The 288,358-nt window shown below is 43.1% G+C and overlaps 2 protein-coding genes across 8 annotated transcripts; both read right to left on the bottom strand.

Moving 5' to 3' along the window:
* Positions 1 to 114,732: 114,732 nt before the first annotated feature.
* RNF144A (ring finger protein 144A) lies at positions 114,733 to 242,128 on the bottom strand. 7 transcript variants are annotated; one of them, XM_032172133.2, is made up of 9 exons: positions 241,920 to 242,128; positions 218,413 to 218,612; positions 164,328 to 164,473; positions 143,988 to 144,092; positions 143,775 to 143,835; positions 137,913 to 138,120; positions 134,007 to 134,154; positions 128,320 to 128,409; positions 114,733 to 119,190 (listed from the first exon to the last, which is right to left on the bottom strand). In XM_032172133.2, the coding sequence occupies exons 3-9, from the start codon at positions 164,460 to 164,462 to the stop codon at positions 119,059 to 119,061; spliced, it is 879 nt and encodes a 292-aa protein (XP_032028024.1). In that variant the 5' UTR covers positions 164,463 to 164,473; positions 218,413 to 218,612; positions 241,920 to 242,128; the 3' UTR covers positions 114,733 to 119,058. The 7 variants fall into 7 exon arrangements, with proteins under 7 accessions (XP_032028024.1, XP_032028028.1, XP_032028025.1 ...); XM_032172137.2 differs by lacking the exon at positions 241,920 to 242,128 and adding an exon at positions 236,856 to 239,472; XM_032172134.2 differs by lacking the exon at positions 241,920 to 242,128 and adding an exon at positions 225,976 to 226,122.
* A 19,336-nt stretch (positions 242,129 to 261,464) lies between these two features.
* Positions 261,465 to 283,441, bottom strand: RSAD2 (radical S-adenosyl methionine domain containing 2). Its single transcript, XM_032172132.2, has 6 exons — positions 283,062 to 283,441; positions 276,465 to 276,626; positions 272,853 to 273,082; positions 269,388 to 269,537; positions 266,025 to 266,057; positions 261,465 to 263,977 (listed from the first exon to the last, which is right to left on the bottom strand). The coding sequence occupies exons 1-6, from the start codon at positions 283,405 to 283,407 to the stop codon at positions 263,813 to 263,815; spliced, it is 1,086 nt and encodes a 361-aa protein (XP_032028023.1). The 5' UTR covers positions 283,408 to 283,441; the 3' UTR covers positions 261,465 to 263,812.
* Positions 283,442 to 288,358: the final 4,917 nt, after the last annotated feature.

Raw genomic sequence — 288,358 nt, 5'->3', positions numbered from 1 at the left:
CCAGAAGGAGAAGAAGGTAAAGAAACATAAGAAAGATTTGCAGCAATAGTGACTGAGAATTTCTCTCAAATTAATGTCAGACACTAAACCACAGGTTCACCAAGCTCAGAGAACACAGAGAAGAGTAGATTTTTTAAAAATCACCCAGGCATATCATATTTAAACCACAAAAAAATGAAAGATGAAGAGAAAATCTTGAAAGAAGCCAGAGGTAAAAATAAATAAATAAAACAAAAAAAACCCTTACCTATAGAGATAGTAACCAAGACAAGAACTGTACTGGACTTATTTTCAGAAACCATGCAACAAAGAAGAGAGTGAAGTGAAATATCTAGTCTTGAAAGAAGAGAACCATCCACCTAGAATTCTATATCCAATGCAGTTAGTCTCCAAAATTGAAAGATAAATAGACTTTCTAAAATAAACAAAATTTAGGGAATTTATCACCAGTAGAGCTGCCTTGCAAGAAGTGGTAAAAGAACATCTTCAGAGAGGGAAAATGATACAGGTCCGAAACTCAGATCTACATGAAAAAAAGGAAAGCATTTGGGGAGTAAATGAAGGTAAAATAGTATCTTTTTTATTTTTAATGGCTCTCACAGATAACAATTTGTTTAAAATAATAGCAAGAATGTGTTCTGTAACTATAGCTTATGGATAAGTGAAATGAATGACAGCTATTACAAGGAACAAGAGGGAGGAATTGAGAATTCTGTTATAAGAGATACTTGCATTTCCCATAAAGCAGTATAGTGTTATTTGAAAGTGGACTTTGATTGCAAATGTATATTGCAAACTCAAGGGAAACCACTAAAATGTTAAAAGAAGTGACTCTGAAAGTCCGTTATTTCCCCTTTTTGGCACTTGTGTGTGGTACTGGAGTGATGAATGCAAGAATCTATGCATCTGTCATAGACTGCACATGTCAAAGAGTAAATTTCAATGTTTGCAATCTAAGAAATCACAATTAAACCAGATGTCAAGGAATCCAAGAATGGACTATCAAATGCCAAATGAATCTAATTGTATCACAGATGTAGGAATAACTTCATTGCAGAGAAGAAGAGGAGGAGCTGACCTAAGTCAGCTTGGAAATATTTGGTTTTTATTTGTTTGTGTTTTAACGGAAAATTATAAGGCTAAAGACAAAGACTATTTGTAAGTTTGCTTTCCATGATGGCATGGATTAATAAATCTTTAACTGCTGTGCATGTATACTGGGGTTGAACAAATAAGAAATAGATGGAGGATGGTTGGAATCAAGTTTCTCACTGTTGGAAAGGGAAGTTACCAGTAAGCAAGAAGAAATAGCTGGAATGAATGCGTGATGAGTGTTGGATTAGAGTCAGAGACATCAAGTATTAACTTGTGTGTGTGTGAGTGTGTGTGTGTGTGTACATGCATACATGTACATATACATATACATACAGATGAAACATGGGGGCATATCAAAGGGATACATGAGCCAACATGAAAAAGCTCCCATTGCCAAAGCTAGACTGATTTGAGCAACACAAATAATATAGTATTGGATTACAATCCATAGGATAAAATAAATCCATAGGATAAAATAAATCCATAGGATAGAATAAATTCATTTATGATTTATAAATCATAAATGATTGCATATTCAAGTAAATAAATGACAGGAGACACATCATCCTTACATAAGAACCTCACGCTGCATATGTAGATACTCTCCACTAAAAGGAGTGCAGCTTAATCTACCTCCCACACCCTTGGGAGTGGTCTGACCTTGGTAACTTACTTCCAAGAATATAGTAAGGAGAGAGAAAATTATAACTTCACAATGGAGGAACCTGGCAAAAACTCCTTAACTGAGTGAAGAGGTTAAATCATATGACGTTATGTGGATAATCAAATATTCCCTGATACGACGGGATAAGACCAACTCTAATCATGAGACAATACAACTGCCTTTTACAAAATGGATGACCAGTACTCCTCAAAACCATCAAGGTCATCCGGGCGGATCACGAGGTCAGGAGATCGAGACCACGGTGAAACCCCGTCTCTACTAAAAATACAAAAAATTAGCCGGGCGTGGTGGCGGGCGCCTGTAGTCCCAGCTACTCGGAGAGGCTGAGGCAGGAGAATGGCGTGAACCTGGGAGGCGGAGCTTGCAGTGAGCCGAGATTGCACCACTGTACTCCAGCCTGGGTGACAGAGTGAGACTCCGTCTCAAAAAAAAAAAACCATCAAGGTCATCAAAAACAAAGATATTCTGAGAAATTGTCACAGACCAGAGGAGGCTTAAGGGAGCATGACAACTAAATGCAGCGTGGGATCCTGGGTTATACTCTGGTAAAGAAAATGGGCATTAATGAAAAACTGGTGATATCAAAGGATGGAGCTTATTTATTAGTATATTCCCTGCACTAACTTATTTTTTTTTTTTTAACAAACATACAGCGGTAAGGTAAGATGATAACGTTAGGGGAAACTAAAACTGAATGATGGATGTAGGGAAACTGTACTACCCCATACTCACTCAACAACTTTTCTGCAAATCTAAAATCATTCAAACAAACTTATTTTTTTTTAAAAATTATTTTGCAGTGTTAATTTTGTAAAAATTTTATTGTGTAGAATATGGACTCAATATATTGGTAAATAAAAGTTTTACATTTGGAAATAGCTTAGTATAATTTCTGGTACGATGTCAGTAATTTGTAATACATAGTTTAAGGTAACAATTAAAAAGTAATGATAAATTTGTCCTTGATTGAGGAATCACACTGAGTTCTTCATAGTAAACACCTTCAAGTCAAAACCCAATATTGATTTTAGTGAGCTTGTGTTTTCAGCATGTAGGCAGGTTCCTTCTCACAAGTATTCCCTTGGCTAATAAGAGCAGCTCTAACATGTCTAAGAAAGAATTATACAGCAAGGAAATTCAAGGACATTAAAAAAAAAACATGCATTTATATACTTTTCCTTAGATTTCTACTGTCATTGTATCTTTCTTTTCCTTTTGTGCTAAAATTAGTTTTTGGTGTTTAATGTGTATTTTCTAAGCTGTACTTGTTTTGGATGTTGGCATGGGCTGTTCAAGAAATCATCAAACTTTAATTTTCCTAGTATTCCATTACACACTGGGACACATGCAAGTTGACTTTAGAATTCTTCATTAATTAAAGTCATAGATATTCTTACATGTTAAGTGGAAGGAACACGAAACTCAATTTAAATTCCAATGTCACACCGTATCTGAAAAACAAGTTTATAAAAAGAATGTGAAGGACTGACAGACTTTTCAAATGCATGTTTTTTTTCTTTTTTCTTTTCAACTTTGTGCTTCAGATGAATTTTCTGTAAACATACTGTCGGAGTGAAGGATTTCATGTTTCTTAGCTGCAATACAATTTCACAGAACGTGGAAATAAGAGACAGAAAAGAACTATGAAATCATCGAGTCTGCTCCTCAACACTACAGGATCCCTCCCTCCATGTATTTTTCGTTGTTTTGTCGACTTTGAAATGACTGAAGCAAGGAGGTTTCCATCACTTCCCTTGGGAGAATTTTCAATGGTTTAATAGCCCTCATTGTTAAGATTGCTTTAGTTTTCGTTTGCTCAATTTTCCTTTGCATAATTTTATTCTGTCTTTCCCAGTTACACTCCCTTGGATGTCCACTCCTACTTGCCCCAATACTTAGAGGGACTTATCATTTGTTTGTCATCTAAGGCATGGGTTTAGTTTTTTAATTTTTTTTTCTAATCTCCACTGTAGTCTGAAATTCAACACCCAGAGTCTTCCTTAATTATTTTCACTGACTTCCTTTAGAGACAATTCGATTTTAGTCAGTTAACATCAAATCGATTTCAGCTAAATATAACTAAATTATTAGCACTCCATTTATTCTGTAACTCTATACCATGTGTTTGATATATTCTTGGATAAAAAGCAGCTTCTTCTGCAATATTTTTAACAATTATTTCGTCTAGCACTATGCTAAACATTGTGCAAAGGGGAAATACACATTGCTTTTTTTGTGAATTTAAATCTAAAATTCAATAGCCCCACCATGGCAGGAGAGACATAGGCTATTTCCAGACAACCAGTTGGCCTGATTAGAGTGTGTATTAGACCATTTTTGCATTACTAAAAAGAAATACCTTTGACTGGGTAATCAATAAGAAAAGAAGTTTAATTGACTCACAGTTCTGCAGGCTGTACAAGCATTGCACCAACATTGCTCATCTTCTGGGGAGGCCTCAGGAAGCTGTTACTCATGGTCAAAGGCAAAGTTTTGGCAGGCACATTACACAGCAAAAGCAGGAGCAAGAGAGAGGGACAGAATGAGGAGAGGGGTGCCGCACACTTTTAAACAACCAGATCTGGTAAGAAATCACTCACTATCCAAGGACAGCACCAAGGGGATGATGCTAAACCATTCATGAGAAATCTGTCCCCATGATCCAATATCCTCCCATCAGGCCCCAGCTCCAACAATAGGAATTACAATTCAAGACATTTGGGTGGGGACAGAGATCCAAACCATTATCAGAGGGTTACCAATTTTTCAACTATACATATGCTTCTATGTTTTTCTAGGAAATTCGTAAGACTATAATAGAATAGGTTATGATTTATTTTAAATGAAGGACATCTTGTCAACTGTTACAAATTTAAAGATATATCTAGTCATTTTAAAACTTTATTTTTTCATATTAGAAACTTAACTGTGTTGCTTATATTAATGACATGGGAATTAAGGTCCTCCCCTAGGAAGGAGTGTGAGATCAGAGGCATCAACTCAAACGTATTTAGCCTGAAGCAATTGAAATCTGAGGGTCCTTCAGTTTCTTGCCTCCTTCCACCCCATTAGTACTCAGAGTTGCCGGGAATATTCTCAGGTATGTATGTGTGTGGGGTGGAAGACAGGACAATTTGCAGTGAGAGAGTATTTCTATGTAAGCATACTTGGTCAATTGCCCAAAGATAGCTCTGAAAAAGATTGAGACTTAAATCTCTAATGTTCTAAAAATGTATTATTATTTATAAATGCTTTTACCAAGGAAGATTACTCAAATTGCCAAACTTCAGGTCACATTACTGTAAACTCATTGCTATAGTTTGGATATTTATCCCTTCCAAATCTCATGTTTAACTTTGATCCCCAATGTTGGATGTGGGGCCTAGTGGAATGTATTTGGATCATAGGAATAAATCCCTCATGAACATCTTGGTATTGTCCTTGTGGTAACCAGTGACTTCTCATTCTATTAGTTCAAGCAAGAACTGATTGTGAAAGAGCCTGACACCTCCCTCCTCTCTCATTACCCTCTCTTACCATGTGACATGCTGGCTTTCCTGCACCTTCCACCACGATTAGTACCTTCCTGAGGTGTTCACCAGAACCAGATGCTGGCTCCACACTCCTTGTAGAGTCTGCAAAACTGTACGCCAAATAAACCTCTTTTCTTTATAAACTAACCAGCCTCAGGTATTCCTTTATTACAACACAAAATGGACTAAGACACTGATTTTTGTTGAGCTGCTCACGATAAGGGACTCTCTAAACCACAGCATCAGCCAAGATGAAGCTTCCACTCATTGACCAGAAGTTAAAGGAAGTCATCTATTATATTTGTCCCTCTATCAAGAGGGAAGAATCCCAGAATGTATTATGAAATTCTCATGTCAAAATCAATTCATCCAGGCTTGGAGAGACAGTCATTTTATTCCCTAAATTATTACAAGTTCTGGTAGTTCTACAATTTTAATTAAAAAAAATCAAAACCTAAGTGACCTTCTTTATACAGTACTTCCTGAGCTACAAACTCACCCTTTTTTTCCTTAACACATTACCCATCATTCACTATAAAATTTAAGAGTTCTGTGGAACACATTCTGGGAAATATTTCACCAATGCATCTCCTACGAATCTAGCACAGTAAATTTTACACAGTAAAACTTAAAGCATGCATTTAATTTATTTGATTATTATATAAATAGGTAAAAATCCTATAAAAATCTGATGACACTTAATGAATAGGAGTCCCTATTTCTTAATTACTAAACTGAACGAACACATCATGACACAGACAAAAGGAGTTAGACCTAAAGGTTATTTTGCTCCTGAATGATTTCATGGGGTTTATAAGCTCTACTTGACCTTGAGTGTCCTGTTCTTGAATGTCTTTTTCCACCTGAAGTATACTGAGCCAATCATCCCACACCGCCACCTGGGTGATAAATCATGCAGAATTACTGTCTGCCTCAAGCCTCACCAGAGGTTTCCTGAAATGCCATCTGGGCTAATGTTACTTATCCAGCTGTATTTCTTAAATCTTTAATTAGCAACAGGTTTTTTGTATGAGGACAGAATGAAACCCTTGGGCTACTTCATGTGCCAGTGAACCTCACATGCTCCTGGGAAGGTTGGATACAAATATGTTCTCTTTGCATTCTCCCTCCATAAATGCTCTTTGTTGGAGTCAGGGGAAAAAAATTGTTCTGGTGCAAAACAAAGCCTCCACAGTTAAAGAAAACACTAATTAGTCTGTAAAGTCCTAATATCCACATGATTTTGTCCACGAAATCAGATAATTTGGAAGATGAATATATTCTTGCTGATTTCACATCTACTTCTCTCAGCTTTTAAAAGAGGAAGAATTGAAATCTCCAACAATGATTGCTAATTAGTCTATTTCTTCTTGCAATTCTTTCAGCTTTTGCATACATTTTTGAAGCTTTTTGTTAGGTAAGTGACCATTATAACTATTATACCTATTGATAAATTCACTCCCTTATTGTTCTGAAAAAATATTCTTTATTTCTGGTAATATGTATTTCCTCTCTGAAATATAATTTGATTGATAGTATAGTTACTCCAACTTTCTTTTATAACTATTTCTAATCTTGTCATTTTAATCTACTTGTATCTTTACATTCAAGCATATTGAGGTACTAAAAGTGCTGCAGTATATATCTAAATCTTGCTTTCCAATTCAATCTGACAATCTCTGTCTTTTAATTAGGTTGTTTAGACCATTTACACTTAATGGGATTTTTGCTACCATTTGGTTTAAGTTTATTATTTTGCTATTTCTTTTCTATTTGGTTCATCTGCTCTTTGTTCCTCTTCTTCTGCATTATTTTGATTAAATTTTAAATAATTTCCTTTAATCTACTTTATTTGCTATGACTTTTAGTTTAGTTATTTAGTGGTTGCTTTAGGATTTATAATATATATCTTTTACACATCACAATCTACTTTAGGTTATTTATACTACTTTTAGTGTAGTACACAAGCCATAGAATCATAACTTGTACAGTATCCCTTCCAAACCTCCATTTTTCTTGTTGTACATTTTACTCATGTATGTTATAACTTCTATAATATAATCATACTTTTATTTAAACAGTCAGGAACATTTTAAATATATTTAAATAATAAGAAAACAACCTTATATTTTTTACCCATGTAGTTACCATTCCAAGTGCCCCTTATTCCTTTGAGTAGGTGCATATTTCATCCAGTGTTATTTTCTGTATGCCTGAAGAAGGAAATAATACAGGTCTTTTGGTGATAGATTCTGTCAACTTTTGTATGTTTAAAAATTTTCTTACTTCACCTTCACTTTTGAAAGATATTTTTATTGTGTATATAATTCTAGACTGACAGGTGTTTTTCTTCAATGCTTTGAAAATGATGCCCCGCTCTTTTTTTTTTTTTTTTTTTTGTATTCTTTCTGATGAGAGGCGTGCTGGCATCCCTATCTTGTGTTTCTATGTATGTAGCATGTATTTTATTATTCTGGCTTCTTTTTAACATTTTCTCTTTATTACTAGTTTTTGGAAATTTAATTGCAATGGACCTTGATGTAGTTTTCTTCATCTATCTTGTACTTATGCTACATTAAGCTTCTTGCATACAGTGATCTATAGTTCAGCTTTGCAAAAATCATTGAAAATAAAACTCCTTTTATTGGTTCAAATACCCACCCTTCCATTTCCCTTTTCCTTTGGAAAATGTAATTACATGTATATTAGACCACCTGAAGTTGTCCCTCAGTTCATTGATGTTCTTTTCATTTTTATTTCCTCTCTGCAATCTATTTTTATTCATCTGTTTTTACGTCACCAAACTCACTAGTCTTTCCTTTTATAATGTCTAAACTACTGTTAATTTTATTTAGTGTATTTTTCATCTCAGATAATGTAGCTTTCATCTGGAGAAGTTGTATTTATATTTTTTCCTATATTTTATTCCACTATAAATGAAATTATGAAAAATAATTATAACTATTTTAATGCCCTCTTTTTCTAATTCTAGCATCTGAGTCAATTCTGGATCATTTCCGATTTGTTGATTTATCTTTCTGCTTTCCTGCTTCTTTGAGGGCCCGGTAATTTTTTATTTGATGCCAATCATTGTGATTTTATCTCATTAGTGGCCAGATATATTTTCTTTCCTATAAATATTCTAGAGGATTTTCCCCCTGAGATGCTGTTATTTGAAAACAGTTGGATATTTTTAATTCTTGATTTTAAGATTTATTAGAGTGTACCAGAGCAGTATTTAATCTCAAGTTAATTATTCCCCACTATTGAGATACCACCATTCTGAGCATTATACCCAGTATCTCATGAATTATGAGAATTTCCAGTCTGGCAGGTGGGAAAAGCCACTGTTCTCAGCACTGTGTTATAACAGGGCAATATTCTCTCTAATACCCTCAGGTGATTCTTTCCTTAGCCTCAGGTACTTCCTTCACATGCACTGAATTCTCTAAGTAATATTCAAGGAGGACCCTCTGCAGATTTCTGAAGTTTTCCTGTATGTAGCTCTTTCTTCTTTGGTATTCTGTCCTTCCAATTCTTGCTGCCTCACTCAGCTCCATATTCTCATCTCAGGGATTTTGCCAGATTCTGCACTATGCACCATGGCCTGGAAATTCCCTCAAGACATTAAGCTAGGGAAATCACGGGGCTTGCTTAACTTGTTTTCCATCTCTCAGGAATTCCTGCACTTACCACCTCATACTTAATGTCTTGGAAATAGTTCCTTCACATATGCTTCCTGGTTTTTATGATAGTTTTAAGTGGCAAGGTAATCTGGTCTCCGTTACTCCATTTTAGCCAGGCCTGGAGATCTCTCTGTTACCAAAATTTTAATGAAGTCTTAAAAATAGTGAGGTACAACATAAATATTTACGAAGACTATTAAGTAAGACTTAAACAATCACATTAAATCCTTAACAGGCTAAACATTTATCCATTTCACAACCTACTTCCATTTATGCAGTGCCAAGTCCCCAATAACCACCAGGGGCCTCAAAATTCAAAAGAGTCCGGTATTCAGGGAAAGAAATCTGTCTTTACTGGCCATGCCTTTATTTTTAGCCTTGAATTTACAGTGTTCTTGAATGCCAGATATTGGAAATACCTATTTTCTTCAAAGGAATCCTTACCCTCAGCCCTGGGGGTGCACAAATGTACCTCTTATTATCTTATGTATTGCATGTTAAGTAGCATTTAATGTGGTGGACTAATACTTCATCCTGTTTGTGCTGTTCTTCTGGGTCATCCAAGACTAGCTCAAAATCATTCTTCAATATTAGAACAAAATACCTATATATTCCCTATCAGGAATGCATAGCATCACTCCCTATCCAATACATAACTGTCAGAGAATAATGTGTTAGTTTGCTAGGGCTGCCATAACAAATTGCTGCGAACTTGGTGGCCTAAAACAACAGAAATGTATTCTCTCACATTTCTGGAAACCAGAAGCCCGAAATCAAGATGCCAGCAGTGCCTCTCTCCCTCTGAAGTTTCCACTGAAGAAGCTCTGCTTGCCTTTGCTGGCTCCTGGGGACTGCTGGTGTCCCTCGGCTCGTGGCAACATCACTTCTCAGTTTGTGCTCTTCAGAGTTTCCCAATGACTGGGTGAAGCACACCTAGATAATCATGGGTAATCTCTTTTCCCTAAAGTCAACTGATTGTAGGTGTTAAACACATCTTCATAATACCTTCACGGAAACTCTTAGATTAGTCTATGAATAAATAACTAGCCTAGCCAAGCTAACACTTGAAACTAACCACCACAAAACCTATTTGCTGAACTTCTCCACCTTAATATGGCATCTGGGAAACTCAGGGATCTGTGAAAATATTCTTAGCGGTCCTCAAATTCTAAATAACTAAAAGTGTGTTTTTATAAAATAACAATTCTTTCTCAAAATTATTTTACTGGTTTCAAAGAGGAAAGTTCCTTTTTTCAACATAATGACATGTTGAAACACATTTTAAAATATGAAGAATATCTCCTCTGATTTGAAATGTAGAAGTCTACTCCCTCGAGGCCAGCCACAGACTTAGTGGTGTCCACTTCAGATTCCTTACTCACTTTACAGTCAGGCTTTATGAGATGGGAACTGACAATTGCCTAACAGAAACGTTAGCGTCCTTTATCTCTACTTTGTCTCCAAGGTGATACTTACTTGAGCTATATCTGAAAGTCTGGCCCACTTTTTGCTGTTTGTCTTGAACTCAGCACAGCCTAGTCACCAATTCTGATTCTAAATCATGACACTTCAACCCCAGTCTCCCTGATTCTCAAGTCCCATCCCCATTTGATATAAACTAATACTATCTTTTGCTTACTTACCCCAATTTTAAGATTGGATAGGTGCACTGTATTTGCAAAAAAAAAAAATAGCCTAATAGTGAACCCCACAGGTGATTATAACTGCTGGTCAAGAATGGCAACAACAATTCTTCTGAACATGAAAGTGAAAAACACACAGGTGCACACAGGTGGTACCCAGTACTCCTTCACCTGCTGGCCTTGGTGTGTCTTAGGGGAACTGGATTCAGAGGATTTGATTCTAACTCAACTCATCATCCTGTACTTATTCTTAATTAGAAAAATATGAAAAAAAGATGCTGCCTCCATCTATCTCATGGACAAGGCAAAATGACATCAACCTTCTGAGAAACATCTTCTTTCACAGTCTACGTGGGTTTAATCTCTCCCTGGATGAGCTCTTAAAACACACTTGCACAGAAATCAGAAAAGTCACTCTGTGATCTTGGTCTCCAGATCTTTTTCAACTACAGACTTTGTCAAATAGCCAGAAAAGTACAAAACCAAATCCAGGGACTGAGGCCAAACTTATCTGGCATCAATAGATGGGTGGGGAAAAAAACTCCCTGCCACCAGCAGAATGGGTGTGAAATCCCTATTTCATAGAGATAGTCAGGACGGATGGCCAGTTTTTCCTCTTTATTGTAATAAAACTAAAACATTGATAAAAGGAGAGAAACAACCTTTTTATTCTACTTACTTGTTTTTAACATCTACATGTTCGAACCTGCACCCATGACCCTGTAGTTTTATGATAAGACTTACCAAAAAAAAAAAGAAAAATTAAATACAGTCCAGGTACGTAAGATCCTTGACTCTGTGTGTGGTTGCCCACACAGTACTGGAAAGCTTGTCTCCTCAAAGTCACCATCTTATTGGTTACCGCCATCACTCTACCATTCTTCACCAATATCCAGGTTTCATTCTTATTGAGGGATTGCTTATCCCAATACCAAGGTCAGGTGTGGTCATATGGCTTTTCTCCATTTTCTCTAACATGGCTGCCAACAAATGACATGCAGAGGTTGGCCTGGAGGCCTGAGAATACAGCAGCACTATCAGCTGACCTGAGAGGAACATCGAGTAGTAGAAAGGAATAAGCCAGTGGTGTTTTACGACCCTGGAATCTGTGGTTACTTTGTACCCGTGGTATCCCCTAGCCTATCTGGACTGCTATCCTTTACTGCTGACCTTCATACCCACTTTAGAAGACACCAACAGCATCTACCTATTTGCCCTACCCCTCCTATTCCTTTGTCAAAGCCATTGTCCACATTGCTGCTGGTGTCAGCCTTATGGAATCCAAATTTGTTTGTGCCTTATTAAAATTGCCCTAGGAAATACAGCCTACAGCCAAAATCCATTGCATAGAAAACGTCAACCATGATCTGCCACCTGATCTGCAACCATGATCTGTTGCCAGCAGATTGCTCTCCCTCATCTCCCCACAACACTGGCCCTCACGTTAATCTTCTCACCGTGCTTGGGTTGCTGCCTTCCTTTCTTATCTCAATTTGCTCATGAAGTGTCCTCTGCCTGGAGGACACACCTTTGCCAGTTCTCCTGTAAAGCCTTACCCATTCCTCAAACTCAGCCCAGATCCCTTCAGTTCTATGACATTCTCCCTTGTACAGCCATCACCAACACTATCATAGTACCTTAAGTATAGCTCTAATATTGAATTTGGTGTTTGAATTTGTAATTTTGTGTGTATGGATCAGTCTCTTTATGGGGAATGTGAGTTCTCTCAAGGTATTGTTTCCCCAGTTAGAACAATACAACTCAAAGATTGAGTACTTTGCTTACAATTAAGCAGTGGCGGGTGCCTGTAGTCCCAGCTACTCGGGAGACTGACACAGGAGAACAGCATGAACCCAGGAGGCAGAGCTTGCCGTGAACTGAGATAGCACCACTGCACTCCAGCCTGGACAACAGAGCTAGACTCTGTCTCAAAAAAAAAAAAAAAAAGACCAAGCAGTTTGGCCAGGTGTGGTGACTCACACCTGTAATCCCAGTACTTTGTGAGGCCGAGGCCGGTGGATTGCCTGAGGTCAGGAGCGTTCAAGACCAGCCTGGCCAACATGGTGAAACCTCGTCTCTACTCAATACAAAAATTAGCCAGGCATGGTGGCACATGCCTGTAATCCCAGCTACTTGGGAGGCTGAGACAGGAGAATTGCTTGAACCTAGGAGGCAGAGGTTGCCCTGAGCCAAGATCATGCCATTTCACTCCAGCCTGGGCAAGAAGAGCGAAAGTCTGTCTCAAAAAAAAAAAAAAAAATTAAGCAGTTAAGCAGTTAATAAATTCCAGTGCCACAACCTGAACCTGAGTCTACAGCAGATGTACTTTTTTTATATGTGATTCCTTTTTCCAGCTGAAGTCAGGTGCCCCATGGTCTTGTCCTTTTTCTGCAGGCTGTATGCTAAAGCAGTAACTCACAATGTTGCTGGAAGCATTTGAGACACTTTAGGGCTGAGTATTTTGCCACTTCCTCAACAGCTGTTTATTTATTACCAGCTGATTCTGTGAACATAATCTTGGTGATCTACAGAGTCAGGACGAGATCAGACAAGAGGCTTGGGATATTCAGCCACCTCTCTAGCTGCTTTTCTGTAAGGCTTTTGTGGATTTAGTGTCTAATTTTTTAATAAATTAAAGATTCATTGAGGCCAGGCACAGTGGCTCACACCTGTAATCCCAGGACTTTTGGAGGCAGAGGCAGGTGGATCACTGGACGCCAGGAGTTTGAGACCAGCCTAGCCAACATGGTAAAACCCCATCTCTACTAAAAACACAAAAATTACCTGGGCCTGGGGGCAGGTGCCTGCAATCCCAGCTACTTGGGAGGCTAAGGCGTGAGAATCGCTTGAACCCCAGAGGCAGAGGTTGCAGTGAGCCCAGATCATGCCACTGTACTCCAGCCTGGGCGACAGAGCGATACTCTGCCTCATAAATAAAAAAAAAAATTGAAAAAGGGATTGATTGGGATGTATCAGGGTTTTTAGACCCTTTTTGATGAGATAGAGTGAACAATGTACCTTTCCCTGAAGATCTGTACTCTAGTTCCTTACTAGGTCACTAACTAGTTTGGGCCCAACATCAGACCAGTATGTCTCTGGATAAAAAACAAACATCATTTAGGTGGTCCACAGGGTCTCTGGTAGCAATAACCCTGCATGAGTGTAATGGTGTGGATCATCCAACAAATGACAGTAAGCATTTATTTAGGACCTATTGTGCATGAGATATCAGGGTCGAAGACATGGGCCTGCTTATAAAAGTTTTGTTTTGTTTTGTTTTTTGTTTTGAGACGGAGTCTCACTCTGTCACCCAGGCTGGAGTGCAGTGGAGCCATCTCGGCTCATTGCAATCTCCACCTCCCAGGTTCAAGCAATTCTCCTGCCTCAGCCTCCTGAGTAGCTGGGATTACAGGCGCCCACCACCACGCCCAGCTAATTTTTGTATTTTTAGTAGAGACAGGGTTTCACCATGTTGGTCAGGCTGGTCTTGAACCCCTGACCTCGTGGTCCACCCGCCTCAGCCTCCCAAAGTGCTGAGATTACAGGCATGAGCCACCGCACCCAGCCTGCTTATAAAAGTTTTAATCTAGTGTTCCTATACAAAGGCTTAAAGGTATTATTGATAAACTTCACTTTTTCTACACTAAAACTTCCCTCTCTGTATTTCAGGTTAGTAATTTCAAAGCTTTGCAGCCAGCATCTTCTTGTTTATTGCCAATGGCACCCTTGGTGGGTCCCTGTGGAGTGACTGTGGGGAAATTAAATGTTTTCATGCTGGGTGCAATCCTTCAAAGAAAGTTCTTGCCTGAGACAAATTTTCTCCAAAGGTTGTAGTTAGTAATTTGCTTCCTGTTAATAATTCTACACACATTGATCTCACAGCAGCTGGTGATTATTTGGCACAAAACCCTCTGGGTTTATTTTAAATTTAGAAAAAATTTTGCTCTAGTACCTGCTTCCTGCTTAGGCATTTCCTTGGGAGACCAGAAAATTCTGAATAATTTGATGAAAATGACCAGTGTTCTCAACAACAACAAAGCCTCAAACTTTTCATCCAGCTGCCCACAGGAACAAGACAAAAAATGTTTCTATTCAACTGAATTCCTTTAGGCTGTTTCAAGAATAAAGCCATTTATAGCTTCATCCCAGTTCGCTGAGGCATAAACTGCTAAAATGAGGCATTTGCTTTTCAAGACCAGCCTCTCTTTTTTTGCCCTTCTTGCCATCTCCCCTCAAAAAAGAATGTCTCTTTGTCACTAAGTGCCTACTATCTGTATTGGGAGCACATTCAATGGTAGGATTGAAGCTGCATTCAGGCAATTTTGTGTTGCTTAGTGTGGCGTCTTCCGCAGCTAAAGGATAGAGTAGGTGCTGGGTATACAGTAGGTGCTCAAACATTATTGGTTGTGATTTATCAAGCAGACCAAACCACATTTTCTATTGAATCAGTAATATTATCTCTTGTCAAATATCAAAGATTTATGTGGATGTAATGCAATGGCTGCTTCTCTAAATAAAATGATTGCCAATGCACTCTATAGGAGACATTCAGGGTTTGTCAGAGACAATAGCACACCTGAAGCTATGCAAATTTCCTAACTGGTTACCTTACCTTCAGGAACTTTCAACAATTCATCCACTCAACATCACCTCTAAAGTGGGACATTTCTTATATCACATTCATCTTTGTATTGTCTTACTCTAAAGTCATTAATGCTCCTATTGTCTTCTAGGTGAGTTAAAATTTCAACAAGCACCTAAAGCTTTCTGAAGTCATTCCCAGCCAGAAATTTATACCACAAACGCACATGTTCACTCTTTCCTCCCTCTACAGGATGGTCTTCACTTTCACTTCATTGATCAAATATTTATTTTCTTCTTCCAGGGGCATCTCAAGTAGTACCTTCTCCAAGAAGCCTTCTCTAACCAATGGGCAAAAGCAAGCACTCCTTCTTTCAGAGACTCCTATGAAAGTCATTTGCACCATTCATTTTGGTCAAAGCCATGTGTTGAGGAAAGCGCATAGTATTTGGAGTAGAATAGTCAAAATTGAATTCTTAATTAAGACTATTGGCCAATAATTGTGGCACCTTGAAAAAGCCTCTTACTTTCTTTGTATGACAGTTTCCTCATTTGTGAAGCAGTAATAATAGTATTATGTGATTCTTACACCTGGTGCGAATCAAACCAGGTCATGTTGTAAAGTGCTATGCCATTGCTCATTTTCATTCTACGTCAGATGATCTCCATATGGGAACGTGTCAGCTTGTTGATTAAAATCTGCTTCTTGGATACAGGAACTGGGTTATTTTGTCTTCCGCAGTCATTAATGCTACCAGGATTACTTGACTTGAAGTAGAATGAAATTGAGAAATATTTAAAGAACCTGCTGTTTGTGGTTTAGCGCCTCTGTCTGCAATGGGTGGGGCTCTTACACAGTGGTGGGCAAGACAGGTGAGGAAACAGATGAGAGCCCTGCTGTGGGCCATGCTTGATGGTGAATGTGCAGGAGAGATAGGGATTAGGTGCTTCACAAAGACAATCACCTTCAAATTCCATTCTAAAGGGTGATTATGACCCTCGGGTAGAGAAAATAAAGAAGGGCATATTAGGAGTGGAGCTAGAAATAACACACACAAAGGCCCAGAAGCCCACAGAGCGTTCATGTCACGAAAGTGCTGAGATAGCGTGACCGAAGAGGATCTTGGTTACAAGAGTACCGAGAGATGGCAAGGAACAGTACGAGTTCCTCATAGCAAGGAGACCTCATGACAAGCTCAAAAGATATTATACGGTCCTTGTCCACCTTTTCATGGTCCTTAGCATGAGTGGGCCTTTGTTTTTACTGGTCCTCCTCCCTCCACCTAGGGTGTGGTAGAGTGTGAATTACTATGACTGGTTTACCCACCCTTGCACTTAACCTGTCCATCTAGTCCCTGTAGCCTCACTCCTTTTCCATTTAATCCCTGTAATCATTGTATATTTCAGATATAATTCTTGTTATTTAACCTTCGAAAATTTTACAAACTACAACCCTACCTAGAGACCTACAAGAACAATAATAATAAAAAGCACACTCATCCTGAGCCTCCTGTAACCCTTGAAACACATCTCCTATCAGAGGAAGGAAATCAATTAATCCTTGAAGACATTGAGGTCCAAAAGAAGTTTCAAAGAACATGCTGTTGGGTTTAGAAAATGCATTTAAGAATACCTGTGAAAAATCCTATTTGAACTAGAAAAATGTAAGCATACACACACAAAGGCTGATCTTCCCTGAGTGGGAGTGGATCATTTATGTTGTGGGAAAACAGATATTGTCTATATAATGCTTAGGTAGGACTTGAAGGCTCTGAATGCTGTCAACAAAAGAAAATGGAGAAGTAGTTTGATATGACCCAAAAACTCATATATCTAAGCTATGATTTAGCCTTTCAACCTTCCATGGTTTTCCAATTGATATCAAAACATCTCTTGTCAATTAATTTTCAGCAAGTAGAGCATGTTCAATTTGATCTTTACTAGAAAATGCAATGTACCACAGGGAATCAGGAGATGTGGTTTCACTGAAGTAACAGTTAAACACATTGGTTCATTAGTCATTTTGGCAACATCCCAAAAAAAGCCCAGGTTGGCCTATGAGACTCGGTTGTACCAGGTTGGAAAATATTAGCCCTTTGTCAGATGGATAGATTTCCAAAATGGAAAGTAAAAATCTGAAATTACAAACTCTGAAATAGGCTAAGAAACCATCAGACAGAGTACTCTGGGTTTCATGGGAATCTTACTTTAGAACAGGAAAATGAAATAAAATTTACAATGGGATTTATTCTGAACCTTTTTTAGATTTAGTCAGCAGTACTATATTCTGTCAACTGTTTAAGTCCCAAGAACTCATTGATTAATCCACTTATTCACTCAAGTGGCATTTCCTATGGAACTCCCCTGGTTTATATGAATATGAAACAAGGAACATCACAGGAAGTGCAAAGAAAGACATTACTACTCCCACACTCAGTATGAGTCTCCTTTACTAGTGTATTCTAGACACTCACATGCAATAAACATAACACATTTGTGGGAGACACACCATGTGGTGATGCTTAATGAGCCATGCCCTTGTGGAATACCCTTCCCTTGAGTGTGGATAGGACCCCTTACTTGCTTCCAACCTATGGAATATGGCAAAAGTGATGGGATATCACATTACTTATTAGGTTATGCTATATGACAAAGGTGAACGATATCACTCCGTATTTACTTTACATCATAGGAGACTACGACTCAGTGGACTGGAGAGAAATATTTTCCTATAGTCTTAAAGAAGCCAACAGCCATTTTGCAAAGCACCTATGGAGAGGACCAAGTGGCAGGGAACTACAGTGGCCTCTAAGATCAGAGAGTAGCCAGTAAGAAGCTGAGGGCCTCTGTCATACAATTGGAAACAAATTCTAGAACAACCGGAATGAACATGGAAATGGACCCTTCCTCAATGAGCCTCTGGAGGAGAACACAACCTAGATGAAACCTTGGTCTCAGCCTGGCCGCCTGATAAGACCTGGGCAGAAACCCAAGGTAAGCTATGCCTGGCCCACAGAAACTGAGCTCATGCATGTGTTATCCTAAGAACCTATGTTGGTAACAACTTGTTATGCACAAAAGAAAACGAATACATCCTGGATCCTAAGATTCCACTTTACAAGACGTAAAATCAATGTAACCATCTTAACGGAATATTATGAATACTGCACTGAATCTACACTGAGAAAGAGAACTGAACAATTGAAAAAACACATATTAATGTTAACTGGTGCTTTGCTAAATGTGGTATAGCATTAGGTATTTCTCCTAATGCTATCCCTCCCCTAGCCTGCCACCCCTCAACAGGCCCCAGTGTGTGATGCTCCCCTCCATGTGTCCATGTGTTCTCATTGTTCAACTTCCACTTATGAATGAGAACATGCGGTGTTTGGTTTTTTGTTCCTGTGTTAGTTTGCTGAGAATGATGGTTTCCAGCTTCATCCATGGCCCTGCAAAGGACATGAACTCATCATTTTTTTATGGCTGCATAGTATTCCGTGGTGTATATGTGCCACATTTTCTGTATCCAGTCTATCATTGATGGGCGTTTGGGTTGGTTCCAAGTCTTTGCTACTGTGAATAGTGCTGCAATAAACATCCATGTGCATGTGTCTTTATAGTAGAATGATTTATAATCCTTTGCATATATACCCAGTAATGGGATTGCTGGGTCAAATGATATTTCTTGCTCTAGATCCTTGAGGAATTGCCACACTGTCTTCCACAATGGTTGAACTAGTTTACACTCCCACCAATAGTGTGAAAGCGTTCCTACTTCTCCACATCCTCGCCAGCATCTGTTGTTTCCTAACTTTTTAATGATGGCCATTCTAACTGGCATGAGATGGTATCTCATTGTGGTTTTAATTTGCATTTCTCTAATGACCAGTGAGGATGAGTTTTTTTTTTCTATGTTTGCTGGCCACATAAATATCTTTTTTTGAGAAGTGTCTGTTCATATCCTTCACCCACTTTTTGATGAGGTTGTTTGCTTTTTTCTTGTAAATTTGTTTAAGTTCCTTGTTCATTCTGATATTAGCCCTTTGTCAGATGGATAGATTGCAAAAATTTTCTCCCATTCTGTAGGTTGCCTGTTCACTCTGATGATAGTTTCTTTTGTTGTACAGAAGCTCTTTAGTTTAATTAGATCCCATTTGTCAATTTTGGCTTTTGTTGCCATTGCTTTTGGTGTTTTAGTCATGAAGCTTTGCCCATGCCTATGTCCTGAATGGTATTGCCTAGGTTTTCTTCTAGGGTTTTTATGGTTTTAGGTCTTACGTTTAAGTCTTTAATCCATCTTGAGTTAATTCTTATACAAGGTGTAAGGAAGGGGTCCAGTTTCAGTTTTCTGCATATGGCTAGCCAGTTTTCCCAACTGGCTGCGACATCTGTCACCCACTGATCTCCAGGGTTGACTTGGCCAATCTGGCTCACTAGGCGGGTGTCCCCTTCCTCCCTCACTGCTCCACGTGCATCCCTCCCGAAGCTGCATGCTCAGTTGAAGAGGATGAACATCCCCGATAGAGGAGGACGGGTCTTTGGTCAAGTGTATATGAGTAGCTGTGCTCCCCTTCTAGAATCTCCAAACAAGCTCTCAAACTTCCTAATTTAAGAATGAAAGGGAGATATGACTAAGATACATAGAAGTTTAAAATCATAATAAAGGAATCCTATGAGCAACTCTATGCCCATGAATTCAACAACCTAGATGAAATAGAACAATTCCTTGAAAGTCACAAATTACCAAACTTCACCAAAGAAATAGGCAATATATTTCCTTTATCAAATATATAAATTAAATCCATAGTTTAAAACTTTCCAATAAAGAAAACTCTAGGCTCAGATGGTTCTAATAGAAAATCCTACCAAATATTTAAGAAATAATATCTACCAATTCTATGTAATTTCTTCCAAAGAATATTTCAAGAATTACTTCCTAACTTATTTCATGAGACCAACATTACCTCAACAATCAGATGAATTTCCAAAGAAATGATAAGAATATTATAAAGAAATATCACTCATGAGCATGGATGTCAAAATCCTTAACTAAATATTAACAAATTAAAGCCAGCAATACATAAAACAGATAAATAATATAATTTCTCTGGGTACAGTATTCTAAGACAATGGTTTTCTTCTCTCTCAAAACTTTAAATATCTCATTACACTCTCTTGCTTGCATGCTTTCTACATAGAAGTCGGATGTAATTCTTATCTTTGTTCTTCAATTGCTAAATTAGTCCATTCTCACATGGCTAGAAAAATAAATCCTAAGACTGAGCAATTTATCAGAAAATTGGTTTAATTTTCTCAGAGTTCTGCAGGCTGCAAGGGAAGCAGGGCTGCATCTGCTTCTGGGGAGGTCTCAGGGGAGCTTTTACTCATGGGGAAGGCAAAATAGGAGCAGGCAGTTCACGTGATAAAGGGAGGCACGAGAGAGCAAGGAGGGAAGTGCCACATACTTTTAAACAGCTAGATCTTGTGAGAATTCACTATTGTGAAGAGAGTAGCAAGAGGATGGTACTAAACCATTCATGAAAAATCCACCCCCATGATCCAGTCACCTCCCACCAAGCCCTACCTCCAACACTGGTGATTACAATTGAACAGGAGATTTGGGTGGGGACACAGATCCAAACCATATCAATTGGTAAGGTATTCCCCTTTGGCTTCTTTCAGGATTTTTTTCTTTATTTTTGTTTTTCTGTCATTTCAAAATGATATACCTAGGTGTGGTGCTCCTGGCATTTATCCTGCATGGTGTTTTTGGAGCTTCATGGATCTGTGGTTTGGTGGAGACAATTCTCAGCCATTATTGTTTTAAATATTTCTCTTGTTCCTTTCTCTCTTTCTTCTTCTTCTGGTATCTCTATCATGCAAATGTTACATCTTTGGAGTTGCCTCACACTTTTGGATATTCTGTTCTGGTTTGGTTTTGTTTCGGTCTTTTTTCTCTTTGCTTTCCAGTTTATAGGTTTTGATTGAGATATCTTCAAGCTCAAAGATTGTGTCCTCAGCCCTGTCCAGTCGACTAGTTAGCCCATCAAAGGCATTCTTCACTTCTGTTACAGTGCTTTTAATACTGTAGCATTCCTTTTGGCTCTTTCTTAGAATTTCTATCTCTCTGCCTACATTGCACATCAGTTCTTGTATGCTGTCTACTTTATTCATTAGAGAACTTAGCATATTAATCATAGTTGTTTTCAATTTCTGGTCTGATAATTCCAACATCCTTATCGTATCTGAATCTGGTTTCAATACGTATTGTGTCTCTTCAAACTAAGTTTTGACCTTTTAGTATGTCCTGTAATTTTTCTTATACCCAAACATGATATACTGGGTAAAAGGAACTGCTGTACACAAGTTTTTAGTAATATAGTAGTAAGGTATGAAGAGAAGGGAAGCATTTTATAGTCCTATTTAGGTCTCAGTCTTTGAACTTCACAAATGCTTCCCAGTCTTCCCCTCCACCCCCTCCATAAGTGGGACAGAATGGCCAGAGAGGGTGGGATTTGGGTATTCTCTTCCCCAGGTCCATTAGGCTCTGATAAAACCATAGTAAGGCCAGATGCAGTGGCTCACACTTGGCTTTGAGAGGCCAAGGTGGGAGGATTGCTTGAGGCCACGAGTTTGAGACCAGCCTGGATAACATAATGAGACCCCATCTCCCCAAAAAGTAAAATGGAAACTAGCTGGGCATGGTGACACACCCCTGTAGTCCTAGCTACTTGGGAGGCCAAAGCAGGAGGATCACTTGAGCTCAGGGGTCCAAAGTTAAGAGTGAGCTATGATCATGCCATTGGATGGGTGACAGAACAAGACTCTGTCTGTCTTAAAAAAAAAAAAATTAAAAACCCAGCAGGTTGGGCTATGGTTAATCAATTCCTCCTGAGGACAAGCCTTGTTAAGAAGAACGCAGTACTCTGGTGTATTCCAAAATGATTCATTTTCCCCTCTCCCTGCCAGATGCCTAAAGGAATTTTAAGGGAATTTTTCTCTGATATTCCCTATGGGGACCTTGAAGAGCTTTTTGAGGTAAAACTCTCGAAAGGGGGGCTTCCCTATGATTGAGTCTCCTTGGAGTTTTTAACTGTCAGATTTGTTCATGCGGAGCCTTTAGTAGTTCATCAATTACGGTTCAGATTTCCCTGTCCCGGCACTAGCTCTCACAGAGCTTTCTCCTCTGCTAGGTTCTTATTCTCTGCATTAAGTATTCTCCAATAGATCTTCAATTTAGGGGGCAGCAGTTTTCTCTGTGACCTCATTTCTCTTGCATAGCTAAGAACAGTGATTGACTTTTTAGTTTGCCCAGATTTTTACTTGTTGTTAGAATGCAAACAAGCCATAGACTGGGAGAAAATATTTACCTGTCAAGTGTCTGGCAAACATTTTCCCACAATATATAAATAACTTACAAATTTTCTTTTATTATTGTTATGCTTTAAGTTCTAGGGTACATGTGCACAATGTGCAGGTTTGTTACATATGTATACATGTGCCATGTTGGTTTGCTGCACCCATTAACTCATCATTTACATTAGATATTTCTCCTAATGCTATCCCTCCCCGCTACCCCCACCCCATGACAGGCCCTGGTGTGTGATGTTCCCCTCCCTGTGTCCAAGTGTTCTCATTGTTCAATTCTCACCTATGAGTGAGAACACGTGGTGTTTGGTTTTCTGTCCTTGTGATAGTTTGCTCAAGAACTTACAAAATTTAACAATAAAAAATGGTCATTTAACTATGTGAAAAGATGCTCAATATCATTAGTCATTACATAAATGTATATTAAAGCCACAAGGTGAAACCACTGTACACTTATTAGAATGGCTGAAAATTTAATAATAATAAATGGCAATCTTAAGTCCTGGTGAAAATGTGCTGCAACAGGGACTCCCATGCATTGCTAGGGGGAAGGCAAGACAGTAAGCTACTTTGGAAAACAGCTTTTCAGTCTCATATAAATTTTACCATAAACTTATTGTGTGACCAATCCTACTCAAAAGAAATTTAAAAATGGAACTTATATGAAAATCTATTTGCAAAAGTTTATAGAGGCTTTATTAATAATCACCAAAAAGAGAAATAATTTAAATGACCTTAATGGTGAATGAATTAAACATAGTACACTAATATTACTCAGTAATAACAATTGTGAATTATGATGCATGCCGTAACAAAGGTGAATTTCACATGCTTTCAGACGTGGAAAAAAACAGACTCAAAAAAACTATGTGCTATATTTTCTTCCATTTATGCGACATTCTGAAAAAGTAAAACATAGAGTTGAAGAATAGCTCAGTGGCTTTCAGGGTTGAAGAGCGAGGTGGAAGGGAAAGCATTAGTGTCATTATTTCAAGTGACGGAACCCTTCTATACTTGATTGTGCTGCTCATTAAACATAGTTCCATGCATTTGTCAAAACTCATAGAACTGTACATCAAAAAGTGACTTTTACTGTATGTAAATTAATGAAAGTTAAAAATAAAGAATTAAATCAGGGATAAATAAATATATAATTACATCTGTTGTGAGTACTACAAAAGAGAACATGTAATAAGAAAACCCCATTGTCTCAGCCCCAAAACTCCTTAAGCTGATAAGCAACTTCAGCAAAGTCTCAGGATACAAAATCAGTGTGCAAAATTCACAGGCATTCCTATATACTAATAATAGACAAACAGAGAGCCAAATTATGAGTGAACTCCCATTCGCAATTGCTACAAAGAGAATAAAATACCTAGGAATACAACTTACAAGGGTTGTGAAGAACCTGTTCAAAGAGAACTACAAACCACTTCTCAAGGAAATAAGAGAGGGCACAAACAAATGGAAAACATTCCATGCTCATGGAGAGGAAGAATCATCAACATGAAAACGTCAGTACTGCCCAAAGTAATTTACAGACTCAATGCTATTCCCATCAAGTCTTCGTCTTTTAACTGAGCATTTTAGTTCATTACAACTATATTATTATTATACACACGTATACATGCAAATATATTTGTGTATTTATTTTTACCACCTGATTTTGTGCTTTGTAAAACCTGGAGTCAAGAACTCAGATGTACCAAATTGGATTTCTAACCTATGGAGCTGTGAGATAATAAGTTTTTATTGCTTCAAGACTCAATATTGTGGTACTTCTTCACAGCAACAATAAAAAACTAATGTAACATATTAAACACAATATCAAAACTTTATTACTTAATGTATGGTCCACAGATCAGCAGCAGTGGTAACACTTTGGAGCTTACTAGAAAGATAGAATATGAAGCTCAACTCTCAGACCTACTGAGTTAAAATTTCATGATAAGAAAATAAAAATATCACCAGGTGGTTCATAAATTTTCAGAAACCATGTTATAAGACATTCAATGTCTTGTTAGGTCAGTATTTGACGTCTTTCTTTTAGGATTATATTGTTTTTTGTGTATTTCTTATAGTGTCTTGATTCCCTGCCATTTCATTTTTTACTGCTGTGACTTCCTGTTTATTGAAACTTTCCCTGTGGAATTTCTGTATGTGTACATGTTTAAGATCTTAGTGGAGGAGGTCTGCTGTGGGGCAGCACCTGAGGATCTCTATTTCTGAAGTAAATTCCTTCAGACAGGAACTGCATTTGCTTCACCAAGGGCTGGAGACATGGAATCCCAACTTGTCATTTTTAATACTACACAAGAAGTGTGCATTTGATGAGATTCTGCTTGTGGTTTTGAATTGTTAGTGAAGACTTTTTTTTTTTTTTTACCTCCAACTTAGACTCAAGGTTGGAGTCAGTTGATTTTCTAGTAGTTAACTGGAGAGTAAGTGCATTCTAATTTACTCTTAGGCTAAAGGTGTAATTAAAATCACAGGTTTTGGTGGGTGGGCAGATCTACTGGCCCTATGATTGGACATTGGCTTTGAACTTTGTCCAGCGTTCTGTGTTGCCTTGAAAACTGAATCACGCCTTCACCCTTTCAGCAAGTATCCTCTGGGTGATGGCTGATTTAATTGCTCTACTTGCCTCTCTTAGCTTCTCTTTAGAGTGTGGTTGGCCTCTGGTGGTCTTTATATTCTTAAAGGGTTACCGATGCAATTAAAAAGATGGTTTCTGTTTATTTCCAGGAAAATTCCTCTAAAAATTGAAAAGTGGTGGAATTTGATTTGCTTTCATCACTGAGGTCGGTCAGGAAGCATGGCTGCTGGAAAGGAGTCTCCAGTAGCAGATGATGGACAAGGCCAAGCAGGGGAGGGCATAGCTACGGGTCTTCCTCTGCCTTGCACCCCATTCGAGACTCACTTGCCATTGTGTTCCACGCTTTATCACTGAACTTGCCAAGTCCAGATGATGCTTACTGGGCTTGCATATTTTGTTTGGCAATTAGACTGTACCCAGTTATGATGTGGTTTCCAAGATTAAACAGTTGCTAACCCAAATGAGCAATTCCAGGGTGGATATTGATGTCACTCACTGAAGTAAGCCAGGCATGAAGAGAAGACTTCGATTTTGAAGTTTGAGATGGCTTCATTTGACATGTCCAAGTGAAGATGTAAACTGTGCTGCTGGTCTGGGCTCACAGGAGAAATATGGGCTAGAAACATAAATGTGCAACAATTTGGGGCAACAATAAGAAAAATAGATATTTCACATTGTCAGCTAGATAGAGCTGTCTGCCATTAGTGGAGAAGAGTGAGTGTTAGCTGAAATTCACAAAGAAGACTTCTTGGAGATGGGCTGCAGGGTCCCCTGAGGTTTATGAAAAATATTGCAGATGAAACATTTATATGTACTCAGTAGTTAGGTTGTTATAACAGGAGAATTCTGACAGCAGGCGCACCTGAGAGAGGTGGGCAGGAGACAGAGGTGTTTGTTTACTTCATTATCTCTTTGCAAGAAAAAGAAAAAAAATCTCAAGATTCATTTTATTTTCAAGTGGTACAATGTTGTGTGAGGTTATTTAATCATCCTTTAAACAAGTAAACAAACCAAAAGGAACAGAAGGTAAATACCATAAACAGAAGCTGGAGAAGCCTCCGGAAAGGTAATCTTAGGCTGTTAGGCATCAGCCCTGCCTTCCCCAGCTTAGCAAGGCTACAGGTGCCGCCTTGCAGCACCTGCAGAATGTCAACCCCCGAGAAAGGAACTAACGGGAGCAGATTCCACCCACGAGTGAGGAAGTCTGGACTTAGCAGTAGGTGTTTTCCCAGACTCACGATCTAGTCTGTTTGGGTTGAGTTCTGTTTGCCTTGATTCTGTGGCTCTAAGATCTCTGCACATAGGCCCACTCAGTGCCAGGATTTCTTCTCCATCCCTGGGGCCCTGCTGGTACTAGCACTGGGCCCTGGCTTCGCCACCTCTTTTCACATTCTCCACCCCAGTTACATACTTCCTTCTGCTCCAAATAGACCAGATTTTTTATTTGATGTCTTTATTGCAAATGTCACCTCCTACATCCCACCTTTCATACTAGGTCACCCTAGACCCCGACTGGCATAAGTCAAACAAAAGTCTGCCACCCCCACTGACCCCCCTTACCACCTTGGGCAAGTCCGAATGTTAGATTCCTGGTTAGGATGACCTGGAGCTGACCTGATCACCAGTTCGGATCTGATCCTGACTTCCCTTCCTTACACCTCAGCTCATGTCGGTGTCACACTCATGTCTCTGTTATGAATCCAGGTGGCTTATGGCTGTTTATAGAACTGTGTTCTATAAAACCTGGAAGTTTCTCAAAGATTCACTCATTTTACTCAACAAATACCAAATGCCTGACTAATATGAGTGCTATAGGTTCTGCAAGAACGTGTAAAAATAGCAAAATGAAGTCCCTGTCCTGTCCTCATGAATGACACTCTAGTAGGGGTGGAAGTGGGAGACAGTGGACAGTAAACGATCAAAATGGAGCCTGTTGAATGGTATTCAGTGTCAGGAAGAACAACAAAGAAAGGTAAGGCTGAAGACACTTCCACAAGTGGTGAGACGAATGTTCCTCATTTTAGAAGCTCCAAGCACAGGCCTCTGTAATACAACAGTGAGCTTCCAGGAGAGACCCGAGAGAGCTTGAGAATGTTTGACAGCAGAGTATTCCAAGAGGAGGATCACAGGGAGACGCACTGGAGTGGTCACAGCTCAGCACATTCAAGGAATAGAGAGGACATGACACATGCAGGAAAGAGAGGCATGGGCAGCCAGCAGGGGGCCCAAGCCAGCAGAGTGGCAGGGGATGAGGCTAGCAGAGCAGCAGGGGGCCAGGCCAGCAGAGTACCATGAAACCAGCCTAGCAGAGTACCAGGGGACCAGCCCAGCAGAGTATAAGGGAACCAGCCCAGCAGAGTACAAGGGAACCAGCCCAGCAGAGTACCAGGGAACCAGCCCAGCAGAGTACCAGGCAACCAGCCCAGCAGAGCAGTAGGGGGCCAGAACAGCAGAGCAGCAGGGGACCAGGCCAGCAGAGTACCAGGGAACCAGTGCAGGGGGCCAGGACACAGAGCAGCAGGGAGTCAGGTCAGGCCTGTGGGGTGTGGTGGAAATCATCAGAAGGTAGTTAGCAGGGGAACAGCGCAGTTGGATTTCCCTGTGACGGGCTCCCTCTGGGTTCTAGGTCAAAAATAGACTGCATTACACAAGCAGGAGGAGAAGCTCAAACTAATTTGGAGGCAAGAGAGAGATTAGGGCAGTTTGGATTGGAGTCTATCAAAGGAATTGGTGAGGATTTTAAATTCTGGATGTATTCTGAAAAGAGTCTGCTGAGATTTGCCACATAAGCAGAAAGAAATGCAGCATGATGCACTTCTGGTCTCTGGCTTGGGAAACTGCAAAGAGGGATTCTCATCCCCTGAGATGCAGGTAGCAGTTCTGTGTAGGAACAGAGGAACGAGGCACTGGTTTTGGACAGGTTATGTGGTGATGCCTATTGAATATCCAACAAAAGCTGTCAGGTAGACAGATTGAGAAGTCTGGAGTTCAGTGGAGGGACGCGGAAATATATACTCAAGATTACGGAAGTTATTTAAAGCAACAAGATGGGAAGAACAGCAAAGGAGTAGGGTATCTGTAGAGAAAGGAAAGGGCCAAGGGAGAGACCTGGGCAGCTCCAGCATTGGGGAATGTCTCCAGGACGACTGCCCCGGGGGGTCTTTGAAGAGCCCAGGACTTGTGGCTCCCAAACCTGTTTCAAAAAAATTGACTCCACTTTTTGTGGAAAGACACATGACATAGTTGTTCTACATGGGACCCAGACTGCTTGGGTTCGATTGCGTCTTCTGCCACTCACAAGCCTTGTAGCTTTCAACAGGACAGTTAATATCTTAGTGCATTGGTTTTTTTCATCTAGAAATTGGGAATAATAAGGCTACCTTCCTAAACTTGTAGATTTATTATGAGGATTATATGAGTTAAATATCTTAGCAAAGGGTCAGACACAAAACATGCACTAAAAAAAGTTAGATGTTATTATCTTTTTTATGGCTTGGGGTTATAAATAATTTCCCATTGGAACAAAGAACTTGACTGCTCTAAAGAACTTTGTAAAAATGACGAGTAGACCTTTATAACCACAGTTTATAAGTAAAAACGAAGTATTAAGTGTGCATATTTATGCATTAACATTGGGAGGTAAACGAGAACATCTTAATACTAATTATGGCAAAAAAAAAAAACACAAAAAGTGTTATAGAACATAAATGTCTCAATTGGAGAATTGTATTGTTTGCTAAAAGCAAGGAAAATGTAAATTGTAGACATATATAGCAGAAGACTATCCCACTGGAAAAACTGTCAGTCGAGTTTCCTTTAGTATAAACTCTAATAAACACGTAAATAAGCCCAGTTAGAATACGCTGTTTCTGACTACTAAAAGCTCTCATACAGTAGCATCTACAAGCTAGTTACTCCTTTGTTATTGCTTTATTGAATGAGCAATTTTCCAATACAAACTTAGACTTGCGCCGATGCATTTTCCTGAACTATAGGCTCAGGGAGCAGAGTGGCAAGCTCTGATAGGCCTGGCAGATCAGGAAATTTACTATAGAGAAACTGCACGCCTTGTTCAAGTTTGCAGGCAGAACTGAGACAGAGCCTAGGTCCCAGGTTCTCACATTTACACAGCACGGCATTGGCTCCTCAGCCCAGGTCTGCCTCCCACCTGAAATGTTGGTACTGTTGGTATGAAGCAGGTCTTCTATCAACAAAAGGAGCAACGTGGTGGTGTGAGATCCTGCAGAGCCTGCCAGGGTTTTTATTCTGGTTTAGAGCATGCACGTGGACTGTGCTTACTCTAACACCCTGAATAAGACTTCAAATCCAAGCCCCACTTGTTAAGAGCATACCCATCATGAGACTTGTGCACTAGGCCACTTGGAAAAGCCAACCTCCTACCCCAAAGTATTGGTAAGTTGAATTCCCACCAAGTTGCTGTTTTGAAAACTGAGTACCTCTCTGTCTCGAGTAGGCCTTTGCAGGTACTGCTGGGAAGCTCTAAGTCTCTAAATATTTGTGATGGTGAAAAGTTGTAATCAAGAAGATAATTGCTACCTGAGCCTGTTTTTCCCTTTCCAGTGATATTAAAAGACATCTGTAAGAAAAATTATGTCTTCTATGTTCTAGCAGTTTGTATTTTCACCTCTATCAACCTTATAAGGCAGGAAAAATTTTCCCTATTTTATGTATCTGGCCCAAGTTCATATACTGAGTCTAAAATAAGAAATGACACTGAGAATTATCTGAATTCAAAATGTTGGCTCTTTTCAACACATAATATCTACTTCTGAAAATGTGAACTTTCTCATTAGGTTTAATCTGTTAAACTTCTCTATTCTTATGTGACAATACCAAAGAATCTTTAAATTCTTCTGATAAAGTAACATAACGTGTTCATTTTGATGACAGAGCCAGGTGAAAATGTCTAGATGGTTCAACCAAAATTCAGAGAGAAATTTATGTTGGATTAAGTCTCTAGTATCAGGTCCACAATGTGCAGACTTTTGCCCCTTTAGATGGAAAACAATATTTACCAATTTTTTTAATTGAAGAAGTAAATGTTCACCTCTAGAAGAACACTGCCAATTATGTGAATAGCATTAAAAACTCCAAAGCAAAGCTAACAAAAGTAGCACATTTTTATAAAACTGCAGAAGTTTGATTTAATCAGTGAGAATTTCTTCTTCACACAGATTTTTGTCATCTCTCTTAGCTCCAGGGGCCCCTTAATGACAAATTAGCAAGGTGCTACTGTCTTGAAACTAGCAGACATTTTAGCACATTGACATTCAGCATTGTGACCTGCTTCTTGCTAGACTGCTAATTAATATTTGCACTGGCTGCAGAATTAGCTTGTTTTTTAGACTATTTCACATTCAAAGACTGCCTCCAAGGGAAGCAGGTTTTTATTGAAAAGCCAACTTTAACTTTGTTTTATTAATATTTATAAGAAGAACCACTACAAAGTCTCTACTTTTGCTAGACCATGCAGGCATCTTGCATGTTTTGTACTGTCTCAATTGCACTGCAATTGGGCAAGATAAATAATAGTGTCCCGATTTTGTGGTTTAGGAGACTAAGCCTCCAAAGGGTAAATAATTTGCCCAAGAACATGTCCTTGCTGAGGGCTGCAACTGAGATTCAAATCTGCTAACAGAATCCAAAGATGTTATTAAATGGACCAGACCATCATCATCCAGCTAAAGACAATCCACTAGACAGGGGAATAGAAATCAATTCAAACTTCAAGTTATGCACTGCTGCTATAAATGGAGTGTGTGTGCTGTTCCTCCACTCTCAAATTCAAATGCTGAAGCCGAAATTCCTAATGTGTTGGTATTTAGATGTAGGGCCTATGGGAAGTAATTAGGTCATGAGGGTAGAGTCCAGTGAATGGGATTGGTGCCCTTATAAGAAGAAATAAGGGAGCTTACTCCCCTCGATCCCCTATCCTGTAAAGGTACCGTGATAAAACAGCCATCTGCAAAGCACCTTCACCAAACACGAGATCTGCCAGTGCCTTGACCTTGGATTTCCAGCCTCCAAACCGTGAGAAATAAATTTCCGATGTTTAAGTCACCTAGTCAATAGTATTCAGTTGTAGCAGCATGAACTGAGACATTGCCTAAGCAGGAGTCCTACATTACTATAGTTTTCCTGCTCCAAAAAAGAAAAATAAGATGTTCTTCGAAACCCAGTGATTTTACTGGAAGTTGTGTTCCTACACAAGTGCTCCCCTGCTATCCCACCAGCATGCAAATATTATCACAAATAGCTTTAAAAACATAAAACAAAAACCACAGCCATTCTGACTAGTTGGGGCTCAGCGCTGCACCAGCTATTAAATATTTTGAATAGTGCTGAAAAAGAACAGGAAGTGCATCTTCCAGTGTTTCTTTGTGAAGACAAGACAGTTTTCTTGATTCAAGACAATATAGTTGAAGATATATGAACATATATTCCATCCACTCACCTATATCTTTGTTGAAAGAGTTACAAAAGTAAAATCAAATAGATACATATATTTTTATTGATCCTATACCTTTCTTTGCAAAGTCACCCCAAAGTTAGCAAATTTTCCTGACTGATATAAGTTAGTTCCTTCTAAAATACTCTGACTACGAAAATAATATAAAAATTCCTATTCTATTTTAAAACTTTGGGATACCAATGGAGTGAGTTTTTATATAAATCTTCTCCCAGCTCAGGCCTCATTTTCCTTTACATGTCTAATTTCTTCATGGGAAACCAGTAGGCAGAGGACAATTTTACCTAGCTGAAGTTGGGAGGTCAGAAGACCTGAGTGAAGGGTGCCTCTGACCCGTGGTTAATACAGAAATCCGGGAGGCAAAGATGGAGTGTTGCAAATTTCAAATTTCATAAAGTCAAAGACTATGTCAGTTTTATCCATTAAACTATACTAAGAACCTAGTACAGTGCCTGGCATACAGAGGAGCTCAGTAAACATGTGTTTAATGGATGCTAAGAAAATATCAAAGTGAAAACAAACATAAGGATTCCAAATCATGTGATCAATTACAGAGATCCATGACCAGGAGTAAACAGAACAACAAGCTGATCAATCAGAAAAGCAGTAAGTAAAGAGCTTCAGGAGAGAGCTAGCAATGCACAGTGATAACAGTGTCCATGCATACAACACTTTATCTCCTCCAAGTAGGACTAAAAAGTTTTGTATTCTCTTCCAAAAGGAGAGTGCTGCCTGGGGTGGGAAGGGGAGGTGGAGAGAGAGGGAAGGAAGGAAGGAAGGAAGGAAGGAAGGAAGGAAGGAAGGAAGGAAGGGAAGGAGGGAGGGAGGGGAGGGGAGGAGAAGGGGGAAGGGAGGAAGGGGAGGGGGAGAGGGGAAGGGGAGGGGGAGAGGGGAGGGGGAAAGGGGGAGAGGGGAGGGGGAAAGGGGAGGGGAGGGGAGGGAAAGAAATATATAAATGCCTAAGTCTGGGTCCTACATTACTATAGTTTTCCTGCTCCAAAATATATACAGAGATACATTTCTACAGACATAGATATAGATGTTTGTGATGGTTAATATTAGGTGTCATCTTGATTGGATTGAAGGATGCCTAGATAGCTGGTAAAGTATTGTTTCTGGGTGTGTCTGTGAGGTTGTTGCCAGAGGAGATGGACATTTGAGTCGGTGGACTGGGAGAGGAAGACCCACCCTTAATGTGGATGCCAATCAGCTGCCAGCTCAGCTAGAACAAAGCAGGTGGAGGCAGGTGGGATAAGCTGGCTTGCTGAGTCTTCTTTCATCTTCACCCAGGCTGGATGCTTCCTCCCTCTCCTCCTGCCCTTGGACATCAGACTCCAGGTTCTTTGGCCTTTGGACTCTTGAACTTTGGACTCTTTTGATGGGGCCTCCTGAGCCTTTGGCCACAGTCTGAAGGCTGCATTGTCAGCTTCCCTGCATTTGAGGCTTTTGGACTTTGGCTGAGCCACTACTGGCTTCTTTCTTCCCCACTTGCAGATGGCCTACCATGGGATTTCGCCCTGTGATCATGTGAGCCAATTATCCTAATAACTCCCTTTCATATGTACATATATCCTATTAGCTCTGTCCCTCTGGAGAACCCCGACCAATACAATGTTCTTTTCTGCCCTAGATGAAAGACATACAGTTCATATAGGCATATATCTCTGGAGACAAAGCAAAATCGTACCATATTTGTACGATTTTGGCAATATTTAGCCACAGCCACATAAATGTTCATCTTCTTTGAGTTGATATTGGGAATTTATCAACTCAAACCTTAGCAGCTTAACAAAACAAAACAAGAGTCGGTTCTGCAGCTGCACACAGCCCAGTGTGGATCGTCGTGGGCCGAGACTCCTCTGGGAGTTCTCCTCCAAGGATCCATCCATTGAGGGGATCCGGCATCCTTTGAGGAGCATCTGCTGGCTTCAGGCTCCCCCAGATGCTCTATAGCCATTCAGCATGGAGAGAAGAGATGGTGTGGAGAATGCCACCGAAAGTTCAAAGGGGCTGTTCCTTCTTCCCATGATCCACTGAGCAACACAAGTCACATGGTCCTGCCTTATCTAAGAAGGAGGGAAATAGGACCTTCTAGCCCCAGCTGCCACAGGGCATACACTTAACATTCAGCTTCAGTTCTACCAGGCCCAAACCAGAACTAGCCTAAGTGGTTAATAAGAAATTAATTATTGGATAAGTTTCCTATTGGATAAGCAAACTGGAGACTTTCTAAAGCTATTACATGGCAACAAAAGATTGATAGCATACATGCATGCTGTCTACAATAGAAGGGATACAGAAAATGTGGCACATATGTGCCATGGAATACTATGCAGCCATAAAAAGGATGAGTTCATATCCTTTGCAGGGACATGAATGAAGCTGGAAACCATCATTCTCAGCAAACTAACACAGGAACAGAAAACCAAACACTGCATATTCTCACTCATAGGTGGGAGTTGAACAATGAGAACACATGGACACAGGGAGGGGAACAATACATACCAGGGCCTGTCAGGAGGTGGAGGGCGTAGGGGAGGGATAGCATTAGGAGAAATACCTAATGTAGGTGATGGGTTGATGGGTGCAGTGAACTACCATGGCACATGTATACCTATATAACAAACCTGTACATTCTGCACATGTATCCCACAACTTAAAATATATATTTTTTAAAAAGCCTGAAATTAGGCACTTCCATGTAATAATACTTACTTCTTTAAGAAATGAATGGGAATAATAGATTATGAGGCAATTAGCTTGACCAAGATCACATTGCTACAACAGTAATATTATGTTGCTATAATAATAATAGGGATAGTGATGATTGATGTTTATGATGGTGATAAACTATTTGAAAGTTGTAGAAACAAGATATGCAGATTATATAATAAACGTATTTTTGGACAAAAAAATAGAGATCAATCAAATAACTGTTGATTTCTTGTATTAAGAAAAAGTTCAAATTGAGGTTGATGTTTTACCCATTTTCATTTTCATTACTTTTAGTATACAATTAATGCATGGCTTTGTTGGCAAAATAGAAAACAAAAACAAATGAAAAGGAAAGAAAGGAAAGGAAAGATTATGCTTAAGCCTTTTAGAAACAATGGGATATTGACATCAACTTGCTTTGACTTCCGTTAACCTAATTGGAATGAGGGGATTTTATTTTCTTAAAACAATTTTGGAGTTTGTCTTAAAATTTCCCATAGATTTTCAAAAAACCTGCTTATGTCATACAATAAAATTATATGGCATATATTTGCTGTAATATTTTATCAAGTTTTCATGTGAGTAGATAAAATGCCCATTATTATTTCAGTGGCTGTGTCATTCTACTGCATGAGCCTAGACTATTATTAGCTACACAGCCTTCAATTATTAAGATTACAGTTGATTAACTTTTGTTGTTACTTTAAAAAAACACTTTAATGAACATCATTGTATATACATATTTTAGCACTTGATCAATAATTTTCTTTCAATCAATCCTTAAAAGCAGATCAAAACACTGATCACTTTTAAAGCCTTCGATGCGTGCCACAGAGAGGTTACAGTGATTTGTTTTCACACAAGCTGTGTATGCGTATGTCAACCCCTCTTGCCCTCTTCGACACTGTATATTCTTATTCTGTTTAATCATTGTCAGTCTTCACAGTAAAAGAAAATGGAAACTCTTTGTTGACTAATTAAGACCACTCATTTCAAGTTATATTTGACACATACAAAATATGCCCAAAACTTTAAGGTATTTAGATTTTATGCTACAGTTTTTTCTATGCTATTTTAAAATTTTTTCCTTACCAAGTTTCTCCCCACTTTCTGCATTTCTTGTTTCTTTTCCCTCTGAATGCTTAACATCTACTTCAAAAAGAACCTAGAGGATATATCTCTAGAACTGCACGTTTCCTGGTTACCTCTCTGCCTCAGAAGCACAGGGACAACAGAGCCGAGGGAACAGATTGTGCTAGAGCCCCTACCTCTTAGGAATTCCGAGGAGAAGAGACCCAGGTGTCTTGGCACTTCGGATGCTCCAAACTGAGCAACACACAGACAAACACAATGGCTGTAACCGCCAGCTCCCCGATGGCCCTTTGATTTGGAATAATTGACTATTTGCATTTAAAGTTAGTGATCACCTATTGAAAATGTACTGTTAGTGGTTTTGCAAAAATTCATTCATTTTTCAAAAGACTAAGTACTGGGGACTGAAGGAGAGGCATCTCCCCTCACCTTAGCTGATAGAGTTTCTCCTTGGCAGGAGGTTCTTACACAAGAATATCTGCCCTCATGGGTGATCAGAAAGACCAGCAGATACCTTGGCAGCCAATGGATGCTTGAAGCTCCTGTCTGTGAGTCTCACAAGATAAGGGGGGAAATTGTGACTTCAGCCTGGGCCTCTCAAAGAGTGCCAACCTGGATGGATGTTGGAACCTTGTGGTGTAGGACTTGGGGTGTCCTGAGTGTGCTGTTCCCACCTAAATGGAACACCTGGGGCGGCCAGCCTGCTCACACCTGGGATCCCTATCAACAGATTTGAACTGGTGAAATATTAACACCCAGAGCTGCTTCCACCAAGGAAGATCATCAGTGCTCAAAGATGGGAGGAGATGGATCATTTGTCATTTCAGAACTGAATCCAGAAGTTTTTCTTCAAATGGTAATGCAAATAAATCAAACCCCACAGGTTTTAAAGATCTCTTGCAATATTTATAATAGAAGAAACACAGAATGTTTATAATGGGACAAAGAGAGGCAGTTGATGAAAGACACATGGACACCAACTGAGCTGGAGTTCACCCAAATAGAGAAAGAAATACTGATCTCACCCGACTCCCACCCCCATCTTCCTCTGCCCGCTCATCAGGTAATGAGCTGAGCTAAGCAAAGCAGAGGGAGGAGAGGAAGCCTTTATAGCAACATCCTTGGTGAGAATGAGGTCTTTATGGTGATATTTTAGCAACTGAAATTAAAAATCAAGGACTTTCTAAAAATTATTAAAAGAATATGATAAAGTAACATTTTAGCACATATTGCCATGAGCCCACAAGGCATGGCACCTGCAGAAGCTGACCAGCAGAGTTCAGCTAAGAGAATATGAGAAATCAGGGAAAGGCTGCCATAGAGATGGTTATCTTAGTCACACTTAGCTGCGGGAATTAATTTTAGAACCCCACGCTACAGATAGAGCTTGTAGTTCTGCATGACTAGGCTTAATAAAATGTGTAGAGTTTTTTCCTCCTCAGTCCTGAGTGTGGGTTTGGTCCTCTTCAATTCTCTTGCCATCTTCAGAAAGCGTTGAGTTAAAGAGGTCCTTGGATATTGTTAGAAATAGGCATTTGATCTGCTAGAAACTGAATTTTTGGCCCCTGAAGTCAAAATTCAGATAAGAAAAGAAGGCAAACAGATTACTTTTTTTGGAGGGGGTGGCAGGGGGGACAGAGTCTCACTCTGTTGCCAGGCTGGAGTGTGATCTCAGCTCATGGCAACCTCCACCTCCCAGGTTCATGCAATTCTCATGACTCAGCCTCCCAAATAGCTGGGACTACAGGTGCACGCCACCATGCCCAGCTAATTTTTGTATTTTTAGTAGAGATGGGTTTGTACCATGTTGGTTAGGCTGGTCTTGAACTCCTGACCTCAGTTGATCCACCCACGTCGGCCTCCCCAAATGCTGGGATTAAAGGTGTGAGCCACCGTACCCGGCCACAAACAGATTACTTTAAGCAGACTCTGAGGAGAAGACGGCCTGGACAAGGTGTGTGGAGGCTTGGTCTCATGGAAGTTACCTATTGGGTCAGGCACTCTGCGCTACCTCCAGTCTGCTCCTTCGTTTTGCCTGTGTCTTGAGAGGCTGTTATATCCCAGGATATTTCTCTTCCAGAGCAAGAACCATGAGGGTTACTCCAAAGTAAGTCCATCCTTCTGGCAGTTCCAAACTGAATAGGTGGGGCTAGTTAAGCAGGATCACTGCTTGTCTGAAATCAGAAGTGGAGATTTGAAGTACTTCTACCCATAGATTAACATGGATCCCGTTCTCTAAACCAGCTTCAGTCTGGATGCAGGGAACTAAGGGATGCGAAAACACGAAGGGGGAAAAAAGGAGATAAAAAGAACATGACTCGTTTAGAATGAAAGCTGACCCAAACCACAAAAGGTCACCTCCAGCTATTTCTACACTACTGTGACATATATTCCCAGTAACATTCCCTTTAAACTATTGTTCATTCCATGTCTTTGCAGAGTGCTGTAGGTACATGTTTTAGGGGACACCTCAGCAGGGGCAGGGCAAGGTCTTTAGAGATTCTGTTCAACCATAGTCCTCTTGCATCTTTCTGATGGGACACCTAGCAAAATTCACAGTGCCTTGGTCTGTCCTGGGAGTATAGATGAGGGCAGAGTAATTAAAGAAATTCCACTTTGGAGTTAAGGAATTTATTCCCTGAACCCAAAGATTTGAGCAAAATAACATAGGGGTATCACTAACCTTCCTGTATATGGCGCTATCTATTTCTGATGGAGGTGAATTGCCTCTCCTGCATGGAGGGGCAGTGGTTGCAGCAGAATTGAATGAGAAATAGCCTCAGGAAAACCCAGAGACTGAGATCTGGACTCCATTAGCCACAAAACTAGCTTGAAAAATGTGTTTCCCAAGTTTTCCTGACCACTCTAGGCTTGTCTGAAAATAAGGCTGTTGAACTAATTTGGGAATGAAATTGGGACTATGTAGCCCCATGATGTCACTTCTCTCTCCTATGCCCTTGACAGGCATTGATAATTAAGATCAAAACTCTTGTCTACTTAAGTGAGATCAGGCTTCAGGATCCTACACAGGACAGCACTCCGAACAACCCCTAACATTGATCACGGTGCCTCATGGGATAAGACATCCGATTACCTCTGACAGCCAAGGTCCCTCTAGCCGTGAAGCTGTGTCCATCTGGAAGCAGGACCAAGTATGAATTCACCTCATCTATTATGAGTAAATCCTTAGTTAACATGTATTAGACATTTGCTGTATATAAGGATGTATATTCATTTTCTCCCTTAATTCTCATAACAGCCCCATCAAGTAGATAGTGTTATAAATTCTATTTCTCAGATTCAGACGATGCAGCTTGGAAAGATGAGATGACTAATTAAGGTTACACAGCTGGCTCCAGATTCAGAATTTTAGCCCCGTTTTAGGGATGTGGAGTTTGAGCTAGTCAACCGAGACAACCTCCATCTTCTAGGAAAAATGTATCTGTTCCCTCTGAGGAATCCTCAGCACCTAGTACTTTTTAATTAACAAATATTCTGATTTCTCTTTTCCTTGATAAAAATGAGGTCTCTGTCCTGGTGTGTTGCAGATGCCACAGCCCTGCCTTAGCGGGCCTAGCTTGCACGTTAAGAATGAGCCACCTAATGCATGCGGGGCTTAAAACCAAGATGGCGGGTTGATGGGTGCACCAAACCACCAGGCACATGTATGTCTACGTAACAAACCGGCACGTTCTAAACCACCAGGCACATGTATACCTACGTAACAAACCGGCACGTTCCAAACCACCAGGCACATGTATACCTACGTAACAAACCGGCACGTTCCAAACCACCAGGGCACATGTATGCCTATGTAACAAACTGGCACGTTCTAAACCACCAGGCACATGTATGCCTACGTAACAAACCAGCACCTTCCAAACCACCAGGGCACATGTATACCTACGTAACAAACCGGCACGTTCTAAACCACCAGGGCACATGTATACCTATGTAACAAACTGACACGTTCTGCATATGTATCCAGGAACTTAAAGTAAAATAAAAAAAATTTAAAAAAAAGAATGAGCCACTCTACTAAACAGCAATCCCAAATCCCAATCCACCCCTCAGTACAGGCCTTGCTGGTGATGAGAGACGCTACTTGAGAAGATGATGGATCATGCTGTATGACCATCTGACCTCCAGCTCCAGGCTCTCCCAATTTTTCTTCGTTTCTTTTGTTTTCTCTATTTAGATGTGAACACAATGTACTTAAATTCTACGGCCATGTGCTAAGCTGTATGTCAGCACGTCAAGGCCCAATTTACTGACATAGCAGTTTTCCTGTGTACCTAAAGGTATACAAATTCTGACTTCTTTGTATTTCATGATGTTTGAACTTTAAGTGAATGACCATGTTTGCAAAGAAGAAAGCACGTTTTGAAATAAAGGTATAGTTTTGAATCTCGAAACCATTACCACCTTTCCCAGTGGGGTTGGCCCAGCCACACCAAATGCCCTGGCCACAACGGAATCTAAATGGGGTTCACTTAGCAACGCTGTATTCTGCATAGAGAACTGGGAGAAGTCGTGTTTATATGTACCACATTATCCCTGTGGTCCAAGCTACACCAGATATATAGAAGAAACAGTGGGGCCTAGCAAAAGATGGCTTTCCTTCTAGCTCCACCACTCATGACCTGAGTGTCCTTGGGCAAATCACGTAAATCCTGAGAGCTAATCCTGGAACGCAGACACCAGCACGTGCACAGCAAAATTCCCTGTGTTCCCCTGAGGTTTGTGGTCCAGGAGACAAGGAGGGGATTCGGTCACTGCTCCTTTACATCCTTGTGAGGCCAGGAGAGCAGCCCTGGGGCTGCAGGATGGATGAGATCACGAGCAATTGCAGATTGGGGCCAGCCCCATGGTCTCTCTTCCCAAGGGATGGGTGCTCAAAGTCCTGGGCTCAGCGTTTAAAGACACGCTGATAATTTACAGCCTTTTATGAGGTTTCACATTCATTTTGGAATTTCTTTTGCTAAGTTTGAATCTCATGTTGGGCCTTTTCTCTTTTGGGTAAAAATATCTCTGGGCTGGCCCGGGCCCTGGAAGCAGCAGGGTTTTCTGCTACAACAGTGACACCTGCTGTCGAGGACAAAGTGGGTGATTTCTCAAAGACAATTCTCTGTGGGGCCGATTACTTTCAGATTTCCAACATCTGGAAGGAGAAATCAATTCATTTTGCAGGGAATAAGTACTGCTATGCTGAACAAGCAAAAATCAAATGAGAGGCCAGGGATAGGAAGAAATAAATACAAGGAAAGAAAATGTCTGCTGGGTTGAGAAACAAAGAAATCAAAGAGCCCCCTGGCATGGCACAAAGCAGCCTGGTCATGGGTCTGCCCTGCCAGAAAAGACTAAACAACAGGTGGCCCTCTCCACCCAGGACTCTGAGAAGTCAGAGCTGTCTCTGGGCACCTCCGTCGAAACACAGGACACTGAGAGCAGGCATCCTTAGAGCGGAGTCTGTCCACAATGGAGCTGGCACCTGCAGATGGAACTGCTGAGGTCCCGTCATCATGGGGTGCAGGGAGTGAGAAATAAGAAATGGCCTCACTCTTCCGTCCGCCCTGCATTGTGAAAAAGAATCCCATTTGCTCCAGGCTCACCAGAATTCACCTGACATTGCAGACACATTCAACGACACAGCTCCCTGATTTCTTTAACGCCCTAGAAATTCAAACAGGAAACATTTGGCATCTACGCCTATTTCCCATTTGCCCTGCATCTTAGGAAACAATTCTATTATTACTATTTTAATTTGCTTTAACTTTTAAATAAGGCAGGATTTGAAGTTTCTGTGATTTTTCAACTTCTTATCTTATAGATTTTTTTAAGGTAATCTTTGAAACGACCTGTTTTCCAGGTAGTCATGGAAATACTTCCAAAATGATTATTTTGGGGTTCCAAAAATATTTTCTCACCTATATGTATATAAAGTTCAGCTTTCATTTTGGCCCTCATAAGGAATCCATCAGTTACATGCCATTAATACCTAAAAAGGAAGAGTCGTAGTTTGGTGGCAGGAGTGACAATCCTGCAGGGAGGGGCAGAGCACTGTCTGCAGCTGGGTATCCTGGGAGATGTCTTCACCTCTCCAAGTTGAGTCATCGTTCTGTGTGCATCAAGTCAAGAAATCAGAGTGCAGGCCGGGCGCGGTGGCTCACGCTTGTAATCCTAGCACTTTGGGAGGCCAAGGCGGGCGGATCACGAGGTCAGGAAATCGAGACCACGGTGAAACAAAAAATTAGCCGGGCGTGGTGGCGGGCGCCTGTAGTCCCAGCTACTCGGAGAGGCTGAGGCAGGAGAATGGCGTGAACCCGGGAGGCGGAGCTTGCAGTGAGCCGAGATTGCACCACTGCACTCCAGCCTGGGTGACAGAGCGAGACTCCGTCTCACAAAAAAAAAAAAAAAAGAAAAGAAATCAGAGTGTAACTCAAGAGTTTTTAAACTTTTAAAGAAACCCGTTGAATCTGTTTTGCATATACAAAACACAATCCTGCATAGAATTCTAATTATAAAATTATTTATAATAATTTTATATTTTATATATTTATTTATTATATATATTATATATTATTATAATATATTGTATTATATATTATATATTATTATAATATATATTTAGATATTGTTATATTATAATAATTTTATAATAATAAAATATAAGATGAGGGTCCCTACTTTTCCCCAAAGCAGCCTTGAAAAGACCCCCTGGCAGCATGGAGACCCTCAGGGGGCAGTTTGCCAAGCACAGGGCAAGCCGCCCTGATCTCCAGCCCGGGGAGCTTTCAAGCTCCAGGACCCCACATCTGCATCTCGTCTAGAGAATGAGAGTGCCTCGGCCCGCTGGGCTCCTTCACAGTCACGGTGAGGATCAAGGGTGACCGCTCATCTGAGAAAGCATTAATTAATACAAAAAGATAAGCTAATATTGCACTGTTTAAAAGGAACATAATAACTTTACTTCTGTAGGTCTCTCCTTTCACGACTATAAAATAAGAGCTTTTGATTAGGAGAAAATCATTAATAAAACATTGTTATCTTCAGACAATATGTTGAACACAGCCGTTTTCTTTGCTTCTTACATCGGCTTGCTGTGACATACATCTTCAGCTCCATTTTTTGGTTGAAGAAACAGGCCCAGGGAGATTTTGGAAGTCAGCTAGCAGCACATAGCAGGCTGGTTCTCATGGCAAGGCTGATTACCGTGTTCCTGCAATTCCTAGTAAGTGCTCCATGAGTCCCTGATCCCCCCATGCTAGCCCAGAGCTCTGGAATTCTGCCATGCTCTGAAACTTTGTGCTCAAATTCTTGTCATGGAGGGTCGTAGCTTTGCACATGGATGTAAAACCGATAATCTGCGATTCCAACATATTGTACGTTAGTTACCACAGCACTCCCCTCTCAGGCTAGCATCCATAAAATATGAGCATCCCTAATAAACAGCAGCTGTACCACAGAGCAGGCTGTGTCTTCAGGCAGTCTCTTCAAGGTGTTTCTGGCACATCTTCCTGGGCCGTCTTGACTCCTCTACCCCAGACGTGTGGTTCTAGTCAGCGTCTGCTGGAATCGCATAGGAACCTGCTCGCATTCCCTGGTACGCCTGGACTAGATGTTACAGGGAGACTTCATTTTTTGCCTCCATATCAGATTCTCCTCCCTCATCCATTTTAATTTCATCGATTCGCCCCTTATCACTTAATACATTTTCCTCCTTATTGGCATCTGGGCTGAAGGCTGCAACACAAACAGCAAAAGACCAAATCAAGATTTAAAAAAAAAAAAAAGAGCAAAATATTCCCATTTCAGATGGAGGAGCAGATGGGGCTCTTGGCACTTCAGAGGATTTAAATTGACCCTCTGCACCAAGCTAGGGGAAGACAGACTGTCACTGCTGACGAGTAGGCACTAAAGAGACATGCTTTCCCTCTGAATATGCAGTAGCATTTTGGAGTTCTTTTTCCCTCTGCAGTGTAGGATGAGAAGGAGCCATAGGATGTATTCGGACTCTATTGGAACCTGAAAATGCAGCTGGGGAACAAAGACAGCCCTGGGCGCAGACTCTGCTCTTCCCCATTCCAGCTTTGTGTTATGGACCTGTCTATCTCTGACTCTCTGTTTCGTCATTTGAAGATGGGATTACAGCCACCTGCCTCTCGGCATGATTGCATGATATAAGATAAATGCATGGGAAAGTGCCCAGCTCAGTGCCTTGCACGTAATAGGTGTTCAATAAATTTGGCTTCATTTTCTTTTTTTCTTCATATGTGTCAAGAGATGTGAATTTTTTGGAAACTCTCTCTTCACAACTTTCTCTTTTCACAGCTGGTAAAGACAAGGACCAGGTGGGGAGCTCTGACCTTCCCTTGGATGACATTTATAAAATACACTCTGTCTATTCATAGGACAAGTGTGATCAGCATTTGAGACAGGAGAGCCTTATTTTAAACAGGTTGCGAGCTTGCCTGCAAATCTTCAAAATATGGGAATCTTGGACAACCCTGAGTCACAAATCTTGAAGCTGTCCTCCTGTTCAGTTATCAGAATATGCTCCAAATCTCTCTGTCTATTCATTTGCAGCTATTCCAAGCACTGACTTCTTTTGATTGGTGTAAACTGTTCATTTCAATAATTAAAAAACGGCTTCAAACAATCAAACTCTTTGTGCCTGTTACTAAAAAAAAATTGCATAAAACAAGAGTGCCTAAATTGGTGAAAAGATGATTATACAATACTTTAAAATCAAAGAAAAGAAATCCATTGAGAGATTTATAAATGAAAGCGTTTATTCTGAGGAAGATTATAAAGGAAGAAATGAGAAGAAGAGTGGGGCCACAAAGAGGAAAAGCAATGACAATGAAAGAAGATGGAGAAATGTTGTGTGCAAGCTCTCTTTGAGCTTTTTGCCAGACACTTACACTTCTCTGTTTCAAACCTTTCACGGGAACCCCATTGCCCACAAAATGAATTCAACCTCTAAGGTACAACACATAGGGACTTTTCTGATTGGTTTTGTCCTGACTGTTCTCAATTAATTTTGATTATCTCTTGCATGCTCTTCTACTGATGCTTTACCTCACCAAACAATCCCATTCCCCAGATTATGCCCAGCGTAGCTGACACATGGACTGTGCTCAGTTTCTGTTGTTTACCCCAAAATAAATAAATAAAAATGGTTGTGTGTTAAATTCAGTTGTTTGTTAAGGCCATAGAAAATCTTAGAAATTGGAGCACCCACTTACTTCTGAAAGAAGTAGTCAGAAGAGAAAATTAAAAAAAAAAGAAAGCTAAGTAGACTCCCAGACAGAGCATGCGCTCCAGCCCAGGTGCTCCACCCTGAGCAGTGAAACAACACTCCTCTGTCCAGGCAGGATACCAGGTGTTTACATGAGGGAGAAGTCTGGTCTCTAGATTTAGAGGTAGCTGGTAAAGAGGAAAGAGAAGACAAAGGATGAGGCTGAAGACACAGGAAATAACTACGTCATCATAACAAAGAGGAAGTCTTCCCAACCTCGTTCTTTCCCTGGGTCTCAGCACACCCCAGGCAGGCGATGAGAGAATTGATCTGGAGAATGGAAGGGTCCAACATGTAAGACACAGTCCTAGGGCACCATCCTGTCTATCCCAAGCACCATGACTCTAAGTGAAGCTTGCCAATTGATAAGCCACACATACATATAGACCTTCCAATCAGCTTTTTAGTATTTGAGTTTTTAAGGAGAAAACCAAGCAGCACTAGCCATTTGAGGAAAGCCTCCAACATGAAAGAAAATCAAAACACAAGAGCAGAGAAAAAGAAAATGGAGGCAATACAATAAGTAGAAAAAAACTTTTAAAAATAGATTTAATATCGTCAAGGATATAAGATACTGTATTCATGAAACAAGAACAGAATGCTATGAAAATCAAACAATAAGAGAACCAGAGAGCTCTATATTAAAATAGAGTTTTTATAGAAATTAAAACTATAATAGATAAAATTTAAAACACAAGGAAAGGGCTGGAAGCTAAGTTTGAGAAACCCTCCTGGAAAGTCAAAAACCATAGAAGATGAGAAATAAAAGGTAACAAAATAAAAAAATCAGTAAGAAAAAAATCAAAGATCTCAAAATTAAGAATTCCAGAAAGTGCAAACAGAATAGACTGAAGAGAACTATTAAATAAATGATCTAAGAAAATCTCTCAGAAGCAAAGTATTTTTATTTTCTATTGAATAACTGTGATGGGCTGAATAATAGCCATTGAATGATATCTGGGTCCTAATTCCTAAAACATGAGAATGTTAATTTTTTTGGAAAAAAAAAGATTTTTGAAGATATAATTAAGAATCTTGAGATGAGGCAGTTTTCCTGGATTATCCACATGAGCCCTAAATGCAGTCACTTGTATGTTTCTAAAAGGGAGGTAGAGGAAGATTTGACATACAGAGAGAAAGTAGTCATGTGACCATGGAGGCAGAGATTGGTGTGATGTAGCCACAAGCCAAAGAATGCTGTCGGCAAACAGAAGCTGGAAGAAGCAAGGACAGATCCTCCCTTGGAGCTCTTGGACAGCCCTGACAACACCTTGATTTCCGTACAGCAATATGATTTCAGAATATTGACCTTCAGGACTGCGAGACAATAAATTTCTTTGTTTTAGGCCAGTCTGTGATAATTTTTGCAGCCACAAAATGAGAATGATTAAAGTGAATAATAAGAGAATCATAGAGCTATATATTAAAATAGAGTTTTTAATTATGGAAATTAAAACCACAATAGACAAAATTTAAAATACAAGAAAAAGACTGAAAGCTAAGTTTGAAAAAATATCTCCCGGAAATTTGAACACTATAAAACTATTAAAACTGTAGATGAGGGAAAATAGGAAAAGGTAAGATAATAAAACGTTACTTCAAAAAAATTAAAGACCTCAAAAATAAGAATTCCAGAAAGTGCTTTATTCAATAAATGAAAGAAAAGAAAGAAAAAAAATCCAGAGCAAGAAACATTACAGCAAAATTTCAGAATATTAGAAGTTAAGATAAGAGACTAAAAGCTTTCAGAGGAGAAGCAAGTGTCTCCAAAGGAACAAGACTCAGATAGGAACCAAATTTATCGAACCTAAAAATGATTACTACAATACAATGCAGCAATATCTGCAGAATCTAACATTCTGAGATTGAAGCCATTTCTGATCTAGAATTATACATCCAAGCAAACCAAAATATTAGCCCCAAATAAGTTTATGTTTTTCATGCAACGTGTCACTAGATTTACCACCTCTGCCAAAGTTCTCAATAAGAGACCAAAAGATTTGCTCCAACAGCTGAAGGAGGAGACTCCAAACAAATGAGGAAGTCATTACATTTAGAAAACAGGAATACCAAAATATTTGTGATGTAAAATAATTTTACAGGAAATTGGTAAAGTCCCAATTTGTCAATGCCACAGACCCAGTGAGGAGCTGACCCTGTTCCAGCAGGAGATGGAAAGTCTCAGAAGGGTGTCTCAAAAGACAGCAATGGGATCAATATATTTTCGATGGAGTTGACTACATTGAATGGGATTCTAAAATTCATTTCAAAAAGAATCATTGCTGGGTACATAAGAAAAAACCATTCTTTAAGTGAAAAATATATATGAAGAGCGTGTAGTTTGACCTTTAAATTCTCATCTTCCATAGTAGAAGTCAATAGAGAAGTCTTAATTTTAAAAAAAAAAAGGAACAATCATATTGTTTGGAAATCGGATGTTTTATACCAGATTGCTAAAAGGGTTTGAATTAGTTGTCTCTGGGACCTAAGAGAGCTATGACAAGAGCCGGTAGTATTTTTTTTCTAAGCCTTCTATTACTCTTTGAGTTTTTTCAAACCATGCACAGTTGTTACTATGATTTTAAAGAAAGAAATCATGGATCCCTCTCTGCAATAATAGGTCTCTCTCTTTCTATAAAGAAATCATGAGTCTTTACATGAGTCATGATCCAATCTTCTATTTTTATATGCAGATTAAATATCCCTTATTTGAAATGCTTGGGACCAGAAGTGTTTCAGATATTGAGGTTTTTTGGATTTTGAAATATTTGCAAATACATACCAGTTGAACATTCCCTAATGCAAAAATTCAAAATTTGAAGTACTCCAATGAGAATTTTCCTTAAGCATCATGGCAGTGCCAAATGTTCCAGATTTTGGAGCTTTGTGGATTTCAGATTTTCAGATTAGACATGCTTAACCTGTATTATGTATATACAGGGGTGTGTGTGTGTGTGTGTGCACGCGTGCGCACGTATGTGTGTGTGTGTGAATTATTTTCCACATTATTAAAATGTGGTTCAAAAATGCCCATTAAAAATGAAGAAACCAAAGTTTGGAGAAACTAAGCCATACATCCATGGTAGTAGAATAAGAAAGTCCATGATCTATGACTCTTCTAATCTGATATTTTATCCTGTAAATCCAGGCTTCCTCAGTGTTTGCTTCCTTTAGCCAGGACAGGCCTTGCTTTCTTCAACCCTATCAGCTGCTTTCTCTCTACTGGCTCTCACCATCCCCACTTGACAGGATGAGGATAAAGGACGTTTGCAGACACTGACTGCATCAGGCTGGGCAGCATCCTCAAGGGTGTTTTGCAGACAACAGATTCAGCCTCCACCTTGGACCTGTCAAGATCCTTTCAAGGTTGGGGGCCAAATGGAGCTCAAAGCCACACAGGTCTTAACATGAATTCAAGTGAAGTAGATTCCTGCCCAGTTGTTCATTCAGACAAAGAAGAAATGTGTGCCTCTATCTTCCCTGTCAAGGATATTGTATTAGTCTGTTCTCTTGCTGCTATAAAGATACTACTTGAGACTGAGTAATTTAGAAAGGAAAGAGGTTGAATTGACCCACAGTTCTGCAAGGCTGGAGAGGCCTCAGGAAACTTACAATCGTGGTAGAAGGTGAAGGGGAAGTAAGAGAAACCTTCTTCACAGGGTGGCACGAGAGAGAGCAGGGGGAAGTGCTACACTTTTCAACCATCAGATCTAGTGAGAACTCACTATCACGAGAACAGCATAGGGGAAATCCACTCCCATGATCCAATCACCTTCCACCAGGTCTGTCTTAATCTGTTCACATGTTGTTAATAAAGACATACCCGAAACTGGGTAATTAATAAAGAAAAAGAGGTTTAATGGACTCACAGTTCCATGTGGCTAGGGAGGCCTGACAATCGTGGTGGAAGGCAAAAGAGAAGCAAAGTCACATCCTACGTGGCAGTAGGCAAGGGAGAGAGCATGTGCAGGGGAACTCCCCTTTATAAAACCATCAGATCTCACAAGACTTATTCACTATCATGAAAACAACATGGAAAAGACCCGCCCCCATGATTCAAGTACCTCCCACTGGGTCCCTCCCAAAACACATGGGAATTGTGGGAGCTGCAATTGGAGATTTGGGTGGGAACACAGCCCAGCCATATCAAGGTCGTGCCCTTGTCATGTGGGGATCACAATTCCAGATGAGATTTGGTTGGGGACACCGAGCCAAACCATATCAGATATAAGGTAGGGATACACGATATGTCACATACTGTCCTTCCCCTCAAGATATCTAAAGGACAGAAATTAATTTTCCATTAAGAAAAAGTAAAAAAAATAAAAAATAAAAAAGCCAGGCATGGTGGCTCATGCCTGTAATCCCAGCACTTTGGGAGGCCGCGGCAGGCAGATCACGAGGTCAGGAGATTGACACCATCCTGGCCAACATGGTGAAACCCCATCCCTACTAAAAATACACAAAATTAGCTGGGTGGGGTGGCACATGCCTATAATCTCGGCTACTCGGGAGGGCGAGATAGGAGAATCTCTTGAATCCAGGAGGCAGAGGTTGCAGCGAGCCGAGATCACGCCATTGCACTCCAGCCTGGGCGATAGAGCGAGACTCCATCTCAAAACAAAACAAACAAACAAACAAAATTTTAGACCCTAAAATGTTAGAGCTCAGAAGAGGAAAAAATCACTTTGAGCTCCTCAGAAAAGGCCTCCTGGAGACAGTAGAATTTAATCTGTGTGATAATGAATTGGCAATTTTTATCATATTCCAACATTCCCATTGTGAAATGCCTCGTCCTTTCCCCATGCCCTTCCTTACTGCCTGGCCTGGCGACCTCCTTTGTATTCTACAAGGCCCCCTATCGATATTATTCTAAGATCCTAGCACTATTGCGTACAGTTCTGCTTCCTCTCTGAGCTCTGAACCCCTTCAGGGTTTGGGATTTCTCTAAACCAAAGACTAAAGAGAGTGCTTGGCACTTACTTGTATCTATGAAAATTATCCACCATGAAAGGAAATGGCAATGCCTGTTCGGGCTCTTTAGTTCAGCTCCTATCAAGGTCTCTGTGCTGTTGAACTGGACCATCGGAATTCCAGAGGGGAGTAAAGCCATTTTCACAAAGAGGTGTTTCCACATGGTTCAGTGGGGCCTGCTGTGTGCTGGGCCTGACTTAGGACTTAGTAGTGGCTGCACAGACTCACGGACCATTTCCAGGCCCCTGGGTGGCCAAGCTGGGCCAGTAAAATGCAGTGCAATCAATGGCTAATGCAATAGCTGTTTGTGATCAGTCATTTCGAAGAATGTTTCTGAAATTAAAATCCAAAGTAAATGAAAATGAAGGTGTTTTTCCTCTTAATTCAAGACCAATCTTTCTCAAGGGACTTCTAAATCCTCTGGAACCTGGGAGCCGGAATGCCAATCTTAAGATATATCCTGGGGGATTCAATCTGCTCTTGGATGAAAAAGGCAGGTCTTCAAGACTGCAAGTCCCAGCCACAGGGGCTCACATCATAGGCCCGAGAATCGTAACCCAGGATGGAAGAGTTGAGGTGTGTGCTTGTTTGTCTTTGGGAGCATTTTTCCTGATGTTGGGGAAGAGCAGAGTTTATTTTTCCACTCCCATTCACACCAGCTGCCACGGAGCAGCAAGAAAGCCCCTCCAGTGCAGCGCTGTGGCCATAGATCACTGAGTCGGCCCCAGCTGCAGATGGACGCAGCAGCTGGTTCAGAGAGGTGCTGCGGCTGACTTCCCACAACGCACACACACACATGCACACAAATGCATGCGTGCGCGTGTGCACACACACACACGCACACACACACACACACGCTTGGGGCTCAGGGCAGCAGCTCACTGCCTCCCTCGCCTCCCTCCCCTCCCTCCTCAGATTTATGAAGCAGGAAGCAGCCAGCCAGAAAAGCAAAACAGAAGGGACCCAACTGCTCCTGTGTTTATTTTTCTTAAAGCCAACATACACCTAACTATTCCTTAGCTACTAAACAATATAACTACCTGCCACCTACAGTCCTGTCGGGAAGCTGACTCTCCTGAACCTGTCACCTGGACACAGAGGATAGTGCCATGTGCAATGCCATCACGAACGTCCAGTCCCCAGAGGGCCTCGCCACTGTGGTCTGTGTGAAAGCAGGGCTAGGAGGTGGCAGTGGCATGTGTGGGCACCTGCTCTGAGCCAGCCTCCTCACGGGAACTTCCACATTTAATCCTCAAGTGCTGTCTGAGAGCCAGAGGGGAAGGAGGGTTGAGCATTCTGCTCCGAGGGACACAGCCTGGAGGTGCCCCTCAGCAGGGGTACTGGGCTGTTTTAAGAGATAGCTGTGACCCCCCAGACCTTCCTTACGGCCTTCTAGGTGAACCATTTAACCACTGGTGTTTCCACTCTCATTAGCTGATACTCGGATGTTCTTTGTGGTCTCACATGATATCCTGTATAGAGCTCAAAAACTCAAATTGGATCTCAAATGGAACACCAGTTTCTCATTTTACATGTGAGAAAATTAAGGCTTTGAGAGTCCAACCACACAGCTTGCCCAAGCTCACACAATTACTTTGACAGAGAGCAGAAAGTAGAACTCAGCCTTTTCATAAATACCCGTAGTCTTTATGCAAAATTTTCTCTTGAAGGCAACCCAGTAGCACCACCCCTACTTCAAAAGAAAATTAATGATGTGTCAAATACGTAGCATAAGTTCTCAAGTTCCGCAATGTGGTCCTATGAGCCAAAAGTGAAGATTTTTAAAACTTTTCTAGGTCACCTATTCATGGATGGAATAAAGATGCATTGATCACAGTAAATATACAGACTCTAATTTTTTTAAGTGTAAAGGAATTTTACGGAAACTGAGGCTTTCAAATTACTGTATAAATATCTGGATTTGGGGGAATAAACATGGAGTGTTAGGGGGAAACAAGGATTATTGGTATATTTCAGGGTGGGGGAGACTTGACAAGCGCCAATGTGTCAGTTACCTGGCTGGAGTCTAACCAGACGAGGGGAAGGCCCCACCCACATGCCAGCATGGAGCTTTAGGCAGCTCTTCTGCATCCCAGCTCTCTTTGTCTGGCTCATTGCACTAATGCTGTTTTAGGGGCCTGGACTTAGTTCCTTACGTGATTCTTTCTCTCTTTTCAAATAAGAAGGAGGCTGAAGTGGAGTGTGGTGGCCGGAGTTCCACTGTCACAGATGGAAGGGGAGGTCTCTCCACCTAAAGCAGAACTGTGCTGATATCCCAGAAGGGAAAAATAACTAATCAACCCACATTTTCTTATCCATAAAATAAATGTATAAATGTATGATAACACCTACTAAACAGAATCATGGACTTTTATAGGAATGCACAAATACAGAGCATTAGGCCAGATGTATGGATTTTCACACAGAATGGGTCTGAAACACATCTCAGGACCAAAGAACGCAGCCAGTCATCTACCATTCAGGTAGAAAGAGCTGAGCTATCAGGTGGGTGGTTGGACTCATTGCCTGCATCATGGCCTGCAGCAGGGATTCTGTGTCCATCTGATGGGGTTAAGATGGACAGCGATTTTTACTTACGTCAGGTTGCTATAAAATGGGTTTCCCTCAATGACACTGGATTGGAGCCATTCATTTACTTGGTCCTCTCACTCACTGGATTACAACTTTCTTAAGGAGAGGTTAGCTAGCTCACTCAGGCCCCACTGAACCATGTGGAAACACCTCTTTGTGAAAATGGCTTTACTCCCCTCTGGAATTCCGATGGTCCAGTTCAACAGCACAGAGACCTTGATAGGAGCTGAACTAAAGAGCCTAAACAGGCATTGCCATTTCCTTTCATGGTGGATAATTTTTATAGATACAAATAAGTGCCAAGCACTCTCTTTAGTCTTTGGTTTCGAGAAATCTCATGTCTCACTGCATCCAGCACAAGTTTCAGCATAGAGTATGCCCTTGCCAATGGCAGCTGAATAAATGGATGTTTGAAATTGTACATGTTATGTCCTCTCTATCTCTCACGTTTAAGGAATTTTTTATTGTTAGGTGTTAAAGATCTCAAAATAATCCTCTAAGGCCAAACCAAGCTTCTGAAAGAGAAGCACCTTGGCTGCTTCAGAATGGTGTAAACTTGGCTTCTCTGCTGTGGCACACTGTTGTTTGTTCTAAGAACTGGAATGCTGGCTCTTGAAAGTCCCTGCATGTTGATTGGATCAGGAGATGAAAGACAATCCTGTTGTCAAGGTCTGAGCCCAAAGTTTCTGACCTATTCTCTGGGGCATGGCCTTGTCCTTGATATGCTTAGAAACTCCTAGACTCTAATGCACAGTCTAGATTAAGGACCAATGGACAAGAGGGCGACATGGTCCTCATTTGAAGAATAGGCTACCTCACGCCATCCATTTGCTTCTGGACACACTGACAGCAACAAATTGAACTTCCTGCTTATGACACACACTGTTGTAGAAAGAATGTGGCTGTTACTAGTCATGGAGACATAAATTGAATTTTTGATTAGGTGCTCAAAAATATTTTTTAAACTCATCAAAGGAAGGATGGTTTCCAGCCATCACGTGTCCCTCAGGATACTCTGCACATAGTAGGAGCACATGAATCGTTTATAGAATTAAAATGAAACAAGATCAAAGAATCATGACTTCTGAAATTTTTCTCCTAGACTTCCTGTAAAATCTCTGACATTCACCTGTACGTGGAGTAAGCCACACTCACAGCCGACAGCTGCATCATCTCTAGGACAACTCCGCAGGTGTTGCATAGATAATTTTATTTTAAAGTCATATTCTATAGCCTGGTAGCTTGTGGTTGCTGGTGGTGGCTGCAATTTGGCTGCAAGCCTCCTTCAAATGCCTGGCTCGAGCAAAGTCAGGGTACACCATTCTGAGAGGATCAGGCAAGCAACTATGAAAGTTCACTGTTTTTCTCAGCATCCTAGGGCAGGCTGTCTATTCTATCGGCAAAAGGAAGATCAGAGCAACCATAAACGGTCACTAGACTAACTCCACTGTGAATGCTTTTACGTGTCCAAATGGGACATTCCACAATGATGGAAGTAAGTACATTCCCCACATCCCTACCCACATCGACAATGATAATAATCTTTTTTTTTTTTTTTTTTAGACAGAGTCTCGCTCTGTCGCCCAGGCTGGAGTGCAGTGGCGCGATCTCGGCTCACTGCAAGCTCCGCCTCCCGGGTTCACGCCATTCTCCTGCCTCAGTCTCTCCGAGTAGCTGGGACTACAGGCGCCCGCCACCACGCCCGGCTAATTTTTTTGTATTTTTAGTAGAGATGGGGTTTCACCGTGGTCTCGATCTCCTGACCTCGTGATCCACCTGCCTCGGCCTCCCAAAGTGCTGGGATTACAAGCGTGAGCCACCGCGCCCGGCCGACAATGATAATAATCTTGCATAGACAGGACTAGTATAAAGATAGGGCAAGCCAAGGGATCTCAGCTGGATGCTCTGCCGCCTCCAGGGTGCTTTAGGGCTTCTTTGGGGGATGCCCACTCTTTGTGTACAGAGTCATTTATTCTCCCACTAGCCTCAGACACCAGCTTTATATGCAGAGAGGAGCACCTGTTTTTAAAGGCAAATGACTTTGTGATCATTAACCAATATCTAATAAAGTAAAACCTTTAAACAGGCTGAAGAGAACAGATGTTTCCATCGCTTAATGAAAAAGAATTATGCACCATCATACAACAGAAGCTGACCCTGCTCAGTCACATGCATTACAAAACAGTCCCTCATCCTCGCTAGGTGTTTGGATAAGCTCCATGAGAACCACTCTGCTTGCCCTATGTCAAATCAAGTGCATGCACAAATAAATATCGCACATTCGCAGACACACACCTGCTTCTGTGTGTGCAAACACATTCACACAGCACCAGGCTTCCCCGGGGGCAATGTTTGAACAAACACAGCTACCATAGGTGACCTTTGGAACGGAAGTAACCCATTGCTCACCTCCAAAAGCCTAGATCAATATAGGACACTTAGGCCCAGCGACGGAGTAAAAGAACCCACGTTATGAAGGCAATCGCATCTATGTTCCACCTCTTAGGAGCTGCATGAACCTGGCCACATTTTTTATCTTGAGAGTCCATTTCCTCATCTGTAATATCTAAGTGAGGTGGTTTTAATGATTAAATATACCTAAGAAATGCAATTTGCAGATCGCTGTGATGGCAAATTACTATTTTTTTTTTTTTTGAGACACAGTTTTACTCTGTCATCCAGGCTGGAGTGCAGTGGCATGACCTTGGCTCATTGCAACCTCTGCCTCCCGGGTTCAAGCAATTCTCATACTTCAGCCTCCGGAGTAGCTGGGATTACAGGTGCGTGCCACCACACCCAGCTAATTTTTGTATTATTACTAGAAACAGGGTTTTGCCGTGTTGTCCAGGCTGGTCTCAAACTCCTGACCTCAAGTGGTCCACCTGCCTTGGCCTCCCAGAGCACTGGGATTACAAGTACAAATTACTGTTTTTTCAAGCAAGTAAGCCCTAATGAAATTTTTAAAAGACCAAGGATTTTGTCCCCTTTTGTGACCCCCTACTTCCTCTGATGCCATTGCCTCTGGTTTCCCTACACTGAGGACCTCTCATGAATCAGAACCCCAGTTCCTGATTAATCACCTGGAGATGTCCCTTCCTGGCCTTGAGAGCTCCTGTCCAGGGGTGGAGGTGCACACAGTCTGGAGCCATATCAAAGCCTCTTATTGTCTTTTCATATGGTGGTGTGGACAGCTCAGTTGCTCCAAACTGGACACAGCTTCCAGCAGGGTCCTCCTCCCGCCACACAGGCAACTCCTCTAGTGGGTCTTGGCTCCTTCCCCCACTCAGATTTGTGTGTCTGTATTAGCCCATTCTCACACTACTGTAAAGAACTTTCTGAGACTTGGTAATTATAAAGGAAAGAAGTTTAATTGACTCACAGTTCTGCATGGCTGGAGAGGCCTCAGGAAACTTACAATCATGGGGGAAGGCTAAGCAGAAGCAGGCACCTTCTTCACAAGGCAGCAGGAAAGAGAAGTGCTGAGCGAAGAGGGAAGAACCCCTTATAAAACCATCAGATCTTTTGAGAACTCACTCACTATCATGAAAACAGCAAAGGGGAAATCCACCCTCCTGATCCAATCAGCTTCTTCCCTCAACACATGGGGATTACAGTTCAAGATGAGATTTGGATGGGGACACAGTGCCACACCATATCGGTGGCCTTCTGGCCTCAGTCCACACTGCTCATGAGGCAGTTCCTTTTCCAGCCACCCCTGCCCCACCCCAGCACAGTGCTTGAGCTCTCAATGGAAACCAGGGTTAGATATATATACCTGAGCTCAGGCAGTTTCTCTAGGCTGCTTCCTCATCTGCCACTTCAGACAACTCCCTTGAGCTCACCTTGCTTCCCTGCCCACTGAGTCCCAGTCCTTCCAACTACCGACAGCTTAGAACAGTCCACCTGACTGTCTAAGCTGGCTTCTCTGAAATGTGCTGACTTGGTCCCTTCGCTTGACTGGACGCGTTGTAGCTGGGAGCAAGTGTCACCCTTACTGGACCCCTGCTCCAGATAAGGAGCTTCCAAGGACCAGCAATGCAGGGAAGCCAGCTACGCAACTTACTCTTAGATAATATTACCTATTATGGGGCTGTGTTCTGTTTGTGTGTGTTCATGTACCTGCACACATATGAGTGTTTGAATGAAATCAAGGCAGCCCAACTCTCTCCTAATTACTCCTCCAAAATTCTACTACTCCAGTTGTTGTTATTCTACTATTCCTATTGGTTGTTGTCAGCATCATAAACACCCTCTTTTGTTCTAATACTCAATGCTGTGTTTTGTTTCTCATGATGGAACATCTAAGGGAATGTGGTAATATTTCTAAAACACCCAAAATGTGCCAAGAGCTTGGTCAGGTGCTTTTCAAACCTGGTATTCTGCATTGGTAATAAACACTAACATTGCTTGAACGCTTACTATGCACATTCAGTTTCAAACATTTTTACATGCATGATATTACTTAACACCACACAAACAACAAAAATTGGAAGTTTGGACAGGGCCTGTTTTGGTCAAAGCACCCAAGTCAGCCACCAGGACTGAAGTCACACCAGGACTGAAGGGCCCTAGCTGGTCTATAACATCACTTCTGGCCCCTAGGTGGCTAGAGAAGGGCACACAGGTAAGACCAATTTTGTCCCACAATTTGGATGGCCCAGGAGACCTTTTAAGTGCATATTTTCCTGGGAAGTAGCTGGTTTGTCAGTGACTTCAGAAGCTCCAGAGCTAACGAAAACCACATGCAATCCCTCTTTGCAAAGTAAGTTGTGTGCTGTGTGCAGTCCCACTCTCCTGGAATCCTGGGGAGAAGCCATCTTCTTGGCCTCACTTGAGAGATAATAAATCTTGGAACCTAACCTAGATTATTGTATCTATGGACACATATTTTTAGCTAAGATATAACACTGGAAATTTGAAATGCAATATTCTATCAGGGAGGGGCGCTAACGTTTTGGCCTCTCCACACCTATCTTCCCCTCCAGGAACAGCGTCCAGGAACCAATTCAGCTCCAAAACTTCCAGCCCCGCATAGTCGTCTCTCTGCAGAAATGGCATCTGCTCTTAGACTAGAGGCAGAAATTGAGGCACCAACTTCTCTCTCTCTTCATCCCTGTGTCTCTCTCTGTAACACACACACACTCACTCATGCATACTCACTCACACACACTCATTCACAAGGCCAGGCCCATTATGAAATAAAGAGAGAAGAAACCGAGGCTTTATAATCCTTGAAGCCCTCTCTGGAACCCAAATGATCTGCTGAACTTGAAGAAAAATAAAAGCAGCTTCCAGGGCCCTCGGCATCTCTGCAGAGCATCTGCAAACATAACATCATTTGAATCTTATGGCAATTCTGTGAGGGAACTCCTAGAGCAGCGAGGCTCTCATCTGTCAGATGAGGAAGCGTGTGCAGAGAGGGTGCAAGAGTGGCTCCAGACTCGGAGCAAAACTAGGATGACAGCCTAACTTTCCACCCCAATGATCTTTTCTACTCAAGTACTCATAGATCAAAGTAAGACACTAACAGTGGTTGCAGTAGTAACGTAAATATAGACACAACGGCAGGAGAAGCCTTCTTAGAAGGCATGTCAACAATAGAAATAGAAGCAAAAGAGCAAAAGTAGAATTACTGAAGAACAATAACAGAAGCAGAAATAGAAATAGGAATAAAATAGCGTAAGAACTAGCAGCAGCATGAGGGGCAGAAGCAATTAAAATAATGTGAGCAACAGTTCGGAGCAGTGTGTGTAGAAGTATTTACATGCAGAAGTCCCAAAGAAATAGAGAAAGCATTAGGCAAGTGTGCTTCACATCACCCCTTCATGAGCACAGCCATTATGTTGGCTAACAGAGAATGAGTGTAAGAATAATGACAACAGTTAAAAACAGTGCATTTTATTAGCATCTACTATGGACCTGGTGTTTTACAAGCATTATTCTTAAACTTCATCTTGATTCCACAACATAAGAATCATTATCCCAGCTGGGCGCAGTGGCTCATGCCTGTAATCCCAGCACTTTGGAAGGTCAAGGCACGCAGGTCACTTGAGGTCAGGAGTTTGAGACCAGCCTGGCCAACATGATGAAACCCCGTCTCTACTAAAAATACAAAAATTAGCAGGGCATGGTGGCACACCCCTGTAATCCCAGCTACTTGGGAGGCTGAGACAGGAGAATCTCTTGAACCTGGGAGGTGGAGGTTGTAGCGAGCCGAGATTGCACCATTGCCCTCCAGCCTGGATGACAAGAGTGAAACTGACTCTAAAAAAAAAAGGATCATTATCTGATTTTCCAGATAAGTGCATGGAAGCTCAGCTAATGCAATAACTCCTGGAAGCCAACTCTGCACAGGTAGGAGAGCCGGGGTTTCTATTAAGCCAGACCACACCTAAGCTTTACGCTCCAAATACTTGAATGAACATTTACAGACAAAAATTAAAGATAGCATATGGATAAATAGAAAAACATCAGTGGTGGAATAATAATTTACCACTCTGGTTTCATAAAAAATAGAAATAGACAAAAAATATATCTCAATATAGAATACCTAAGTTACATAATTACTAAGGTAAATATAATTAGTTTATGTCTAATTCTTCATTGTGAAAACAGAAAATATGCATTTTCAGGTGCTCATGTCACAATTTAAAAAACTGACCTTTTATTAGGCCACAAGAAAAACCTCACTAAATACCCAAAGAGTAGCAATGCTATATACAGTATTTTGAAAAATTTTCAAAAACAAAATTAGAAAGTAAAATTAATTTGAAAAGCTTTTCATAAGGAAATTTAAGGCTCTTCCATTAACAACGCTTTGGTCAAAGAGTAAATCAAAGTCTCAATACTTAAATGCAAAACATTCATTAATTAGCAAGTATAAATGGCAATTTTTTTATTCAACTCAATAAATTAGAAAGACTTAAAAAAATTAAGGAAAGCAGAACAAAATAATTAACAAAGACAAAGACAGAAATTATTTGATAAGAAAGAAAAAATTGTAGGACTAAATAAATCCAAGGGTTGCTTTTAGAATATTAAATAACAACAATAGCAAAAATGATGAACTGTTAATATTATCTAAAAATAAAGAAGTAACTACAGAAGTAAGGGGAAAGGAAAAGAAAGATCAAATCATACTTTGCTTTCATTCCAGAATTTAAAGATCTGGAAGAGATAAAACTGTACATCATCCAAACTGACCCTATTAAAGAGAAAATATTCCAAATAGACCAGTTAATATGGAGCAGATGAAGTTCTCAGAGAACTAACATTCCTCCTGGACAAAGAGCACCAAGCCCTGTGTGTTTAACAGATTTCTGACAAATCTTTGAGAAACAGACTACTTGAATACTAAATGTTTCTGTGAACAGGAGACATAAAAGGAGCGGGGGAGACAGGAGGAAGAAGAAGAAGGGAGAAGGGGAGGAAAAGTTCCAAATCCTTTTATAAAGCTAGCAACACATAAAACTGAAACCCAACAAAGAGGCAAGAAGAAGAAATCTGTGGGTCACCTGCACTTTTAAATAATTATATTAAATTTCTTGATATATATTAGCAAATACAATCCAATCCCATCCAAAGACTACCACCATGGGCAGTGGGCAGGTGGAGTTCCTCCCAGAAATGCGAGGTGATTCGATGTTACAAAACCTACCAATACAATTCACCATTTGAGTGGACACAAAGGTAAATTTGTATAATCCTTGTGTAAGAGCAGGAAAACTCTTTGATAAAATCACAGATCTATTCTTGATTTAAAACTCTTACTGCAATAGAAATGGACAAGAGTGTACATTTTTTTTTTCTATTCACCAACTTTTAATTTTAGACCTTTCTTAGACTGGAAAAAAAGATCTCCCAGAGGAAAATCTCACCTACTTGCTGGGCAGTGCAGGCAGTAGTGACAGTCAGCCACCATGCTGCTCCTCATCCAAGGTATACATGTGACATGGTGCTTAGATTTGCAGCTTTTACAAATATATTAACCTTGTGTCTAATAAGGCATAAGCAGGTGAAAGATTTGAAATTGTTAATGGGAAAATGGTTATAATTATTAAGGAGATGAAAGAAGAGGTAACTTAAAATGAAATTGGGAGAAAATAGGTAAAATTTTGCATGCAGATAGGATAAATGTCTCAAAATCATCAGGCATGATTCTGAAGGACAAAGAATGAATAATCCTTATGTGAAAAATACACAAGCAATGGATAATAATCAGGCAGAGATGAAGAAAAGTTAGTAGTCCCCATTTTTAAATGTACTAGCCTGCTGTGATTCCAGAAGAAAGCTAGGAATGTTTCCAGAATTCAAAGGCCACAGATGATTTCATGGGCGTAGTACCCTTTTAAGTTCAGTATCACTGAGGTATAAAGTGGGCAAGAATTCACCCACTGTATGAGTCCAATTTCATGCTACTATAAAGAAATACCCCAAACTGGGTAATTTATAAACAAAGGAGGTTTAATTGACTCACAATTCTGCATGACTGGGGAGGCCTCAGGAAACTTACAATCATGGTGGAAGGCAAAGGGGAAGCAAGAACGTTTCCCACATGGTGGCAGGAGAGAGAAGAGTGAGTGAAGGCGGAACTTGCCAAACACTTATAAACAATCAGATCTCCTGAGAACTCCCTCACTATCATGAGAACAGCATAGGGGAAACGACCCCCATGATCCAATCACCTCCCACCAGGTTCCCCCTTCATCACCTGGGGATTACAATTCAAGATGAGATTGGGGTGGGGACAAAAAGCCTAACCATATCACCTACTATGGTAGCTACTAAAAAACTCACAGCAATGTTCATCGAGGAAATAGATTTTTAAGGTAAGTAAAATGGTCCTATATGGAAAATAAAGCCCAGGGGCACATATTTTATGTATATCCTTTTTAAAGCTTTAAAATGAAATCATCTTCCTATTTGGTGGAAATATATCTAGGGAATATAAACTTAATAAATAAATGGGCTTACACTTTCTCAATATGAGCAACTTTAGAGAAGAAAGTAAGTCTCCTTCAGCTCTGACTCTATCTCTCACCCTGCTTCTTGCCCAGTGCTTCACATAGCAGCAGGCTACAGAATTCTGTGAACCGTCTGAAGAATTAAGTCACCCACTTATTAACAGCTGCGTCTACAGAGTTCTCTATGGTTGCAGAATACTTTTTCCATCCACTATCTCCATCTGGCCTACAGGAGAGCCTTGTGAGAGAGCACAGAAAGGTGACAGTCCTGCTTTAATAATAAGAAATGTGGACAAAGGCATGAAGTGAATCACCCAAGACCACCCGGCTGGTTAATGGCACAGATCCAGAAGCAGAACCTGGGGTCTTCTCACTTTTTCCTTCCAATTTCCAGTTGACTACAAGACTGTACACTGCCCCTTGATCCCAGCTCAGTGGCTGGGCCAAGCCCCTCAGCATGAGAATGGTCTGGAATCACTCATCTTGATGGGCAAGAAATTTTTTACTTGTGATAAGACTTTGCTTTGCAGTGCAAAAGTCTCACCCTTAAAATAAATAACCACATATCTCTGACACGTTTTAATGAATAGAATCTGGCATTTGGTAAGTGCCAGATTAAGTGGCTTTGCTAAAGTGTATGCAATCTGTACATGTAACAAAATTGCACCTGTACTCCGTAGATGTATATAAATTTGTAAGAAATTAATGGAAAAAATAAAAAATGAGTTCTCTCAACACAAAGAAATCATAAATGCTGGAGATGATGAATATGCTAACTAACCTTGCCTGATCCCTATACATTACATGTATTGAAACATCATTATGTATCCTGCAAATATTTACAATTATTCATCCATTAAAAATAAAATTAGAATAAAAAGAAAAACAAAACAAAACCAAAAAATAGAGGTCTTCTTGTTATCCATGTGTGGACTGGCGATCAGGTTAGATATTAAGACAGTATACTAATCATAAGGAATATTAAGCCCAACTTTATACATATTTTTTCAATTAATGGAATCTTTAATGAATTTGTATTATTATCCGTATTTTATGGGTGTGGAGCACATAACTTGAGCAAGAAACTCTACTTGAACCTACAGGTCAGCGAGGTAGAAGAACTTGCCCAAGGTCTCATAGGCATTAAATGTCAAAGGCAATGAGAACAGAAATCCTAGCTCAAATAGCCCATCCAAGGATTAAATGGTATAACTTATTAAAAACACGTTTCTAGGAGAAATTGCGATACTTGCTTTATTTTTCTCTTATTCTCATCATCCTGGAGGATAGGGCACAGAAGATAAACACGTTCCTGGTGAGGCCCTTGAGAATCAGTGTGGCTGAGTGGCATGCCTGGGCTGCACGCAGGTGACTGGCAGAACAGGGGCCAGAACCACCTGCTAGGAGGATGTGCCTTTGGGGGCTCCTCTTTCTACTATGAAGAAAGGAGTCTATAAGGAGAAATTGTCTGAGTTAAAGCAAATCTCCTGTCCTTAAGAACAAACGCAGACTTTTGAGTCCTGCATTGAAGGACTCCCAAGGTGAAGGCTTAAGCTGACGCAAGGCGGGCCTTTTGAAACCGGTGAGGCCGTCTGGAATGTAGGAAGGAATGGACCAGAGTGCATGGGATGGGGAGCTAGGGGGTGCCTCTCCACACCCCAGGGCAGCCCGTGGCCCCTCCCACTGGCTGTGATGCCTGCTGGGCCCAGGGCAGGGCAAGTGGCTGCTGAGCTCTGGTGGAGGACGGAGGTGCACATAAGGCCAGCTAGGCTGGCTGCAGCCACGTGGTCTTTCTGAAACTGCACACCTGCTTTCTCTGTCTAAACTGCCCTAATTCTGGTTAATCTCAGGGTGGAGAGAGGGAGGGAGAAAATCAGAAGTTGAAGAAGGCTGAGTAGGCATAGGGTGGAAGAGCTCAGGGCAGACACAAAAATCCATCGCTCACACGCAAAACAAAAAGACCCAAACCAAAACAAACAAAACAAACAACAAACAAAATGGTAACAAAAGAGCAAAGCACGCGCCCCAGAAACTGGTTAACCGCGGTGCTCGCGCGCCACCTGCTGACCGACTTGTGGCGCTGCACACTGGCCGTCCCTTCCTGCCCCTTAGCCTCGGCGTCCTGCGCACTTCAGCATCCCTAGCAAATCTGGCGGCACTCAGGATCCTCCAAGTCCAATCTAGTTGCCAGAAAGTCTTCCTAAATCATAGAAATTTAAATTTCATTCCCAATTGAAAATCTGCCAGTGGTCTCCATTTCATATAGGAGCCAGTTCAAATTCCTTATGCATGGCTCACAAGGCCATCAAACTTAGTTCGGTAGCTGGTCAGGCATGAGCAGGGCAGGAGAGGGCCCCCACCCCACCAGGAGGGGCGGGCCACCATCAGGTGGTGCTCAGGCGGTTGGTAAGCTTTCTCTCTAAAATAATAATTGTTTGCAGCCGGCGCCAGGGAACGGCATCTCCCAATAGATAGAAACACCTGAAGCCGGTGATCAAGCAGCTTTCAGATAGATCTCCGGCGTGGGATGAGTGGGCTCAACACATACGCACTAAGAGGCAAAGTGGCAGAGTGTGAGTGGCATATGACCTCCTAGGGACGGCTGGTAAGGGAAGAACGCCTCAAGGGAGCATGTGTACGACTCCAGTAAACACACTGCGCATGCGCCCCTCCCAAGCGCCAGCAGCCCACCCCACCCCAAGGGGAGAATCAGGGGAGAAGGGACGCAAGACCCCGGAGGCATGCCAACATATAAAACCCCAAGTCAAAGGGTCAAGCCCTGCACTAGTCCTTCAAGTCTCCTGCCTGGCCCTCTTCCAAGTGTACTTTCCTTCTTTTCATTCCTGCTCTAAAGCTTTTTAAGAAACCTCCACTCCTGCTCAAAAACTTGCCTCAGTCTCTCCTCTTGCCTAATGCTCCTCAGATGAGTTCTTTCTCCCGAGGAGGCAAGGAATGAGGTTGCTGCAGACTCGTCCGGAGTTGCTGCTGCTAACGTACTTCAGTGCCCTGTGACTCAGAGACGTTCCACTGCTCACAAAACCTGGCCCTAGTCTGTGCTTCCTAAATGGCTTACCCCAGGGTCCTTTGGCTAAACCACCATGCCTCTCTCTAGTGTCGGTTCAAAGCCACCTCCTTCCTTCTCCTTGGAGGAAAGCTCGTCCTCTCCCGCCTTTCCCAGCCCTGTGCCCCTTTCTGGGGACTTCATGCCTAGTACCTGGCCCCTTTCCTGCCTCATCATCCTGCTAATCTCTGAGATCCTACAGGGAAGTATCTTATTTATTCCTCAGAACAGGGAACACAGTGCCTGAAACATCAGAGGCTTCCCATCCAGTGTCTCAATATTTGCTAAGTAAATGCTGAGGCTTTTACCAGCTAAAAATTCAAAGGTTTTCAATGGTCGGATGTCTTTCACGGGAATAAGTGATGGTGAAGAGCCAGGATCTGCCCCTCACTTAAAATTCACCATGTGGGCCGGGCATGGTGGCTCACGCCTGTAATCCCAGCACTTTGGGAGGCTGAGATGGGTGGATCACTTGAGGTCAGGCAATCAAGACCTGCCTGGCAAACATGGTGAAACCGTGTCTCTACTAAAAATACAAAAATTAGCTGGGCATGGTGGCACATGCCTGTGACCCCAGCTACTCAGGTGGCTGAGGCGGAAGAATCACTTGGACCCGGGAGGCAGAGGTTGCAGTGAGACAAGATCATGCCACTGCACTCCAGCCTGGGTGACAGAGCGACATTTTGTCTCAAAAAAAAAAAAAAAAATTACCACTTGGACTTAGGAGGACTTAGGAGACGCTTCCTGAGCCCTGTGTATGAGGTGACCAGCTGCCCCCAGATATTCTACTGCCCCCCTGGAGAATCTACTGACCAACACAGAAGAGGCACCGAACACCTGCTCATACCCAAGAAGGATAAGGCAGCATGAAGCGAAGTTCTATTTGACAGGGCCTGCCACCCCCAGGACAGCCTTAATAGTGTGTCCCTGAGCCATGCTTCCCCCCAGCCTCCTCTCCCTGCAGCAGGGCCCTGCTCTCCCTCCCCACAGGGTTTCTTTGCTCACTGAGCTTTTCTCCTCTTTGCCCCACCCAAATGCACTCATCTCCACCCGTGAAACTAAATGCTTTCACATGGAAAAAGTCAGATAGGTCTCAAAGTATAAACTAATCTTGCCAGAGCTATGTTGCCAACCCAGGTGTCTCCGCTGAAGCCTAGAATCTAAGAGTCAACTGGTCACCTTTCCACTTGGATATTCTGCAGCACCTTGAACTCCCTGGGGCAAACCTACAGTCGCCAGCTTCCTGCTCCCTTAAAATCCGCTCCATCTTCTGATTCCTGCACACCAAGCAGAGGCCCCACCATCGTCCAGGTGCCCAGGACAGAAATGTGGGATTCATCATCAGTTACTCACTGTGTCCCACTGATTCTGCCTTCTAAGTGTATCCTGAAAGATACGCACTTCCTTCTGTCACACAACCCCCTACTCGGGCCACTGGATTATAGCTCAGCATCTATGTTCGTGTCACCGGCAGTGAATCTGTATCATACGGGTCTGCAGCAACCTCAATTCTTGCCTCCTCAGAAGAAAGAATTCAACTGAGGGGCATAAGACAGAAGGAGAGAACAAGGCAAGTTTTAGAGCAGGAGTGAAAGTTGATTAAAAAGGTTTAGAGCAGGAACACAAGGAAGGAAAGTACACTTGGAAGAGGTCCAAGCAGGTAACTTGAAGGAAAAGTGCAGGGTTTGACCTTTTGACTTGGGTTTGTATATGTTGACATGCTTCCGGGGTCTTGTGTCCCTTCTCCCCTGATTCATCCCTTAGGGCGGGCTGTCTGCATGCACAGTGGCCCCCCAGCAGTTGGGAGTGGAGCACGTTCTGTGTGTTTCCTGGAGCTGTATGCATTTGAGTCATTCTTTCCTTACCAGACTAGCATTCCAACAGGAAGGTCATACAACAGTTAAACTCCACCACTTTGCCTCTTAATGCACATGCTTGAGCTCACTCGTCCACCTCCTGAGATCTTATCAGGAAGCTGCCAATCACCAGTTTTAGGTGTTTTCTTTTTATCTGGAGACTGCCTTTCCCTGGTGCCAGCTGCGACCAATTATTACTTTAGCGAGACACTTTACAACCGCCTGACCGTCACCTGACGGTCACCAGACACTCCTGGTGTGTGTGTGGGGAGCCCTCTCCTGCCCTGCTCATGCCTGACTAGCTACCTACTGTAACATTAGGACACGGTAGATGCAGTGATCAGAACCCTCAAGCCGCTGAGGTGAGCTTGTTGGACCCCCGTTCCAGAGACAGTGAGAGTTCCAAGCTCTCCCCCACATTTCCCTCCTGCAAATTTCTCTCAGCCGTGGTGGTCCTTCTTTTTCAGATTCACCTTGCGTTTCCCCCCATGCCACTCCAGGCCCTTCACCAGGCTGTGCTGCTGAGCATGTATGCACACACACACACACACACACACACGCGCACAAACACACGTACACAGACACACATGCATGCACACACATGAACAAATGCACCTGTGCACATACACACATGTGCACACACACACATGCACACACACACATGCTCACACACACACACTCCACATAACAGCTAGGAAATGGGCACATCGGGGAACACGTCCCCACCGTCTCCTCCTCTCTCCCCTGCTTTCCTGTTTCTGGCTCAGGCCAGCGATTCCTCTCTAGGCCTCCTGGGGTGGGGGTGAAGGAGCCAGTCTCAGTTCCCACTTTAAGTGCTCTCAACAAAGAAAAATTATTCCGAAAACCTAATAATGCTCCACAGAGGTTTTATCTAGTTCCAAGAAAACATGAGCATTAACATAAAGTACAACTTCCTTGAACAGACACTCTGAATTGCCCACCGTGGGTTCCTATCCATTGTCCACATGCCTGCAAGTGCATAGAAGTTTGTGGAACATTTTACAAGATACTGGCCTCACTCTGCTGCTGCGAGGAGCATCTGCAGGAGCCCATTAGCCTTGGGTGATGCTCTCAGAGCCCATGACACTGTGTCCTCCCAAGGCTGTCCTCCCAGGCCAAGAAGGATGCCTGCACTCCATCCTGCCCACTCCTGTCCATTCCTGACCTGACGTGAGACAGAGAACAGAAGGATGAATACAGACAAGGTTATAAGGACTTCCAGGATCCACACACTATTTGGAATCCATTTCAGAAGTGCAGAACCTGAGATATACATGAAATACTCCTTTCAGCTTAGCCCTACTCTCTAAAAATGTTTGGTAACGGGGTAGATCCGAAGTATTCGCACTGCGCAAAAAAGAAAGAAAACAAAAGAAAAGGAAGAGAGAGAAAGAGAGAGGGAGGGAGGGGAGGGAAGGAAGGAAGGAAGGAAGGGGTACCTGTGAGGCTATGGATATGTAAATTAGCTTTTGGTGATCATTTCACAATATATACAAATATCAAGTTGTACACTTTTAATACATGCAAATTTTATTGGTCAATTATACTTCAATGAAGCTGAAAAAATAAAATGAGTTCATATTTAATTGTTGTAAATTTGAAATTTATAGACAGTATGAGAGAAAATACTTCTTATCATCGATGCTATCAGGCAAATACTGTTCCCATTTTATTACATAGATATCCGATATTTTTATATGATGAATATCACATATTTATTACAAAATAAAAAATAAAGGACATATTTTCTTTAAATGTTTCCCCATATCATTACAGTTGTCCATTTTACTTACGAATAATTTTAAAATAAATAAAATTAAAATTGCCCATATTTTTACCATCTAGACAATGTAACTTTTAATATTTCAGTATGTTTTATTCTTTTTCTTTTTTTTTTTTTTTTTGAGACAGGGTCTCACCCTGTTGCCCACGTTGGAGTGCAGTGGCACAGTCTTGGCTCACTGCAGCCTCAACCTCCTGGGCTCAAGCAATCCTCCCACCTCAGCCTCCCAAGTAGCTGGGACCACAGGTGTATGCCACCACACCTGGCTAACTTTTGTACTCTTTGTAGATACTGAGTTTTACCATGCTGCCCAGGCTGGTCTCAAACTCCTGGGCTCAAGCAATCCTCCTGCCTCAGCCTCCCAAAGTGATTACAGGCATGAGCCACCATGCCCAGCCAATATATTTCATTCTTCATATAGTTTGGTTGAAAATAAAACTACACACTATATTTCAAAAATATGCAAGTCAGGATTAAAAAAATCAATGTTAGGCATGAACATCATAAGTAAATGGCGTGCCTATTCTTGGGGCTGAAACTATGCTTTGAGAGTAGCTTTGCAAACCATAGACACAAAATTTTGCCTTGAAAAATCTCTATCCACAGCTTTTTAAAATCTAAAAGCTGTGAGTGTAGCATCAGTAGGTTGTGAGGACAAAAAGATTTACAATATTTATTAATACACCTGCTGCTTCCTTTGAAAGTAAGCATCTCTAAGCTGACTATTAATTATGAGGGGAGAGTCTTTCTATTTGGAAGAAAGATCCCAGAAGAAGATCATCTTTCTCACTGGACTGGCCACCATTGGGGTACGGACGGGAAAGGGGCAGTAGAGTGGGAAGATGGTGAGGAAGCCTCCTGCACCCTCCTCCAGGGTCTCCACATGGGTAGGGCGGGGACTAGGATAGCACCTATGGCCTGAGACTGCCCTGAGCGTGGACCTGGCAAATAAGCATTTGATAAACACACATCATTGTCATCATTATATTGTGTTATCACAGAACCAGAAAGGACAAAAGTAACTGGGAAGGGCTAGTGAAGGATCTCGGGGAGCCCAGGCTGCAGGTGACCTATGGCCAGCCCCAGGCAGGTGGGGGCCCTCCGAAGCAGGTCAGCCCTGAGTAAAACCCCAGCATTTGTCCCCACAGGACATCAGCCAGCAGTGTGAAGTAATGCTGCCTTCTCTCTGGGGTGGCAGCTGCAAAAACTCCCCCCTCTTTGTTAAGGACTGTCCTGAATGCTCCTACTCTCTCCTCGGAAGTTTCCAGCGTCAAAAAGCCATTGACTGGGGCCTGGCAGTGTCTTCCAGCCCTGCTCCTGGAAGGTCCGCCCTCCTTCTCCTGCAGGCCCTTTGACACTGCCTGCCTCGCAGACTGGGCAAGGAGAGGCTGACATGGAGTCTGTCCTTGTGAAGCCTGCACCGCTCCTTGCCTGGAGCAAAGTCAGCAGACTCCTGTGTGGGACTCAGAGGACCAGGGTCTCATTTATGGTAGGACCACAGGCTATTTAACCCTTCTGAACCTGCATCTTCTCATTTATAAAATGAGAATAGTGGCCATTGCTATGTGACAGGGCAGTTGGGAGCACTAAATAAAATATGGGCTCCCGACACCCAGCATGGCCTCTGACCCGCGTGTGCACTTCCCTCCTTCCTCCTTCACCCTCAGCCCCCGAGAGACCAGCCCAGAGGTGCAGATGCCTGGTCCAAGGGAATGGGGGGCTTCCCTGCATCACCCCCAGGCAGAGCTCAGGGTCCAGGCCAGAGGGAGGCCAAGAGGAAGGAGGCCCCAAGCTCGTCTGTGTCCGCACCACCTGCCCTCGGGGAAGTGCCCTGCAGACCCTCTGAGACAGACAGGGCTCCTGCCTCTTCCCAGCATCATCCTGAAACACCCTGCAATATTTCTCTTACCAGGTCAGGGAAAGGACCACAAGTCTGCGGCTCCCTTTTCATCTCTTCGTGGTAGCAGTAAAACCAAGAGCACACTTCGACTCTCCAATACCTTGGGTTACCCAAGCCCAGGGAAGGACAGGATTGAAATCCCCCCTTATTTAGCGCACCCCCGCCCTCTCATTTCTCCCCCACTTTCGTCACCCAGGGGCCTCGGAATACTCCAGTGCTCCAGACGACATTTGCATTCAGATCTTTAGAAAGCTGTAACTGCCAAGTCTCCTGACTTTCTAGCCAGCACCACTTAGAAGTTGCCGCGCTGTTTCTCTCTCTAGATTAGAAAGTTTTTCGAGGACAACTTTTTAAAACTCTGACGTCTGAAAGAGGTTTAAAAAAAAATGAGGGATTTACAATTGGATTCAGAAACTGGAAAAAAGTCCTGGCTCAAAGGATCCCATTGACCCCGTAGAGGGCAGGAGCCAACATTCATCCTCCACCTTCCAGGCAGAACTGTGGGCGACACAGCCCGGTTCCAGGGGCCTTCGCCTCTGGCCCAGGATCCAGCCTCCAAAGTCCGGAGGGCGTGAGCCCTGCCCAGCTCCAGAGCCCTGCCCCAGGCCTTTCCTCAGAAGCCGCCCAGCCTGCGGGGACTGCGGGGCCCTCATCAAGACAGTACCCCAGCGGCCCCTCTGCATCCTGCGGCTGCAGGGGGCAGAAGCCAGCACCACGTTAGGAGGTTGCTGAGCCCAAAGGAGAGACGCCAGGTCCTCCTCCACGCCCGGAGGGCCCATGAGAAACTAGAAAACCTGGGTAGAGGGCGGCAGGGCTCGACTCCAAGAGGGAGCCAGAGACAGCTGAGGGCGGTGGGGTCCCTGCAGGGGCACAGGTGAGCCTGGGTTGCCGGCACAGGGCACAGGCCAGCGACTGCCCGTCAGGGAGCAGAGGGCTCCAATGCAGCCAGCGCACACTCAGCTGTCAGAAGTAAGCGATCGGTAACTTTAACCCATTGCACTTCTTAGTGGTAGCTAAAGACACTGAATATCATCTTTACAACGATTTCGTGTGCACACTGATCTCTTTTTCTATCTTTATGTTCATAGTGAAAAGCGCCTGCCACTGGGCTAACGCATGCACACACGCATGCACACACACGTGCACACACACATGCACACACCTCACTACCACAATCTAAAAACAGAAGCAACTGGCCAGAAACCTCCCAGTTCTTTCCACCTGAGTATGGGCTCCATTGCAGGCCCTTCTCACAGATGTGAGGCTGTTTCTCCAAGGAGGCAGCTCGTAACTTGGCCCCTGCCACAGCTCTTTGGAGGGTGCGTGCCAGCAATCACTGGCCCGCCCGGAGGCCCTCACCTCCTGCCTCTGTTCCTCCGCAGCAGGAAAGCAAGGAGGGCCGCAGATGGGCAGCTCTGACTGGCACCTTGGCTCCAGCAGAGCCGCTGTGGGGAGCAGAGGCTGGAGCTGGAGGCTCCCGGACTCCATTCCTCCTGCTGCCAATTTCTTCATCCCTGGAGAGGGCGCCTCGGGGCTTCGGCTACAGGAACAAGACAGGAGCAAGTAGAACTGGTCGTTTGGATATTTCTGAGCCTATCTCGAGGGCAAGAACCCTGGGTGTGCTAGATTAAAAACTAATGCTAATCTACATCAACAGAAGGTTAATATTTTGAAACATCACTTGGAAAGCTTTCTTTTTACCCCAAACTTTAAAATGGGGCGCCTACGTATGCCAGATCCTGGTAAAACAAACAATTTCCAAATGGGAAGTGCCACATGTTCTGCCTCTAAAGGATATTCCAAAGCCAATTGATCCATGAGAGGGTCTGATGAATCACACAGAAAGATAAACGCATAACTTCATTAACCCATCATTTTCCAAATATATCTGACTGTAAGTTTTCTCCTATGTCCCCATCTCTTTTTATCTGGTGGAAGCCAAGGGCAATCATTGTAGAACACCTAGTACCACATCATCAGATACTGCTGCCCCCGGAACCCAGTTTAAGACAGTTGGTTCCCAAGAAAAGGCCACACTGCCCCATGCTAGGACCAAGGTGGTCATCCTCCAGCTCCTTCCTCCATCACACTGCCCCTCATTCCTCTAAAAAGTGCATTAGGCTTCAGTCAAACTAACCAACTTGAAGTGTTCATGAATAGTTTTAAACTTCTAAGTCTGCTAATATCTTTCTAACTGGCTTGTCCTCTTCAAATGCCACATGCCTGAATCATATCCACGCTTCCTAGGCTTAGTTCCTTCCTCCTTTCAGTGTAGCCCACCGAAACCTCCAGCTGTGGTACTCACTGCTTCCTTCTCTGTTACAGGCTCTCCTTGGGGGCCCATAGCATCCTTGCTAGGCTCTGTCCTCCTTCCAAGAAACATGTGTGGTCTATTCGGAGAATCCCTGTAAGATACTATATAAGATGACTATCTGAAAGACACATAGTCATTAGATTACCTAGGGTCAAATCAAAAGAAAAACATCTTAAAGGCAGCTAAAGGGAAGGGGCAGGCCACTTACAAAGGGAACCTTATCAGGCTAACAGCAGAACTTTTGGCAGAAACCTTGCAAACCAGAAGAGACTGGGGGCCAATTTTTAGCATCTTTAAGGAAAATAAATTTCAACCAAGAATTTCATATCTTGCAAAACTAAGTTTTACAAGAAAAATAAAAATAAAATAATTTTTTTTTTTTTTTGAGACGGAATCTCGCTCTGTCACCCAGGCTGGAGTGCAGTGGTGCAATCTCGGCTCACTGCAAGCTCCACCTCCCGGGTTCACGCCATTCTCCTGCCTCAGCCTCTCCGAGTAGCTGGGACTACAGGCGCCCGTCACCACGCCCGGCTAATTTTTTGTATTTTTAGTAGAGACGGGGTTTCACCATGGTCTCGATCTCCTGACCTTGTGATCCTCCCACCTCGGCCTCCCAAAGTGCTGGGATTACAAGCGTGAGCCACTGCACCCGGCCAATAAAATAATTTTCAAACAAGCAAATACTAAGGAAATTCATTACCACTAAACCTGCCTTACAAGAGGTCCTAAAAGTAGTTCTAAACGTGGAAATGAAAAATGATACCTGCCACCACAAGAAACACACTTAAGTACATAGCCTATTGACACTATAAAGCAACTCTACAACTAATTCTACATAACAACCAGCTAACAACAAAATTACAAGATAAATTCCTCACTTATCAATATTGACCTTGAATGTAAATAAATGGGCTAAACATCCCACTTAAAAGGCACAGAGTGGCAAGTTGAACCAAGAAGCAAGACTCAATTGTCTGCTGTCTTCAAGAGACCCATTACACAAGTAACAACACCCATAGGCTCAAATTAGAGGGATGGAGGAATATCTATCAGGCAAATGCAAAACAATGATCAGGGGGTGCTCTCCTCATATCGACAAAACAGATTTTTAAACCAACACTGATCAAATAGGGCAAAGAAGGACATTACATAGTGTTGTTCAATTCAACATGAAGACCTACCTATCCTAAATATATACACACCAAACATTGGAGCACCCAGATTCACAAAACGAAGTATTAGGAATCTATAAAGAGATTAAGATAACCACATAATAGTAGTGGGAAACTTTAACACCCCACTAACGGTGTTAGACAGTTCATTGAGGCAGAAATCTATCAAAGACGTTCTCACCTTAAACTCAACATTTGACCAATCAGACCTAGTAGACATCTAGAGAATGCTCCACCAAAGTATAATAGAATATACATTCTTCTCATCTGCACATGGCATATACTTTAAGATTAACCACATATGGAGCCATAAAGCAAGTCATGACAAATTCAGAAAAATTGATATCATACCAACCACACTCTCAGACGGACCATAGTACAAGATAAATAGAAATCAATACAAAGGTGATCTCTCAAAGCCAAACAATTACATGGAAGTTAAACAACCTACTCTAGAATGGCTTTTGGATAAAGAATAAAATTAAGACAGAAACAAAAAATTATTTGAAACCAATGAAAACAAAGACACAACATATCAGATTCTTTGGGAACTAGATAAAGCAGTGTCAAGAGGAAAGTTTATTGCACTAAATGCCTTTATCTAAACGTTAGAAAGATCTCTGACAACCTAACATTACACCTAGAGGAAATATAAAAACAAGAGCAAACCAATCCCAAGTCTAGCAGCAAAAAATAAATACCCCAAATCAGAGCTAATCTGAAATAAATTGAGATGCAAACATTAACACAAAACATCCATGAAACCAAAGTTTGTCTTTTGAATGAATAAACACTGAGTAACAGACCACTAGCTAGATTAATGAAGAAAAAATAGATAAAATCAAAATAAATGCAATCAGAAATTACAAAAATGACATTAGAACCAACCTCACAGAAATACAAAAAACCTTCAGAGACTTTTATGAACACTTCTATGCACACAAACCAGAAAAACTAGAAGAAATGGATAAATTCCTGGAAACACACAGCTTACTAAGATTGAACCAGGAAGAAACTGAAATCCTGAACATACCAATAACAGGTTTCAAAATTGAATCAGTAATAAAAAGGCTACAACTAAAAGAAAGCCCAGGACTACATGGATTCACAGCCAAATTTTAACAGATATACAAAGAAAAGTTAGTACCAGTCCTACCGAAATTATTCCAAAAACACTGAGGAGAAGGGACTTCTCCCTAACTTATTCTACAAAGCCAGTATCATTCTGACACAAAAACCGAGCAGAGATACAACAATAACAAAAAAAACTTCAGGCCAATATCCCTGATGAATATAGACACAAAAATCCTCAACAAAATACTAGCAATCTGAAGCTAGCAGCACATCTAAAAGTTAATTCATAACAATGAAGTGGGCTTCATTACTGGGATTCAAGATTGGTTCAACATATGCAAATCAATAAATATGATTCGCCACATAAACAGAATTTTTTTAAAAAATCATAATCTTAAGAGAGGTAGAAAAGGCTTTCAATAAAATTCAACATCCTTTCATGATAAAAAAAACTCTCAAAAAATTAGACATTGAGGGAACATACCTTAAAATAATAAGAGCCATATATGACAAACCCACAGGCAACTTCTACTGAATCAGCAAAAGCTGGAAGCATTCCCCTTGACAACTGGAGCAAGACAAGGATTCCCACTCTCATCATTCCTATTCAACTAGTACTGGATGTCCTAGCCAGAACAATCAGGCAAGAGGAAGAAATAAAAGGCATCCAAATAGGAAGAGAGGAGGCAAAATTATCATTCTTCACAAATGATGGTTCTATACCTAGAAAACCCCACGGGCTCTGCCAAAAGGCTCCTAAAACTGATAAAACACTTGAGTAAAGTTTCAGGATACAAAATCAATGCAGAAAAATTAATAATATTTCTATACACTAATAATATCTGAGCTGAGAGCCAAATCAAGAATGCAATCCCATTTACAATAGCCAAAGAATAGCCAAGAATAAAATACCTAGGAATACAGCTAATCAAGATAGCTATAATGAGAATTAAAATACACTGCTGAAATAAATCAGAGATGACACAAATAAATGGAAAAATATTTCATGTTAATGGATATGAAGAATCAATATTGTTAATATGGTCATACTGCCCAAAGCAAGTTACAGATTCAATGTTACCAAATTACCAATGTCATTTTTCATAGAATTAGAAAAAAACTATCCTAAAATTCCTATGCAACAACAACAAAGAAGCCCAAGTTGCCAAAACAATCCTAAGCAAAAAGAGAAAAGCCAGAGGCGCCTCACTACCTGACTTAAGACTATACTACAAGGCTATGGTAACCAAGAGTATGATGCTGGTAAAAACAAAACAAAACAAAACAAAACAAACGAAAAACAAGCAGACACATAGACCAACAAAACAGGATAGAGAACCTAGAAATAAAACTGCACACCTGCAACCACTTGATCTTCGACAAAGTCGACAATAACAAGCAATGGGGAAAAGAGTCCCAATTCAGTAAATGGTGTTAGGATAACTGGCTAGTAGTTACTGCAGAAGATTGAAACTGGATCCCCATCTTTCACCATATACAAAAGTCAACTCAAGATTAAATAAATATTTAAATAGAAGACCTAAAATTATAAAAATGCTAGAAGAGAAACTAGGAAATACCATTACTGGCATTGACCTTGGAAAGTCTGATAACTGTGTGTCTTAGGGATGGTTGTCTTGTATCTTGCAGGGGTTCTCTGCATTCCTTAAGTTTGCATGTTGATCTCTCTACCAAGACTGGGGAATTTTTCATGGCCTATAGCCTCAAATATGTTTTTCAAGTTGCTTACTACCTTTTCTTCTCTCTCAGAAATGCCAGTGAGTCATAGGTTTGGTCTCTTTAAATAATCTCATATTTCTCAGAAGTTCTGTTTATTTTATTTTATTTTTTTTTATCTGGGTTGACTTGAAAGACCAGACTTTGAGCTCCGAAATTCTTTCTTCAGTTTGCTCTATTATGTTGTTAAGAGTTCCAATTTTATTTTGAAATTTCTGTAGTGAATTTTTCAATTCCAGAAGTTCAGTTTGGTTCTTTCTTAAAATGGCTATGTCATCTTTCAATTCTTGGATTACTTTACTTGGGTCTTCGGATTGGGTTTTAACTTTCTCTTGAATTTCATTGAGCTTCCTTGTCATCCAGATTCTGAATTCTACGTCTGTCATTTTGGACATCTAAGTCTGGTTAGGGTCCATTGCTGGGGAGCTAGTTGGATCCTTTGGAAGTAAGGAGACACTCTGACTTACTGAATTGCAAGGGTTCCTGCACTGGTTTCTCCTCAACTGAGAGGGTTGGTGTTTCTTTTTTTGAAGTTGCTGTCATTTGGAAGGGTCTTTTGTTTTTATAGACAGTGTTGTATGTTACGTATAGTCACTTGGCTTCATTTCTGGGTGCTTTCAGAGGACCAAGGCTCTGTACGGGTTCCTTAGTTGAGGCTAGCTTCCTGCATTGGGTTTCACCAGCAATGCGCGCTGGAGGAATTTATTTTTGTTTGGTGGTGTAATTCAGGCTGCGACACACTAGATGGCACTAGGCTCTTAGCACCTGTTTTGTATTTCAGTGCATTCTCAGCAGTGCTCTGAGGAGCAGGAAATGGAGGAGGAGGTGAGAGATGAACTCCCCTTACCAAGTTCATTCACAAGCCTTGGAGGAGGCCCCTCTAATCACTGGCACTGCACCCACATTTCCTTAGCCCCAAGGCAGGCCCTGGCGGGCTGCACTCTCCACTCCCTTAGGGGTTGCCCAAGCCAACAGGTGACCAGGAGACCCACAACTCCCAGGGACCTGCTGGTCCTCTGTGCTCAGTGGAGTCAGAGTGGGTTGTGGGGAATGTCTGTGGGTGCAGGCACCAACTTTTTCTTTTTCATAGTCCTCTTTGAAGAATGACACCTACCTTTTATGAATAAAGTTTTATTGGAACACAGACACTCCTATTTGTTTACATATTGCCCATGACTCTTCCCTCTACAGAAGAGCTGCATATTTGCAACAAACTATATGGTCTGTAAAGCCTAAAATATTTACTGTCTAGCCCTTTACAGAAAAAGACTGCCCAACTCTATTCTAGAGCATCATACCTTCCTTAACAACTCTCAGAAGATTTATATTTGTCAGCTCAGGATACCATAACAAAATACCACAAACTGGGTTTCTTAAACAACATAAATTTATTTTCTCACAGTTCTGGTGGCTGAAAGTCCAAAATCAGGGTGCCAGAAGCATGGACGTCTGGTAAGGCACCTTTTCACTGTGTCCTCTTACGGCCATGACTCTGTGGATGTGCATGGAGAGACACCTCCTTGGTGTCTCCTCCTCTTCTTACAGAGACATCAACCTACCAGATTAGTACCCCACCCTATGACCTCACTTCACCTTACTTACTTCCTTAGGTTATATCTCCAAATACAATCACATTGAAAATTACAACTTCATCATACAAACTGGGCAGGAGGGGTGGACACAATTCTGTCTGTAACAAGAGTTTACCACTTTGATATTTACTGTACCAATTTGCACAACAAATTTGAGAGTAGCCTTATTTCAGAAGATTGACAGATCTTTGAAGACTATAACTAAATATCTCATCCACTTCAAATAAATACACATATGTGAACAAAATATAATTTCAGCATATAAAATTTAAGTTTTTATTTGTCACTTTAAAGCCACAGCATAAACAAGTCTGAAGCCAAGATTGCCTCACACCCTCATTCTGTCAATCTCCATTACACTAAGTAATAACTGTTCTCATTTCTATCACCATAGACTAATTTTATCTGTTCTATAACTTTATGTGAATCAAGCTTGTCCAACCAGTGGCCCGTAGGCCTCATGTGGCCCAGGATGGCTTTAAATGTGCCCCAACACAAATTCATAAACTTTCTTAAAACATGATGAGATTTTTTAATTTTTTTTTTTTTTTAGCTCATCAGCTATTGTTAGTGTTAGAGTATTTTACGTGTGGCCCAAGACAATTCTTCTTCCAATCTGGCCCAAGGAAGCCAAAAGACTGGACACCCCAATCTAAATGAAATCATGTAATACATACACTCTATTGCCTAGCTTTTTACAAACAAAATTATTTTTGAAATTTATCCATCTTGTTGTATATAGCAATGAATCATCATCTTTTTTGGAAAATACATTTCAATTTTTATATTGAATTTTTGTAATCATTGTCATTTTGACAAATATTTGGATTGTCAAAAAACTCTGTGACAGCTCTTGGCTGTTGTGAATAAAGTTATTATGAATAGTCTTATTCAGTCTTTTTGTAAAAATATGTTTGTATGCATCTTGAGTAAATACCTAGGAGTGAAAATCTTAGGTCCTAAGATAGGTTTATGTGTAACTTTATGAGAAAATGGAACAACTTTCCAAGTATGCTGTGTCATTTTACATTCCTAACACCAAGGTATGTAAGTTCAAGTTATTCCATATCCTCAGAAACATTATTCCGTATCCTCAGAAACAGCCTGAGAAACATCCTCAGAAACAGCACTAAAGTGACATTTAGTGCTGTCAGGGTTTTTAAGGTTAATCTTTCTATCGAATGTTTAATAATATTTGATTGTGATTTTAATTTGCATTTTCTGGTTGATTACTAACACAAGCACATTTTCTTATGTTTATTGGTTAATCGTATATTTTCTTTTGTGATGTGGCTATAGAAAGAAGCCTCGTATCCACTTTTTAAATTGGGTTAGTTTCATTTCACTATTGACTCCCAGGAGTTCTTTATATATTTTAGATCGAAGTCTTTTGTCAGATACTATATTGTGAATGTTTTTTCCCACTCTATGGCTTGCTTTTTAATTTTCTTAATGGCATCCTGTCTTGGGTTTTAGGTTTCGTTACGACAAATCCAATTTATCAATCTTGTTCTCTTATGGTTGCTTTTTGTGTCTTCTCAAAAATGAGTCCCTATTTACCTCAAGGTTACAAATATATTCTTCTACGTTTTCTTCTAGTAGCTTTTAAGTTAAATCTATGCTCTATCACGAATTAACTCTATTAGGATGTGAAGTAGTATCTAGGTTCAGATTTTCCCATGTACTTACCCAGTTACAGATCTATTTGTTGAGAACACTTTTCTGGGCTCTTTTGTTGAAAGCTTATTTATCCTACATATATGGGCCTACTTCGGGCCTCTGTATTCTGCTCTTTTGATCTGTTTGTCCAAGGATTGAATTTTTTTTTTCTGTAAAGGGCCAATGTGAGTAATCATGTTAGGTCTTACTGGCCATAATGATCTGTGATACAAATATTTAACTATGTTCTTATAGTGGGAAAGCAGTCACAGAAAACAGATAAACAAATGAGCATGGCTGTGTTCCAGTAAAACTTTCTTCGTGGACACAAATTTAACCTTCACATAATCTTTGAGTGCCATAGAATACGATTATTCTTTTGGTTTTGTCACACTTTTAAAAATATAAAAAATATTCTTATCTCTGTAGAATATCAGGCAGTATGATAGCAAGTAACGGCTTTATTTTGCCCACAGCTGTATTTTGCCAATCCTTGTTTTCAACATCCTTATTCCAAAACCATAATGTCTTCATTACTTTAGTTGTATAGGTGATCTTGAAATCAGTAGTGCAAGTCCTTCAACTTTGCCTTTTTTTTCAAGATTGTTTTAGCTAGTCTATTACTTTTAATAGCAAAAACTGCAATTACTTTTGCATCAACCTAATAGATTATTTGCATTTTCATATAAACTTCAGAATCAACTTCTCAATGTCTACAAAAATGTCTGATGGGACTTTGGGAATTCAGTTAATCTACAGGACAAGTTGGAGAGAAGTGACGTCATAACACCATTGAGTCCTTCAATTCATGAACACTGCTTATGTCCTATTTATTTACTTCTCTTAGCAATGTATTGAGATTTTCAAAGTAAAAATCTTACCCATATTTAGTTAAATATATTCCTAAGTATTTTGCATTTTTGATGAAATTAAAATGGACTCTTTAAAACTAATTTTTCAAATATTTATTGCTAGTATATAGAAATCAATAAATTTTTATATATTGACTTGTATTCTACATATAGTTAAGTTCACTTAGTACTTAGCAGTTTTGTGGGATCTATTAGAATTTTCAAATTTTCTTTATAAGTAAACATGTCATCCACAAAAAATGCCAGGTTTACATTCACTTATCCAAGTCTTCATGTCTTTTGTTTCTCTTTTCTGCCTATTACCCTAATTTGGGTTTCCAGTACTATGGAGGATAGAAATAGAAAGAGTGGATAATCTTGTCTTATTCTCAGTGTTACAGAAAAAGCAGTCAGTAGCTCATTGTTATTTTTTATAGACATCCCTTAACAAACTGCAATGGTTTTCTTCTATTCATCGTTTAATGAAAGTTCTTACACAAAAGGAAGTTAACTTTTGTCAAAGATTTTCTTCAATGCCTACTGAGATGATTATATGGTTTTTATTTTTTATTCTGTTACTATGGTGAATTATATTTCTTGTATATTTCTGGATTTGAATTACTAAATTTAATAAAATTTTTTGCATCTGTATTTATACAATATTACTTTATTGTAATTTTCCAGGTTTGGGTATCAGGGTTATGGTAGTCTTATAAAATAAAGCGAGTAGTTGTCACTTCATTTAGTTTGAGTGACTTTGTTAGATTTTTTAAAAAACATTCTTTAAATATTTGATGAAGTTTACCAGTGAAACCATCTGGGTCTAGAGATTTTGTTTTGTTTTGTTTGTTATGGAAGATTTTAATTATAAATTCAGTTTCTTTAGGAAATATGGAGCTCTTAGAGTTTTTCTATTCTTTGTCATGTATGATTACTTGTGTTTTTCAAGGAATTTTGCTATTTAATCTAGGTTATCAAATGCACTCATAATTCTGCTCACTTTTTAATGTCTAGGATATTTGTAGGAACATTACACAATCTGTGTCATTCTTGATACTGGAAAGGCCAAGTCTTTTGAATATTTCAAATATGTAAAGATCCCTCTGCTTTGTAGGAGATAAACTGGAATGGCATTCAGGGCTTTCTGCTCATCCTGGTGCCCATCACATGCTACCTCCTTTAAAGTCACGTTCCCTGAACCACATCTATTCAGGAAGGGATGGATGGTGCTTCTTTGACTTTCCACAGCTTCTAAGAGCTCTGACAGTTCCTGCCATGTTATATTAGTAGTAGTAGTTCATACCTTTCTTTTATATTGAATGAAAAGTTTCTTGCTAACTGTAACTTCAGAAACTGCTATGGCTATAAAGCCTTAATTAGTAAGAAAGGGAGGCAGGAAGGCAGACAGGCAGGCAGGCAGGAAGTCAAAGGTGTTCGAGGGTAATTGTAATAGTTCCCATTGCCCTCTATATAACAGACAAACTTGCAGGGCTTTTTCAGCTTAAAAGCAATGCTGGGAAAAACACAGTCGTTCCAGAACAATGCTCAATTAAGGGTGGCTTTCATAGTGATAAGAATGGATTGTTAATAAAACATTTAAATATTTTTTGCTTAATATTTTATAACATCAGAATCACACATATGGATCAAGCCATTGGGATGTGCAAGCATTTTGGGGCAAGGAACTTTGTTTTCTTTGCCTACATTTAGGTGGATATGAGGAGAATGGATCTGCTTCCATGAATGGAATGCCTTTGTGACTTGCAAAGCCCTCCTTAGTCCCACGGGTTGACCACCATGTTTAAGCAGTGGGGTGGCAGCCCTTCCACCTGTGTTGGTAATAGTAGAATTATCTTACCTGTCATCATCTGAATTGATTCTTAGAGGTGAGACAGAAAAGAATTCACCCTGGTAGACAGTTCAACATCATACAGAGTCCCAGCGGCCAGAGTTAATCTCTCCTGGGATGCTTACCAAAAGCATAGAGCAGGGGAAAGTCTTAGAACCAGTGTCATCACTATTCTGGAGATAAGAGTTCAAGACAAAAAAGGAGAGATTTGTTTTAAAGTATAAGAAGAGCATGAACAGAGATCTAGACATGAAAGTAAAAATTAAGTAAAGAGCCCACTGATAACACTCTAGATCCCCCAAAGAAATCAGGGAATGTTACGGTGAGATTCTTTCAGCACCCAGGGGAGGAGAGTAGGGAAGAGGCAAATACAGAGATACACTCCATATTCTCCGCCTACTCTCAGCCCTGGCCTGAGTTGGCTTCTTCACTCCTGCAGGTATCAAGTCCTGAGACTTCAGACTTTGGGGTGAGCCAAATCCAGCCACCTCTTCCTAACAATGTCATCTTGTGCAATTTTTCTTACAGTTTCTGACTTGGTTTCTCATCTCTCCTTTTCAAGATGAAGCCCACTGCTCAGAGTTGAAGAAAGGATCTGAAATATCAAAGAGAAATTTCTTGGCACAATAGGTGCCACCTAGAATGTCTTCAGTAGAGTTGCTCCTAGTTTTTAATACAATCGGCCATTCTAGTATTTGCTGGGGAGTACAGAGAGCAGATGGGGTGCCCGCCGGCCTGTTACAGCAGAGCACTTTTATTCCTTTCACAGGAGAGTCATTGGGAAACACGACTGCAAGAGCGAGAAAATTCCAAGTATGTGTCATCGCTCCGTTGCCTCGTGCAGCTGCTTCTGTAGGGATACAATGGTGTTGTGTTGTTAAGGAAACTTGCTGTCAAGCAGCAACACAAATAAAGCATTTAGTTTTATTAAGTTATATTACAATAATTATGGAAAATAATGGGTCCCAAATGTCATTTATTCAGTGGAGAAGGACAATCCCCTAGCTGTCCAACGGCTCATGGAGCCAGAGAGATGGCACCCCAGCATGCTGTAGTCTAGCCTCGCCCACTGACCACTTAAGCCTGCTGAAGCTGGCTTACACAAGGCTTTGGGAAAGAGAAAGGGCTTTGGGTTACTCTCTAGAAATCAGGAAAAACTGTTCCAAGATGTGTGTTAGAGAAGGTCAGGATCTCATGTTTAATAAGAAGTTTTAGGCCTGAATTCTCTAAGGACAGTGCCTATGGGCCTGCTTTCCCCCCAGTACATAGTGTCAGAGTCCTGCCAGCAATAGCCAAAACATGGTAGAATCAGTCAAGAGATCTAACCAAAGTGCTCTTGGAGGCAGAACTTCAGAGAAAGAAGTCAATTTTATGCTGAGAAATCATGATTCCACACTCTGGAGTGAGAACTCTAGACAGTTTACTCTGTGGGGACTTACTCCTGTTTCTACACAGATGGAAGGTCCCAGCCCTGGAGTTCTGGTCTGCCTTTCTGCTCCTTTTTCTCTAAGGAACAGGTGGGGGTTCCTTAGGGAAAACAGGTGGGGGTTCTACCAGGGTGAATTCTTTTCTGTCTCACCTCTAAGTGCCAGGTCATTTCCCAATTAATTTACAAAGTATGTTTGTTGGCAAATTGTCTCTGCCTGAAATCATCTTCATTCTTTTGTCTGACCAGTAAATACTTTATCTTTCATGATTCAGTTTAAACATTGGCTCCTCTGGGAAAATTCTATCCCTCCACCACCATTATACTTACCATAAGAGGCTTATTCTATTATAACTTCTTATTCACAGGGTGATGAAACCATTCAGCATTAGTTTGTATGTCTCTTTATCATTACTATCCTATTGTGTTCTAAGCATTTGCTCACCAACCTTTCTCTGTCTTATAGACCAGCTTCCGCAGCAATGAACCCAGAAAATAGTCTATATCCGTATTTCTAGCACAGGGGCTGACACATACTGAGTGCTGAACTGAATTGAACAGATGCTGTAAGCAAGAAAGAGTCAAACTTTGCAAGATTTTACTGAGGAGGAATGTGCTACCTCAAAGCCAGGTATATTATATGAGTTACTCTGCTGTCATAAACCATGACTGGCACTAGCTACGGGCACCCCTGCAGGATGGGCTTCCCCACAGTATGTCCCACAGGACATCCATGGCCAATGAAGTGTTGCTAACTCCTTAGATGTATGTGTTAGGATGGGTGATGCCACAGACCCTCCTGCCTCCCTGCAAGCACTGTATACAGGGTTGTATGCACCCACTGGTGTGCCACCGAGTGGTTCAGAAACTGAGTTATGAACTAACTGGGAGTTATTCTTCTGATGATTGCTTACCTTGTGCTACTTTAAATTTTCTCTAATTATATTCAGGAGGACTTAGTACAACCACACTAATGAGGTTTCAAAACGTTTTGTTTCATCTCCACAGTCTAGCTGAAATAGCATCCTATTGATTGGCAATATGTACCAGGAATCTTTAAAGTGTTTTTGGTCCCCTTTGAACCATTTATTCTCTTTCCATGAAACTCCTAAGGTAGCAATCAGGCTAGCAAAAAATATAGTGTGGCAACAGAATCACTTATAATCCCAAAAGGGGAAAACAACCAAGCTATATTTACAAATAATTTCTAGTAAAGTAAGAAATTACAGTATCATTTTAGTACAAAATAGAAATCAATTATATTGACAATGAATTTCTTATACAGTAACACATATTTAATATTAGAAAAAAACTTTCAACCACACAGGCCATCTTCCCTCAGCAAGCTCTAGGGAAAGAGTTTGGAGTTTTAAGCATGGACATCCAGGAAACTGCTCCATGTGCATACAGAAACACAGGGAGGCTCAATGCAGCATTGATTTTGCAATTAAGAAAAATTAGAAACAAATGTTCATCAAAACAGCATGATGCAATAATTATAGTTATTCACAACATACACAAGAAGAAGCAGAGATTTTTCAAACTTTTTTGACCACAAAGTACAGTAAGAAACACATTTTACAGGGTGAACCAGTAATGGCAGATTACACTTTCCAAGGATGCCTCAACAATATGACCTGTTTCACATGTCCCCTCCCCTTAGACTTGAGCAACCTTTGCAACTGGCTTGGTCAGTAGCATATAGTGGAAGTGATGCCATGTGTCTTTCAAGGCTGAATGTCTTAATCCGTTTTCTGTGGCCATATAGAACACCTGAGACTGGGTAATTTATAAAAAATAGAGGTTATTTTACTCACAGTTCTGGAGGCTGAGAAGTCCAAGATCAGGTGGCTGCATCTGGTGAGAACCTTTCTGCTTTGTCATGACATGGCAGGAGGCATCAAATCACTAAAAAAGCAAATGTGCTATCTAAGGTCTTTCTTCCTTTTCTTATAAAGCCACCAGTTCCATCATGGGGGCCCTGATGACCTTATCTATTTCTAATTGCCTCTTTAAAACCCCACTTCCAAACACCATCAACATATAAATTTAGAGATTTGGAGATTAAGTTTCCAACACATGAAATTTTGGGAGAGATGTTCAGTCCATAGCACTGTGTCATAAAAATGCTAACACTTTAGCCTTATTCACTTGGAGCCCATCATGCTGGGAGGAAGCTCAAACTGGCCCATGAGAAGAGAACACTGCGTGTGGGGGGATATTCCAGCTGATAGCCCAGCTGAGGCCCCAGCTGCCATTAATCATGAGATACAAATAAAGATGCCTCCTGATGATTCTGGTTGGAGAGTGGGGTAGAAGAGGAAAGATGTCTTCCCAACATTTTATTATTCCCATCTGGGGCTGCAGATGTCACAGGGCAGAGGTGAGCCATCCACCATCCACACTGTGCCTTGCCCAACTTCTAATCTGTAGAATCCATGAGTATAAAAAAAGTCTTGGGAAGGTTAGTAGCAATTGTACCTGGAATGCAAGTATTTGTGACAGAAATAAAACTTTTACTGGCCGGGCGCGGTGGCTCACGCTTGTAATCCCAGCACTTTGGGAGGCCAAGGCGGGCGGATCACGAGGTCAGGAGATCAAGACCACGGTGAAACCCCGTCTCTACCAAAAATACAAAAAATTAGCCGGGCGTGGTGGCGGGCGCCTGTAGTCCCAGCTACTCGGAGAGGCTGAGGCAGGAGAATGGCGTGAACCCGGGAGGCGGAGGTTGCAGTGAGCCGAGATCGCGCCACTGCACTCCAGCCTGGGCGACAGAGCAAGACTCCGTCTCAAAAAAAAAAAAAAAAAAAAAAAACTTTTACTAATAATTCTTACCCTTAAAAAATTCCAAGCCATGCTATAGAAAAAAATTGAGAACCTCCTCTTCCATGTCATTCTTTGATCACTCAATCCCATCTCATTCAAATAAATTCTAAAGATACAGAGATTCCTTCCTTCCCTCCTCCTTCTTTCTTCCCTTCTCTTCTTCCTTTCTTCCATCCTTCCTTTTTTCCTTCCTTCCTTCTTTTTCTTCCTTTCTTTTCTTCCACCTAGAAATACTCATCGTTCACCTCCTATGTTTCAGGTACCCTGCTCAGCGTGGGGGCTCTAGGAGTGACATAGACACAGACGTTTCTGCCCCACAAACCTTATAACCCAGGTGAAAGGACAGACATATGAGTTTTCACTAATTTAATTCTTTATACAATAAAGAGGAGTACTAAGTGCATAGAGCTTTTAAGGGCCCAGGAAAATATTTAAGACAACTACAACAAATTATTGACAACACAAAATTTTTAAAAGCTGTAAGTACAATGGAATGTTTTTTCAAATATCTACAAAAATAACATGTCTACTAGAAATCCATAACTTAATTTGTATGATTGTATATTAAGATTACATTTTGTATGGGCTATGGTTGCACTTACGTACATTTGCTAGGGTGTAGGGTGGAGTTATATATAGCAGGTGTGTCAATAGGCTGGAAGGTGGGTAAATGGATGGGTAGATGGATAGATAGGCAGGCCCAGAATGAGCACAGTTTTTATCATGCCCTGGTGGTAAGTGTTATGAGAGGAAAGCTCTGGTGCCTGGAAATCCACTGACTTTTGTTTATGTGACACAAGCTCCCAAATTCCTGAAAACCAGAAACATGCAACAGAGTCATTGTGATTTAATGTATTTCATGTGTCCTCTGTGCAAGGTATTGATATGGGCTCTGGAGAGTATTAGGCAGAATCACCCCTGCCCTCTGGAGCTTGCAGTCTTTTCTTGAGGACAGGGCAAAGGCTCTGTTCTAAAGGGAAAGGACAGTCAAGTAAGAGGGATGATAAACGAACACACCCTGCTCTGTGAGAGTTAAAGGATGTGAGAACAAGAGAACTGGAGAATATGCTCAAAAAAGAGCTGACATTTGAAGTGGGCCTCCCCTATGCCCTTGCAGGCTGCACAGACCAGACTGAGGGCCTGGGTTGAAGAGCTCGCAGAATATTCTGAATTCACAGTGGTGTGAACCTACGAGGACAAATTTATAGCTTCACCTCATGTATGGATTAAATAAGATGTAAGGACTAAATAAGTTCACACATGGGATGTGCTTAGAACAGCGTCTGGCATAGCGTACGTGCTTAACAAACATCAGTTTGTTATAATCTTTACTCTTCACTGAAATAACAATGGTTATTTAACACGGTCAATGTGCCAGGCATCGGGTTCCCCTACTTGCATAGGCTAAGATTGCCAGACCTCATGAGGATACCTCATTATCTCCAGGGGTGACTTTGAGTTAATTTTAAAAATGATTCATTCCTCATTACCCATTCCTTAGGACTTTCTACTGCCCTCTTTCAGAAAATTATCATATATGTGTAAATCTACGATAAATATGAATATGAATCACACAGTGTTCTGACCTCATGTTGGCCTTCATACAAATATGAACATCACATCATTCCTGCCCTCCAGAGCCGATACTCAATTCCGGGGAGTGATAGACACATTTGTAATCCAGCATGAGAAAGTACAAAGCGGAGTGGTTTCCCAACAGCCAAACGTGGGCTGAGGAGGAGACTGAGAAAGGCTTCCCACAGGGGCTACTGCATGAGCTGGGCCTTGAAGGAGGAGTAGACCTTCCCAGGGATGGAGACAGGGTGGATCCCTAGGAAAGGAAACAGCCAGGTAAGGGCCTGAGTGGCGACAGGGTTCTCTGGGGAACTCAAAGTTGTCCGGTACGGCCAGGGTAGATGTGGTGGATCATAGACAGGTGAGGCTGGAGAAGTGGAGGAGAGTTCCAAGGAGTCTCATGGTACGTATGGGACAGAGGGAAGTTCAAGGTCAGGAAGAACAGGAAGCCACAAGGAGTGTAAGGCTGCAGATTCCAGGTCAGATGCTAGTTCATTCTGGCCCATGACCCTGGCTTCAGCTCAGCCCATTTGAGGTAAACACTTGGATACCAGTCAAGGAAATGCCTTTCTGGTCTTTCTGATTTTCCAGAATTTCTAGAATGTCTTCAAAATCCTGATCATTCAGCACTTGTCCCAAAGTTGGTTCATGCATTCATTCACTCATTCCACAAATATCTATTGTTTGCTTTGTACCTGACACCACTAAGCTCTAAGACTCAGTGATGGAGATGTTGCCATTGCCTTCAAACAGACACTAACTAGGGGGAGACAGGTAAATAAATCAGTAATATTCCGTGGCAGGATAAGTGAGAAAATAAAACAATATGCTCTGAAAAATGGAATGGGGTAGGAAGAGGAGAGACAGATGGCAGAAAAATTGAAGGAGGCCTTTTATAGAAGTGCATCCATTTCCTGAGGTTCCTGCAGGATTCTACAAGCCTGACAGGCAGTTCTTGATCAAGCTCTGGCTTCTCTTTGCTTAACAGTTCTTCCCTCCATTCATCTGTAAGCAGCAAAGAGAAACCAGGCCATACCTTCCACACTTTGCTTTGAAATTTCCTCTGTTAAACATCTGAGTTCATTGTTTACAAGTTCTACTTTCCACACACAGAAGGATGTGATCAAGCTCAGCCTTCTGCCATTCTATAGCAAAAATCATCTGTGCCCTCACTAGTAGCACCTGTAGCTTCCAAATTCTACCAACAGTCTGCTCAAGGCAATCTGGGCTTTGTCTAGCATGTGGCTAAACATTTACCCAGCCTCTGCTCATTGCCCAATGCCAAAGCTACTTCCCCATTTGTAGGCATTTGTTACAGCAGCATCAAGCTACTGTCATCCTACTTCCCACTGTCACCCAGCAGAATGACATGACAAAAAAAAGCCAGTAGGAACTGGCTTAGGCAACGTGGGGAGTTGCCTAGGCAAACCCAAAATCCTTAGGGCAGGCTGGAGTCTGTTGAGCAGGAGCAGACACTGGAGTTCCAGGAGGAATTTCTTCCTTAGAAGAACCTCACCTCTTTCTTCTTTTAAGGCCTCAAGTGAAGTGGACCAAGCCGACCCAGAATATCAAAGATGATCTTCTTCATTTAAAGCAAACTGGTTGTAAATGTTAAATCACATCTACAAAATAGCTTCAGAGCAACACCTAGATGACTGTTTTGTTGAGTGACTGGACTCTAGCCTCGCCACATTGACATACAACACTATCACCAAAAGGGAATCCATTCAGCATCCCAAACCTCAAGAAGCACAGTGTAGGGAGGAGATTTATCTTGTAATTAGTAAATGTCAGGCCTCCTTCTTATACTTTACCCACAATGATATTTACCTGTAATCATCACACGGATGTGATCACATAGGTGCTTCAATGAAACTGGAATTGAGAAATTGAGCCAAGTGTAAATAACTGAGGCCAAGTCACACGGCTGGGAAGTAGTGAGGCTGTGATGTGAAATTACACTGCCTGACTATAATGTTTTTGCCCTAAGACCTTGTCCAAAGAAGGAGCGTGCTGCTGGCCCACGCTTTGTCTCTGTCTCTGACCATCAAGCACATAAGGAACTCTGCAGTGCCTCCCATGCTAGGGAAATCCAAGCCACTGCCCATTGCGTTTCTGCCTAACCACACACCTGCAGCTGGCTCTGTGTCAGTTTCCCAGGAATTCTGTAAAAAAATCACAGCAAAGGCCAGGCGCAGTGGCTCACGCCCGTAATCCCTGCTCTTTGGGAGGCCGAGGAGGGCGGAGCACACGAGGTCAGGAGTTCAAGTCCAGCCTGGCCAACATGGTGAAACCCCGTCTCTACTAAAAATACAAAAAATTAGCCTGGTGTGGTGGCGTGCTCCTGTAATCCCAGCTATTTGGGAGGCTGAGGCAGGAGAATCGCCTGAACCTGGGAGACGGAGGTTGTAGCGATCTGAGATCATGCCACTGCACTCCAACTTGGGTGACAGAGTGAGACTCCATCTCAAAAAAAAAAAAAAAAAACTCAGCAAAGCAGTCTCAAAACAATAGAAATGTATTGGCGCACAGTTCTGGAGGCTGGAAGTCCAGGGTCAGGGTGTTCCTCAGGGCAGCACTCCTGAGACTGCTCAGCATCTTTCCTGGCTTCTCCCTATAGCTTCTGGTGGTTGTTGGCAATCACGGAACTTTTCTGGCTTGGGGCGCATGACTTCAATTGTTACCTCCTCCATCACATGGCGTGCTCTCAGTGCGTCTCTGTTTTTACATAGCACTTGCCTCTGGGTGTATGTGTCCAGATCTCCCCAATGTTATAAAGAGAGCGGTCATTGGATTAATTGCCTTTCTAATCCAGTATAACCTCATCCTAACTTGATTATATCTGCAAACACTCTCTATTTCCAAATAAGGTTACATTCACATGTACTGGGAGGGGGGACTTCAACATAACTTTTGGAGGGACACAATTTAATCCCCAACAGGCTCATACCAGTAGTAGAAAGCTAACCTCTGCAAAGCAGTCGCAATGTTTTCCCTTGACCTCATGCTGTTCTTTATACAAAAAGCTCCATTTCTCAGACTGGGCAACATGGCAAAACCCCTTATCTACAAAAAATACCAAAATTGGCTGGGTGTGGTGGCACAAGCCTGTAGTCGCAGCTGCTCAGGAGGCTGAGATCGGAGGATTACCTGGGTCCAGAGAGGTGAAACCTACAGTAAGCTGTGATAGAACCCCTGTACTATAGACTGGGTAACAGAGTTAAACCCTGTCTCAAAAAGATTAAAAAATAAAGAGAGAGAGAGAAGAAAAGCTCCATTTTACTAATTCTGCTGAACGTGGCCTTTGGAGTTTCATTTTTCTAGAAGTCTCCTAGAGTCTCAAAGTTCAGTCTTGTTAATACTGGGACATCCCTGATAGTTGGAAGACACTGTGAACCTTCTCATCCATGTGCCACATTTAGATTGAGAGATAATTGTGTCTTCACGTTAGCACTTCCATGCACGCAAAAAGACAGCTCAAAACCTTGAAAAGTTCAAGCAGGAGAGCTGTTGACAACATATTGAAAGCTAAGCTGTTAGTTATCATTATAAACAAACTTTTTAACTATTTCAGCAAGTTAATCTCTGGGGTGTTAAGATACTTCTAGTTAGAACTTGTGTCTTTACCATGTTACTGAGTGCTTTTTACATAAGCTTCTCTAGTATAAGCCTGAGCCTGAGTTCTCATCTCCCTGAACGCAAATTCCTTGTGCTCAACCCTCCAAAATTTGGGAGGGAATAAAACATAAGTGATTATCTTGTGTTTATTTACAAATGGATAGAGATTCATTAAAAAGTGTTGTATTTTAAGCTGCCCGAATAAGAACAGAAGAGGCAGAGAGAAGATGAAAAAGAAGGAGTGGGAAAGATGGGAATATGAATGAGAGGGAGCAAGTGATACAGAAATCAACAACAACAAAGAGACGGGATGAAAAGAGAGAATTTGAAGGAAATGAAGGTATTGAAGCCACTCAGAAGGGAAAACAGGCAATGCTAGAATGATGTTATGAGAAAAATAATGCCTGGCAGAAAAACTCCCAACCAGACAGCCCTCTGGTGCTCAAGCTTGCTCTCAAAATAGGATTGTTGCTAAAAATTCAGATAGAAATCTGTTGGCCACAGAGATGAAACAGCCAGTCCCAGGCAGCCCTGGAGGCTGTGGCACAGTCCTCCTGGTCATGCAGGAGACTGTAGGAAGCAATGGGAGGGTGGCCAGAGCCTCTACATTTGATGTGCTGAGTTAGCCTCCCACACAGCTGTCCCCAACTCAACACCTACCAGGTGCATCTGGACAAGCCCCATGTGAAATCACAGGCTTTGGAGGCTGACTGAGCTGATTGGCTTCCTTGCTGGGCTACTACTGACTTAGGGCAAGTTACTGTCTCAGTTTCCAGGTTCCTCAGCTGTGAAATACAGACAAAAGCTACCTTTCAGGATTGCTGTGAAGATAAGGCACTGTAATAACCTGTGAAAACGCACTCACCTCAGAGGCTGGAACCCAGGAGGTGCCAGGCAGCCTCCACTTAGGTGTGTGTGTGGTGACTTCAGCATATGGGACAATGATACTCAGGTCTATGGAAGCCCCCTTGGGTCCTAGACTCTTCATAGCCATCTCCACATTATCTCCACATTATGCTTTGATGGCCTCCTCCAAGATCATTCTCTCTTAGAACTTGAAATCTCAGTCCCCGTCTCTATCTGCCATCTCTCATTGTTCTACTTCTGTTTCCTCACTCACACCCAGCTGCTTCTGTTACGCTCAGTAAAACCCCTCGCCCTTGGGCTGGCATCTTCAGCCTGGCTTCTCTTGTCTGACTCGGAGTCTCCAGTGCAGTCTGCCATTTTGAAATGCTCTTCCTCTCCTCTGATGGCCTAAACCTGGATGAACATATCAATGCTCAAAATCACTGCTACCGCCCTCTCTTTCTGCTTCTTCTGCTTATTGTTTCTGTCAGCAGCACCATCCTCTTGGCCAGAGGGATCTGAAGCTCAACGCACTCTCGATTCTTCTTTCTTCTATAATGCCTGAAAGCCAGTCAGTCATTAGTTCCTACCACGATTTTCACGACAAAGTTTCACGGTGCCACTACCCAAATGAATTACTCTGTATTAATTTTCTTATCTTTAAAGTGTGTTATAAACAATCCACCTCTTACAGATGACACTCAGATTCAATATTATGGAGAATGCATTTCTCTAAGATGGCATCACCCTGTTAAAGAAAACCTTACTCAATGATACTTGTTAAAGCACAGAAAACCTTACTCAATGATACTTGTGTAAAGCACATCACAATAGAGGGACCACTGCAAAGGGGTTTTGCAACAGGAAAGAGAGATTGGGCCCAACTCGGAGCACAGCACTGGTAAGTGGGAATTTATAGCCAAGGAGCAGGGTGGGGATCACTGGATAGAAAATTACTAAGAGGGGATATCAGGGGTGAGGGTGCAGGGATTCTGGCTAAAGAAATCTAAGAAGATTCTTGCTGAAAACAGGCCATGGTGATCAGACATCACCTGGGGATGATGGACAATGAGAAACTTGGTCATATATTGAAAATACTGAATCAGATATCAAGGGTGGGGGAGTTCTTGATAAACTGACTTAGCAGGGTTCTTGGCCCAAACTGGATTTTACAAGGAAGTACACAGGTAGACATAGGAGAAGCTTCAGGTGACTGGCTACAGTTTGGCCAAGCAAGGAGTTTTTGTCAGTCCTTCCTCTTGTTCAAGGAAAAAGGAGACATTCTTCTTTCTTTTAAATGCTGAAACTTCATTTTCTCATGTGGTCACCTTTTGTTCACTAAGGACCCACTGAGTCACCTGTTGGGACTTGATAGTTCCAACAGACTGGATGGTGCTAGCAGTCAGGCATTTAAGGAGGGGATTTTTTTTAATGGAAGAAAAGATTAATGGTTGGAAATTCAGTTTCTGAGCCCAGAGGGCAGCCAATCAAAAAGATTTCTAAACACTGTGCTTGAAGCCTCTTCAGGTGGAGTGGGAGTAGGCAGTGGCAAGCTGATAGACCTTCCTGGTTTTCAGTTTTAACACCACGAAGGTTGTCTACACCTGAGCTATTGTGGTGATCTCTCTGATGTCTGTATCAAGTCCTCCAGCTTCAGCTTTTGGGGCTCCAGGAAAGCAGCAGTTTTAATTTTAATGATTCCAAGTCAGAAGGTTTGGAGAAAATTGGAAATATTAGTCTGGAGTGTGGTTGCCAGATTTTGGAAACTTGGAGAATTCAGGATCCAGTCCAGTGTGTAGACAAATCAGAACACCGCAAAAACAATGAGCAGGGCTAAAATTCAATAAGAGGTGTGCTATAGTTTTCTTCTGAAACATAATTTCTCTCTCTCCATTCACCCCCATTCCTATCAAAAATAAGCAAAGACTGATTTGCTTGCAAAGTAAGTTTAGTCTCATTAACTTGGCCTGATTCTTTATATAAATGCAGCAAAAATAATGACTGACCACCCAGGCTCTTTTTGAGTTTGCTTTCCTGGAACTTTTAGGGGAATCTCAGACTAAACAGTTAAAAGCCTTTTAAAACTAGAAAGCGAAGCCAAGGACTTGCTCTCAGGCTGTTTCTGAAACACTTAGGGATTTGAGTGAATATCCCTTTTATAGGTCTCCAAAATATCCTGGGGTTCCTAGGCCTGCCAGAAAGTAACATCTTTATTTACCTGGAAGAAAACTATGTAAGTGAACCAAGTATGCAACACACCATGGCGATGATTTTTTTCCAAGAGGCTCTATTGACTCCACAAAGTCAACCTTAGTTTCTTAAAGTCGTCCGGTCATATCTGAAGATACAATATTCCAGTTAAGGCCTTCATAATATATCCAATGTTTTCAATTGTGTGCTGTTACAAGGAGAACATATTCTTACTGCACATATGCAAATAACTACATTACCATAAAATAAAAATGTTTACTAATAGTTTTCTAATTCCAGAGGGATCAGGTGGGAGGAAAAAGTAATTACTTCCTCTTTATTCACAAAGGAATATATTACCAAATTGTTCTAAGCTATAGATAGCTTAAGATAAAAGAGAAAAACTTGGCCGGGCCTGGTGGCTCACGCCTATAATCCCAGCACTTTGGGAGGCCGAGGCCGGCGGATCACGAGGTCAGGAGATCGAGACCATCCTGGCTAACATGGTAAAACCCCATCTCTACTAAAAATACAAAAAATTAGCTGGGCGTGGTGGTGGGGGCCTGTAGTCCCAGCTACTCAGGAGGCTGAGGCAGGAGAATGGTGTGAACCTGGGAGGCGGAGCTTGTGGTGAGCTCCAGCCTGGGCAACAGAGTGAGACTCCGTCTCAAAAAAAAAAAAAAAAAGAAAAAAACTTTCCTTAAATTTGGAAAACAAAATATTAAAGAACCAGCAATGTTTCAAACAAAAAGTCACTAAAATATTGTCCTCATCAGTTCATTCAGTCCCATGTAATTCTTGTTATTCTTGAGCTTGGGATAGAATTTTCATGAAGCCATAGGTTTCTTCATTAGAGTTCTGCAAATTCTTACCCAGTCCACTGGTATGATCTTAAAGTTCTCAGCAGAAGCCTGTATTTTTAAAGTAACTTTCATAGTCTTTTCCATGAATATCTTTGAAGAAGAAGCAAGTTTGGACTGTAGCTGACTTCAAATGCTTTCAGAGAAGAACCAAAGTGAAATAATAACTGTCCATAAATAACAAAAGACTTAAAATGGCCATATGGCCATGCTTAAAAATATGAGAGTTCATTATGATAATTATGCAATTGCCAAAGATATTTGGTTATTTCTATGACATGCATTTTCACATAATTTTAACGGAAAAGACCAAATTCTAGTTCCGCACTAGTGTACAACTAATACTAAACCTAATTTTAATAAAACTTTATAAAAGAATCTATCCAATCTCAGCCAGTTTTGGTAGCAAAAGATAATATTTCTCTTCCAGGATGCTTTTTCCACAAAAGTTTGGCCAAGGAAAGAATCTTTGTCAACCCCATCCCACTTTTGAGGAACCTGCCTCTCTAAACTCTCCCTATCTGACATGGTCAATACAGAAACAGTCATTTTACAATAGCTCCAGGCCCTGGCTTCAGCTGATGGGGCCAGAGGAAGGCATTTGATCAGTTTGTTCCAGGAATCAGAGTTTTTCGCCAGGAATTTGGATTTGGAACCAAGAGATTCCAGTGTTGATCTAAACCCTTTTTGGACAAAAGAAATTTAAACTTAAGAACAGTTTTAATCAGAAAACGGATGTGAGGGAAACTTACAGATTCAGTCTTCAGTTAAGGAAAAAGGTCAATGCAAAAGAGTTGGAAAGAACTATCTGAATTCACTAGAAAGCCCACACCCTTTTCCCAGTAAATAGGAGAACCACGTGCATTCTTGTCTATATCGTGTCATAAATCCATCTCTTTTTTCTTGTGCACTTAAAAGAGTGGCATTTTGAACTTTTGGGCCAAAGTGTCTGAACTAATATATCATGAAAAGTGATCATCAAGTACTGGTTAAGAGGGCTGCTTTTGGGATCAGAGCATCTGAAATCCCATTCCATTCTGCTCCTTCTTAGCTGTGGGACCTCAGGCCAATTACATCACATTTCTACGCTGCTGGTGCTCAGCTATAAAATGAAAATCAGAGGGTCAAACTCATATTGTTGCTGAGGGTATTCAAAAAGAAAATGTGCCTAAAACACAAAGTGCCTCATGGGAGACATGTTAACCACTCAAGAAAAGTTAGCTTATACCATACATACTGTAACTGCCAGGCAAAGTTCCTGGCACATAATAAGTCCTTTTAAACATAATAGCTATGTTCATTGTTACTATAAGCTGGTATTCCTGACTCCATTCTCTCTCACAGCCCATCTTCACATTGCTGCTGGATTACACTTGCTAAAAGATACTCCCATCAAGTCACTTAACTGCCTAGGAAATAAGGCAGAAACTCAATTCACATTCTTTCTACAACATGGAACTCTACTTGATTTTTTTTTTTTTTTTTTTTTTTTGGAGACGGGGTCTCACTCTGTCACCCAGGCTGGAGTGCAATGGTGCAATCTCGGTTCACTGCAAACTCCGCCTCCTGGGTTCACGGCATTCTCCTGCCTCAGCCTCCCGAGTAGCTGGGACTACAGGTGCCTGCCACTACGCCCGGCTAATTTTTTGCATTTTTAGTAGAGACGGGGTTTCACCGTGTTAGCCAGGATGGTCTCGATCTCCTGACCTCATGATCTGCCCACCTCGGCCTCCCAAAGTGCTGGGAATACAGGATGAGACACCGCGCCTGGCCTTTGATTCTTTATTTGCAAACATTTTCACTTTTTTCAGCATATATTTCAAGAGACAGTCCAGTGCAGTGGATGACAGCATGACTTCCACACTAAAGATCAAGACCTGCTTAATGGCCATATGATGTGAGATGAGTTCATTAACCTCTTTCTGCATCAGTTTTCTCATATGGATGTTGGGAAGAATAATGGTACCTACCTCATCAGAATGTTGTAAGAATTACGTAAGTCAACACATGGAAAATGCTCAGAGTGGTACCTAGCACATAGCAGACAACCTATAAACATTAGCTAGAATTATCACTGCACTATTATTGTAGGCTCACTTTATCACAGAGCTGTCTCAGAATGTAGATTGTCACAGAATGTTTTATTTACCTATGATGGCCAGAAAAGACCTACTACTGCCCCAAGTTCTCAGGGCTTGGTGATTTAATCTGATGCAAGTGACTTGAAGGGGTTCTGCCTACCTGGCTACCTCCAGGTCTGTCTTCAGGGCTGCTTAGAACTTTCTGGGATCCATGTGAATATTCCTTTCATCCTCAATTACAATTTGTAGAAAGCTGAGATCTGTTTATTCATGTGTCAAGGCAAAGCTCAAATACCACCTTTTATCCTTCCCTACCTCTGGACAACTTCAGTCTCCCGTTTTCCCATCCTCCTGAAAGTCTATCAAAGTTATTACCAGAATCTTCCTTAATCTACAGCCTGTGTTGGTATGTGCTCACTAAAGTATATTTCATGAAGCATAATTTGTCAAGATCTCTAATGATCTCCTCATTGCCATTGGTAATGGGTACTTTCAGAAAGATCTTGAATTATCTGGAGCATTAGACATTAGAACTGGTCATTTCCCTCCATGACTGAAACCACAGAACTCTTCCCTTTACTTCAGTGAGGTTCTGAAAGCCTTGAGACAGAAACTTCTTAACTTTCCTTTGGCACTGCCTACTAGTTCATCTGTCCCTCCTTGGGTTAGCCTCCCCCTGGAGTCACAGTAGAAGAGTTCTCCTCTTCCTGAAGCCCCCTCACTCCAAGATATCCCCTGCTTATTCTTGGTTCCTTATTATCAGCATTTAAATGCTCTTAAATCTCTTTCACCTTATTTTTTTAAAAAGAAGTTTTCCTCTTTGGTACTGCTCTGTTTCTTTCTCCATCTCATCATTCAAACATCTTCAAAGCATGTTTGGCAAATCCTGCCTCCTAGTCTCTGGTTTTCTTCTTTCTCATATGCTATGATTTTAATGTGTCCTCCAAAAGTTCATGCACAGGAAACCTAATCCACAATACAATGCAACAGTGTTGAGATGTGTGGCCTAATTAGAAGTGTTTAGGTTATGAGGGCAAAACCCTTATAAACTAATTAATATTGTTATTGTGGAAGCAGGTTAGTTATCACAAGGCTGGTTTGTTATAAAGCTAGTCCAGCCCCTATTGTGTCTCTCTGTCTCATGTACTCACATTTCACTTCTGCCTTCCACTTTCCACCATGGGTACCCTCAACAGATGCTGGTGCCACACTCTTGGACTTCCCAGCCCCCAGAACCATAAGCTAAATAAACTTTTCTTAATAAATTACCCACTATGTGGTATTCTATTATAGCAACAGAAAATGGACTAAGGCATATTTCCTGAGGTGTAATTTGTCAAGATCACTGATGATCTCCTTATTGCCATTGGTAATGGGTACTTTCAGAAAGATCTTGAATTATCTGGAACATTAGACATTAGAACATTTCTTCCTTTTTGCAGCGTTTTGCTCTCTACTCCCATTTTTTCCCTCTACTGCTTGGGCCACTTCTGAGTGTGCCTTCTGTGGCTGCTTTTTGCCCATCCTTTAATGTTGGTCAGCTGCCTTGAGACTCTTCTCCTTTGGTATAACTCTCTCTCAAACACCTTTTTGACTCCCATATCCTTATTTCTGTTCATCTTTACCACAACGGCTCTAAAATTAAGGTCCCACCCTAATTACTTTCCTAAGCTTTGTTCTCTTATATTTACCTGAACTTTGGACATTTCCACTAAGTTCCAAGTGTGCAAATCAAGCTCTACCTGTCTGTAAACTAAACCCATAATCACTCCCATCTAACTCTTCCTCCTGTATCAACTATCCCCCGGAAGCTGTGCACATTCATCCAGTGTCTGGAGACAAAATCCAGAGAGCTGCTTATTTCTCCCCGTAACCTCCAAATCTCTACACAAAAGCAACTTCCAAGGTCTATTCTGTAAGCATCTCTTAAATATGTCCTTCCTCTTTTCTTCAAACAAACTGCCAATGCTGTGGTTAGGAGCCTTTTCTTCAAATAAACTGCCAATGCTGTGTTAGGAGCCTCATAATTTCCTACCTGGATTACCACCAAATCTAGGTTTTGCCCTCTAATCCAGTGTTAGCATTCAGACTAGGTGTCCTCCTCCCCAGCTGCAATGCTGATCATGCCTCCCACCTGCCTAAAGCTTAGCCTCTGGATAACTGTCAAACTTTTTTTTTCCTCAGTACTCAGGTCAAAAATATTTCTAATAAATTTTTATTGTTTTGTCTTCTCACTGTATGTTTTGTTTCACCAAAAGAAGAGTTTCTAGAGAAAGGAGAGGATTGATGGGTTCACTGTTGCTCACTGGAAACTATCCAATTTGTAATGTGAACATCCCAACATGCAGAGGAACCAGAAGTTCAATATTTGAGCTGATTAAGGATCAATCAGCCAGTTCCCTGGGCAGAGGAGAGACTGCTTCCACGTTATCAGGGACTCACAGAAGCTGGATAAACGTCTCTGCTTTCTTTCCTCTGGTCCATCCTGCTCCAGTATCAGTGGTGAGCAAACTTTATCTGGCTCTCTTTCTTCACTGTCTATTATCAATTTATTTTACCTTGGGACTATAATGTCCCTGCTACTATAATGCAATGTCTTTTGTGACCTTTCTCTATTGATATTGAAGGCCCGCTTTCTATTCCTTTTTTTTTTTTTTAGCACCCAGCACTATTTCTCAAAACACATCTTTACTTGATTACATGACCTCCGTTATTCATAACCTTTGCAATGGGTCTTTGCAGGAACTCCCAGAGAGAGGAAGAATGTACTTCATTTTTAACTCTGCACCAGTCTTGAGATATCCTTTGGCAAAAAGCAAAAACAAAAACATGACCACCACCAACACAAAACTCAGCAGAATTAAGATGTAAGTTTCAAGCCCAGACCTCAAGAGACCATGCATGTTTCTGCTCTTTCTCATACCTCTGCTCAGGCTGCACTGAAGAAAATTGCTGCCAAACCTGCTGGAAATTAGAAACTGCATGAAACAGAGCCAAGTTAGTCCAATTGTTCCAGCCAAAGCTCAAGACACAATGAGCGTCCAGCCTCAATCAGCAGAACCAGGTACCCAGCCCACACCGAGCTGGTCACAGGTGCCTGAGTTATCTCTGCTGAGATTAGAACTGCCCAGGTCACCACTCAACTCATGGACAATAACAAATGCTCAGTGTTTTAAGCAACTGGATTTTGGAATGATGAGTTACTTATCAATAACAAACTCACACATCATCTCTTTTCTCTTTCTGTGTATCACAGTAAAATGGGGAAAATGCTCTCATATGTTATTTACAATACATACAATATATTATAGGTAATGTCTATCAAATAATATATCTAAATAACATAATAAGCACTCAACAAAATATTCATCCCTCCTTATATCATCCTCTAAAAACTATAAATATTTCTCATTCTTGTGTTGAGTAATTTAAAAAGCAATGCCATCATTACCAAAGTAAATGTAAGACGTAGTTCTAGGCCTCAGCATTCAGCTTAAATCATAGGCCCTAAACAGTGGTGTGCCAATGGTCAGCAATTCTGACAGAAGACTTGCCTAAGCCCTATTTTTAAGCTGGCTGCTTGTGATGGAAACATGGCCCGTAGAAATGTGTGCAGACAGACACAGGAGATAAGCAAATCTTTGAGAAAGCCTTGGCTGAGATTATTTTGCTCATCTTGGAATAATAAGAAAAAAAAAAAACAACATCATAACCCTTGCCATGTGACTTGGTTCCTCCATTTTCCCTCAGAATATGGTTAATTGCTCTCTAAATAATAAAAGTCTTCCAGGAACAATAGAAAATATCTACTACAGAACATTCATAAATATTCAGCTGAAGCATGGTGGGAATGCTAGGCTCCTATGAGAGCTCTGTGCTGACATTGGAAGTCAGAAACCAACTCGGAGACATAAAACTGTGCAGTAAAAATATTTACACAAATGAGCTTGGGGTGAGTTGTCAGAGTGCCATTTTCCTCTTTTGCCTGGACGTCAGGAATTAATTTGGACCTGATGGTGAAGCTCAGGTCTGAAATCATAGCAGCTTTTTTATATCCATGGACAGCTCACATAAATGTCAGGGGTGAGCAGAGTAGAAACACTTGGGCCACTACCATAGCAGAGCCCAGGCCATCAAAATGTTGCTTTATTTCCCTTTGATTCCATAGGTTCCATCCAGCCTTCTAGAAATCATTTGGTGCCACCTACTACAAAGTAGGAAAAACAAACTATTAGACTCAGGTCCCATCTCCTCTCAAGGAAACTACATGCCAAAAAGGAATACATAGGTATTTGCAATTCAACACAAGTGCCGGCATGCTGATCTGACCACATGCTACTACAGCATAAGAAAAAGAAAAGACTGCAGGGGTTGCAGGGGCGATGGGGTCAGGTGGATAACTGCACAGGAAAGGCTCTATGTAAGATGGGGCATCTGAGTGGGTCTCGGAAGAGGTTATAAATTCTTGCAGGTGAGAAAAGAGTGAGGGAATGCTACGCATCTCTGGTGTGGTCTGGGAAACCACGGGTGACAACGATGTGGTTAGGGACCATGAGCTGGAAACATCAGCCCTAAATCTGGAATGGAAATTTGGGGATCCAGAAAGATGCAGTGATCTTTCTTTCTATTTCATTTTTGGTTTATTCTGGCTGAAGTTTTGCCAGGGGAAAAGGTTATAAAAGGCATTGGAATGTTAGTCTGTCTGAATCCTTCAGGATTTGAAGGTAACAAAAGCACGAGCCAGGCCTGCAGGTCATCATGTGCCTGAAGAAAATGACAGATGGCCACACAGAGGCACCAGACAGCTTGGAACAGCACATGTGCTCTTTTCTGCCCCTCTCAGCTCTGGAAATCTTTCTGGGAAAGCAGAACGCCAGCATAATCCATCTGGAAATCTTAGATTAGGAAAAAAAAAAAAAAAACCAGGATTATGTCTTATTTCAACTTTCAAATGTTTTGAGGAAAGTGCCAAGAGAAGGGGCAGAAAGGAGAGAAACATAAGGAAGAGAAGTGAGAGGAGGAGATGGAGAAAGAGGAGGCACAATTGGTGGAACTATGTTTAGCAGTAGATTCACTCTAGAAGATTCATTCTGATGGCTGAAACTTCCAGAACGTGGATAATGCCTTCACATAGTCTTCTGACTAGTTACTGGGCAGAGCAGCGGCTCCGTAAGGACCCTCACTAGACGTCAGTAGGTTATGGAGTGTACACGCTCACCCAGCATCTGGGTAGGAAGGTCCAGACAATGAGAGGAGGCAAGTGACAAGGAAAATCACTTGCTCTGAGGAAAGTCCTAGAGACCTGCACAGGACAGTGCTAGTTTTGCTCTGTGGATGCTTTTTGTGAACTCCATTCTCCACTGATAAGAAAAAACCTGGGATTTTCAGTTTAATTCCTGAGAATCAACTTAGAATCACAGGCATGAATGAAATTTGGAACTGTGAATGTTTGGTCTGGGAAAGTGCAGACTTGATAAATGGTACCTGCTGGGGTTTCAGACTCACCTGTGCAGTAGCCCACACAGGAGTGGGTAATGGCTTTGCTTAGACTCCCCTGGTCATGCAAATGGTAAGATATCAACATGCTGGGGAGGTATTTAGGGGTAAAATTGAAAGAACTTGGTGAAAGATTAGATGTGTGAGTGCTAAAAAGGTCAGTGTCAAGAATGGTTTTGAGAAGGAACCATGGAGAGAATGGTGGTGTCAGTACTAAGTTATGGAGCTGCAGGGAAGGAGTAGGCTAAAGGTGGTATAATGGTTTCAAACATTAATTTGGGAGCAGGTGTAATTTTAAGAACCTTTGAGACCAAATCAAGAGGAGATACTGAGCATGAACCATTCAGTCTGTGAGACTGCAGCTCAGAGAAGCAGTTTCAGCTGGGAAGGTTGGGGGCATTGCCTGGAAAAGAAAGCTCACTGAGAAGAGCTACAAGGCTCAGGATTGAATAATTCCATCGTTCGCAGAGCTTAGAAGAGAAGGGAAGGCACAAAGCAGGCTGAGAAAAAAATTGCCAGAAAGGTGGGAAGGAAACTGGGAAAGTGAGAGCTACAGGACAGTAAAGGAAGAGAGAGTGTTTCAAAGAGGAGGTTCCAGCCTGTCAATGCTGATGAGAAGCCATCAGGAAGAATAAAGCACCTGCAGGGCATGGTGGCGGAGAAGTCACTAGTGGCTTCAGCAGGAGAGATTTGGGTGGAACGGTGGTGTAGGAGCTAGGGACAGTGGTTAAAAATCAAATGAGGGGGAGCAAGAAACCCAGGTGTGTCACTTAGGAAAATTGGTACAGAAGCAAAGTGTCTTAGTCTGCTTGTATGGCTATAACAAAATACCTTAGACTGGGTAAGAACAGAAATTTATTTTCTCACAATTCTGGAGGCTGGGAAGTCCAAGATCAAGGCACTGGCAGGTGTGGTTCTGGTGAGGACAGCTCTCTGCCTCCAAGATGGTGCCCCTTGAAGCTGTGGTCCTCTCATGGCGGAAGCGACAGAAGGCAAAAAGGGCTAGCTACTTCCCTTGAGCCATTGATACCATCACGGTGAGTCTTACGTTGCAACATATAAATTTGGGGGAACACATACATTCAGACCATGGCACAAAGCTTTAGGTACTAGCACCTATGAGAGATTTGGCAACAGATTGGATTTGCCCATTATTTCTCAGACTTTAACTTGCCTGACAGAAAAATCCTAGGGTAGCTCTTGTGTCCCATACCCTATATAATTCCCTTACCTGAGTGTGAGCAAGACTTGCAACTTCTCACCAAGGCAAAGATGTCACTCCTATGATTATATATCTCTGTGTGTATGTATATATGTATGTATATGTATGTGTGTGCATGTATAGATATGAATGTTATGTCCAGGGTAGTGGGTGATGGCTGAAAGAACACTTGGGGGGCTGTAGGCAGGCAAAATGTTGTTTTACTCAGCAGCTGTCTCTCATTAACAGCTCTCTCACACTGTTCTCTCATCAGCGGCTTTCTCACACTGTCTGCCTTGTCTCAGCTGCTTGAGCTGGCCACTCCCACAAGCAACTGCGCAGCTGGCTCTCCCCTGCCTTCAGGGTCGGCAGCAGCCGGCTCTCCCCTGCCATCAGGGTCAGCAGCTTAGCTGTTTCTCTCTCTGGGCACAAACACAAGCCATGCTGTGCCATGCTGAGCTGTGCACTAGCTCCCCTCTGTCTACAAGATGGACAAGCTCTGGTTCTCTCTCTGGGCACCAGTGCCTGCACAACAGCCATGTCAAGCCATGCCCAAGAGCACCTGTATGGCATTGGCAGGGCAGTTATATCTTTCTCAAATGACAGTGGCTCCAAGCTAAGAATGAGCTTACACAAACAGGTTATATAACAAGTGAAGGTGTGCACTTGTGCACCAATCCTGTTGAGTCTTGCAGGTCTGGGTATCTGCCTCGGCCTAATTCTTAACCAAAGCATATCCATGTACCTTACAAATGTATACATATATACAAAAACAAATAGTCCTTTATCTTGCTATCACACACTAGAAATAAATTTTCTTTACTAATTTGATGAATAAGCATCCATGTTGAGGAAACCCACATGGCATGGAACTGTAGGCAGTCTCCAAGACTCAAGGGTGGCCTCCAGATGACAACAAAAAATTGAGATCACAGTCATACAGAATGAAATAAATTCTGCCAACAAATGGAAAGAACTTGAAAACCGATTCTTCCCCCATTGAGCCTCCAGATGAAAACACAGCCCAGCTGACATCTTTTCAGCCTTGTGAGACCCTGAGCAGAGAACCCAGTTAGACCCATGGAAACTGGGAGATAAACATATTTAAAGGCACTAAGTTTTTTTCTAATTAGTTACACAGTAATAAACAACTAATACAATGTGCATCCTGGTCACCTGGGGATCTTCTGAAAATCCAGGTTCTGACTCAGTAGGTCTGAGGTGGGGCTGAGATTCTACATTTATGACTAATTCTCAGGCAATGCTCATGCTTCTGGTCTAAAACCACATTTTCAGAAACGGTAGACACATGCCTATTGCGATTCCTTCCAACTCTCATATTATATACCAGCCAGAGAAGAAAATAACATGGGAATCAAATAAAATAATTTATCACCAGTTGCAAATATCTAAACTGACTTTCACAATTTCACTAAGAACTGAAAAATTATGTTGTAGAAGTTTAAATGCATATGGAAGTATTTCACAGAAGTCATTTTCAAGAGATAATGCAGTGCAGGAGAAACAAGACAAATGATGAAATAAATATTGTAAAGCGAAATAAAGGAAACTTCCCAGCTTTGCCTAAATATTACATATGCAAATGATGTGTGTGTGTGTGTGTGTGTGTGCGCGCGCGCGCACGCTGGAAAGGGGGGCTCCTGTGCAGGAATCCTTCTGTTTCATATACAAGCTGAGCATTTCCAGAGAACAGGAAGGTCCTCTGTAAACTAGTGGCCCCCCCACCCCATGTCACAACAGAAACCTAAAACATGCTCTCAGCATGGGGGTCACAGCTGGAGTTTTCCCTTCTGAAACACAGGACTGGGGACAGACTGCAAGAGTCCCTGGGGAGCCTGGGTGGATGCATGCATGGGTGAGGCTCAGAACACATTTTCTGAACCACATTGAGCTTCTCTCTTAAAATAATGACCCCTCGCTGCCTCTACAGAGCCTTGTTTCAGAAAAGGCACTGGGCAACACAATGATTCAGTGGAGAGAACCATCCTTGGAGGCCACGGGACAGCTCATATTCTGGCTTCATGGGTCACTAATTTTCATTGTGAGCAGGTGAACTTAACTGAGACTTAGGTTTTCTGATCTATAAAATGGGCACAAAATAATATTTATTGGTAGCACTTTCGTGAGGATTAGAAAATGAAAAGTGCCGGGGCTCCTCATGTTAGATGCTAGGCAGTGAGCTCCCAGGTGGAGTGAAGCACCACAGAAGAAAGGAAAAAGATTCCTCATCATCTCAGCCTTTTCTCATGTCTGCCACGGCAAGTGTTTTTTTTTTTTTTTTTTTCCGGTTCAGAATCGAGGTGAGGTGATGCCAAGGTATAAACCACCTGCTTTCTGAGTGACACCATGGACTGTTAACTTATGACTTCCTCTCTCCAGGGCACAGCTACAGAGGCAATAGGGCATTTTGGAGGCTTTGTGTTACTTCCAATTAGGCATTCTAATTAAGCTGGACTAAGGGAGGAGTAATATGAGTGAGAATTGGGCATACCTGGGTGAGGGTGTCCTTGGGTTATTCCAAATATTGGGGGATTCAATGATACTCTTGGAAGTCAGCACTAAGCTCAGGAAGATCCCATGAGGTTGAAGCAGCCAGACTGGACTGGAGTGGAGCAGCCAGGGCAGAACACCTTCATCTAGAAGCCACACTCTTGGATTCAAGCGATTCTCCTGCCTCAGCCTCCCGAGTAGCTGGGATTACAGGCACCTACCACCATGCCCAGCTAATTTTTGTATCTTTAGTAGAGACGAGGTTTCACCATGTTGGCCAGACTGGTCTCAAACTCCTGATCTCAGGTGATCCGCCCGCCTTGGCCTCCCAAAGTGCTGGGATTACAGGCATGAGCCACCGCGCCTGCCCTCAACCGTTGTTTTACTGATGCTTGTTACTTTCCACTCCACAGGCTGGGCATAGACCCTCATCTCCTCTTCGCTGCTCCTTTTGGCGGCTTCCTAACCTCATGTCCTGGCCCTCATCCTCTTAATCCAAGCTCCCCTACATGCAGCTACTATGGCGTAGGCAAATCCTGTATCTTATTGTGTCAGCACCAACCTTACCCTGAAATCCTCCAGCCTGGCTTAAACCTTAAAAAGTGCATCCCCTCTGTCCCTTACCACTCTACCCCATCCACCTGCTCCACCTCCAATCCCCTCACCCTACTGGAGCTCAGCTCTGCACTGAAGGTTTGCCAAGCTCTCATGGAGCGTCTGTGGCTTTACTCGCATGGATGTGTTTGTGTGGTGGCATTCCCTCCCAACCTGTGCTCTGAGCAACCCCCTGTTCTCTCCATCCCCGACCCCAATTCCGTCTCCTCCAGGAATTTGCTCTGACTTCTCCTGCAGGGGGTGGAGCTCCTCTCTGCTACCACCTGTGGAGTGTGATCATCACCTTCGGGCCTGCCCCACTAGACTGTGATGTCTCCGTGCATTTGCATTGGTCTGTGTGGTGTGGTACCAAGGCACTGATGAAGAAAAGGGAGGATCCAAACTTCAGTCCAAGCCCTGCCGGGAACTAGCTTCAAGACTGCACCCGAGGCATTCTGCCTCACTGAGCTTCTCCTTGTTTATAAATATAGACAGGGTCTGAGTGGTCCTGCCAGCAATGGGATTCCAGCACTTCCTCCCTTGGGAGCCCCAGTTCCCTTCGACATTCCCCTCCAATGCTGGTATACAGAGTCCTAAGACTTCCCCATGGAGGCCAGTGAGGGAGCTAAGAATCTGCTCATCTTTCAAAAGACTGTTGCTCTACATTCCCTTAAAGGTATATGAGAGAATTTATGCTACTGAAATACAGGCAACAGTAAAGAATTTGGATTTAACCACACAGGGAGCAGAAGGCTGTCAATGATTTTTAACAGAAGCATCACAAGATGGAAATAGAGAATGCCCCAGGAACAGAATGGTGAGGGGGGAGGAAGCTGGGAGCAGAAGATAATTTAGGAGGCCCCAGGTGTGTCCACGAGAGACTGAAGAGGACCTGTATTAGTCTGTTCTCACTCTGCTAATAAAGACATACCCAAGGCTGAGGCATTTAATAAGGAAAAAAAAGGTTTAATTGACTCACAGTTCTACACGGCTGGGAAGGACCCACAATCATGGCAGAAGGTGAAGGAGAAGCAGAGTCATGTCTTACTTGGCGGCAGGCAAGAGAGCTTGTGTAGGGGAACTCCCATTTATAAAACCATAAGATCTCCTGAGACTTATTCACTACCACGAGAACAATATGGGGAAACCGCCACCATGGTTCAATTGTCTCCACCTGGCGCCACCCTTGACACGTGGGGATTGTTATAATTCAAGGTGAGATTTGGGTGCGGACAGAGCCAAACCATATCAGGACCCAAACTGAGGATAGGGAACGAGGTCCTACTCGCTTGTGAATTCATCTCCCGGGAAAGGGAAACTGTTCTTCCTTCAAAGTCATGACCAGCTTCCAACATGCAACCAAATGAGAAGACCTGGTATTGAATGCATTTTCGACTGAAAAAGCCGGGGAGACTGTGCTTTTTCTTATGACTTTCATCACACATCCTGCCCCTGGCATTTCCAAAAGCCGTTGCATTTGGACTGCCTTCCCTCCTAAGCCTGTGTTAGCCTCGCCTTCTGAGCTTACCACAGTACACATTGTTTTACAGGTGCATTTGCTTGTATTTGCAAGACAGAAGCTCACTTTGTTGGAACTTTCTTTCCTCGGTCCCTCTTCATTGTCTGCATCTCCTAATTGGTGTTTGTAATAACTCCCAGCTTAGCATCATCTGCAAGTTTTATTAACATGCTGATTCCTCCCTTTGTCATTAATAAAAACATTAAATTATTATTTAACATTCATTGTGCACCAACAATGTATTAAGAGTTGTGCAGAATTGAGAAAAAGATCCGCTCTGACTGCAACCTCATTTTCGTGTCTTTGAAAACTCAAATCGCTGAGCACAGTTGAATTTTTGTCCTCTTCATCCTTTGTGGATTCCAAGAGACTCGTTTTTCAGGATTTTGTGTGCCAGGTGGAATCAGCAAACAAAATCTCCAGAGGTTTTCTCTCCTGAGTGTGAGCGATGTTACCTCATCAGCCATTTCTCATCCATTGCTCTTACCATTGATCAATGATTTATATACAGCCAATTTCACCTCATTCCCGGACTTAGTTATTTTGGAAGCATCATTTGCTCATTCAAGCAACATTTGTTGAGCACTGACTATGCTCAGCCACTATGCTCAGTGTTTCTGAAAATGCGGTACCTTCATATCTCTGTTTCTCATCCCTTACCCTCCTCTGCCTGGAAGGCCAGCCCATCCCCCCACAGCCCCCGCTGAAAACTATTCAGCCTTCAACCCTCAACTCAGAGGGATAGCTTTGCACAGGGAGCCTCCGCAGGCCCTGCCTTCCCTCCAGGTGCAGCCATTCATTCCTCGTCTGTGATCCTATAGGGCCCCACAAACCCTCTCATAGGAGAGTAATTGTCCACACTGTAAATCCCACCACAGCCTGAGCCCCGGGGGGAAGAGGGACTAGGAGGCTTTGCATCCCTATCATTCTCAGTTGCCACAGGTTTCTGCAAAGTAGGTATCCAATGAAGAGCCTATGGCACCCAAGACAGCTGTGTTTTAGCTGCTGCCTGTGCATTCATACTTGGCTTTAGGTGAAAGTGAATCTCTTCCAGAAGGTTGAGTAGACTTCACCAGCACTTACCTCTGCAGTTTTCAATGTCAATTTGGCTCTTGGATTAATTCTATTTCAGATTGTGGAAATGTTAATTTCCAAGGTGATCGTTTCCTATGAAGTACTTTGCTGCCATGGAAACAGCTTAGAAAGGTCCCCGTGCTGTGGTAACCCCCTAATTCCAAGCAAGGTGGTCCCTACTGCAGCCTCCCTAACACCCTTTTTGCACGGAGGCTCCTCTGGGCACTGTTGGCCCATCCTTGCCCTTCGTGTGGCTTTGGGTGTCTTACTGAACCCTGCCTGGGTGTGTTCCTACTGGCTGTGGGGTTGGGCCGGGCCCTATGGTCTGCTCATTGTTTGTTATAGGGCAAGCCTCTTAATGATTCTGAGCCTTAATTTCCTTGCCTATAAAGTGAAGAATTGTGACGATAATAGTTTACATCCCAGGGTGGTTTTGATAATTAGTTTCTCCTGTGAACAACATGTTGCTCCAGGAAGCGCAGTGTTTGTCCTGCGATGGGCACCATCTCCCACCTGACGTTGGTCCCCTGGAAGGTCCTTGTGTATGCGATTATCTGAAGGTGGAGATGAGCCGTGTTTTGTCTGTAGTCTCTGAAATCATCTGAGATCGTATGAGTGTGCCTGAGAGCAGCTATTTCCCCCTCAGGATTTCCTGAGCTCATTTTTCTCATTCATCTTGCTGGCTTGAAAATAGATAGGACTGGGTTTCTTCTCCTGGGATGCGATCTTCAGATGTAGGATTTAAACTATCCCAGGAACAGAAAGGAAACCACCCCACATGGCTGAGACAGTCTCTGCATGCCAGTCAGGGTAAACCGGGAAGGGAAGAGGCCCAGGGAAGCCATGTGTGGGGGAGGAACACTGGGTCCCCGTAAGGCAGACTTGGGTTCCCAAGTGGCTTCACCCGCCACTTATCCTTGGTGTCACTTGTGGCAAATGGGCCTCTCCAAGCCCCAGTGATATGAAGATAAGACTCGCAGCTTTGTGAGCATGAAACACAACCCATGGAAAGCAGTGAGCCAGTGCCTGGCTCCGAAGAGGTTCTCAGTTCACGTTAGGGATTTCTTCCAACTACTGTTGAGCCCTTTCCTTCTAGACTGTCTACACCTCCAGCTCAAGCATAAGGCTTTTTTGTAGCTGAACCATCCCAAGTGACTGGTTTGGCTGTGTCCCCACCAAAATCTCAACTTGAATTGTATATCTCAGAATTCCCACATGTTTTGAGAGGGACCCTGGGGAAGGTGCTTGAATCACTGGGGCAGGTCTTTCCCGCGCTATTCTCATGATAGTCGAGAAGTCTCACGAGATCTGATGGGTTTATCAGGGCTTTCTGCTTTTGCTTCTTCCTCATTTTTCTCTTGCCACTGCCATATAAGAAGCCACCATGACTCTGAGGCCTCCCCCACCATGTGGAACTGTAAGTCCAATTAAGCCTCTTTTTCTTCCCAGTCTCAGATGTCTTAATCAGCAGCATGAAAATGGACTAATATGCTCCCCAAACTACAAATACACGCATTCATACACAGTCACACACATAGACACATACGCACACTCACACATGTACTTCATACAGGCTCTTGCACACACACACCCCCGGCAGCAGGAGTTTAATTCCTTTATCTGATAAGCATTCAGTAAGTCACCACTATGTGTCCAATAACAGCAGGGGCTGAGGAGGCAAATATGAAAACCTATTCACAATGTTAATTTCCTAAACCCCTGGATAAAATGAACATGGAGTCCAACTGTCAGAAGCTTTTGAAACGTTACTCCCTTTTGCATTTTGGGCTTTTCATAAAAGTTGTGATAAGCTGATAAATTCTGAGAAGTGAGAAAAGACTACCCCTTGTTGGATCTTTCTTGTGCAGTAAAAAAACACATCACGTGTACTCACGTTCTGAATGAATTTTATAAGTCGGTGAGAAAAAAATAAGAATAAATAAAAATCTATTTTAAAAAGACCCAGATAGTTACCTAGGAGAACAAGTGAATGACTTTTGATACTGCAAATTCAGATTTTCCAATATGAAAATATTGACTCCATTTTTCTTTGCATTAACCACAGGCTGTAGCACAACCACTTCCTTGCACCCCTGGGTAGCATGAGCCATGATGTGAGCTGTTCATTTCTTAGGTCCTACAAGGAAAACAGGAGGGAAGAGGGTCCTTCTGGGCTTGAAGCAGGAGTGCTGAGTGGGTACCCTCATTGGGAGCCTCATCCACATTCACAGTGGAACTGCATGAGCAACTTAATATTTTATCACCAAAATGTACTCTGTGTTTTACTTGCCATTTCCTCATTTATCCTCAGAAAAATCCTGTGCAGGACTTTTTATCCCAATGTTCAAACAGGGAACAGGTACTCCCAGGCTGAGTCACATGCATGCGAAGTCACCCTCCTGCGATGTGGCTCCAGCCTTCCCTGGCTATAGCAGCCGCTGCAGCTCTCTTCACCCTGCTGCTCTGGGCCCCATTCGATGTCGGCTTCATCCGAAAATGCACATCTTGGGTGACTTTAGCTAGAGAAGAGCGAGTAGCAAACACCAGGTTGTGGGCAGCAATTGCTGTTTTTAAATGGCTGAGTTGCTCACTGGTACAGACAGAGATGAGCTGAGCTGAGTAGTGGACACTGTCTTGTGGTCGAGCCACGTCAGCAGTTATATTCTCTCATGTACCTCCTGCAAACAAGTCAAGCTTAGAATAACCTTCTAGATAAGCACATGCTATCAAAGTTAGTGCCATTCCCACCCTCTATGCCCTGTACTTTGGGTTCTTCTCAGAGTCTTCCTTTAATGTTGATAAGACTTTTTGCTGGCAAATTTCTTTTTCAATTTTTAGAAACAAATATATGTACCTATGTAGACAGAGAAATACGGATTTATTTTGCTTAAAAGTCATTGTTTTTTGGCAGCATCTTCTGGGGGGCAATTCCAATATTCCGGGTCCGCTTGAAGGATTGATGTGCAACCCAGCGTAGGGAAGAACTGCTTCTGGACCGCACCTGAGGCAGCACCACTAGCAACAGAGCCCCGCCACCTGCTGTACCCGTCCACCTTCTCTGGTTGACCTCCCTGGGGCCAGACGGCCCACTCAGAGTCCGTGCTCCCTCCTATGGAGGTGAGTTGTGTTTCCCACAAAAAGTGTTGAAGTCCTAACCCCCAGAACCTGTGAACGTGACCTTATTTGTAAATAGGGTCTTTGCAGATGATCCAGTGAAGATGAGGTCAGCAGGGTAGGCTCCAATCCAATATGACTTTGCCCTTAGATGAAGGAGCCGTGTCCACAGGCGTGCACACAGGGAGAACGCCATGGGAACCTGCAGGCAGAGACTGGGGGTGCATCTACCAGCCAAGGAACACCCAGGACTGCCAGCAGTACCAGGAGGTTGCAGAGCGACACAGGCATCCTCCTTACCGCTCTCAGAAGAATCCAGCCCTGCAGATACCTGAACCTTCAGTTTCCAACCTCCAGAACTGGAAGACAGTAAAGCCCTGTTGTTGTAACCCCTGGTGTGTGGTCCTTTGTGACAGCAGCCCTAGGACCCTAACCCACTCCTCCCACACAGCCTTTATAATGAAGGTCCAGTTCCTGAGTTTGGCACACTGTTGCCCCACCAGGTCAGACATTTGAGTAACTCTCCAACCTCGACACGCCAGTCGGACCAAACTCCATGCGTTTGTTGAACTGGGCCCTTCCTTTGAACACACTTCTCAGTTTTGCTTGGCTAGTTCCTACTTGTCTACAAGAGCGAGCTCATACATGGCATCCTCTGGACAGCTTTCCCCGACCTTCAGGATTGGCCAAAGGGCTGCGCTGTGTCCGAAAAGCCTGCTGAGCATGCGTCTACCATTGAACTTATTACACCTTCTTATGATAATTGACTGATTTATCTGTCAACCCCTTGAGACTAAGAGCTCCTTGAGGGCAGATATATTGAGTCTTCAGTGCCCACTATGAATCACCAGTTAACAAAATCCACTCCCTTAATGTGTACCTGTAGATATAAAGAATGGATTTAAAATTTAAACACAGGACAAGGAACCGATTGCCTATTCCAGACTTGAGCATCATATGAACGCATGAGGTATAGATTCTCCTACAAGCTGGAGTGAGGTGAATGAAAATCAAGGTGAACCACCACATCTTCAGCTCATTATTATTTCTCCTACGAAATGAGAAAGATCCATATTTATTCCACGTCCCCCCCTCCCCCAGCAGAAAAAGGATGCCTCCTGATTTTCATGCTGCATCCCATAGAATGTGACAGGTCTATAAGGCACTTGTCTGCGGATAGAGGCAGAGCGCCCTGAGTGGGGATGAGATGCTTCCTGATGCTGCAGTACCTATTTGGCCCCACAAGAGGGAGCCAGGAATGGCTGGACGGGTTGATTGACCCAACAAATCAAGTAATTTGGGCATCCAAGAGTTGAGAACATTCCTAAAACAGAAAATCTCAGGATACAAGAGCTGTTTTCCCAGTGATATAAGATCCCTCCCCTGCCTCACCCGTTCTCCCTCCACCCCCAGTTCCCACATTGAATATCTGCAATCTTCAATAGATTAAATATTGAAGACTGAAGATAGAATATTTTCCATCTTCAGCCCAGTAGTCAGATAAGCACTACAAAAGACGGAGCCACGCGGGATTTACAAAAGTCACTTGTATTCCAGCCAAAATAGCTTTAAAAAGGAATCCCTGCTAAAGGGGGGGGACAAACTACGTAAGACACAATACATTTAAAATATGTATTGAAATTACAAATCAAACTTTTTCCATAAGATTCCAGAGTACAAAACACAACATTAAAAGGCATTCAAACAGCTCTTTTATACATCACAGTGTTAGTGGCACAAAATGTACTGACATTTCAAAAACACAAATCAAATCTGTTTTGATTTTGTTTTACCACCACTTGTCAAATACATAACGTATACATGTGCATGACTCATTCATGCATATTTTTATACAAGATTAAAATACACCCATAGTAAAGTGAGCAAAGAAGGAAAGAAAGGGCAGGCATGGGGCATGTAGCTACCCCTCACTGAAGGCTCCGGAATTGTGGAAGACAGAATTGCACGAATCAAAGGAAGGGTGGAGACCCTGGGTTTTTTAAACATCAAGACGGCATGCTCTCCTAGTTGTGAAGCATTAGCAGATAGGTTTTAATGCAGGCCCCTTTGTTCCTTTTGGTGTTTTTGGTAATACCGGTCATAATCCCTTCATTTTGTTTATTTTCATAAGGGCTTAGGTTAATTATCAGAAATAAACAAGCTTTGGTATTTTTTAAAGAGAACTTCAGGAAGCTTTACACATGCAAAATGTTTTCCCTTGATGATCTCCTTGTGATTTATATATATACACAGGGGTGCTCACTAATAAATGAGAATCTGAGACACGCACACAAAGCCCATCCTGGATCCTTTCAATCCCCTTTTAAAGACTACCAAGAAAAAAAATGTTTTTTAATTTGTAAAATGACTTCTAACTTTAGCAATACAAATGAAAACAATAAACTCATCTTGAAGTAATTTTTGCATCTCTGATAGTCCCTCCCATGGGCCCTGTGTTCTAATCAGGAACTGGCCTCTGCCCTAAACTGGTTTTATGGAATAATATGTTGTCAAGATCATTTGTTCCCCTTTAAGAAAATAGGCCGGGTGCGGTGGCTCAGGCCTGTAATTCCAGCACTTTGGGAAGCCGAGGTGGGCAGATCACCTGAGGTCAGCGGTTTGAGACTAGCCTGGCCAACATGGTGAAACCCCGTCTCTACTGAAAATACAAAAATTAGCTGGGCGAGGTGGCAGGCACCTGTATTCCCAGCTACTTGGGAGGCTGAGGCAGGAGAATTGCTTGAACCCGGGAGGCGGAGCTTGCAGTGAGCCGAGATCATGTCATTGTACTCCAGCTTGGGGGAGAAGAGCAAAACTCCGTCTCAAAAAGAAAAAAAAAAGAAAATGCCAGAGGTGGCAGATGTTGGTTCCTCTGTCCACAGCTACTCCTGTGAGTTGAGGAGGAAGCACTAATTTGCACAGTTATTCCTGCAATCCAATGCTTTATCTCAGATCCTAAGTCAGTCTCTGCTACGTGGACATCTATGGTGACTGCATCTCTGCAAGGTGCCGGCCTCCTGTGAGGCCGCAAGCTCACCTGGCTGGGCTATGGACTACACAGCAGAGCCCGACCGAGAGGTCAGGCATGTCCAGCAAAACCTCCAAATGCGGTCAGTTACTCAAGGGCCTCAGAGAAGCCACAGGTCCACTGGGCTATGACCAGTCCTCACTGGCCACCCCACCTGGGCGGCAGTACAGCAGCCGTGGTTGTCTAAGGGCCTTCGCCCCTTACTCCCCAGGATTAAAGGCCTATTAGTGAACACATGCCATGTGCTTCTGGGGCTTGCAGTGAACACCAACCGTAAGAGTGAATGCCATTTTTCAATTGAGACAAATTATGCCACTTCACAGGAATAAGTCCGTCCACTCAATGCAGAACTCCCCAGGTTTTACTGGGGAGTGATGGCAAGACCAAAGTCCAAACCCAGGGCCATCTGCCTGTGTGCTATTTCCATTTTTCATCAAGCAGGGTTAATTCTGTATTCCTAACAAAGATAAGTCTGGCTGGCATTCCTTACTAAAACAGAAGGAAATGCAAGTTTATGTATCTCAGAGTGATCTTGCTGGTATTTATATAGGAAATGGACAATTTTAATTTTATATCTAGATCAAAATGAGGAAACTGAGGCATGCTTCATACAAAAAGTCAGAGTCAGTAGGTGCTAATTTGATTGCCCCTGGCTGGCCCCAGAATCTCTGTGATCCCTATCTGGGTTGAACTACGTGCTTGTGAAACGCATCAGAGGTGAAGGCACAAGGATGGCTGGGGCTATAGATGTGCATGACTGGGCCAGAGACTCTTCCAATAGAACAGCCTGTCCCTCTAGAAATAAGGTCATCTGAGCTCTAGCCCTGGGGAATGCAGCCTTTCCAAAGGCTCTGTCTCTCATCCTAAGGACGGGGGTGCCGCCGTGTGGGCTCATGCGATGGGCAGCAGCAATTTCAGGCAGGAAGGACGAGCATATGGTGGAGGCGCGCCCTGTGGGCCACTGGACACAGGGCCACAGGCCTCCCACGTGTGCTGGGCATTTTAAAGGGCAGAGGCTGGACAGCTGCATCCACATCTCACAGGCTGAGGGCTCAAGCCCAGCCAATGACTCCCACATGGAGTTGCCACCCACCTCCAGAAAAGCTATTCTAACAGTAGACACCATCGCAGCACCACAAACTACAGAGAGCCACAGCCCAGGTTTCATCCAGAAAGGGAGTCGCAGGCATGTTCTTACTGAGTTACTACATTTGCAATTACAAGGAGAGCCTTTTGAATGTAATTTTGACACAGAGGGATTTTCTAAATGGCTTCGGTTTCATAAGGAAAATCAACATGAGAGGTGAAGAGTGAGGTGACGCTGTTTCTTCTAACGAATTCAATGTTAGGAAATAAGAAATAAATTTCCAACCAAGGAAGGTAAACTAGGACCTGAGACTGATACTCAAATGCAGAAGTCAAACACACACAAAGCAACATTTTAAAAATGTGCTTGTGATGAGCAAATAACTGAGATAAAAGGATGTTGTTTTTGTTTTACTTCTTTATAGAATGTTTAACAAGATTTTAAAAATCCCACTGTAATATATCTACAATATTTGCCTGTTATTTTTAGAAGTTTTAAGTTCAATGCAGTTTGCTTTGTAAAAGTACCTGTGGCTTTTAGAAGTAAATTCTCTTTAAAGAATACACTTTTTCCACTTTTCAAAGTCAATCGGTGGAGTAATGTGTGTGTGTCCTTATTAATCCCTGCATCCTGCTACCATGGAAACGGTCACAGACAGCCCCTGTAAAAGATGAAGTGGTAAAATCCCTATGTTAAAACTAAGTGAAATGGGAGGTTCTTTTCCCCAACAAGAGCAAAATGGTTAGCAATAGGACTTGGAACTGTGTAAGATACATGATTTCTCAAAATGACTAGAGCATTTTAAAAATGTGAAAATCTGGCAGGCTCTTCCCTAGCCCCCAGAGTCCTCCAGCCTCTGCCAAGAGGCCCTACGTCTGCGGATCAATGAGGATGCTTTCTTCTTACTGTCTACCTGAAGACTGAGGCCAGAGGCCAGACGGCAGCAATTCGGAGGAGAGCCATTTCTGAGCAAAGCGGTTGGATTGAATACAATAAAAAGCGAGAGAGAAGGGATGAGGCCCATGAGCTGAGCTGAATCACCAAAGAGAGAAAACAACAAAAGGCAAATCTAATGGAGATGAGATGTTCCTTTAAACATGTCAATATTATCAAGGAAATGCAACAATATAGGAACCACATTTATAACAGTACATAGCTTACAGCGTTCAAAAAGTTATTTTACAGCAAGTTTCAAGAAAAACACAAAGAGTGCATAAGGCTTTCTAAATCTCCTGAAAAGTCGTTTAACTATAACTTCTTAAAATGCACATTTCGAGAAAGGCATAGGATGGTTTATATGCACCTTGTTGATTTTCACTACTCAGCTGGAAAAAAAATACCTTCTAAAAAGGATTTTACTAAATGCCATTAGTAATAAAAACAGTTGTCATAAACAGAGTGCTTTTCTCAAGCTGGAATAATCAGATTCTGTCTGAAGAGAGTGGCAGTCCTTAAAAGACTTCTCTGACAACATGGTGCCATCTAGAAGCCAAGGAGGAGAAAGTCTCTTAGGCCATCCCCAGACATGCCTAGTCTACCACAGAGAGAAAGCTGCCTGGTGCACTTCTCACAGCACCTCCCTGTCATCTGCAGAGATTGATCTGTGGGGATGTGCCCTACCCACACCTGCCTCCCCTCCCCACCACACCTGGGGCCTCAGCGAACGTTGTGACATAGGTCCCTGAAATCACGGCGTCCAGCCTGACACTGTGAAGCTCAATGGGGCACATAAGGCAAGAAAGATGTTTAGTGAGGGGGGGACGGTAGGGAGGGTTGGGGGAGAGCCACACTTCCCGGAGGCAGGGATGTGTTCCAGCATCGCGCTTCCTCTAGGTGGGTAATGGGTCGTCATCACCTTTACTGCACTTGCACTTGCAGCAAAGTACAAAGGGAGTGGCCAGGAGTAGGAAAGGTGAGGCCACCAAGAGCAGGAGCCCAAATCCTGCAAAAATGCCCACGACCTGGAAGAAAGAAACAAAGGGTAGAGGTAAGGAGGGCTGGTCTGTAGGTTCCAGAGCTAAAGTGTAAACCACACAACCACCTACCCATCCATCCATCCATCTACCCATCTAGCCATCATCTACCCATTCATCCATTAACCATCATCCATCTCTCTATCCATCCATCCACCCACCCATCCATCTATCTATCCATCTACCCATCTAGCCATCATCTACCCATTCATCCATTAACCAACATCCATCTCTCTATCCATCCATCCACCCACCCATCCATCTATCTATCCATCCATCTACCCATCTAGTCATCATCTACTCATTCATCCATTAACCAATATCCATCTCTCTATCCATCCATATACCCACCCATCCATCTATCTATCCATCCATCTACCCATCTAGTCATCATCTACCCATTCATCCATTAACCATCATCCATGTCTCTATCCATCCATCCACTCACCCATCCATCTATCCATCCATCTACCCATCTAGTCATCATCTACCCATTCATCCATTAACCAACATCCATCTCTCTATCCACCCATCCATCTACCCATCCATCCAACCATCCACTCACCCATCAATACCTAGCCATCATCCACCCATCTATCCATTGATCCATCCACTCTCATCCGTCTATCCATCCACCTGTCATCCATCCATCCACCCACCCATTCATCCATCCACCCACTCACCCACCCACCACCTATTTATTCATCCACCTATCCACCCATCCACCCATCTATCCATCTAACCATCATCCATCTGCCCACCAATTCACCAGTCTATGCCCTTCCATTCACATACCCACCATCTACCCACCCACCCACTCATCTGCCCACTATATATCCATCCACCCACTATATATTTTTCCTTCATTTTTCCCTCATTCTTCTTTTCCACCTCTTCCTTTCCCTTCCTTCTCTCTCTCCACCCTTTTCCATCTAAACACTCAAACATCCATACATCTATATATCCAATTAACTAACAAGTTTCCTCTCAGCAGCCACCCTGACCCAGACACTGCACTTGACGCTGCAAATACAGAGGTGCATACATCTTGGCCCTCGAGGAACACCCTGTCTGGCAGAAAAAGACCAAGATCTAATCAACTGATAACAAGACATTCTACAGAAACTGCCATCAGGTTCCAGGGGTACAGCCCCACACACCCCACCATGTGAGTGACAGACACCATTTGCTAGGGAAAAGGAGGGTTTCCAGTGGCAGGTGGCTGAGATAATGGAGACAAGCAGGTTGTTACTACAGAAGAAAGACTGGAATAGTGCATTTGCGACGAGAAAATAGAAAAGACACAGGCATGGTGCATCAGAGAATGACCTGGCCCCCGTCCTTCCTGGAGTTTAAAGCTCAATACTGACTGTTACGTATTTTGATTTTTGCTTGAAAACATGTTTATCCCTAGTTATGAGTAAAGGCCAAAAGAAATAAGCCTCAAATGCAGACATGCCATCATCTGAGTCAGGCGGCACGGCTGGTCAAAGAGGCACAGAGCCTGCTTTCCAGCCGGCCTCGCCATTCGCAGAGTCCCAACCCAGGTATGCAGCCTGCAGAACTGAGAGTGAAGACGGGGCTAGACCGCCACCTAGTGTTCAGTGTGGCCAGTAAATGCAAGCACCAGCACATGGTTCTCATTCCAACTCAGCCTTCACTTGTCCCTGGGTCTGTTTTCTCCTCTATAAAATAAACAAATGAAGTAAAAGATCTTTATGGGCCATTATCAGCCCTAAAATATGAGACTCTACTAAAGCATCCCAAATGTGTGGAAGAAAGTATACCTCGACTGAGATTTCTCCTGAAAGTCAACACCAACACATACACATGCACGTGCATACGTTTATAAATTAGATTGTATTTAATAAATTATGCCACATTGCATTTATACATTAGATTGTGCTAATGCTGGGAATCCATGCTTGCTGCCCAGTTGGCTACATTCATTTGTCTGAACAATATATCAACGGTGGAACTACCCAGTGTGAATTCAGGTTGTGCTTTACTGAAATCATGTGCACGCTGATATGCAGAATGCATAAAACATGCAGTAAGCTCTACCCTACTTGAAGGGAAATTTTGAGCAACCTCGACTACCTGGCACACAACTGTCAGTCTTGAAAGAGCCACACATTCTTTGCAGTCAAAATCATGCCAAAATTCTGGACCAAATGATCACATTCTTGGCCAGTCACACACCATCTTCGCTTTTCACTCCGTCTACCTCGTCTCTAAATTTGCCTGCTGTTTGAGAAGTTGGGTTACCCAACGTATTGCCAGTTGGTGACAGGCAGATGCAGGTATTGCCAGAGTTACGCAGCCAGCAGTAAAAAATGAGACAGAAAGCAAATATCACAAAGCAGAAAGAACCACTGTGTGTGTGTGCTGTGGATGTGTGTCAGATACTTGATCACAGAAGGCAGAGGGATGGGTAAACAGTTTCAGGCTCCAGAGAGAATCTGTACAGCACAGCTTCGTTTGTATTGGCAAACCCTAAGATTTAAAGGAACAGTTACCCCTTCCCATGAAGTTTCTTAGATGTATGCTACTTAAAGCCAGAACACGCTTTCTGCAAACCATTCTAAGTTCCCATGCACAGCCCGACACCTCTCAAAATAAATGTCTGACCCATGTTTATGGGACGAGCCAGCTGAAAAGAAACTGACAAGGTTCTGAATGGCTGCCCCCAGAGAATTCTTGTACAAATCACATTCAAGGGCTTGGAAAACTAAGCCAAAATCTGAGATCTGGTAAGGTGAATGGAACACTGTTAATTCACTGAAACTAGGTACCTGAAGGTGGCACAGACAGGTTCAGAATCACAGTATCATATTTGATCCCTGGATTATAATCCAGTCTAATTTTCTCATTTCACAGATGCAAAATCTATACCCAAAAAGCTAATCCAGAGGTCCAGTATTTGTTTAAAACAGACAGAGCTGAGCATCCTGGTGTAAGTACAAGAGATAGATGGTGCCTATTTCACTAATCTCAGTGAGAAATACCCTTAGAACAGTCACTGCATGTGGCTTCCAGGACATAAGCATTTCTGGAAGGAACACCTGGTCCTTCGGCTCAGTCTCTGAAACTATCCCTGTGCACCCCTCCACGGATGCGTGTGAATACAGAAGATCAGTAATCAGCTGGCTTTAGTAAATGCCATCCTTTGGCTAAAAATGAGCTCTTTATCAGAGGTGGACTGAGGTAATGAAAGTTTCCCTTCACTTCTCAGAAGAGAAGGAAGAGCTGGTTTTGGGTAAGATGCTCCCTTGTCAGATGCGGATGTCCTAAGGAAGTAAGGTTACTCCTGTGAAAATGAAATGCTTCTCCACATGATGGCTGATTTCTGCGGTAGCGCTAGAAAAAGGCCGGCAAGCACTTCATGCAATCGCGTGTACAGCGAATGCACAGGAGGGCAGAGGGACAGGGCACAGGTGTGGCTCACAGCACCCACGCTCACTCCAGCAACTGCACAGTCAGTCCCACGTGAGACATCTGCCCACCCTGTGACCCCGCCTTCGCGGCCACTCTGCTGGTTCTCATGCTCATTTGCTTCAACAGGAGACTCTGCTATACTGAATAACAAACGTATCACTTGGGATAAAACAAACTGTACAATAACTTTATGCAACAAAGACAATTCTTCCTTTACAGCACTGTTATCCGTTTGACAAGGGTGCCAGGTAAGATGCAAGTGGCATATAAAACCTCTGCTCCCGTAAAAAATAATGAAAGCAGCCTGCAATCTCAAGGAGACATGCTGGAATTCCCCCAAGTCTCTTAGAATAATCTTACTGAGCTTCACATCTAAAGGCAGGAAGAACTGGGGAGAAGGAACCTTTCAAAATGACCCTGAAAGTTGGGAATCACAGGACACTGAATTCAGGGCATGTTCTGAGTGCTCCCGAGGTTTGAGTGGAGCAAGCCCCTGCGTGACAGAGAAATGTGTCCCCAGGGAGCCAATGAAACCTGACTCGGGCAAGAAGTTCTAACCCACGGCAGGGTCAGTGATAGAGGGTGGCCCAGCTGCCCCATTTGTAGGATGGTAAAGCAATTTGGTGGGTCAAGATGAGGACTTTAGTAAACAGAGCAGAACAGAAAATGCAAGAGCACACAGTGGGTCAGTTATGTCGATGTGGGTGTGCACAGGGATGTTTTAGGGGTTACAAGGTTACTATGCTGGCACATGTCTCCCGGTGGGCTACAGTCAAATAAGATTCCAAAGACGCTGCTCAGCACGTGCTGCGGCCTGGGCTACTTAGAGACAGGTAATGGGAGAAGCAGGAGCTGGAGCAAAGCCTTAAAAATGGATGGGAGGGATATAGCTTGACAGGGAGAAGGAACAAAACAGGGCAAGAGAGAGACACAGGAGTGGAGAAGGCAGAACAGCAGGCCATCTTGAGCAGGGCTCCTCTGAGGCCACGAGGCCGGCAGATTCTGCTTTGTAGAGATGAAGATGACAAGCGAGGCTAAATGTGGAGGACAAAGAGGCTCAGCAGAAGTCTTCAGGTTATGCCCCGTCTGAGCATTTTATTCTGCTGCTCTAAAACCTTTTGTGGCTCCCTAGTGCCATACAGACTTAAGTCTACAGCATGACACCACACCCTCTCCAAGTCCAATCACTACTCTGCCTCTAACTTCCCATCAGCTGCACTCCCAAAGGCTCCCCAGCCAGCCCCGCAGTGTCCCATTCTGTGCCTCTGCTCACACTGTCCTCTCCTCCTTCAAAGCACTTTCTGCAACGTCCAGTATTTAGGACCCGTATGGTCTGATTTAGGTGCCACTCATTTCATACTATTTTTCTGGAATATTCCAGCTTGCTGAATTATCAACAAGAAATAATTCTTGGCTTCTAATGTCTCACCCTGCCTTGCGATCTTATAAGTTTCCCACAGCCTGGCAGGTGCACGTGCCACAAAGGCACCTGGTGCTACCGGGTGTCCTTCACAGCACTGCACTTGGGAGCACGCTCAGTGCCGTAGCAGCCCAGAGGAAGGACAGGGCAAGGGAGATGCCGGAAGGCTGAAAACTAGGCAGGACGTGGCAGAAGCGAGCTCTTTACACGGACTCATTTCCAAAAGGCAGAGAGAGATGAGTCCGAGCAAAGCTGGGGTTCCTAAGGAGGGTGGGCGTCCACTCAAATGGCTGCACGCTGTCGCTTGCTGCACCTTGACACTCCTGGCTGCTCTGCTTCCCCAAACACTATCGCTCCAGGTCCCACTGCACTTTTGTGAACTATAACTTTTTTTTTTTTTTTTCTTGAGACAGAGTCTTGCTCTGGCGCCCAGGCTGGAGCGCAGTGGCACGATCTTGGATCACTGCAACCTCTGCCTTCGAAGAAAGGAAGAACTATTAGGTGTCATTAGAGAGGTGGTGTTACTCCTGTCCCTCCCTAGGAGAAACAAAAACAGTTCTTCCTGTCTTTGAATGGGGACGAACAAGCTCCAAGTCATCCACTTCCACCTTCTCCTCACCAGGAGCAGAACCAGAAAATAAAGCAACTCTCATGGCTCCTAGGATGGGGACACAGCAACCCTTTGCTCCCTGCCCGGCCCCTGTGAAGTTCCCCAAGTGTAGAAAGCCGCTGAAGGCACGAGGACCATCAGCCCTGTGGAGAGGGCTGAGAGTCAACACCCACGGCCAAACGGGTCACTCATGATTTTGCCTGTGCACTACTTCCAAAAATCATTGTGTCCCAGGCACAGGACCAGTGCCAAAGAGGTTACAAAGATGAGCAAAACAGGTCCCTGCTCTCAAGAGCACTTTTCTGTATCCCAAGAGATAAGACGCAGATGAGCATTGGGCTATGACCACAGTGGCGTGGGGCCATGTGGGAGGGAGGGCTCTTCTTGGACGACAGTCACACAGAAGAGACTTCACGGTGGAGGTCACACCTGGATTGGGCCACAGAGAGGGTTAGAATGCGGATGTGCAGAGCTGGGCAGGAACAGAAGAAGTAGAGGAAGAGAGTGATGAAGACCAAGGTGGCAGCAACAGCCAGGGCAAAGGAGAGAGGCAGGCAGAGCACGGGCGCTGCAGGCCAAAGAAGTTCAGAGTGAGCCTGGAGGAGCAGGGAAGATGCGGCCGCCAAGACCCGTGCTCAGGCTGTCCCGGGTTCACAGAGCACTGGGCCTTTGGCAGCTCCAAGGCACGATGGCGTGAGGATATCCGACTGCCAGCCCCAGCTGAGGCCCAAGCCAGCAGCCAGATCAAGCACCAGAAGCATGGGGCGTGGGCCTGCAGGGGCTCCTGCCTGGCTTCAGAGCTGCCCCAGCCAAAGCCACGTGGGCCACACGTGGGCTGGCTTGGCTGAGCCCTGTTCACACCGCAGATTCCAGAGCAAAATACATGTGAGGATGGTAAGCCTGAGTATGTGGGAGGCTTAGCACCCAGCAACAGCCAGTCAGAGTGCCTGTGGAAAGCAACTGCTCTCACTCGGAACTCACCTTCTCTACAGGGAAACTGCCAGAGTTGGGCAATGGTTTCCAAGTTCTCACCAAGCTGTGACTCAGTTTCTGCCAAGGTGCACGCAACAGCATCCACTCACACGGTGGCTGTGCAAATGCCGGGCCCCCCGAGTCAGCACCCAGTCACCCCCTACCTATAGCCCAGGGAAAACCAAGTACAGAAGAGGAATGCAGCCTCCTGGCAGTTTCTATGCTGTGTGGGGAGGCGGGTGTAGCTGTTGTTATGGGTTGAATCGTGTCCTCCCAAAACAATATGTTGAAGTTCTAGCCCCCTAGTATCTCAGAATGTGACCTTTGGAAACAGGGTCTCTGCAGATGCAATCAAGTTACCATGAGGTGATTAGCGTGGGCCTCAATCCCATACCACTGACGTCCTGATAGAAAGGGGGGATTTGGACAGTGACGGAAGACGAGGTGAAGATGCACAGGAAAGAGGCAGCCGGAGGAAGACGGATGATTGCAGCGACGCATTGATCTGTCCAGGAATGCCGCAGATGGCTGGCAAACCACAGAAGCTGGACGAGGCCAGGAGGGACTCTCCTGCAGGTTTCAGAGCAGGCAGGGCCCTGCTGACACCTTGATTTCAGAATTCTGACCTCCAGGACTGAACCAATACGTTTCTGCTGTTCTGAGCCACCCAGTCTGTAGTGCTTTGTCACAGCAGCCAGAGCAGATCTGTGGATTCAAGCCATGCCAGGCCACGTGCAGAGAGAACAGTCAGAGGAGCTCAAACCGACTCTCTAGACCAGACGGCAGTACGCCACGGCCCTTGGGCCAAACCTGGCTTCATCATCTGTTCTGTTTATCCACACAGCTTTATTGGGACATAATTCCTGTACCACGCAATTCAGATAAAGTACACACACTCAATGGTTTCCAGTGTGTTCACAGAGTTACGCAACCATCACCAGTCACTTCCACCTGCCTGTGTAAACAGTTTCACTGGAACAAGGCCAAGGTAACTCACTGACGTACTATCGGCTGCTTCTGTGCTGCCAGGTAGAGTTGACAGTTGCAGCAGAGACCGACGGCCTGCGAGGTCAAGAATGCTCAGCATCTGCTCTTTGATGGGAGGCGTGTCTTATCCCCTGCTGTGGACGCCCATACGCTTTGCCACGTGGTCGGCATTTAAGATTGTCCAGGAAGTGGAGTTGCAGGTGGACCTTTCCCTCGTCCTGGCAACTGCCTTGAGACTGAGTTCCTCCATCTTTTAGATGAGGCTGACACATCTGCCTCAGAGGCTCTCCTGAGAAATGTCGTGAAGGAGTCACAGACTTGAGCCCTTCCTGCCTCTCGAGGAGCAGGCAGGGAGCAGCAGCCAACGTGCCTCCTGCCACTAATCCCTCAGCAGCTTCCCACTCACCCAGCACAAGATCCAGCATTGCTCTGTGGACTGCCAAGCCCTAAAAGGGTCTGTCTCTGCCATCACCTCTGACCATCTCCCCATCACATCACCTCTAGCTGATTTATCAGGTTCTGTGCGCTTGCTGGTTTATCATCTCTGTCCCTAAATAGAACGTAGCCTCCGTAGAAGGATATATCTGTCTCATGCACCACCGTATATCTCCAGCTCCTAGAGCAGTACCCAGCACACAGTAGGCAATAAATATGTGTTGAAAGCACAAGTTAATATTAACCAACACGAGGGTCCTTTATCAACTCCAAAGGCTGCACAGGCATTACCACCTAGGGCCAGGGTCCCCAACCCCTGGGCCATGGACTGGTAGCTGCCTGTGGCCTGTTAGGAACCAGGGTGCACAGCAGGAGTGAGTGGTGGGGGGCGGGGGAGCAAAGGAGCAAACCATCTGTATTTACAGCTGCTCCCCACTGCTCACGTTACCGCCTGAGCCCCACCTCCTGTCAGATCAGCAGTGACGTTAGATTCTCGTAGGAGCACGAACCCCGTTGTGAACTGAGCATGCGAGGGATCTGGGTTGCACGCTCCTTATATGAGAATCTAAATGCCTGATGATCTGTCATGGTCTCCTATCACCCTCAGATGAGACCATCGAGTTGCAGGAAAACAAGCTCAGGGCTCCCACTCATTCTACATGATAGTGAGTTGTATAACTATTTCACTATATATTACAACGTAATCATGACATAAATAAAGTGCACAATAAATGCAATACGCTGCATCATCCCAAATCCATCGCCCTGCCCAGTCTATGGAAAAACTGCCTTCCACGAAGTGAGTCCCTGGTGCGAAAAAGGTTGGCGACCACTGATCTAGGAACTTTTCTGCTCCTTCCTTGTTATCCATTCCTGTTACTACCTTGCTTACCTCAGGGCCTCAAGAGAAAGCTCTTTGTTAAGGGCTAGGCAAGGATCACCTAAACACGGTCAGCAGGTCATGACCAAGGCCAGGAGTCCCGGGCAAGTGATCTGAAGTCTGATGCTGAAGACCCATCAGACAATGAATGTGATGTGCGTTGACACTAACTTTGGGCCAGGGCTTCCATAAGGATAAGCCTATACCAGCAAAAACCCAGCAGGAAGCACATCTGCTAGCTCTTTCTATCCAGGAGAGCTTCCTCCTATAGGCAAGTCTGGAAACACTAAAGATACACACACACACACACACACACACACACACACACACACACACAGTCTCTGAGATCAACGTTCCAGGCGAATCACCTCCTACCTGTGTCCGATGCCAGATCACAGATGCCCGGGAGTGGCCCAGCTTGTTCCGGCAGGGTCCCTTATCGTAGTGTATCAGGAGGAAATCATCCTGTGAGGGGCAGAGACAAAGACGGCGTGAACGAGCGGCTCCTGCTCAGTTCGGTGAGTATCACGGCCATTGATGCATTTCTTCTCCTATGCTCATGGTAAGTGGAGACGTGAGGGAGGTGACACAGGGAAGGGCACACACCCAGGAACACCTGGCCACAGCCACTGAAGGCCCAGGCCGCTCCTCCCAAGGGCCTTCCTTCGTCACCCAGCAGCCCTGGACAGCACAGCCTTGGGCTCTAGAGGGAGCTTTGAACCAGACTTCAGGCCCAGCCCAAAGAAGGGCCTCCCCGCACAGTGGCTGGCTTCTGAGCTTGTGGGAGAGAAGGGATCTCATGGGGACACAGGGCTACTGAACACACAGGTCACGGCTGCTCCAAAGAGCTCCTGCTGGCCCCGGCTGTGTGTGATTCCACCAGAGTCCCTCTCTGCCCTGGCATCTTCCTGCTGCAGTGACAGGGCTATTCCCAGGATTGGATGATTTTCTTTGTTGCTGGCCCATCCCCCTCCGTCAGGTCAGGGTTCTCACCTAGAAAGTGCTTCCTCTCCACTCAGGCCACTTGATTTTCCTCAGATTCAAGATCCAGCCCGGGGAGCACTTTCTATCTGCATCTTCTCAGACCATCCTGAGTGGGCGGCGGCCCTCTGCACTCCGGGCACGCCTGTGGATGCCTCCCTCCAAGTGTTCTTCACCCCACCTCCACCTCCTGGAGCTGGGACCCTCACACATGTTGGTCTCCCTAAGTGTGTTCCCCAGCTCAGCGCTTGGCACCCAGATCTCAACGACTACCCACTGGTGAGAGGGGAATGGCATTTCTATACCAAGCCCTCTGCGCCTCCCGGACCAGGAGGCGCCGTTTTCAATCCTGATCAATGAAGGAAATGACGAGGCACAGGGTGCCACGGAGGGGCAAGCCTGTTGATTCATTTAAGGGAGGCTGTAAACAGACAGCTGCTTTTTCAGAAAAGAGCAAATAAACACAGGGCCCAATGTGCCTGAGGGAACAGGAAGTCACTCTTCCGAAAACCAGGAGGAGCAGGACGGGTCACGGCCTTCTGCTCCTTTCAATCAACTCTGGTAAGATAGTTTGGGGGCTGCAGCCGGCCTTCCTCTCCTTGTGGGGAGGACACCAGCCTTGAGTTTGCTGATTTTTGGGGTCAAGCCTCCTGGTGTCTGAATGCACAGTGAATGGAGGGCTATCAAATCCTGGCTGTTACAGGTGCAGTAGCAAGAGGCTTTAGCTGGGGGCTGGGGTCCCAGCTACCACTGTCCGCCTCGCTTCTGTGCCTAGACACCCCATCTGTGAGAGGAAGGGGAGGAGCAGGCAAACACAAAGCCACTTCTGGCCACACCTTTCTCTTCTACGAAGCTATTTCTGTCCACTTCCATCACTGTGAGTTCTCTCCTCCTTGAACTCTTAACCGAAATTTCCTTTGAACTGATATTAATTTACACAGCACTGAGATGAGCTCATTCTCCATTTTCCAGACTGCCTCTCACAATGTCTTGCACTGCAGGCTCTTTAAATGTTTTTGAATTTGTTTTCTGAAACGCAGACCAAATCCTGTGTACTACCCAGTTGAGAAGTGGTTACTGATCTCTGCGAGCAGACATGGACAAGCCTGGCTGCACATCTGAGTCACCTGGACAGCTTTTGGAAGCTGAAGATACTGACTCCGAGGTCTGAGGCAGGGCCCAGTCTTCACACTTCCTAAGTGATTCTGATCCATCCTACCCTTGGGAAGCATGGCCTCTGCTGGGGGCCAGGCCCCTGATCTTGGTACACAGGGGCCGTCGTCTGGGCCTCACCTTATCTTTCCAGCATCTCTGGCCAGGCCACGTATGAGTTCACAACCTCTTTCATCGTGCCCAGGTCTTTGGCAGTAACCTGGCTCAGCACATTCTGTCCTCTCTGGTGAACAAACTCACTCAACCTTCAAGTCCTCAGCTACCCCCTGGCCCCCAGACCCAGCAACCTGCTGACTCCTCCTTGGGGCCGCCAGGGACTTTACACCCTTAGCCATGCAACCTCCTTCATAGCAATGTGTCCGGATCATGCCTTATGGGGCTCGCCAGGGAGATGACGAGCTCCTCAAGGTCAAGAACTTCACCCCCACCCCGCCCCCCGCCCTCCTCTCACCAGACCCGCATGGGGTCCAAGGGAGTGGAGTTGCTGACATGCAGCCGGATTTCATGAACAACATGAATGTTTATTTAAAAAGCACTTTTCTTATCCCCTGATAAAAGCACTCAAATATGGTTTCACAGTGTAGAAATGATTGACTTGTGATTTTTAGTTTATAGATGAAGCCCTGGGGCATAACGATCCCAGGAGCTGCAGGAACATGGATCTATTTCTGTGATGGGGAATACTTTCCTCCTATTGTTCAGAGAAGTTCCATTAAACTCCAGGGTGGGATGAAACAATGGTGCATGCTCCGGGAAGCTGCAATCAGGGAGAGGGTTGGTGAAAGAGCAAATGCCCCAGGGCAATTCTAGCATCTTCAGCTTTAAAATGTCCACTCACACTCTGCCTTGACACATCCTGATCTAACACAAAGATGTGGTTTTTAGAGTTTGAAAGATCAGGGACTGATGGCTGGTTCCCTTCCTCACCAGTTTGAGAAAGATAAACCTCTCTGGCCTTCCTCATTCCAACTCACAGACATACTGTGTGTGTTAAGGGAAGCAGGTATCCACAGCAAATTGTATAATGCTGATCTGGAACAATTACCTCAATAAACATTAACTATCTACTGCCAAAAAATACATAAAAGAAAGAAACTGCACATGTCCCTTTTTACAGTAAATAGCAAATGCTGGGCCAGCACTGAGAGCTGAGAAGCAGTGAGGATTCAAGGGGAGATGGGCTCGGCCAGGTGCAGATGAGGAGAGGGAAGCAGGCGAGGAGAGGGAGTAAGGACCACGATGGGGAGAAGGTGGTCTGAAATATTCATAATTCCTGGACGCCTGCATGTGCCAGAAAGCACGCTTGGGGGAAACAGGAGAGAAAAGCTCCATGGAAGGCCCTCCTCTCTCCTCTGAGTGCTCTTGGCTGGATTCAGGCCGTGCATTTATGTGCTTGTCCTAAATCACTGTTAATGTCTTTGGTAAAGGGCTCCAACAGTAGACTCCCTTTCCTTCACGTCCGCTTCCTCTGGCCACAGGGTCATTTTTCTTCATGTACAAAGAAAACATAGGAAACTCTGCACGGCCGTGAGGATGATGTCTCTGACGGAGGAAAAGTGCGGCCTGGTTCCTCTCCATTAGCAAGAGGCGGAACCTGCTGTAGGGTGGAGCTGGACAGGGAGGGCCTTCCTCAGGGACTAGAGCAGAGAGGACACACTTCTGTGCTGGAAGGAGAAAAACAACAGCTTCCCTCCTAGTCCCTGTCACTCGGTCCAAGCGGCCTGGGGAAACCAAACTTCTGTCAGTCCATTTCTAATGCAGCCCCTAAATGATCCGCCTGGGGCTCTGTGACAAGGTGTAGGAAAATTGACATTTCACTTTCTTCCTTCTTTACGGAAAGTTACAAAGAGTAATAAATTGCAGGCCAGATACTAGATATGATAACATAACTCAATGATCAGTTTTCAAAAAAAAAAAAACTAGAATACAGTAAAATACAAAAATAAATACATAAATAAGACTTTGAAGGCCCTAAAAAACTTGGTAAGGCTTCAGATGTCACTCCACAAATCCCCTTGGGGACTTAAGCTAAAGAAAATTCATCTTGCCACGCTGATTCATTTAGCTTGCCTAGGAAGTAAAAATGAAGCCTCAGGATAGAAGATGATGATATTTTACCCAGATTTGGTCAGCTGCATCAGGTTCTACTATTCATTTAGTAATTTAAAGTTCATAAAGAGACAACAGGCCTTTCAAAGGAACAATTCCAAAAGAAGCAATCTAATTTTTTAAGGTAGCCTTTATATTACAGACCTGTTACCATATGTAATATTCCATCTCAAAGAGACACTCATTTTCTTCTAGACAAATCTTTCAGCCTGTGCTTCATTCCACTTTGCCCATTGGTCTGAACCACTTCTCCTTCACCTTGGAGGCCCGAGGTGACCCATCTCGGCCATTGTCTGCCAAGCTGAACTGCTCTGAGATAGCCCCACGGTATGAACGCTTGCCCGGAAACACTCATAAGAAAGAGCAGTCTCTGGACAGATGAAATGCTAACAGGGGAAGCATGGACTTGCTCTGACTGTCTGCCCCGCCCCGCCCCCCGCTTTATTTCAATGAGACCTGAATGGCTTAATACTATTATTGGATGGACTGGATACATTCATCCTTGCTGTGCAGAACAGACATAAATATATCCCTTCATGAAACACGACTTGATGTGCTTGGACTGTCCTAGCTACAATGGTTTCAACAGATAAGTAGGTCTGCTATTTAATTATAGTTTTATTTATTTATTTATTTTTATTTTTTGAGATGGAGTCTTGCTCCGTTGCCCAGGCTGGAGTGCAGTGGTGCCATCTCAGCTCACTGCAAACTGCGCCTCCCGGGTTCAAGCAATTCTTGTGCCTCAGTCTCCCATGTAGCTGGGACTACAGGTGCATGCCACCATGACTGGATAATTTGTGTTTTTAGTAGAGACAGGGTTTCACCATGTTGCCCAGGCTGGTCTTGAACTCCTGACCACAGGTAATCTGACCACCTCGGCCTCCCAAAGTGCTGGGAATATAGGCGTGAGCCACCGAGGCCGGCCTAATTATAGTTCTTAAAAAAGTATGAACCAATAAATTATTCTAAAACTAAAATTGTGGCTTCATCATTTTGGCAAGATGCCCACGCCCTAATGTGGGCAAGGAAGGAGAATGAGAAGCTAAATAGCAACAACCTGTGCATCAGGCCTCAAAGCTCCAGAAAAGTGTGGGCCTGGGAGGTTGTGCCCTCCTGTCAGGGACATGGCTCTTGCAGGCACACACAGTATGGTGTGTTTGAGAGACACTGAAGCGCAGCATACTTGGGAGAAGGCTGCCGTATGAGGCCAGAACTTCCATTCTGCCAGACAGCAAAGGTCTTGCACGTTTTCCTGCCCTGTCGATGACATGAGTGTCAATGAGGTCTTAAGACTGGCACCAAGCCCAACAGCTCCCCAGCCCCCGCTTCTGTCTGTCCTCGCTATCCTGAACATGAGGAGGAGCTCTGATCAGGAACCCAGGATCCAAATCTGGTGTACCCTGATTTTTGATGTCCAGCCCCCAGAACCATGAGGAATAAATGTCTGTCATTTAACCTGCCTCATCTATGATACTATGTCACAGCAGCCCAAACTGACAATGACAGTCCCCGCTTAGAAAAAACCTGCGATCCTAAAACCCCTTTAAATCCCAGGCTGGATCCTGAACCTGCATGAAGTGTTTAGGCCCCAGAACTATACGAGTCACAAAGGCTTCCGTCCCCATGGCGCTCATGAGTTAATGTTTTCACAAACCCAGGAGAAACACCAAACGGTGTTCCTTCACTGTTACACAGGAGTAGGCACCAAGCTCTTTAGGAAACAGCTGGTCTATTTTTCTCATTCCAAATCTAAACCTCAAAGCTAAATGCCGCAAGGTGAAGATGAAGGCCACACTCACGTCCAGAGACTCCAGGCAGTACCAGCAGAAGGCATGCTTGCAGTTCTTGCACATCATCTGAGCGCAGCCTTCGTCTCGCTCGATGTAGACTTTGCACTTGGGGCAGCGCTTGATGGGCGCGTCGTCCTCTTCCATTTTGAAAGCAGCACTGTGGGAGAAACGCCGTCAGGACTCTGCACAGACGGATCCCACGGGAGACCCAGGAGCACTGGCTATGCTGGAAGCATCGGCTCCACTTCACAGACTGAGTTTTCTTGGTATTAAATGAAAAAACAAAACAAAAACCAAAAAACAAAGAAACAGAAACTCCAGAAAAAAAAAAATTAACCAAAACACTGTGAATCAGCCACTTTGAGTTAGAAAAAATTAAAAAAAAATTACAGCAACATCAACACATATCTAAATTTAGAGATATATGTATACAAACAAAAGAAAATACAGCGAAAGGCTTATTATAACGGAGGTATCTGAATAATAGTGTTAAGGTCAAATATTGTGTCCTTATTCACAGAGCTGTCTACTTTCCAAAGAGTTGATATAAATTTTATGTACTTTGCAGTTATAAGAAAAATAAATAAATGTTGCAAATACACACACATAAACACACACTGTTTACTGGGGATACATCCACCTGGCTCTTCTTACGAAATTGTTTTCCTCAGAAGTTGGCTAGGTCTGCAGGGTTAGCAAGAAGGGCTTTAAGCTGAGGTCAGGGCTGGCTCTGCTACAAACTAGCTGTGGAGCAACCCTCCAAGCCCTAGTTTTCTCATCAGTGTGACCGTGAGAAAAGATTCCGCGTGACAAGAGCACAGTGCAGGGTGCAGCTTTTATGAAGTGCTTGATAAAGGGTAGCAGTAGTTCAATGTTGCTAAAGAAAGATAACACAGACACTAGGTATGACTCACCTCATGCTGTTAATTTTTAAAAGATGGGTAAGAATATTCATAAAAGCATCTGAAGGAATAAATGATAAACTGTTAAGAGGAGTTATCACTGATTATGGGGGTCCATTTGCTATACTGTTTGAACTCACTAAATCAAACCCATATCAGCAGGAGAAAATGCATCCCTCCTTCTTGGAGTAGCTTTTTCAGAATTTAACACATTTATGGGTATATATTCACTGCAGTTGAGCAAATTCTGGCATTTTGAGTGCATTCTGGCTGAAGGATCTCTCACAAGCTTCTAGTCGATATGAGCATTAAATGTAGTTTCACTTTGGTATGAGCTGTCTGATGATTGGCAGTGAACAATCCTCCACTTGGGGTGCACATTCCAACTGAACGTGACTGTTTGGTCCATTAGTAGAAGGCAACAGAGTAAGAAATAATGAGAGAAGCAGTATGTTCTCCTCATAAGGAGCACAGAGTCTTGAGACAGACAGATCCTAGCTGTGCGATTTATGTGTTATGTGTCTCATCTGCAAAACAGATGAATAAGGCTAATAGCGTCGATCTCTACAGACTGTTGTGAGGATTACAGAGGTTGCACATGTTAAGCACAGAAGCCAGCACATAAGTACCAGGCACTCGATAAACAGTAGTTATTATTAATAACTGTTACTGAAAGATAACACAACTGTCAGTAGCTCAAATGCTTCCAATTTAAAAGCAAACTACAGACCAACCTGGTCACGCATAATGTGATAAAGAATGAACTAAGGCTGTTCCAAGGAGCAAATGAGATAGCATATGTGCAAATGTCTCCAGAGGGATCCAGCACAGAGCCAGCTCCGAGCAAACCTTAGCCCTGGCCTCCTTCTGAGAATGACTTTGATTTTGCAAAGAGCTGGAAGTCATGAGACACCGAATCTGGTGATCAAGGTTGGTTTTCAGGTTAGATAACATTGTTTTGATTTGAAAGCCAGGTGTGACCTTAAAGCTAAGAAACCAATTTTCTCATGTCACTCACAAGCTGATTTTGAAAGAAGCGGCAGGAACAGCGTGTACAGTGTCTCATGGGGAGACATTTCAAAATGAAAACAGTTAAAATATGCCAGTTCTGGAGTACTGTGCTACGCATAAAATTTTGCATGGAACAGACAATGGTTTTCAAATATTTCCTAGTATCTGAATTGGATTTAAAATTATTACTAATAACATTTACTGTAAACTCAAATTATAAAAGCAGACAAGAGTTTGGACAGTTTAATCACAATCTACATGTGGCCCAGCATCTTGAAGGGGTGGGCAGGTGATGTTAATGAGAGAAGTGGTCAGGGGCTGGATAAAAACATGGTTGAGGAGAAGATTTAACGAAAAAAAAAAAAAAAACCCTCCAATACAAAAAATAGCTGAGTGTCTTCTCAGTTATAAATGGCAGCTGACAGGCAGCCTCAATTACGGGGGACAGAAGGAGTGGTGAGGACTGTGGGGCTTTGGCCCAGGAGGCGCCTCCAGCAAGGGCTGACAGGCAGCCTCAGTTCCAGGGGACAAGAAGGAGTGGTGAGGACTGTGGGGCTTTGCCCCAGTGGCACCTCCAGCAAGGGCTGGGGCTCTGCTGCACTGGCTGCCAGCACGGGGAGGCAGCCTCGGAGAGGTTCAGGGTTCGGATTTCCCAGATAAGCCAGAAATTCCGGTTTTTATGTGACACCTTCTGATTTAAAAATTTCCACAAAATGAGATTTCTGAATTTTGATTTAGATTGTCTTTGGAGAATAATTTAAATGAGACTAGAATGTCACAGATAAAGAAAACTAAGTCATCAGCCTCCAAACACTCACCAGCCTCCATCTAAAGTTTTGAAAGCTCTAAGATGCCAAGTACAAGTGAAGTGTAAGTACAAGTGGTTCGTGCTTGCAGCTGCCTGCCTGATGTAGGCTGTTCAGAAAAGCACAGGCCCTGTGTGTCAGGAGCTCGCCCTGATGGCAGAATCGGCCTTGTCAATGGAAGAACTCAAATCCAATACGTCCAGGGTTGTAATCAATGCAGACAATCTCAGGGGGAACACAGAGGGTGGAGGCCCCAACCCTGTCCTGGGAACTGGGAAGCTTGACAAAGGGATGTGATCCCCACCTGAAGTGCGGCAGGAGCCCCCAGGGAAAGCAGGAGGGTGGAGCAGGGCGCTCCAGACACAGGAAGGGAGGTTCGCCCGGAAGGAGACCGGGGTGTGTGGCAGGGACCCTGAGAGGGTCTGGGGCTAGAACAGGGCACAGGGGTCACATGGAAAGGAATGGGAGCTGGGGACAGTGGAATGGGAAGAGGGCGCACAGGAAGCAGCTGGTGAGCACACCCTGGGGAGGGTGGTGGGCAGAGTGGCAGCTCCTCTGTGAGGAGCCTGGAATCAATAGGAACAGGGTTAAGTGTCCAGCGGAACCACGTGACCTTGTGGATTTTGTAGGACAAAAAGACCTGGATATGATCAACTTCCTATGCATCAACCTACGAAATGTCAAAGTACAGAGCACGGGGCAGCAGCATTCTCCTGGGCAAACAGCCCGACTATGGCTGCAGGGTAGGCCGCCACCAGGGAGTGTCTTCCCATCCCCTCCGGACAGTATTTATGACCAGTGCACCCTACTCCTGTTCTTGTTCCTGTATCCCCATTTCAGATCACCTTCAACACAGTGAAGTCTTGCAGAAACTTAGGTACTGCAGGACTTGCAACCCTGAAAAGCAACAAACCACGCATGCATTTGTCATTCCAGCCAAGCCGTGTTAAGTGTGGTTCTCACACACCTTTCTATTTCCAGAGCCTCGCACAGTGCCTGGTACACAGCCAGTTCTCAAAAATAAATAGACATACAAATAATGACAGGCTTGAGTGAGGCTCAAGAGGTACAGTGTGTGTTAGGGTCGACTGAGCCACAACCACTTACACTGTAACAGCACTTTTAGGAAGAAAGCACGCCTGCTTCTCCTGGCCCACAGCCCACGCCTTTGGTGGCAGCTTGTGTACAAAGGGTACCTGGTCTCCCCGGGGAGGAAGGTGATTGGCATGGTCTCCGGGCAGCCCTGGCCAGGGTGCCAGCTGGCTTTGCAGGTGGAGCAGAATTCCATATGGCACGCTTTGCACTGCACTGGCTGGGGGGTCTGCAGCCCCACGTCCTGGAGCTGACACACAGCCTGGCAGGTGGACGCTGGGCACCAAGTCCGACAGGGATCAAACAGCACCTCTGGTACAGTGAGACAAAATGGGCAAATCAAACAAGCCAGAAAGTCATGTGGGCTTCAGAGGAAGGAGCCCCTCAGTGCACAGAGAGGGAGGAACACGTCCAGGTAATACAGCCAGCACCACCAGCCCCAACCAAAGCACTGCCGAAGTCGCCCTTCCACCTCCACCTCCGCTATAGCTCTTCCCAGCTTCTCCCTTCATGCAACAGAACTCCAGACACCCAGGCTTCCCTCAGGAATGGTGCTCCTGCCCCTGGAATGCCCTTGGAGCCCTGGGTCAGCCCTGCTTGCCTCTGAGACTCAGCTCACAGCTCAAAGGCCTCCACATTCTGGAAAGCTTGGCCCACCTGCCTGTTGGGTTTCTCTGAGCAATGCACATGGTGCTTGCTCATCTGCCTCCCCCAGGGGACAGCTTTCTGAAGTTGGGCCCCTGATGGCCCTGTGTTGGGCACACAGCCAGCACCAGGAAAATGCTGTTAGAAGACCGAAAGGAAGAGGGAAGGGAGATGGCTGGATTATTCTTCTAACCAAATGGTTCACCTGCCTAAGATGGCCTCCCCTTCTCAAATCCAAGCCATGAGTTAACTATGGAGTGAAACCAACCCTTCAAGGGCCAGATTTTCTCTCCGAATCACAGTGCACATTTCTAAGAAGCCCAATTTAATGGAATTAGCCATGAAGTTGATTTCTAAAAACAGGACACCTTGACACATCTATTTCTTCACATCCTTGTCCAAAAATTGCATTTATTTAAATTATTGGCTGCCCTTTGTAGGGAGACTGGTTGTTCATTTCATCTTCCCTCTTGTCCAGCATGATGCTGAATTCTCGATGAAGGGCCACCCCAGGGAGCAGCAAGGCTCTGCCAGAAATCTCTCCGAGGCCAGTGCAATGTGGGCTATTTCCAAAGGCGTTCTGGTAGGCCACTGGTTTCTAAGTTTTCAGAGGGGTTCTTCTTGGGAAGTAGTTGGGGCAACTGAGTTTCAGAGACGACTTGAAAGGCAATGACAAGTCCTTGCAAATGTCTGGGCCCTGTGACTGGCAGCCTGGCAGCTCCCGCTCACCTGCGTCACACATGGGATTCCTACTCACTGGAATCCACAACAGGCTGGCGCCATGCGTGGACCGGGACTTCACCTACACGCATTGCCATGGGACCAGCAGTAAGTTAATGACAAATCACCTGCTGGGTGTCCTGACGGTGCACACGCATAGGTATGTGCAAGGCTCTGTGTGTTTACCATGTTCCCCAAATACACGGGGAAGCCAGATTCAGCTCTCTACAAAACATCTTGTGTAGGGTCTAGCTTTGAAACGATCGAGTCATCTAATCCAGGGGCTGGCAAACTTCCTCTGTAGAGGGTCAGAGAGTCATCATCTAAGTCTGAGGACCATGTTGTTTCTGGGTTTCTGTCGCAACTACTGGGCTTTGCTGTTGCATAAAAGCAGACACAGTGACCTGGAAATGAATGTTCTAGCAAAACTTGACAGCAGCAGGCCACCGGCAGGACTGGATTTGGCCCACTGGCCATGGCTGGCTGACCCTTGATCTCATCTGGCTGCCCCCTGCCTTTGTTTTTAAGCATGAATTAATCAACAGCACAAAACTGTCAGAATGTTAGGGGTGGTAGAAGATTAAGAAGAACTTGATAATAACAAGGAATGCTGGAGGTCAGGAACAGGTGCTGTACTCTAATTATCTTCATTATAATAATCTCAAATCCCCAGGACGCTCCTCATACTGAATGAATGGACAAAATTAGCTCTTCTCTTATTTGTTGATAGTTTCCGCGTTTGCTTTTCTAAGAATGTTCCTAGCTGTCAGGTCTGACAAGATGGCTTTTTGAGAAAAAGCAGTTGTTGTCTGTGGTTCACATGTGTGGGGGCAGATGCCTGGGGCTCCCCTGAGCTGACAGTCACAGCAAAGCAAGGAGGGGGTGCACATGCCGGCCTGGGGCACTGAGCGCCACACTGAGCAGTGAGGAGGAAATGCCAAAGGCTAAAGGCAGCTGGCCTGGGTCACGCTCCCATCCCGTCCCTGCGATGCCTCCAACAACTCTCTGCCTGCCGTCTGTGAGTGCTGTGGGGTGAGCCCAGCTATGTCCCTGATGAGATAGGAGACCCGCGTCTGCCCAGCCCTGCGGGAGGGTGCAAGTGCTCTGTGCACTAAACAACACGCTGCATGGGAAGAGAAATCCTCACCCGCTCTTTGCTCTCCTCCCGGTGTAGCTCTGGGGCTAGATCCAGAAGGGCAGCGCTGCCTGCTAGGGACCCTTCCAAGCCACTGCTGTCCCCACCCCTCCCGTGCAGAGAGGAGCTTCTGACATCAGCAAGGAGCAGATGTCCCAAAGCTGGGTCTCAGTCTCTTCATGCACGTGACTGTCATGCACGCCTCCTGCCCACCCTCCTGGCTCAACAGTTGGGGGTGCTATTACGTGCCCCCATCACGAAAGGCCCCCCAGGATAGCACGCAGGGGAGATCTGGCTAAGGTTTCCATGGGAACGATTTAAATCTTATTAGTTTTGTCCTCACATAGCTGTGACACGGCACTGCCTGTCCTCACGTGGAGACATTCCCTATGGAAAAGGTCAGGGACAAATGGCTACTCAGACTGCCGACTGCAAACGTCCTTCCTGTGCTGCTGGGGCACGTCACACCCTGGGAACATGGCCCCGGGCTCAGGCATAGATGTCTATTAACATTCTGCATTATCCTCCCCAATCTACATACGTGTGTGTATGAGACACATTTTCAAACAAAGCAAATAATATACTTTTTGGCGCACTAGAGGAAACTAACGTTAACTCTTCTCTCCCAGAGGTGTATTCATGGCAGATTAATGAAGCAGGTCTCTAAGAACTCCCTGCTTAAAAATGCATAAAACTTTTTAAAAAGGTGGCTTTCCTTTTAAAACAGTTTCCTTTCAGAAGTACATGACAGAGATCAATGCATCCAGCATCCCCTCTCATCCCTGCACTTACCACCCTGCCCGGCGGGCGGGTGCCTGGTGCGGGGCTGGGGTGGTGGGCTTGATCCTGCTGTGAGATGGCAACATTTTCAGGAGTCAGCTCTAGTCAGGCCTGATTACAGGTGGATAACCCATCGTATTATTTAATCTCTCTGAGCTTTACTTTCTTAAAAAAAAAAAAAAAAAAACAATACACGGTTGAGATTTCACGTCAGCATTCACTAGGCCAGGCACTGGGCTGGCAGTGGGACGAAGGCATGAGGACCCACAGTCCTGTCTCTGGGATGGCTGAGCCTCCAGATAGAGGCACATGCGCAGGGACACCCTTAGCACAGCACCGCTGGGTCTCAGAGGGGCACGGGCGTCGAGTGTAGCATGGAGAGAGGGGTCCACGCAGCAAGAGGCATCCACACCCCCTCGCTCAAGAATCTGTCCCTACCCAGACTCTGGAGTGAGCCAGTTGTGAGGAGGTGTTCAGAATGAAAACTCAGCTTCCTGGCCCCCTTCCCCGGCTTCCTGCTTGCCCCAGAGCTCCAGAAGGGGAGACACTGACACTAAAACCAAGGCTGTTATATCAGAGGAGACATTGTAAGACTAAGTGCAGACAGTGTGCACAACATGACCTAACCATAGAACTTTCCGGTAACTCAGTGTTTTCAGAAAATCATTGAACTGTCTCAGTTTTCTTCCAGGGCGTCCTCTACTTGACTAGATTTTAGAGCCATAGAGAAAGTCAAAATTTGCTTTCTGATCTTGTCTCCAAACTCTTTCAAGGTGCTGGCTAGAATCCATAACTATATTTTAGCTCTGACATTCTAACGTTTTATCTAGACAGGTCTTTTATAGTATGAAGTCTGAATACTTAAAAAAAAAAACTTAACATAACGTTAGTAAAATGCTTTAAAGGGAGAGGTTTGAGAGATTTTTTTTTTTAACAGAAGCCAAGTTGGCTTCATGTTTATGCAAAAGGAAAAAAGATTTTGACTAAGCCAAAGTACTAAAGAAATAACAGTTAAAATTATTAGGTTGAAAAATGTACCCAGCTGCATTTTTAAATTAAATTCAATGTCATAGAAAGTTCATATTCTCGTAACGCAAACAACAGCCAGTTTCTGTCAGGATTCTCTCTGGAAAATATTCTCAGAAGAGCCTGAAAGTCTCAGAAATCCAAATTAATCAATTTTATTGCTCTACATGCTGACTTTTGTACCAAATGGCATTATATTAAAGCTATAAACTGCCCCAAAGCAAATGATATGCGACACTTTAATAAACACACTGTTGAAAACAAATGTCAATGCCATGAAAAATCCTGTTTGAGTTTTTTTTTTCAAGCGGGCTACATATTTTCTTTCTTTCTTTTTTTTTTTTTTAGAGACAGGGTCTCAATATGTTGCCCAGGCTGTACTTGAACTCCTGAGTAGTTCAGACTATAGGTACATGCCACTGGGCCCAGCTATCTCTAGCATTTCTTTTAAAAAGCAAAAATATACAAACAACAGGTCTCTGCATGCAGCTAAAGTGGGAGTCTCTGGATATTGTCCTCTGGTCTCCATCTGGCCATGTTTTCATGTAAGCCCATCCTCCAGGGCTGTGTCTCAGTGGTGAGACCCTGCTCAGGTCAAGAACCCGAGAATCAGTGCAGGGAGAGGGAGAGCAGACGCCAGCAATCCAAACTCAGAATCCGCCTGCAGGGTCCTCACAACGATGTTCTGCATATGGAGTGTCGCCTGCACACATCTGTCACTCTGCTCTTTAGCAGACGAGCCTGGGGCCCAGAATAGATATGAAAACAAAGCCAAAGAGAGTCCACAGACTCTTTACAGTTTCGTTGTATGACCCTGAGTATTTCAGAGAGCAGAGCTAAAGACCTCTCCTGGACATTCCACAAGGCTTAATGCTTTGAAGTATTATCCTGAGAATCATGTTCTGCTCTGTGTGCACCTGCCACACTGCTCTCCCAGAGGACCCCTGGGTCTGTATCAGGCCTGCTCCAGCCAGGAAGACTATTCAGGGCCCAGTGGAGGGCTCACGACAAAGGGTCATGGGATGTGGTCCCAAAGCACCCACTATATTTAGACATCAGAGCAAGTCAGTTAGCCTCTCTGGGGATCCGTTTATTAGATAATGACAAATTAGCTTTGCAGAGTTGTTGTGACACTTACTGGGATAAGGGACTTGATTATTCATCCAGCACCTACTATCTAGGCCTGTGTCCAGTGGTGGGTAAGTGCAGGCAAGACACCTACCCTCGGACTGTTGTTAGGACGGGGGTTACTGTAATTTCTGCTATGCCTACCCTCACAACTCCCCTCCATGACTTTGCATCTTTTAAATTCTGGGCCAGTCCAAGAGTATAGCCCTCAAACTCAGCCTTAAGCTGGCTGAAATATAATACCTCATGACAGCCATCATCTTTAAGCCTCCCCCAGGAGCCTCAATCCTTATAAACAAATTGTGTTCCATAAATTCTTCCTGCTACCAAATAGATCACTAGACAAGGTCTTCAAACTGTGAGCTGTTCAGAGAACCCAGAATGTCAGTTTAATTTCAGAAGTTTAGTTTACATCAACTTTTTCACTCCTATCAAATGCTGTATAACCGTATCTACCAAAAGAACTCCCCACAAAATTATCCACATTCATACATTACAGGAATCATAACCGGCAGATATACCAGGTACCTACCTCTTTCAAATTGTAGCTTTTTATATCTTTGCATAATTTCAGCTGCAACCATGCACTCAATCTAAGGAAAAAAAAATGCAAACAGGAATGATAACAAGCTGAGGGCTAGAATATAATGCAACGCACACCCAAACAAAACCCACGTTATTCTGACAAGTTCAGCAGTGCATGCCAGTGCACATGAAACAGCCCAGTCTGTTCAATTGCACATGCCTCGTTCTCCTGTAGGTGGCCCTGTTTAGGGCAGGCAGCATCTGGGCAGCTAATTGCGGTTTCTAATCCTTCTTTGATCAAGAGCTCAACATACTGTTTCAGGCACTGAAAGAAAAACAGAGAAGTGTCTATAAACATCTTTACCTCCTTAATGCTGAAGAAACCATGATGCATTAAAAAAAGGACCAGGCACATCGTTCCATTACAGTTTAATATTTTCGCTGTGTAGCCCACAGCAACCAACACATTTGAGGTTTCGAGGTTTTATTCATTCAACAACTATTTATGGGGTACCCATTCTGTGCCAGGGACTGTATGCTCAATCACAAAGCTAAGGCTATGGGTTAGATCCCGGCACAAAACCTCAGCAAACACAAGAGCCAAGAATTCTAAAAGCAAGATGAAAGGCAGCAAGGGAGGCTGGGAGGTAATATTTCTCAAATGCCTATGAGATGCAGGCACTGCATTAAATATTTTATCTCCCAGTCTTTCACTGAAACCTTAGAGCATCTTTACAAGAAAGGTATGACTGTTCCATTTTTCATATGTGAAAACTGAGTCAGCAAAGGAGGAAGTTGCCAACTTACACAGATAGTACCCAGAGCCTTGATGTGAACCCAAGCTTGCTCAGAGAAAATGCCCATGATCTCCCTGCTGAGAACTCAACTGTATTTGGCATTCCTCACTCAGGGTGCCTCACTTATCTGGCAATTACTCACTACCTACCTTACCTACTTGGGGGCACTGCTTAAAGCCTGAAGTAAGTAAAACAAGAGGAAGTGAAGGACATGAGGTAGAGTTAATATAAAATATTCTGTGGTCTTCACTCCTGCTTTACAAAGTCTACTAGTCTTAGAAATCCAGTGTTTCCCTGAAAAGCATATTATAAACAGCAATGAGAAGAAACAATATGGCTTTGCCAGCTAGGCTCACTACCAAGAGAAACTAGATGTAGAGCTTATATAAGAACTCAAAGAGCATAGAAAATGATGTAAAATCCCACAATGGCATCCCCAAATCAACTTCAATCACAGTCCCAGTATATTTAAAGTTCATATTAGTAATAATATATAATATTACAATACCATTATTAAAATATAATAGCAATTAATCAAGGAAAATTCATAAGCTATGTTTGCTAAGCTGATACCTCTCCGCTAAAATGTATAATCCGTTTTATTACAAGAATGCATGATTATTACTAATAAATGGGTCTAAACGGAAATTCAACTGCAATTCCTTCTACCTCCATGTTTAGAACGAGCCTGTTAATCTCTCTCTCTACCATCCTTATTTTCCTGATCTGCAATTTAGATTGGTTTAACCTACCTCACAGTGGAGTGTTAAGAATCTTAGGCAAGGGAAAAAGTTTAGAATACACAGAAAAGAGTATATGCTTGATATATAAGGAGTAATTTGATCTAAACTGGTAATTCTCCCCATCCTAGCAAAATAGAATATTTCATTCATTGAAGACTCCAGACTGCAATTTCTTTAAAAAATAAAAATCAAGGCGGTCCTCAGAAAGAGCCACTTCCCAAAGCTTTTCTCAAGAGCTATAACTTCAAGTGCAAATTACAATGTTGGTGGCTCCACACTGAACCCCGTGTTCCAGCCTGTGTTCTTTTGATCTGCCTGGGCTCTGATGATTGCAGTGGCCCTGAACTTAGGTTTTCACAGATAACCTACATTTTGCCAACCTAAGGTTTATGAAGACAGTTCCCAGAGTAGTCAGTATGGACGAGCCCAGGCTTGGAGTTCTACGTGAGACTCCAATTGGCAGAATTTTCAGAGATAAATTCATTAAAACCAATGCAAAGACTTCTTTCAGAACAAGGGAGAGGCAGACGATGAGCAAGAGAGGAGTCACACCCAGCCTTCAGGAGGGCTGCAGCCTGGTTCTAGGAAGCATCCGCTGACGTGTTAAGTGGCAGTGGCGCTGTGGACTACTAGAGTGGTGAACCATTGTAACAATGAGCTGAACAGTTGGCAGATGAGTGGAACTTTCTGTTTATGATTGGGTGCCACATGACAAGGGAGAAAGATTGTAGGCTTCAGAGCCAGACAGGCTCAACCAATCCTTGTCCCTCAAGTCAGAGTTTGAGCTACAGCTCCCTTGACAATAAAATCAGAATGCCCATCTCCCTGCACTTGGCAATAAAACCAGAATGCCCATCTTCCTGCACTTCTGTGACAGTAATCTATGAAAGCACCTGGCATAATTCCTGGTGGACAGCACCAGCTAAGTAAATAGTGGCTGTTGGCTCTTTTTTGTCTACTTATGTGATTTGTCTCTTACAGTTATAGGTATTTAAAAATCCCAAAGCCTTAGCAACAAGATCATGATTTTACTTTCTATTATGAAGTTTGTCTAAATTGGGTCTCTGGAGGATACTGGAATGCCTTAAACCAACACACAATGCTGAAGACTCTCAGAATATTGTACAGATCAGTATATAATGATAGAACATGACGCTTCCTAAGAAGCAAAATACAACAGTTAAAACTGGCATGAAGCGTACACCCACATGCAACAAGTAGTGAGTCATGTCTGGGTTTCAAAGCTACCCAAGAGTGAACATCATGTGTCATCAGGATGCAGTTATCTGTACAATCTGCAAAAGGATTATGTTCTGGGAATATCAATTTGTTCACTATATAAAGAGAGATGAGGTTCCAAGCGCCTGACCTTGCATCCATCAAAAACAAGCCCAGCTTTCTTCCAGATATAAAGTGGGTCATGACTCACAAGCTATGGTTTTCATTCTAATTGCAAAAAGATGTCTTGAAATGAGCACAAAAATAGGTAAACAGAGAAACTGCTGTAAAATACATAGCCTAAAAGCAGATACTGACACATTTTCCTACTATTGCACTCATTATAGGTATCAGTAGTCAAATGCTTTCTAAGTCCTAGATTCTATGTAATCGCATTACCTATGTTAGCTCACTAAACATGCACAAAAGTAATATGGCGTGTTACCACGCTCCCATGACAGATGAGAAAACCAAGGCTCAGAGAGATTGACAACAGCTCAATAGAAGCACTAGGGCTCAAACCCACATGTGGCTGATTCCAAGGCTGGTGAGGTTTTATGTTTGTCTGTTTTAAATTTTTTGCATACTTACTCCTTAATTGAAAACTTTTACATGAGCCAGTTTAAAGATCTAACATACAACATGAGGACTAACTTTAATATGACTGTATCATATCAGGGATTGTTAAGTGAGTAGACTTTAGGTGCTCATCACTGTAAAAAGCAACTATGTGAGATGATGAATATGCCGAGCTGCTTCACTATATGACCATTTTATTATCTATATGTATCCCATAATACTATGTTGTAAACCTCAAATATATACCATTTATTTTTTTTTTAAAAAGAACTCTTCCAAAAGCAATCATTCAATACGTATTTTCTGTTTACCTCATAAACTTTTTTTTGTAGAACAAGGAATTGTATGTACTTTAAAGGGGCATAGTGTCAGTCAACCCCGAGAACCTCTCCTTTGTATGTTCATGTTCACGCTGCTGCAAATGCAATGATCCATTTGCAATGCTGCAAATGCTATCAAGACCCACACAGCCCAGTGTAGGGGAAAGAGGCGTGCACAGATCATCATCACAATGCACTGTGCTCCGTGCTCTCGTGGGGCCACTTCAAGGAGGCAGGGAGGCTCTAACGGGCCACTACAGGGGTAGAGAGGAGGGGTCCCACCTGGGTGGGAACAGGGAAGGCTTCCCAGAGATGAAAAGGTGGCCAGAGGGTCAAAGGCATTGCAGGAAAAAAGGCATCAGCCACACAGAGAGAAGAAAGGGGGGTAAGCCACAGAATGTTCCAGGAATTTCATTTTCCACTTTGGTTTCCAACTCTTTGAAACCTGATGAGGAGACAGCACTGCTGATTTGCTAATATACCTCCAGTGCGTCAGAAGTTTCCTGCCAAGGAGAAGCGGCCACAGAGAAATATCTGCCCCGCCTAAAACTACAGCAAGTCTGATTTTTGTCTGCTTTTTCACACAAAGGCCTGCTGGCTACTGATGACCCTAAAAGCAGGAGAAAATGACCAGAAACTGTGCTCAAAGGTGCTTATCTGGGATCCATGATTTATTAACACAAGCATTACATGTAGGCAGGTCCAAATTGAAGCAGCAAGAGCCCCATGAACAGTGGTTGGGAGCAAAGACCCTGGAATCACACACAAGGCTGCCTTGAAATTGTAGCTCACCCACTTAGCAGACATGTGGCTCTAGCATGGACCTTTGTCTCCCAGTGCCTCCACTTCCTAATACTGTGGGATAAGCTTGGCAGATAGAAGGACAATCAGTCCACAGCTCCAGTGCCCCGGAGACAGTGGTGCTCCGGGATATTGCTCACACACTCCGCAAGGGTTTCTCTCAGCCTTTCTAGAGCCATCAATAATCCATGGTCTGTTTATGTTTCTCCTCCAGTAGATGGTGAATTCTTTGAAAGCAAGAACTATTAATTATTTATCTTGCTATTCCCCACACCTAACAGAGTGCTGGCAAATAGCAAGCGATGAATCAAAGCCATGCAGACAGAGGGTGAATGGAAGGACACAAAGATGAGTAGAACACACACAGAGTAGCCAGACACCTGGCAACAGGCATTCCTCTGAGCCCCAGCAGGAGGGCTGGAGCCCTGAAACAGAGGTGTGCTAGCTACACACCACCACCGCAGGGCCATACAAACCAGGTCCTCAGCACAGGCTAGAGGGCTGTGGTTAAGGAGGCTGAAGGCACGACCCCCTGCACAGCCTTCCCTTCTGAGGACAGCCTCACGGGAATCCCCCTGGCAACTCTCACTGGGTGACCCTGGGAACCTGGAGCAAACTGCCCAGCGAGCTGCACAGTACGTGTTCTGGCAAGGATCGCTTTCCTCAAGGATGTAGGACGGTGACTTCGCTCACAAGCTGAAGAGTTCAACTTATAAAGTTTGCTTTTATAAAGTTCTTGAAAAAAAAAAAGCCCCAGACTTTATGCGTAAAATAAATGCTCCCATCTATATGAGTTCTTGTTTCTGTGGAGCCTTTAGACCCGCCGTCTCCTGTGCTCTCACCACAGCCTTGGGTGGTGCGCAGGAGGCAGGCAGGCTCACAATCAGCTGCTTCAGGTCGCAATCGGCGTGCTGCTCCTGTGTTACCTTTTTCCTAAGGTATCTAAGTCCCTTCAGCTACAGAACAAGAAGATGATCCTGCTTTGCAGGTGGCATCCTTGCTGGAAGGGTGGATTTTGCCCTATATAAAGGAAGGCCCTGGCAAATACTAGTTCTTACCCCTTCAGTATCCTCCACCTACTTAACCTCATTCTACCCATTCGCTGTTTCCATCATCAAAGAGCCTTCCAGCCCACATGCTGTGTATGGGCCCCCTGTCGCCCATGTGGAGGGTGAGTGCACACCTCATCTGCAGTGTAGATAAGGCCAGGGGTAATGCCTCTGGGCCCTGTGTGGCCCTCACACGGTGGCTGGTGACTATAGATGCTCAGTGAAGATGTGGACGGAATGATTTTATGTGAAATGCTCTCTTTCAAGAACTCCAGGTGGGAAGTTAGCAGTAGCAAGGCTGTCACTTATCTGGGATTCTCAAGTCCATTCAGCAGCTAGCACTGAGCACCTGCTTTTGTGGGAAGGCATGCAGGGACCTGGGGTGGAGGCCAGGAGGATGCCCAGAGCCCTGGCTCCCTGGCCATTCAGAGGTCTCAGGAGCAAGGCACGGCCGCAGGGCTGGATGCAGAGGCTGTTTATTCCATCTCCTTATACAGGGAAGAAACCGCCCCTTCTAGTGTTGAGTTTGTCCAAGACAAACAGCAGTCAGGAGAAAGGGAAGCAGGCTCCACCAGAAGGGGTGTGCTCGGGAACGGCATCTGGTCCTAGGGGGCAGGGAAGCATGGGGTGCGGTGGGCCGGGAGGCAGCAGCAGTGCTGAGCGGAGCGGCAGGGCTCACTCCTGCGGGCAGTGGAGAGCGCACCGTGTCGGGAGGGGGCCTGTGTCATCCACAGCTGCTTTTTAAGAACCCACTCGGGGCAGGGAAGCCAGTGTGACAGGTCAGGCCTGCGGTTCTCAATCAGGGCACTGTGTCAGCAGGGCTTCGGGAAAGTGTTTGTGAGGGGACAGCTGGAGGGTAAGGGACTGGGCACAACCTGCAGCCGGGCCTGCAGCTACGCCGTGGTCTACAAAAGCCACCAGAAGCTGGATGTTCCCGAGGAGGCCTGCGCATGTGACCACGCACTCGCTGCCAAAAAGAAGGAAGGCCGCTCTTTGTTCTCACGGTTGCGTGTCCTGAGGTCTGGGCGGCAGCCAAAGAGGCAGTGATAGGATCTGAAGACTGAGCCCGGGGAGCCAGAGGCAGGGTGAGACGGGGGTGACAGCCAGGAAGATCTGGCTCTCTAGGGACACCACTGGGCTTCTCCTTCCCCTCGTCAACCACAAGGGGAAGACACTGACGTGGAGGCTGTGCTTTCCACTATCTCACAGGGACTAGTGAACTGTCCAGCTGCCTTCCCCTCACCTCTGGAGGCAGTGCTAGGCTGGCGGAGAGGGAAGACCTCCGAGAGAATGCATGTTCCCCCCTTAGCAAGGAGCTCGCTCCTGCAGCCTCAGCTTCCAAACAAGCTGCAAGAGAAGCGCGGCCCGTTTGTTCTATCTGTTCAATATGACAACCCGGATTCACAGAGGAGCAACAATGCATATTTCACCCAGCCACGGCTTCATCACGAAGACCAGTGGAACAGAACAGAGGCAGTGTGGTAGCAGGGTGTGCACACAAACAGCACCAACATCAGAGGCAGGAACAGGCAGGGACTCAGCCTGTCACTTCAACAAATATATATGTACTCCACACCAAGGCTGTCACATTGGGTGAAAGGCATTTTGTGGCTTGGCAAGTGTACTATGTTGAGGGTGGTTAAAAGTTAAGGACGGATGATCCCCGGGTCAGACTCTTACTGGAGGTGAAATGAGTGTGTCTGTGAAATCGTGTGCGAATTTAAGACCTGGACAGAAGGGGACACGTGCACAGACGCGCTTGAGAGGCCGAGTGTGACACAATGTGAGTAGGCGTGCAACTGCTCAGAATGTGTAACAGCAGAGGGTTAAGTTGTAATCCTGTGACACTTTCTTAATTCGGCCTCTGTTGGGAAGATCTGAATTTTCCAGACAACTGAGGATCATTCCATCCCATCATGAAACCGAAAGTTTTATTTGTTTGCTCTTTACCCACTGTATAAGAAAGGGCTGGGGAGATTGATAGGGGTCCTGCCGATATTGGGGCAGGGTTGAGGGTGCTACCTGCTGTCGGTCCTAGACAGGCCTCCTGGAAGAAAGCACTGAGGAGGGTTTTGGGGTGAAGAGTCAAATCCACAAAATGGGGAGAGAAAGCAGATCCCAAGGATCCTTGCCAGGTAGGAAGGGGCAGAGTTCTGAGGGGGTGGGAAGGCACTCTCTGACCTTAACTAGGGCAGGGTGTGCAAAGGCTTCCAGAGTGGCCCTTCATCCCTTGGCTCACTTTCTGAGCAAAGCCAGTATCAGGAATCGGCATTTTCTCATGGACCCTTAATAGACATCAAATTTCTAGTGCAGAGACAGCCTACTTCAAGGTATAGGCCCATGGTTGTCACCAGGACCTGTGTTTTGGGAAGGGACACCCACCTCCTCAATGTCAGAGGGTGGGAGAAGGTTAGGAGCCCCACTTAAATAGACTGAGTGTCTATTTCAGAGAATACTGTTGGAATGGCAGGCCATGGACAGGGAAGGGAGGATGGGAGGCTTTGGGGAGGTGGCCATGGAGAGAGGACAGTGGCTGCCAGCCTGGTCCCAGAGGTCCCAGTGGTCCCAGTGAGGGAGGGAGACAGTGAAGGGGCTAGGGGTTGGGGTACCAGGACCCACCTGTGAAGACCAGCAAGGGTAGGGGTAGCGGGGCCACAACTCTCCTCTGAGGCCAGTACAGGTATCGGAGGCAGGAGTCACAGGGCCTTTACCCTCTTCTGCCCTCTGACATTGAGGAGGCGGGTGTCCCTTCCCAAAACACAGGTCCTGGTGACACGCGTGTCAGTGTCCCAGGAGCATTTTGCAGCACAGGCTGCGATCTCCTGGCTTGCCACTTATCCTGGTCATCAGGTTACAAACTGTCATTTCTTGTTAATTGTGTAGAGAATTGTTCATCCTCAGCATTTTGGTTTTTCATACTCTTGCTTAGGAAAAATACACATCAAGTTAGAAAAAGTTATAACTACAGCATCCCTGGGCTCTGAGTGAAGTCCTCTGCCAAGATTAATGTGCAGGAACTACGACAACTTCAGACCCTCGTCAAGCTGTTCTGCTTCATGGAGGTTCTGGGCTACATTCTGGGTAACAGAGATTGTTGGGATCCGGGCTTCAGACTGGGACAGAACATAGCTGTCATGATTTCAGAGGCAACACGAGGAGAAAATGCTTTTCATTAAAGGAATGATGCCACCGAGAAAAGCACTTTGTATGTGTGTATGTGTGTAAATTAGGGTATGTGCAATTCTCTAACAGCACTTCAGTTCATCAATACCACAAGTTAAAAAAAAAAAAAAAGAGTGGCAGATATGCAAGGAGCAGGTACACCTGAGTCAGGCTTTCCGGCAAGCACCTCACTCCAGGGCAGGCCCCTTCATGTCTATGAGCTGCAGAGTCCTCTCATGAGATGGAGAATCCTGCCTATTTCACAGGTTTATTATTATTATTATTATTATTACTATTATACTTTAGGGTTTTAGGGTACATGTGCACAATGTGCAGGTTTGTTACATATGTATACATGTGCCATGTCGGTGTGCTGTGCCCATTAACTCGTCATTTAGCATTAGGCATATCTCCAAATGCTATCCCTCCCCCCTCCCCTCACCCCACAACAGTCCCTGGAGTGTGATGTTCCCCTTCCTGTGTCCATGTGTTCTCGTTGTTCAATTCCCACCTATGAGTGAGGACATGCGGTGTTTGGTTTTTTGTCCTTGTGATAGTTTGCTGAGAATGATGGTTTCCAGTTTCATCCATGTCCCTACAAAGGACATGAACTCATCATTTTTTATGGCTGCATAGTATTCCATGGTGTATATGTGCCACATTTTCTTAATACAGTCTATTGTTGTTGGACATTTGGGTTGGTTCCAACTCTTTGCTATTGTGAGTTGTGCCGCAATAAACATACATGTGCATGTGTCTTTATAGCAGCATGATTTATAATCCTTTGGCTATATACCCAGTAATGGGATGGCTGGGTCAAATGGTATTTCTAGTTCTAGATCCCTGAGGAATCGCCACACTGACTTCCACAATGGTTGAACTAGTTTACACTCCCACCAACAGTGTAAAAGTGTTCCTGTTTCTCCACATCCTCTCCAGCACCTGTTGTTTCCTGACTTTTAATGATGGCCATTCTAACTGGTGTGAGATGGTATCTCGTTGTGGTTTTGATTTGCATTTCTCTGATGGCCAGTGATGATGAGCATTTTTTCATGTGTTTTTTGGCTGTATAAATGTCTTCTTTTGAGAAGTGTCTGTTCATGTCCTTCGCCCACTTTTTGATGGGGTTGTTTTTTTCTTATAAATTTGTTGGAGTTCATTGTAGATTCTGGATATTAGCCCTTTGTCAGATGAGTAGGTTGTAAAAATTTTCTCCCGTTTTGTAGGTTGCCTGTTCACTCTGATGGTAGTTTCTTTTGCGGTGCAGAAGCTCTTTAGGTTAACTAGATCCCATTTGTTAATTTTGGCTTTTGTTGCCATTGCTTTTGGTGTTTTAGACATGAAGTCCTTGCCCATGCCTATGTCCTGAATGGTATTGCCTAGGTTTTCTTCTAAGGTTTTTATGGTTTTAGGTCTAACATGTAAGTCTTTAATCCATCTTGAATTAATTTTTGTATAAGGTGTAAGGAAGGGATCCAGTTTCAGCTTTCTACATATGGCTAGCCAGTTTTCCCAGCACCATTTATTAAATAGAGAATCCTTTCCCCATTGCTTGTTTTTGTCAGGTTTGTCAAAGATCAGATGGTTGTAGATATGTGGCATTATTTCTGAGGGCTCTGTTCTGTTCCATTGATCTATATCTCTGTTTTGGTACCAGTACCATGCTGTTTTGGTTACTGTAGCCTTGTAGTATAGTTTGAAGTCAGGTAGTGTAATGCCTCCGGCTTTGTTCTTTTGGCTTAGGACTGACTTGGCAATGCGGGCTCTTTTTTGGTTCCATATCAACTTTAAAGTAGTTTTTTCCAATTCTGTGAAGAAAGTCATTGGTAGCTTGATGGGGATGGCATTGAATCTATAAATTACTTTGGGCAGTATGGCCATTTTCACGATATTGATTCTTCCAACCCATGAGCATGGAATGTTCTTCCATTTGTTTGTATCCTCTTTTATTTCATTGAGCAGTGGTTTGTAGTTCTCCTTGAAGAGGTCCTTCACATCCCTTGTAAGTTGGATTCCTAGGTATTTTATTCTCTTTGAAGCAATTGTGAATGGGAGTTCACTCATGATTTGGCTCTCTGTTTGTCTGTGATTGGTGTACAAGAATGCTTGTGATTTTTGTACATTGATTTTGTATCCTGAGACTTTGCTGAAGTTGCCTATCAGCTTAAGGAGATTTTGGGCTGAGACGATGGGGTTTTCTAGATATACAATCATGTCATCTGCAAACAAGGACAATTTGACTTCCTCTTTTCCTAATTGAATACCCTTTATTTCCTTCTCCTGCCTAATTGCCCTGGCCAGAACTTCCAACACTATGTTGAATAGGAGTGGTGAGAGAGGGAATCCCTGTCTTGTGCCAGTTTTCAAAGGGAATGCTTCCAGTTTTTGCCCATTCAGTATGATATTGGCTGTGGGTTTGTCATAGATAGCTCTTATTATTTTGAGATACGTCCCATTAATACCTAACTTATTGAGAGTTTTTAGCATGAAGGGTTGTTGAATTTTGTCAAAGGCCTTTTCTGCATCTATTGAGATAATCATGTGGTTTTTGTCTTTGGTTCTGTTTATATGCTGGATTACATTTATTGATTTGCGTATGTTGAACCAGCCTTGCATCCCAGGGATGATAAGCTTTTTGGATAAGCTTATCATCCAAAGCATGGTGGATAAGCTTTTTGATGTGCTGCTGGATTCGGTTTGCCAGTATTTTATTGAGGATTTTTGCATCAATGTTCATCAAGGATATTGGTCTAAAATTCTCTTTTTTGGTTGTGTCTCTGCCAGGCTTTGGTATCAGGATGATCACAGGTTTTTATGAGAAGTGAGATGAAGCAATAAGCTAAAGTTTTAGAAGGACTCTAAGAGCCATGGATAAAAATGAAGACAAGTCTGGTTGTAGCCTGTGAGTTGTCAGCAGGGAATCTGAGGGGTACGGGTGCTAGTCTTAAGATAAAGGAGGTCGGGAAGCCGTTCTGTGTTCTGGGAACATGGAATAGACTTGCAGAGGCAGCTCTTTACTTTGCAGGCATCTTGGCAGCTGGAAACTGCCAGCTTGGCAGTTGGAAGCTTCAGCTCTTTCAACAGCCCTGGAACTCATCCTTTGCACCCTAAAGTCACCCCACCCTCCAAGTCAGCCTTCTCCCCATCTGAAAAACCAAGACTAAAAGGAGGCCCTCTGCTTAGGAGAGGCAACTCTGATGGCTGGATTCACGCATCTCTGAACTTCTCAGACCCCAGAAGAGATGCCTGGGAAGCCCATCCATGGTCCTTCGAACCCCTAGGAGCCAGCCTGCAGAGCAGACATGATCAGTCAGCCTCCTGGTGCCTAAACTCCATACTGAAAGAGCAAGCTTGGTTTCAACCATTCTACATATACTAGGCTTTCGTGTAGACTTTCATTTGAACAGAGGGACCTTGAGCTGAAGGACACTTTGAAAACTATTTCCCACCATTCACTCTTACCAGGGCAGGCCAATATCACAGTGTAAGATATTTAGTTTCTTCTTAATCTGACGACCCTATGATTTCTTAGATACATCTCACAGAAAATGCAGAGATAAAACCATAGCAACAGCAGTTGTAATCGTAAAAGTAAGACTAGAAAGAGAACCACCTCGGCCGGGCGCGGTGGCTCACGCTTGTAATCCCAGCACTTTGGGAGGCCGAAGCGGGCGGATCACGAGGTCAGGAGATCGAGACCACGGTGAAACCCCGTCCCTACTAAAAATACAAAAAATTAGCCGGGCATGGTGGCGGGCGCCTGTAGTCGTAGCTACTCGGAGAGACTGAGGCAGGAGAATGGCGTGAACCCAGGAGGCGGAGCTTGCAGTGAGCCGAGATTGAGCCACTGCATTCCAGCCTGGGTGAAAAAGCGAGACTCCATCTCAAAAAAAAAAAAAAAGAAAGAGAACCACCTCACTCTTACCTGCCTTAAGCCACTTGAAACTCAAGTATGTAATGTGTGAGCATCAACATTTTTTTGGAGGGCCACTATGTGCCAACATTTATGAAAAAGCAGAACACAAGAAAATCCCTTCTCTTAAAAAGCTCCTTTAGTGGAAGTTATAGATCAGTGAACACAACCACCACACAGTATGTGAAATGCTATTGTAAGTTGAAGCCCCAGATGTTTGAAGAGCTGAGAAACATCGAAGCCCTGTAGTTTAGGATGGCTTAGTGTGGGAAATTGAGAAAGGGGGAGGAGCATCCGCAATGGAGCTAGGAAGCTGGGGAAAAAGGCAGAAAAAGGCAAAAGAAGAGGCAGGGACCAGATGATGTCAGGCATTTTCACTCAGGGAGGCCCTTCCCATAGAGGACAACTTTCAAATCAAGAGTGGAGTCGCAGTTTTGCCCTCTTGGAAGGGACACCCTGAACTTCTTTCAGGAAATTCCTCTGCCCATCTTGGCCATGTGGTCTGGTGGACTGGACCCTAGAGTCGGGCCAGACTCCAAGCCAGTTACTAGATCCCATCTTAAGGACCCAGAAGTAGGATCAGATAGGGTGGTGCAGCCTATAGAGCTAGAAGGTTATTTGCTGGGAAAGGAAGTCTCTGTTTTATCTACGGGAGTTACTGAAAGGGACCTTCTCTTTCCCCACCTATGGACAGGGGAGTAAGTGACATCTGCAGCCACCACCATTTTGCTACCACAGTGAGGAGACCCTGGATGAGGATGAAAGCAAAAGAGGCCTCTGCTTGGTTTGAGCTGCATAGAGTTGTGGGGTCCACACAGGCCGCAGGAAGAATCTGAGTGCACACGCAAAGAAAGTGGCAGTGGGACAGCAAGTGACAAAGTCCATGTAACTCACAGTTTAGAGACCAAAGAGTCCCACCTTTCTTTCCGAGATGAGAAAGCAAGAGGAGAGAGGGAGGTTAAAGGATTTGCCCAAGGTTCCCCCATTCGTCAGCTTTGGAGCCAATCTGAGAACCAGCGACACTCACGGTTTTCCAGTTGATTGCCTGCTCTACTGTAACATACGGTGCCCACACAATAGCCAAACAATGGCTACTGATGGAAACAAAGCGTGCAGAAAAATGGGGATCATGAGAAAATGCATGCCCCCTTTAGATCCAACCTTGATGACCCGAGGAAGGCTCAGAGTGGCCACATGGCAGGTGACAAAGCATGCTGCCCTCTTGCAGGCTTTGCTCACATACAGCTAGTCTGGAGCCCTCTAGTCCTTGCCAGCTACAGTCATGAGTTGTCCAAGAAGAGAATACATTCTGAGCAATGTATCCTTAGACGATTCTGTCACTGTGCAAACATTATAGAGTGTAGTAACATATACCTAGGTGGCATAGCCTACTACACACCTAGGCTAGCTGGCACAGCCGTTTGCTCTGGGCTACAAACCTGTACAGGGTGCTGGGCTACTGTACTGAATACTGTAGGCAATTATAAGTATTTGCACATCTAAACTACTATGCTAAGTATTTGCACATCTAAATTTCTAAACACAGAAGAGGTTTAAAATATGCTATAAAAGATGTAAAAAAATCATATACTTTATATAGGGCACTTACCATGAATAGAGTTCGCAGGACTGGGAGCTACTCCGGGTGAGTGAGTGAGTGGTGGGTGAATGTGAAGGCCCAGCCATTACTGCTGCTACAGACTTTATAAACACTCTACACTTCGGCTACACTCAATTCACATAAAAACTCCATTCTTCGATAAGTTAACCTTAGCTTCCTGTAACTTTTTTTACTTTGTAAACTTTTTCATTTTTTCAACTTTTTAATTCTCATAATAACATTTAGCCTAAAATATGAACACAGCTGTACAAATATATATGTGTATATATACATACAAATATATATATGTACAAATATATATGTGTGTGTATATGTATTTAATATACTTATTCTGTAAGCTTCATTCTATTTGTAAATTTTTTTATTTTTTTAAACTTTTTTTGTTAAAAACTAAGACACAAACACATTAGCCTAGACCTACACAGTGTCAGGACCATCCATGTCACTGGCTTCCACCTCCACATCTTCTCCCACTAGAAGTTCTTCAGGGGCAGTAACACCACGGAGCTGTCATCTCATAAGAGATTAACAACAATGCCTTCTTCTGGATGCCTCCTAAAGGACCTGCCTCAGGCTGTTCTACACCTCACTTATTTTTTCATAAGTAGTAGTACACTCTAAAATAATGATAAAAAAAAGTACAGAATAGTAAATACTAGGCAGAATGCATTTTTCAGCTCCACTGTAATCTTATGGGACCACCATTATATATGTGGTCTATCATTAAGCAAAACATGGTGATGTGGCACATGACTGTATGTCTCTGCTGAGCTTTAGACTAGTAGAAACCTTAGCAAAGTCCTCTCAATCTGGACCCATCATGCCCCAATACCCTCTTTCCTTCGCTGGTCCCACCATGGTGGCTCTATCCGTTCATGCTTTCTCAAGGAGATAGTTCAAATGTCCCTGAAGCCATCCTGGGTACTTCTGGCAGAATTCACTGTTCTCTCTGTGCTGTAACCCACTATCCACACTGCAAATACAGCCCTTCAAGCCCCAAATGATTGCAGCTCACACCTGCATCTCCGCTAAGTAAGGGATCAGAGGGGGCAGGGATTATGTCTTACCTACGTATCCAGGGCACCTGGCACAAGCCAGGCGTTCAAAAATGTTTGAAAAACTAAATAAATATCCACTATGTGCACGAAAAAGCACCCACTATGTGCAGTACACATAATGCAAAGCTAACAGGGACATAAAGACGTTCAAAGGAAGACCATCCCCCAAATCAGCTTAATTTCTAGGTGAGGAAATGCCACTTATTTCCTAATATGTTACATAATCAGAAGCTTAGGGTTTACACGTAGCTTTCCTGCAGTATACCAGGTGAATGACCTTGCAAATATATAGAAAAAAAGGAAATAATATTGTCTTATTTATCACCAGGCATGCTACTGCTCAATACCTCATACCCATTGTCCCATTTAATTTGTTCATGAGGTTGATCATATTTTAGAGATGAATAAACCAAGGCACAGAGACGTTAGGATGCTTGTTGAAAATCACACAGTTAGCAGGTAGCAGAGGCAGAACAGAGATCTGAACCTATATCCCACAGCAATGTTCAACCACACAACTCAACCAACCATCTGGTCCCAACTTTTTATTTAAACCACTAAGAGTCACTTTTATTATTGTTATGCATTGCATGGGAAAGATTCTGTCTACTAAATGTTACTTTGTTTCGTTTTGTTTTGTTTTTGAGACAGGGTCTTGCTCTGCTGCCCAGGCTGGAGTGCAGTGATGTGATCATGGCTCACTGCAGCCTCGACCTCCTGGGTTCAAGCAATCTTCCTGCCTCAGCTCCCTGCGTAGCTGGGGCCACAGGTGTCTGCCACCACGCCCAGCTAATTTTTTTATTTTTTGTAGAGACGAGGTCTCACTATGTTGCTCAGGATGGTCTCAAACTCCTGAGCTCAAACAATCCTCCCACCTCGGCCTCCAAAATGCTGGGATTACAGGCAGGAGCCACTGTGCCTGGGCAAAAAGTTACAGTTTTATTTATTTATTTATTTTTATTTAATTTATTTATTTATTTATTTACAGTTTTATTTATTTATTTTTTATTTATTTATTTATTTATTTATTTGAGATGGAGTTTATTTATTTATTTATTTGAGATGGAGTTTCACTTTCGTTGCCCAGGCTGGAGTGCAGTGAGGTGATCTCGGCTCACTGCAACCTCCGCCTTCCAGGTTCAAGTGATTCTCCTGCCTCAGCCTCCTGAGTAGCTGGGATTACAGGCACAGGCCACCACACCCAGCTAATTTTTGTATTTTTAGTAGAGATGGGGTTTCAACATGTTGGCTAGGCTGGTCTCGAACTCCTGACCTCAGGTAATCCACCTGCCTCAGCCTCCCAAAGTGCTGGGATTACAGACATGAGCCACTGTGCCTGGCCAAAAGTTACATTTTTAAGTAACAACTTTCCATGGTTATATATCAAAATCCTGTCATCTGAGTTCTAATGGCAAAATTCCTAATTGCCAATAAATAGCTGGTATAAGAATAGATTTAATTCTAGCTCAAAGCAAAAAAAAATTATATATATATAATTATATATGTAAACATAATATATATATAAAATATATGTGTATATATATGTTTTATTTGGCTTATTCTATCTTGTCATGATTAAAAAATAACTTTCACTAGACTTTTTTTTTAAGAACTAATAGAAATGTAGCCATTTCTACCTTCCCAGATAACGAGGGACCTGTGTCTTGGGATGGGACCACAGCCCCTCCCTTTGAGCTTCACGTGTTCCCACCTTTGGGATGAGAGTATCATCTCTAGTTCTAGCAGCTGTCTGAATGCAAATAACTCTGCCAGCAATAACACCACATTAACATTCTCAGTGTAACTGTCAAACGCCACACGTATAAGACAGACCTAAACAGCTCTAATACGTCCCATTTTAAGTTAAAACATCTTCTACATTTTAGATTTCAGCCCATAAGGAATTTCCCAGGTCACTCTACACACAGGTTGCATCTCTGATTGACACAATGAACATGGGACTGGCCCTCATGGTGGGTAACGGCAGCCTGATTTCAAAATATGTGTCCACAATCCTTTCTCTCCGGCCAGTGCCCCAGCACAGAATTTGTTGGTTATACTTACATGTCACTATTTTGCACACAAATGTTCAGCTTTACATTTGGCCTTCTAAAGTTAGACTTCACACTAATCCCAATGGAACAATTTAAGATATCTGGTAGCTCTCATCACCCCCAAGCTCCCAAGGCCTAGCACAGCACCTGGAACGTGTGCACAGGCTCTTGTGACCTCCAGAGAATCACAAAGAAGCCATCAGGCACCCTGCAACCAAGGAAAGCCCCGGAGAACCTGCTTCAGGGGAGTGCCATATTAGCAATTGCTAGGCAAGTCCCTTTCACGCTGAAATACGTTAAAGGAACACAGGTAAGTAGACAGTATGTCTCTGGCTGTGGATGTCTCGGTACATTCCTCCTGCTCTTGGGCATCCGGGATGCCTTGGTGGTGGGGGATGTGGACAAGGATGCAGTGTCTGTCATTAGCAAACCCACTGAACCACACAAATCATTTCTGAGTGCATCTCTTGAGATAAATGTTCTTCAGAAGACATTTAGGGAGAGCTGCCCAAACTCTGTTTTTATTCCTGCAGTTCTAAACCCAAACTTAGAAGCAAAATGAGAAAGAACTAGGCCTGCTGACTGCCTACCACATGACTTCACACATGTTCTTCCACTTGAACTTTGAGGTAAACTATTTTTATCTCCATTATACAGATGGGGTAAATCGGGCCTGCTCAGGGAAGAAATAGAGCTGGCATTTCAGCTCCAGGACACCTGACTCCAAATGTCATGCTTTTCCCTCCAGCCCCGGACTCCTTGAGATAAAGTTACTTCAGCACTCAACTGTAATTCTGTAGTAACTGTTTTTTTAAGAGTGCCTCCTTTCAGTCTTACACAATTTTCTTCCTTCCCATGTCTGCACCCCCCAGAAAAGGACAGTTGCAACTCCTCTGGCCACAGACTCGGGGCTCCTCCCCACGGCCTGCCCCCAGCTTGGGGTGACCTGTAGCCTACACAGAGGGGAAGGCGCCACCAAAGCGACCAGGGCACCCCGACACCTCCTCCCTTCTCAATCTTCAACACACAGGTGCTTCCTTCTCTTCATGCTACAGCGAGCTAGGGACAGAGATGGAACTATTTCAACATTTTAAATTTTGGTAAATAGTTGTGAAAAAAAATCACTGCAGTGTCACTGTTTTTTTGGTGTTCCCAGCAGCCTCTTTCGGAGAACACAGTGCTAGCTTCTTCCTTCACATCCACTGACTTCGGTTAGGCTTTTGGTCTCAATTCAAGTGGCTTATTTGTTTTTACTACAATTCTCTAGAAATAGAAAACTAAGACAACAATAACAAAAATGAAGGCCTCAGCAAAAAAGCCAGGGAGAATGAACTATTTCAAGGGTAAGAACACAAGCTATGGCCTCTGACAGCAGGCAGGCGACTGCAGAGACCGCAAATGCCCCCTGCCCCCACCCCCCACAAGGCATTTTTGGCAGAGGGGGAGCTATTCGATCAGTTGGGAAGATGTCCTTTCAAGCAAGAGGAGGCGATTTTGCGTAAAGCTAGTTATTGAATCCATCTTGATGGGTTCTACCGTCCTAACTCATCTAGAGATGACAATGAGCCCCATTCATGGTGTTAACAGGATGGAGATCAATCTCCCTCCTATCCTTCTCCATCTCAGAAAAATGTCAAAAGCAACTTCCTTTCCTCCAGGTTGGAGCTATCTTCCCGGTGCTTTAATGAGGCACATTTCTTGGATGGCAACTACAGTACTGAGATCAATACACTTCATTTCAATCCGTGAGCTTTTATTGATTAGCTCTTCTGGGTCCTGCACTAAACTAGGTGCTAGGTGGATACAGAATGGGCCAGAAATCCTTCTGCCCTTAAGAAAGGCTGAATCTAGCATAAACAAGAAACAGAAGACATAGACATAAATGTTTGTAAAGCTCCCTCTCCTTATCTATAAAACAAAGATAAAAATATTTGCTGTGCCTACATACCAAGGACATCATGAGGTGCAGATTAAATAAAGTCTGAAAGCTATGCAAGAAAGATGAACGCATCAGTGTACAGGGTGGGAGAGACTGTCCGAGTGACAGATTATAATCCAGGCATTTGAAAAACACACAGGGAAGCCGTCTACACCATCCACATACAACAGCAGTTAAATTCAGAAGCAATTTTTTTTTTTTGAAGACAGTTTTTCATTTTTGCTTTTTGTACTTTTTAAAATGATAAACATTGTGTTTTATTTTTCAGCTTTTTTCAGTTATAATTGATAAAGACTGTCCATTTTATACTTCAAGTGAACAATGTGAAGTTTTGATATTCATTTTTTGTATACGTGTATACATCATAAATCCATCAAGCTAATTAAATATCCATCATCTCACAGAGTTACCAATTTGTGTGTGTGTAGTGAGAATACTTAAGATCTATCCTCACAGAAAATTTCAAGTATACAAAACAGTACGATTAACTATAATTATCATGCTGTACATTAGGTCTCTAGAACTTATTCAACCTGTATAACTGCAACTTCATACCCTTTGACCTACATCTCCCCATTCCCTGCAGACCCTGGGCAGCTACCGTCCTACTTCCAGCTTCTATGCACTCATTTTCTTTTTTCATCCTCTGAATGGACAGAAAAAACAAGTAAAATTCAATGAGATTAACTAAAAGTAAACCTCACACACTCATTTATCTTTTCCGATAGATAAAATTTGGGGTTTGAGTTTGACCCAAACCCCAAATGCTTGACTTAGAAGTCCCCATATTCAGTAAGCCCCGAAGGATCATCTGGCCCCAAAAGAATGTTGGCTATATCATAACAAATATTAAATGTGATTTTAAAATATCTATATTCTAGTTTAGCACTAAGCCAGTGAAAGATGACACTGAGGACTGAATATTCTAGCTACACACAATCACTAGGTTAGCACTGCCGTAACCTCAGACATGTGACTATTAAAATACATTTGATATAAGGTGTGGAAGCTTTTGCTGTGTAGCAAGGAGAACATACGCTATGGTAAGTTTTGTGAATTGTTATCACAAGCTTCTAAAATTCTGTTTAACCAATTGCTTTTGCACCACAAGCAACTGTAATGGAAATCTTCCACTCTGGGAGCCTGCCTGACTAACAGAATAATTCTTCCAAGAACTGTGTGAAGGCCTCAACAAGAAGACTCCACTGTCAGGCAAAATGTAGTCCAAAGGTTTGCCTAGTGTCTCTGAAAGCAAAAAGCTCATCCTGAAATCACTGTAACATATATTTTATCCAAAAAGACCAACCAGAGTACAGAAGATGCATTGGCACTGGGCTATGGTTGTCATCTGCTCCACTGGGTACTCCCCAAGACAGAGCTTGCAAGACACCAGCGGGTCGAGGGCCAGGTCCCAGGTGGGCCGGTACCTTGCTGTGGTCATCGCAGAACAGTCTGAAACGAGAGAAGCACGGAAGGTCAGACCTCCCCACCCCTGGCATCCACCTGCTCCGTGGCAAGGGTCTCCTGGCTGTAGCTGGGACCCAGGGCGGTGGCCAACTGACTGCTGATGGGGCCTAGGGCATTTGGATGTTCTGAGAATTTTTTTTTTTTTTTGAGATGGAGTCTCACTCTGTCATCCAGGTTGGAGTACAGTGGTGCGATCTCAGCTCACTGCAACCTCCGCCTCATGGGTTCAAGCGATTCTCCTGCCTCAGCCTCCTGAGTAGCTGGGACTACAGGCAAGTGCCACCACCCTAGGCTAATTTTTTGTATTTTTAGTAGAAATGGGGTTTCACCATGTTAGCCAGGATGGCCTCGATCTCCTGACCTCATGATCCGCCCACCTCGGCCTGCCAAGCTCTGAGAAATTTTAACCAGGGGTGCCTGCCTTGGGTCTGTGAGTGGCTCCCTTACCATTCTGATAGTAACTTTCACGTCTGCCCTCAAAATGGCAAACTCACCCTCACACCCATCCTTCCCTCCCTCCCACTGATGTGCATTTTAATAAGACACCTGCCAACCAGGCTCCTAACCCAGAGGGGCAAAACCTTAGCCATCTTAGAAGAGAAGCCTTTGCTGAAATACATATTGCTTGGATTTAACTGTTCTCCAGTGTTAAAGACGTGGCGAATCTGAGGACAAGCCTGGGTGGAAGGGTCAGAGCAGAAGGGCTTGGTGGGGGTTGTGAGGCTTGAGTTTTCAGGGCAGCTGGAACGAAGGTAGACATCCAACAGAAGGAAGAAATGTCATAGCATCTCTCACCAGAAGACAGTGCACAAGGGCCACATGGAGGCGCAGAACCACTGCTATGCTTTGTGATCACACAGAACTGCCCCAGACAGTTCCCTGGCCACTCTCAGCCTCGGCTGGCTCATCCACATGAGGGGGCTGATAACCCCCTCTCACAGAGGTGTTCTGAGGATGAAGCAAATCACATAAAGGGTTGGCCGCACACAGCAAGTGTTCAGGAAAATCCCTTCCTCCCTGTGACGGTTAATACTGAGTGCCAACTTGACTGGATTGAAGGATGCAAAGTATTGTTCCTGGTGTGACTGTGAGGGTACTGCCAAAGGAGATTAACATTTGAGTCAGTGGACTGGGAGAGGAAGACCCGCCCTCAGCCAGGGTAGGCACCATCTAATCAGCTGCCAGCACAGCCAGAATAAAAAGCAGGCAGAAAAACGTGGAAAGACTAGACCAGCTGAATCTTCTGGCCTCTGTCGCTCTCCTGTGCTGGGCTTTCTGCCCTCGAACATCGGACTCCAAGTTCTTCAGCTTTGGGACTCCTGGACCTTCGACCACAGACTGAGGGCTGCACTGTCAGTTCCCTACTTCTGAGATTTTGGGACTTGGACTGGCTTCCTTGCCTCTCAGCTTGCAGAGGGCCTGTTGTGGGACCTCACGTTGTGATCGTGTGAGTCAATACTACCTAATAAACTCCCCTTTAAATAAATATCTATCTCATTAGTTCTGTCCCTCTAGAGGACCCTAACAAATACATTCCCCTTCCCCTGTGATGGCTCCTTCAGCCACAGCTTAAAAGAGAATTTGACGATGCCGCTGTGCGCCCCAGGTAGGTGTGGGACTTACTGTCATTTGAGTAGCTTATTCCCAGGGTCAAGGAGCTGTCCTAACTTAAAAAAAAAAAAAAAAATACATCATCCCTTTCTCAAGTTTTATGACTCACTCCTCACTGGGTGTCACTGAGTTAATACTTAGGAAAACCCACCTGGTGAATTCTACACGGAGGGAGAAGGGAGAATTCACCCACCTGGTGAATTCTACACGGAGGGAGAATTCTACCAGGAGGGAGAAGACGCATCTGGCCCAGAAGGAAGCGCCTGCAGGATCCTGAAAGCTCACCCAGCAGATGGGGCCCAGTGACAGGTGACGAAGGACATGAGAGGTGGAAATAGCCAGATTCGGGGAGGAGACCCTGACTATTAGAGCTCAAGCAACTGAGGGGGTGACTGAAGGCCGCCCAGGATCTGCACCGGGAATCCGCGCAGGCCTTTAGCGTCTGGGGCATGAGTGGACCACAGTCGGAGGGGCCTCCTCCAAGGGCAGCTGATGCCTGCAAGTCACTCAGTCTAAAATACATGTGTCTTCCTTGTTACAAAAGGACTCTTTGACACAAATTCCGCTGGACTGGCTAGCACTTTCAAGATAGTTTAGACAAGCATCACGATTTGACCTCAAGCTGGTGGGTCCTGAGGAGTGAGATAATTGGAGGCGTCACACAGCTCTCTGGTGCTGCAGGGGGTACAGACATCAAGGCGGCCTCCCCAAGGTCACTTTCATTTGGATCATTTCTCTACACCTTGAATTTTATGCTTATGCTTATGATTGTCATCATTTTCAATCTCTACGTGGGTTTTTCTGGGTCCTAGGTTGATGGGCCGTGACTTTTTTCTTTTGATTTCTCTGTATCTTTTTTCTGCTTTAATACTTAATAATTTTTTTAAGTAGCATCTCTTAAAGTTCACTGGACAATGTGATAATTATATTTTAAAATGTTAGCTGGCCCTAAATCGGATCACAAACCTTCACCCCAGGCACTGAGGCTTGGGGCAGGCTGCAGAAATCAGTCAGGGCTGGAAAAGTTTCAAGGGGGCAGTGGCTAGCAACTGGCTCCTCTGGCCTGGAGATCTGGGGAGAGCTTGTTTTTGACAATGTTGAAAAAGCACAGGGTACAAGTTCTGTCCAGCTGTTGGGGAAGTTGTAGGGTAAAGAGTTCACGCTTTGCAGTCAAGCAGACCTGGCTTCAAATTCCTTTTTTTTGGCCACTTGGTTATGTGATGTTGAAGAAATTATATAACTTAAACTTAACTTCTGTGAACTTAATTTTTGTTTTTGTTTTGTTTTATCCCTCTGTAAAGCCTGTATAACCATCACCACCCATGTAGCCTTGGGAAGAGTGAGTGACAAGTAAGAAGTAATATATTAGAATAATATATCTAATATATAGATACTAGGAGCTTGGTAAGTGGAAGTCATTATGATATGTCAGGTTAACAAGCTTAGACTTTTACCTACATAGACGAAATGGATAAAACAAGCTGTTGGGAAGAGATATCATATGGTAAAATGAGTCATTTAGGAAGTTCAATCCAATGGAGAAAATTTGTAGAAGAATCAAACATGAAAACCTCCTAAAGCCTCCTCCCTTATCATCAGCCATGCACTATGCTCCCAGCCTGGACGTCACCCGAGAACGCATTACCCAAGGGCAGAGCTTAACCACTCCACAGAGGGCCCTGGAATCCCCGCCTCCACCCCACTTGAACAGTTCCCTGCCCCACAAGCCAGTTACAGCCTCTGTCCTGGACCTCTGCCCTGCCCCATCGTGCTTGTTCCCAAGACAATTCTCTCTCCTTCCAGCTTCAGATCTGGGCTCCTTTTCCTGTTTACTGCCTCTCTGTTGTGACCCCCTGGCACAGCGTACAGGGTTCCATCTGTCTGACTTCCTTTCTGCCTGGACCATGATTTCTATTTGGCCCCCAGTGGCTTCCCCTGCCCTGGGCACAGGTCAGCCCATGGCCCTCACCTCCCACTTCCCCCGCCAGCCCCGTGAGCTGGATTTGAAGCAGGTCACATCACCATTTCCAGGAATCACATCACTATTCTTTCCCCAACAGAATAAACAGTCTCTGAGTTGTGCTCAAAATCTTGATTCAAATGGTGACAACAACAGGATATATTTTACAGAAAAAAAAAAAGGGTCTATATTGTCTAAACCCATCATGGACCTTCCCTACACACAGGATGGCCTTAATATGATTTTGCGAACAGTGAACAGCTGCGAACCTGCAATCAGATTATACTAAGAGAATCACAATGCACAATAAAGGAAAGCACAGTCTTGGTTTTCCTAATGTGAACGTCAAGTCATGTGAAATGGCAAACTGTTTTAGGAACATCTGGTCAATTATAAGTATTATTCAATTTAAGCAATTCAAAATGTGCATAAGGCAATTTACTTATTAAGCATGACTGAGACTGTGCGAAGGATTGTGCCTTGTGATGAAAGAGGTGTGGACACAAGGAAGAGAGAGCTGGAAGAGAAAATAGTCCATTGTGGAGAGATTCGGAAGATTCGTGTAAGGTCCAAGGTGGTTATTTGGCCAAAACTATCCCATCTCTGAGCCCCAGGGCTATGGACCTCTGTAGGCCCCTATTCTTCCCACCTTTACTCCTTCAAAGCAAACCTGGGAAAGGTAGGCAGCTGCCAGCCAGTCGTCACCCACCTCTTACTTTCATGCCTTCCTCCAGCAAGTCCCTGCCCTCCTCCAGTTGCCTGGGACCCTCTCATGTTTCCTCCGCAGCCTAACTCTCTTTTCCTTCCTTATCCCTTCTCCACATCCTACAAACCCTTCACACCCAGCATCAGCCCTGGTGCTGTGTGACGTCTCCTCTGATTTCTCACGTTTCTCCCTGTCTCTGGGTCTCTGCTGTGTGTGGTCCACCAGGCTTCTCGAGCAGTGCTCTCTGAACAGCAGTGTCAGCATCACCTGAGAACTTGCTGGAATGTAACTGGTTGGGCTCCAACCTAGACTCATTAAAACAGAAACTCTGGGGAGGTGGGTGGGGCGGCACAGTAACCTGTTTCCGTGAGCCTGGCAGGGACTGTGATGCACAGTGAAGCCGAAGAACCACTGGTCCCTATCACTCCACTCAATGGCATTTCCACCCATGTCCATCTGACTCAAGTCTGTGTGGGTTGAAGCCCACCAAGTGCACTGTTCTCCAACAATACCAAAACTCAGCTGTCGTGTCTACAAGGCCCTGGGCTAGACTCTCATAGTAACTCCCATTTCTTCTGGGTAAGTGTGGCTTTGGAAGTCTACCAGGTCCCCAGTCTTTCTGGGTAAGTGTGGCTTTCAAAGTCTGACATATGTGTGAATTTATCTCCCCAACTTGATGATATATTATTCAAGGGGAGGAACTATGTTCTAGCCTTCTGGACAGTGGTCACAGCAGCTATTCCATAATTATAACAACAATTTTATATATATATGTGTGTGTGTGTGTGTGTGTGTGTGTGTGTGTGTATGTATGAGAGAGAGAGACTGTTAAATGTTCATCAGACACTGTGTTCACCATTTGCATATACTACTTCATTTCTCTGCACAATTGACTCTGAGACTTTGATAGTTTGCTATTATTCAAATTTTACCAATGAGTAAAACAAGGTTCGGAGAGGATTAGGGTAACCTGCACAAACATACAGGGCTATTTAGTCACAGTCTGTGTGGCCCTAAGACACAGCCATTTACTGTGCTACACCTCCTCTGTATATCCTCATCAGCTGAATGAGATGGAGCCTTTTGGATTTGTAGAGATACAAGACAAACCAACTGCAGTTTTGCTTCTGAGCTTCCTGGGCTTAACTTGAGCACATACAGCTTGGCAGTGGCTGGGAAAAGCTACATCTTCATAATATGCAGCTGTCAGCAGCAGCAGAAATTGGAGAATTGTGGCTGAGTAGAAAGTTGGCTGTAAAAGAGTTGGCTTGTTCAAGTGTACGGCTTCATGATGCTTTAGGAAAGTTGTCTTGGATGCTGTCTCCTCCCAAGCAGATGATGCCCACTCAATGATAAAAACTCAACTATTTCCAGCAATCACACTCCTAGTTTCCCAGCTAATGTGAAAACTTATGTTCACATGAAAACCTGCACATGCATGCTTATAGCAGCTCAGCCGTAACTGCCAAAACTTGGAAACAATCGAGCTGTCTTTCAGTAGGTGAATGGGTAAACTATGGTATATCCAGGCAGTGGAATATTATTCGGCACTGAAAAAATAAGCCATCAAGCCAAGAAAAGACATGGAAGAAATTTAAAGGCTTATTACTACATGCAAGAAGTCAATCTGAAAAGGCTACACACATATGATCCCAACTCTAGGACATTCTGGAAAAGACAAAACTATAAGGACAATAAAAAGATCAGTGGTTGCCAGGGATCATGGAGAGGAAGGGATGATCAGGTAGAGCACAGAGAGTATTTAGGGGAGAGCAACTATTCAGTGTGAAGCGTAATGGTGACTACATGCCATTATCCACCTGTCAAAGCCCACAGAATGTGCAACACTAAGGGTGAGTGAAACCTAGCGTAAACTATGGACCAAATTTTACCCCCCTGGCAAATTTGTATGTAGAAGCCCAAACCCCCATTGGGACTATATTTGGAGATTTAGCACATCTAGAAGTCTATATATCTACATCTATGTGTATGTATGTGTATGTGTGTGTATGTGTGTAGCAATCTCTCCCTCTCTCTCTCTATATATATAGCAATATATATATGTTATATATATTATATAATATATATGCTGTTATATCATATATATTATAATATATATGCTATGTTATATTATATATATTACATAATATATATTTTGTATTATATATGTTATAATATATATTATATAATATATATGTTATATTATATATATATTTTATATATATATATATATATATACGTGTGTGTGTGTGTGTGTGTGTGTATGTGTATAAATATATACAGTCTTTAGGAAGGAATTAAGGTTAAATGAGCTCATAAAAGTGGGACCGTAATCCAACAGGACTGGAGTTACAGGAAGAGGATGAGAGAGCTCCCATGCTTTTTCTTGGCCACGTGAGGACACGGCAAGAAGGTAGCCTCTGTAAGCCAGGGGGATGTCCTCACCAGAACTCAAGCACGCTGGCACCCTCCTCTCAGACTTCCAGCCTCCAGAACTGCAAAAAAGTAAATTTCTGTCGTTTCAGCCCTGTGGTCAATGGTATTCTGTTACAGCAACCCCAACTGACTACCATAGGAAATTATGAACCTTGGGAGAGAATGCTGATCAATGTATATTCATTCATGGTAACAAATGTGCCACTGTGGTATGGGATGTTAATAGCTAATTGTGTGTATGTCGGGATGGGTGTATGGAAACTCTGTATTATCTGTTCAGTTTGGTTTGAACCTAAAAGTGTTATAAAAAAAAAGGTCTTTTTTCTTCTTTTTTTTTTTTTAAGAAAAGGGGACCTACTGTATGATTCTAATTATATGACATTCCATAAAAGGCAAAACCCTAGTCAGCAAACACATCAGTGGTTACTGGTGTCTTGGGGAGGGCTGGGAGAGCAGAGGAGGCTTGAATGGGTGAGTACAGGGCATTTTCAGGGCAATAAAACTATTCTGTATGATACTGTAATAATAGATATGTGACATTCTGCACTTATCAAAACCCATAAAACAGAACTTTACAAAGGGTGATCCTTAATGCATGCAATTTAAAAAAAAATCGTTGAGGAGGTCAGGGGCATGGCAGGATGGAATGCAGACTGTAACAAAGGTTCTATCTGTATGAAAAGCGGGTGGGGGAAAGGTGCTGACCGGAATAATTTCGGGAATGAGCCGAACCTGTAATAACAATGGCCAAGTTCATAAGCACTGCTCTCCAGGTGACGGAGCTGCCTGCTGTAGGGCATGAGTTAACAATTCTGAAGCCACTGTCCCTTTACACTGGAAAGGAACAAGTAAGTAAAGGGATGGCAGAGAGTGGGATCCAGGTTTCTCACTGTTGGAGTGGAAGGTCTCAGATAAGCAAGGGTGCTCATGGAATAGAGTTGGCCTCATCAGTAGGAACTCATGTTTAGCTTAATACAGATTCAGGTGGCTACATAAAGAAATATGTACAGATTTGCGTGCACACACTAGTTAGTGTATATACATATGTTGCCTTGTTCTAGCAGCTGACAGGGCACAGAAGGAATGACATCCCAGTTTGCAACAAGCACATCTAGTGCCCAGATCTTGATTCTAACACAGTGTTCCAGTTACCGAAACTAGGGTTCACTGGACAAACAGCTGATTCTAGGACTGGGGCAGGACATTCAAGTTGAGCTGGAGGATGTCCAAACAGTATAGGAGACAACTGAAAAAGCTCCCAGTGGCTGTAGCTGAAAAAAACAGAGCAACAGAGTAGCATGAATTATCGCCCAGAACAGAAAATATATACCCATGAGCCCATACTCACATAAATAAATGAGGGAAAAGACACATCTCTCATGCAGAAAAATTCCACGTAATTTTCGTAGATGCTACACCCTCAAGGAGGTGGAGCCTAACTCCTCATTCTGAAGTGGGCTGTAGAATTCCTTCCAAAGAGTGTAGTTTAGAAAAGGGTGGAAAAGGAGCTCACACATGTGCAAAGGACAAACACTGCCTCAGTGAGGTGACCCCAACAGCATCAGGGGTGACTGTGCACACGGATGGTGTTGATGGTGACCACACCCCACCAGGATGTGATGAGGTTTCACTTCTAGGGTCTTCCTCTCAAAACCAATAACCCCTGTCTTCTTATGAGAAGAGCATCAAATAAATCCCAATTCAAGAATATTCTACAAAATTCCTAATCAAAAACTGTCAAAGTCTTCAATGGAAGCCTGAGAAACTGTCCCAGTGCAGAGGAATCTAAGGAGACAAGACCGCTAAATGCAATGAGAGAACTTGGAACGGAAGAAGGACACTGGGTAAAAACTCAAGAAACTGGAATGAACAGGGTACTTGAATTGACAAGCACATAACAGTACTGGTTTAATATTGTGACAAATGTACTAAACTAATGCAAGATGTTAACAGGAGAAGCTGGGCATGAGGTTTATGGGAACTCTCTGTACTACCTGCGTCATTTTCTAAATCTAAATCTATATCGGTCCATCTAAATCTGAATCTAAAACTAAATCTGTAAATCTAAATCTAAACTGCCCTAAAATAAAAGTTTATTTTTAAACAAAACACTTTGACACTAAAAATCTGAGAAACACTAAATTAAATATAGTTAAACAGATTAGTTCGCTTATTTTTCAGCATTTTAAACTTCTTGTGGCTTTTGGTATGCTAATGAATACCGTCACAGTCCAAGAAAGGTACACAGAAGGGCCCAAGGAGCCCATGAAACACTTTCTCAAGCACTACTGCATAGCATTAAAGCTTCATACGAAATACAAAAAAAGAAAGAAAGCTGCTCTTAGTCATTTCAATATAACAGATTTCCCTAAATTAAGATTTTGCAGGAGTACGGAGAAGAACATACACAATCAACAAGGAAGAACCCAGGGGCCAGAGGAAGGGCGCCCACCTTCTGCGCACAGGGCCAGATAGAGACAGGTTCACTAGAGAAACAGCCACAGACTGGCACCAAGTGGAGGTCTTGGCTGCTTTCTACTTTCTATCTTCACCTACACCTGCAGGTGAGGGTGAAGGGTCAGCCATTGGGAGCACCTCAACTGCAGAGGACAGCATCCATAATTGGACACTACAATATACAGGGTAAGTGAGCAGAAAGTCTACTTACATGGAACTGTTTTCTTTCATAGACCAGGCGACCTCCACGCAAAGCCCTGTGCTTCTCCCTCCACCCCATCAGAGCATTCTTAAGTCTGTACGTCCCACAGCAGGGCCACAGAGAGGACAGAATTGTGATCTGACAGGGACACACACACGCACACACACCCCAGAAATCCTGCTGAAAATGACCTTAGAGAAGCATCCAACACTGCCCCGGGTGTGGCCCCGAGACGCCTCCTTCCTGGCCCCCGCAGATCTGCAGACCAGCTTCTGGAGGCAGCCTCTCTTGCAGGCCACCTGGCTTGGAAAACAATTGCTATTCATGGCAGGAAACTCATTCTTTATTTCTAAGACCAAAACGGTTGATGCAGCCATTCCCCAGAGTGCTGATAACACACTCCACACACAAACTTGAACGTTTCTCGGTGGCTTCAACATCATGGCCGGTTTCCCACAGAGGGCCCAGACACAGCCACGCGTTCTGACCCCCATCCGGGAATGAGATGCAGAGGAAGACACAAAGGGCCTATTATTTCAACACTAATGTATTTGCCCAGATAAACATTACACTTTGGCTACCAGAGAGCAGTGCTGTCAAAATCAAACATCAACTCATTAAATTTAGAGTTGAAGGGGGATGTTTGGATCATCCCTCTTTCTTTTTAGAGATAATTCCCTCATTCTGAGCTGTTTAGGGATTTGCTGAGAAGTCACAGCAACCCGCCCCTCACCCCAACCCCACTTCCTTCTATCAGATAATGAACTACCCTTAATGTTTTATTGCAAAACTTTTGCTAGGGACATAGTCATTCTCTCTGTGTCTCTCTCTGTCAGACACAACACAAAGAAAAAGCAGCAGGAGATATATATATATGAACATCTAGGATAAACCTTGAATAGCAGTGGGCCACGGGGTTCCTGCCCTGAAGTGATCTTAATCACACTCTGTTAAACAAAGAGCCACTGTGGGGTGTGGGAGACTCGTCTATTTGGTCATCTGCAGTTTCTTCAGTTCCTTCAGGTCAGTACTTGCTGATCTTGAGGGTGGCTTAGGAACAGGCCTCTGGCCAGCTCAACAAGGGGGCTGGCCGGGCACAATGGCTGTCTCCTTCAAGGCCCCAAACAGAAACCTTGTTGCTAAGCAACAAGCCTGGGAAATTTCTGTGTTTGGAACTTGTCAATCCCTTGAGTTAATGGAAGAAGACATAATGGAGGTAACGCAGTAAGGAGGAGGAAATCGGGTGGAAATGGGCCTCCATAAGCTTTAAAAAAAAAAAAAAACAAAACTGGATTTTATTGCAAGCTTTGGGAATGACTGACCATGTGACCCTGAGACTGTCACTGTACCTTCATGGAACAGTGGCCTCATCTGCAACCCGAGGATGCTCGCTGGGACAGCTGGCTTCCCGGAGTCCTCTAAGCCGTCCTTTCTCTAAACCTGTGCAGCCTTCACTCCTTCTGCACACATGAAAACCTGTGACTCTGCTCTCAGTGAGAGGCCTCTTCCACACAGGTAGGAGAACTGATCTCAAAGTAAGAGAGTGATAAAGATAAAACATGCTTTCCGATTTGAAAACGCCATTGACAGATACCAATTTCAGGGCGCATGCTACACCTGTGGCTCGAGGTGTGTCCCGTCTATTAAATCATCTAAACCTTCCACATCCACCTTCCGAAGAACTCACCTGCAATTCCTACTCCAGAGGTTCCTCCATCCCTTATTCCAACATTTACAAGCCCCTAATCCTTCCACTGACTCATAATCAGTTATTGAGCAAACCAGAATTAGGTGCCTAGAAAGTTCTAAATACTGTTCTAGACAAGGGATTACAAAAGCCAACCAGAGCAGAATGGCCACCAAGGGAGCACTGTCTAATAATAATAATCAAAGCCCTTTTTCTCTAAAGCAGCTGCCTTTGACAATCTTCCCATTGTTAAAAAAAAAAAGTGGGGGGGGAGGGAGATGAATTAAAACATGCAAAATGACACTAAATCTGTTCAAAGAAACCTGGGGAAGTCCCGCGGAATCACCTTTCATTTATCAGTATTAAGCCACAGCTTTATTTGACCATCTGCCCAGAAAATTACGTATTTCAAATACATAGAGAAGATTTCCTGTTCCACCAAGTCCTGTATTTCTTACGTGAAGTTTATTCTGATTTTGTCTTTGCTTTCTAGTAACTGGTCAGTGAATAGAAGAGAGCACAGGAAACACTGAAAGAGAGGAATAAACTAATACAATGAACTCTATGGGGTGATAACAGCTGCTTTACACTTCCAGTGAGGGAGGCAAACATATCTGCAGACTCTGGAGACAAAACCCAGTGGGCTGCGCGAGTGGACCCCACGCATGGTCTGAAATAACAGAGGAAAATGATCCTGGCCTTGGGTGCTAGAGGCACCCCTGCATGTCAGGACCACATCAAGTCCTAAAGGTTGGGAATATTCAGGATCTGCACCATCAGGAAAACATAAATACACTTATGCACTCCTATTTTCCCAATGTATAGCAATGCCGTTAAGATGAATAAAACACGAGTTAAAAGTAAATAGTTATTCCCACATGCTACAACAAAAGACAGAGACATCCTTCCAATCATTCAAGAAACTTGGGGCTGGACACGGTGGCTCACGCCTGTAATCCCAGCACTTTGGGAGGCCGAGGCGGGCAGATCATGAGGTCAGGAGTTCGAGATCAGCCTGGCCAACATGGTGAAACCCCATCTCTACTAAAAATACAAAAATTAGCCAGATGTGGTGGTGGGGGCCTGTAATTCCAGCTACTCGAGAGGCTGAGGCAGAAGAATTGCTTGAACCCAGGAGGCGGAGGTTGCAGTGAGCTGAGATTGCACTACTACACTCCAGCCTGAATGGCAGAGCAAGACTCCGTCTTGGGAAAAAAAAAAAAAAAGAAAAGAAAAAAGAAACTTGCTTCCAGGCAGTGCTCTCCTTGCTGGAAATGTGAACAGTGAACAGAATAGGCAGATATTCCCACCCTCGAGAAACTTACACTCTAGCCGGGAGACAGAAAATAAATAGATGAATCAGTAAGATACACAGCTTGTGAACTATGCAGGCTCAGTGGAAAAATGAGGCAGGGAGAGGGAGCTGGGGCTGAGACTGTGCATTGAGCACCCCGATGCACTGGAAAAATGCAGAGCACAGTGGCCCATTGGGAGGTGACTGCAACCATCCACGGACAAGATGGGGATTGTCCAACATGGCCCAATGACAAACAGGGCTGATGGCAACTAGTCACATTCTGGATACACTTTGAAAAAGAAGCTGCTCAGAATGTGCGGTTTCAAGATTGGTGCGGGAGAAAGAGAGGGGTCAAGGGTGTCTCCAAGGCTTCTGCCCTACGTAGGCAGCAGGACGGAGCTGCCATCTGAGACGTCTAGGGAGGAGCACGTCTGTGGTGATGTCAGGAGGGTCACCATCATCTGCTTGCATGACTGTGGGAACACCGAGTCCCCCTGAGCCTCAGCCTCTCCTTTGCTATAAGGTAGACAGACACAGTGGGGGCCCACACAGGAGGATTCCAGTACAAGGCTCACAAACAGTCAGGAAACTCCTGCCAGAAATCCTCCAGGAGAGTGGGTGAGAGGTCAGGCCCAAAGCAATGGACTGTAGTCTCCTGTATCCTGAAAATGTCACTTAAGATCTGCATAAGAATAAGTAGCCCTCTAGCATCCTCTGCCATCAGAAAAGGAAGAAGAGACAGGACTAGCGATTTGGGCTCCATCCAGTGACAGGATGGCCAGAGGCGTGATGCTGACTGTAAACCTCACTACCAGATAAAAAGGCTGTAGGGCAAGTCAGCACTGTCTCCTCTTAGAAACTGAGCTCATAGAGATCCACAGTCCCCCAGGGATTGTTCTAGAAAGACAACAGCATGGAGCCAGGGAGAGGGCCCAGGGCACACACACAGCTTCCAGAAGACTTCTTATAGAAAAGAAAACTGAAGCCTTTAAATTCCCCTTCTACCACTTAAAGCATGCCAAACAGCTCACGCAAGGAAAGGAGACTTGCAAACACTGTGTCCTCCTGGTAATGGAGACGGTATCTTTAGCAAAGGAAGCAGTAACATCTGACAGCCAGCAGCACAAGCACGGGAGAGGCCAGCAAATATGATCGAAGAACATGTGGTATTCACGGACCTGGAAACTGTAGCACCTCTAGGACAAAAGCCTTTCCTAGGCTCTCTGCAGATTCTTATTTCTACATTTAGGTACAGCCAGAGCTCACCGGGAATGACAAGCAAATCATAAGCCACTAGGCAGAAGCTGTGGCATTCCATTTCACGGGGCCTCAGCTATTTTCCAATGTACTAAAGGTGTGAGAATGATTAAAAGATCCCTCTTTTTAGAAAACAAGCACAGAAACCCGAAGAATCCCAATGCTACTGCAGCAGGAAGATGACTGTGATAATAATGTCACCAAGCTTGATGTTCTCCAAAGCACACTGGCCCAGGATCCATGAAGTTGCCACTTTCTCAATCATCTGATTGCTGCAGACACGGCCAGGGCTCTCACCTCTCTCTCCCTTGTCCCTCTTCCTTTTACCTCACAGCCGTTCTCTGACATACTTGACATCGGCTTATGTATTTGTTGTTTTTTCCCCGAAGGAAAAATGTTAAGCTGCATCAGGGAGTCAGTCTTATCATCCAACTGTTTAAAAAGTCTATTCGAATACGAATAATTGCTATAGGTTGTTATTTTCTGTATTGCCTAGTTATCTAGGAAGAAAAAAACACTAGCGTGAATCAGGCAATGCCTCCTTCCTTGGTGTGAAGAGGGCAATTCCTCTTCAACAACCATGGAGCCAAGTAAATGTGATGGGCACTCTCCCTCCATTGATAAAATAAAGAAGTCCCCGTGTACCTAATGCACCCATCTTCTGATCAAATAATGACACACAGCACATTGCAACACACTTACGAGTAGCTGCAAGGTTTACTAATATCTCTATTCTGTATTCTACTTTATATTTTGCCACTCATGTGAAGTCAATGATAAGATTTGGCTCTGTGTCCCCACCCAAATCTTATCTCGAATTGTAATCCCCAGTTCATCTGTCCACGAACAGACCTGGTGGGAGGTGACTGGATCATGGGGGCAGTTTCCCCCATGCTGTTCCAGTGATAGTGAGGGAGATCTCACGAGATCTAATGGTTTTAAAAGTGGCAGTTTCCCCTGTGCGCTCTCTCTCCTGCCGCCTTGTGAAGAAGGTGTCTGCTTCCCTTTTGCCTTCCGCCATGATTGTAAGTTTCCTGAGACCTCCCCAGCCTCATGGGGAACTGTGTATCAATTAAACCTTTTTTCTTCATAAATTACTACCTGTGGGCCAGGTAGTATCTTTATAGCAGTGTGAAAACAGACTAATATAGAAAATTGGTACCAGGAGTGGCATACTGCTATGAAGATAACCTGGAAATGTGGAAACAACTTTAGAACTGGGTAACAGGCAGAGTTGGGACAGTTTGGAGGGCTCAGAATAGGACAGGAAGATGTGGGAAAGTTTGGAACTTCCTAGAGACTTGTTGAATGGTTTTGACCAACATGCTGACAGTGATATGGACAATGAAGTTCAGGCTGAGGTGGTCTCAGATGGAGATGAGGAACTTAATGGGAACTGGAGCAAAGGTCACTCTTGCTATGCTTTAGTAAAGAGACTGGTGGCATTTTCCCCCTGCCCTAGAGATCTGTGGAACTTTGAAATTGAAATTGAGAGAGATAATTTAAGGTATCTGGCAGAGGAAATTTCTAAGCAGCAAAGCATCAAGATGCGACCTGGCTTTTCCTGAAAGCACACAGTTATATGCATTCACAAAGAGATGATATGGAATTGAAACATGTTTTTTAAAAAAAAAAAAAAAAAAAAAGCAGAGATAAAAGTTTAGAAAATTTGCAGCCTGACCATGCAGTAAAAAAGAAAAAAAAACATTTTCTGGGGAGAAATTCAAGCCAGCTGCAGAAATTTGCATAAATAACAAGGAGCCGAATGTTAATCACTAAGACAATGGGGGGAAAATGTCTCCAGGACATTTCAGAGATCTTCAAGGCAACGCCTCCCATCACAGCCCTGGAGGTGTAGAAGGAAAAAATGGTTTTGTGGGCCAGGCCCAGGCCTCAACTGCTCTGTGTAGCCTTGGGACATGGCACCCAAGGTTCCAGCTGCTACAGCTGTGGCTAAAAGAGGCCAAGGTACAGCTCAGGCCATTGCTTCAGAGGGTGCAAGCCCTAAGCCTTGGCAGCTTCCATGTGATGTTGGGCCTGTGGGTGCGCATAAGGCAAGAGTACGCTTAGGAAGCCTCCACCTCGATTTCAGAGGATGTATGGAATTGCTTGGATGTCCAGGCAGAAGTCTGCTGCAGGCCAGAGCCTTCATGGAGAACCCCCATGGGCAGTGTGGAAGGGAAAGGTGGGATTGAAGCCCCCACACAGAGTCTCCACTGGGGCACTGCCTAGTGGAGCTGTGAAAAGAGGGCCACTGTCCTCCAGATCACAGAAAGGTAGATCCACCAACAGCTTGCACTGGGCACCTGGAAAAGCTGCAGGCACTCAATGCCAGCCTGTGAAAGCAGCTGCAGGGGCTATACCCTGTAGAGCCACAGGGGCAGAGCTGCCCAAGGCTGAGAGAGCCTACCCCTTGCATCACCATGCCCAGGATTTGAGACATGGAATCAAAAGTGATTTTGGAGCTTTAAGATGTAATGACTGCCTGGCCAGGTTTCAGACTGGCATGGGGCCTCTAGCCCCCTTGTTTTGGCCAAGTTCTCCCATTTGGAATGGGAACATTTACTCAATGCCTGTACCCCCAGTATATCTTAGAAGTAACTAACTGGCTTGTGATTTTACAGGCTCTTAGGTGGAAGGGACTTGCCTTGTCTCAGAAGAGACTTTGGACTTGGACTTTTGGGTTAATGCTGGAATGAGTTAAGACTCTGGGGGGCTGTTGGAGAGCATGATTGGTTTTGAAATGTGGAAAGGACTTGATATTTGGGAGAGGCTGGGGTGGAATTACATGGGTTAGCTCTGTGTCCCCACCCAAATCCTCATGTCAAATTGTAATCTTTGTGTGTTGAAGGACAACGGACCTGGTGGGAGGTGACTGGATCATGGAGGCAGTTTCCCCCAGGCTGTTCTCAGGATAGTGAGATATTCTCATGAGATCTAATGGTTTAAAAGTGGCAGTTTCCCTTGCAAGTGCTCTCTCTCCTGCTGCCTTGTGAAGAAGGTGCCTGCTTCCCCTTCACCTTCAGCCGTAATTGTGAGTTTCCTGAGGCCTCCCCAGCCATGCAGAACTGATTCAATTAAACCTCTTTTGTTGATAAATTACTCAGTTTCAGGTAGTATCATTATAGCAGTGTGAAAATGAACGAATACATTAACTCAATTATCTTCATGCAACAGATTAAGAACTGAGGTTTAAGAGGGATGCACAATTTGCCCAAAGTCCCTGGGTAATAAGTGGCAAATTCAGAACTTAAACCTAAGTCTCTCAACTTATGAACCCCACATTCTTTTCATGTACACATCACCCTGGAGGCTTCTGTGGAGCCCGGAAGGCTCATTCATAAACAATAACTTCTGGTCCCCCACCAAAGATGTAATTGCTAATCTGATTGTTTCACCTTTAGAAATACTAAAGAGGCCACCCTCAGGAAAAAAAAGCCAATGATTTCTTTTAGCTTTTCACGCCTGAGAAGAATGTCTGTTTCATCACAGAGTCTTCTAGGTATTAAACAAGGCTTTGGTTTAACAATGGCAATGAGAGACCATTTAGTTGGCTAGGATGCAGAGATAAATCCAGTGCTCAACTTCCCCAGTCATAATCACACAGAAAGCACCTCTGCCTCCCTCACAGCCAATGCTGGAGACTGCCTGTCCTAATAACCAGGAAAAAAATATCTCATCTCATCTGCATCTCCCACCCTCCCTGTGAGGAAGTCCACATGATCCCTACAGCCTTGGCCAAGACTGAAGACCATAGGCTCAGGGTCAACCCACAGCAGCGCCTCCCACTCATTCAGAAGAGACATCTCTGTCCAACATCCCTCAGATCCACAAGGCTCAGCCCCTGCCCCAGCCCCTCACCCACTATTCTAGAACTCAGACTCCAATAGACACTCAGGAAACACACAAGGATGCCCCTATCTCTCTACTTTCTGACCCTGGCTGCAGAGACCACCAAGTGCAGATGAGCTCATGAGACAGAGAGGCAGCCCAGAAGTTGGGCAGAGATACGTGGTCACTGCAGGACTGTGGACCCTTCATGCCACCCTTTCTCCTGGACGCCAATCCTCACGCATCCAGTGTTCCATCCCTTTGCTGGACAACAATGGGAAACTCTGTTAGCTATAAAAACAAACCACAGAACTTACTCAGAATTAGTTCTGACATGGTGGTGATGATCCCCACAGGTGCAGAAAGAGAGCTTTCTTCTAAAGAGAATATTCACAAAGAGAGAAGGAAAGCCTCCGAACAGACAGGGTCCAGGCTCAGACTGCAGAACCAGCCTACTTGTTTCCTGAGCATTCAGCTTGGTTCTGAGTCCAGCCTCAAGGGACTTGAATGTGATCACATAAACTGATGCAACCTTTCCTGGAGGGAAACAGAGATGTCAACTTCAAATTATTTCCAAGAAAACCCCAGCAACCTGGGAACAGTCTTCAAGGCAGGAAACATTCCTGCTGGGAATACCCACAATAACACAAATCTGTATGGAGTAATTATTTCCAGCCCCACGTTCGAACTTGGGTTTTTACCCCTGGAACCTTTACAAGGTGTCCCTGATCTTGGAGGCACCAGTCACAAAGAACAGACATGGGCTGTCTAGAAGTCTGTTCCCAGGAAGGATCTTGTTGAACTGATAATGGGCCTAATGGGATTATGTGCTCTTAAGAGAGTACAAGTCCTTGGTCACTTGGGCATCATTAATATAGAATTACAGCACCAAAAACAATAGAACCCACCATATCCAACCATGTTTTCCACATTCGCAGGCCATCGTAGGCCTCTGACACATAAAGTCCTGTTAGGAGCTTCCTGTCATTCCAGAAAGAAGTAAGTCCACGTCCTCCAGGGCTATGCAGGACCACAGGCACCTTTACCTCACAAGGATGCCTACACCTCCTCTCCTCTCCTGGTCTACTCGCCCCTGTTGAGGATGAGGAGTGGGGCTGTGATGCAGTTCTATGGGTTCCCCAAGCTGACCACATACCCACCAAGGACACTATTTCACAAGACGTCTCCCAGATGGAAACTTCCAATGACTCCAGGGTGATATATCTTAAATGCAAACTCCCCAAAAGCTCCCCCCAACACTCACTACCATCTATGCTTTCATTTTCTCTTTAAAACAATAGGCTTAGTACTGTCTGCTGTATAACTTATTTCTCTTGTTTATATTCTTTTTGTCTTTCCAGAATAGACACCCCATGAGGGCAGTAGTTTTTATTTGCTTGGTTCACTATTCTATCCCAAGAATTTATAACAGTGCAAGCATAGAGGAAGCGTTCCATAAAAAATTGGTCAGTAAAGTTTAATGGACACTCTAAAGCTCGCTGCCTGGGAGAAAGCTCCTGTAACAGCAATAAAAGGTTTACTGCTTCTCCTGCACCAGAAGTTTCCCAGTAACAGGGATCATTTTATGCCCATACGATATCAACTATTTGGTATAATGTACTACATGTAGAAAGTAAATATTTACTGAGTGGACTCAATAACTGCTAGTAATGAGGTGTGATCCTCTCTGCAGTGAAATTAAAATGTGCATTAAACACTGAATACTGATGCTCAGTGTTGATTTGGTCCCAATGAATTGATGTTACAATGTTCAAAAGAACCATGTCCAGTTGTCTGTGCTTTCCTGTCGTTAACTCAAAAGGCATATGCAGCTTTCCCTCCCTGGGAACAAGGAGGCCTGGCTTCCAGCCCTGGGCCTGCCTCCTGCCAGCCCTGGGATCCTGGCACATCTCCTAAGCTCTCTGCATCCTGCTTTACTCATGTGGAGAATGATAGGGCTTATTTTCTACCTATAAAATCAACTGAACATTTAAAAAATTGTAATAACTTGGTTATAGTCTTAGAGAAAGCAATAAACATGGCTAATGGTAACATACAATGAAATAACACTTTTGAGAGGGAATGCGTAATATTTATCAAGGAACTTAAATTTTTTTAACCCCTTGATCAAGAAGCCCAATTTCTGGGAATTTCATCCATTCAACAAATAATTGCAGGCAGGAAAATGTGGATTACAGCATTGTCTGTAATATTAAAAAGCTGTAAGTGCATGAATATAATATTTTCAAAGGCATATGAGACCAGTTTTTTTTAAAAAAGGAAGAATATGTATTATAGAATCACATTTTGCAGGATTAACCAATGGCCTTTTGGTATAATTTTGGTAGGTGAAAAGTAAGCATAAAACCCATCTGTTCATTATGATGGTACCATAGACAAAGAAAAGGGTAGTACATAGTCACACAAAATCATTTCTTATGAGAGTGAGGAGCAACTGTTTTTCTTTGTGCAATATTCATATTATATATAAAGTTTATATATGAAATGTATATATAATAAATTTATATATATGAAATGTATATGACATATAGTTATATATGAAATTTATATAGTTTTATATATATGAAACTTATATATATATAAATTTCAAAAGCTTCTGGAAACCAAGGAAAGTTAAAATAAATAACAAAATGAAAAACATTGCAAAATGTACCCAAAGAGTTATTCTCCTTAATACATACATAACTTAATAAATTGAGAAGTAAAAGAGCAACAGTTGAATAAAAAATGATCAAGGAACAAGATAAAATTCACAGGAAAAGAAAAATGGCCCTCAAACAAACACACTTACAAGAAGAGAAATTCACTCTTACTATATCAAGATGCCATTCCCCAACCATCAAGTTGGCAAAAATTCAAATATTTGGCAAACTCTGTTGGGGAGGCTGTAGGTCAACCATTACTCACACACCTTACTGGTTGGAGTTCAAAATGATATAACACATGAAATGGGGAATATGTCAATATATCTACCAAAGGTTTAGTACATGTACCTTAGTAATCCCACTTCCAGGCATGTGCCCGGTGGAGGAAGTTAGTCACTGGGGTCTTGTCATACCAGAAGAGTAAGAACAACCCAAGTAACAGGCTGTGGACTAAACCACGGAAGGCTTGCACAATGGAATACTGTGCCGCTGAAGAAAGGATGAAAATGCCTTCTATGCATTCAAAGGAAAGATCTGCAAAATGTGTTACGTGAAAACAGCAAAGCATAGAACAGCACATATCCTATGATAAACTTCGTGTACTTATTTGTATTCACATCAATAAACACTGCATGGATATCGGAGATTCTTTTATTTTTTGAGACAGGGTCTCACTCTGTCACTGAGGCTAGAGTGCTGTGGTGCAATCTTGGCTCACTGCAGCACTGTCCTCCTGGGCTCAGGGGATCCTCCCACCTCAGCCTCCCAAGTAGCTGGGACCACAGGCCTGTGCCACAACCACACCTGACTAATTTTTGTATTTTTTGCAGAGATGGGCTTTCAACTTGTTGCCCAGGCTGGTCTTAAACTCCTGATCTCAAGCAATGTGCCTGCCTCAGCCTCCCAAAGTCCTGGGATTACAGGCGTCAGCCACTGCATCTTGCCGAATATCCAAGATTTTCATTAAAGAAGTTACTTAACATGGCGAGGAGGGCTGGACAGTGGAGCAAATGAACAGGCACAGGTGCCAGTTGGATTCTCAATATATACCTTTAAAGAAGTTTGAGTGTGAATCACATGCTGAAAGGGTTTGGCTCTGTGTCCCTCACCCAAATCTCATCTTGTAGCTTCCGTAATTCCCACACGCTGTGGGAAGGACCCAGTGGGAAGCACAGGGGTGGGTCTCTCCCGTGCTCTTCTTGTGATAGTGAATGGGTCTCACGACACCTCATGGTTTTACAAATGGGAGTTTCCCTGCACAAGTTCTCTTCTCTTGTCTGCCCATGTGAGATGTGCCTTTCGTCTTCTGTCATGATTGTGAGGCCTCCCCAGCCACATGGAAATGTCAGTCCAATTAAACCTTTCTTTTGTAAGTTTCTCAGTCTTGGGTATGTCTTTATTAGCAGCATGAAAATGGACTAATACACGTGAATATTTAAAAATCACAAAGATTTTAAAAAAAATAAATGCCATTATAATCATTCAGAATAAACAGATGGTCTCTAACTTCTTTTCCGGTCATAACCAAGCAATCATGCCTACTCATTCTATACATCTATTTGGCTACTCAAAGAAAGTTAGGAAATGTATTTTAGTATTGTATAAATTACCAAAAAAATTCCAAATAATATTTTAATTAATTTTTTGTCTCTGAGCTAACTCGGAGTTCCAAAAATGTCAGCATATGTAGGCTCCCCTACATGTCTCTTCTTAATATAAAATCTGAAATGTATTTTACTGTCAAAAGGTGCAACATCCTTGATGCATCTGCCTGTCAAGAGCTAAGAGTTAGACAAGGTTGGTCAGCTCACGGCAATGTGAATGTTAAGACTTACTTTCACAATAAGTAAGTAAAGTCTGACTTACTTTCACAGTGCCAGCCTTTCAGGGAGGCTTGTCTTTTTCCCATCAGAAAAAAAAAAAAGCAGTGTTAATTCAAACAAGAATTATGCACTAATAATAGCTAACATGTATTAAGATCTTACTAGGTGCACCAACTCATAAGCTGCTTAATCTTACAATAGCTTAGTGAGGTAGTATTATTATCTCCCATTTGGTACAAGGAGAGCGGGGCACAGCAAGGTTAAGAAGCTTGTTGAATATGACATCACCATGGACACGGAAACAGCATATGGATTCGGCAGTCTGCAACCAGCCCCATGCTCTGAACCACAATGCTGTATTTAATTATTTTCTGAAAATTAGAATGCATGCGGCGCTGATGGTCATAAGGCAGCCATAATCTTGACAATGTGCAGGATTACGCTACAACTGCCATTCTCCCTTCTTGAGAAATCTATACTATTCAGCACCCCTGGAGAGCAGGTATGTCTGTAACTTCTACCCTCCCACTTTACAGGCTGCGAATTAGGTGGGGCTGGTAAATGACGAATCTAAGATGAATTAATGAGCATGAGCCATAGCCTAAAAATCTAGATCCTCCAGAATTCTCACCTACTCTTAATTTCCACATCTTTCCTTCTGTGGTGAACAATGTGCTATCCTGAAGTCCAGTAACAGTGTGGACCAGAGATTGGTAAAGTCTTCCGGCTAAGAGCAAGATGGAAAATATTTCAGGTTTTGTGGGTCATGGGGTCTCTGTAGAAAAGACCACTCTGACGCTGGGGCACGAAGCAGCCAGAGACGGCACGTAAGCTAACGGGCATGGCTGTGTGCCTGTGAAGCCTTATTTATGAAAACAGGCAGTAGGATTTGGCCCATGGACCATATGCCGACCCCTACGGCGGGTACTGACGATTTTCTAGGGGTGGTGAAAATCCGTCTCACCATTCCAATCTTCTCCTTTCTCTAGTAAATATTGGAACAAAGTTAATTTTCCTAAAATTCCATTTCCACTCCAAAGACTTAGTCCTGATGTGAAGCCGTTTCCTACCCTCATCCTCACTGGCCTATCTTCCTGCAGCCAGTGTGCACTGTGCTGCCAGGCTGGCCTTCTGCAGAGAGGCCCACCCTGCACTGTGAAGTGACCAGGAGGACGTTCTACCCGGGCCACCTTCCATCAGCATTTAATCTGCGTGTTTGATGGCAATACGAGGGCCTTACATGCCGAAATACACAGGAGAAATGGAGGCAGTGCAATGAAATTAACCCAACTATCTGTGGTTAAACAGTTAATGACAATTTTAGGATAAGCACCTAAGTCTCTTTATCCAAAGATCCTAAGATGCCACGTGAGCCTAATATTAGACACAACATCCTACACTGAAAAGTGTGCATCTTCTGGGATCAGAAGCCACTGAGTTTGAACCCCAGCTCAGACACCCAACCACGTGGCTGTGGCAAATCGCCTACACTTAACACCAGCTCCAGTTACTAAGGCACCATCTGAACCTGCATTAGTTGTATATTGCCTCATTTAATCCTTTCAGTAAACTGTGAAGTAGGCATGTTCATCCCCATTTCACAGATAAGAAAATAGAGGCTTTAAAGTTCCCCAACTTGTCCAATGTCACAAAATTAGTAAATGCCAAGAGCCTAGCTTCAATCAGGCAATCTGGCTCCAGAATCCTACTCTTCAAACCATAAACGTGACCGTCTCTTGGGCTTCACTGGTGCTGGTGTCTACCATTATTGTAACTATCATCCCCCACTGTTAGAGGGCGTGCACCTTTGTAGTAAAGAACTGAACTCTTTACTGCGGAGCTTCTGCTTTGCCACATGCAAGCCTCTGTAGCCACTGCTTTGCCACGTGCAAGCCTCTGTAGGTCCTTTTCTCTGCGAGTTTGGGACTGGATGTGGCTCAGGAACAGAACCGTAGTCCTTGGCCTCCTTGGGATGCACTGCACCCCCGGGGTGGAACATAACCCTGAGACACAGCTGCCTGCCTTGTTAGCTATGGTCCTGCGAAACATGTGCACCAAACAGTAAATCTCTAAGGTAAGATGGTTTATGTGCCAGAGAGGCCAGGAAGGGAGGGAACCAGAAAAGGAAAAGGATTGTCAAGGGGAATCTTCCAATCCCACAGCCCCACTCCAAGAAACAGCAGTTAGCCTGAGGAACAAACCCCCCGGGGCTATTTCTGTTCCACCCAATCCACCTGAAAAATTATTCTATAAAGGAAAAAATTAGTGATAAACACTTGAAGCCACGTGCAGTTAAAGAGGGTAAGTGGGGGTTAGCATAAGAAGTTATATAATCTCCCTTTTGTAGCTAGGAGAAAAGTTATCTCCCAAAGTTTGACAGTTGAACAAAGAAGTACAGCAGCATCTCAGACTGTCACTCAATCTTGCTGCAGACCTGCCTGGCAAATGACTGAGCGTGTGCCCACAATTCAGGCCTGGAATGAGGAGCAGGGAAAGAAGAGGAGGCAGACCAGTTAAGCTTAGAATCCACTCTGCTGTTTGTTGTTGCTCTGGCTTCCAGGGAAATGGGTGGGCTTAGGTGGCTTCAGCTTGATTTGAAGTTACTTGTATAAGGTTGTGGGCTGGATCGGAACCCTGGGGGGAGACAGTAATTCCTCCCCAGGGGACCATGTGAGAAGAAATGAGACTCCCTTTCCAAGGATCTCCATTCACGAACCAATCTGCAATCCCCGCTTTTTGCAAACCATTGAGAAAAGACTAGAAAGGAAACTGCATTAGGTTCAAAAGAACAAAATCAGGAATCTACAAATAAACATTGTATACTCTCTTATCCCACAGTAGAGAAATATACCAGGTCCCAGTGAAAAGTAGAGAAGCAGGCTTAGGGAACTGGAAACTGGGAGTTGAATCCATGCCAAAAACAAAATGGTCAGAACTAGTGAGAGCCCACGGAGTCCCTTTGTCCAAGACTTCATCTGATGTCACTCAGATACATGGCACGTCAGAGGACAGGATTCCAAGGCCCAAGTAAGCAGTGCTGCCGCTCCCCACACAGGTGCCAGAGCTATCTGTGTCTAGAATAACTGATTGCCCCATGTTAGCAAGTTCCATACAGCTGAAGACTGCAAAAGAGAAGGGTTAAGGAAAAATCTCTCATTGATCCTGAAACTGCAGCATGCTGTCTACCAGATCCCACCTCAGAATGCAATGTTATTCAGTCTCAACTCACCCATGACCTGATTAGCTCCATATTTTAGTTTTGCAACATTTACGATCCTTCTGGCAGACATGCTGAAGAAGACTGGAATCACCATGTATACTAGACAGCCTGATCACTGGGACCCCACACCCTGACCATCCCTACCACCCCTACTGGGGCTTCCAGTCAAAAGAAGGCAGGCCCACTCGAGGAACCAGACAACTGAAGGAATATCAAAGCCGGCAGCACACCCTGAGAGGCCTGGGCATGACTCCCCAGCCAGAGGCTACTGTCCAACCAGCTGGAGCTCCTGCAACAAGGACAAGGCCAAAGAACAATAGGAAACCCAGTGACCACACACCACAAAGTAAAATGACAAGATCACTGAGTATTCCTGTTTTTCTATACTTGCCATACAAAGTGTATGTTATACTTCGCAAAAAAATAAGTAAGAAAAATGTGTCAAATAAGGAAAACAAGGTAAAGACGATTGATTTTAGTGTGAAAAATTCATATTCTCAAAGTTTAGTTTTGCACAAGACTTTGTGCACTAAATTTGGTGCAGGCCATGCTTTGGGGGCAACAAATTTGGTTCAAAACTTCAAACAGCAATGAGGGCTGCAGGAGGAAGGACTAGGCCACTGGAGAAGCCATCAGATGGTGAGAATAACGCACTCCTGTGGCTTGTGCAGAGAGCAGGTGCAAGTCACTTCCTGGTGAAGCTGGTGGCTGAGGGTGTGGACACTGGGACAGACCCTGGGCTCACTGTCCGCCGCAGCCTCTGCTCTCTGAAGGGACCTGGGCAAGTTCCTCCCTCTCCAAGCCTCAGTTTTCTCCTGTATACAATGAGGAAAATGGTACCAGTTGAATATCCCTCATCCAAAATGCTTGGGACAGAAGTGTTTTGGATTTTGAAATATTTGCATATACCTGATGAGATATCTTGGGGATGGGATGTGTATTTGTCTGTTTTCACGCTGCTGATAAAGACATACCCGAGACTGGGCAATTTACAAAAGGAAGAGGTTTATTGGATTTACAGTTCCACATGGCTGGGGAGGCTTCACAATCATGGTGAAAGGCAAGGAGGAACATTGTACATGGATGGCAGCAGGCAAAGAGAGAGAGGGCTTGTGCAGGGAAACTTCTGTTTTTAAAACCATCAGATCCCATGAGACCCATTGACTATCAAGATAACAGCATGGGAAAGACTCGCCCCCATGATTCAATCATCTCCCACCAGGTCTTTCCCACAACACACGGGAATTATGGGAGCTACAAGATGAGATTTGGGTGAGGACACAAAGCCAAACCATATCAGGACCCAAGTTTAAACATGAAATTCACCTTTGCTCCATATACACCTTATACACATATAGCCTGAAGGTATAATTTTATAAAAGAATTGTAACAATTTTGTGCATGAAAGGAAGACTGACTGCATTTTGCCTGCAATCTGTCACTTGAGGTCAAATATGAACGTTTTCACCTGTGGCATTGTCAGCACTCAACGTTTCATACACTGCAGCATTTCAGTGGAATTTTTGAATTAGGAATGCTCAGCCTGTACTTTTATTAGTTTCCTGGGGCTGCAGTGACAAACACCACAGACTGAGTGGCTCCAATAACAGAAATGTATTTTCTCACACTTGTGGAAGATGCAGGAGCATGAGCAGGGTGTGGGCAGGGTCGGTTCCTTCTGAGGCTGGGAGGAAGCATCTGCTCCAGGCCCCTCTCCCTGGCTTGTTGGTGACCATCTTCTCTTTATATGTGTCTCTTTATATCGTCTTTCTTCTGTCTCCCAGTTTCCCCTTCTTACGTGGACACCAGTCATCCCAGGTTAGAGCCTACCTCAATGACCTAATTTAAACTTGATTACCACTGTAAAGGCCCTCCCGCCAAATAAGGTCACACTCTGATGTACTAGGGGTTAGGATTCCAACATACAAATTTTAAGGGGATACAGTTAAGCCCATAACACCATTCAGAATAATGAGGATTAAATAAGTTAACAGATGTGGCACCCTACTAACAAGGCCTGTAATGGCATTGAAGCACTACAGGAATGGCCATAATTATCGTCATCACTACTGATATTTAGCCCCAAGGATGGGGTATTACCTAACCTACTGGCTACAGCCCTGGACCAAGAGGCGGTATACCAGGGTGCACCCTGAGACCACATGCTGCGCTCTCGAGGTGCAGCTCTGTGCTACGATCACAGTGTCCCTGAGCCCGAGACCTCATCTGACCAGTAGGAACCCCCATATTTCACCAACCTCTCACTGCCACTGCAGGGACTCAATGGGACAGCCCGAACACACAACACCTGAGAACACCGTGGGCTCTGACCACCGGTCATGCTTGAGGAGGATGATGCCAAGAGACACTGGCAATGCCCTCGCCAAGTTCACAGTGCCTGCTTTGCCCTGAAGAAGAGTTGACGTGTTTTTCAAGACACTGTGGCTAAATTTGTAAAAAACACATTGACAGGTAATTCTGGGTGTTATTTTATAGGGTAGGAGAAAAGGATTTGTTTTCTCAAATGTGTTTGTTTCTTGTGATGAGAATAGACTGATCCCAGCAGGGGGAGCAAAGCTGTTTTCAAGACCAGGTGATGGGCCAGCAGGCATAGGCCCCCAGGACTGCCGCAGCCACAAGAACACATTTCAATTACTGGAGCCGTGTTCTGTGTTCCCAGAATAAATCAGTGGTTTGTCCCAGCTGAGGAGGTGAAGAGCCACTGGCAAAGCCAGCTGCGCCCACCAGGAGTCTGTTCTAACCTTGCCTGCTCTGGGCCCTAAGTGTTCACTGTTCCCCTCCTTCAACCAAAATAATAGAAGAAAGTACTGTGCCCACGTATTTTAACTTGCAACTCATCCTGCAGGATATTCTGTTTCTGTACCTTCAAATGCAAATAAGGAACACCAGAAGAGTTTAGAACATACCTCCCCTAGCCTTCTCAAGGGTGGCCCAGAGAAGAGAAGGTCCTTGAGGAAGGATCAGCAAGGACAGGGTGGCTGCCCACACCGGGCTGTTTTACATGATACCATTCTGGGAGTAATGAGCAGAAGAGACATACCATTCAAAAGCAACTGACGCCAAATCCCACAGAATTAAGAATCCTCTGAAGAGGACACCACTTCCCCTACTTCATAGATATCAACAACTCACTACACGCAGTGACCCGTTTCTGAAAAAAACACTGTTCCTTAAAATGCTAACAGAAGGTCCACTGAAACAGGAGTTCCAAAGTCAAGTAGCTTAGTGCTTTGGGTTTGCAAGGATGTTCATGAACTTTTAATTCATCTGATATTTCCAGCAAGCTTTTGAGTTTTCCCTCATTTTGTACATTAAAAAAAAAGGAGTCTATGGAAGTATCTTAATTTGGCTTCCCCAAGAGCAGAGCCTGAGACAATGATTCCTATGCAAGTGATTTATTTAATAGGTGAGTTTCATGAGCCAAGGAAACAGTTGTAGATGTGAAGAAGTGAATGAAGTACAAGTGAAGGATTCACCACCCCAGTCACTACTGTTAACGGATGCTTAATCCCATGGAGGACTCAGACAGTCACTGTCACACCCCTGCCTCATAGTTACCCAGAAGTAGGGGGCAGGGGCTGAGATCTACCAACTCTGTCTCCCAAGACCAGGGGCTGCTCCAGGGCAGGGTGCCACAGGACGAGGCTGAGGGGCTCCTCAAAGTCCCCATGCAAAAAGGGGCAAGGGTGGGGCACAATGGGATACTAACAAGACCTTGGGCCGGTTCCCTTCACCCTCATCCTCCTTCCCTCATAACACTGGTGTTCACATGCCCCAAGGGAAGTTTTCTGTAGCAGACGACAAATGAACTATGTCTTCTGTAGATGAAGAATTACATGTTTCACATAACATTTTCAAAGCTTGATTTATAGTAATGTGTCAGAATAAACTCTCATTGGAGGAAGAACGACCTACATGCATAGTGATGGGTAAAGTTCATTATCACACATGTACAAACTGATAAGAACCTTGACTCGGCGGGTGACCATGGGAATCTGGAGAAGCAAAGGCTTCCTGGAAGAGTCACAGAAAGGGAGGACATCATACAGGCATACGGGGGATGGTATGTGGGGAGGAGACAAAGTTGTCTCTAAAATGTTTTGCGTGGATGGCTGTAAAAACTCCTGACACCATGAACCAATGCACTAAAGCTAAAGCCAAGAGAGGAAGGTCAGTTGGGAAAAGAAGTCTGTACAGGGGAGAAGCATGAATCTTCAAGGATCAGGAGGGCTTCTGGGTGCAAGTGGCCGGGATATATATATAACCAGAGACCTGGCCACAGAAAATCCCCACCAGGAGTAACACCAGCTCAAGAATCGCCTTCAGTGCACAAGCTTGTGTTGCTGCCCTAACTACGGACTTCCTAATTACCCTGTTCACAGAACACTCTGCTCAGTTATTATTCTATTAAAGTTGAAATAGCTTCAGGCCTCCTGAAAATAGCCCCTAAATCACTCCCCTTCTCATGCCAACATTTACTGTACTTCAAAACGCACGACAGGAGGTTGTCATGGAAAAGGAACTTGGCTACTATTAACCTCTTAAAATATTCTTTTTATAGTGGGCTGCTTTAGACATTTTGGTGACTGGGGATTTCTCCAGGGACAATTTATCCTTCTCCCCAAACAAACCTCAGAGCACAGACTTTTCAGGTTCTGGGAAGACCAAAGTGGGTGATGCTGACCACGGCTGTTCAGTCTTCGTGCTAGTGTTGTTTCTGCATCCTAGCTAGAAGGTAAAGAAAAGATCCAACATTTGGAGAATAACTCAAACTTTAAAATATTCCAGTGTTTCTCTGGCCAATATTGTCATAATCATACTCACACAGTCCATTTAAACCACCGTTTCTTCTTACTATGAAATATATGGGCTAAGACTTTGAAGTACCTGCAAAGGTCAGAGAATAACAATTGTGGCTGAGTAAACAACTTCTCCAATGCTGAGTGTGCAATTTTGGTATTTGTGTGTGTGTTGTAGGGGTGAGGAGGGGTCTTTTTTCCTTGTCTTTCTTTTTTAATGATACTAAACATTTAACTCCTTCAAACCTAAAATGCACATCCTGTTTAAAAACTGAAAGCTTAATAAGTGAAAACCCTGATAAACGCAGGCAAATTTTCTGTCTCTTCACCAAATACAAGCAGCATAGCAATCTAGTAGGTAAAAGAGAGATTTCCTTTTAAGATTATATAATTACACTTAATTACCAAAAGCAATTTTTATAAATCTCGTGACTTTTTCCCTATTTACCTGGAAAGGATGGGGAAACAGCTTCACGGATGCCATCCTGAAGATGCAATCCTGTCCCATTTCCCCAAGCTCTGCGCCACCACACCGGCCTGCAGCTCCACATCTGCCACAGAATCAGAGTCACCGCCCCACCTTCCCGCTATTTGTGCTTAGGTTTTGCATTATGCCTCAGGCTTAGAAAAGCTTCTCCCTCTAGAAGGCACTGGTCCCTTAAACTCCACAAAGGCCCTGAATATATAGACGTTTCTATAATTGAGTAATTGACAGAAAGTTGCTCTCCGTACATGGGAGGGGTCTGGTGCTATAGGCCCACTCACCTAAGAGCTTCCACCTGCCTTCGCACGTGTGGTGGGGGCTGCTCCCCACCTTGCGGGGCGCCACTGCCTCCTATGACAGCCTCCAACACACCCTCCTCATGAGCTGAGATCGTGTCCTATTTTCCTATTTTCCCTCCAGGCCCAGAAAAGCTGTGCCTCGTCCCAGTGCATGTGTCTGCAGGGTCGTTTCACATTTCTTGTAAATATCCTCACAACAGGCCTGCCAGCTATGGTGGAGCAAACATTTGAAATTTGTTGGGTACAACTGTCTGTGGACAATTCCAAACAGGGCGCCCAGCACACACACGCAGGCCAAACTCCTCTGTGCGCAGAAATCCTACTTTATACCGAAACTCCTTGCTACTGTGTTGAGTGCAAAACCATGTTCCCTCTTTCAAAGAATGAAAATTCACATTGGAAGCCAATGTGTTCTCTTGCTGTGTTGTGGTTTTTTGGGTTTTTTTCCATCTCTGCTACCCTTGCCATAGTTTTTCTTTAACCTCGTGCCTCTTTCCTGAGCCACATCATTACTTCCTTTACAGCTCTGCCTACCAGCTGCTGGAGTGGGCCAGGAGGGGAGTGGGGAAAATGCAAGACCAGGCCGACCCATTCCCCGCACAGCTGCCAGAAGGATGTTTCTCAAATGCAAAGCCACTCCTGAGCATACAGGGTGTCCCACGCCTGCCTCTAGTTTGCCGCTGCCTGAGAGGAGGGACTATATTAAATTCATTTTTGACAACTCCAGTTCCTCACCCAGTGACTGCACACCAAGGACACATGACTCAGAAACCCTGAGTTTTAACTCTAGATATGTAATTAACTAGCTAAAGACTTTTGCTCATCAATTAAACAGAGGAAAGAAGAAAGAGGAAAAGAGAGAGTGAGAGAGGGAAGAAGGGAGGAGAAAAGGAAATTTGTTAAAACTACAGGGTTTGTTTGGGCCTCTTATAATTGTTCTGTCATTTTTGGAAACAGACTCAGGTAAATGGCAACTAAGCATACCTCACACATCCAATTACACAGATTCATTCTGAGAAGAAGAAGGAGGCAAGAAAAGGTCGTTTAACTTAGAAAACCAAGTCACGAAGAATTGAATTGTGTGACAAGGAATGTCTACGAGCTCAGAAAGTGACATGATACTGAGAGAGGTTCATCAGTCCATTAAGGAACAGGATGGAGCCAACACAGAAGGTATATCGGATCAGAGTGCGTTGCATATTAACTTTCATGCCCCCAAAATCATTGGAGATTCACTTATCTCTAAACGCACACACACATTTCAACCCAGAGACTCCTTGCTTGGCCCGTAAGGGCAAAAATCAAACATACATTTTTAGGTATTTAGTGTTCATGTTACCTGAGGACTCCTGATGTTACCTATGATCCTGTCTGTTCAGGTCTCAGTATCTCTCTGTGGAACAAGGCACGATTCAGAAAAGATGTCCTCCAATATCTCAAACATAGAAAGGTGAATTTCATGCATCAAATCACCACTTATAACTTAGCCTAATTCTAGTCCAAGTACAACTTCATGCTTGACCTCTGCTTCTCAGTGCTGAGCACAGTCTCCTTATTCATCCATCTTTTAAAATTATCAAAATGATCTTGTCATCTCCCTTTAATGATCAATCACAGTTCAAAGACCACCACAAATTCAACACTGGCATCATGATGGCATAAACCATGGAGACCAGCAAGGCTGGGCCCGTCATTAACTGAGGACCTTCTGTGCATGAATGCCTGTGCTCAGTAATGGAAAAGGCATTGCCCTGCCTCTGGAAGTTTATGCTGTGGTGAATAAAGTAAGACAAGTGCATAAATATCCAAGCAAAATAGAATGGGGAAGAACTAATGTTTTATTAATTTTCTCGTCTAAGTGTTAGAAGTTTTCCCTATTTCAGTGAATTTATCCATAATCTGATGAGATATGTGGCTTCACAGATGAGGAAACCAGTGTTCAGTCAGAAGGCTAAATAGCACAAAGTTTTGATACAGGAGGTAGAAAGAAATTATGAGGGCAAAAGAGTCCTCGGCAGAGCTTCCCTTCTAACAAAAAGCAGCCCCCCAAAATCATTTCTCTTGTAACAAAGAACAGCCTGAAAAATGGAGCCGCAAACATAAATAAGGAAGCCAGAAGCTTGTGTGGGGGGTGCCAGCAGCTGCACCGTAGAAAACGGTTACCTGGGGGCCGGGCATGTCCAACACGGAGGCTCCATCTTCCCTTTTCTGTTACCACGTGTACAGTAATAAATAAAAGGGCAACATGGTGTAGCTGCTCAGGCAGAGAACCCGCCTGCATGATAAATCATTAGGGTGGGGGCTACCAGAGATTTGTGCCCTATGCAAATGGCACACCTGGTCTAACCAGTCTTTAGCTCCCTATGTAGATCAGGTATCATTCCCCACCAGCTTATCTATAAACCCCCTGCATTTCACCGTGGATCCCACAACCCATTTTTCCAGGACTGCTCTCTGTAGCAGAGAGCTGTTCTCTTTTTTTTCGCCTATTAAACTTCCACTCTCAACCTCACTCTTCATATGTCCGTGTCCTTGTTCTCCCTGGCCATGAGACAACAAACCTCAGGTATTACCCCAGACAACGAGGCTGTTTCAATTTCACATGTATTTAGTAAATGAGAGAGAGATTTTCAAATGCCAATCAAACACTGCAGCTAATACTACTTCCACAATACCACACACTGCCTAGGAATTCCAAGAAAACACAGCATTTCCAGGTGGCCAAGTCAGGAATACTTCATGGAAGAAGGGCTATTCATGCTGGGCTTTAAGGTTGGAGTGATGTTGTTATGTGAGTGAAAGAAATTCTAGGCAGAAGGACAAAAGAGGGATGGGTATTCAAAGTCATGTGCCAGACACGAAGGCATGGCCTCAAGGATGTCATCCACAGCAAGATCCTTGCATCGGAGCTTTCCTCTCTTAGTGTCCTCTTGCTCTTGAAATAAAATATAAATTACGTCCTTAGGATGCATGCATGTCTCATCTCTCCAAATACATTACTATCTCCTAAGGCTGGATCTGTATCAAATACTCTGGATCGCAGGGACTCCACTCACAGTGCCCTGGACACAGTAGGCACTAAGTGCAGGTCTGTAAAAGAGTAGTTCACATTCTAAGAGGAAAAAAAAAAAAATGTACCTTTATAGGAATTCAATCTGGAAAATAAAACGCCTCCACCCCTCAGAAAATAATTTTTTTTTTCCTGGTCATATTGTTGCAGCACATAATCATTATCATCATAAAGATTTATTATCATAAAGATAATTGCAACATGTTAAATGCCTATGAAGCAATAGATCCTTCTGTGATGCAGTAAGAGGTAACTGGAAACCCATGGACTGATTTAACATCAGACTTAAAAAAAGAAAAGCACGCATTATTCCTTTTCTAATTGCTAAATTATTACATGTTTTAAAGAGAAATTACACTAAAAGCCATAAAGAAAAAAAAAAAACATGTAAGTCCAAGAAAGACATCCAGAGGACCACGTTGTATTTCAAATAGCAAAGCAGATTTTTCTGAAAGCTTTCTTCACTACCAAACACACACACACACACACACACACACACACACAACTGAAATTGGCATTATGCTGACCAATGACTTCATACAATCACTTCACTGCCAATTTCAAAATTAAGCGCATGCCAGCACTTTCTTCAGTTCTTCCTTCATGCTGAAGGAAGTAAACAAACCACTTATGAGTGTGAATGGAGCAGACAGCCTGAAACTGCCACAGACCTGCCTGTCCACGGTGAAGGAGAAAAGAACTCTCATACCTCCACACCGGGGAACCCACGTATTTGCCAGGAACATTTCAGGTGTGGAAGCACCTCAAGATTTACCCGGTGACTTCCTCCCTTCACAGTGAGATGAAATACATGCCTGATCTACACAGAGCAAGTCAGTGCTCTTCTACCGGAGTATCCCTCTCTCTACACACCAAGACTCCCGAGTCGTAATTAATTTCTCCTGCAATTCAAGATGGCGTTATATTTCCCCAGTTGTGTGTTGTGACCATCACTTTCCAGAACACAATCTTGGCCACTCTCATTGCCTTTATAAAAGAGTATCATCCAGGGGCCCAGGCGGACTCACCTCGACTCAAGTTCTCTAACACAAGCCAAAGTTCCTTCATGGTATGCCTTCCAGATGTCAGAAGCCACCTTCAACTGGGTTCATTTTTTAAAAAATAGGAGAGTAAGGCAGATTCTAAGAGCTGATCTGGGAACCTCAAAGGTTTTCACTCTGTTGCAAAGATTCCATGCCAAAGGCCAAAGGCACAAGGGTCTATGATGTACATTGTCCCTAGTCTACTCCAAGGGAAAATAAGGAAAAAGAACAGGATTTTAGGGCTTCACTGAACAACAGTTTACTTTTCCTCCACCCATGTTTCCCTTTAGATTTCCAGTGGTCTCCATGGCCATGAAATATCCTCCTGGATACTAGGGGCGAGACATTCATTTCTAACTCTTAGGATCACAGAATGGGAGGGCTAGAGGATCTCCGGCATACAGGCCACAGAGAGGAAGCAGCATGCAGCAGCACTGTATGATCTCCATATGAGGGCAGGGACAGGTAGCCCCTTGACTGAGATCAAAACACCTATTTGGTAGTAGACAAGTCCCGGGGAATCCAGGGGCCTTGGGAACTTCACTTGCTGCTCCAGTGCAATGGTTTCTATGTTTGTTCCCTCTGGAACTTATGCTGAAACTTAATTCTCAGTGAAACAGTATGGGGGGTGGTGGTGATCTTTAAGAAGTGACTGGGTCATAAGGTGTCTGTCCTCATGACTGGATTAATCCATTCCCAGGTTATGGATGAACAGATTAATGGGTTATCACGGGAGTAGAATAGCTATCCTGAGAGTGAGTCTGTTATAGAAGCCACTTTGGTTTTCTTCCGTGTGCCCCTCGTCCTGTGATGCCTTCTGCTGTGCTATGATGCAGCGTGTGGCCCCTCACCAACAGCCCACCCCATGAGGTCACCTGATCCCAGACTTCGCAGCTTCCAGGACTGTGAGAAATAAACTTCTTTTCTTTATATCGCCCAGTCTCAGATACTCTATTACAGCAACAAAAAATGAACTAAGACATCCAACAGCAGCTCTCCTATCTGGATGTGCACACGCAATTGCACATCATGATCCCTGTTTTCCTAGTAATCTATTAAATAATCACACAAATGAGCCATGCTCCACTTTCACTTCCATCCCGCCTTTCAATCCCTCTGCTTCCTTTTTATAGTCTCTGACTCCTGGCCATACCCCAATGTCCCGCTGAGAGAACAAGTTGTGAAAGTTACAAGGCTTCATGAGACCCTGAGATCGGAACACCCTGGAGTTGCAGACAAGCCGGGGCGCTTCTGATGTTATCAGATCACCAGCCTCACACCCAGTGCTGTGACTTGGCCACAGGGATGCAGAGGCCCTGTCCTCTCACTGAGGGAATGTATTTGGAATGAGTCAATGAGGTGTTTCGCCAGGAGCATCACGTGTTCTGTGCTCCAAAGGCAGTAACAGAGTGATCAGGGGAGTAAGCACTGGAGAGCAGTAACTGGACCCCCACGCTGTACCCGCAAGATGATCTAATGCACCATTTAGGGAGCCACTGGGTAAAATGGAAGCTTTTAGGGAGCGACTAGGTAAAAGAGAAGCTTTGGAATAGTGTCCAAGATCCTTTCAGCAGGGCCCACTCTCAACCTTGATCTCTGCACAGCCCACCCCACTGCCACCTTGCAGGTGAGACACCAAACCCATGTCCTCCTCTACCTCCTCCTGCAGGACCCACAGAAGCAACTGTCTGATTGGGAAGGCAGCCAGCCTGGGATCCTCTGGGAAATAGATTACGGTCATGTGGATAGTCCCCCAGAATCATGGACACTGAACCTTCTTCAGCTTTGTACCTCAACATCCCACACACTCCCCACCATGACATAGGAGAGAGGCTACTGTGTTAGCTCAAGGTGCTAGTCACAGCCCAACATTTGTAACTCCCAGAGGGAGCCAGCGCTCCATCAAGAATGATAGAAGTGGGCCACACAGGTTATTGCTCAAGGTCTATGCTGAGAGCACTATGAATCACTAAGACATCTGGCTCGAGAACTTTAATCAGCTGCTCTACCTAAAATACAACATTCTTTTTTTCTCCCAAACTGGGTGGTCACCTGGGTGTAGGGGAGGAAAGCAAGGAAGGCTTGCCCTTGTCCGTGTATCTGTTCCGTCTCTGGCACGGCAGGCTGCTGAGTTACTGGACTGTGTCCTTCAATCACTCTGCTTTGCTTTCTGTCCCTTCACCAGCCCAGAGCAGAGCCCTGCAGAAGGGATTGTTGAGGCCAGGCAGAGCGGTGATCAAGTTCCACCTTCCAAGAAGAGAGAGCGCGCCCGGTGCCCCGTGGTGGCTGCGCATGACAGCCTGGCTGCAGACTACTGTGTGCTTCCATCTGTCACCTTCCAATGCAATGTGACAGCAGCCCTCCGGCGATCCATCTGCTTCCCTGGAGCTCCATCCCGACTCCCCCACCCCATTCTGTCGTTGCCTAACTGGGCACATCCAAGATTAGGCAGTCTCAGCTGCAGCCCCCAGAAGGAAAGCTAAGAGCCTCACACCAAGCTGCTAAAAAACAGACATGTTGAGATTGAGTGGTGAGAGGCGGGGAGCTAGTGATGGCCCACAGTCCCTGCAAGGCAATATAGAGTGCTAAGATTGGAAAAGGGGTAGGAGGAAACAAGGACATTTTCTTTTACTTAAAATAAAAGCATTTGCTAAGAGGTAGCTCTCAGAATACGCCTTTCGGTGTCCTCTAGGATCTCAGCAGAGGCCTAGAACCAGAGGGCTCATAAAGTCCAAGTATTTAGAGAGATGACAGTGTCATTCAATCCCGAAAGCACTTGTTGAGGGCCAGCTCTATGCAAAAGTGTGCAGAGTTGCTTGGAGGAAACAGAGATAAACCATGCGGGGTACCCATTCCCTGCCAATCCCACCGCAGCCTCTATGCAGTGAGCTCTCTGAGCCTGATGTGGTCAATGCCAAGGTGGGCATCAGGTAGACCAGTTTCCCTCTTAGTAAGCACAACATCCAGCACTTACCTACACACAATCACATTCTTCCAGTCACATTTGCACACACTTTTGCACAAATATAATGCAAAAGGGAATTCTTTTAAAATACAGTTCCTTCATTCAGCAAATATTTACCAAGTGCCTTCTGACCTCTGAGCACTCTCAACACCGGAGCAGATGCCAGGCCTTCTACGCTGAGCTCAGAGCCCATATGCAGCTGGTAAAGCCCTACATGCAGGGCAGAGGGATACAGGATTCAACAGAGGCAAGCACGTGCGACAGGGAAGGGGTTTCTCAACCAGAAGGGCTCTCACGAAGAGCCTCCTGCAGACACTGGACCAAGGGGAGGGAAGAGCCAGTGAGAAAGCATGCCACCAAAGGGCTGTCCAGGGCCACCAATTATTCCTCACATTCCAGTTGGAGTGTGCTGGGGGCCTAAGAGTAAATGAGGCTGCAGCCAGGCCAGGAGCTTCCTCACACGTTCAGGAAGAGTCCAAACTTTGCTCCTGATGCCCTCAGAACTACTGATGGAGTTTTCAACAGAGAGCATTTTAATATGCTTGTCATTTTCGCATGATTGTCTACAGTCTGAGACAAGGAAAGCAGTCAGAACTTTGCTGCAGGTAAGTAATAATTTGCGAGTGCCCTGCATATTTTTTGTAGCATATGTATGTGCTGAAAGCTTATCCGATAATGTATGCGGGAGTGGACTATACACCACCAAGCCTCCCAGAAGCATGCATGGTTGTTCTCATATTGAAGCTGAGCAGGGTCCCAGGACGCCACTAGATTGTAGAACAGAGTATCCCAACGCCAGACCTGAGGTTAACCGTAAGCCAAGCAAACAAAAATCTCGGTCTAAGATCCAACAGACCCAGATTCAAGACCCAACTGCAAATTAAATTCACGAGACCTTGGACCATTCCATGGTACCATAAAGCCTCAGTATCATCATCTGTGATTTGGGTTAGTGAGAAATGCCCTGCTACTCACAGGGCTATCATGGGGATCTATGCAACAACCTACAGAAATGACATCCAAAAAGATGTGTGGTGTACGGATGAGATTAGGGAGCTGAAAGCTGCTTCTTCTGGAGGCACCTCTGACTCTCTTGTTTGGTTATTTCACAACCATTTCAGGTACACGCTGTGGATACAGAGGAAGGTGACTAGCCTCAGGGAGTTTACAGGAAAGTAAGTGGCTATAACTGTGCATCTTATCCCCCGCTCCCCAAAAAGAAAAACAGAAACAAGAAAAGAATTTGCTAGTCGGCAGCCAGGACTCCTGGGTGTCTGACACAATCCTCTATGAATCAGACAACTCCCTTAACATGTAATCTGGGCTATTTTAGAACCCCCAATAAGCTTTAAATGGGTTAGGAGGGATCACCTTATTTTTAAAGGTCCCAGAGGGCTTGAAGCCATGTTATAATATTTTTATAGCCTCTTACAGAGTCAGGAGCTGTACGGATTTTGTACTCACTCTGAATTTAACTAGTACTTAAGTGTGCTGATTATAGCTGCAAACACACTTCTTGTTCCAGTGTGTGGTTGGAGAGGTGGACAGGGAAGAAGCTTTGGAAATTTACAGCACAGAAATAGCATGTGGTCTGTCTGCTTGAAAAGAATCAATCTCTCTGTGACAACAGCTAGACCAGCAAAGGGCCTGTAGCAAACAAAAGACAGCCATTAAAATGGGGCTTCTTGTCACCAAATCCCTGTTTGGGACACTGGACAGGCTTTTCCAGTCCAGGAGACACCAACAAAGCCAGGAGCAGGCACGGTGCTAGGGTGCAACAGACAGGGCAAGTCTGGCTGGAAAATCAGGGGTCATCCAAGCAAAACATCTAGACACAGTGATGATTGTAAAGGAAATAATTAAGAAAGAAAATGCACCAGACACTTCCTAATTGGCTTTGCATGAAGGAGCAACTCTATTTGGTTGTGGAAATGAGCTGTGGATGGCAGGAGGGCCTGGAATGGGCTGAGAAGAATTGACTCGGTCTAGCCACTGGCCAGCCCTGGAACCCCCGCAGGTCTCCGATCCCTCCTCTGTAGCATAAAGGCCTTAAATGTAAAGGATGCTCTTGTGGGTTTCACGGGGGGGGAACCACAGAGGGGAACCACAGAGGGGAAGCCTTAGTTGATGGGGGTCACAGGTGGGCTAAACTTATTCCCATCTGAGCCTGAGCTGAATTTTATTTTAATTTATTTTTAAGACATTAGGCTTCCATAAGACTTCCTCTGGAAATGGATCACCACAAAACTACTCCCCAAATTTTGAAAATTCTGTACTGCATGATCCCTCTGATTTCCTTGAAGCGTTCATATTTGCACACAACAGTGTTACCTTACAGTAAAACAATCAAAAGAAAAAACGTTTCGTATCTTATCCTAACAAGCCATGTCATTGTTCTACAGACACCCTAATAAACATGTTTGATAATGAAATCCTGATTTGTCCCCAAATTTCAAGTCACACAGAAAAAAATAGGACAAAGAGGTGTCTATTTTTAAAATAACACTATCTTTTTAAAGACGGTAGTGTGTGGGTCATCTTATAAATGTTGATATATGTTTACTACAGAAAATAAGGTTTAAAAAAATTATAGAATGAAAATAATCTAGAATATCAACTTGACAACAGCTAAGTTTACCAGTGCTGTGTTCTTTCCACATTCGCAAAGTGTGTCACATGGCCCTGGACTTAAAAGCACGTAAGATCTCAGTCCTTCGTCTAGTTCACATGAATCATAAAATATTTTTTCTACACTGAAAATCTGTTGTGCCTACTTAATTGAAAATCTACGTAAGTGTCAAGAAAAACCTATCAGTGAAGAGTTCCCATCTTCTTTGATGCTCCATCCAAATGATGAAACAGGTTTTGAGCCAAGGGGCCACCCGTGTCTTCAGTAGCAACAAAAAATCAACAATTGCAGACATCCACTTCCCTCACTATGATGAATTAGATTCTATCAAGACCCTTCCCACCAGAAAATAACTAAAGCCCAGTTAAAACAGATTGAACTAAAAAATGAATAAGCATCCTAGCTTCTAAATCTGTAAGTGGACAACAGAATTCTAAGGCTCTTAGGGTTTTTAGACACTGAGAATTTAAGGCTTTCTTTTTTTTAACTTTCTATGCACACAGAAAAATACCAGTGCTGCCTACTAAGACAAGAGAAACAGAATGTATAACTTCCAAATTATAACAGAAAAAAGTAATAATATAAAGAAACAAATATGCACTTAAAAAACAGAGAACAGCATAAAAGCATTTGAAGAAAAAAATCCAAATATATTAAAGTCAGAAAAAATAAATGGATTAAGCTTGATAGCCAAGAAATGGTAAAATTAAATTTTAAAAACAGATAAATATACCTAAAACTATAAGAAATTGGAGAAATTAGAAGTCAAAGGATGGAGAAAAGTGATCAAGAAAAATGCCAACCAAAAGAAAGCTATCAGACAAAATAGGCTTTAAAGAATAAAGCCTAACTAGATAAAAACAAGGTAATATATTATAAAAGGCTTAATTCATTAAGAAGCCATAAAATTTTAAGTTTGTATACAACAAATAACTTCAAAATATACAAAGCAAAAATAATACTTACTGAGAAAAATGCCAAGTACACCAACGCACTGAGAAAACTCATTATATATGACTTTAAAATGGCAAACATGCAAAACTAGTAAAAATGTAGAAAATATGAAAAGTACTGCAAACAATCTTGATGTAATAGATTGTAAAACCCAGAACCAATAAACTGGGCATTCACAGTTTTCTCAAAAAGACACAGAACATTCACAAAAGCTGACATTATACTGGGACATAAAGAACAACTAAGCAGACCATGTGTTCTGACCTCAATGCAATTAAGATAAATATTGATAACAAAAAGATTCCCCACGTTGGAAAATTTTGAAAGACTTATCAGTAACTCATGGGTTATAGAAAAATATGTAACTTTAAAAATATGTAGAACTAAACATTAATGAGAATATTATTTAAGAAAACTTATGAGATGCCATTAAAGCAGTACTGAGAAGAAAATTTTTTTTCAGACACAGTTTTGCTCTTGTTTCCCAGGCTGGAGTGCAGTGGCACGACCTTGGCTCACTGCAACCTCCACCTCCTGGGTTCAAGCAATTCTCCTGCCTCAGCCTCCCGAGTAGTTGGGATTACAGGTGCCCGCCACCATGCCTCGCTAATTTTTGTATATTTTTAGTAGAGACGGGGTTTCACCATGTTGGCCAGGCTGGTCTCAAGCTCCTGACCTCAGGTGATCCACTGGCTTCAGCCTCCCAAAATGCTGGGATTACAGGTGTGAGCCACTGTGTCCAGCCCTGAAAAGAAAATTCATAATCTTAAATGCTTATATTTTTAAAAGAGGGCTAAAAATTATTGAGCTGTTTTTAGCTGAACAAGTCAGGAAAGCAACTATAGCCCAAACTCAAAGAGAGCAAAAGAAGACCTGTAACAGACAAAAACAAAAATAAATAAAACACAAAGTAAAGTTACAATACAGAGGGTCAACAAAGTCAAGAGTGTTTTTCTTTGAAAATCGTAATAAACGCACAATCTGGCAGGTTGGTTGAGGAAGAAAAAAGAACAATTGTATTGTAATAAATAATAGAAGAGATTTTAAAATCTGTGAATAATTTTATACGAATTAAATTGAAAAGCAGGGAATTATGAACACGTGCCTAAAAGAATACAACTTAACCTGGGTAGCATAGTAAGACTCCTGCTCTAAAACATATATATGTGTGTGTATATGTATATATAAAATATAAATACACATCTGGATTCTATTTGCTCATTTTTAAATATTTTTCTTAAGTTATATATATAAATATATGTTAACATACTTTTTATATATAACATATATATACACATAAAGCTTAAGAAAACTGACTCAAGAAGAAATGAATGCAAATAATTTTACAAACTTTGAAAAAAATTGATTAGAAATCTTCCTACAATGAAATCACTAGGTCTCGTTTTCAGTTGAGTACTACCAAAATTTCAAGAGCAGATAATATAAATCGTACACAAAATCTTCTGGTAAATTGGGAAAAACAGGAAAAAAAAAACCCTCCCTCTTCAATCAGACAAAAACAGTTAAGGAAAGAAAAAATACAGGCCAAACTCTCTCATGAGTAAAGAAGCAAAAATTTAAAACAAAATATGAGCAAATAGAATCCAGATGTGTGTCAGATGTGTATTTAAACAAGCTAGATTTATCTTAGAAGTATAAGAGAATTTAACATTGGAATATACTGTAAGTGTAACAGAACATAAAAAAACAGTGAGAACCATATGGTCCCCTTAATAGATGCAGAACAGGCCTTTGATAAAATTCAACATGTATTTATGATTAAAAACATAAAATACAAGTCTACAAATTGGAAACACAAGGTAATTTCCTTAACCTAACGACATTTAGAAAAAATATGGCGGCAAACATATTCTTAATTAAATTAGAACATTCCCTATAAAACTCAGGCTGGAGGAAAGGATGTCTGCTGTTACCTCAATGCAATATTGTACCTTGGGCTCTAATGCAAAAAAGAAAGCAATAACAAGAAAGAGAAACTATAAGAATTGAAAATGAATAAACAGTAATTTCATTATTTAAAAATACAGTATACATACAAGAATCTATAGACAAAATATTAAGAATACCAAAGGTTTGGTAAAGTGACTAGATGCATGATCAATATTAAAAAGGTAATTACATTTATACACTCCAGCAAAGATTCCATTTCCAAGGGTATAAAAGAAACTAAGGTACTAGGAGCACATTCAACAAAAGATAAGTAAGGTATATCTAGAGAAAAGTAGAAAACACAGAAATTTAAGACACAAAAACATGGATAGTGATACAACGTTCATGGATGAGCAAAGTCAATATCCCAGAATATGCCAATTCTTTCTAAACTGACCTACAGATTTAATGCAATCCAAGCAACTTCCCAACAAGGGTTTGCTGCTGTTGTTATTGGTGCTGTTAGTTCATAAACTAACCCTAAAATCTCTATGGAGGGCAGAGGACCAGGTATAGCCAAACACCACCGAGTAAGAGGGAAAAGGTTGGAAGCCAAGTGCCAAAACTTACTAGAGAGCTGCAGTCATTAAGAGCAGGCTGCAGTGACATAGAGGTGGGCAATCTAACCAAGTTAATAAAGGAGACACAGAAAAAAAAAAAAGAAAAAAACCATGAATACATGGAAACATGACACATAACAGAGTGTGCATTTCAGATAAATAGAGAAAAAGGGCCATTCAATAAATGTTACTAGGTATTATTTTTCCTTATGAATAAAAATCATATTGGATTCCTCCATCACACACAAAAGCTAATTCTAAATACTTTTAAAACTATTAAATATAAGAGAGTGACTTATGACCTCAGAATACAGAAGAATATAAGGCCCTAACTATAAATGGGCAAGGTTGATATAGTCAGCATGTTAAAATCAAGAACTTCTAGTCATTAAAAAGATAACTTACAGAAAGTGAAAATGGATGGCACAAACTGGGAGGTAATATTTTTAACACATGAAACAAAAAATAGTCTTCAGAATATAGGAAAATGAGTTCAAACCAATAAGAAAAATACAATCCAATAAAAAAAAAAAACTAGACCAAAAATACGAGCAGTCATTTTACAGTGGACAAAACAGATGGTGACTAAACATGGGAAAAGTAGCTCAACATTACTAGTACCTTAAATTCATCTTACCATTAATTTGGCAAAAATTAAGACACCTAATAATGCCGAGTGTTGGGATAAGAAAGGCATAAATCTTAAAGGAAACTCTTATTCACTGCTGATGGCAATGCGAATTGGTATGATCACACTTCAGAAATCATTACATTTTCTTGCAAACTTAATCATTAATTAGCTTTTATATTTCAGGCCCAGCTGTGCTCTTCCTTGGTATATAATCAAGAAAAAAAATGCACTTATGGACCAGGTGTGTAGGAACCAAGAATACTAACAGCAGACTGTTTTGTGACAGTAAAGATTAAAAATAACCCAAACATCCAATGGCAGGAGAATGCATGAAGAAATCGATGCTAACATTATCAAATATTACACAACATGAAATGAATAAATGCAGTTACACAAAACAACATGGTTAAATCTTAGACTGAGTAACCACTGAGTGAGCAAGTCTACCTATAGCACAATATCATTGTTAATGAGTAAAAGGATATAAGGTTTAGCAATAAAGAATGCTTAAAATAGCAAGGAAAGATTAGTAGGTAGCTCAGGGGAAAGGTGGGATGCCAGGGCAGCAATATATGGGAGGACCATTTACATCATCAGTGCTCTAGTTTGAAAGGCAGGTTCACGGATATTTGCTAATTATGCTCCAAAACTGACATAATGCAGTCTCTCATGTGTCAAATTTTACTGAATACACCTCTTTAAACGCACTGCTTAAAACAGTTATATGGCAGAATCCTGTTCTGACTAAAAAGCGGGTATCTTTTTATGCCTCCTAAATTTTCTAGAGGGGTAAATAAAAAATAATAATAATAATAATAATGGTGATGATGATAGTGGTTTTCTCTGGGAAAGAAGGTACAGAATTTACATTTTTACTTAATACACTCTCTGTAGTTTAATAATTTTACTGTGTACATATATTTATTTTTAAAATAAATTATCCATAATTACTTAAGTAATTCCTTAGAGAACTTTTAGAACTCAAATACAAAAGTTAAGATTAAGAGCAAAGACAGATCCTGAATGAATCCCGAAAATCCAATGTTGATTTGTCAATGAATTGAAAGAACACACAAACGGCCTGGCTGAGTGCAGGTCTCTGAAACGGAAGTTTTAGGTGACGTCCACACCCTCCTCACTCCATGGTCTCTTCGACCAGAGACTCAGCTCTGTGCTAAAGAGGCCTAGACTGCCTCCAGGGCCAGCTCTCAAAGTCTGTTGTGGATTACATGACCCTTTTAATACACAGGATGTCCTTTAATTCCTGTCCTATGTAAGAACCTTCCTCAGACGATGTACTTTCAATTTATTCTCTGTTCTACCAGAAGTTTCTTGATTTCCTTAAAAAAGAGGGAAAGGAAGGGGAGGGGAGGGAAGGGAACTGTGAAATGCCTTCCCCAGGCTAACCCCTTCTTCGAAAAAAATGTGATTTTTTTTCCCCATCCTGGAAACATTTATATACAAACCTCCTGTTTGTAGTTAATCCTCACATTCAGTTGACTTACTCACATAGTGGAGAAATGTTTAACAGCAGGCTCTTCATTCTGATTCTTCAAAACCTCAAATTGCATTTGACTCCTTCTTTCTGGGAAGCGTTGGTGATAATATTACACTCTCTGGGGCTGACTTTAGCCTGCACCGAAGTTTTCAACTTGAATTGGGCAAAGAGGACCCAGAAGAGAAATCAAAAGCACCACGTGGTCACCTCGCATGGCCTATGCTTTCAGGGATGGACAGACACCCCAGAGCCCACTGGTGCCTCTCCTCTGCCCCCAATGACCTCGTCCACCAATGGACTTCACAGTCATGTTCCTAGTCTCTGCAAAATAATTCATCTGATTTCAATATGTGCTTCCTCCCACAGCTGGACACCATCATTTCTGGTCCTCAAGATCTCTTCCGAAGCACATAAAACACCAGCTGATAGCCCTTAAAATGGCTCCTCCAAAACACCAATGTCCAGAAATGATCCACTCCACTCCCACCACGCCCACGCCCATCTGGATCCTGGAGGGTCTTGCAACCCTAAATCACTTCCATTTGGAATCAAGATATTTTCCAAGATGTTCTAATCTTCCCTGCTTTCCTGGTACTAAGAGTCACCTCCTAAGAGTCCCTCCAAAATTTTTATCAGGCAGAAAGGTAATGTGAGATTTGGAAATGGGGCATCCTGGGCTTGTTTCAGCTCCACCAGTGGCCCGTTGCCTCATCTTGAGCAAGCCTTCTTCAGTCTCAGTTTTCTCAGCTGGATGACGGGAAGCACCACAGCTCACAGGGGCATTGTTTAAGCCAGCAAAATAACCATGCAAATGGAAGTTCATTTATAAACATGAAAGTGATAAACAAACAATAGCTGTCAGCAGCAACCATGAGGTATTTCATGCGTCCCTAGACCTCTGGGCAGGATCCAAACTTGCATTGCTCCAGGAGCTTCTGAATAAAAATCAACCTCCTCTAAGGCTGTCTCTTCTCTCTGTGCTGTGACAGAAGACATCCCTCAGCCACATCTGGATCTCCCAAATTCCCACAGCCCTGCAGCACCATCAGAGTATTCTCCTCTGAGAGAATAAAACATGCAGACCATCTCCACACCCAGTCTTCCTTGCAGCTGGGAGCAACAGAGCTTGCTGGTATCTTGTTTGTATCTGCTGAGTTTCCACTTTGTAGCATGGCTCCACCAGTTACACACACTGACCTCCTTCCCTCTTCCCTCGGGACCTAGGTTGGGCTGCAGGTGGTCATTTCGTGTGCTTTTAGTTCTTAGCCCATAGCTAACATGTGAGTAGCTAATATCTGAATGTTGATCACACGTTATGAACAGTTTCCCCATCCTTCAATACATCTGATCCTTAGAGAGCATCTGCCATTCCCACTGTACAATGAACAAATCCAAGAGGGAAGTGGCTTCTCCAGATCACGTGGGCAGGATGGGGCAGAGCCAGGCCTCACCGACTCTCCAGCTCCACCTCTTACCACAGACCCTCTCATTGGCACTGTGTGGCCTGCAGCAGAGGCTATCTCTTTTTGGGGCTTAAATAACGGCTTAAAATAATTTTTAAAAACTACTCAGGCCCTTTGCACGCCCCCAGTTGCCATCAAAAAAATTCAATAGAACTACAAATCACTGAAAATGATGTAACTTCTGGCATATTTTCTTTTAAAAAATAAGTCAATGTCAGTTGAAAAAGATTTAATTTTTGGCCTATCACTAATTTTTATATATGTAGAAACTTTCTTCTTGGACACAAATTTTATAGCATTCCTTTATCTCTCTGAACCTATATTACCATTGTTATTCTCCTGACATAATTTTTACTTCATGTAATGTAATATAGGATTCTTTGTCTATATTTTATCAGTGGAAGTATTTTACCGATTTTAAAAATTAAGAAAAGTATTAATTTCTGAAATAGCTTGTTACCATAAGGTTTCAACTATTAAAAATTACTGCAATTGTAATGATTATATAATTAATAAAAACAAGATAAATATAAAATTAATGTATATTCCTTAAATCTAAAAAACAAACTTGAAAATAGAAGAATTTGGATTTTTTCTCTTGAAGTTTGTGTATCTATGGATAAATATTACTTAAATGTATAATAAGACTCAATTGAAGATCAATTTTGTTCCAACTTTTCACTTTTATAGCCATAATAACTTCAATACTTTGTTCACATACATACACAGATGGACTAGAAGATATATTATAAAAATGAAACTCAAGTCTTGAACTTCTATATATATGCCAAAAATCACATAGTAATAAAAGAAAAAACTAACTTCTGAGTGATCAGCTGACAACTTAATCAGCAGATCTTCCCACAAAAGTAAACCTTTGGGAACCACCAGATATGTAAATAATGTACAACCAAGACATTAGTCATTCAAGTCCAGTTTCTGGGAAATACAGGAAGAGACTATACTAAGACTTTATAAATAATTGTACTCATTACGTTTTCACTTAGAGGCACCTTGTTTAAGTCAATATACTCAGAACGAGCTTGAAAAAAACTTAATACGTGATTTTATTATTAAAAATGCTTCAGTTACATGTCTGTCAATATTATTTGTATATTTAGCTGATTCTAACAACCTAAGAGACAAAGGAGGTTCTCACTGTCAAATCGATCAGCCCTATGTTCCACCAGAAGAGGTTTCACCTCATTTTTAAATTCAAAGAAATGTTTTTACATTGACTATATATTTATGTACATACAATTATAGGTATTATATTTATTTATATCACATACATTTAGAGAGAAAGAAAAAAGGAAAAATAATTTTTAAAGCACTGAGAGATAAATTATGAAACACAGCTCACAAAACACATCATTAAAATCAGTAAGGTCAGGTTTAAATCAAGATTGAGGTGATTGAATTATGTTACCCATTTTATAACAAATTATAAAGGCAAGATACTAATGGTGTTCTCATTAATATTTAATAAAGCAGTGTTGAATTGAGCTAAAATTAGAAGTTATTGATGAAGCTGTAAGTCTGAGAGCAGGCACGATATTTCTTTAATGAATGTATATGCATGTGTCTATGAAGCTCTGTTGTTAGGCTTTTGGGAATAATCAAAAGAAACTGTATGTTTAAAATAAGGACAAAAATACATTTGTTTTTGTTAAGCCTCATGACCCAACATTTCCTACTGGGTCTTCTTCCCTTTATCCCAGAAGCACGATATCACCCAATCGACCATCCAGAACCCTTTTGTTTTGAATCACATCACTACCCTTGACACATCTGAATGGTTCTCCCTGCCCAGGAGACAGATTCTACCTCCTCCCAACGGGAAATCTTCAGACTCCAGGCTCCAAGGGGCCCCCCAGCCCTGCTGTTCCAGGGCCCAGGTTCTCCTCGTCTCTTTCCTCACAGCAGGCTCAAAACTGCCTTGGTTGTGAGGATTCTTCTAACAGTCAGCATCCATTTCTCATTGTCTTAGTTTCACTCTGGCCTGTGCCCAAGTTTTGGGAACTGGAGTCCACTTCCTCAGCTTGTCAACATTACCCCCCAAAAAAATCAACAAAAAACCCACATTCTTATAAACAGAAGTCGGCCTGTGTCTCCTCATTTATCCTGGGGGCCTCAAGCATGGGACCTTGCACATCATGGATGCTCATTAAATGCTAACTTGATCTTTCTAGAGAAATCTATACTGCCCTAGAAAACAGGCACTTGCTGTTCTCTTGCCAGTAGTTGTCTGTCCCCCTCCAACTTGGCATGTATAAACACCAGGAAGGCTCAGAGCAGACTGACCCAGCAACAGACTGACTTAACATCACAGCCTAGAGCACAGAACATGGAGGCAAATAGCCCAAAGTCTGAAAAACAAAAGTAAACAAACCCCAGAAAACTGTAACTGAGCTGAATGTGGAAAATGTGGTTATGACTGATTTTAACAATACCATCAGCCGCTGCATCTCAGAAGAGCATCTCTGTTTCCATTTCTAAAAATACTGCTCATTTCTACACATCGGGAACTCTGAAACCAGGAGGAACTAGAGCAAGGTATCGATCTTTTCACTTCTAGTTCATGCTTTAAAAATGACTTTTGCCCTAAAAGCCAGCTAGCCAAAAGCAGACCAGCAATGAGCCAGCCACACAAAGCTGCAGTTTCCCAAACGTGGCCGGTCCAAAGGCTGAGTGACGGCCAAGGTCAAGTTTTTAACCAACGATTTCTTTTTAAACTACTGATATTTCCCACTTAGGAAAAACAAAACAAAACAGAACAAAAACCTGTATTTCAAAATTAGCTACTTCAATCACAGAAGGCTGGATTGAGGCTGGTTTCTAGTCCATGAAAACCACCTCTCTTTATAAATTCTAAACATTTAAAAAATCTTTGCTCGTGCTGGAATGTCATTTTCTAGTATTTTGGCCACTTCACCATGACTCTTTTGTGAATATGAAGCCATTTCACAGTTCTTGGAATTTGTTTGAGACAGATTCCCAAACAGAACTTCCTGGGAGGTAGGCGTGGCCAACAGAGAGAACACAAAATTCCACTTGGCCTCTTGATGAGTTTTCTCCAGGGTTCTTTAATGTCTCCCTCACACCTGAGGAGTCCCTATCTCAGGGCCAGCTAAAGCACTGCAGGGAAAGATGCAATAATCCTAATATGTTAAAGTTAAGATTAAAAAATAAACATAAAATTAGAATGCACTTATCTTCCAAGGAATGGAAGAGAAAGTGGGAGGGGAAACTTCAAATGGCAACTTTCACAGTGGCCACATCTGCGCCACAGTGCCCCAGCCAGGAAATGCAACAGGGACACCTTAGCAATGCCTTCCCAGTATCACCAAAGGGGTAAGCAGGCAATCGGGTAAGTGGAGGGGAAGATCTCTCCAGGAGCCCTTTTAAAGTACGGACAATGAAAACGTGAGGCAGGATGACTGAGAAGCCGAGCCTTTGGGAGAAACACTGGAACTTGCAGCACCCACAGACACCCCACATTCCGGGTTCCTCACACCACCTCAGATCACTGCCCGTGCCACTGCAGGTCCCTTCTCCATCGCCCCGGCCCCACAGTGCCCGGCCTCCTCCTGCATCTCCAATGGCTCCTCCTCTGCTCCTTCCTCCCTCAGCCCCGCTGTCCTCTCTCTCACTTCCCTGTCTCAGTGCCCTCTGAGACTAGGATCCTCTCTCCCTTGGCACACACTGCCAGCTCCAGCCACTCTTCACTGTGTCCCTCTCAGCTTGGCCAAAAGATCACTCAATCCTTGACCTCCTGCACGCTTCGACTCCCCAGCAGGGCTATCTAGAAAAGCATGCAGTCACCCAGAGTGGCTCCTTCAGTCTGTGGCCAGAGCTTCGAGTGGGCTGTGAATGCTTCAGGTGACCGCTCTGTACCTCCATCTCTTTAGAGGACTTTCTGCTGCCTCCTGGTCTCTGCAAACTTCTAATCCCTCCTCCATGTAGCATGCTCAGATGCTGGCTTTGACTCCCATTTCACAAAGAAAGGTCGATAATCAGAAGAGAACTGCAGAGCCTCCTCCTCCGAGCGCCACCCACGCATGTATCTGTCATTTGGTCCATCCCCACTGCTAACTATCCACGTTCCTCCTAAAACCAGTAACTCCACTTGTCCACAAACCCATCTCTCTCTCCTACTCAAGAAGTGTTTTCAGCAGCCCTCCATCCCACACAATCAATATCTCACTCTCTACTGAATCATTCCCATCAGCATCTAAACATGCTGATAATGCTTCCAACTGAAAAATAATTCTCCTAAGCTTATTTATCCCACCAGATACCACCTCAAACTATGCTCCCTTTTGCAGCAAAGCTCAACTGAGTTGTCTACAATCCCTGTCTCCACTTCCTCCCCTGCATTCTTCTCTCCAATCCAGCTTGTGTGGCCACAGCCACTGGACCACTGGTCCTGGCACTGACCCGAGCCTCCACTCTCTATGCTCCCGCTTTCCCCGCTTCCTCCCTGGTGGTTCCCTCTTGTTCTCCTTTGCTGGCTTGTCCTCTTCTGCTCCTCATGAAGCTGGAATGCCCCAGGGGCCAGTCCTTAAAACTCCTCCCTTCTTTCACTGGGGATCTCATCTGATCTTATTCCTTGAAATACCAACCAGAGGCCAAAGACTCCTATCACATCTCCGGCACAGACTGCCCTCTTAAATGATCAGATCTGGATAGGACCACCCACTCGGCGTCTCCATGTGGGTGGCTTATAATCTTCTCACACTCAGCAAGTTCAAAACTGAACTTTGAATCTCTTTTTTAAATTGAGATGGAGTCTCGCTTTTGTCACCCAGGCTGGAGTGCAATGCTGCGATCTCAGCTCACTGCAACCTCCGCCTCCCAGGTTCAAGCAATTCTCCTGACTCAGCCTCCCGAGTAGCTGGAATTACAGGCACCTGCCACAACTCTCAGCTGATTTTTATATTTTTAGTAGAGATGGGGTTTTGCCATGTTGGCCAGGCTGGTCTCGAACTCCTGACCTCAGGTGATCCTCCCATCTCGGCCTCCCAAAGTGCTGGGATTACAGACATAAGCCACTGCACCCAGCCTCTGAATCCCTTTTTGCACCCAAACTTTCTCTGGCTGCAACCTACTCCATCTCCATTGGTGACAATTCCATCTAGTTACTCAAACTAAAGTACCTGGAGTCATTACAGACTTTCCCCTTTTCCTCATATTCACAACCACTCTGGAAGGACATGGTAAGGGCTCTCTCTTCAAACTGTATCCAGAATGTGGCCACTTTTCCCTGCTGCTGCTGCTGCTATCTGCAGAGTGTGCCCCACTGTCTCTTGTCTGGATTACTAAAGTAGAATTCTCCAATGTCCTCTGAGATGGTCTCCTGGACTCTACCCTTGTCCTCCGCCCTCTCCAATGTCCTCTGAGATGGTCTCCTGGACTCTAGCCTTGTCCTCTGCCATCTGCAATATCCTCCAAGATGGTCTCCCGGATTCTACCCTTTCCTCCACCTTCTACAGTTTATTCTCAATGTGGAGGCCAGAGTAAGCCAATTAAAATGAAATAGACCCTGCTTCTCTGCTTAAAACCCTACACTGATTTCCCATCATGAACCTAGAATTCCCCAACAGCCTGCAATGGCAGGCATAGCCAGGTCCCGCTATGTCCTGCCCAGTCCCAGCTCACAGCTCTGTGCTGAGTCCTTCCAGCAAGGCTGGCCTGGGTGCTCCTCCAGCTGTCCGTATGCTGCAGCCACCAGCCCTTCTCTCTACAGCGCTCTTGCCCAGATGCTAAGTGGCTAGTTACTGCACCTCCTTAAAGTCCATGTTCAATTTCACCCTTAGAGACCTCCCTGACCACTCCACTTAAAACTGCAACCTGCCCCGTCCTACTAGACACGGTCTACTTTTTCTTTTCTCTACAATATCTAGGCCTTGTTGCGTAGCATATAATTTGCTTCAGCTACTGTCAAATGAAAATTCTGTGTCTCTTCCTGCCTGTCCCTACCCCCATCCTCCACCTGTATTCCTCACACAGAATCTCCGTGAGAGCAGGCACTGGTGCTGCCTCACTGTGTTCTGAGTTAGAACTGTGCCTGGCACATGCAGGAGCTCAATCCATGTGTTCTCTAGTGAATCAGGGAGATCTAAAACAGGAGACTCAAAGGATTGTTATAAGCAGCAAATGAATAAACCTGGAAATCTTTCCAAAGTATAAATAACTACAATGGCATAAAATAATGTGTTGAACACTATCTTAAAATTCATTCCTGGGAAACCTACTAGAAAATTGCCTTTATGGTGTGGCTTTAAGAGGTATAGAAAAATCCACCCAGGCAGGCCTACTATCTTTTCCAACAATGGCCTGAGATTCCACTAAGAAGAGATCAATGAAGGTTGGCAAGCCTTCATTTTCCGAATTCAAAGTTACCTCTGAGAAGTCCAGAGGGGAGGAGAGGAAATGTCTTCAGGCCAGGTCCTGGTGTCCTGCTGTGCTTATGCACACTCAGATGGCTCTGCCCTCAGGTCAGGCGCCCACAGGGAGAAGTGGGAGAAGGTCTCTGGCACCAGGGCTCCCTGCAGAGCTGGGGGAGGCTGGGGGCATGTCAGACTCAGCAGGGTACTGGATGCCTAAGAAACAAGAGAAGAACACAGGCAGTTAGAGGAGCCGGGAGGAGAGGAGCAGGGTACGAAGCCTTTCTTCAAGCCCAGAGGAAAGGCTACTGACATTAGAAATCTTATCCAGTGAGACAGGTGTGAAGCATAATAGTATACTGCAGAAAAAACTGAGGTTTACTATGTTAAACAAAATCCACCAAGAAGTTAATGAATAAATCCATCAACACAGACAATTCTGAGATAACAAACTGTCCCTCGATCTTCATTCTGTCCCCTCCTTTTCAATCACAGCCATTCGGCTTTGCCCAGTGCGTCTCCTATACAGAGAGGTGCAAGTCAACAGAAACACTTGCTTCTCAGGGCAACCATGAGAAAAATAACTCAAAAGTATATAATACAATAAAAATAGAATTAAAAGAGGATAAAAAATAAACTAATGAAAAAGAAGGCAAAATGGAAGAACAGAAGGACACAAATAACATTAAGATCCATGGAAAACGAATAGTACAATGGCAGACATAAATTCAGCATTATCAGTAATTACGCTAAATGGTTTAAACACTCCATTCAAGGGCGGGAATTGGTTGAATGAGTAACAACTATATGTTATTACAAGAAACATAATTTAGAATAGCACCAGAAAGAATACTTAGAAACAAATTAACAAAAGATGTGTAAGATCTGTATATTAATAACTACCAAAACATCATTAAAAGAAATTAAAGAAGCCCTAAAAAAATAGACATCCCATGTTTGTGGATGGAAAACATGTTGCTAAGATAGCAACACCTTCCAAACTAATATATTAACAGATTGATTAATTGGTGAATAGATTACATGTAATCACTATTAAAATCAGTTGCCTTTTTTTTTTTTAATAAAAATTGACAAGCTGATCCTAAAATTCACAAAGAAATCCAAGAGACTCTTAGTAGCTAAAAGAACCTAGAAAAGAAAAAAAACTTTGGGGAGTTACACTTCTTAATGTCAAAATTTACTATAAAGCTATATTAATCAAGATAGTATAATAGTGACATAAGGACAGACATGTGGATTAATGGATTAGAAGTGACAGTCCAAGAGTAAGTATCTACATTTCTGGTTCATTGTTTCTTAACAAGAGTATCATGACATTTCAATGGGTAAATGATAGTTTTTTTGTTTGTTTGTTTGTTTTTTTAACAAATAGTGCTGAAAAACTGAATCTAAACATAGACCTTAAACCTTTCACAAAAATTAACAGCAAACGAATCATAGACCTAAATATAACAGCGAAATTTATAAAACTCTAAAGAATAAAACATAAAAGTAAATTTTTACAATCACAGATGAAGAAATGGTTTCTTAAATATGGCGCTAAAAGCTCAAACAAGAAAAAATAGATATATTGTAATTCATCACAGTTAAAAATGTTTGCATGTCAAAAATGCCATCAAGAGAGTAAAAAGACAACCCACAGAATGCAAAAGAGCATCTGCAAATCATATATCTGGTAAAGGCCTCGGATTCAGAATATATGAAGAATACTTAACAATCCAAAGACAACCCAAATGTAAATATGGGCAAAGGATTTAAATAGACATTTCTCCAAAGAAGATATTCAAATAGCCAATAAGCACAAGAAAAACTGCTCTACATGACTAACCAATTAGGGAAACGCAAATCGAAACTCCAATGAGATGCCACTTCACACCCACTAGGATGGCTAGAATCAAAGGACAGATAATAACAAGTGTAGACAAGAATGTGGAGAAATGTGAACTCTTACACATTGCTGGGGAGAATGTAAAGTGGTGCAGCCGCTTTAGGAAATAGTTTGGCAGCTCCTCAAAGTGTTGAACATAGAGTTGTCATATGGCCCAGCATTTCCACACCTACGTAAACACACAAAATAAATGACAATATACCTCCACACAAAAACCTATACAGGAATGTTCACAGCTGCATTATTCATAATAGCCAAAAAGTAGAAATGACCCATATGTCCATCAACTAGTGAATGTATTAAAAAAAAAGACTGAGGCAAATCCATGCAATGGATTTGGCCACATAAAGGAATGCAGTACTGATTCATGCTACAACATGGGTAAATCTTGAAAACATTGTGCCAGATGAGAGAGAGAAGCCAGACACAAAAGGACATACATTATATGAAACTACTCATATGCAAGGTCGAGAACAGAAATCCGTAGAGACAGAAAGTGGATCACAGGTTTCCAGAAGCTTGGAAAGTGAGAGAATAAGGAGTGAGTGCTAAGGGATGCAGAGATTTTTGGAGGGTACTGAAAAGACCCCGGAATTAGATAGTGATGTTGGTAACAAAACTCTGTGACTATACTAAAAACCACAGAACGGTGTACTTTAAAACAATGACTTTTATGCTGTGTGAATTCTATTTTAATAAAACTACTATTTAAAAAGAAAGAAAGAGGCCGGGCGTGGAGAGAGAAACTCCACCAAAAAAAGAAAGAAAGAAAGAAAGGAAGGAAAGAAAAGGGAGGGGAGGGGAGGGGAGGGGAGGTGAAGAGAAACATGCCAAGTGGAAAAAATTTTAAAAGACGAAGTCTAGATTACTTCAGGTTTTCCCAAATGTTCTCTTTCTCAGTATAGCTTTTGTTCATCAGGACTGCAACACTATATGTAAACTCTGCTTAACTTTAGGCATTTCTGTTCGAAAAGCAAAGAACAAATTCAACTGCCTCTTTCTCTTTCCCCCTCTGCCTCTGCAGGGCCATACTAGTATTCTCAAAGCAAAGAATCAGAGGAGCAGTGTTTCCATCTGACCAGACAGAAGACACGGCCTGGTGGACAGGCCCATATATCTTTTTGGTAGATATTCCCTCATTACTGCTCCTTTACTAAAATAGCAAGCATTGCCCACATGCAACCAGAGGATGCTAATTATTTGCAACACTCAGGACCAGGCTGCTCAAGCTAAAGCCTTTCATGCCAACATCTCTGCCAGCCGAGAGCCCTGACCCAGCCTCCAAACACCACCTGGCGGTGCAGAGCAAGCCTCTCACCTCCACAAAGCTGTTCTTCCTCAGTCCTGAGCAGCATCCAGATACCCATTCCAGAAAATGGTATCCACTTTGTTGCAAATCTATTCTCTGCCTTTGCTTGGCAATAAATTCTGAGTCTTCAAACAAAAGACAATATAGTGTCTTTTACTACAGCTTCTGCCGTTTTTCCCAGGTAAGAAGAGCCTGTAAACAGAATTATAACCTCCAGCAGGAAGAAAAGCTCTCTGCTCAGCTGGTGCACTGGCAAATGAAGCCTTTCCCAGCTGCATTATAAAAAGATTTATAAAGAGAGCCTGGCCACAGAGCTTTCTGCCCAGAGGGGTGTGTTGGGAGCCCAGTGTGGCTCCTGGGCTGTTGGCAGGTTGCAAAGCCTCCTGTCCCCATCTGGACAGTGGCCCGTGGTCACACAGCTGACTGGCATCCGTATTTTCTCAGCACCAGCAAATGGGCACTAATGAAGTGCCACAGCATTTCACTTGGTTGTTTGCCATCCATATTTTCAACAGCCTCCAGCCAAGCTGCATGTATACCCAGGTATCAAGAATTGTTCTTCATACTACTCTGCTAACAAAGCCACACCAGTATTGAGTGGTCAGTCCCTCAATACTCAAGAAGCCCTCATATTTTTAGTACCTGTTTTTATAGAACACCAGGGATGCATGTACTGGGTTTTAGCAGAAACATCTGTAGTAAACGTTCATGCACTCCTCCACCTTTTCTTGCACCCCGACCATGTGCTGAGACAGCACATAGGAGTGATAACAAGGTGAAGAAGATGTGGTCTCTGCTCTCAAGGAGCTCAGACTATCTAGGGACCTGTAAGACAGCACCTGGCCCTCAGTGACAGCATACTGAGGCCCTCAGTGACACACACACACACACACACACACAAATTACTGTGTGTGACTTGAAAAAAATCTGATCTACTGAAGGATAGGATGAGGCTTCTCGTTTCCTAACAGTGTGCTTGTCTGGTAATTCCAATACAATTAATTAATTTACACCTTTCTCGAAACACAGATGCTACTTCAGATTATGAACAAAAGACTCAATGGTTCAGAATAACCTGAGAAAGTCAACCTGATGCAAAAACATATATTAAAGACATTATTTTATTCATTTCTTTCTTTCACCAAGTGTGTGTATATCAACATAGAAAAGGATGCTGTTGGTGATTTTTAAAGATTATATAGGATGACTCCTTGTTAAATAAAGGCTCTAAAATAGCAGCAGCTGAAATCACTACAATAAAAAGGCTTATGAGAAAAAAAAGTCAGTGACAACCACTCAAAACCTTTAGAACTTTGCAGCCTGAGTATTTATCTATACGCACACACACATGCATCTATAGATGCATGTATGTGTATACATATGTATATATGCATCTATGTATGCACACGTGTGTACATATGTATCTATATGTGTGTGGGTGTGTGTATATATATGCCATCAGTTAGCGATAAGAGCTACAATAAAATACAACCAGGTAAAGAAAAGATGTACTATTTTCTTAGTCTTTAAGGCCTCTCTGAAGACGTGGTATTTTAAGTGAGTCCCGGATGAAATGAGCAAGCAGGACATGAGAATGTACGGAGAAAGTACATGCTCCACAAACATGCTCACTGCTCCGCACAGGCAATAACAGTGAAGCCCACCCCCCGCCTTTACTGTTCCCGTAGGCCAAGCCGCCCAAGTTCCCTAAAGGAACAGTGAAAGCAGTGAGAAACAGAAACCTGACAGATACTGAAGGTACCTCCCAAAGCATCTGATGGGAGAAAGGAAGGGAGACAGGGAAGGAGGGAGGGAAAGAAAGAAGTCAAAGATGCTTCCAGACTTTTGTCCTGAACAGTTGTGTGAGCGGCACTGTCCATGACACGGGTGTCCCTCAGAAGCCCTAGGGTAGGTGTGCAGATTGCCGTGCCGACAACAAGCATGGGCTCGTGGGGGTGGTCTGGTGACACAAAGTGAGAGGCCATCCCATCTACATGCTGTTAACATTACCACTGGAGGCTAAATGAGCTCACCTGGGCAGGGATGTAGACGAGAAAGACAGCAAAAGAGGCCTGAGGATGGAGCCGTGGGGCCCTCGGATGTCCAAACACAGAGACGCAGCTCAGGGATGAAGAGCGACCAATGAGGGAGGAGGAACGGGGAGCTGCACAGAGAGGGTGGTGACCTCAGAATGGGATGCTGGATGTCCCGATTTTAGAAGAACTGGGTGTTACTGCAGGAAAGGGTAGTTAATGTAAGACCAAAGAGGATGACCAAAAGGAGGAGGCCAAAGAAGAAAGTGAGGGATCTAGTTTTGAAATGGCCTGCTATGCAGATGTTGAAACGGCTAAAGTAGTAACAGGAAGGAAGATGAAGACGGTGAATTAGTTGATGAACTCGTCTGTGAATGCAGAGGAGGACAAAAGGAGGGGTTATCTGTAGAAGGCTCAGAGAAGAAGGAAGAGGGATGGTAAAGCTTGATGGCACATGTCTCAAGGGAGCGGGGGATTTTTAGGGAGGAAGAAGGTGCAATGGCCTGGAAGTAGCAATGAGAAGCACAGACAGCATCCACTCCACCTTGACCATGTGGTTTTTTTTCTTTTTTTTTTTTGAGTGATGACCATGTGACAGTCACTGAACTTGGCGGTGATATGCACAATATTGGCAAAAGCACAGCTACTGAAAAAGAGCTGCATCTTACAAAAGAAGAAACAGGTTAAAATCCTTGCCCAGGTCACATAACTGGTCAGTGGCAATCCACGTCCAGCTGCAGAGCTCCTGCTCTTATCCAGGACTCCACAGAGTCTTCTATGCAGATATCTTTAAATACTTCTAAGTAGTGTCTCAGAACAATAGAAGAAAGATGGATTATTCACTAAACAGTTTTCAGATAAACAGCTATAGATGGGGAAAAAAATAGGCTGGAAAAAAAGATTAGGCTGGTTCCCTAACAATGCTAAAAGTAAAACTACAATTTTACCAGAGGAAAAAAATAACTAAAATATGTATAACCCAGCGGGGAGAAAGGCTTTTAAAGCAAACCTCAGAAATAAGGAAGTGGTAAAGTTCTAACTACATAAAAATAATACTTCTATTTGGAAAAAATAACATAAGACAAGTAAAAAGTAAGTAACAAAACTGGGAATAATTATTCTCATTACATGTAATGAAGAATTAATACTTCTAATTTATAAAGAAAAATATCAATAGAAAACACTGCAATAGAAAAGCAGGTAAAGAATGTGAACAGGTTCACAGAAAGAGAAATACTGGTGGCTGATAAACATTTGAAAAGACGCTGAAACTTACTCCTAATTAAAGATGTGAAGTAAAAAGATACCATATTTCACTTGTCAGATCAGCAATGATGAAAAACCTCGATACTGTTGAATAAAAACCCAATACTGTTGAATGTGGAGAAGGAGGAGATTTCATCCATTTTTTAGCAGAACAACAATAGATGCCATTTTGGAAAATGACTTGGAAACAGATCAAAACATAAAACACACGTAACTCTGACCCACATGTGCTGCCCTAAGTATTTACTCTAGAGATACATTGGCAAAAAAAAAATTTCATGTGTATGTTAAAACAAAACAAAACAAAAACAAAAACAAAAAGCCCTGGAAGCAATCTTCACAACAGCAAAAACTGAAAATCTACTTACATACCCATCAATAGAAGAAAAGCTGAATAAATAATACAGCTATATGACTGAAGAATAAGCTGAACCTTGGTTAATCTTTCATGTCTTGGCATGAAAAGATGTCTAAGATATATTAGCCAAGAAAAAGTCACACTACAAAAATACTTATACACTATGATCCCATTTGTGAACACACATTTAAGTTATATACTCACAATTTTTCTAGAAGAATTAAAATTTAAAAAAAACTATGGGTAATTGCTTTAGAATAAAGGGAATTTTATTCTCCATGTTTTTTCCTTTCAAAGTTGTTTTTTACTCTCTGCATTTATAACTTTAAATTTTTAGAGGCTAAAGACTTTTGATACAGTACCCATGAGATACTACACACTGAGAGAAAACAATTATTTTTATTTTGCCTCACCAAGGATTGTATCTCATAAGTATAACACATTGCAAGCTCTAAATTAAAATCCCACAAAAAGACAGCATTTTTTTTGCATTGCAGCCTCCCTGAAGCAAATCCTTCAAGTAGGCTCTGCTCTGAAATCCACATAGAAATCCCAGTTAGTGGAGGCTCTTCCTTCTCCATATCCTTTCTCCATCTTCTCCATAATGAAGGAACATTTTAGACTCTGTGCCCACTAGTGATTTAGACCCTGTGCCCACTAGTGATCACAGCAAAATACTGCTCGAGAGAGACCCTCCCACTTACCTACAATTCCTTACACATACGTACATAAAGGGGTTCCAAAGGAATCCCTCCAATTCTCTTCCAGTCTTTCAATTTCCAAGTCTAGGATTGTTTTCTTAGCTGTTGCTGAACTTGCAAGTTAGTATTTCAAAAAGCAGTATAGCTCTGTGCAGTTAAGCTTATGCAGCCGCTATAAGTGGAGGTTTTCACATGTGTGGTTTGTTTGACTTTACTATGAATAGAGGTCTTGTCCCGCTTCGATAAAGCACCTCTCTGTTTGCATGCATCGTATACTAATAGTCTGTACACTGGGAAACACAGGGATCCCTTTAGAGTTGCCCTGCAGTGAGTTATTCTGCACTTGTCTTCTCTGGGGGAAAACAAAATACACTCTTCAGCAGTGAAGACATTTGTCAAATTATAGCTGTGGAACAAACTTGTTGGTTCACTGGTTATCAATTAATTGAGTATTGTTTAAAATTCTCTTATTGTGATAAAAGGCTTTGGCTAATTCTGCCATCATTCCTGATTCTAAGATATCACTCATAAAAACGAAGCTGAGTCTTAGGCTTAAACTGCTCACAAAGAACCAATTGATTTACCCAACCGGATACCAAATTAGGCACAAAATGAAAAGCTTGTTATAATAGAGGCATTACCACAGGAAAAAAAAAAAATAGTTTATTTAGAATGGTGAGATAAAGCACACACCAATTTTAAAGAACTTAGAAAGCAATTTCTTTGGCTATGTAATTTTGTAAAGGAATAAGGTAACATAATATACTAAGGAAAAAAAAATTTCCAAATAGCAATACACAGTATTTTCTATTTTTAAAGTGTGTGTAATTGTGAATGGTCTAAATAAACCAGTTAAAAGGTACAGATATTCAGGGAAGGTAAAATAGCAAGCATCAACTACATGTTGTATTGTCCACAGGAAACCCACTTCAAATAGGAAGATTAATGTTAAAAATAAAGGGATGGAAAAAGATATACCATGCTAACACTAATCAAAAGAAAGCTGGACTAGCTATGTTAATTTCAGATAAAGCAGAGTTCAAAGCATGAAAAAAATCATCACAACAAAGAGGGCCATAAGAAAATAATAAAGGGATCAATTTTCCAAGACATAACAATGCTAAACATGTAATACCCTACAACAGAGCATCAAAATACATATGGCAAAACCGACAGAACTGCAGGGAGAAACAGACAAATCCACTACTAATAGCTGTAGACTTTAACACCCCTTTATCAGAAACGGACAAATTCTGCAGGCAGAAAATCAATAAGAACATAGTTGAACTGAATAGCACTAATAATCAACTTGATCTACTTGATAAAGAATATTCCATCCAACAATAGCAGAATACACATTCCTTTAGTTCAAAGGGAAGAGTCCAGGCCACAAAACACACCTTAAATGTAAAAACAAACAAAGAAGAAAACAAAAATCATACAAAGTATGCCCTCATATCACAATGGAATTAAACTAGAAATCAGTAAGAGAAAGATAAATGGAAAATCTCCAAATATCTGGAGATTAAACAGCACACTTCTAGATAACACAAGAGCCACTGGCATTTTCACCATAAATGTAAAACAAAACCACCACCAAAACAGAAAATTAGAGAAAAAAATGGAAATATGGCATTATTTCATCTTGGCTATCTTTACCTGAAAACTAGGAAAAAAAATGACATGGGTCAAATACTTCCATTTTTGTGGACCAGAGGGCAGTCTTTTATGAGCCAATGAAGTTCTCCACAGTGGACTCTGAATGCTGTCAGCAGGCCTGACCCTCCCCGTTCCCAAAACCCAGCTTCCGACCTGTGTAATTCCAACAGTAATTTGTGAATCTGCATTTTGGACAGGCCTTCAAGGTTTTCCTTTGAAGTTCCATAGGCATGATTTCTTTAATCCTCAGAGGATTCCCACAAAAGAATAACCCTGGTACGATTCTCACTTTAGAGATGAATAAAACAGGAACATTTACAGAGAGGTCACAGGTCTTTTCACAAATCCAGTGGGGCCTGAAGTCTTGAGCAGGATCCTGTCTCTGTCCCCACAGTCTTGCCTTCTCTGCTCAAGCACTGACCACACCGCTGCACTAGGAGATGCTTCTGGACTCTGCTGGGCACACTGTCCCAGTTCTGACAGGAACAGTACTCAGTCAGACCTGCAGGTGCATGGTATCAGGTCAGCCTGGGAGGGCAGCCCTTCAGGAGCAATGTGGGTGCTTGCATGGCTTTGTCCAGTTTATTAATAATAGGAGGGTTTCTTCCTTGTTTCACTTCAATCCCACGCAGCAAAATGTCCACTTACGATATAAGGTGGATTTATTGGTTGAAATATATATAGTTAGCCAGGCGCAGTGGCTCACGCCTGTAATCTGAGCACTTTGGGAGGCTGAGGTGGGAGGATTGCTTGAGCTCAAAAATTTGAAACCAGCCTGGGCAACATGGCAAATCCCCACCTCTACAAAAAAATATAAAAATGTGCTGGGTGTGGTGACACACACCTGTGGTCCCAGCTATTCAGGAGGCTGAGGTGGGAGGATTGCTTGAGCCCCAGAGATCAAAGCTGTAGTGAGCTGAGATTGCACCACTGCAGTCCAGCCTGAGTGACAGAGCAAGATCCTGTCTCAAAAAAATTAAATTATATGTATATATACACGTATGTATGTATATATAGAGAGATAGATGCACGTATTTGCATCTATATATATACCCATAGACGTGTGAGTGTGGTGGGCATGTGTGTGTATATATATGGAGTAATAAAATTTGTGTGGACTGAGGAGGTGACTGAATTTACAATTAATTTTTTACAAAACTGAAATAATTTACTTCACTAAAAATGAAATATAACCATAATTGAAAAATAAAAAATAGAAAAACTGTCACAACTCTTATGAGTTCTGATTCCTCTCCTCAGCACATTTTTCAAGTTTGTACATCAAACTGCACAATTGTGCCTCACCATTGTTTTCACTTAATAATAGAAACATTTCCCATGCCCACTATCTCCAAAAATCTTATCTAATTAGAGCATGAGATTTACTTAGCTATATTTAGGTGTTTTCCATTTGGGGCTATTATTCTTTAAAAAACATAAAGAAATACATTTGTGCATCAAGCATTGATTTTTCTCCACCTTTAGTATCATTTCTTGGAGCTGGATTCTCCAAAGTGCAACTGTGCAAAGTAATCATGCCACTGCAAATAAAAATAACACATCTTTCCTTAAGCCATCCTTTCACCCAGGTTAGGTCTAGAAATTCATTCTCTCTGCCAAGCCAGCATGATTTATATTTATTTCCTTCCTGCAGCAGGACCCACTTCATCATATTAGAAAATGCACTTTTTTAGCTACTTTCTCTTAGAATTGTTTTTCTAAATAACAGTTCCACGCTTAACAAGAAAAACTTTATCCTATCTCCAAAGCTCTTTATTATCACATAATGGTAGTTATATCGTAACTAAATTGATTTCTACATAAACAGTAGGTGTGGATAACATATAAGTCAATACCAGGTAATATTCAAATATAATTTAAAGTCTTCCAAACTACGATTGTATAAGCTTCACAATAATTATTTTTATTAGCACCTCAGCTAAGGGTTTTTGCCATTTGAGGTCAGTTTATAGACGTGTGGTTTTGAAAACCACCACACCGTGATGTTTCAGTAAAAAGAAAACACAGACCTTCAGGCAGGATCCCAATGTCCCTTATTTAAAATAAATATATTTATATATATATATATATATATATATATTGAGTTCAGTGAAAAGCTCCAGAGTGAAGTTCAGCATACCACGTCCTGTGCTGGAAATTCAAACTGGGTAACACCCATGGCTTAGCTCCAGGAGCCCAGCTCACTGTACATTCACCCTATGGAAGTGCAACAAATAAATGTCAAACTCTGAGTCTCAACTCCACTGTCAAGGAGAGTTGGGAAGAGATAAAATATGGTGGCGAGGACAGTATTTAACTCAGGGACATGGGAATTCCACAGGACTCATCTCTCTTTATGCCAAAAATTGAAAAGTACCCTCACATCAGGTTAAATACAATTTCTATGTAACTATGCATGGAGTTTCAATCAAGTCAATAACAGTTAATTTTTGTTGACATAACATGTCATATGTGTTAACATCAATTCTGTTTTTTTTTTTTTTAATACTCTAGAGCTAATACTTGTTTCCAATTTTTTAAAATATTTCATTTGGCAAAGCTCACAGGCCCTCAGCACCAAGTCTGCTGTGTCTAGGGAGCAAATGGATACTGACTTCACTCCATGTCATCCCCAAAATGCCAGAGCTGCTCAGGGAACTGACGGGGCCTGAAGGGGCCACACAGAACCCCCAGAAGTGGCAGGAAGAGGATGGGCCAGTTTCTGACCATCACCAAAGGCAGGGTGCCACAGCAGGAGACACTGGGGATGCTGGAAAAAGCAGGTGAGGAGGAAGTTCACGGGGAAGCGCTTGACCACAGAGGGTGTCAGGTGATAGGAGGCCTTGGGGCCAGCCGTGGAGAAACGGCCAGCGAAAGCCACAGGTTTCAAAGACGCGGAAAAAAATCTGGGGCAACTCTGAAGGCAAGGGCTCAAATGAGGAATGCGCAGTCGCCAGAAAGGAAGGGAGGAGCACGGAGGCCAGGGCATGCAGGAGGCCAGTGGAGGACGGCGGTGCCTGGGCTAGAAGCTGGTGACCTGGGGCACGTCTAGTATTCTAGACATGCGGGCTTAGTCTGGGGTGCAGATGTAGGATATACAGAGAAGAGACAGGTATGGGAGAGGCTTCTCTCAACCAGTCTTCACTGGGAATCAAATATATGTGCCAGATCCACTGGGTGCCGTCTGCCCTGACCACTGAAGGCCGGGAGAATGCTAATGGTAAACACACAGGCAGGCGGTGGACCCAGAGGAGAAATGAAGGGGGCCTGCGGCAATGAACTTGATGCAAAGATGATGGACGTCAGGGTAGATTTTGACAATAGAGTGTTTTAAGGAAAAATGTTAAATTCATCTAGCCCAAACCGTCCATTTAACACATTTTTTTAAAAAGGCCCAAAAATGTTGGAATCTGAATTGAGACTGAACAGAGTTAAATTGGTTGAACAGTTGAGTCTGAATAATGCAGGCTACAGGAAGGACGTGCCCAAACAGGACAAGTGGGACAAGAGTCTGAACCATCCATAACTAACCTCAAGGCATGTAGGACGTGCCTAGTGACAGTGAAATGGCACAAACCAGGCCCCCAGATGCAGACGAGAGGCCCTGTCCATGCTGGGATCCCAGAATCCAGGGCAGGTAAGCACTCTAGAAGAGCTGGTCAAAAGGCTGGTAATCTGGAAAGAAACACACTTCTCCAAGGCCCTCCAGATCAGCACTTCAGTCTGATGCAAGCCATATACCTAATTTTAAATTTTCTGGTAGCCACATTTTATTAAAAAGCATGGGAAATTAGTTTCAGTAATATATTTTATTTAACCCAACATGGCCAAAATATAATCATCTCAACATATAATCCATATAACAATTATGACTGGGTAATTTACATTCTGTTTTTCACACCCAAAACCCACTGACAGCACAGCTCAATTGGGACTGGCCAGAGTTTAAGGGCTCCGGGACCCTGCAGGGCCAGTGGCCACCATAGAGGACAGCCTGGCTCCAGGTCCTCGCTTCCCCTCCACCTGTCTGCATTCTGTTTTTCCTGCTACACAAGGAAGAAGTCCTGCCTGCCTCCAGAAAGCAGCCCTTATCTGCCAGGCCAGCAGGACACAGCTCAAGGCCTGATCAGTCGCCTAGGCAGGCACAGTCAAGCTGGTTCCCCCGAGGAAAGGCTGGATCCACTGCACGTGGCCAGGGACAGAAAAAAGACAAGGTCACTGTCAAGGAAGCAGAGATGCAGGCCAAAGGGAGAGAGTCCCAGGAGTGACTGAAGTATTAACAGATAAGAAATGCTTCCCTCGGCCAATCAGCAGGCAGAAATTGGGGATTCCTTTCAGGAGGAGCTGCGAACACGCCCTTCTGAGTCTTACTCAGGTTTTCACAGTTGACAGCACAGTACCTGGCCTAGAGCGAAGGCTACACAAATATTTATTCAGCATATGAAAAACCCTGCACCTAAAATCCTGTGCTATTTCACAAACAAGAGAAGTGAAGAGCAGGCAATCTCACTGGACCAACACGGCTTCCTATGTGTTCTGGTTGTTTTTACTACAGTGAAACTGGACTCAACAAAGTACCGCAGGTTTAAGAGATGAATCCCTGCCACGTGGACTCCAGAACGGTAAACTCTCCCTTGTTTCAGAAAGGGCACCCCCCACTCCGCCCCATCCCTTCCTCTCTGCAAGTCCTCACCTTCACTATATAGTCCTCAATGTGTCTTTGAATCCCTGGTACCAAGTAGTTTTTGCCAAATGATGGATAAAAGAACAAAAGTAAATAAATAACAACAACAATAGAAATAAAGAGTAAGATATTCAGGAATATTATAGTGAAAGGATATGGTTGTTTCTGGACTCAAATGTCTTTGAAGGGAAAAGATACAGATTCAGTTCAACAAATATTTACTGAGCGCCTCCTATGAGAAGCCTGTGTGCCAGGTGCTAGAAGGGTACAAAGACGACCAGGACAGGACTGGGATTCCCGGCCCACACTGCACCCACACCAAACCGACTGATGGAACGCACAGGTGTGCGCAGCCCCACACCTGCAACCTTGAAGCCGCATGCACATGGCTCTGGGCCTAATCCACATGGGCTCCTGCTTTGCCAGGAAGAGCAGGTAAGAGAGGGAAAGGCAGTTTATCAAGGCCTAGCACGGCCAACCCCTGCACGGGGCAGTTCTCTCGCATGTGTTATCCCGTCCAGTCCTCCAGGACCTCCTCCCAGGCAGACCCTCATTTTCTCTCCTTCTCCTTCTCCAGGAGCCGGCCATGCAGCCCGGCTCTGGCACTGGGCCCTGAACAGAGTCAGCCACCAAACTTTTGGAAAAGCTTGTCGCTTCCTGACAAAAACGGACAGATGCAGCTGACACCAACGCCCCCACCTCTCTCACTGCCTTAAACACAGATGTGCTGCAGCTGTGGCCAGCCCTTTTGCATCATGGGGCAAAGGAAAACATGCTGAGGATGGCAGAGCAGAAAGAAGAGAGAACCTGGGCTCTCAGTAACATCCCGAGCCGCTGCACCAACGCCTGGAAGCAAGCACCTACCTTCAGTGCCTTGCTATTAAGGAAACAGAGAGCTGTAAGTCCTTGTTAGTAAGTGCTATGTTTAAGTCCTTGTTAGTAAGTGCTATGTTTAAGTCCTTGTTAGTAAGTGCTATGTTTAAGTCCTTGTTAGTAAGTGCTATGTTGCTGGCCAAACATATGCTAACATATCCAAACACAAACACTATACCTGATACTGGTACATATATATGTGTTGTGTGTATCGATGCATGTGTATGTGTGTGTTTGTGTGTGTGTGCACACATGTGTGTGTGTTGAAACATGTCTCCCCCAAAGGATATATTGAACTCCTAACCCCTGATGCTTATGAATGTGACCTTATTAGGGTGTGTGCAGATGCAATCAAGCGAAGATGGGATCAACAGGGTTGGCCCTAATCCAACATGACTGATGTCCTTGTGAGAAGAGACGCACCCCCAGCGCAGAGACAGAGAGAGAAGACAGCCACATAAAAATGCAGGCAGATATTAGAATCATCTACCTGTATTCTGCGCCTTGAACCTGCCCTTTACCTGCGGCTTGCCCACATCAGATCCTGAGGTTCCTGCCTGCTTCTGTCCTTGGATATATGGGAACTCTTACTCTCATATCTGGCCACTTTCACCCCTACACATGATAACAAGAAGGAAGTAAAGAGAGCTTCTGGGGTTGAAGGAGGAGGACAGAAGCTGAAACACAGATGGTTTCTTAGGGTCTCACGACGGATTAAATAAAGAGATTTCTTTTTATTTTTCCTAATACACCTGGCTCTATCCACCACTCTGCCAGCCACCGAAGACCAGACTGGCTCAGTTTTCAGGGCCTTGGGTAGTGCTTCACTGAGACAAGAAGAAGAGAGAAGGACGTGCGATCTGTGAGTGAGATCTGTGAGCACAGAGCCAGCCCCATCCCATCCACACTAGGGATTACCATCACTCACTTCTGCCAAGTGATTAGAAGGAAATGCAAGTGTTTTAGTGAAGAGAGTTCAGATCTCAGGTGCCAACTCAGAAAGTCTCCTGGAAGCTCTTTGGACGCCACTGCCCTAGACTACAACACTCTAGTGCATACGCTACCAAAATTCACCGCGTGGCAATCGGGGTCGCCAGAAAACTCACAGAAGGACCCAGGTGCTTCCTGACATTCTCCATCCATCAAAGAGCCAGCCCCAAGGTCTTTGCAAGCCTGCACCCTTCCCAAAGCAAAGGCTCCCTTGGAGCACACAGCCTGTGTTATGCTTGTGAGCGCACAACTGGCACCACAGACCACAGGCACGTAAGTTACTCAGAAAACGGATTCCTCAGAGACAGAGAACACAGTGAACACGAAGGATGGCTCCTCACACACTTCACGGCACACTTAGCAGCTGCACTTCTTCAACTCCTATACAGGAAGAACCACCAGCATCTCTGGCCCTGCGGCCCTACCTGGCAAGTTCCTCCAAGGCACTGGCAAAAGCATCCCAGTGTTTCATGAGTCCCGCACTTGGAAGGGAGATGGAGGCCCCTCCTCTGCTGCTCCTGAGGGTTCATCCAACAGCCCTGTGTCCTCAGCATCCTCCAGAACAAACCCTGCCCGGCCTGGGTCTTTGCCCCGCTCTGGGAGAGCTCAGAGCGCCCCCTTCTCTACACTCCCCCGCTCTCCAAAGCCCACCTATGCTGACTCCCGTTTCCACAACCGCTTCCTCACCAGACTCCCAGGACACGCGCTCGGATGGGCACATTCAGGCGCTTGGTCCTAACCATTCCACATTATGCATCTCCCTTTGCTGGATGAGGACCATCACAGGCAAAGGCCACCTCATATGCTTCCTGTGCATCACAGAGTGCCTCAGGCCCCAGGGCCCCCCAGCAACATGGCCATGGAAGTCTCGCCAGCTGTTACGCTGGATCTCACTTACGTGGTGTCTACACAACCACGGTACCCAGGATTCTCTCTCTGCATTTCGGGCCACCAGGCTACATTCTACCATCCTCACCCCTAAACCCAAGCAAATATTCCCACCCGACTTCTGAGATCTTACGGTGTATTGTTCTGTGACCTGACCTAAAGAGAGAACCTGGTTTGCTCGGATCATGGTGGAATACAGAATTTGCACTCGAATTCCATTTCTTCATTCATAATCTGTTCCAGGCTTCCCTCTTGAACCAGGTTTCTCTATCTTGTATTCAATCACTTAACAAAAATCCATTCAGAAAGAGCATGATAGGCACTGAGAGAATGTAAAAATGAGTAAGTTCCTACCTGTGCAGAGATTATAATTTAGCAGAGGAAATAAAATGGTTACATAAATCACTAAAATTAGATTAGAGAGTTTTAAATGCAACTACAGGTTCTGAAAAAAAAAAAAAAGTTGCTATGGAAGCACCTGGTGGGCAAAACATTTGTGCCTGGGAAGAGGAGAGAGAACGCAGGCACCTGGGCCTGCAGGACCTGGCCTGGACCCTGGGGCTTTAACTCCGTCGCAGTTCTGCTCCGTGTGGCTCCATCTTCTCACCTGTGCAATGCCAGTGTCAGAGGAGAGCATCTCCACAGTCACCCACATGGGCAATTTTACAGCTGGAAGGAAAGGCAGCATTTGTGATAAACCTTCAGGAATCATTAGGAAGCTGGCACATGGATGGCGGGAGAGCATCCCAGGGCACACGTCAGCAGCTGCTGAGATCAGCCCTGGAAAGACAGGCTGGAGCCAAGGCAGGAAGAGGCTTGAACACTCAACCGTGGGTTCACAGGTAACTTGGGCAACGAGTGTTGCTGGAGGTCTCTGAATAGAGAAGTGTTAACAGACACCGACAGGCTTAACACACAAGCTGCCCAAGAAAGTTATAAAAAAAAAAAAAAAAAAAAAGGCGTGCATTGATTCCAGCTTCAGTGCATTTCCATTTCAGTGAATGTTTGAACTTGAGGAGAAAGTCCCCTCACGCAGACATCTGAGTATTTCTGTGGAGGGAACACTTCCTACCACCCAAATGGGGACATGAGGAAGCGCTGCTGCCTCCCTGGCAGGCCCCCTTTTGTTCAGAGGATGTGGGCAGACCTCACTGAAGAGGCTGTAGCAGGGGTCGAGCAGGTGGTGCAGACACCGGAGAGTTCACTCTAGAATGCTGGAAACTTGCAGAGGAGGCTGCAGACCAGTCAGTGATGGAGGGTGCACAGAGGGGACTCCTGCAACCCACCAGATCACCAGCCAGGCGGCACACCCTGGAGTCTGAGACACACTATGAAAACGCAGGTCGGCCAGGTGCGGCGGCTCACGCCTGTAATCCCAGCACTTTGGGAGGCGGAGGCAGGCAGATCATGAGATCAGGAGATCAACACCATCCTGGCTAACACAGTGAAACCCCGTCTCTACTAAAAATACAAAAAATTATCAGGGCGTGGCGGCGGGCACCTGTAGTCCCAGCTACTCGGGAGGCTGAGGCAGGAGAATGGCGTGAACCCGGGAGGCGGAGCTTGCAGTGAGCTGAGATTGCACCACTGCACTCCAGCCTGGGCGACAGAGGGAGACTCCGTCTCAAAAAAAAAAAAAAAGAAAGAAAAACAAGAAAAACCGGACGGGTCCCCTCTGCATGGCTCGCAGGAGGCAGTCGAGCTAGATGCATTTTGCACTCCCCTGCCCTCCAGAGGACCTTAACACACCACGCATCAACAATAAACATGCTCTGCCCCAAAGAATTACCTGAAAGAAGTTCTTGGGAAGCCTAAAAAGTATTCCCAGGAACACAATGTTGTAAGAGATGTGCACAGTCCTAGGACAGACACAAAAGCCCGTTTAATCAATAAAGAGACTCTGACAACATCCACTTTCAGGACTAGGAACCCTTCCCTTTTGCTCCCACAGGCTGCCATAGGCAGAAGCCCCCAGAGCCTGCACCGCCATATCCAGCACATGCGTGGGGCTAATGTCTAGTTTGGAGGTTCCCAGTCGCTGGCCCCAGGCAACTATGGGTCACTGGGAAGACATGGGAGCAAGGTGACTGACTGTAAAAACAATGGTCGCCACATTTTCTTAATCCAGTCTATCGCTGTTGGACATTTGGGTTGGTTCCAAGTCTTTGCTATTGTGAATAGTGCCGCAATAAACATACGTGTGCATGTATGGGCCTTCATAGCAGCATGGAATACTATGCAGCCATTAAAAAGGATGAGTTCATGTCCTTTGTAGGGACACGGATGAAACTGGAAATCATCATTCTCAGCAAACTATCGCAAGGACAAAAAACCAAACACCGCATGTCCTCACTCATAGGTGGGAATTGAACAATGAGAACACATGGACACAGGAAGGGGAACATCACACACCAGGGACTGTTGTGGGGTGGGGGGAGGGGGGAGGGATGGCATTAGGAGATATACCTAATGTAAATGACGAGTTAATGGATGCAGCACACCAACATAGCACATGTATACATATGTAACAAACCTGCACGTTGTGCACATGTACCCTAGAACTTAAAGTATAATAATAATAAAATAAAAATAAAAATAAAAAACCAACGGTCGCTACAGGTGGTTCCCCTGATCTTCCCCTGAACTCACTCTCCCACCAGGTAGAACTGGAGGAGGAGGAAAGGAAATGGAAGGAACACAGATAGGGAAAGAGGCTTCAAAACAAAACAGTGAAAAGGAAAATGCACTGATGGGACCTTCCAGGAGATGCCAGTAATGAAATTGGCTGTGTTACACACGGAAATCTGGGTCCAAACAGCTCAGAGACCACCAGCCACCCTACAAAGGCCAATGATAAGGCAGCTGGGCAGCTCGGCCCTGTGTGCTGGTCCTAAGTTCCCTGTCCACCCCAGGCTGTTTCTCGCTGTTCCCAGGCCCAAAATGTGACCTTGACCCTCTTAATTCGCCTAGCTAACTCCGACCCGTCCCTCCCATCCCAGACCAACAGCATCGCCCCAGCAGGCAGCCTCCCTGCCACCCGGGGCTGATCCAGGCACCCTCCTGTGGGTCCCACTGCACTCTGCCCTGACCTCCCATGCTGCCCTGACCCCGCTGTTCAAACAATCTGTTAATGTTTGAGCTTCCCGCTCCCTAGACTACAGCCTCCTCAAGGTCATGGGATCTATCCTTATCTGCAGGCCTCTGGGTTCAAAGCCAGGCTTCAAAATTGACGACGTGTGTGCGACTGCGACGTTGGATAACATCCCTGCTCTCTGCTTCACTCTGCTCCTCTGTCAGCTAGGGACAGCCACACATGCCTGTGCTGCGGGGCTGTGTGAGAACTGCATCCACGATCCAAGCAAAGCCCTGAAGATCAGGCAAATGCATAATGAATATTAACCATCGCCTCCTCCACCTCTAGTGCCAAACACACCTGAGATGATAAAATACTGGTTGACACACTTCATGCCATCAAGGAGCTTGCTTTTGTCTGGAACACTGCCTCCAGCTTATAAGCCTGCTCCTTAGAGAAAGCCTGCCTTCCAGTTCTATGGAACACCCAGGAAGTAAGCACCTTTAAATTCAGGTCTTGGGTTATTTGTGGAGTGGAGCAAGGTGAAGGCTCCTATCAGCAACGAGACACCCTCCTCAAAGCTTCATTTCTCACCATTTCACTTTGGAAAAAAGCCACTCTTCTGAAAATTAAAATATTTTCTCTTGGGAAACAAACAAACAAACCCTTAAGAATGGCTGTACTTGGTGAGTCGTCCTGTAATATTTATTCTCCTGGAAAAAATAATATGATCCAACAGTGTATTTTTATTTCTGGATCCTGGAAAATATTTACGTCAACACTTCAGTTTTATCCTCAAAAAACTAGAGCCATCAGGCAGGTTAAGACGCTGGCCCAGGGCCAGATAGCTGGGTCAGGAAATTGTAATAAGCTCTATCCTTCGGCCCCACGACCCAGCAGGTATGTGAGCAGTGGCTTCAATTTAATTTCTTCATCTAATTAAGAAAGGGTATTCATGTGTTCCAGTAATGCAGAAACAATGGAGAAAGGAGGCTGGTCTTGGAAATGATTACTTCTTAAAGAAAAGAAAGGCACCTCCAACTTCATTCTTGGATCTCAAAGTTAGAAAATTCCCCAGAGAAAATACGGAGAGTCCCTCTTCCTTAGAAGCATTCCATTCCATTCCCCGCCTCTGGGCTGCCTCTGAGATCCCACATCCTGTGAAGCCAGGGGTTCCTTGCTTGGCCGAGTGCTCTGGGAGAGTCTGAGGGCTCAATATCATCCTGTATGGTCCCAGACCACCCAACACGCAGGGCAGCGAGCACAGTTTCATCCTCTTCTATTGCAAGTGAGGTATGGGAAAAAAGGGACAGCAGACAGAACCAGAAAAGCTGATTCCAGGGCTGGACCAGCCACAGCTTTTCGTGTGGCCTGGGCTACCTGACCCCTCCTTTCCAAGCTATAAGGTTCCCATGGTTACGACAAGGGTTCGTAGGACAGACGGGTGCTGGCCACCTGGTTCTGTGACTGTCAGTCTCCAAGGGCAGGCCTCCTTCCCATCTCTACTCCCAGAGGGAAAGGCTTCCAGGAGGGAGAAATGTGAACAAAAGTAGGCAGTGGGGCCACATGGTGGACCACAGGGGAAAGAATGTTCTCAGAGGCAGGCAACGTGGCTTGTATCTCCCGACCCTGCCGCTGCCTGCCAGGGCGGCACTTCTGCCCCTGAACCTCAGCAGCTTCAGCCAAACAGTGTGAGGTCCCTTCAAAGTCCCAAACCACACTGAATCCCCAGGAGACGTGACTTACTCTAGTAACAGTCTGGATACAGGGATTACCAACTAGCAAGCTGAGGGCACTGGAATCTATTTATAAAATATATGCATTTTACAATGCTCTTTGAGTTTCCCAAATCCTCACAGCACAGATGACCTGGGGGTGCCTGCATCGTGCATTTGAGTTTGCCCTTCATTAGTTCCTCTTCCAGAGTTGCTGACATTAGAATTGGGGCCTCTTTAAAAACACAAACTGCAAAAATCAAATTGCACTGGGTCTGGAAAATTTCCATCCCATTAAAATTGGGTTATTTGCACCCATTTTCTCACGAAGTCCTCAATCCATCCACAACCTTTGATGCCTGATGCAGGTGGAAGCCCACAGCCAGTGGGGGTCTGACTCTGAAGCCACAGTAGGCACAGTGCACCATGCCTTCCCTTCCACTCAACACCGCACAAATCACTCTAAAGCAGGGCTCAGATCACTCTCCTCCTCCAAAACCATCAACAGCTCCCACGGACACAGAGTCAAACCCAAAGTCTTGGCCTAGAATTCAAAGATTTCACGATTTATCCTCTTCTGACCCTCTAGTCACATTTCCTTTGCACGCTTTAAAAATAAAAACAAAAAAGTAAAAGGCACTAGAAGCGTGCAAAAAAAAAAACGAGGTTCCCTAATCTCAGTACTGGAGAAGAGAATACAATAAAAAAGGCTGTTGTCTCCTTTGGAGCCACTGGGTGAATCCCCTGGGAAAGTTCACCGTGTCACACACCTTGTCACTCCCCCTTCCTGTGCTGGAGCAGCTCTCTCTGGACAGAGGCCCTTCCTGCCACCTCCGACCTGCCCCACCTGCAAGCTTTGACACAGACACCCCCTCCCTTGCAAAACCACCCTGACTCCCTCCCTTCCCTCCTGGGGACTCCCACAGCTCCACAGGCGTCTACACCAACTTACTTTCCGCCCGGCGTTTCATTTACAAATGCATCTTATCCGCCGGGCTCAACTCTCAACCCCAGCCCCACTCACTGGGGCATGTCCTCCCCTTCCATCTCCCAGTCCCCACTGCGGGAAGTGCTTCCTTCCCAGTCTCTTAGTGCAGGAGCCAGACCCCTTCTCACCGCAGGGCAGCAGGGATCCACCGGGGATAGTTCCCTGGGGCCTTGCCTCACTCCTCTGTTACCCCAGCCTTGACCCTGCAGGAGGCAGCACTGGATATTTGTTCAATGGATTTTAAAAATCATTATTCGCTAGAAAAAAGACCACGAACTTTGGAGTGGACATTCTGAGACCTGCCTACGAAGACCATTAGGGTAAAGAAGTCACCCCTTCACCCCAGGACCAGGAAGCCTCCAGGATGGCAGAAGCGACCAAACAGCTGGGAGCCAAACACAGTGCAGGGGGCTTGGGGGCGGCGGCGGGTGGCCGGGGTGGGTAAGACCCGCAGGGAACTCCGGGGCTCGGGCGGCGGCTCATTCCCCGAGAAAGGGCTCGCGGTGGGGGCCGGGGGCAGTAGCAGCCGCGGACCCCGCGCGCAGGGGATGTGCGGGGCATCGTCTTGGCCAGTTCCGACGTTTCCCGCCGGAGGCGAAGCCCCGGGCGCGTAGTCCTTTCCCAGACCTCCTCTCGGGGCCGAGGCTCCAGCCCCAGGGTCTGCGGGCGGGGCCGCGAACCTTGAAAGACCCCGCCGCCAGCTTGCCCGCGGGACCCTGCCCCGGGGCGCCCTGATCCCGCGCCGCAGCGCTGACCCGCGACCGCGCAGGGCAGGCAGGGGGACGCCAGGTCCCTAAGAGCCCACTGCGACAGGTAGGGCAGGGCAGGAGCAGAGCAGGGACGAGGTCAGGGACACGGGCAGGGCAAGGCGGGCGTCCTCTGCAAGGAGCCCGCGAGACCCCGCCCGGGACGCTGCCCCCCGCCCGCTGCCACCCGGCGCCCGGGCAGGACCCAGCGGGGCAGGGGCGGCCGCAAGCCCCGAGCCCCAAGGCCGGCCGCGCAGCGCCGCGTCCCGCCCTCCCCGCTCCGCGGCCGGCCCGGGCGATGCCAACACAAAGGGGACGCGCGTCACCCTACCTGGGCCTGCTCGTCCGCGGTGCGCGGCTCCGACGGCTCCGCCCGGTACTGGCTGCGGGGTGCCGGGTGCCCGCCGTTTTGCCGCCCGCGCCTCCCTCCAGCGCAGCCCTCAGGGCCCGCACTGCAACGCCGGCCCTGCCGCCTCCCGCCTGCCGAGAGCCCTCGCGGGGAGAGGCGGCGACGCGGGCGGGGCGCGAGCGCGCACAGAGGCCGGGCACGCGGGAGGCTCGGCCCCGCCCCCGCCCCGAGCCGCACAGCGCCCCCTGCCGCCCGCCTGCGCCGACCCGAGGCCCGGAGCCGCCCCGCAGGCCCCAGGACAGGCTCCCGCACGAGGAGGGGCTGCGGAGACCGCCCGTGCACGCTAACATGAAAATGCTACTCCTGCTTTAGTGGCCTCCAGAAGACACTCCCCTGATTCCTACACCGAGGGAACACATTATCAGCAAGCTAGGAAAGAAGGGGTGACCCAGCCCAACGCTCTAAACCAGGGCGCGAACCGGCGTTGAGCTGTGCAGCTGCGCCCTGGGCTCCAGTCTTGCTCTGCCGCAGACCCCACAGGAGCCAGCACCTGCCTCCCAGACCCTCGCTGGGGCGGCTGTGAGATGAGCCCAGAGCCTTCCTGAGCCAACCCTCGCAAGGAAAGTCTGTCTGTTCACCCCACTATCCTTGTCTTGAAGGATGGAGAAGAGAGAGCCCCCCAGGTGGTCCCAAAAGGTGGAATGGACATCTGGGATCCAAGCATAGCAATTTCTTTCTTTTTCTTGAGGTATCTAGCTTGTTGGAATCTAAGATCTGTGAAGGTATTAATAGAATTCCTGTATCTTCTGCCACTCCCCATGGAAGCTTCAAGATACACAAATGTTAAATTATCTGTCAGATGTGCACATATGAACAAAACCTACGAGTGTGCATGAAATAACACCTTCTTAAATATATAGATTCTTTTTTCTGCAATATTAAATGGAAACCCCACTAGAACATCGTTTTTCCTTAATAGCATACCCTCCACACTGCGTGGTCTAAATTCAAGCTCTACCACCTACTAGCCATTAAGCAAGTTATTAATGTCTTCGTGCTTCCATTTTGTTATGTGGAAAATGAGGTGGCAATAGTATGTATGAGTTCTTGGGAGGGATTAAACAAGTCAAATAGCCTGAGTGCCTTGGCTTACAACTGTAAGCTCAGCACTTTGGGAGGCCAAGGCAGGAGGATTGCTTTAGCCCAGGAGGTCAAGGCTGAAGTGAGCTGTGTTTGCATTACTGCACTCCAGCCTAAGCAACAGAGTGAGACTTTGTCTCTCAATAAATAAATAAATAGTCAAATTAAATATAACTGACAAACTAAAACAACTCCATAGTCCTTAGCTACAATTTGTCTCATTTCTCCAAAGAATTAAATCAGATGATTCTTAACTCAAAGCTCTGCATAATTTGTCTTCTGCTACACATACATCTTTATAGTAAAATAAAATAAAATAAATCTGCCCCCTCTGTATTGAGAAGTTATTCTGGTAAATATTTGACCTCTTCAAAGATATGAACGAGCACTTGCCTTCTAATGTCTCAGTTTCAGATTCTTTTTAGAAATGTCATTATTCAAGAAAAATGCACAATGGGAAGAATCTTAACAACAGCACTTTGTTACTCCAGCCTCTCACTAGAAGATGAAAATAGTTCTGCATAAAGGCCTGAGCTTTATGAAAAATATATTCACACCTCCCATGTCCAAGTTGGGATACCAGAGAAGTTCCTGGTTGAGTACTACTTATGAATGAAGGATTCAGGGAAGGCACAGGTGGGTGACTGCAAATGCACAGACATTGTACTGTGTTCGCCACAATAAAGTGGTCTGTATTAAGATGCAGGCGTTTTCATGACACACAGAGGTATAACAGTCAAGCTGGGGGACTGCATAGTTGCATCTGGGGCTGCAGGAAGAGAGTTAAGGTGCAAAACTGCCCTGACCCAACTGAGACTTGTAATTGCTCATGTGGTAACACATGTGACTTCATTCCTCTGCTCTGTCTTTGTGAATGCAATCATTGTTGGGAAGATAGTGAGAGGGGACACTGGCACTGAAAGTTTTGTTTGCAGCAGGCCTCAGAAGGCACTCAGATGCAGATTTCTCTGTGAAGACTTCCCGGCCTATCATGGTGTTCCCCATCCCCAGATCTCTGATCTCTGAGCTGGTGTAATACTTAGTCTTTGTCTATGTTGATCATGGCATCTGCCACACTTAATGTTTGTGGCATTCACTCTCTGATGCTTAGATCTTAAGATTCTAGAGAATAGCATTTTTCTACATATTCCCACTTAAGGCCTTGAACATAATAAGTGCTCAATAAATACTGAGTGAACTCCTCTCCTCTGAGATATGCCTCTGAGCAGCTGCCCTAGTTCTCTCCAACAACAAGTTTGTTGGGTCTCAAGTTCACTTCCACCTGTCACTGTCAGTTTTCAATCCAGCCCCCTACTCAGGTCTGGCTGGCCCATCTCCCCCAGAGGGCTGTCCCATAGAGCCCATTGTAAAGGACACTCATTGTTGCCAAGTGTTTGTGCCAATGCTGTATGACTCACCCTTCACTCATTGAACAAGCTCTTCCAGATTACCTAGATGGGCAAAATTTCTCTGCTCATGGGAAGCAGGCTGGCGACTCAGTGCTGCAGCAAATGGCCCAGAAGCTGGGAAAGCAGACAGCTGTTCTGACACTTCTCTTCTAGATAGAAAATCAAGGGAAGCTCAAGATCCACACTTGAATTTTTTTAAAAAAATTAGACAAGGGGCTGGGCGTGGTGGCTCATGCCTGTAATCCCAGTACTTTGGGAGGCCAAGGCAGGCAGATCACCTGAGGTTGGGAGTTCCAGACCAGCCTGACCAACATGGAGAAACCCCTGTCTCTATTAAAAATACAAAATTAGCCAGGCATGGTGGCATATGACTGTAATCCCAGCTACTTGGGAGGCTAAGGCAGGAGAATCGCTTGAACTCGGGAGGCAGAGGTTGTGGTGAACCAAGATCGCGCCATTGCACTCCAGCCTGGCAACAAGAGCGAAACTCAGTCTCAAAAAAAAAAAAAAAAAAAAAAAGATTAGACAAGGAAGTTTATGTGAATTTGTAATCACACATTCCATAAATATAGAAAATTCATTTTTTATTTTAAAAATTAACAAATTCCATTTCTTGTTTCTCTAGAGTAGCAGGAAATTAAATGTCAGTTCTCATTCTGACTCTCTCTCCTTAAGGACACACAGGAATCTGGGAGATATTATGGTTCTGGGAATGTGGAATGTAACCTCTCATCTTCAGCCCATCTGTGCTACTGATTGTCTCATTCCGGAAGCCATGCCTTCTCTCAGGAGCAAACTGCACAAGGCTTTCCTGCCAGGGGCACAGTCCCCAGGTGAGCCACACGGCCTTCCCAGGGTAATGCCAAGGAAAAGAGGAGAGTTCCTGCTACTCTCCGGGTCTTCTTGGCAAAGCTTCTGATACAGTTTGGCTGTCTCTCCACCTGAATCTTATCTTGAATTGTAGTTCCCATAATTCTCGTATGTCATGGGAGGGATCAGGTGAGAGGTAACTGAATCATGGGGGTGGATCTTTCCTGTGCCGTTCTCGTGACAGTGAATAAGTTTTATGAGATCTGATGGTTTTATAAAGGGGAGTTCCCCTGCAAATGTTATTGCCTGCTGTAACTTTGCTCCTCCTTGCCTTCCGCCATGATTGTGAGGTCTCCCCAGTCATGTGGAACTGTGAGTCCATTAAACCTCTTTTTCTTTATAAATTACCTAGTCTCAGGCATGTCTTTATTGGCAGTGTGAGAACAGACTAATACAGCTTCCCTTGTCTGTACTCTTACCCTCCTCCCTTCAAAAGCATCCTCTCCTTCTTTTCCAACCTTGACATCTCAAGTAATCTCTGCAGTGGGTGTAGCATCCACATAAGACAGGATGCAGAAATGTCTTCAAGCAGCTTTAAAAAAAACTTCAAGAAAGAAAGTGCAAGTGAAGAAGGAAATTCATCCTTCCAGTCACTTAACACAGCACTGTCATGGACACCTTGTGTCTCCTTAAAATTCGTATACTGAAGTTCTAAGCCCCAGTACCCCAGACTGTGACCTTCTTTGGAAATAGGGTCATTGCAGATATGATTAGTTAAGAGGAGATCATATTGGAGTGGGCTCTAAACCAATATGACTGGTGTCCTTCTGTAAAGGGGAAATTTGGACACAGACACACACAAGGAGAACACCATGTGAACTGAAGTCAAAGATTTGGGTGATGCTTCTACAAGCCAAGAAACGCCAAAGATGACCAGCAAAGCACCAGCAGCTGGTGGAGGAGCCTGGACCAGATTCTTCCTCCCAGCCCTCAAAAGGAACCAATCTTGCCAAAGCTTTGACTTAGACTTCTAGCCCCCTGTGATGGTTGATGTTAAGTGTCAACTTGACTGGGTTAAGGGATGCCCAGATAGCCGGTAAGACAGTATGTCTGTGTGCATCTCTCAGAGTGTTTCTGGACAAGATCAGCATTTGAATCCTTAGAGTAAAGAAGATCTGCCCTCACCCACGTGCGTCACCCAATCTCCGGAGAGCGCGAACACAGAGGAGGAAGGGCACATATGCTCCCTCTCTTCCAGCTGGCACATCCATCTTCTCCTGCCCCCTGACTTCACAGCTCCTGGTTCTCAGGCCTCAGGCTTCCAGCACTTACATGAGAGCGTGCTTCCCCCTCCCCACTCCACCCCTAGGTTCTCAGCCCTTTGGCCTCTGACTGAATTCCACCACCAGCTTTTCAGGGTCTCCAGCTTGCAGACAGCAGATTGTGGGACTTCTTGGCCTCCATAATTATGTGAGCCAATTCCCATAATAAATCTCCTATCTATCTGTCTATCTATCTATCTATCTATCTATCTATCTATCTATCTATCTATCTCTATCTATCTATCTATCTATCTATCTATCTATCTATCTATCTATCTCTATCCTATTGATTCTGTGTCTCTGAAGAACCCTAATACACCTCCAGAACTGTGAGACAATACATTTCTGTGGTTTAAGCCACCCAGAAGGTGGTACTTTGTTTCACCAGGCCTAGCAAACTAATACAAGCACGTGGAAGGTGTCTACTCATGACTACAACTTAGAGAACAAGCGTTATAATAAAAATAAAAGTGTTATACAAAGGTGGCAAGATAAATGACAATAAATGAAAATATTAACATGTGAATTAAAAAGTAAAGATATTTTTCCTAGCATTCTCCCAGAAAGTAGAGAAGTGTCTCTCTTGTTTGCCATCATATCCAGCAATGGCAACATAAGTTCTAGGCACTTAATAAAAATTTGTTGAATGAAAGAAATTAATCTTCCATGGTTCTTTATTAACCAGATCTTCTATGCATGGCTCAAATGCAAGCTCCATAGATTCTACTTAGAACTGAAAAGGACCTGAGAGAAAGTTTTGTCTGATCTTTCCGCTTCACTTATGGAAACACTGAGGTTTACTGAGGCCGTGCCAGATCCAGGATCCCTGCTTGCTCGTGGCACACATGGTAATATTACAGAAGGCTGATTCAGAGGTCTTTTAACTTTGTATTACACTGCTTTTCTACAGTAATCAATTGAATATGGCCCTTGGGGTTTGACAAAATTTTTAAAGGCTTTCTCAAGTCTCGAAGAATGATTATATTTAACGGCAGACAGACTTCATTGTGGGCAAACATTTAATGCTCACTAAATAGCCATGCATTTTCCCAGATTTTCTGGCCCCCTCACAGTCAGGCCAGGGCATGTGACTCATTTTGTTCCATAGACTGTAGACATAAGCCTCACTTTTGAGCCAAGGCAATGAGAAAGACCTTCATGACACTGAACTTACCCATCACCATCCCAGTGATAACAGAGCCACATATTAAGGTGGTAGGACCACCAAATGGAGCCAGCTGGATCTGTGGGTTGCCCGCTGGTAGGATGGCCCTCAGGAGAATATGAACCTGCATGCGTTAAGCTATTGAAATTTTAGGGTTTATTTGTTACTCCAGCATGGTCTTGCCTAAACTAACAACTAAAGCTAACACATTCACTGTGAACTGGTTTTGAGTAGCAGTAATTCACAGGCACTTGAGTCTTGAAGGAGAACCCAGGTACAGTACTAGGTAGTTAGAGTAAGTCATTCCGTCTTAGACATGAGAGCACAGTTGAGGCAGATAGCCAAGAGCTAGGAAAAGATGGGAACCTGGAAGAAATTCAGGTAGCAGATAGGTGGAAGGGGAACACAGTACAGAATCCAGTCTGTGTCCTGGACAACAACTCAGGTGCCCACAGCTCATTCCTAGTGGATGCTGCCACGTGGTAACGTGAGGTTTAAAATAAAGAGCCACGGGGAGAAACAGGACTTGCTATTCCACCTACTGAACAGGGCTCAGGTGATATATCACAAGGTGGATGCTTGAATGCCTACAGAACCAAGGCAGTCATTATGCCGTGAGCTGCGACTGTTGGATGTGGGAGGCTTGCATCCCAGGAATCAACCTTGGCCAAAGGTAGCTGCCTCCTGCAAAACTGCTTCCAAAACAGCTTGGCTGGGACATACCACATGTCTCATTTCATATCTTTGTGTGAAAGTTTGGTCTATTGAGTTGTATTTCTGAGAATCGCTTGGCATACCTTGGGACAACACTGAAGGGCTCCCTAGCCCCAGAGTTCCCCAGCAAATGCATCCCAGCTCCCCTGTGTCCTCATTCTTCTACGGGAACCCTTCCCAAGCATCTCTTAACAGCCAACCTCCATCTCAGAGTCTGTTTCCCAGGGAACCTGACCTGAGACAGTAAGATGGGGAAAGTGAGCTCCAGCAAGATTGCAGAAGAAGAGAATCATAAAACATTTTCCTGACAATAGATTGTCTGGCTTGGTAGGACCAGCAGGTTTATCTGTTATGGATAAAGGTGGCAGGTGGCCTTGAGCAGGAATGGACAGAGCCTTGGATGCCATCTAAGAATGGAAAGTTCTGGGGGATGGTGGGAATAAAAATAAGAATAGGGGATATAGAGACCCTTTCTAGATGGAAACATACTTAGAAGGCCCTTTAGAGGTCATTTTGTTTCATTGCTGTATGTTTCTAAGTACTTAACTTTTATTCTGCTATTATTTTAAATGCTCCTCGCCTTAGATTATTCAATCTCCTTAAAATACATACAGTACTTAAAAACTCTCTCTCTCTTTCTACACACACACACACACACACACACACACACACACACACACACACATATCACCACCACCATCAACAACAACAAACACAACCACTCTCATCAAATCCCCACACCTTGACAGCCTGGAAAATTTCTCCTACTATTTTAAACTTCAGTGCACCACTGACACCTCTAGTAACATTTCTGTCACTCCCCTGGGTTAGCCAATCTTTCTGCTGAGCTGTGCTCACACCACTTTTGTTACTCTCTTATTATATTATTATATTTGTATGTTTGGCATTAGACATGAAAGAATGTAATATTCCAATGAAAGAATGCAAATTCCTCTTTCTCCTTTCCCCATCTTGCACGTGTATGAAGATCTCTATCAGTCTGTCTTCTCCTTCCTTCTTCTCTCATTTCATATCTTTGTGTGAAAGCTTGGTCTATTGGGTTGTATTTCTGAGAACCTATTCTTATCAGAGGATCACAGGGCAAGGCCACAAGCCACTTCCTCTAAAGAAGACATGCACTCACAGTTTCTAATCATCAAGAGGGGAGCAGCCTTCACAGATTGAAACAAGCAAATAACAACAACAAATAAAACCCAGAAACCCAGAAGCTGAGTCCCAGGCAGTTTGGAAGAAAGAAGGACAAAGCCCTGTCCCTGAGCTTGGCTCGGGCTTGGCTGCCAAAGTCAGTCTAGGTTTCATCAAGATCTAGCTATGCATGTGATCATGTCAGTTAGACTCCCTCAGCTCCAGTTTCCTTAGCTATAAAATGAAGGATGATTACACTTCTCTTCTATGGTTTCTCTGAGCATTTTTTTTTTTTTTTTTTTTTTTGAGACGGAGTCTCGCTCTGTCACCCAGGCTGGAGTGCAGTGGCACGATCTCGGCTCACTGCAAGCTCCGCCTGCCGGGTTCACGCCATTCTCCTGCCTCAGCCTCTCCGAGTAGCTGGGCCTACAGGCGCCCGCCACCACGCCCGGCTAATTTTTTTTTGTATTTTTAGTAGAGACGGGGTTTCACCGTGGTCTCGATCTCCTGACCTCGTGATCCGCCCGCCTCGGCCTCCCAAAGTGCTGGGATTACAAGCGTGAGCCACCGCGCCCGGCCTCTCTGAGCATTTAAAATAAAAATTATGCAAAGTGCTTAACACCATGCTTGCCATGCCCACTTCAGGGCTCAAAAATTGTTAGCTGCTAAAGTATGCTCTCTACCCTTAAGGACCATATAGTTTAAGTTAAGAGAAGAATTGTGTGTCTACGGTAGGAGGCAATGGCGCATTCCCCCGAAGCCGAGAGTATTGTGATTCCATCAGTTATAGAGCCACCCCCAAGGAGAAAGTAGATCTTGGTCAATATTGTGAAATGGGACTATGAAGTCCAAATGCCTTAACCCCTATTGAAATTGTATCTCCATCATTAGCCTTAGACAATCTGAATGTTATTTATTATGGGATCATTTTGGTTAGGATGGGCTAATCTGTGTTATAGTAACAAGTAATCCCAAAAGGTGAACTGTCCCATATATGCAGTTTGCTGTGACCATATTTGTCTCTCCAATACTATCCTCCCAATAAGCATACAAGATCAAGGTTGCCTGTTTTTAGACTCAGCCATCTCAACATGAGGTCTCCTCTGTAATCATTGTGGACCCAAAAGCAAATGTTGTACAGCCTTGTACTAGCAGTTAAATGCACTCATCATTGGCCGGAATTAGTAGCTTTGCTTAACTGAAAGAGGGTGAGAAAGTATAATTTTCTCATGTTCACAGAAGGGGGTATGAATGACTACTCAAAGCCTTTACAACAGGGAGTAAAAATATTTCCTTCAAGGAACAATAATTAATGTTATCAGTTTTCAGTGAACAGCTAATGCCTGATATACCATTGAATTAATTAGGGATCGTCATAGTGGCACTGAGTCTTGAATTTGAAAACAGGTGTCTGATAAGACAAGTCAGATCTTCAGAGGTATTTCACTTGGGGAGTGTCATGTTTTATAAAACTTGAACGCCTCTAAGAGGAGTATGTTTTCTAGCTTGCCCTGGCTCCCACCACCCTGTGCTGTCTTATATCCAGTTGCTTCACACATTTCCGTATCTCTGATTTTTGACGCCACTTGAAGGCCGAAATTGGACCCTTCACAAAACAGAGCAGAGCGGTTTTTTTGTTTTGTTTTTTGTTTCCATAGGTTATTGGGGAACAGGTGGAGTTTGGCTACATGAGTAAATTCTGTAGTGGTGATTTGTGAAACTTTGGTGCATCCATCACCCAAGCAGTATACACTGCACCCAATTTGTAGTCTATTATCCCTCACCCACATCCCACCCTTTCTCACTGGGTCCCCAAAGCCCACTGTGTCATTCTTATGCCTTTTGCATCCTCATAGCTTAGCTCCCACTTAAGTATGATAACATACAACATTTGGTTTTCCATTCCTGAGTTACTTCACTTAGAATAATAGTCTCCAATCTCATTCGAGTTGCTGCAAATGCCATTAATTCATTCTTTTTTATGGATGGATGAGTAGTTTTAGAAGTTTATGTTCTACCGAATTTTTCAGACCTGAGCTCTGGCGAAGCACTCATCTCAATATTCCCATTAAGATGTAGAATGAGAGACCAGAGTCTGCCATGTTTGTGTGTGTGTGTGTGTGTGTGTGTGTGAAAACTTTGTTGCTACTTCTACCATCCTTCAACACTTATTTTACCTATTCGTTTACAAGACTGCCTTCTCCACTAAACTTTGAGCACCTTAGCAACAAAACAATCTCATGCTCATTTTTGTGTTTTTAGCACTTGCTATAAAAGCTGATACATCATAGGTACATACTAAATGAGTAAGTTAACTAATGCTCAGCCGTCTTAAGCCTCCTGTTCTCTAAGGTGTTCTTCCCCAAAACCCAAATGTCCTCTCTTTTTGCTCATGACAATTGTCATGAGTTTTTATGTCACAACTCTGACATGAGTTTTTATCTATTTTGTCCTGCATTACATCAGATTATGAAGGATGGCTTTCACATGATGTGAACTCATTGGTAACTGTTAGTAGTTACCAGAGGCCACCAGAAGCTGTTTGTATAATTAACTCAAGTCCTTACTCTAATCTGCATTGATCCCTCATTTTGCTGATGAGGAAACTGGGCCTTTGTGAACTTAAGTATCGCACCCTTAATCAAACACAGTACTGCAGCTCAAGCCAGGCTGTCTCCACAGCCGGTGCCTTTTCTATCACTGTGTTGCCTCTCCTACTCAGTTGTTTAACTCTCTCGTGTGTCTAACTCTTGTCCTAACATTTGTAAATTTCTCACAGGTGAAAAGCCGAACTCTTCTTCTTGGATATTCCCCATAGCGTCTGGCACAGGTCTCACCACATAGTAGATATGCACCAAGCTGTTCCTGAATTAAATCTTTCAACTACAAGACATCACCAGGTTATGGTAGGCAAATAGGTAGTAAATAGCTTAAGTTTGCTCTCTGTTCCCTTCTTTTCCCTCTCCTGGCCAATACCTGAGAGAAAGGTGGGGCTGACACATCCCAATGACAACTCGAAGAACAAGATTAACGTTTGCTACTTCCCCAAACTCCCTCAGTTTTACAGAAAATCAGTAGAGAAACTGCAAGTTTAATCACAACAAAGATATTTCAGGCTCTGTCACAGCTGATGGAGGCAATATTTAAAGGACTGGAAACGTCCAGGTGTCACCAAGTCATACTACTCACAGCACTGCCTATTTCAATAGAAGTGGCCTTATTAATTGCCATCAGACAAAGTCAGGTCAAATCTATTAAATGGCATCAGACAAAGTCAGGTCAAATCTATTAGGTATATTGCATCTTACCACTTAAATGATGGATCATGCTATGGACTGAATTGTCTCCTTCCAAAATTCACATGTCAAAGCTCTGATCCCCAGTGTGACTATATCTGGACACAGGGTCTTTAGCAGGTAGTTAAGTTCAAATGAAGTCCTTATGCAAAAGGATGGTGGCCTTTTAAGAGGAGAGAGATCTCTGTCTCCTCCATGTGAGAACACAGAGACAAGGCAGCCATCTGCAAGCCAGGGAGAGAAGCTTGACCAGGAACTGAACCAGTTGGCACCTTCATCTTGGACTTCCAGCCTCCAGAGAAATACATGTGTATTGTTTCTGCCACATGGTGTATGGTATGTTTTTATGGCAGCCTGAGCTGACTAATTCAGGCCAGTTTGACTCAACCAGCATTCAAATGCCTGCTGTCTACTAGGCTTCCAGGAAAAAGTGATATCTGAGTTATGATTTAATGAAAAATGAGGTATTCTTCACAAAAGCAGATAGCACCAGCTACACATATACACAGGTTTTCTGGTTATCCACACAAATAGATGTCAGAAAACATAAAAGATAAAGCTGAGTATAACCCAGGAGGAGAACTGACAAAGGTCAGTCTATTCAGACGTGTTGCTGAGAGGGGTTTAGGAACAAGTTGCGGCCCTGAATGAAAAAATAAACAACATTTGGGCAGTTTTCCAGATTCCCCAAGAATGAACTTTCACAGAGAAGCTTTGTTTGTGTGTGTGTGTGTGTGTGTGTGTGTGTAGACAGAATATTACCAAAATTAATAGGATACCACTCACATCCGTAAACAAATATGTAAACAACTCAAAAACAAAATCCAGTGTTTTTTTTCTCAAGTTAACTCTGACTTTTTCATGTCATTGAATGTTTTCTCATCTATTACTGTGAATTGCTAAGAACTGGCCGTTGTCATTAAAGTATAAAATGCTAATTGACTTTAAAAAGCTTCAGAAGGTATAATGTGAAAAATAAAATTATTGAGTATGAATGCAATTCTGTTAACCAATATATATGACTGGACAGATGTGAGCTAAATTACCAGTTACCTCTATGTGATACAGTTATGGGTAATTTTAATTTTCTTTATTTTGTTTTACTCTGTTTTCAAATATCCTACAAATGTGTATTTTTAATAATAATAAAAATAAATATTGTTACAATCTTTCTGATCTTTTAAGTCCATTTTAGTAGCATCTGAGGTGGACTTGCTGTAGTTCTCCTAAGCATATATGGGGGTGTTTTGTGTGATTAAACTTGACCTGGAGGGCTGGCAAGATGGCCAAATAGGAACAGCTCTGGTTTGCAGCTCCCAACGAGACCAACAAGGAAGGCGGGTGATTTCTGCATTTCCAACTGAGGTACCTGGTTCATCTCATTGGGACTAGTTGGACAGCGGGTGCAGCCCATGGAGGGTGAGCCAAAGCAGGGTGGGGCATCGCCTCACCCAGGAAGCACAAGGGGTCAGGGAACTCCCTCCCCTAGCCAAAGGAAGCCATGAGGGATGGTGCTGCGAGGAACGGTGCTATCCAGCCCAGATACTATGCTTTTCCCATGGTCTTCACAACCCACAGACCAGGAGATTCCCTCAGGTGCCTACACCACCAGGGACCTAGGTTTCAAGCACAAAATTGGGTGGCCATTTAGGCAGACACCGAGCTAGCTGCAGGAGTGGAATACCAGTGAGACAGAACCGTTCATTCCCCTGGAAAGGGGGTTGAAGCCAGGGAGCCAAGTGCTCTTGCTCAGCAGATCCCACCCCCTCAGAGCCCAGCAAGCTAAGATCCACTGGTTTGAAATTCTTGCTGCCAGCACAGCAGTCTCAAGTCAACCTGGGACACTTGAGCTTGGTGCGGGGAGGGACGTCTGCCATTACTGAGGCTTGAGTAGGTGGTTTTCTCCTCACAGTTCAAACAAAGCTGCTGGGAAGTTCGAACTGGGTGGAGCCCACCACAGCACAGCAAAGTGGCTGTAGCCAGACTGATTCTCTAGATTCCTCCCCTCTGGGCAGGGCATTTCTGAAAGAAAGGCAGCAGCCTGGCTGGGTGTGGTGGCTCACACCTGTAATTCCAGCACTTTGGGAGGCCAAGGTGGGTGGATCATGAGGTCAGATGTTCAAGGCCAACCTGACCAACATGGTGAAACCCCATCTCTATTAAAAATACAAAAATTAGACAAGCATGGTGGTGCACACCTGTAATCCCAGCTACTCAGGAGGCTAAGGGAGGAGAATCACTTGAACCCAGGAGGCAGAGGTTGCAGTGAGCTAAGATTGGGCCACTGCACTCCAGCCTGGGCAACACAGCGAGGCTCTATCTCAAAAAAAAAGAAAGCCAGCAGCCCCAGCCCCAGTCAGGAGCTTACAGATAAAACTCCCATCTCCCTGGGACACAGCACCTGGCAGAAGGAGCGGCTGTGGGTGTAGCTTCAGCAGACTTAAATGTTCCTGCCTGCTGGCTCTGAAGAGAGCAGCAGATCTCCCAGCACAGCACTCAAGCTCTGCTAAGGGACAGATTGCCTCCTCAATTGGGTCCCTGACCCCCGGGCCTCCTGACTGGGAGACACCTCCCAGCAGGAGTCAACAGACACCTCATACAGGAGAGTTCCAGCTGGCATCTAGCAGGAGCCCCTCTTGGACAAAGCTTCCAGAGGAAGGAGCAGGCAGCAATCTGCAGCCTCTGCTGGTGATAATCAGGGAAACGATGTCTGGAGTGGACCTCCAGCAAACTCCAGCAGACCTGCAGAAGAGGGGTCTGACTGTTAGAAGGAAAACTAACAAATAGAAATCAGTGACATCAACATCAACAGAAAGGATGCCCATGCAAAAACCCCATCCAAAGGCCACCAATATCAAAGATGAAAGGTAGATAAATCCACACAGATGACGAAAAACCAGCACAAAAATGCTGAAAATTCCAAAAACCACAATGCCTCTTCTCCTCCAAAGGATCACAACTCCCCACCAGCAAGGAAACAAAACTGGATGCAGAATGAGTTTGACAAATTGACAGAAGTAGACTTCAGAAGGCAGATAACAACAAACTCCTCCAAGCTAAAGGAGCATGTCCTAACCCAATGAAAGGAAGCTAAGAACCTTGATAAAAGGTTACAGGAACTGCTAACTAGAATAACTAGTTTAGAGAAGAACATAAATGACCTGATAGAGCTGAAAAACACAGCACAAGAACTTCATGAAGCATACACAAGTATCAGTAGCTGAATCGATCAAGTGGAAGAAATGATATCAAAGATTGAAGATCAACTTAATGAAATAAAGCGTGAAGACAAGATTAGAGAAAAACGAATGCAAAGGAACAAACAAAGCCTCCAAGAAATATGGGATTATGTGAAAAGACCAAATCTACGTTTAATTGGTGTACCTGAAAGAGATGAGGATAATGGAACCAAGTTGCAAAACACTTCAGGGTATCATCCGGGAGAACTTCCCCAACCTAGCAAGACAGGGCAACATTCAAATTAGGAAATACAGAGAACACCACAAACATACTCCCGGAGAAGAACAACCCCAAGACACATAATTGTCAAATTTACCAAGGTTGAAATGAAGGAAAAAATGTTAAGGGCAGTCAGAGAGAAAGGCTAGGTTACCCACAAAGGGAAGCCCATCAGACTAACAGCAGATCTCTCTACAGAAACTGTGCAAGCCAGAAGAGAGTGGGGGCCAAAAAAAAAAAGAATTTTCAACACAGAATTTCATATCCAGCCAAAGGAAGCTTCATTAACGAAGGATAAATAAAATCCTTTACAGACAAATAAATGTTGAGGGATTCTGTCACTACCAGGCCTCGCTTACAAGAGTTCCTGAAGGAAGCACTAAATATTGAAAGGAAAAACCGGTACCAGCCACTGCAAAAATATACCAAATTGTAAAGACCAACAACACTATGAAGAAACTGCATCAACTGACGGGCAAAATAATCAGCTAGCATCCTAATGACAGGGTCAAATTTACACATAACAATATTAACCTTAAATGTAAATGGGCTAAATGCCCCAATTAAAAGGCACAGACTGGCAAATTGCATGAAGAGTCAAGACCCATCGGTGTGCTGTATTCAGGAGACCCATCTCATGTGTAAAGACACACATGGGCTCAAAATAAAGGGATGGAGGAATATCTACCAATCAAATGGGAGAAAAAAAAAGCAGGGGTTGCAATCCTAGTCTCTGATAAAACAGAATTTAAACCAACAAAGATCAAAAAAGACAAAGAAGAGCATTACATAATGGTAAAGGGACTGATGCAACAAGAAGAGCTAACTATCCTAAATATATAAGCACCCAATATAGGAGCACCCAGATTCATAAAGCACGTTTTTAGAGACCTACAAAGAGACTTAGACTCTCACACAATAATAGTGGGAGACTTTAAGACCCTGCTGTCCATATTAGACAGATCAATGAGACAGAAAATTAACAAGGGTATTCAGGACTTGAACTCAGCTCTGGACTGAGCAGACCTAATAGACATCTACAAAACTCTCCACCCCAAATCAACAGAATATACATTCTTCTCAGCACCACATCACACAGTTCTAAAATTGACCACATAATTGGAAGCAAACCACTCCTTACTACATGCAAAAGAACAGAAATCATAACAAACAGTCTCTCAGACCACAGTGCAATCAAATTAGAACTCAGGATTAAGAAACTCACTCAAAATCGCACAACTAAATGAAAACTGAACAACCTGCTCCTGAATTACTACTGGGTAAATAACAAAATGAAGGTAGAAATAAATAAGTTCTTTGAAACCAGTGAAAACAGAGACACAACATACCAGAATCTCTGGGACACAGCTAAAGCAGTATTTAGAGGGAAATTTATAGCACTAAATGCCCACAGGAGAAAGTGAGAAGGATCTAAAATCAACACCCTAACATCACAATTAAAATAACTGGAGAAGCAAGAGTGAATAAATTCAAAAGCTAGCAGAAGACAAGAAATAACCAAGATCAGAGCAGAACTGAAGGAGATAGACACATGAAAAACCCTTCAAAAAAAATCAATGAATCCAGGAGCTGGTTTTTTGAAAAGATCAACAAAATAGATAGACTGCTAGCCAGACTAACAAAGAAGAAAAGAGAGAAGAATCAAATAGGCACAATAAAAAATGATAAAGGGGATATCACCACTGATCCCACAGAAATACAAACTACCATTAGAGAATACTATAAACACCTCTATGCAAATAAACTAGAAAATCTAGAAGAAATGGATAAATTCCTGGACACATACACCCTCCCAAGACTAAACCAGGAAGAAGTCAAATCCCAGAATAGACCAATAACAAGTTCTGAAATTGAGGCAGTAATTAATAGCCTACCAACCAAAAAAAAAAGCCCAGGACCAGATGGATTCACAGCCGAATTCTACTAGAGGTACAAAGAGGAGCTGGTACCATTCCTTCTGAAATGATTCCAAACAATAGAAAAAGATGGACTCCTTCCTAACTCATTTTATGAGGCCAGCATCATCCTGATACCAAAACCTGGCAGAGACACAACAAAAAAAGAAAATTTCAGGCCAATATCCCTGACGAACATTGATGTGAAAATCCTCAATAAAATACTGGCAAATCGAATCCAGCAGCATATCAAAAAGCTTATCTACCGTGATCAAGTTGGCTTCATCCCTGAAATGCAAGACTGGTTCAACATACACAAATCAATAAATGTAATCCATCACATGAATAGAACCAATGACAAAAACCACATAACTATCTCAATAGATGCAGAAAAGGCCTTCGATAAAATTCAACACCCCATCATGCTAAAAACTCTCAGTAAACTAGGTATTGATGGAACGTATCTCAAAATAATCAGAGCTATTTATGACAAATCTACAGCCAATATCATACTGAATGGGCAAAAGCCGGAAGCATTCCCTTTGAAAACTGGCACAAGACAAGGATGCCCCTTCTCACCACTCCTATTCAACATAGTACTGGAAGTTCTGGCCAGGGCAATCAGGCAAGAGAAAGAAATAAAGCGTATTGAAATAGGAAGAGAGGAAGTCAAATTGTCTCTGTTGGCAGATAACAGGATCGTATATTTAGAAAACCCCATCATCTCAGCCCAACATCTTTTTAAGCTGATAAGCAACTTCAGCAAAGTCTCAGGATACAAAATCAATGTGCAAAAATCACAAGTATTCCTCTACACCAGTAGACAAATGGCCAAATTATGAGTGCACTCCCATTCACAATTGCTACAAAGAGAATAAAATACCTAGGAATACAACTTACAAGGGATGTGAAAGACCTCTTCAAGGAGAACTACAAACCACTGCTCAAGGAAACAAGAGAGGACACGAACAAATGGAAAAACATTCCACGCTCATGGATAGGAAGAATCGATATCATGAAAATGGCCATACTGCCCAAAGTAATTCATGGATTCAATGCTATCCCCATCAAGCTACCATCGACTTTCTTCACAGAATTGGGAAAAACTACTTTAAATTTTATTTGGAACCAAAAAAGAGCCTGTAGAGCCAAGACAATCCTAAGCAAAAAGAACAAAGCTGGAGGCAACATGCGATCTGACTTCAAACTAGAGTACAAGGCTACAGTAACCAAAACAGCATGGTACTGGTACCAAAACAGATATATAGACCAGTGGAACAGAACAAGGCCTCAGAAATAATGCTGCACATCTACAACCATCTGATCTTTGACAAACTTGACAAAAATAAGCAATGGGGAAAGGATTTCCTATTTAATAAATTGTGTTGGGAAAACTGGCTAGCCATATACAGAAAACTGAAATTGGACCCTTTCCTTACACCTTATACAAAAATTTATTCAAGATGGATTAAAGACTTAAAGGCAAGACATAAAATCATAAAAACCCTAGAACAAAACCTAGGCAATACCACTCAGGACATAGGCATAGGCAAAGACTTCATGACTAAAATACCAAAAGCAATGGCAACAAAAGCCAAAATTGACAAATGGGATCTAACTAAACTAAAGAGCTTCTGCACAGCAAAAGAAACTTTCATCAGAGTGAACAGGCAACCTACAGAATGGGAGAAAATTTTTGCAATTTAGCCACCTGACAAAGGGCTAATACCCAGAATCTACAAGGAACGTAAACAAATTTACAAGAAAAAAACAAACAAACCCATCCAAAAGTGGGCAAAGGATATGAACAGACACTTCTCAGAAGAAGACATTTATGTGGCCAACAAACATATGAAAAAAAGCTCAACACCACTGGTCATTAGAGAAATCAAATCAAATCAAAACCACAATGAGAAATACCATCTCACACCTGTTAGAATGGCAATCATTAAAAAGTCAGGAAATGACAGATGTTGGAGAGGATGTGGAGAAACAGGAATGCTTTTATGTTGTTGGTAGAATTGTAAATTAGTTCGACCATTGTGGAAGACATTGTGGTGATTCCTCAAGGATCTAGAACCAGAAATACCATTTGACCCAGCAATCCCATTACTGGGTATGTACCCAAAGGATTATAAATCATTCTACTATAAACACACATGCACACGTATGTTTATTGCAGTGCTGTTCACAAATAGCAAAGACTTGGAACCAACCCAAATGCCCATGAATGATAGACTGGATAAAAACAATGTGGCACATATACACCATGGAATACTATCCAGCCATAAAAAAGGATGAGCTCATGTCCTTTGCAGGGATATGGATGAAGCTGGAAACCATCATTCTCAGCAAACTAACACAAGAATAGAAAACCAAACAATGCATGCTCTCACTCATAAGTGGGAGTTGAACAATGAGAACACATGGACACAGGGAGGGGAACATCACACACCGGGGCCTGTCGGGCGGTGGCGGGGGGTTAGGGGAGGGATAGCATTAGGAGAAATACCTAATGTAGATGACGGGTTGATGGGTGCAGCAAACCACCATGGCATGTGTATACCTCTGTAACAAACCTGCACGTTCTGCACATGTATCCCAGAACTTAAAGTATAATACACATACACACACACAAACACATATATATATGCTATAGAAAATATTTTGACATATACAATGGTTTGCTACTTTCATTATTCTCCACTATCATTGTGTAGAGTGTATGTATTCATAATTGATAAATTCAAATGTGCGTAAATTTAAAATTTTTATGTAACTAGACTTATTTTCTATCTCCAGGCTCCGGTTCTAGTTAATATAAGAAACAATATTGTCACTTCTAGACAAACATGGCCAAATAAAATTTTGGATTAAAAAAAGAAATAATTAAATGCAACATAAAATATCTTCCCTTAACATGTAAGATACCTCCATGAAATTGTTCCTTGCTTTCCCAATTAAATGTGTTTTACAAAACTGACACTCACATTTAAAACTGAAAACATAAAGCAAAACACTATATAGACTGAATTTGAATTTACTGTAATGTTAGAAGTCCTTATTTCTCCCCTTTAAGAGAAATTAACATTTGAATATTTTAAACATTAAGGCCTTGAAAATCCTGACAGTGCATTAGGTGGTGGGGGGGTGGGGGGGGGTGAGCGTGGCATGTGAATAATAGTGGATAAAACAGCTGAAAATGTATTTAACATAGCTTATAGTTTTATTTCATTTTACATTACATTCCTTTTTGGGAAAGAAAAATACAATTTCCCTCAGCTAGAAAAAAATTCATTCCAACTCAGAAGATTCAAACTTCAAATTCAGATTTGGTTTCAAATAACACTGATTGAATACCTGTTGTATATCAGTGTCCTTGGGCTTTCACATATGTGACCTTTCTTAGTTGAACTCTCTTGCTTTTTTTTTTTTTTTTTTTCTGAGATGGAGTCTTGCTCTGTCATCCAGGCTGGAGTGCAGTGGCGCTATCTTGGCTCTGTAACCTCTGCCTTCAGGGTTCAAGCAATCCTGCTGTCTCAGCCTCTTGAGTAGCTGGAATTACAAGTGTACGCCACCATACCTGGCTAATTTTTGTATTTTTAGTGGAGACGGGGTTTCACCATGTTGGCCAGGCTGGTCTCGAACTCCTGACCTTGCGATCCACCTACATTGGCCTCCCAAAGTGCTGGGATTACAGGCGTGAGCCACCGTGCCGTGAGGATCAGCAAAGTGCACTCATGTTAAGTAAAAAATTTGTTCTATGTTTATGCTGATTATATGAAGGTCATCATAGCTTAGACACAATCAAAACCCATAGGGAACAACTTTATAATTCATTTTTCTCTTTTCTTACAAAAAAAGTAAATAGGTAAAATGGAAAATAGAAGACAACCGATCCTATCCTGGATGAGACATGCACATATTTACATTGAATTATAGACTTAAAATTTAAGTAGGAATATTTTTTTTTCTGAGAAACAAAGTCACAAAAACCAAAACTTTCAAAATCACCAAGTCTTGAAAATAGACTATGAAGCAGAATTTCTGGATGGTGCTTAATGACATCAGGCAACATTTAAATGCCACCTAGCGAGGAACACTGAAATTGCAGCTGAGTTAAAATGACCTCTTATTTGCCTGGACAACAAAAATTTTCCATGATTTTGCTTTTTTGAAACAATGATAAGAAATTATTTTTTAGGCAATAAGATACTAAGTGATATCAACAAACTGCATGAGATATTTCCAGAAGGAGAGGATTTTGTTCTCTGATCTAGTTTACGTGACATTTTCCCTCATGCTTGCTTTCTCTGAGCTGACTCTTCTTAAACTGACCTAGATGGTACCTTATTTCAATTGACTCAGAGTTCATTCAAAAATATGATATGGTGACATGGCTTCACTGACATGAAATCCAGGCACTCTCTCTACTCTTGTTCACATTCTTCCTTGCCCAAGGTTCCAGCGTGATTTTAGGATATCTTATGCCAACCCAGTGTGCCGTCACTTCTCAGAGATGTAGGGCCAACCAGCTATTCAACTACACTCCTGTTCTTTTGCTTGACAGCCTCATGTGGCCAAATGACAGGTGAACAAAGCAATGCAAGCACTGCCCCCACGTCAACTCCATCATCAAATGGAAAGTGCATCTTGGTTTTGCTCAGGATCTTTGAAGAGAAAGGGACACAACAGGTACCACACACATAGGTAGCCAGCATTCATGGAACAGCCACCGTGGGTTGGGCTGCACCACACCGTCTTTCCATGTGTTATCTCTTTCTAGGGACTTGTTGAAAATTGGTAGGATTATCATATCATATGTTCTTGGAAACATTTGTTGACTATTTCTATACTTCACAGTAAAAAGTACAACACTGCAATGGCATAAAGGCAAAAAAAAAAAAAAAAAGCATTATAACCAGCAGAAATAATTGAGGCAGATACTTTGTAATGTCTGAGATGTGAAAACTGGTATCTGGATATTTAGCAAAAAATATTGACTCTGTCAAATGAACAAACCTGGAACAAGAAATAGCTTCAAAATGGAAATATAGAAATCACGGTAAACATTGCTTAAAAAATAAAATCCAAATTAAATATTGCCCCCACAGATATCACTAGAGCTTATTTCTTACAAATGCATCATTGAGCTAAATGTCAGGTCCTGTGTATAGGCGCCTTATCTAAGCTTTTTTGAGGTCATTATTCCTGTGTGTTCCTTCTTTTTAGCTAAATCAAACTCAAAAACAGAAGTGCTGTTTCAGTAACAACAAGGTTATAAGCCAATGAAGTAAAGTTAATGGTTTTCCATTGTCTCAGGATTTGCTATCCAAGTTATTCATGTGTTCAGTGACCACAGGTAATCAGATGTCACGTGCAGCAGAAAATCAGGTTTTCAGCCATTGGGAAATACCAACGGGATAAGATTGCAGACAATGGCAGTCACTCTAGGAGTTTTCCCACTGGTGTGTTGAAGTTTCGTTCCACTTTCCACTCTACCAATCCAGCTTCAGATCAGCCTTACTCCATATGTATTTTCCTCCTCGCTTCAGAAACATCTTTTCATCAAATCCACTGAATTGTATAGCTTCTTCTACACCAACATCCAGGATGGACTTGGAAGGGTCCTTCCGTCCCTTTCTACAGTTCAGAAAGCGCATCTAGAAAATTCATAACAGAAACTGGTATATTTCCATCTGATGAATCCTGTAAAACTCAATCTAGACTATTAATCCCAAATAGCTTTTGATATTCGATATGAAAGTCATGTCGACAGATATGTTTTGAAATCTGTGGCTGATATTGAACCCCTTGGACCCCATCTCTCTACTCAACCAGCTCATGATTTGGTGGAAAAGGCTGGGCTAAGCACAGTAGACACCTAAGCACACAATAAACAGAATGATATATGCCCCACATGGGCAGATGTAGTTCCACTGGGGGAAGGGGTAATCAGGAGAGGCTTCCCCCAAATGCTGACATCTGAATTATGTGTTGAGATTTTAAATTGGAGGGAATGGTATCATAAAAGCACAGAAGTGTGATATAGCATGATGTACTGGGGAAATGGAGGTAGATGGTGTTTCTGGAATAGTAACAATGTGCATGCTTCAGTGCATGCACGCATATACATAAATATTAATAAAGGCTTGTTTTGAGAAATGGAGAGAGGATGAAAAGAAAGGTGCTGCTGAGGCAGGCAGGTGCCAGATCAAGAAGAGTCTTCCATGACCTGCGAAGGCTCTTTGTTTTGATCTTATTCCATCCATTTTCATTTGTTTTATTCTGTCCTATTCTACTCTGTAGGCCGAAATGATTTCTTCACATTCCTTATGACCTACACTGAGTGTTTCACAGGAGCTCAAGTAATACTTGTTGAAGCAAAATGTTATTCAATTGGTAAAAGCAAATTTTGGTTCAACGATGTGTTTTCCAAATATGCGGAGACCAGCGAGTTTGTTGAGGGATGCTGGTCAAAATCCCTAGTCAATCATAATAATTTCCACTCCAAAAATAAATTGTTTGAATTTTCCTCTCTACCTTGGACCCGGAAACTGAATATTTTCCTTATCACCTTTTCCCTGATGCTCTATTAAGGAAGCTTATATTGTTAAGAAATGAAATGAGTATAAACAATGATTGGTTAACTTGAAAATAACAAAATACCAGCTGGGCATGGGGGCCCACACCTGGTATCCCAGCATTTGGGGAGGCCCAAGAGTTGGAGACCAGCATGGGCAACATGGCAAAATCCAATCTCTACAAAAAATACATAAAAATCTAGCTGGGTGTGGTAGTGCACACCTGTAGTACCAGCTACTTGGGAGGCTGAGGCAGAAGGATCACCTGAGCCCAGGAGGCTGAGGCTGCAGTGAGCCAAGATTGTGCCATTGCCCTCTAACATGGGTGACAGGAAACCCTATCTCAGAAAAAAAAGAAAAGAAAGAAAGAAAAGCAAACATCAAAAGTGACAGTAAGCATTTCTCCAAAAAACAAATCCAATTTAAATATCAAATTCAAGGTTGTTGGAGCTCATTTCTTTAAAATATGTCTTCAAATGGAATTATTTGTCCTTTGCTAGGAAGAGTGGCAAAGGCTATAGATCTAGAAAAAAAAAAAAAGACAGGAAAGGGGAAAGTGATTTGTTTTTTAATTTTGAGAAGGGTAGGTTTCCCTCTTCCTTTGGAAGGCAGTGGGAGTAGGAATAATATCAGTGGTGTTTGGAGCAGAAACATAAGCCTCTCCTTACGAAAGCTAAGGTTTATCAATCAGAAGACAAGCTGGCTGTGCCTGGTTTGTCCAAGATAATGAGAAGAGTGATATGGCCTTCCGCCAAAGTAGGCTGGATGCCCTATCTCAGGAGAGCCTCCAGCCCAGGACTACATAACAGACGACTCTGTTGTGTGTGATAACGGGTTCAATGTGACATCCACGGATGCATAGCTATATGGCAGACAATATCACATGGTGCTCAGTGCAAACCAATGCTGGGACCTGGGTTCAAGCTTATTTTGTTCCAGTGTTTAGCTCCACATTTGACCCTGTGAAGTGAGGGCTCTGGCGTAATTGTAATCACTGACCATCAAACTGTGAAGTGCTAATTAAGAAGGACAGATAGGTACTAGATAGTTATGCTCATGGAACTCAACTCTGGCATTGTTGCTAATTAATTAATTGTTAACTTTCTAACTCATTGGAAATACTCACATATTCATCCAGAATAAGGTAGGAGTCTTTCATCTGCAAAGGAGAAGTTAATACAAATTTAGTTTCAGGTGCATTTCTCAGTATGTGAGCTCAACTGTCCACCTGTAGTGTTTGCATTGTATTATTTTGGATCGAGCATTTCTCATTTCCCTTGAGTTGCCTTTGGCATGGCCCTCGCAAGACAAGGCTCTGTTTGTGTGCATTCGGTTTCCAACAGATCACAGCAGGCCTGGATTCTCTGCTCTTTGCTGAAAAGGTCAAACATCAGAACCTTCATCCTGAAGGCTTCCCTGACAGTGAACTCCAAGGCAATTTCCCCATCCCTTCACACTTTGGGAGAGCCCTTTTCCTCTTCACGTGATATTTCCAATGACTGTGTCCACCATGTATCTAATTTCCTCCTTTTCAATTTATAAAGCAGAACTCTCTTGAATGCCATTTTTTGGAGCTAAAGGGTGGATTTACCTGAGGATTTTATTATTACCCTAACATCACTTATAAATAGTTATGACTTCTATAAGTATAGAGAAGCTGTACCTGCACTGTTGATGGCAAGGTATTCCTTCTATACCTATCCTTGTAGATAGGCGTCTGTAAAATGTTTTCTGTAAAGGGCCAGGTAGCAAATATTTTCTGCTTGGCAGGCCACATAGTCTGTCACAACTAATCAACTGTGCTTTGCAGCCCAAAATCCACCACAGACGATACATAAGAAAAATAGCTTGGCTGGGCTCCACTGAAACTTAATTTATGGACCCAGAAAACCAGCTTTTACATAATGTTCACAGGTCACAAATACGATTCTTGTTTTGATGTTTTCCCTCATTAAGTCTTAACTTGCATTCTGTACTACAACAGGTGGCAGGCCAGACCCATCCCTGGGGCCAGCATTTGCCAACTCCTATGCATGGATAGGCGCAGGCCTGCTATTGAATGTCTAGTGGGGTACCAGTAGCATCAGCATCATCTAGGAACTAGTTCAAGGTGCAGAGTGGTGGGCCCACCTCAGACCCACTGAGTAGAGGTCTGCCGCTTCACAAGATCCCAGGTGATTTGATGAAGCTCGAAACAAACTGGCTAAAAGGTTTGTGGGCTTTGGGGTCATCAAAATTCAGATTTTGCCCCAATACAAGTCAGGTAAATGAGTACCTACCACTCGGCCTCTTGATGTATACAATGGGGATGATAAAACGTGGCTCATGAAGCATTAGTGAAAATGGCAATGAGTCAAAGGGTTAACAGTCCCTCTTAAAAAGGAGGCACTCAACCAGACTTTCTTTGATGTCATATTAACTATTAAGATGGAATTTTAAAAAATCAAATAAAATAGTGCATAGAGGAAAACCTCCTCTATCCCCCTTCTCTTCTTTTTGATGGTCATCCTGTCCTCCATTCTGGGATTTTCTTATTCATGTTCACTTCAACATTACCTTTTAAAGTTGAACCATTTACCTAGAGCCTCGGAAGTCTAAAGCATAAGGAATGAATGTCTGCTCTTTGAGCTCCTAGCATTACTTAAGCATATGGCGTAGAGATTTTCCTGTATGTGTATTTTTGGATGGCAGATGGAGAAGCTGTTTTTAAAATAATAAAACTAATACTTAAGTTACAAAATTTTAAAGTTCAAAAAGTTATAAAGGTGACTAAAACTACTTATAATTCCACTACTCCAAGATAACCAAAGGAATTATGTAGAGATACTTTTTTTTACACATTAGGATTAAACTTCAAATTAATTTTGCATCCTGTTTTTTATCTGTACCTACTATTATATTAGCAGAATTTCTCCTTGTCACTTAAAAATTTTTGGAATATGCTTGTTAGTCAGTGTAACATTTCATTCTGTGAACCTACAGATTTACTCATTCTCTGTATGCTGAATGACAGGCTATCTTTATTTTTTTTTGGTATTATTCTTTTTTTTTTTTTTGAGACGGAGGCTCGCTGTGTCGCCCAGGCTGGAGTGCAGTGGCGCGATCTCCGCTCACTGCAAGCTCTGCCACCTGGGTTCATGCCATTCTCCTGCCTCAGCCTCTCGAGTAGCTGGGACTACAGGCGCCTGCAACCACGCCCAGCTATTTTTTTGTATTTTTAGTAGAGATGGGGTTTCACCGTGTTAGCAAGGATGGTCTCGATTTCCTGACCTCGTGATCCGCCCGTCTCAGCCTCCCAAAGTGCTGGTATTACAGGTGTGAGCCACCACGCCCGGCCGGTATTATTCTTAATACTGCAGTAACATATCCTTACATAAGTATTTCTCTACTTCTGTGAATATTTCTCATGTTTTAAGGTAGAATTTCTAAATTCAAATATGTGGCTATTATAAAGGTTATAAAGTTAGCAATTCGTTTTCTAGGAAAGTTGCAATAATTTATACTCTTGCTAACTATGAACTTGCTTCTCTTACTGCAACTTTATGCTTCATATTTTATTTTGTATTTCTTTGAATATAGACAATATCAAATGCTCTTAAAATGTTTATTCACCATTTTTTTTTTCTGTAAATTATCTACTTATGCCCACTGGATGTTTTGCTTTTTTGGTGTTAATAGATTCTTATGGATTTAAATAACTTTTTATATATAATACTTTATTTTATACAATTCAGTATATCATGTTAACATTTCACTTTTAATTTTATGATATGTGTGACATATTTTTAATTTTATGGATTCAATTATACTATCATAATTTTTTTAAAGTTTGTATCTTTCATTAATAAGGAAGTTCCTTATTAATGGATTTTTTTTTCTGTAGCTTCTGAGAACACAGTTTTAGATACCCGGCTTCTAGTAATACCTGAAGCTCCACAGTGTAGACATGCTTTGGCCAACCTTGTTTTATCTGTGTATGAAATTTGTGCTAACAGGATGGATCCAATTGTCATTACATTAGAAAACTAAATGGGAAACACTTCTTCTACATTCTGTGCAACATAACAAAATTATACATAGAGATTATTCAACTAAATAAAGTGATAATCTTGATATCAATAGAGTGGCATTCATTAGTTCTATGTTTAGGGGCTATGTCATGCATGTATGACACATAGGGACATTATACTTATATGAATCATATAGCAAGAATATCTACATGAATCTATATACAACTGTATCATCTGCAAAGTACCACTCTATCCATCGTGGATAGAGAAACTGAAGCTCTCTAAAGACCCCACAGCTGGGAGGTGGCAGAGCCAATGGCAGCCCTCAGCCCTATCTGCCCTGACATGGCACTCCTCCCATTTCTCACCACCGAACCCTCTAAAATAATAATGTGTGAGGTCCTTGGCTGAGAGACTTCCCTTTTGGAAATCAATCTGAATGTATGACGATAAAGAAAACAACTTTTGCTTTATACAACCTTCTGGTTAGATTCAGGCACCAAGCAGGACACTTCTTTGTGGCGCTCCAAGAATCTTTCAAATTCTTCATCACCAATAACAAATCTTTCTGCTTCTCTTAGAGCATCTTCTCCACAATTCTCACCCTCAATTAAGAGGCACTGGAACACCTGAAAGGCAATGGTAGTGTTTGATTTGCAGAGAGCTTTCCATCCTGTTTCCCCCAAACCTCACTCCCCCTTTTCAAGCTTCATCTCTTCTGAGCAAAGAGACTCTACAAGCTGAGGAACATTCTAGAAAGATATTACTTTGGGGAAATGAAAGCTAGCCCTGAAATTTAGGAATATGGTGTCAGAAGCACAAACATTCTTAAAATATAAACTTTCAAAAACTTATCTAGATTATGTTTGATTGAGTCATAATATTTTCAGACAACAAAATAATGGGTACTTATTGAAAACATATAAACTATAAAATAGCATAAAAATAAATCATGTGTAATCCCATAACCCAGAAAAGCACATTTTAAAAACATTGTTTTCTCTGCTGATTTTTAATATATTCTTATGAGGGCCTCTAGCACATGTCTGTTTTTCTTTTTTTTTTTTTATTTTTATTTTTATTTTTTGAGATGGAGTCTCACTCTGTTGCCCAGGCTGGAGTGCAATGGCACAATCTCGGCTCACTGCAAGATCCGCGTCCTGGGTTCACGCCATTCTCCTGCCTCAGCCTCTCTGAGTAGCTGGGACTACAGGCGCCCGCCACCACGCCTGGCTAATTTTCTTTGTATTTTTAGTAGAGATGGGGTTTCACCGTGGTCTCGATCTCCTGACCTCGTGATCCACCCGCCTCGGCCTCCCAAAGCGCTGGGATTACAAGCGTGAGCCACCGCGCCTGGCCTCATATGTCTGTTTTTCATGTAATACCTAAGAAGAGTTTTTCAAAATCATTAATATTCTCTTTCAACAGTCTTTTAAGTAAACAAATGTGTGTGTATGAGTGTGGACAGTGTATTATTCTATACATACTACCATCATTTGAAAATAAACGTCAGTCCTAGAAAAGGCAAGAAGTGAAGAGACTTGCCCAAGGTGACAAACGGTGACAGCCAACCCAACACAGAGCCAGGACAAACCCACATCTAAAGGGTTTCCATGGAAAGGATTATTCTACATAGAATTTCACTAATATCATCATCTGAACCAGTCAGATGCCACTGTAGTCAGATGAGAAGAAATTGTCAACACTTCGATGTTGCCTTTTTTGCTCACTCTTTATTTTTCCTCTTCTTTTTTGCTCCTCAGTCTTTTGATATCTGCCTCCACTGGCCCCTGGTCATAGGATAATTTTGCTATTTGCTTTCATGGTATCTTCCTTAATAGACTGTGAGCATCTTGGGAGGGGTTGTCACCCATCCCCATGCCCTATCCAGGCTCAGGGTAAGGAGAGGCCTGGCAGGGAAGGAATGCCCTTCCATGTAGGTTTGAATCATGAGCAGACTTGACTATCAAAGAAGACATACATCATGGGCATACATCCACGGACTTTGACTCCAGAATCAGCCAGCTAGACTGGAAGGGCTTCTGCAGGAGAAAAGCAAGCCGTAGGAGCTGGAAGGGGAACAATATTGAGGGTGTGGGACTGGGCATGGGGGAGTAGAAGTAGCCCTCTCCTCCCATGCTGCTGGAGCAAGCCTACAGGTCACAACAAAGCCTCCCAGTGAGCAATCGCATGCCCAGTGCTGTTGTCCCGGGGACACGGCTGGTGACACCTTCCAGCCCACAGCCTCACAGTGGAGGAGGCAGCCTCAGGAAACTAGGTTCTGAGTGCAATGTACGATTGGACTAAGAACAGGCACCTGATCCACAAGCATCAATTTACATCAATTGGAAGCCTGCATACATCAATAATCTGGTTTTCCAAACAGGCAGAAACTAGCCTTCCACCAAAAGAGGATCTTGATGGCAAATCTACAGTGAATCAGATGAATGGGAGCCAGTGTAGGAGTCAAAATATCTGAGAGAAAGGCCATGAGATAGGAGAAAACCAAGCTGTGGGGAAAAAATACTTACACATCTGAAAAAAGGACACCAAAAGAGAACAATGAGGAAGACCGTAACAGGAAACACGGGGAAGAGGAGAGAGGTGGGGACAGGAGAGGGGCAGGCAGGAAAGTCAACATGTCTAAGGCAGCTTAGCCCTCCAGCTGGAGCCTCTGCCTTCCTGGTGGATTGCGTCCCTGTTTTTCCTATCAGACCTCTCTCTTTAGCTTTTCTCCAGTTCCTTCTAGACCTGGGAATGTGGCTGATAATCATGTCCTGATACATGTAACCAAAAGTTCAAGTTCAACATACCTATTAAACATTTTTGAAAGTAGCATCTCCAGCTTCCCCTAACCCATTTCCACATATTACAGGACAGCTTCAGGAAAATGATAGAATATCCCTTTCCCTCCTCCTTAATTCTATTTGGAATGCTGACATGGGAGTTAGAAAAACAGCCAAGGCAGCTTTGAAGGAAAAGCTGTTCTTTGTGCGGGCAAGCCTTCTAGTCTGGATGTGCCTTTCTTCTTCAGGTCTTTGCCACCTACGAAAATTCTTTCCATTTTTCAGAGCATAGACAAATGCTTCCTCCTACATGAAGCCTTCCACTTAAGCTCAGCCTGTTTTGCCATTTCACAGTATGGTAGCACACATAGCTTTCTATCATGACTTTTCCCACATCTCTTTTTGTGTGTTTGTGCTAGCACTGAGCTCTGCATCTTATCTTTCATTTCACTGGGACTGCTTGTTAGAAATATATGTTTGTGCAAGCCCTCCCTGCTATGCTTGCCTTCACCACAGGCCCCGTTTCAGGGCAGCAGATATGAGGCCCAAGAAGCTGCTTCTTAAACAGCCTCCTGATTTGATTCTGATGAGCAGTCAAAGGTAGAAAACTGGGATTTCAGTCATGCGTGTCTGCACGGAGTGGGAGCTGCATATATGGAGCTGGCTCGCATGTGTATGGACTTTAGGCTTTTAGTAGCTGGTAGTGGGGCCAGCCCTAAAGCATGAATCTGGGAATAAAGGTCCCATTTTGCTACAACTTGGGGATGACTTTACCCCTAATGTCTTCCAGAAATTCACTGCAGCAGAATTTATGAGGAACCGGTATCTGTCCATCCATAAGCCAAGAGTTTTAAAAATAAATTTAGACTTTCTATGAACATATTCTTCCAAACATTTCCTAGCACTGAGCATATTTTTTGATGTTTATCCTCACAATATTTCCAAAGGAAATCATTTCAAGTTTTCAGAAAAGGGAAGTAAGGCAAAGAAAAGTATAGTTTTAATCTAACAGAGCTGAAAGACCAAGAACCTGACTTCTGGACTGCCTTACGAAGTCCAGAGTTCTCTTGTATCAGTATTGTTTTCAGTTTAATTGAAAAAAGTCATTCCTGAATGTTTTCTTGAAGAAAATCAGCAAAAGCGACCTTGTGTACTTACTTTCCAGCGGACGGGGTTTAGTGCTTTGATCTGCTCCGTCATGTCCTCTTCCACGTTGAAACGATTAATGACAGAATTTATCTTGAAAGCGACTCTATAATCCCTACACCACGTCCTCAGCTTTTGAAGGTTTTCTACGTGGTTCTTCTTTCCTTGGCCACGGCCAATAAGGACATTGACTTCCTCGTCAAAGCTGTCACAGGAGATAGCGAGAATGTCCAAATACTCACCTGAGGGAAAATGATCATCTTTAAACTTTTCTATCCAAGGACCGAGCCCCTCGGGCTATTTAGATCTCTTGTGATAAAATATATCTTGTTTACATTTTTAAAAAGACACTTTTCCTTATATCCACAAAACTCACTCAGATATAAATTATACTTTCTTCTTGTGTCAAACTTGAAAAACTAAATATATATGTAAAATAATGATGCAAATACTTAGTTGATTATTTGAAAACTCTGTGCATGTATATGAGCACTTACTGATATATTTAAATGAGGTTTTTCATTTATTCCTGCATACAAATTATGTAATTTTTGAGGCAGGTAGATATATTTGGATGCCTCTAGACTTATTTATGAACAATTATAAATTTACTTCTTTTTCTTTCCATCACACAGATAAAATTGCTCTGTTGAAGATCCCTAGTATTTTGGCTAAGTTCATCAGCTTCTTCTGGACATCTTCTTGATAGTTGGCTCATCAACTAAATATTTAGAGACATTCTATGTGATGTCAGAGACAACTGTGTTAGATGCCAAGAAAACCAAGAGAAAGGGAAGCCTGGTGTGGGAATAAAGTGTAAACAGACCCCTCCTTGCAACATGGTATGTGAAGAGCTGTGATAGTGTGTCGTTTGGGGAGCACAGAAAGTGTTCACAATTACCTTCGCTTTGGTTTCTGTCACACTAGTTTCTACTCCACCTCTCTTATCATCCCTCCAATTTCCTCTGCTTCTTCATGGTATCCACTTACCTCTTAAGTACAGGTATTCTCAATGGCTGAGTCACTCCTTGCAGTTGATTAAGTCTGAGTTTTCCTAGTTTTGTGACTTTTTAAGAGTTGACTCTTTTTCTTAAAATTACTTTCAAATTACAGAAGCTGGAGATTCCAAAAACTCTTTAAGCAACTATCCTCTAATATTATAAAAAGTCATTTTAACTCCTATTTGGGGCTAATTTTATTTTATCCGTATGTAACATATGCCCTCAAAACATCTAGCATAAACTGGAGCCAGAAGAAGGCAACTGTCCATGATTTAAAACTCAAAACGTTCTAAAAATTGATCTCAAATAAATTCCTAATGGCATATCACATTGTGAAAAGGCAAGTAACTGAGCACCTGACCTCCAAACAGACCAGAAATTACGTTCAAAACCAAAAACATAGAGACTTATCAGTTATACTAAAGACAGACCTAGTTGATTTCCAAGTCATCTGAGGATCTATCTGTAAGTCAATTGCTATATTCTGCCCCCTTTCCAACTTTTGCTATATGTCCATGATAACTATCCTTCTGTCCTCAGCTTTTCCTTGCCAAAGCTCTTGGGAAGAAAGATTTAATGGAGCAGGTCTGTTTGCTCAGTCGCTACATCTTTCCAGGAAAACCTGGAACCGTGGTGGAATCTTGGCCAATCCCTGCATATATGGTGACTACAATATTCTATATATCATTGGTGAGGTGTATAAACCTGGAGCAATGGGGCATCTTGAATCAACTTGTCAAGACTTCTCAGGATTGTTTAACAAAATCCACGATTTCCTTGGTTGCATTGTTGGGGTCCTGAGTTTCAGTTCCAATAGCTGGTTACATAGCAGCATGTGCATAAATGACTAGCCCTGTATAAAGCCTCAGACCCTAAGAATCAAATGGACCTTCCTGTGCAAAGACATTCCAAATATGTCCCTATAGTTCACTGCTAGAGAGAAAGTACAACCTGTGAGGCCTGGGATGGAGAAGGACTCAGAGCCTGTGTCTGGACTCTCTGGACTCTGGTGATATGTATGTCTTTACCCTGCTGTTTCTGTTCTGCATCCTTTACTCTAATAAACCCTAGCCATTAGTATAGCTGGCTATTGAGTGTTGGAAGTCCTTCTAGCAAATTACCAAACTTGTAGAGGTTGTGGGGCTCTAAAACAGCTCTGTTCATCCACTCAAGCTCATAGACCCATCCCTGACCCATTAAGCCAGAGGTGGAAAATTAGCAGCTTATGGGTCAGATAGGCATCTATATACATTTGTTCCTCACAATGCCTAAAAATATTTCTAATTATTTGCAAATATTTATAATTGCAGATTTTTGATCTATGTTTAATAATTTGAGGATCATCCAAATTCTCTTGCTGCACAAAAATCAAGGAAACCTAGCTGGCTCTCCACTCATGCACTATAGGAATAGGGCGCAATGCTTCCCGTTCTCCCCAGACTTCATGCTTTCCTATTGTCTCCATGCTGCTGACAGTGTCTTTTCTTATATGCTTCTAAATTCACTAATTTATACCACTTTCTTCCACAAGCCTGAGAGATTTGACCTGGGCACGCAGTACTGTCCCTACTCTGCACACCATGAGGACGTCCCGGATGGCTGATCTTGGAGGAAGGGCACTGGCTGGGTACCTACCCAGAAAACCCCTCCAGTTAGTCTCCATCACACTGCTTCCTCAGTTTCTTTTTTCTCTGAGTATGGTTCCCAAAGTTCACTTTTGAACCTCAGACCCCCTGTGTGACAAAGTGCCTCCCTTCACTGCCGTTTTGGTTTTACATACTTGTAGGCCCTTCCTAATTCGCCTGCACCTGACACCTTGACTCTTCCTACCTGCTTAACCCTTATCAGATGGACCCTCCAACGCACATCCACAGTGCCCCTCCCCGACAGTCCATGTCCGCACCATCACAGATGGGGTATCAGAGATGTCTCAGCAACATCCTCAACAGATTATAAATGCAGCTTCTCTTTGAAAGACTTCAAGGCTCCAACAGCTCATAGAAACAAGAACAGAGAATTCTACTGTAACAGGTTATACCTGTTTCCCAACATGACAGTCCGTATAAGAAGAACTAATGTTTTCCAAGCTCTTGCTAAGTTTTAAGAACTGCTATATGGACATGACATCTGCAGAAAACTGAACTGCGAGGAATCTCAGCAGCCTTACAATTCAGCGGTTCTTAATCCTGGCTACACGGTGGAATCCCTTGGAGCCCTCCACATTGGCCAATCCACACACCACGAGGTTCTGATACAATTAGTCATGGATCCAGTCCAGTCCCAACAGAGATATTTTATTACAACGCTGTCAAATGTGTTAATTTTCCTACCTAGTGTCTAAACTAAGGCCATAGATCTTGCATTTGCTAAATTGCAATGTACAAGACAGTCATCTCAGTAAAAGGTCTATTATCTAACTTGCCAAACTTGTTTACTGACAGCCCTAAGGAACTAAAACTGCTATAACGCCGTGCACAGCTTGAAAAGCAATTAGAGTAAGCAAGATTAGTTTTTCCTCCCTTCCAGTTCCTCAGCAGGTCTGGCTGAAGGCCCAGGATGGAAGGAAATATAAGAACTAACAATAACAGTAGCAATAAGGAGAGTCCCATCCCATGGAGCGCACCATAATTCTGGAACCACCTCTCCCGGATCAGGCTTCCGTTGCTCACGATGCTCACGCTGGGCAGTTGCAGCTCTGCCTTGCAGAACTTCACCAACTTGCCCAGGTATTCTCCCCGGTCGTGAATAAATGGCTCTCCACCTGAAAAGTTGATCTTCTCCATACCTGTGCAAGGTGATACATGAATTTTACAACTTCACAAATACACATTATTATTTTAATAGCAAAAGTAGTATTTTCTCAATGTAAAAAAAAGAAATAAAACTTTCTCTTTAATTTCCCCTCCCCTAACCCTAGTTCCCAACACCAATCCCACCCAATGGGAATAGTATGTGTTTAATTCGGGATCTAAACAGGGATGCAGGGAACTGGTTACGCAGATGAATAGAATTGCTCAGACACCAAAGGGTACAATAAGGCAGCACCAGGATTTGCAAAGCAGAAAGCCACATCCCCGCCATGTGGCGTGACTGTCCACGGGCCAGCTGCCAGCCTGGGAATGACACTCCTCCTCACTCTGCGTTTCCCGTCCCTACTCCTTGTCCTGGATTCTGCATCGCCCTCTCTCTTGGGCAACTCCCTTATTTTGGAGAATCCCTTTACAAGCTTCCTGAAAAAATGTAAAGCAGGAATTAAAGTGATGACTTGTACGCCTCAAAATGGATTGGTGATCAATTGTTTGTCCAGGTATCACATTCTAGGTAAAGTCGTTTTCACGCAGTTTTAAATGCTGTTGTTCAGAGGCCTGATAACACCCTCATTTGTACTCCTTTGTAAGTGCATGGCTTTTTCCCTCTCCAGAAGCTTTCTTCCTAATGTTTTGAAAGTTCAAGACAGGGTGTCCTAGGAATCTCTCTCTATTCACTGTCTGGCCACCTGGAAGGCCTCAATCTCAAATCATAGCTCTTTATGTTACAAAGAAAAATCTTCTTTTATTATTTGCTTATTTGCATCTTGTCTCAATTTTTACTTTTTCATCTTTCTGGAACTTCTATTACTGGAATATTGGAGTTTCTAAATTTAACCACTATTTTCTTATCATCTTCCTTCCTATGTCTACCCTGATTTTTTGGTCTCATTTTGGTAAGACTTTACCTTTTTGTCTTTCCATTAAGATTTTAATTTTAGAAACCCCATTTTTAGTTCCCCAGATGCTTCCATATTCTGACTATTCCTTTCCAGGCATTCTATTCTTGTTTCATATATGCAATTCTTTCTCTTATCTCTCTGCAATTACTAGTTATAGATTTTTTTGGAAGTTTTCTTCTTCCTACATCCTCTCTGTGTATTTGTTTTGGTGTCTGCCTCTTCTTTTGATGTTTTTATTTGTTCATTCAAATTTCAGTGTGGTACAAAATAGCAGAATGGAATTTCTGTGATGAAGGGAGGGGCTGGTCCAAAGGAGGGTTTCACTACAGAGAGACAGAGAGGTAAACTGGTTTATTCATAGGAAAACCTCCTATTGCCAATATCCTTGGTCTTTACTCTGGGGTCATTTTGTTTTCTCAGAGAAGAACATCTGTCTCTTGCATGTGTTACACACCTGCCTGCCTGCATTTTAGGAGGATGGGGTCTATGCGTTACACACCTACCTGCCTGCATTCTAGAAGGATGGGCCTGTGCGTCCTATACCTGCCTGCCTGCATTCTAGGAGAATGAACCTGTGCAAACCTCTTTCTTGTCTCTCTTAATCTGTATCTGGCCTAACCATACATCATTCACGGTAATATGGTTAAAGCTTTCAACCCTTAAATAACCCATGGGGAAGGAATTATTATCTGGTTTTTAGTGCAAGAATTGAAGCCAAGAAAGGTTAAACAACTTGCTGAAGATCATAAGGTTAGAGAAAAGTAGAGCTAGGGTACATGCCTAGACTCCAAAGCCTAAAGTCTTTATAACTAGAGAAGCCTCCAGGCTGGTGTGCCTGGAACAGTTTTGGTTTATGGTAGACGAAACAATATCTGTGAGTGAGTTTTAGTGCCCCCTTTAACTCTCAGATGTCTCTACAATTGGACAGTGAGGCATTATATCACCTCCCTATTTATAATCCATCATGCTGGGAGGCAGTTTGAGTGACACTCATTATAACCCGAAAACAAAACAAAACATAATTACCTAAGAAGTGTGGTGATATAGCGGCAGATAAACTGGAGAAAGTAAGACAGAGTCCTGGCCAGTGGCACAGAACTGCTAACAATTTTGAGGAGTATATTTAAAAGGGATGGAAGAATAACAAAAGGGAAGGAATAGAATTTAGAGGCATAATTAAGATCTTAGACAAGCAGTAATTTATTTACAATAGTGTTAACATACATGAGTGATCATATTACAGCCCAGATCTGATGCTCATTATTTTTAATTCTATTCAGTCTGAGTAGAATTTCAAAACAGTTTAAAAGCCAGGAAAGCAAATAATATATTTTAGAAGCATCTTTAGCCAGAATGGTAAATTTTGATTTTAAATATAATATATAAAATATATATTAAAATTTAAATTTCAATGTGAATTTAAACCTTTAATTACCACTGACAGAGCAGGAACACCATCATCTCAGACAAACACCACCACTTTAAGTTCCAGCTCCCTTTCTAGCCTCATGCATTTCAAGGAAATCACTTCTCTTCTAACTACAAGCAGCCAGAAAGAGCAGACAGTAGAACACAGACAAGACAGCTTGAGCACAGAGTGAGGTTGAGGGGAAGTCTCTTAGGTAACTGCCAAACTTCACTCTCATACAATGGGTCCCAGTAAAACAGTGGGCCTTAATAAGCACATTAGTTTCTCTTCAGTGTTCTAAGATAGGGAAGCTAAAAGCAGATTCAGGGTGGGTATGCCTGCAGCTGCAGGAAGATGTATAGGAACAGACACACAACTCTCCTTCCCAGATAAGCACAACAAAGAGAAACAGAAGCAGTCCAAGTCTCTAATATAAACTCTCCCACCCTAAATTCTTAAAACTCTTAGTCTGTAAGAGAGTGGGCTCTGACATAACTCAGCCAGAAGCCCCTCTCAGGTTTGTTTTCTCTAAAATAAACCTGTCCTTGACTGTGGAGCCACCTTTTGTGTTTCTTTCCTCTTTCTTTAATTCTTACAACCAAAAAAAACAGTTTTCCTCCATTATCTAGAAATCTGTGTAATCTGGTGCATGTATGCTATGCTTTCATTAAAAAGTTAAACAGGCCGGGCGCAATGGCTCACACTTGTAATCCCAGCACTTTGGGAGGCCGAGGCAGGTGGATCACGAGGTCAGGAGATCGAGACCACGGTGAAACCCCATCTCTACTAAAAATACAAAAAATTAGCCAGGCGTGGTGGCGGGCACCTGTAGTCCCAGCTACTCGGAGGCTGAGGCAGGAGAATGGCGTGAACCTGGGAGGCGGAGCTTGCAGTGAGCCGAGATTGCGCCACTGCACTCCAGCCTGGGTGACAGAGCGAGACTCCGTCTCAAAAAAAAAAAAAAAAAAGAAAAGTTAAACAAGGAGGGAAAGAAGCTAGAGATGTTGCTGAAGTTACTAGTTGAGAAGGTACTCTAGGAAAGACAGGAGGACAAGGACGGAAGGAAGAACAGATCTGGAGTGGAAGATGTTGCATTTGAAGGTAACATGCTGAGTTCTCTCCAAGATGCTGCCAGTTACTAGCGTGGTGATGCTCAGTAAGCATTCTTGAGAGCTAAGTCCTTGACATATTTGTTAAAAAAATTTTAAGGTTTCCTATTAAAAGAATATCCACCATAATCAAGTGGGCTTCATCCCTGGGATGCAAGGCTGGTTCAACATACGCAAATCAATAAATGTAATCCAGCATATAAACAGAACCAAAGACAAAAACCACATGATTATCTCAATAGATGCAGAAAAGGCCTTTGACAAAATTCAACAACCCTTCATGCTAAAAACTCTCAATAAATTAGGTATTGATGGGACATATCTCAAAATAATAAGAGCTCTCTACGACAAACCCACAGCCAGTATCATACTGAATGGGCAAAAACTGGAAGCATTCCCTTTGAAAACTGGCACAAGACAGGGATGCCCTCTCTCACCACTCCTATTCAACATAGTGCTGGAAGTTCTGGCCAGGGCAATCAGGCAGGAGAAGGAAATAAAGGGTATTCAGTCAGGAAAAGAGGAAGTCAAATTGTCCTTGTTTGCAGACGACATGATTCTATATCTAGAAAACCCCATCGTCTCAGCCCAAAATCTCCTTAAGCTGATTAGCAACTTCAGCAAAGTCTCAGGATACAAAATCAATGTACAAAAATCACAAGCATTCTTGTACACCAATCACAGACAAACAGAGAGCCGAATCATGAGTTAACTCTCATTCACAATTGCTTCAAAGAGAAGGAATCCAACTTACAAGGGATGTGAAGGACCTCTTCAAGGAGAACTACAAACCACTGCTCAATGAAATAAAAGAGGATACAAACAAATGGAAGAACATTCCATGCTCATGGGTCGGAAGAATCAACATCATGAAAATGGCCATACTGCCCAAGGTAATTTATAGATTCAACACCATCCCCATCAAGCTACCAATGGCTTTCTTCACAGAATTGGAAAAAACTACTTTAAAGTTCATATGGAACCAAAAAAGAGCCCACATCACCAAGTCAATCCTAAGCCAAAAGAACAAAGCTGGAGGCATCACGCTACCTGACTTCAAACAATACTACAAGGCTACAGTAACCAAAACAGCATGGTACTGGTACCACAACAGAGACATAGATCAATGGAACAGAACAGAGCCCTCAGAAATAATGCCGCATATCTACAACTATCTGATCTTTGATAAACCTGACAAAAACAAGCAATGAGGAAAGGATTCCCTATTTAATAAATGGTGCTGTGAAAACTGGCTAGCCATATGTAGAAAGCTGAAACTGGATCCCTTCCTTACACCTCATACAAAAATTAATGCAAGATGGATTAAAGACTTAAATGTTAGACTTCAAACCATAAAAACCCTAGAAGACAACCTAGGCAACACCATTCAGGACATAGGCATGGGCGAGGACTTCATGTCTAAAACACCAAAAGCAATGGCAACAAAAGCCAAAATTGACAAATGGGATCGAATTAAACTAAAGAGCTTCTGCACAGCAAAAGAAACTACCAGCAGAGTGAACAGGCAACCTACAGAATGGGAGAAAATTTTTGCAACCCACTCATCTGACAAAGAGCTAATATCCAGAATCTACAATGAACTCCAACAAATTTACAAGAAAAAAACAAACAAACCCATCAAAAAGTGGGCGAAGGACATGAACAGATACTTCTCAAAAGAAGACATTTATGCAGCCAAAAAACACATGAAAAAATGCTCATCATCACTGGCCATCAGAGAAATGCAAATCAAAACCACAGTGAGATACCATCTCACACCAGTTAGAATGGCCATCATTAAAAAGTCAGGAAACAACAGGTGCTGGAGAGGATGTGGAGAAATAGTAAGACTTTTATACTGTTGGTGGGACTGTAAACTAGTTCAACCATTGTGGAAGTCAGTGTGGCAATTCCTCAGGGATCTAGAGCTAGAAATACCATTTGACCCAGCCATCCCATTACTGGGTATATACCCAAAGGACTATAAATCATGCTGCTATAAAGACACATGCACGCATATGTTTATTGCGGCACTATTCACAATAGCAGAGAGTTGGAACCAACCCAAATGTCCAACAACGATAGACTGGATTAAGAAAATGTGGCATATATACACCATGCAATACTATGCAGCCATAAAAAATGATGAGTTCATGTCCTTTGTAGGGACATGGATGAAACTGGAAACCATCATTCTCAGTAAACTATCGCAAGGACAAAAAAATCAAACACCGCATGTTCTCACTCATAGGTGGGAATCGAACAATGAGAACTCATGGACACAGGAAGGGGAACATCACACTCCGGGGACTGTTGTGGGGTGGGGGGAGGGGGGAGGGACAGCATTAGGAGATATACCTAATGCTAAATGACGAGTTAATGGGTGCAGCAAAACAACATGGCACATGGATACATATGTAACAAACCTGCACATTGTGCACATGTACCCTAAAACCTAAAGTATAATAATAATAAAAAATAAATAAATAAATAAATAAAAAATAAAAAAAAAGAATATACACAAACTCAAATATAAGATTTAACTACTGCTGTTTTTATGCCAAAGTTTTTATTTGTGTTTCCAACTTTCCTAATTATTAATAACTGTTTCTGGAAAACCCAAATTCGTTAGTGTTGTGGGCAAACTCAGAAAGTAGTACAAACTTCCCAAACCGCCTCTTTCCAAACACCGAGTGTTACAGGGACCTGCCCTTTGCATAGACCCCTTCTTGCTTCCAAGTGGCAGGAGGGACAGGTTTGCTCCACAAATCCCCTGTTCCAGCCCAATTCTGTGATTTAGGAAGGACTAGATGCCCACTCCAAAATTCACTGAATTATTTTCTCATAGGACAACATGCTCACCGTGCAATGGTAAATGGTGACCTCAAGTTTTGGAGAAGCTTTCCAGCTTATGTGTGTCCCCAGCCCCTTCGCACCTTACCCTACTGCCCAATAGTTGAGAATCCTGATTTCTGTCTGGGACCATGGACTCACCAGCTTCCTTAAGCAAAAGCAATCCTCTCTTTGCTTCCTCAAGGGGCAGCACAAAGGATGTTTTGGCTGTGTGGAAACAGAAGCCGCATTTGTAGTTGCACTGGCGAGTGAAGTGATAGTTGACGCTGGTTGGGATGGTGGGCAGAGGAGGGTCCTCTTCCTCTTCTTTGGTCTCATCTGGCTCTCTCAGAACCAGCTGCTGCTTTGTCCTCTTGGTAACTAGCTGCCAGAAGGTTGCCCTCAGCCAGCAGAACAGCAGGACCAGGCTCCTCCACAGAGAGCTCAGAGGTTGCCTGAACACACTCAGGAGCTTCCCAGGAAAAGCAGCAGGTGTGAGCACCCACATTGTGGCAGATGCCTGGAGCAGAGCAGTCCCTGTATGCCGGGGACTCTCTTTATATAGGGGTGGAAATCAGCAGTCTCTGAGCAACCTGTCATCAAGGAGCAGGACACACCTTCTTTGACTAACACTCAGCTGAGTTAGTTTCGATTTTTCCACGTATGAAACTGAAAGTTGAAACAGGGCCAAGACTGAAGACTAGAGATCGGGGCAAGCATTCCTGGTTTCTCTACTTATGGCTGCCTCAGTCCACTTGTATTATAACAGTCTCTCTAGCTTGATGTAGTTACAGATGAGGATAGCAGTCTCCATCAATATCTAGCTCTCTGTCTGATAGAGATAGACAAAGGTGCGTTAATCAGCACGCTTTGTACTTATTGCATTGCTTTCTCTTGACATAGCCAAGTAACAGTTTTTGCTCCATCATGGTGGAGGGGTTTCTTTTTAAAGCCAAATAATAAACAGACCGATTGGCTGGTGGAGGATGAGTACAGGATCATTCATCTCAAGACCCCTTTCAGATCACAGTAAAAAAGTATGGAACAAAATTGAATTCAGGTCTTATTCCATTAGTTATTCAGCCTAATTTATGCAAGGTGACAGTGTTAAAATTTAGATATTTATATCTTCCTATATTTTGATATCATTTTTTATAGATGTTTTTAGTTAGAGGAAATCCAATGCTTTTCTAAGATGCTTCCTAATTGGTGAGAATTACTGCGACTCATCATTGATTTATCTTTACAGTTTTCTTAGAAAGCCTTGTTGACCTTTTTACAGAAATCTTCCTTTTAGCCCTGTTTCATCAGAACTGTGTGTAAATGTGTGGTCTTGTGCTTTCGTGACACCCGTAGGAAGTTGGAAGAGTCCTAGTAGCTGAACTTCCAGAGCCACAAATCATGTAGCTGGGTGACTTTGAGTAAGCGACTTTATTTCTCTGGATTTCCATTTCTTCATCAGCAAAGCCACGTATCTCATGTGATTTTTGTGCAGAGTAAAACTGCTAATTTTTGTGAAGAATTCAGAATAGTGCCTGGCAAACTTTAAGTGTTCAGTTAGGGTTATTCTGATACTGTCATATTCTGAATAGAAACAGAAATGACTTATTTTACTTAAAAAAAAAACATTAAATGTGTTTAACTTAACATTTAACATCTGCAAAATTGTATGCTTAATGATTACCAAATATTCAACAGTAGATATATCTCAGGTCCTTGAAATCTCAGCCCAAAGTTTCTTAAACTCTCATGCCATGGTCTTACACAATTGAAAACCACTTTTGGCTAGATCTCACTTCTTCATAAACGTGATCATGAGAGGCATACAGGTATCTGTTAAATTTGAATCAAATTCTTTTGGGTTAACTTGGTTCCCCTTTCTGGCTGGAGCAACCTTTGAAGTCTCAAAGGTTAGGTCAGCACAATCCTAGTGGGGGTCTCTTGCAGGCATCTGTTAAAATAGGCTAGGAAAATCTTAAAGAGGTGCCAAATGCTTAGCCCAAACATGAGGAGGATCAAGACCTGCAGGGTGGCATGCAGAAGGAACCCTACTACAGGGGAAGCCAGCTGGAAATATCTGGAGATCAGAAACTTAACCTAGAAAGTCCAGCCAGGAGGCTTTTTGAAGGTGTTTTTCAGAGATTTGGCTAGCCTTGTGATCTTAGATGTTTCAAATTCAACCTGCCTGGAAGTATTTACCCTGCAGAAAGTGGCAGCAACAGCACAAACATCACTCTGTGCAGAGAGGAGACAGTCTAAAGCAATGTGTTTGTCTAGGACCACATGAGCAAGGGAGTCTATGGACCTCTGTTGCACCCTGATGGCCTGGGTGGTAGAGCAGGCAATCCTGTGAACAGTTCAGGAAGGGTTTCTGATCATTTATGAATTCCAAGCAGAATGTAGTTTAAATTGGGACCCGAAAAACCTTTCTAATCTAGCTCCTTCTGGGGTTAACCCTTCTAGATGAATTATATCCTTGAGAGTATCCACAACTATTATCTTCATAATCTGAGGGATTATCATGAGTGTTGGATTATAGCTGTTAGAGAACAGGGTAGGTAGTGTTGAGGATAAATGAATAGATGGGAATTTGGGTAAAAGTTATTTCCGTGGCCAAATCTCCTGGTGAGGATAACTCAAGCATTATTTCTCCTTTCTGGGAGAATAAAATATGGGCCTGGAATGTTTCTAAGAAGTCCCTGCCTAGGAAGTGTGTGGAAGTCCAAAGGAAAAACAACTGCCCGTGAGGGGTACTAGTTGGAAAAGAATAGGTGAAGAATAGGAACCATAATCTGGATGAATTCAGAACTCCGGGGAGGGTCCATGGAAAGCATGCTGGGGGTAAGGATGGACAGAGTAGCCCCAGTGTTGACCAGAGCTCTGATGAGTTTTCTCCAGTCTTAATACCTAATTCCCCTAGTTGAATAATTCGAGTAGGGGAAATGTCCGAGAGGCTCTATAGTTTTGCTTGAGGGAAGAGGGCTGGTAAACTTTATCAGGATTTAACTGTATCCAGATATTGTAGGAAATTAGGAGAACTCAAGATCCAGTCCGGTCTACAGGTAAAAAAACAGAACTTGAACACAGTGCACAGGGATTTAACCTAGTAGTAGGTGCACGTTAGTTTTTCTTAAGAACATGACTTTTTCTCTCCACATTAATCACACAGGAACTTTCAGGTTGTAGAACCTCTAGAGGCTAGGAAGCCAAATCAAGGCAGGCTTTAGATTTTACTTAGGGACTTAAGGTTCTTGGGCCTACCAGGAAGTGACAAGTTTTATGTATTCACTGTAAGGCTGGTAACTCTTGAAGCCAGGCATTTTATGACCCTTCTTAAATATGACTTTTCAATCAAAGCCTAGTAATATAATCAGTATTTCCAATAGTATCCTGCTTATAAAGGGAGAGCAGATTTTTATTGAACTTACAGAAATAAAATAAGAATGCTCACAAATAGTGTCTGAATTTTGGAGGACTCAAGTAGGGAGAAAGGCAAATGCTTCCACTTTTGTTCACAAAAGTATACTTTACCAAATTATTGCAAACTATAGCTAATGAAAGAAAAATTCCTTGAATCTGAAAAAAATATTTAAGTGTAGAACCAACATTTTAAATAAAAGTCATAAAATTATCCTTATCAATTACTTACTTTTAGTTAATTAATTTTGCTTTCCTTAATTAGTAATTTTGGGCTATAGCTGATTGCAAATGCTTCTAGAGAAGAATTTAAAACAATAATTGTGGATGAGAAAAATCAAGAACAGCTATGATCAAAACTCTGATGAGAGTTTACAAGGAAATTGTAAGAAATAATGCAGAAATAATTGCAAGAAAATTTAAAAGAAAATTTAGGTATTTTTGTGGCATACAATCATTAAACAAAATAATCATACTCAAGACTGATAACACATATTATGATATATTAGTCAATTCTTGCATTGCTGTAAAGAAATACCCAAGATTGGGTCATTTATAAGGAACATAGGTTGAATTGGCTCATTCTTATGCAGGCTGTACAGGAAGCATCACGCTGGCATCTGCTTGGCTTCTGGGGAGGCCTCAGGAAACTTACAATCATGACAGAAGGAAAAGGGGGAGAAGATGTCTCACATGGCCAGGGCGGGAGCAAGAGAGAAAGATGCTGGGGCAGGGGGAGGTGCTACACACTTTTAAACAATTAGATCTCACAAGAACTACCTATCCTGAGGACAGTAACAAGTTGATGGTACTAAGTCATTCATGAGGACCTGCTCCCATGATCTAATCACTTCCCACCAGGTTGCACCTCCAACATTGAGGTTTACAATTTCAACATGAGATTTGGTTGGGGACACAAATCTAAACCATATCATAAAACACCTTGGAATTTTAAGATCTCATGCAATTTGGAACACATATTAATAACGTATTTATATAAATATAACTTAAAGGGAATTAAACATCATTTCTTATTTGATATGCTTCCCATATGATTTGCCAAATAAGCCTAATCATTTGGTATCTCTACAAGATCAAAAAGGCTTAATTTAGGGTTTTGATATTGAGGAAACCTGCCAAAGATGTCAAAAGGTTCAAAATACTTGATTAACCAGAACCATATGTCACTGCTAAATAAATAAAGTGATAATCAGGAGACTTCGAAAAGAATACAGATTTACATGGATGTGAAAACCCTAAACTTTTTAAAGTTCAGTTTCTCTAAGTAATCAAAAGCCTAATAAAAACAACATGAAGCAAAAGAATTATCTCAGCAAAACACAGACTCTTAGTTTACTAGGCCAGTTACCTAATAGGTAAAGGGGAAACAAACCTCCTTTAGTATGATTGCTTCTCCTTACAGAAAGCCCATTCACATAACCTGAAAGTTAAACCTGATGCGAAGGGTATTTGAATTTAATCAGGCACAGAAAGAATGTATCCAGAATTCTAAGCATATGCTACTATAGAGAAATGTAAACAAGAAAACTAGTACTCTGAACATGGAAATCCTTGGTTCTTAGGAACAGCATAGGAAGCTTCCTGGTTACACGGAACAATTCAGACACATCAAGAAAAGCCAAGAGTGTAAAATCAAGTTATAATGAAGGAAAACTTTGGTTTTCTAGATCTTCAAAATAAACATTTTAGCATCAGGCCATGACAGCAGTGTTAGAACCAGAGAAAAAGTTACAGGAGATGACGAAAAGGTTGAAGGAGATGGTTATCATTGTGGCCACGCAAAAATAATTTACCTTTTCAATGACCAAGAGAAAGAGAGCTGCATTTACAACCTGAAAACAGGAAAATTATATAGACCTCAGGAGGAAATATGCCAGAAACAGAAACTGTTTGTAGTTTAGAGGATTACTATTAAGGGAACAGATTTGCAAATTAAAAATTAAAACCTCTTGCAATTTTACTAAGAGCAAATCAGTATTTTAAGAAAATCTTGTTTTAATACATGAGATCAAATTTTAAAG

This window comes from Hylobates moloch, unplaced genomic scaffold, assembly GCF_009828535.3.
Source record: "Hylobates moloch isolate HMO894 unplaced genomic scaffold, HMol_V3 SCAFFOLD_13, whole genome shotgun sequence".
Classification (NCBI taxonomy): domain Eukaryota; kingdom Metazoa; phylum Chordata; class Mammalia; order Primates; family Hylobatidae; genus Hylobates; species Hylobates moloch.
Note: the sequence above shows the minus strand (reverse complement) of the source record. Positions and strands in the feature narration are given on the sequence as shown.

Excerpts from the sequence above, each read along its gene's own strand:
- RSAD2 (XM_032172132.2), bottom strand. The coding sequence starts at position 283,407 with ATGTGGGTGCTCACACCTGCTGCTTTTCCTGGGAAGCTCCTGAGTGTG. Across the intron at positions 276,627-283,061 it reads GCTTTTGCTTAAGGAAGCTG|GTATGGAGAAGATCAACTTT; the intron begins GTGAGTCCATGG and ends CACCTTGCACAG. Across the intron at positions 266,058-269,387 it reads TGCCTGAATCTAACCAGAAG|ATGAAAGACTCCTACCTTAT; the intron begins GTTGTATAAAGC and ends TCTCCTTTGCAG.
- RNF144A (XM_032172133.2), bottom strand. The coding sequence starts at position 164,462 with ATGACCACAGCAAGGTACCGGCCCACCTGGGACCTGGCCCTCGACCCG. Across the intron at positions 144,093-164,327 it reads AATGCATCTTCTGTACTCTG|TGCCTGAAACAGTATGTTGA; the intron begins GTTGGTCTTTTT and ends TTTTTCTTTCAG. Across the intron at positions 138,121-143,774 it reads AAAGCTACAATTTGAAAGAG|AGGTGCTGTTTGATCCCTGT; the intron begins GTAGGTACCTGG and ends TCACTGTACCAG.